The sequence below is a fragment of the Anopheles nili genome, chromosome 3 (assembly GCF_943737925.1).
Source record: "Anopheles nili chromosome 3, idAnoNiliSN_F5_01, whole genome shotgun sequence".
Lineage (NCBI taxonomy): Eukaryota > Metazoa > Arthropoda > Insecta > Diptera > Culicidae > Anopheles > Anopheles nili.
The window spans coordinates 11843759-12119503 of record NC_071292.1 but is presented as its reverse complement, the minus strand read 5'-3'; the positions used below and the strand labels follow the sequence as shown (position 1 = coordinate 12119503).

The following is a 275745-nucleotide window of genomic DNA, read 5'->3' as shown; positions in this document are numbered from 1 at the left end:
CATAACGAATTATTACTTAGTGACATACGCATTACTAAATTACTACCTTAATTACTAAATTTTAGAGGCATTGTTTTGTGTGTTTTCGGACAAAATCTTTAGTTTTCGATGTTTTCGAGATCACGCTGCCCGATGGTGCATTCTCCACACCAGCGCCCACACTCGATCGCGCCTCCAAACTGCAACTGCAGCCGTGTGGTTGTAGTGGTACCTTGAACAATCGTCACCTTTCGGATGCATTTCGTGGAACTTTCGCTCGGCTCACATTCGGGCTCGCGGTGCATCGTTCGGCGGAGAAAACTCGCATTCGGCAAGCCACCCGAAGCCGATTGCGATTGCTGGAGCATTTCAGTCTCCGCCGTCACGGTACCATGCGTGTGTGCATCGGTGTGCGCCCCCTATCGGATGCACTTCCCACCCATCAACCCCCACACCAACACCGGGCGGCTCCATCGCCAGGAGGCACGGCACAGCCCGTTTAACCACGATGGCCGGCACGTGCACGCGTTTCGAGCTGTGGAGCACCGGAATGGGTTCACTGACACACTCTTTTATTATACTCTCGTTAACCTCAGCCGGCGCGGGGCCATTGTGGGATGGAAAAGCGGGGCTGAGACTGAGAGATCTCTCCCTAAAAGGGGGGAGTAATCGCGAGGGAGAAGAGTGCCACACCAGGGCTGGGAAGCGTTGGCGTTCACTGGTGCATCAAGGGCCTCCCTTTCAGTCGCCGCCTGTCCACAGACCAGGTTCAGGTCGCAGTCTGCGGACTCGGTCATCTTCCTTTTGTCCTCGCTCAACCGAATACTCGCCGGTTCGTGATGGTCTTTCTTTTTTCTCCACGCGGTTAGCACACGAAGCGTTTTTTGGTTTTCGTTCCAACAATCCATACAACGGACAAACCGCTTCTAGAGCGGTAGCGTAGAGAAATTTCAGTGAAAGTACTTTACGAGATCGTTTGGCGCAACATTTGGTAGAATGCAATGTCGGCTTCGCCGGAATAACTCCCCCTGTCGACTGGGAAACGGGCTTATCTGTTGCAGGCGCGACTCACTATCATCAAAGCTCTCTCGATGCTCGGCAATCCCGTGAATTAGTCATTGCTGCACGTTGCCTTTGCGCTAGGGAATCGGTGCATACGATTGAGAAAGGGCATTACTCGCAACCAAACAAACGAGAGTTTATTCCTTGCTCTTTGGGTGGTAAAGTTCTATTTTTTTTATCAATCGGTCTTTGTCGGCTTGGCGAGAAACCAAGGGAACAAATAATCATTAATTAAATACACAACATTATTAATAATGTACCGAAGCTTTGCGGGATAACAGGACAAAATGGGGCTGATTGTCTTGCGATATGATGATTGATAACGATAGTTTGATGCCATCATTTTTCTAACAAAGAAATTACTACATACATAAACATAATTACGATTTTGAATTTGTGTGTTTTTTTGTGTAATGCCTAATCACAATCATTATCAGCAAAGCAAACATCATCTCTATAAATATATGCTCAATAACCATTACAGCTCGTTGGAAAAGACTCTCTCAACAAAAACAAAGCAACACCAACGGCTTAATTGATGGCGCAAGTAAGCACAGCGCGTGTGCCTCATTTAACGCGTGGACTGATAGAAGACGTATTTGTCACACTCACAAAAAATTACGATTGATAACTTTTTGACTGACAAACTCGCAAAAACGACACGATTGTACCATTTAAAAGTTGATTTGAAAGTAGCGAAGCTCAATTTTGCCACCGGAATAAGTAGCAGGACAAGGAAGCAGGCTGTTGCTGTGTTCATACTATTGAAAGGCGATGAAAAAAACATTGCCTGTAGCTGCAGATAACGGTAAGTGTTATTTAAATACAACATGTGACAAAAAGCGCAATTTATAATACTTTCCTTAAACATTCTATCCTAAACTTTTTTGGCGAAGAATAAACTCTTAATAAATTTGATTGAACATTAAAAATATAGTATTTCTTCCCAAGCAATAAGTGATGCAATCAGTTCCCATAGTTACGCAGAATATTAGGCTGCAGTAACGATCGTACTGAACAAAGTTGATGAGCGAATCAATTCTTTGTTCTGTAAGTATCACATAAATTATCTATCACAGGTATCACATAAAGGTATCACAGGTATCCCATTCCTTCATTGTGTCAACTCCGAACAATCATCCCTAATAAATACAATGCACACGGTCACGCCCAACGAGGAACGAAATGGTTCGATCGACATTGTTGATCCCAATGGTACATTTAATTTCATCAAAAGATTACATCGCGCAAGTTGTCAATGGGTTTGAGTAGGATCGGTGCAGATCGTTGTCACCAGTTATCCCTTCCTGTTGGGGCATAATTAAGGTTATCCGCCGGGAACGGGAATCTGTGCGGCTGACTTAAAGCAAAGCAAAAAAAATAGAAAACAGCACTCCTGCATGCAAACCAGATTCACCAAGGTGGCTTAGAAAATTGACGAGCGACAAGAATAAGAGAGAAAAAATAAATAAACGGCAGTGCAGCATAAAGGCCGCAGATTCGAGCATTTGGTGACACATTCGGCTGTCAACAATGGTACGGTTGACAGATTTACAACCATCACTGGTACTGGTTTGATTTTTAGCCAAAAACCGGTCCGAAATCCGTACGCCACATGCATGGGATGGGGAGTTTTTTTTTCTCTTCTTACCACTGGAGTCATGATGCGTTATCCAGGCCAGCACCGCTGGAAGCCGACTCTCGTGTCTCGACGTCGATCAAAGTTTCCACTGTTCAAGGCGACACACATTTGTATGTTGATATGTTTCAAAATTGAAATATTTGTAAAGCTGAAGCTTAGCGTGTGAAGAAGTGCGACGAGAGCTCAGTTCGTGCTTTAAAAGTCGTGATGGCACTATTAATTAAAATTTTAAAGACTGAAAAAAGGGGCAGATAATCTTCACACACAATCTCGTCTGTTTTGGGGGATTTTTCTACACAATAGCGAAAAGTTTGTAAACTATCGGTAACACAGCTTTATTTTTCAGCTGCATAGTGTTACCTGTGAGATTAGACGATAGACGTCCTTATAGCGCATATAAAAAAATTAAATCAATTCAAATCGGAATATTGCTAAAACCAACAAAAGCATAGATCAGACTCATTTAAAAACGATCAAGTAGTCTTTACCCTTCAGAATGTTTTGTTGTGCTCGCAAAATGCTGGCAGTTCGGCCCGAGGCTATGAATTAGACCGGGTCGTGTCTGCTGATTTTCAAACATTTCGCCCATAATCTCTCACGATACGCAGGTATCCAAGGCCGTGCAATTTACACATTGTAGATTTGCTAATCCAAATTTTGCTGGGGGAGGTGGCGTTCAAAAAAAAAACGGCACACGCAACCCACAGTCGGCTTCAGCCACCGCATAAAGCGACCCCCCGCCGAGAGGAAGGAAAACCAATGCTAATGATCAACCCAGCGTTCAGCCTTCACGATCAGCCACGCGCACCGATCGCACGCCAACCAATCCATCATCGAATGTGCCTCGCGACGTCAAGTTAACGCCACGTGCCGCCTGCTATTAATTGCCATCCGCCAGTCGATCGTAGCCAATCTCACGCCCCGTACGGCGGCAGGTCGCACTGAACCGGTTTGGAGTAGATTCGTGTACGTTTGCCTCGTGGTTTGAGTGGCCTCGGGCTGGAGTCAGGACCTGCGTCGATACCACCGTGCTGAAGTGTTTCGCGATCACTATCTCCTACCCTACTTAGGCTGCGTGCGCCAAGAATATGGCCGAGGACACAGCCGGGATCCTGTTTCAGATAAAATCTGACGATTTTTCTCCGCTGAAAACCGTTTGAGGGGTTTGGAGTGAAACACATAAAAAAATAGGATGAAAAAATAACACCCCGACCAGCAAAAAGAGCATGTTTATGGTTTTAATTTCATGGTAACTCGATACTGTTTCTTTTCAACCGAAAATTGCGAATTTCGCACCCAATAGAAACTGCCCCAATGTCTGCAACAATAACAACCTGAAGTCATCAAAACATTTTATGATTTTTAGATGACTGTGGGATGAAAAAAAATATGGTAAGACAAAACGTCGCAGAAATAACGATCACATTTCAAGATCAATCGGCATGAGTTCACTTTCACTGTTTGCTGCCGTATGTGAAGTTCGACAAGCAAACGATCTTTTCGTATTCACCGCCATATCCATCCACACATCGGTCGCTTTATAGGGTGATCTTGCAAAACAGATTGATTCCGAAATGTGCTGACCCTGAGAGCTGTTGCATTCCCAAATCAAATATTCATCAAGGGTGCAATCTAGCACCCGGGACCGATCAATTCGCCTCGGTTATCTTTGCCCCGAGGACTTTCGAGTGGCCCGTGCTCAGTTTTGGTCCTTCCTTTTCTAGTACCTGTCTTGGGGTGGCCCAGTGCGTTGCCTTCCTTTTGGTAGCCAAATCGGTCGCAATCGTGACAGCTCGGGAAGAGGTCTAAATCAAGCCACCACGGCCTTAAGCGCCGACACAGGAGCAGCAGAAAACGTAAAAAAACCGACGCCTTGGAGTGCCCGATTGCAACCGGGAAAGGTAAAGGCCTCGATCCGCCCGGCTGGCCATTCGAAGGCACACGCATCAATAAGGACAATACATCAAATGCTCACCACATTATGCTACGCGCCGGTTCACGATGGCCCTATCTGGTCGCCCGGACGCCTGTCACACAAAAACCAGTCCGATTAGCGCGTGTACATTACGACGCAGCCCGTGCCACTCGAACGGTGGGATTAGGAAGATTGCTGAGCTGAATCCGGGGGGAGCAAAAAGAAACGAAACGAAAAAAAATCGGACACTTCTTATAAGCGATGGGGTGCATTTGCTTTTATTTAGGCGACCAGAGTACGCCTTGTTTGGGCACTTCTTGACCTGCGGGGCGATTTTCGAATGCACGAAGCATGGGCTTGGTTTGTTTGTTTTTAAACGCAGGTTGTCCACGCGCAACCGATTTGAACTTTACCAAATTATGAAAAAGCGCAATGATAAGCCGAGAGGCACGGGGGAAAGAGGGAGAGAAACGACCGTTTTGTGTGGATGGCCTACTCTGTTGAAATCCGCGGGCGTTTGATTTGGTTTCTGGTTCATGGAAAAATGTGTATGAGAGTGTTGTGGCAACATTAGATAAATATTTGCCGGTTTATTGGATTTAATGAACTTTTCAATTTTAAATATTCATAAAAATAAGCTCGATCTTCTTATAAGTCTAGCTGATTGCATTCCATGATTGGTTGTTTAGCAAATTAGTCCTATCAAAAAAAAGGCTCTAGTAGTAGTGTTCAATGGTTTCGACGAATATTGATCACCATTCTACCTTGCAGGAGGCGTTCACTTGGTCAAGTAACTGCCGATTGCGGAAGCTCAGGAGGCATACAAAGTTTCAGAAAACCCGAGCGAACGGACCAATAGCCGCCGTGGATTAGAAGCAATGGTTTGAAAGCGAATAAGAATTAAAAATGACCCCCCCTTCCTGATACGGATTGGCTTTCAAAGCTCCTCAGCCACAAGCTAGACGATTCCGGGGGCCACAAGGTTACGAAAATGAAGTAATTTAGTGATTAGGTCGATCGTGCGCGCCTAAAATCGCGTCGAATTCACGCCACGCGCAGCCACCGACGACAGGACGCAACAAAAAAAGGCGTTAACTTTTTGCTACATCGAAACCAAATGGTACTGGCTGTGCTGCGTACGCCAATAAACACATCATTGACCCTTCACCGGCGTTTGCTAATTTTGCCAAACTTGACGAGTGTTGGGATCGTTTTTGGTGCGATAATAATATATTTTGTCTAGCGGCACGGGACCAGACAAACATCGCCAAGGACTGCAGCGTGATAAGCAGTGGCACATTTTTTATTCTTATTGCTTAGAATCTGGCTGCGAATGTGCGGTATCGCAACACGGCATAATTGGGAACGTTTTGAGCACAGCAGTAAAATTACGCAACATGACAAAATACCACTATTTTAGAACCTATCGAAACGTGAATTAAAATCGCTTATTATAATAAAATGGACTTCTATTATTACAGTAAATCGATTGCACTAATTTTTCATAACAAAAGAATCCAGGAGTGACCATTGACCTAGCGTATTAGATTTCAAATATTCATCAAATTGGAGTCCTTTATTTTAAATTTTTAAGACGGTCATACGATCGACAGCCAACACAAAATCGCAGAGTAAAAATAATGGTCTTCCCGATCTTCAAGCAAATAATTCTCAATTGACCTAATTCAGAAATCCCTCGTTTATTTTTTTTCAATGGCGTTTATAGAAACGATCCTCAACAAATGATCGCTTAATCTTACCTTCGCAGATAACAGTTTGAAACTCAATGTCAACTCAACGATTATATTTTTCTTGCCTGAATTCTTAGAAGATGATTTCAAAGCATTCGCTACAAATAAACGGAGATCAAACGAATAGGGAGTTTAATGATCGACGCGTGAAATGGAAAGTCATAAAAATCATGTTGTTTTGAAATCTAAACAAATACCAGACAATTACAAAATTCGTGTTGATAAGCTGTTCATGGTTTTTCATGTTCGAATTGTACTGTCTTGTGTTTATTTAGAATCTTATTGATTCGTGGAAAACAGTTCTCAATAAACTATAGCCCGTACATTGATAAGCCGTGGTTATAGAAATATGAAGGTCTTTTTACATTGAACAACTTCATTCATTTCAGTGCCTGTTTGGTCCTGATGGTATTCAAAACAATATCGCATATAGAGCAGCATTCCGCTTCTACCATAAATGATGTAGCATTTAAATACCCCCAATAAACAGATCAAACAGCACCGTTCGTGGCGCCGTCACATAAAAATCCGCTCCACAGGGCTAACGAAGTGCTACTGAATGCATCTCTGCCTGAGCTTTCGTGGGGGTGGTCCATCAGCATCTCCACGCGCCCGTTCACAACCAACACAGCCAGAAAACCCGAACCTACCTTTCCCGAGCGCAAACGGCATCCGAACAGAGGCTGCGTTCGGTTTCTCGTTTCGCGAGCATCTCGCGCTTCGGAGAAACCGCCCCACCAAAGCGCGCGCGAACGAACGCTTGCTCCACCACTTGCACACAACACGAGCGTCCAAACATTCCTGCGTGCCGTGACGTCAGCAGTATGCCTCGCGCTGTTTACCACCCTACCAGCCCAAGCGACCCTTCTCAGCAACGGGCAGCCGTGTGCGCGAAATGTTGTGCCGTACCTCCACGTGCCCTAGAAAAATGTGGTTGCCCCGTGCAGGCGGCAAGCGCGAGTGAGAAAGCAACGTGTCAGCGCTCTTGCGTACTCGCTCGCACTCACACGGACGGATGCTTCTTCCTTCCGTCGCAACGCGCGGCGTGTTTCGTTGCCTTGTCCCTTGACACCCAGACTTTTGCGGGTCTGCTGCGTGTGTGATGAAGAAGTGTGCAAGCGTTTGTGAGGCAGGAAAAGGGTTTCCACCGATGGCTACCGGGCGGTGTGTGGTGGAGTCCCCAAATTTTCACCACCCCACCTAACAGACCCCGGACTGCCGGACCCAAAAAGGGTGACACGGGAGTTTCTTCGATCAGTGCTCCTCTCTGCCGCTTGGTTTTGCTTCACATATCACGACTACCACGACTCCTGACTCCCGGCGACGATAATAACGGCAGTCATGATGCTAGAGCTTTTTTTTTTATTTTTTTTATGGTCGCTTGTTTTATTCCGAGCCGTTGTGTTCTGTGTCTGTAGCTTTGAGAAATTTAATTCCCTCCCCACTACTTCCCCCGAGCGGCCATCGCCCTCGCCCTCACTCTAAACGCCCTCGTCGTAATGCCAGAAACAACGCAGTCAAACCATCATCTCACGGCCTGCCGTTGTTTCCTGGCGGTATTTCCGTAAACGACATGCTCGAGTAGGAAGTAGGCCTCGACGAATGTGCCAGTGTGTGTGTGTTTTGGGCACCATTCAAGCAAACACGTCGAATCTCCTTGTGTCCATTTAAAGGATACGCGGTTGCGAATGTACCGATTTCGTTCGTTCGGCCATTTTGCAATCCTTCACCAAAAGGTCCACCGACTCTCAGCCCAGTGCAGTGTTTGGGTCCGAAAAGCCAACCACGACAATCGTTTGCAAGGCTGCGGTCTATCAAAGTGCATCCATTCTGCAACAATTCAGAATCCCCCGCGGATCGTCTCGCAAGAACGCGCGAGCAAAGGTGACTGCTAGGGCGACTGCCCACTGACGGTGTCGAGTTCAATCGTCCCGAGCAGCTTCCATTTCGCGTCGACGAGAGCGCTCTAGCGTTGGGCAAATTGAAAGCGAACGCACCGGTGTGTGTAACCGAGCTGAAATCGCGCAGCGAGAGTGAGCGTGAGCGAGTGTGAGCGCAAAATTTATCATTCATTCCACCGAAAACCAGCACGCCGTTGCGACACGTAGTGTATGGTGTGTGCGATCGCGCGTCCTAACCTGTCCGGCGCGTCCATTTTCCAGCAAAGCTTTATTCAACGCGCCCAGTGAAGAAAAACACAGTGGAAATCGAGCCCGAAACGCGGCTAATGTGCAAGTGGAAAAGTCTCGAATATTGGCGGTTGTTTTAAGGTTCCAACGAGCATCCTTGGTGGGTGGGTTTGATGACAAGACGCGTGATTCATCTCCCTAACTGCTGAAGCGGGCTGTTAGAATCAAACGGCAGTTGTCTGATGGTGTAGTAAGTGTGGAAACGCGACCACAGAAGCAAACGCGAGTCCGTTAAGTTCGCGGTTCGATAGAGAAATTTGGCAAACGCCATGTCAAACTAACATCCGCCGTGCGGGCGAGTGAGAAGGAAGTGAATCCCATCCCACCCGTGTAAACCAGTGTGAAGAGTTGAGCTCCCTCGAGTGGAGTGTGTGTGGGGCAGGTGTAGAGGTGTAATTTCCTAAACGGTCGCTCGTAAGAAAAGCCTAGGTCAATAACGAATCTAGTGGATGTGCGATGACTTTTTTTTCTGGCGTTGTTGTTGTTGCCGCTCGTGATGTTTTTGCGCTCAACTGACGCGCGCGGTTCGATTTAATCGCGCCTACATTGATGTGAGCGAGCGTAGTGTACGCTAGTGTTGTGGAAAAGGCAGCCAGGCCTTTTGTTTGCTTGCAATCTGTGAGAGGAGGCTCTAATCATCAACCCCACAAGGGCTGCTGCTGCTGCTGCTGCTGCTGGCTGTTGATGCACACCTTCTCACACAACAGAACAGTGGTAAAGCGTTGTGGTGGTGGTGCATCATCATCATCATCATCATCATCATCATTGTGTTTGAAGGCCTTTTCGGTGGCCAAATTTGACACATCTTCCGGAGTGTGTAAGCGGTGGCGGGAACTACTCTGGGGCAGATTGCTTGGTCTGCCGGTTGTCCTCAGTTCAGTTCTGTCTGGCGTGGCGTTTCGTTCGATTTTCACCGTTCGAGCACGTGTGTGTGTTGAGCGTCAACTACGGGAGGGAAAGCGTTAAAAAAACGATGAAATGTGCATTACAAGTGGCACTACTCCAGCACAAATAGTGAAGTAATCCAGTGTGGAAAAAAGGCACCAGTGCAAGATGTGCCGATCGAAGTAGGCAATTTTCCAGTGGCGTTGTTAGTGCGTTGAAAAGACCAAGTTTACTTTCAAATGTGCAAGCGTTAGCCAGTCAGTCGGAAGGCGGCCATCACAACCAAAGCGAAGAAGACATCTCAATTAAATTGAAACATTAAGTAAGGTAAGTCAGAGAAAATTTACGCTGTAAGTTAGTTGCCATAAATAAGCTTTGGATGTAGCGAAAGGAAGCGTTTTCACTCGGTGCATTTGGACGAACCGTCTAACGCCATGTTTTCCTCAAACGACGCTCCCTTTCCGTTAGGGGGGATGTTGTTGGAAAAGTACGTCAAAAGAAGGAGAGCGACCGATGCTGACGGAGAGAAAATAACTAAATTTTTGACCGCGAAAAGCAGTGAAAGGATAAAGTGTACTTTTGGGGCTTTGGTAAATAAAAAATTCTGTTTCCTAATGATAATACAATCCAGCGACGACGTAGAAAGCTACCACCACGAAGAAGAGCTGAGAAAGGTCTCTCTTTGACATGTTCTGTCGTTAGATGGTTAGCTCTTTCTCTTTCGCGTGCAATTTTCTGCCTCCTGTTCCTAGCAGTTGGTATCTTCTTCGTTTTAACCTTGAAAATGGTTATGCGTACACCGGCACAGGGTGGCTCGAATGCATTGGGCGTTAGAATTATTTCATTTTAGAGCTAAAATAAGCATTTTCTTAAGAGGCTACGTTTGTTCACGTGTTTCGAAATATTGTTAAATAAAGTATAGTTAAAATATTTCAACGCATATCGCTGTTTTCCGCAAACGTTGCACGTGTATCGACATGATGGTGCCACAGGGTTGAGCATTTCTAAACACGGAATATAAATTTATCAACAATGCTATCATTTTACACAAATGAAGCGTTGGTCTATCGTACGATTTTCAAATGTCGAGCCGTCTTATTTACGCAACCAAAAGGATGCGATGCATATACGTTACCGGAGCTGCTTCTTCCTTCCAGCGCATGGCCAGAATCATTCCGGTTTTGCTCTCGTTCGTTCTTTTGACAAATGCCTAGAGAGCAGAGAGAGGCAAAATTCGGTAGGAGCACAAATTTCATCATCGCAGCTTGCGCAAAGTTGTCTTCCAAGTGTTTTCTTCCATTTCATCCCCAAACGGCCGCCTGACCGTTTATTTTTTGCTGTTGTAGAAACCAATTTACTCACACATTCATGGTGAGAGAAGGCAAGGGCTGGAGTGGTGGAAAACGCAGGAGTTGGCATTTGTGTACGGCCTACCGTGACCTATCTCTAGATGGAAAAAATGAGAAGCCCAAATCATCCAACAGTTCTAAGTCAGTGAGTGAGCTGAGCTGTTGCGATGGGTTTCCGTTTCCGTTGCATTTGAAGTTGCTGCCATCGTTACGCAAGCGTTACTCGTTACTTTCAGCATCCATGATGCGCCATAATTAAGCCAGCCTGTTCGGGATGATGGAGTAAAATCCTTGCCAAACGAGTACAGCCCGTTTTCCCGGTGCAGTTGCATTGAAATCACATGTCGGTGTGCACAAAAAGTGCAACCGTTCTCGGGACAGCCCTTTCCTTTATGCTGCGCAGTCGCTCCACTGGGTGGGGGTTGCTTCGTTGCACCGTACACGTCCCCGGGGTGGAATGGACTCGCGAATGTCCCTATTCTCGGTATGGAACGAAGTGGGATGGTGCTATGTTGCATTTGCAACGCGTAACGGCGTCATTTAGGGCGTGCAGCAGTTCCTGCGAGTAGTTCCTTCGGCCGGGCCTGGTGGAGTATTTTCTCCTGCCACCGCTGATTCGTCGGTGAGCCACGAGGTTTTCTTTGTCTTGGACATTATTCCTAACCGACGTCGGTGCGTTGCATATGCACATTTTGATTGCGCTTGCTCGCGGAGACGGGACGCGTTTTGCATGTGTCACCGTGTCCTTTCTCGCGATAGGCTAACATTAGTTCTCCGAAATGTGTACGCTTGAACGCATAATTTATAGTTGCTGGATAGAGCAAAGTATACATTTGTTTTTACTCACAACATGTTACAAGAGTTTGATATATCAATTGAAAAAATATGATGTGTTTTTGCTTGACTTCTAATCGTAAACATTTGCAAGCTATTGATAATACTTTTTGTTGATAAATACACGCCACCAGCGCTTGTAGTAGCAACAGCAGGTGCACGAGTATGAATGTGGTGTGCGGTAGAAAGAAGAAAGGCCTCGAGGATTAGCAATTTTCATGGTCAACAGTTTCCCGAGAGCGAACGGGAGAAAAATATGGATCGATAAGGAGCAGATTGCTTCTCTCCGTAATACAAAACTGCTTTCATCCCCCTGCCATCGGCTGCTGCTCTTGTTGTAAAGCCCCTTTCCATGTATTGGCGATGGCAGAACTTTACGTAAAACTTGCCTACATTGCCCATCCGTACTCTTCTAACGCGAATGAAGCTATGTTTGAAAGGCTCTTCTGCTTCTGGTCTCCCCACAAAACGATGGACCCTTTGTCCTTTCTCACGCTCTCCGCGTTACCAAACCGAAAGCATCCTTTCGAATGGCACGACACAGAACGTACGCAGCCACAGTGTGAAACGCAGCCTATTGCAACGCGTACGATCGGGCTGCGTTCGTAGGCTTTTTCACGTAGGCCATCCGATGGGAACGCAAGGAACGATGGCGGCTTCCTTTTACAACACGTTCGCTGTTGTGTGTGGTTGTGGTTAAACGATAAAACGCCAAAAGGAGTAATGCAATTTCCAGCCTGTACAGCTCGCACATACGTATGACCATACCGCCTGTTCTTTTGGTGGGTCTGTCGCGCTTTCTCTCTGGCTGTGGCTTTCATCCCTTCGTCCTTTCAATCCCCCCCAGATTTCCGCCCATTGTACGTTCGGCTTGGAGGTCATTTTCAAAGTCGGCCTGGGCTTGGGGCTGGCGGTGGCATTTAACTGCGGCTCGGTTGCCGAAAATTTCCTCTCCATGAATGACGATGCGTGCTGTGGCGAAAATGAAAGAGGAACGACATGGCGCCAGAGGGCTAAAGAGAGAGAGAGAAAAAAAAAAGAGTGAGCGAGAGTGTCTGCACGAACGATTACTGAAAGCGGGCGAGAACGAGACGCAGCACATGGTTTTGATGAGACTGAGCCCCCCAAAAATGGGCCTCTTCTGTAGTGTAGTTGAGTTGGAATTTTCGGGGGAATCATGATGATGATGTTGATGATTCCGACCCATTCCTGACCTGCCCTTTCCGCACGCGTTTTGCTGGTTGTTCAGAGCGTTCGTGTGCGTGTGTGCGTGGTGGAGGGGGAAGGGAGGGAGAGAAGGGAGGGTTTGCCGCACCCCAGGAGGTGGTTCATGTTAACGAAGATCCCCTCTCCCGTGAAGGAGGGGATGATGGGTACGCGTGGAGGTCGCTTTTTTGTGAGGCAAACCCATTGGGGGTTGGAGCTAGTTTGGGGAAAAAGGGGAACTGTAAAATCGTCCCGCATCGCTTCTTCTCTGTTTTTCGCATGTTCTTTTTTTTTTCGTTCCAGTGCAGTAAAGGTCCCCCACCAAAGCGAGCATATATTGCGCGATCCACGCTGCTGCCATTTTCTTTCTGCATTGCGTCTCTTTCTCGCTTCAGCACACGCACACGCATGGATACGCATATTTCGGCAAAAAGCACCATTCTCGCGTCACGCGCCCTAAGCACAGTAGGCTTAGGAAAGGTTGTGTATTTTTGCACTGCCTTCATCAGCTCGGGGGGTGCGCATTTTCTCGTTCTCTCTCTTTCTCTCTCTCTCTTTCCATCACTCGCGCGCTGCTTTCGTCATTTATCGCTTCCGCCATCTTTCTTCGCATCCGTGTGCTGGCGTAGAATTTTGTCCTTGGTTGTTGCGTTTTTGTGCGTGTGCGTCTCGTCGTGTGTGCTGTGCCCGTGTTGCGGACCCAAAATGTTGCTTGGGGGTGGATGAGGATGGCCAAAAGTTATATCTAAACAGCACAGACGAGAAACCCCATTTGTATTAGTAAAGCCCCCGCCTGATGATGGCACGGCACGCGTTTGGTTTGGGAGTGATTTTTCGTTGGATTGGTCAGGGTTTGGGTTTCGTTACTGTTATTGTTGCTTAGGCATAAAGGAGCGTACTTTTTAGGGGGTTGATTTTTCGCTAATTTATGTTCACCGTTTGGGGGAGGGGATGATGGGTTTGTCTTATCACGAACTCTTTTCGTGACCAAATTACCACCCAGAAACAGCACCAGCGTGAGTGGGAAAGAGCAAGAATTGTGCGAGGAAAGAGAAGGACAAAAATAAGCTTGAAGAAGCTCGAGGCCTACTTTGCCAGACGTTGTGATAGGTTCTTACACCGGGCGGATACGCATTCAAGGATAGAGTTTCTTTTTTCTTCTCTTGCCTGGTCTCATATTTCGGGCCTCGGTGGTGGAATGTGGTGTAAGAGATTTTTATGCTTTCCTTCGACCCGTTGTCAACGATTTTCATCCCCAACGAGGAGAATGGTGCGCGTGTTTTCAACCTTCCGTCACCATCGGTCGATCGGGGAGCGAATTTTCTTGCCCACTCCGTGGGGTCTGAGAACACGTAATTGTGCTGGAAAATGAGTTCGGTGACCTTTTTCGGTTGCCAAGCAACGCTCGTTTTTGTGACGCACCATCGAGGTCGGTTGGTTGTTCAAATTTCAAGGGTTTTGTGATGCGCCTGGCGCTCGAATTTTTTCTCTGCCCAATTCACACAAAAAACTAGCCGATGAATCTAACTAACATCTAATTAAGCAGTGTTCGATTGGGTAAAGAACACAATGTTTTTTTTTTGAGAAAATAAAACTCATTAGACTGAAACACAAACAGAGCTCAATTTCGAAACGTGATTAATGCGGGGCGTGATAACCTTCTCCCCACATTCAACACAACACCCGTCCATTTCTGTGGCAATCGTGTGGGCTCTAAATTGAGTACTGTTTGACACCAAACTTTTCGAAGGAAAAAAATCAGTTTGCGCAAACGCCCAATCATTGGGTAGCGTATTTTTTGGTAACAAATCAAGAAGTCGCCCGCAAAGTAGAACGCAAGGAAAAGAACTCGGAAAAACGCGCCTAGAAACGGGCGGGTTTGGCTTCAACGCAGGCAGCAGGCTTCTCTCTTTGTAGCTAACCGAGTCCGGGCGCTTGAAAACTGTCTCGTCAGCTTCAGCAACAACAAACGCCGGTCTCTCGGGTTGTGGATCATCCTGCCCCGTCACACCATCGGAACAAACGGCATCGAAGCAACAGCAACAACAGCAACAACAACAAAAAATGCAAGCACCACACACATATGCAGCGAGAGAGAGAGAGAGAGAGAGCAGAAGCGCGTGTAAAAAGACGTCGACGGCCTACCGCGACTTAACTTGACGAGGTCGAGGTATATTTTCGAACTCGCCGCCGCGTGCGCCTATCGCGCCGACCGTTTTGTTGTGTTAGGAAGCGTTTGTGGGTGGGTGGGTGGAAGGGTGGGTGCATGCAGCACCCTCCACAACCCCCCTCTCCCTCAGGGCACTTGTACGAACGCCGGTTTCGGTGTGCTGTTGCGGTGTACGCGAGTAAAGGCGATGGGGAAAAACGCGGCGAACGAGTAGATCGAATGAACAAGCAGAGGGAGGGTGGGGAGGGGTGGAAAAACGAGGGACGCCTGAACCCAACCACCCTCCGGCTGTCTCGCATCAGTACACACCCCTTACCCATCATCCCTTATTGCTCCGGCGCTGAGTTCGTTCGTTGCGCTTGCTTCGAAATTTCATTCGCACGTGGAGGTACGGCACAACATTTCGAACGAGTGTGACCAACCTGCGGCCTTTCTCTCTCGCTCTCTCTCTCTCTCGCTCTTTCTGTTACTCATGCGCGCTTGCTCTTCTCGCTGTCAGCGGTCGTTCGTTCGTCGGCTACACCACCATCACCCCGCAACCCACCATCCCACCCGTGGTCCACCAGCTGCTCCAGAACGCGGCGGTACGGCACACCATTTCGGGCGCATTTGGTGGCGCGTGAATATTTTTTGGCGAAGCCCTTCTTGGCGGCTTCTTCATGTTTTTTTTTCCGACCGCGTTTCCTCGCATCCCCCCTCCCCCTCCCGCTTCCCACTCTCTGGGTGCCTTCTCCGTCCACCGTCCCACCGTCCTGCTTCAAGCCAACGAACGATCGTCTCGAGAACGTGGTTATGCATCTATTTGGCTTTTTATATATATATTTATATACTTTAGACTCCATGCCGTTTTGAAAGACGGTTGGTCGGTTCTCCAGCTCACAACCGATTGTCTCAAAGTTGCCCCAAGATGCCCCCGCAGCAAACACTTTCGTGAGGGGCACATTTTCTGCTTCGTCAAATGAAATGTTCACGTGGAAATTAAAAGCGAATTTCGGGTGACCGTGAGCCGATCACCATCCGTAGAAGGCCATCTCCTCCGAGTGTATGTTTTTGCAAACCGGTAGAAAAATCGCACAGGAAAAGCGTTATTCGCAGCCAGCACAAGCGCACAAATCAAGTGCATTTTTTGGTTGAGAAGCGATGGGGAGGTTTTTTTTTTCCTTGTTGTTGCTCCACCAGTCCATTTTTGCGGCTGTCGTCCACGTATTGCCAAACTGTGACAATGGGTTCCATAATGAATGGGGCTTTGTAGCACATTTTAGGCATTTCAGCTTCTGTATGGTTTGTTTTTTTGCCTTTTTCTTGTTGCTCTCGCCCGCTGTATTTGGGTTGGCGAGGTTTGTGTTGCCGGGGACAGGAAGGAAAAGTGTGCCTTTTACTGAACATGTTTTTTGTACGTTTCTCGAACAACGTAACGTGGTTGCTAAGAGGAACGGTACGGAATAAATGCTGTTCAGAACAACAACCAAGCGACCTGATAATGTTGATTGAATGTTGAGAAGTGAGTTCGCTTTCAGTTATACACAATTAAGCATGTAAATAATTTAACGCAATTCCACGTGGACCAACCTGGTGGTTGCAATATGTTCCTTACAGCGATGGTTCAAATGCCCGGCTCCAGGATTTGTGTTGTTGGTTTAGCGACGAGATTAGGGCGTGATATTGATAGAGAACCGGTTTTTCCTTTGTCCTGGTGTCCTGGTCCCGCACAACAGTCCCGATAAGAGCCACGGGAGTTCGCTGCAGAGAGTTTCCGCGATTAAGTAATCGGTTCCCCAAAAATAACAGTTACGCGAACTTTGTGTACCAAAATTGGCGTTTTTTTTGGTAGTATGGTTATCTGCTTGCCGAAATCAGCTGTGAGCACGGCAAGATAGCATGTGAGGCGATTTATTCCCATTGCCATCCGGGATCAGTATTTGCACGACTTTTGCAATGGACTATCTTGCAAAATGTATTCCGTCTTTTTTGGGCTGCTTATCATCGAAACATGCTTTCGATAACATCCTTTGCCGCGAGGTAAATTGAATGCGAATGAGCCTTTCGTGCGTAGCCTTCTGTCAATTAACTATCGCAAAGATGGAACCGATTTCCGCATCTAGGACGATATTGCGACATTTAGCGTATCACACCACACACACATACAGGAATGGTGTGCTGATTGTAGCGAATGATCCTTTTTTCCCTTGGCTCAAAGCAAATGATGTGGGTTTTTTTGTGGGCAATGGCATGGCATAAGGCAATTTGTGGCCAGTGTATCGAAAAGAAGGCGGAGTATATGTTGGTCAACTGTCGCAATCTGGAAACGAAAAAAAAAGTTGCTTTTTTTCTTACCAATTTCTTACTTCACAACTTGTTTGTTGGCTCCCTGTTCCGATTTCAACCAGTTTTGTTCAAGTGCACGAATCTAGGCGACGGACCTACCAGCTTCTTATCTTTTCCTCGCTAAAAAGTTGAACTCGCGTCGAAATAATAAAGCAACACACTTTGACGCAGTTAGCGAGCAGTTCCTGAAAAATTGGCTATACGTAAATATGCTCAAATTGCCGATCGTAGTGCTAGCGAAAGAACCTTCCTCAAGATAGTGCTTGATGGGGATAGTCAGTTGTTGTTCGCGCACAGGAAGACATTAAGACTAACATTTCTCGTAAATCGTCCGGGGCCTCAAGCGATTGGTGATATGATCCTCGTTGTTTTTTGTCGCTTCATCCTCTCAGCTTGTTTCATCTTTGCCGCCCTTAAGACGACAGAAGAGAGAGACCCCGTCGTAGACTTTTGTCGGCTTTTGGTTGGAAGCAAGTGCCAATGTTCCAATTACCGCCGAGGGTGTCCTCCGTGCGTTCGCTGGGGGTTGTCAATCGTAAGCGCCGAGAATTAGGAACGCGTTGTATGATTTATTGGTTGCGTTAATTGATTGACACCATACCGGAACGGTGGTTCATAATTCATCCTCTCGATTGCCCATTAAATACGTGCGTCTCGGTTTGTCGGTGTGATTTGGGAAGGATTTTTTTGCCCCGATAGCGGTGCGATCCTTCGAGAGGCGGTGTAGATAGGCGCACGCAAGTCATCTCACAGGAGAAGGTAACGGTCGCCATCGCACCAGCTTCGGCTAATCAGACACACGCCGAAGATGATCGCCATTTGCGCATCGAGAAAAGAGGGGCGCTTTCGAGGATGTTAGCACAATTAGCACCACCGGCTGAGGGTCGTGTTTCGGTTCAGCAAGTGTTTGACCGCCTGCGTAGCTGCTTCTAGGGTGCTGCATTATCATTATCAACTGGCGAAAGCACTGGAACAATGTTTGCTATACCCTGATGATACCCTGGGACGGTGCTTATGCTAATTGGCTGCACGCCACGCAAATGGCCGCCCATCCTTTTCCTGTTGGAGCCGTTCGTTCACGATTTGTCCGTTTCTTCGTCGGTTGATTGATGCGTTGACTGATACAGCTTGACACCTATCGGGGCGTAATGGTTTCTATGTCTGTCATGCGAGGTCTGGATGGTCCCGCACAAGGGATCATCCTGTCCGCGTGCCCTTTCCTAACCTATTTTTAAATGAGCCACCGAGGAAAGGATGCCGATCATCAAGGGTTTTAATTCCGGGTGTTGGGGTTCGCTTAATCGCGCAGGAAATATAAATAATCCGCGAGTTCAAGCTCAAGAGATACAAAGGTGCCGCTTCAAGGTTCTAGTTGATCTCCTGTTCGTACAGCGCCTTGCGTGTACTGTAAAATGTTGCTTTTGTAAAATGGTTCATCTTGACAACTATGTTAACATGGTTATAAGAGAGATTTGAAATGACATTATATGCTTCAAAATGTTACTTCGTAAATTCGCTCTAGCAAATGCGATTGGGAATCCTTACAGCTGATATGAGCTGAGTGAGATTTTGTAGAGCAATATCGTTATTTTTATATTGTATCAGAAAGATTAACTTTATTGAATGTTTGAGGCATCAACTACGAAGCAATGTCAATGCCTGTTAAGAACGGAAAGATCGTACGATGTGTCCACGTTTGATATGATGGAGTTGAACAACACGAGCGAAACAGAGAAACGAAGAAAATTACAGCTTCTACATTTCTTAGACACGGGGGTTTTTTTAACTGTTGAACCACGCCGACAAGTTTACGTTTCATAGGGGAAACGCAAAGGGCAGAGATCTGATCTGCTGGAAGATGGAAAATCCGAACACATCCCGAACCAAGCCGAAGTTAGCCGAACGTGCGTTCTTCCGTTTGCGTGTGTATGTTTGTTTGTGTGCCCGCAAGAGCCGAAATTGTGCCGATCGGCGAACACCCGAACCAAAACCGAATTGATGCAACAGAAAAAGGGGGCCACACGGTTATCGCAGCAGCCATGCGATGTTTTTCCTTGCTTCAAGTCCACTTCCTTCGCAGGGGAGGCACACCGACAAACAGCGACGTTTTAGTTTCAATTCTCTCCTCGACATAGGAGGTACCGCATCTCGTGAAACGGAGCGTCCAGAATGGAACGGTCGCGGAGTTAGAAGGGCCTTTTAGTTGCGACATCAAAGTGTGCCATAGCATGAGCTAACGTGCCGGTGGAAGGAAGACTTCAATCGCGTAAAAGAAACGAACAACCCTTAGCGAACAAGCGAGGGTAAACGGGAAATTAGTTACGTCGAAAACGGCTTACTATGGTTGGATGTATAGTTCCTAAGGTGGATGGTAGCTAGTGATGAAATTCTGCACGTAAATGGTAGATCCTGATGTGAACGAATTGATTGAAGTTGATTGTAGAAATTGTGTTTGAAATTTCTATATAATTTGTGTGATTCGGTGTGAACCGTGATTAAGCTCTAGCGTGTGGTGAAAAGCATTATTCTGTTTGGTGTGCCACATTGGTTGCGTATTGAAAGAAGTTACGGAAGGTGTTTTAATTAGGATCGCCCTGGCAATGAAGAAAAGCGTGGAAACAGCAACGACCAAGGTGGTAGCTGCAGCTGCGGCAGCCGCAGCCGCCGCTAGTTTGGCAGAAAATGTTGATCTCTGGACGCAGCAAGATTGGATTAAGAACATTCTATCCAAATCGGGAACAGAAATAAAAGAGGTTCCAACAGAAGGTAATAGCTATGATTTCGCTTCGAATACTGAGGTTGTCATGGTTATGTAGGTTCTGGTTTAATAAAATTGAAAACATGTTTGGCTGACTTAATTTTACGTACTCATAAAAGGCAGTGCAGTAGTGTGTAATTTGATTGTAATGATGTGGATGCGTTTGGATTCATAATTTAATATTTACCAAAAAACAGCATTTGCAGCGTCAGAAAAGGATTTTTTTATCACATGTAATTGTGCGTTCGCTTTTTCATTTGCTATTAGTACAAACATTGATTTCTTACCTTGCAGTATAAATTAACTTGAATCAACCGCGTGGCTAGATATCCAAACACAAACTGCTCCATTTCAACGCGGATGTGTAGTTACGGCACAGTATCGTATTACACAAGTTTAATAACCAAACAACCTGCCAAGCATGGGTTTTGCGCATTGGTTTGAACGCCACAAACAAGGGGAAACTTTGATGTTATCTTTTCATCGTATTGGGTTTCACTTCAATCCAAGGATAATCAAAAAATGGTTCAAACACAATTCAAATCACCTCCAACGCGAACACTCAATATGGTGGTAACTGGATTGCTTGGGGGGAAGAAATTCGTTAATTCATTTGATTTTTCGACCTCTGAACGCAATGAAAGATTAAATCTACATATATCGTGTACGCATGATTTGACCTGACGGACTCCCAGTTTTAGCCGGTGTTAAATTCCATTCACCGAAATTGCTCTTTCTAGGTTCACATAATTTTGCAGTTTATTTCACCTGTTGTGAAGAGTTCTCCATATTATTTGGCTTCTCCAACGATGAGTTGCCAAGGTTTTCCATTTCCAGCAACTTTGCTGGGTCTCGTGAAAAATAAAACAATTATACGATATTATGTGATGAATGAACAATAGGATTGAAATTCATAAAAAAGGCATATGGAGACATAAAGTATTTTGCTTTCGCACTAACAAAAGATGAAGACATAATGTAGGGTCAACAGCAGTAGCAATAGCCTTATTAATAAATCAAAACATCAAATCTAAAGTAAATGAATAGATTCCTGTTTCTGTTCCGTTGTTTAGCTAGTTTGAGCTGGTGCAAATTTATTGATGTTAGGAAAAAATCTGGCCTGATTTGCACACCACACCACGCACAAACTGATAACGCACCTAATATTAGCAGATTTGGTGTAAATGATCTACACAAAATCTAAATACATGACGCTATCTCGCATGTCATGATTTGGCGAATAGTGAACTCGGTGAGTTTCGATGACGAAACCCAACGAAGTAGCTACGAATTGTGTTTCAGGATTTCAGTGCCAAAAAAAAATATCTGAATCACTTTGACCCATTGGCCTCTCAAGCACACGTGCCACTAACGATTCGTGGGGAGGAAGCTGAACTGATTGGATCCCCGGAGAAGGGCGTGCAAGGTCTTTTGGTTTTATTCCTCCTTCCTGCCTCTGATGTTTGGTGTGATCTGTTTCAAAAACATACGATGAGTTCCACTACTATGCCGTCGTCTAGACAATGCCTATAGTCGCTCCTGGATTGCGCTAATCAAGCGATCGTTGCCTTGTTATGTTATTATGTCGTTCGGAATAATTTACGATGGTTTCCTTTTTTTCGCATTTTTGTTGAAACCCGCACAACGCACTGGGCCATAAAAGAAATATTCCTTTTTTTGGTTTATTTGTTTGATAAGCTTGAACTTTATTTCGAATCGCTGCTGCTCCCGTACGATGATCGATTTTTGTGCAAGCTATACGGATGAATTTAATATAATTGATTAGCCTACAGTAGGACCGTATTTCAATCCCCCTAGCGAAGGGTGAAAGGTCAACTGATGGTAGGCCTCTTACATGCAGATGGCAGTGGTAGATATTCGAAACTAAAAATAAAAGAATGCTGCTACCTTATCTGCAGTGGAATAATGATGAAACAGACATGACTCAATGCATTTCGCAGCTTTACGGATGCCTTCTGGTTGCGCCTAATTTGCCTAACAAGTGATGTGCCGCCGTTGGAGGAGATGAGCATGCGCAGTCGGAACATTGGCTCAGATAAGGTGCACTCGTCTTGAACGTTTTGCATTTTGTAAATAATCTATGGCAGAATTTAATAAAACACATCGCTCGAGGAAGCTCTTATTGGATGAATTGCAATTTTTCTTTGTATGTTGAGTAGAGCCGTGTGTTGTCTTGCAGTTAAATTTGGTATAATCAAATCAATTAAGCTTGCTTCATGCAATAATGCGCTGCCAACAAATCATGCTGACTTTTTTGATGTTCTCTTCTCCTATAGATCTATGCAAGATGGTGTATTATTCGGGTCTCCCGTTGCTCATGACGCAGCAGCAAGCACAGCAACAACAGCAGCAACACCAGGACGGAGCGGTCCTTCAGATGGGGTACAACGATGGGAATGGAGCCGATCAGTATGCGTCGATGGCGGGTCCACCTTCGCGAAATGGCGGCACCAATCCTTACCAACAGCAGCATCACACAGTCAGCCTCACAAACGGACTGACGATCACGAATGGATCGCAAGGTTGTAGCAGCAACACCAACAACAGCAGTAGTGCCAGCAGTAACACAAGCAATGGGCAGTTGACAATTGTGCTCAATCCGCCAGCACCAAGTGGTAGTTCGACCTATCCTGCATCTCCCATTGGAGGAGGATCGTCCTCAGGAACGGAACCTGCGTCATATCCTGTGCCAGTCAACGGTTCAATTGGCAACTCAAAGTTCCGCTGCGAACAGTGCAACATCAGCTTCGGTAGCAAGAGTGCCCACACGAGTCACATGAAGTCTCACGCCAAGCAGGCGACCAGTGAGAAGATGGGTGGAAAAAGCGTAGATTCGGTGACTATTTCCGCCAGTGATGCTGGCGGTTCTGGAGCGGGAACTGGATCGGCAGGTCAGCTCCAGACGAGCCAGCAGCCAGATCCGTACCAGTGCGATGTGTGTAAGAAAACATTTGCCGTTCCAGCGCGATTGGTGCGGCATTATCGAACGCATACCGGAGAGCGTCCGTTTGAGTGCGAGTTTTGCCATAAAATGTTTAGCGTGAAGGAAAATCTGCAGGTACATCGGCGGATCCACACGAAGGAGCGTCCGTACAAGTGCGAGATTTGTGGGCGAGCCTTTGAGCATAGCGGAAAGCTGCACCGGCACATGCGCATTCACACGGGCGAACGGCCGCACAAATGCAACGTGTGCGGGAAAACGTTCATACAATCCGGCCAGCTTGTGATCCACATGCGAACACATACCGGTAAGTGGAAAGGGTTTTAATAGCGTATGAATAAAAGCTAATGGAGACGCCCAGTCTCTAAGCGCAATGGAGACGCCTGGTACCGCATACAAAGCGACTGGCTGCGTGCTGCACTTTAGTTAATCGATTTCTTTTGACTTTCGTTTTCAGGTGAAAAACCATACAAATGCCCAGTGGAAGGCTGCGGTAAGGGTTTCACATGCAGCAAACAGCTCAAGGTGCACTCCCGGACGCATACGGGCGAGAAACCGTACCATTGTGATATTTGTTTCCGGGACTTTGGCTACAACCACGTGCTGAAGCTGCACCGCGTGCAGCATTACGGAGCCAAATGCTACAAGTGCACGATCTGTGAGGAAACGTTCAAAAGCAAAAAGGAGATGGAGGCACACATTAAGGGCCACGCGAATGAGCTGCCCGATGAGGAGGAAACGGTTGAGGGTGGTGCAGCCTGCAAACAGGAGGACGCGCTGTCGTCAGCGGTAGACCCGTCCGATCCGTCCTCCGTCCTGGAGGGTGGAAGTGGAAGCAATAGCAACAGCAGCAGTAGTAGCAGCAGCGGTAGCAATAGTAACAGTTCGTTTGAATATTCGTCTAGCATGAGCCATACCGAGGGCTTAGAAACCGGGTCTATGGCAGGTGAATGTGCGGAGAAAACGTTGAGCAGAGCACATTTCACGAGCATGAAACCTTCGGTGGGATCTCCCTCCATCCCTTCGTCCCGTGTGGCAATGCTTGAGGGGATGCAGATGTCTCAGGGTGATGAAAACGGCGAGGAAGAAAACGACGATGATGAGGAAGATATCGATCGAAAGCAGATTACCAACCAGTACACCCAGCCGTACGATCAATCGCTACATCGAGCATATGGAGGAGGCGTTCCAACGGGTGGCGTTGCACCAGCACTTCTGGCCGCAGCATCGATGGCTGCAGCTGTGGAAAATGAATGCCGTGAAGTAAAGTTTTGTCCGGACGTGAAGCAACAGCAACGCTCGATCTCGCCAACGCAACCGTCTTCAATTTCGATCTCGAGGATCACTCCACCGCCGTCTCATGGTTCCTCGTCTTCATCGTGTTCATCCTCATCGATTTTATCGATTACACCGTCCACCGGTGCTGCGCCTGTGTTACACGAGTCGGTTGGAACCGGCATGACATCGGCTTCAGGGCAATACATGTACGAACCAATGGCAATCATGAAACATCACGGATACTTTGCACCCGCCTCGCAGATTACAGAGTTTCGGTAAGTGTCCTTGGCACTTGCTTGGGTTGTGTTTTGCCATGAGTGGAAATTTATTTCTATTGCTTCCCTTTACAGATCGTCCAGTGATATCGTGCGGCAGGTGGAAGCGGCGATTGCTGGCACGGAAAACCTACTGACACCGCCACGCTCATCACCCGAATCACCCGATCGCTCATCATCGCCCGAATCCGATTCAGTATTAATGGCGGACAGGGACAACAACACGCTGCCACCCCGCAAACGGAAGCTGTACTTCAAGGACAGTCAACAACACCAGCCACAATCAGCTTCGGCTCCGAAACTGCCTGCATTGGATGATCAACAGCGGCTGCAACACCAAGGACACTACACCGTGACGCGAGCACCGATGGAGCTCGTACAGCAGGCTCAACCGGAGGCTCATTCTAGCCAACATTCGCAACAACTGTTCCCCAACAGTCTGCCGCAGCACGCAACGGAACAACAGCACCATGAGCAGCAGCAGTATCATCAACATAGGCCCGAAGGAGGCCGCTCCATCAAGATGGAAATGTTGCAGAGTACATCCCCGAACCATGAGCAACGGCTTGCCTCACCAACTCCGTCAGCACCGCCGCAAACGGGAGCTACCAGCGTCATCCGGATGAGCTCCGTCATCCAGTACGCAAACAAGTCATCGTAGAGTTTAAGAACCGTTCGTGTGGCTACGGAAACGCCCAGCCAGAACACACTCACTCGTAGCATGTAGTAATCGTAATATTTATATGCATTTTTTCACAATCAATTAAACTCTATAGTCAAAGACGCGTGTCGAAGGTAGATGAGCTAAGTATAACAACACGTAACCTCACTCGAACGAGAACGGTTCAAGTCATTGAACTCTACTAGCTGTAACACATACTTACATACATACACACACACAAACACTATAGCCGATGCATGCATACTCTAATTAGACACATGCAAAAATAAGACTGTCTCAGGTTAGGAATCGCGGTCCCCGTTTTTCAAAGCCCGTTCGTAGCAGGATGTTAATTTATGAACGTTTTTATTTTTTATGATTATTATGCTACATTGCGTTTTTAGAGCAAGTATTGTTTACCCTTCGCGTGGGCTTTCTCTCCTTATCCTCCCTCCTTCCGAGAGGGCACTATCGTCACCATCATTCTGTGGATTTAAGCTAAGAATCGCAAGATTCGCTTTGTTCAAAGTGTTAGTCTTTGTTTTGGGCTTTTGGGGGATGAACTTTGCGGGGAGGCCTTTTGGGCAGAAACAATAGGCACAGCCCGATCGTGTAACGGCGCTAAGGATGCTGCCTGCCGGGGAGGATACTGTGGTGGAGATGGGTGATAGAGGAAAAGAGCAGAAGAGGGGACCTTCGTGGAGAGAAAATCCCCGATCGGATAGGGAACACACACACACCCTCGGTGGGCAGCACGCTGGCGAGAGTGCGATGATGTGAGGAAGGTTTTGGGTGGATAGAGGAATCGTTAAAGACTGTTGATCATTGTCAAATGTTTTGCAAAAGTAAGAGGTAAAATCTTATCGTTTTAACGCGATTTTTGCGCGTCACGGAAGAACGAATGTAGCAAAAGAGCAAAGAAGCCATGGTTTGGTTGCGTACGCGACGCGATCGGGTGTGGATTAGAGAAAGAAGAAACTGTAAACCACAGCTACGGTAAATAGTAACATATAACAAATATACAAGTTTAAGCACATCTTTATGTACGTTATGTATCCGCTTAAACGGTGGCCATTATTGAGACCGAAAGACGAAAAGACTAGCAAGTAGCTGTAGCGTTTAGTTAGGCAGGTATTGTGCGGATGAATGCGCGAATGAATGCGTGTGTGTCGAGGTTCCGATGGATGCAGTTGGAGTGGATGGCGGAAAGCATATTGTCGTAGGGTTTAGGATATGAAAACAGTGAACAGAATAGACTGGATGATTTCCCAAATTATAAACAAAAAACGAAAAAACCCGTATAATCTTTAGAACGTAAGCCATTGACAAAGAAAGGAAGGGACGACTCACGGGTGAGTCTTGAACGGGGGCAGTGAAGAAACGTTATCGCGAGACAACAAAAAAGGGAGGAAAAAAGAAAGACCAAGCCTGAATAATCCGTTTGCGGTCGATATGAAAATCGCTAATATCTAAAGTTGAGTAGAATTAATCCCAGGCCCGTTCTGCTTCTGCTGGGTTGAAGTGAGGAGAGTAGAGAAAGAGATCCTGAAAGCTTTCTCCCTGTCTCTTTCGTATCATCCCAGATGCGGTGAACGATGGCTGTTTGAATGCATTTATTACGACGTCCGATGGCGACTGAAAGGAGTCGTGCGCGGTTTAAGAGAAGCTGGCATAAGTAGTAATCCATTTAGCATGTAAAATCACCTTCCCATCCTAAGCATAACTTATCGTCGTCGTATTTGCGTGCTGCGTATTCAGGCTTTTTTAGGTTAGCGCTTAAGTAACGAAACCGGGCCGACGTCCGGTTAAGATATGTTACTTTCAAACATGATGTTCGATCGGTGGAGTGTTGGATTGAAACGTTAATGGAAAAAGGAAGACAAATGAAGATAGAGAGAGAGAGAGAGAGAGATGGAGGGTTAGTAAGAGAAGAAAACAAACGATATTTCTGAGAGTCACATTTGCCAAAACGGGAGAGAACAAAACAGAAAACATTCAGGATACTGCCGATCGATGGCCAGCAAAAAAAAGGAGAAGAAAAAACGAAAAACCTCCCGATCGAGCTCCAAGTGGCTGCGTTCGTTCCGTTTCCTGTGTCTAGCTTGCAAACGCCATCACAGTATGCTTGGATGAAACGTCAAAACTCACACACACACACACACAGAGCTCCCATAGCGACCAACAAGATTACCTCGAATAAAAGACTTTTTTAATTGTATGCGAATGATACAAAACGGCTAGACGAAGGCTGCGCGGATCGATATGGAAGTGTGGGACGTAGTTTACTCACGCACTTTAGCCTCTGTACATAGGACATTGTTATTGTTCCGGCTTGTAGAGCGTGAGAGCTTTTCCACTTTGTGTTGCCCATTTTTCTTAATACATCCTTCCCTCAAGCGTTACACACGTTTAGTGCGAGTTTACGCTCGCTGTTGATTTAGCTTTTCGAGCGGATACACATCTGCATTCACATACCCACACACACACTTCCTGTTGTGTAAAATCACTTCGTACCTTATCGCCTTGTTCAGATTTTTCGCTAGTTTAAATTATCAGTTCCTTAGGCAGTTCCAAAAATAAATGCAACTACTGCAAACCATTATCGTGTAACCCAGCGGTGTGCGTATTTTTCTTTTGTTTCCCTTTCCTTTTTCGCTTCATTTTGCAAGCGGTTGAGAAGAAGAGTTTCGGGATGAAAATGGCGTTGCTTTCAACAGCTTTTCACGTGGCGAAATGTTACGGAAAACCGTTACATACTTCTATGCGAGAAGGTATTAGGTAGCGAAGGGAACGCGGACTCCATCACGGCGCTTGAAATGTTAATTTATTTCTGTTACGACAGTGAATATAGGTTCTAGAAACGCGAACATAGGAGCCACAGGTTTAGTTAAGATTCATAGGGCACTGCGTCACGCGCGAAAATGCGATCATTTTAAGCGAAACCAAACAAAACACCCCGTCTGTACGAAGCAAACGGCACATAATGTAATCATTTTGGAACCCAAAACTAAGCTTTTTTCGTGCGTAAATACTGCTAGCCCAAATGGGAACACTCAGGAAAGAGAATGCGTGCAATTTGAATGCGTGGCATCTTGTGTTGGAATTATGTCCCGACGAACACGCTGCGATGTTTACGACGGACCTTCTCATGTCTTAGAATAAAAACGCTTTAATACAAGCAAATGCCATTTGGAACATTTTAAAAGTGCATTAAAATAAAAAAAAACTCAAGTGTTGACTTTATTTTGCGATATCCGAAAGCGGTAGTCCGAACTCATATATTCGCCAATAAACATGCTCATTAACAGCGAATTCCTAAATAAACAAAGCAAAAAAGGTAAAATAATGAGTGAAAAAAAAAACCACCCGTGCTTTTGAACTGGCAAAACTGAGAAAATTTTATGAAAAAGTAACAGGAGAGCATGCCAGCCAAATGTTGAAATTTTTCAAAATTTTTCAAAACATTGAAACATTTTCATGAAATAATTCATGTGCTCGAAAATGTGAAAATGGTTCACTTTTTTCCCGATAGATGGCGCTAATTACGGTAAAGAGAAAATTTGCTTCCACTATTCACACATAGATGGCGCTGGTGAAACTTTTCAAAACGCTTGGACTGAAATATTTCAAACCAATTTTTGGTGAAATATTTCAGCTTTTGGCGTGCATGCGCTCCTGTTACTTTTGGGGCAAAATTTCGGAACGAAAATTTTTCGGATCGCGTCGAAAAATCTACCTACCGGCAGGTATGCGCTCCTGTTACTTTTGGGGAGAAATTTTGTGATTCGGCGGACGTTTTTTGGACGTGTTTTTTAGGCGAAACCTTTTTGAATTTTATTACGAAACAAGCCCATTTCGATGTTTTCCAGAAAACGCAAAGCTCTCGTTCCAATGCTTTATTTTCGACGGTGCGGATTTCGGATTTTAGGCGTAAAATCAAACACGACGCTGTGATTTGTTTAGTGTTACATTTTTTATGAGAAATTTTTATTGAATTTCCAATTTCAATAAGAGAAAACTGCATCTCCTGACAATATCAACTTCGTTTTACTTTTATTTGGTGAGTCTTCAAATGAAATATACATATTCATTTGAATATATATATAAGTATGTATATATATATATATATAGAATTTATAATATATACATTTTTGTCCGGGCAAAGCTAGTTACAACTTAATTTCTAGTTTTATCTTGTCATCCCTTTTTTGTTCTACGCTCTATCACCTGTCGTAATATATTCTTCTCCTCCACACCTCTCATCGCTGTTTTAGTTGCACTTTATTTCACTTTATTATGATCACCGTTTAACTCAGTTTCTTCCTCTCATCCCTCTCTCCTTTCGGTACCATTTTGTGGGTCCGTTCGCTTAGCTTTTGTTTTTTTAATCTGTTATCTTGGGTGATGCTTGAGAGCAGCTCCGATTCGCTACGATTCGGGGAGCTTTTTGCCGCCCTACTTTAGAATAAATGTATCAATGTTGTGTATAATAATAATCTATCTGCATTCTGGTATAGTATATATAGTACACAGCTTCATTTCATTTGCCAAATTGTCTCCCGTTTTCGTTCTACACAGCTACACATACTCTGCCTTCTGTGTTCCCTTTTTTTCTTCTGCCTACGATCGTATCTAAACACACCACCCTCGGCGAGTGGGGGATTCGCTTCTCATTTTATCGCAACATCACCAATCGGGTCGTATCGCTTTACGTTAAATATAATTTAATTACTAACATCAACGCTTGCAGTGTGTCCGTTCTTCCGCTTTTGTGTTGTTGATCGCTCTCTCGCCACATTCGCTCTTGTCCCAATGTTCAGCTTCCAGTGCGAGCTTTTCCAGCGTTTTCCTTGCAAACCACCAGCGTTTTCAGCTTCACGGGCACGGGTACGGGAAGAGGTTCTGGAGAATCGATCGCTGTAAAAAATAGCGCCCAAATAGCGGCGTTCGAAGATTTTTCTTTTGTATTTGGCAGAAGAACAAGCAATGGGGGAGAGCACTCGACTGGCTTCGAGGCGCAAAAAGGATGCGGATGGCGAGTTGAGGGATTCGTTTTTCTTTTGCCTGTGTGTGTTGTGTTTCGTTTCGCAAAATAAGACACCATTTTTTGAGAGACCGTTTGTCTTTTCGGCTAGTCTTTTGAAGGAAAGAGGTCCCTGGCTCACACACTCTCCTTAAACATGTCGTTTTCCCTTTTTCTTTTTGTTATTTTTTTTTCGTTTCGATTTTTGTTTTTCATTTGTTTCATTCCCTCGGTTCTCTCTCTCGTTTCGTATACTCTGGTTTGCGGTTTGCTACTCGGTTTGCGGTTTTCAAAAATACTCCTACAACTAACTGGGGGTGTTGTGTTCGTTTTTCAATCGTTTTCTGCTATCCACCCACCCAACGCACGGTGCGCTAGTTATCAATTATTTACAGTTTCTACACGAACAACACGAAAGACTGCAGCCGCTCGCGCGTGCACATCCGCCGGTGATGTATAATTCAACTAACCTCGCATTCCCGAAGGCGCTAGTCCTTTTGCTGGGAATGTGCTGCCGAGTTTTAATTTTCCACTTTTGTCTTCGCAAACCTTTAGCCGGGTTTTCCGGGTGGTTCTTCTCTCCCTGCCCCATCAGTCTGCTACTCTATGAGCTTGGTTTTATGAGTGCGTGTGTGTATGTATGTAATTTAACGTTGAATTTTGATCATTTTACTACCCAATGTATGGCGCCGTCGCGAAGAATTTTGTCTACTTTTTTTCCCTTAGCGAATATCCTTCGTGAATTGCACTTGATTCGTTTTTATTTTACGTTCGGGTTTGCTCAGTCGATTCCCACAACCCGGGGCGTGGCCGGGCGTGTTTGTGTGTATGAGTGCTCCAGCTTCCATTGAATCCACGCCATCACCTGGAGTCTGGGCGTTCGTTCGCAGTCTAACCGTTACTGATCAATCGCACCAACGCAGCAAAAGGGACGAAATATCACAAACAAAGAAAGAATACGATTTGCTCTACGGGTTGTGCTGTGGATGCACGATTTTACGGTCTCAGGAAAATTAAAGCACCACCAAAAAAACGAGCTTTGAGATGTTGGTGCTTTCGGCAAATATTTTCATCCACGTATTTTACGTTCAAGAAGTTTAAATATATTCATCTGTAGCTACTTCACATGCATTTTTAGCATTTCTATTTGTCTAATTTCAGGCTGAAAGCTCTTAAAAAAGGTTGAATTAATATGCCAATATAAAAATGTAAGAAATAATCAAAAAAATCCATAGCTTCGTCTACTGGAATAGCCATGATCGATCGCTTATTGAAATTTCGACAAACATTAGCAACAACTCTAATAAGTCGGTGGTTAACAAATGAGGGGTCATAATTAAGCTTTTTATGTCTATTCGTCACCGCGATGCGCCATTGTGAGAGGGATGTCTTTCGTTAATAGCAGAGGAACGGGCAGGGTTTCGACTTGAGTACAGCGATCACGATCGCCGGAGCTGAAGCAAGCGAATGTAAGCTACGATCGCGAACTAAAATTCCACGGTGAAGCCGCTTGTGTCAGGTATTATGGTACAGGGTTAACAACGGGTTAATTTTGTGCAGCGTGTTACATGCCGCGCTTCTTAAGATATACGTACGTACGTAGATGGGAATTATAAATATTTTCTTTGTTTTCCTTTCTTTTGTTACACAAATGCAGAAGAAGAAACATTGATTATACACTTTTACACTGACTGGTAACTAGAGTAAATATATATCATATATATAGTTTGTTTGTTCGTTCATTTGTTTGTTTGTTTTGTATGTTTCATTTCATGTTATTTGTTTGTTTGCTCATAGCTTCCTCGCGTCCACTGGTTAGCGATGCGTTGAACGTTAATCTGCCAGTGAATTTGAATAGAGCCGTAACCTCGTGTAGCAGTTTGTTGTAGCTTTTGTTTCGAACAAAACCTTCTTTTACTCCTTTAAATACTTTATAAACAACTGCGCCTTTCATCGCCTACACCCAGACACGTTTTGTACGTTAAGTTGTTTTGTAGTTTTGTGTGTATTTTGTTCATATCTCATCGGATTGCCACGTGCGACATGCTTATGATGGCGTTGCACTGAATCATGGAGCTAAAGCGATAGTAATGTTTGCACTGTCCATTTCGCCATTTCGTGTAGTACATCATTTTGAACGGGAAGAAATCGGTTCTGCTGATCAACGTATGGCAGATCGCAGAAGGCTATGTAAGAACTCTTTACACGTCTGACTATTCTCATCCAAGTGTGCTTCGACCGTAACCCAATTTTTACTGTTGCCCTGTCATAGACATTTTTGTACCAATCAACTATTTTTCCCTCCAGTGCCAATGTGTGTATCTACTAGCATACATTTCAAAGATCCACCCGAGAACCTGAGAGGAGAAAAGAGTGAAAAATAATTCGATTAAGCACAAAGTCCCGATTGCTTGGACTCGAAGAAAGGTGCATTTCACCGTGCTTGGGAAGCATTCGATAAAGAGTACCAAGATCTGCTTCATGTACTGCTTCATCCCGTCCGTTTCGATTACTTGTTGTGCTTGAATTATCTATTTTGGTTCACTTGGTTTTGTTTGTTCTTTTTTTTATGTAAACAGGCAGTGTTGATTTGCTTCCCGATTCTCACCATTGAGAGTCCTGTTTCTGTGTTCGGCAGTCCTTTTCGACGCAAAGGACCTTCCGTAATGGCTGTGACATCGATGGGTCAGCGAATTTAGATAGCTATTTGGTACGAATGAACTATTTTAGAGAGACAGAAGGATCCATGCCGTACTATAAGACACCTGCACTCTGTGTCCGCTATCATAAGCTTACGTATTTTCATGTTTAGCTTGGTTCATTTACCCCAGCCGCTGCTGGGATGCTGTATATTTGACTAGTCTGAAATGGATTTTAAACACCTCTCTAAAGCCAAATGACGTATTTTGTCCTACTGTGCGGAGTTAAACAGTATACGGATGCAGACTGGACATGGTGTATGCATGCATGCTGCAGTTTTGCCACTACGTTACGGGAAATTATAGACATTTACTCTGCATAGTAGCATATGTTGTTAATGCACTTTGTTCATGTACTATGGGTAAGGTTGTTGATATTTCTTACAGCGTAGTTCTTCAGAATCAACCACTTTTCCATCGAAAAAATCCAGAGATTTTAAGCTGCTTCGCTCATTACAGATCACGCCTGGTAAATGTTCCTTGAATTGTTTTATTCGACAAGTAAACTGAAGTAAAGAAGAAAGCATAGATTAAATAAAAAAGCGCTTATTCAGGGTTAGAAATTACACAAAAATATGCAGATAAAATAAAATAACTGAAATGTTGATATTAACTGTATAAAATTTTAAGAAACTATGAGTGTGTGTGTGATAAAAAATAACCTAGAAAAAAAGCAAATTTTACTGAGTGTTTGTTTATTATTCAATAATTAATAACAAATTATATATTCTCACCGTATCATGCACTCGTATGGTTTTTTTTTCTTCGATTAACTTTCGAGCGATGTCTTCCCCCAGACTCTAGAACGCTCGTTCTAGAAGTTATGTTCAGTATAAAAAAGGTCCACATTTTTCATCCACATTCCACTTTACTGTTTTCATTTTGATTACGTACAAAAAAAAATGTTATACTTTTTTTTCCAGATAGTCTATATCGATTCCCATGTTTTCTGCAATACGGCCCTTTGCTTGCTTTTCTTCTACCACAGATTTCAACTTTTCTTCCTCACGTTCGCTTTTACCTTCCATAAAACACAAAAATTAAAACTAACCTCAACGTGTAAACCGTATAATAGAATAGCAATAATAATATTATAATATAATAATAAAAATAAAAATAATATAATATAATATAATAATAATAATATTACAGTAGTAATAGTGACAATATTAATCATAAATTTGATGATCCGGATTGGGCAATCAATCGGTCTCTGTGTACTTCTTTCGGTATGGTGTTGTGGTGTTGGATAGACGATAAAAAAGGACTATGTACGAGGTGGTATGGGTAGCAGTGTAAGGATAGGTAAGAGGAGATGAGGAGGAAATAAAACGTTCTACTTATCACTGTGGGTGCTTGATCTTTTGCCAGCGGATCTTTATCAGCGGCCTATCAAGCATAACGAGGAAAAGGGTATAAAAACATTGATGGCGTGTAGTTACGTGCAAATGAATGTTTGTGTATGTATGTTGTGTGTGTGTGTGTTTGTTTAAATTTTCTAACCTATAATGTTAAGCCTTGCCAATTCCAACCCGAAGTAACGAACAAAGAGCTATAAGGAAGAAAAATCCGTGTCGTAGATAATAACCATAAAGTAAAAACTTGTACAACTTTTACAATTCAAATAATATATACACAACGATCACCTTAAGCGTGCACCCTGCCTCGGAGTGCTCTTGTCTTGGTTTTACTGCAGCGCGCACATGCGAAGCGAATTCTTTTTTCTTTGCTTCTCGACGCGATCATCGCTCGATAAGCATCTTCTGGCTGCAATGTTAGCAGCAAGTGCTACGCCGCGTCGGTGCTTCAACGAGTGGTGAGAAGGGGAATTGATGGGGCGTTTAGTAATGCAGCTAGCAGCAGTATCGCTTCCAGCATTCATACGGCGGTAAACAAACACTGATGATACAACGTTTGGGAATATCGAGATGTAGCTTACTATACAACAAATACAAAAAAAAAACAAGAACAAATGCCAATGCTATAAAAAGTTGTTTGTTTCCTGTTGGGCTACCTCTTCCTTATTGATCTTACCACAGAAATTAGAAAACAAAAAAAAAACATGCATCTTTATAAATATATGCACATGCACATATAAGCTTGGATGCATACATGTATTTAAAAAATCGGCCCCGGAAGGTTCGTGGTATCGAAAACAAATAGAAATTATCACAGTACACGAACTATTTCTTCTTCGACCGATAGGTGTGGTAAGTTTTGTTTTGTATGCTATGTGTTTGATAGTGATTTTATGTATGTTATACGTTGTAAAGCACCAACATATGCGGTCATCTCAAATTCTTAAACGAGAAGCGCCTCACGGGTGCACGAGCGATTTGATGATGCAGCTGCTGCACTTTGTTTCAGTGGCGAGAAACCGATTGATTTTGCTTTTTGTTTCGCTTTACTAGCGAGCTATGCGATCGCAATCTTGAACCAGCTCGAAGAAGCAGCTCTGCCTCACATCTGCTGACATTCGTCCTTCACAAGAGATCGTTCCCTATTGTGTTATTTTTTGTTTTACCATCCCGCCCGTCTCTGATTCATTCGTCTCACGGGGCAACCTTTGCTATTATATTTTGGTTTCGGTTATCATCTCCTATCGCTGGTCAGAGAGGTTTGTTACAGGTTTTTGCTTTTACCATTAAGCGACACACAACACGCACACCCAATTTTTACGCTTCCTTTCCAGTACGCGACAGAGAAAGAGAGCGAAAAAAAGAGAGAGAGAAAGGGTCTACTTTCTCCTTTCATGTGACGTACGTCCGTTAGCGATCCTAGCGCCGATCGTCATTTTCATTAGCTTTTTACATGTGGTGTGTTAATATGTGTGTGACCATGGGCGTAAATTCCTGTCGTTACACCAAACCGCGCTCATGATTTGTTTCTTTTTATAACTTTGCACTAAAGTTAGAGGTATTTCTATTTGCGTTCATTATTATTTTAATCTTCGTACTCTTTTTTTTGTAACCAGTTTCCATCAATTTTATCATGGTTTGCTAATATGCGTACGAAGCATGCGCCACACACCTGTTACATACGATGATAACATACAACTCCGCCGCCGACGTGACTGTTGCTTAGCCTATTGTTCCTGTGTAACGTATGCACGACGGGGTGTTTTATTATGTACAATTTTTTACGCTAGAATACGATAGAATTACTTCAAAACGGTCTTCCCCTTCTCACACACGCACACGCTAACCATCATCGTCTCACCGTTCGTTTGCTCCTCTTTGTTCTACTTTGTATGTTTTAATTTTTACATGCACATCATCACATGCACATTATTTTCCTTCCTCCTCGATCGCTCGACTGTACGAGTTTCAAATTTCTTTACACGAGCTTTCTGGTTTAAATTTTTTACTTTGTTTTCAACATCAAATCACAAATCGGTTGTATCATTTGTTGCGTCGCTCTCCCGGTGCCGTGTGAAACAGCGGCATTAGGCAGAGACGCGCCCTGCGCCCTCTGCCTGCTCCCTCCACCGGGTGAGCCGGTTCAGTACACTTGCATGGTATTATGCTTTTCGGGTTTTACTTTCCTTAGCTTAGTAGTGTCTAACCGCCCCACCGGTGTGCCAGCCACAGGAAGCTCGGGCTACTTGCGCACATTCGATGGGGCCACAGCACGACGCTTGCTATGCACGTTTGATTATTGGCTACACGTTTACGACCTTGTCGCCGTTCGGTCTCGAGAGTGTTTTCCGTTGATTTCTTTTTGTCTTTTGTCTTTCATGGAGTACGCTTGGGTTCTGCTACAGTTCGGCCAGCTCATAGCCAGCCTCCAACCAGTGAAGCCATCTTGGGGCACGACTTGGTTACTGTGTAGCAAACGTCGACGTATACTGGGATGCAGTAGTACTCCATTACTGACCTGGGCCCCGGTCGGTGGTGAGGCCTCACGATCACTTCAGTCCGACAGAAGCTTTTGCAGAAGAAGGGATGAATTTCTCGGGTCACCGACTCGTGTTTCCTCCGAAAAACTCTGCACGTGGGATTCGGAAACGGAAGAAAGAAGACAAGAAGAAAAACAGAAATACACGGGATTAGATAACGCTTCTTGTAACGCGTGGCGACGCGCGCTGATAGTGATCACCGCCTCTATCACTTTGTTTTTTTGCTGGCGAATGACGAATGACAAAACGACTGATGAGAGGTTGGCTGGATACATGGTTGACACACTACTGAAAAGCGATGAAGTTTGATGAAAGCGTATTTTTTTGTATGCTTGAGATTTGGCAAAAGCAAAAGAGCGTTCGAGAAAAACAAACAAACAAAAAGCAAATATTACTATCGGGCCATTTGGTTGGGGATGAGATACGTGTGTAAGGGTTGCGTAAGGTCACAAGAGACCTGTTTCGTGTCAACTGCGTACCGGCCTTAGAGGATTCGGCCTCTGTTTATCCGTCGAACAACGTGCATCTAAGAACGGTGGTTCCCCAAAACATGTCCTTATGCTAAAAAAAGGATATGCGCCGTCCCCGAAACTGAAAACCAAAAAAACCCATAGCGTGTCCGTGCGTCGCGCAAAAGATGATGCTGAGTTTGAACGTATGAATTGCTTCCACGATTCGAAAACATTCCTTCCGGTTTGGGGGAAACGAAAACAAAAATGGACATGAATTGTGCCCGTGTGTAGCAACACTCTCGTCTATGGTATGCTGGAGCCTTTGCCTGGTGTGCATTGCTACGTGGAGTTTTGTGGTGTTTCAAAAACTCGGCGCTGCTTACCACCACCGGATAGGGGTTGTGATTTTCATCTTCCGTTGGATGGACAAGCTTGTCGTATTGGCTGCTCATAGCCGACAGTTTTTCAGTGACCGCCGAGGGGTCATCAGTCGACGTGTCCCTGTCAGCAGCAGCCACAGCAGCAGCAGTTCCGTCGGTTGACCTCGACGAGGTTCGCGCAGGACTTGTAGGGGTGGTTTTTCGAGTTTTGGTTACTTTTTTGTTTTGGTTTTTGTTTTGATAACGAAACCCCCAAATACCAGACGAAGCATCGGAGCGAAGAAAATAAACAAAAGCAAACGATTAACTCGCGACAAATGCCTGCTCGAGCATCAACAATATCCTTTTTCCCAACCCCTTTCCGCGATCGGAGCGTCAAGGAAGAAAAAGTTCGAGCCACTGAACCAGCCAGTCTTACAATACTCGCGCCCTGTATGCCCGGGAGGGACTCCCGATATCACTAACCTTTCTGGGTGAGATGGTAATTGAACAGCATCGATGGATCAAGACCGGTGGAAGTGCTACCGCTGTGTAGCATCGCCCCGGACATGCCGGTGTCCGTCGAGGATGTCCTTGATCCTCCTGCACTCCCACTACTACCAACACCGATACCACCACTCAACATGTTGGACATGGCACTGCACACACCGTTGCTACTGCCGACGACGGAGGCATTCATACCGCCTCCACCGGTAACACCTCCACCACCACCACTACCAATACCGCCGGTGATATCGTTACAGGCCTGCAGCGACATGGACCCGAGCGGGGACAAACCCATCGGACTACTGTGCGATGGTGGCCGTTGCGCTCGGCCACTGACAACGGCCCGCAGCTCCTGCCGCACCAGCTCCGAGTGGTTCAGGCTCTGGCCACCGGAGTTGGTGCCATTGCTAAGGCTGCTGCTGCTGCCGCCACTGCCGCCACCGCCGCCGCCGCCGCCGCTACCCATACTACTTCCACCACCGATAATACCACCGTTGACACCTGCGAATAAAATGTTTTTTGTTTTGATTGAGCGACGGTGGGGTCAGGCTACAAAAATTTCTCCTTCTCTGTCCGTGCAGATGGGCCCACACTCTCACACTACACAGTCGAGGAAGGACGAGGATTTGGTACATGTACATCGAGATGGTGTGGCATGTGTGAGCACACGGAACGGAAAGGATATGTGTTATGCACAGTAAAATCCACATACATCCCCCGGCGCGGCTAATGAGAGTGCAAAAGATGACAGAAACACATCGATGAGGATATACGTACACGCTGAGAGAGGGTGTGTTAAAATTGACGGTGCGCGAAATATGTACAAGAATAAAACAAAACCGTCCCCATGGAAGTAGTGGTGGTGGTTGTTGGTGTGATTCACGGTGGCATTAATGGCAACCAAGATGTGGATTTCGTATGACCCAGTCGATCTACGGCTAACTTCATCGCGGATCGTTCGCGCTTGTTCGCGCTCATTGGCATCAGTTCCCTCCCATCCATTGTTGTACAATGAGTGTATTACTTCACCTGATGATCACCTTTGGTCATTTAACCCATTAGACATTAAAAATTCGCTTAAAAAAATTGTAAGTTAGTTACGACATAAAACATAAACACACAGTTTTTGATGGACGAAACACATAGCTTACACCCAGCGGGAAGATAAGTAACACACAACGAACACGAAGAAGATGGCGTGTAGAAACGACCGAGTGAATGAGCGATAAGAGAAACGCGTATGAAGGCTCTCCCGTTACATCCCCCCAGGACCCATGGAGAGAAAAGCGGGAGTAAAACCACCCCCAAACCACGAACCGTTGACAGTGTGATAAGCCAACACTATGTTTATGCGAGTAAATGACACGAGCACAACTCAGGTCCGAATGAAGCAACAAAAAAGGCGACGGGGGTGGGGGAGAGTAAAGAAAAAGCTTTCAGTATTTGCCAGTAGCCGATTGGAAGATGAAAAGATGCGGTTGATGATGACACAAACAACAGAGAACAGAGAACATGAAATAGGAGCAGAGAGCACGATAGTTGGGAAGGAGTTGATGAGCACAGAGCATAGGTTGGATAAACAGGTAAAGCACATCCACGCATAGCAAACACGCACTACTCCCCACGCACCGGAACACCTTGCTCTCGTAGATCACGAAACGCAGAACTATTGCCCCATCGATCGGGATTCGATCAGCTCAGCGTTACTTATTTTCTGAAGGTGTCAGGTCAGAGTGACTCCTTGGGCTTGTTCGAAACAGGGGCAGTTAGATATGTTTTGTCCTTGACCGACTGAGCGAGCAAACTCGGTAAAGCTACTTTGCTTGACAGGTGCCTAATGACACCAGAATCCTAGAATGGTGGCTTCGTTTCAGCGTGCAGTGCGAAGGCTGGCTAGTTCTGCATGAGTTTTGTCAGATGATCAAGTACTTGCGTACAGCTCAGATTTTTTTTATCGCGTGTAGTGCATATCCTTGCGAGATGTGGCGTGGTTCGTATGGCAATATGGGTGGATGTGCGAGGGGGTGTGTGTGGGTGCTTGTGGATTGTGGGTTCGTTGCGTCTCTTACCAGTTTGACTGCGATTGAAGAAATCGCCTGGTGAGGTCGCCGTGTGCTGCTGCATTGCTGCCGCATTCCCGAACATCATACCGTAACCGGTGGCGTCCGGACCGGGCCCATGTCCACCGTACGCGGAACGGGGCGATCCTGCGAAAACAGCGTGCCTTTAAGAGTGTTCTTGTTCTCTTCCTCTGCCAGCTACGGGCCAGCAGCCGATCGATTGTATTTCTTCCTACTAAGCTACCGCGATATCTCTAACGCTTTGTTTTTGTGCCCGACCGCAAATACAAAACCCCTTCGGATCCAATTATCCCTACCGACCAGCTTCGGCATAGAGGCTCTCCTACTCCGGCTGATTACGGAAGTAACCGATCGGACCACACGGATAGTAGCAAGTACGGGGCGGGTTAATACGGCACTAGCGCTTCATTAAAGCTTACCTGGCAAGTGTTGAGTTGCTTGCGGCGGCACACTGCCTTGCCGCTGGAGCCTCATCTGCTGGGTGGCATACACGTTGTTGGCAAAGTTCGGCGCAGATACACCCACTGGCGAGGGGCTGGGTGGACCTGGAAATCCGCCGCCATCCACCATCGAGCCACCGAACGCGTTCTGTTGACGGGGTGTTCCGGGACTGTTAAGCGTATTCCGTTGCCTTTGAGGTGGACCGACAAACTGTCGATTCGCAGCGGGGTTGAATCCACCCACGGACTAAAACAGAAATGAAATAAATGAATTCCCAAGTCGCACTGCTACGTGATAGGGTCTTACCGAAAGCTGAGCATTTAGCATTGGATTTTGTTGCTGAATAGATAGTCTCGCATTCGTGTTCTGTTGCCACTGCTGTTGTGCTTGTTGTTGCTGCTGCTGCTGTTGTTGTTGTTGTTGTTGCTGCTGCTGCGGCGATTGGCCCGGGACGACTACGTTCGGTTGATTGACCGCTTGGCCTCCCACCCCAGCGCCAAATGGCGGCTGGCGAGGTGATAGCTGTTGATTTACGTTACCACCCGCATTGCCAAAACCGGATACCATCTGTTGCAGCTGAGGAGATAATCGGTGGCCTGGATTGTTGTTGAACGGATTGCCTTGGAATCCTGGCATGTGTGCGGGTGAAGAGAAACAAAATATGAGCGTACAAATCGCAACCTTTAATCGGTATGTGCTTCGTACCTGCTTGTTGCGGACTTAGCTGTGCACGTTGGCTAGGACTCAGCTGCTGTTGCATCAGGCTCGGCGAAAATCCAGGACTGAGCTGTGAATCCGGCACATTATTTGCACGGGTAAGCGTAACGTTGGGAGCTAAAATGCGAAAATCTAACGTTAAATCACTGCAATTACGAGACGATAGCCGTCGATGTCGAGACTTACGTCCAAGGTCAGAGTTCGCGGTAGGATTCACGGTCACGACCATTTGCTGCTTCTGCTGCTGCTGAAGCAGTCGTGTCCGTTGTTGTTCCTGCAGGATACGATCGCGGTTCTGATGTAGCTTTTGCATGGCGAGTAAATTCTGCGGCACGCCTGGATTACCACCGCCCATCTGACCCTGTGGTATTCGCATCCGTTGCGTGTACACTGGCGGAGGTGTGAAGTTTTGGTTTGCTCCCGATTGTGACGACTGTTGCTGCTGCTGCTGCTGCATGTTGCTACCCGAGCTGACTGCAGGACCACCACCACCACCACTGGCACTACCCGTAGCGCCGCTTCCAGGACCAACACCAGGGCCACTGCCGCTTGGACCCATGGGGCCCATGTTGGGTCCACTTCCACCGCCGGAACCGCTACCACTGCTCGCTCCGCCGGCCATCGCGTGCATCGGATATGCCGGAGGACTTCCGCTGAACTGTGGCTGTGGTTGCGGTTGCAACGGGGAGCTAACGTTTTCGTACTGCATCAACGATTTTTGGATCGCGTTTATCGCCAATTTTTCATGAATATCTGGTTGGCTAGTTTGCGACGGCACAACCGAAGATGTAGACGATTCGATTGGACTTAAGCCTGCAACAAATAAAAAGCACCAAGAGTGTTAGTGAAGAGTTGAAACACCACACACAGCTGTAAGATAACGCACCTAAGATACTGTTGAGTTCGCTTTCAGCAAAGTCGCCCTCTGGTGCAATGTCGATCACGTGGTTAAGTATTTCGTTGAGTTCAGGATCCCACTCGGAGACGGGTTGCGTCGAAGTGCCGGACGTCGATGTCGCAAACGAACCGCTTCCGGCTGATCCGATACCCGAGTCCTGTATCGCGGGCGAGAAGTTCTGCTGCCGATGAGCGGCCAGCATTTGCTGCTGCATCAACGAAGCTTGTTGCTGCTGCTGCTGCTGCGAATGGTGTTGCTGATGCGGATGTGGTGGAAGATGTTGTTGTTGCTGAAGATGCTGCTGATGCGCCTGCGGATGCTGCTGCTGCTGCTGATGGTGGTGCTGTTGCTGCTGATGGTTGAGGTAGATATCGGAGGATGTTGGAGGCTGTTGTGATTGAGAAGGCATAGCTGACTTGCGCATCTGCTGCTGTTGTTGCTGCTGTTGCAGGCGCATTTGGTTCAGCTGTTGTACTTGTTTTAAATTATTGTTGCTCGTCGTTAGGTTGTTGTTGTTGAGTGTCTGATTTGGCGCGGTCGAACTCGAAACGTTTGCGAGTTGACGAGCCAACCCCGAGTTTGGTATGTCCGGGATGATGCGATTGAAGGGCATTGCGGTCTGCATTGGCATAGGTGCTTTGGCCGGGTTGGCCAGCAGTGAGGCTAACATCTTGTTACGCTCGCGTAACTTAGACGGCCGGTTATCCGTTCGCTTGACGGCAGACCCTTCGTCCGGTTCGGTCGAAGGTCGTTTGCGATCATTGCTTTGTACCCGTAGCATCTGGATCAGCTCTTCGTTGTTCAGTGGAGCTGGATTATGCTCCTTTGGTTCATCCTAGGAGAATAGTAAAAAAATAACAGACGTTTCATTAGTGAACATGATATTGAAACATTTCAGGGTGACATCGTGCGCAATGTCGTTTTGTTGAGATAAATGGCTGATATGATGAAGTTCTGATTGCGTATTCGTACAAATAGTACATAATTGTTTTCAAAAACGAATGGGATCGCTTGTTCGGCACGAAATGTGGGAATGCAATAACAAGAGTATCACGTATAATAGTTTTTTTGTATATAATAATAAACCAATCCGTTTCATCTCGTAACACAAGGAAGTAACGCTTCACGTTGATCGTGGACTGAAGGTGTAAAAAACGTATTTCGTTTGTTCGTTTTGATCGTGAGAATCAAATACCGCGTTTTAACCTCGACAACACTTACTTTAACCTTCTGCAGTTGCTTCAGAAGTTCGCTAGGACCTTGCCGGTTGCGGGCGTCACTATCGTCATCATCACTTTTGTCGTTGAGTAGCTGGAATATGATGTTTGAGTATGAAGAAGGTTAAACATGATATTCATGTTTATTGCATTGAGGTTTCTAATTTCTATACCATCGTGCCAGTTCAATTAAAACAAAAACGTGTGTTAGAACGATCAGCAGCAAACAAAAATCAATAATCAGGCACAATAAGTCAACGAAAACCTGCAATACGTGATTGCGTGATGGGGTTAGCTAATCAGTGGGACTAGTCAGTGAATGGTCGACAGATATGTCGAATAGTTAACCGATGAGAAAAGAATAGCATGGTTGATCAATGCCAGTGTGCATGAGGGATTGTGCACAACTCGCAGAGCAGTTCCAACTTTTTTGCAATTAGTTTTCATGGTGAATATGTACGAGTTAAACTAAGATCGCCGTGCTCGTTTATGAAATATGCTAGTTAAGTTATAACTTAAGATCGATAAGATAATAAGCAAAGTTGAATGTAAAGTATTGACGGTAACATCGGATCTACAAACAATAGAAACGAAACAAGACTGGTAGTAAAGGAGCATGGTCGTACCTGTAACAGCATATTATTGGTACTGGATTTACTATTTTCATTTCCTGAGCGAGCTGTTAACCCCAGCCCACTAACACCACCACTGTTACCACTACCTTGCGTTGGGGTTCTAACTGACTGAGGTATACGTTGTGAAAGAGATGTGGTACTTAATTTATTGCCATTATTATCCTTATCTTCTTCGGAATTTAGCAACCCCTACAAAACGAAACCAACAAATTATACATATAGAAAAGAGAGTAAGAAGAGAAGAAGAGAATTATACGATAGGAGGAAGATGAGCTATTAATGATAGAAGGGTGTATAAAACAACATAGCTAGAATTTCCAAAGACACAGAAATAGAGAATCAAAACATGTGCACGAAGGATTTTCCAAACATGTCGCGCGCATCAAGAAAGTACTTTCGATATGTGCGAGTATTGAAGTACTTCCTTTCAAAAATCAATACGCAGTGAGTGACAGAACATCCATTTTCATCCATTTCATTAACAGTAGTCAAGCTTCGTAATGTATATACCATGCAAGATTCGACAAAAGTTCGTGATATAAGCTGCGATTTTGAAACTTGGGATAACATCAACGATCGTTTCGAACAAATAATAAAACACGAGGGAATAGTTCCCAACTTCTAGGACAACAGTAAGGATAAATTATGCAGTGGAATGCCAAATAGCGAAGGAAATACTTGAACACATTAACGCAATACATAACAATATGATTGTTCAAGTTAAAATAGGTAGAGGAGCATCTGATACAGAAACTAAATGCTCTCTGTTCATTCAAAGTAAATAGCTAATGCAATAAAGGGGAAGGTCAATGAGATTGTTTCTAAAGGCTAGTATAAATACGTGTATAGCACGTTCAATGTTAGGATGTTCAACCGAGAGTACCGACTAACAATTACGTCATTACAATGTTTCTATCGCGAAGAAAACTATTTAGTTCAAATATATTTAATGCTAAATGTTTGAAGCAAAATGTTAAATCTACAAGGTTAGTGGTTTTTCTTCTACCATGATCTACTATCCAACACCAACGAGATGAGATTATTTTTTTTTAATGTAGGAATATATCATACTATTTATTACTAACACGTTTTTAAGTGCCTCATTGACGTACCTTTAAGATTCGGTTCGGATTCCGATGATCGTGGTCCATATCCAAACCGGACGAGGACGAGGCATTTGAGTGAGGTCGCTTGGTTGTGAGCAGGTTCCGCAACCGCTCGGAATCGTGCGTATTCGATGGAGCCTGAGGTTGCTGCTGAAGGTGCTGTTGGTGTTGCTGGTGTTGGTGATGTTGCTGCTGGTGCTGCTGCCGCTGTACCATTTGCTGCGACTGCATAGAGGACTGATGCTGTTGCATCGGTGACATATGAGGATGGTGTTGTTGCTGCTGCTGCTGTTGCTGCGATTGCATATCTTGCAGCTTATCCTTGCTGTCGTCAAACGGAAACTGAAACGCGTTTGAACCGAATGGCGTCCCAGTGTTGTTGTTGTTGTTGTTAGTATTGTTGTTGTTATTGTTTAAGGACATGTTGGTATTCACGAGGCCACTTCCGCTTCCACCACCACCTGCTCCCCCATTGTTGTTGGAAGGTGACGGCATTCCGCCCATCGTGTTGCCTGAGTAGTACGGCGTCATCGGCGATGCGCACATTGGAGCGGCCGCTGGGCTGTACGCGCTGACGGACGGAGGACGCGGGGTGCTGACCGGAGTTACACTGGTCCGGGAGTCGGGCCGCGAGTCCCAGCCGACACCGACCGACTCCATATCGAACGTGGAATGTGGAAAGTCGAGCTCAAAGTCCGAGTTGAAGAAGTTACTGTTGTCGGAGGATGGAGCACACAGGAGCGAGGAGGAGTTTGGGTTGCTGCGCGGGGACACGATCGAGCCCATGGCGGATCCAGGACCTATGGCCACATTTCCTCCGGCGCCCATACCACTAAGCACAGACGCGCCAGGTCCCGTAGCTCCACCACCAGGACCTCCTCCCATGCCGCCGGGTCCGCTCATGGTTCCACCCGTCATGCTACCTCCTCCTCCGAGCATTCCCGATGCGTTTGGACCGCCGCCGCCTCCACCAGCTCCGCTTCCGCTGCCTCCGTTAAGCACACTCGACATCAACGGACCACCCATATTACTAACTCCCTGTGTGATTTGGGCCATGTGCCGAGCCACGACCTCGTTGCTCCCGTTTAGGCCGCCGCCCGTCACCGAGCTGCTAGTGCTTGGCATTAGCAGACCCAGGGACGAGGATGAGGTAGGATTACTGCTGCTACTGCTACCGTTGTTGCCGCCGTTGTTATTGTTAATGTTACTGCCGCTCATTGCTGCGCTAAGGCCACCACTGCCGCCTCCCATCACCATTGCACCGTTGCCCCCGCCGTCCGCCGATAGCATGGTGACTTCGTTCTCCGTCAGCACGGTACAGATGGCCATTATGAAGTCCGATTCATTTGGTTTCGTGCAGCGGAAGAGCTTCGATTGCGTCTTCACGTGCACGTACACATCAGGGCCGCCGAGGCGCAAGCGGTACGTCAGCTCCAGCGGAGTACCGTTGGCCGAACGGACGTTGCTGAGATGTTCGTTCAAACGCGGACGGTCCTGATAGTGGCAGATGTCGTATATTGACCGTATAGTCTCTTTGGTAAGATTTCCTGCAAACTGTTTCCTTAGCGTCGATGAGTCGTAATCTGAAACGTAGTGAATGGATAATAATCATTACCACTGTCTTGTTTGGGGCGTGAGCTGCTGTACATACCTATAATGTTACCACTAGTATCCAGCTTCAGCGTTAGCTGTTCGTCCAGCGTTTGTGGCATAGTGGTCGTTTCAATGGATGCTTGATCGTCCTCGGGTAGTGTAATTAGACAGAGCACCGAGGACGATTCTTCCGTATCATCCTTTACGGGAGCGGAAATAATGAGCAGATCCTTGTACTTCTCCAAGCGTTGCTGCTTTTGCTCGATCGTTTCGTTTGCTCCTTCCGGCGCCCTCAGTAACCAACGAATCTTTGTCCGAATGGTCCGCTTTGGCGTCTGATAGAACATCTGAGAAAGGAAAAGGAAAAAACGACAACGATGCAATATAGAACTGATGCTGCAGGCAAAGCACGGTTCTTCGTGGCGAAGATGAACTTACCTCATTTTGATCCCAGTTTAGCTCAAAGGAATTCTTATTTAAAATAGGACTCAGCTTTGAATGATCACCAGTATGCAGGTACGAATAGATAGACTGTCCGTGGAGCTCCGTGCGCGAGTAGTGCAGTACGTCGCGGACGTTCTCCGTGGCACATTCAATCACACCCTCCGAGTTGATCTCGAGTAGGGCCCAGCCGACGTTCGAGATGTAGTGCTGCACTGCCTCGAAGTAAGCCGACTTTTCCGGCGAGTGGCCGTTCACCGAAGGTTCCGGTAGTGGCGGTTCAGTGGATGAGACCTCCCCCTGTTGCACTGGGTGCAGTTTGCAGGAAGCGGAACAATCCGGCGAGCATTTGGAACACCGCGAACCTGTTAGATTCGGGTTTCCTTGCTCTAGCATATGACGAAACTGTAAGAGAACGAACATAGTGGTGAGTTGCGATTACATTGAGAACGCGACAGCCAATCCCGAACTAAGAATAATATCCGCTAAATTACAAACTCATCCATGGAGCGCAATCTTTCTCCAACGGAATACGATAACGTACCAAGCTGCAAGCAGTACAAACACAACATCAGTTGACGAGGATGGTGCAACTAATCAGTTTACAAACATCAAGCACAACACAAATGAGGGATGCAGTTGCGATTCGTCAGCATGCTGTTCTTGCGGTTTGCATGACCACATGAAAGTGGTTAAGCGCAACTGGCAAACGGACACATTCCGTGGAGGATTGCGAACAGTATAGAAATTTTGCGAATCAATAAGCTGCCGGCACAGTGCAACCTGAAGGTGCTTACGATCGGCTCGTAAATTGTCACTGTCTTGTGAAATTGCTACCTCCATCGCGGTGAACGCGCGAAACAGGTTCCTAACGAGAAACATTCTACCATTCCGCTGATGTTTGCAGATAAACTTACCGTTCGTACTACTTCACTTAATATCGCCGCTTTGTCTGGTTTACAGGCGGTCATATCCCGCTTGATCTGCAGGAACTCGCCAAGTTGCTCAATGTACTCATTTTCTAGCTCTCGGCGACGTTTCTCGTTGTTGCACTTGTTGATCTGCGATTGTGGCTGCTGGCAATAGCGTAAACGGCAAAGACAGAGAAAGGTTGTCGCAACCCAAATCGAGTCAGTAAACGTCAGACGACGAAACGGAGCAAACGGAGCTGCGTTGCATCCTTGGGATTGGGATCGCTTACCTTCGCGTCTGGCTTGCGGCGTATCTTTTTCGATGCGGTAGGCGGACAGGCCACGGATGGTACGACGACATTCATTATTTTTGACTGGCTCTGCAGTTGTGATGCTGGAGCTGCTCCCGATGTAGCTGTTGCGGCAGCTGATTGCGGCGCGTTGATTTGGTGTTGCAACTGAGATGATGGCTGCTGGGCGCTGGAGGAATGTTGCTGTTGATGTATCGGCAGTGTTGAGGCTGACAGTCCACCGAGTCCACCCAAACTTTGGCCACCGGTTTGCGATGTGGAGTAGAACGATGCTTGAGACGGTTGCGTTGGCTGCGACAATTGTGTATGGACAAGCCACTGGTCCGGCAGTGGTAGTTCACATGGGCCAAGCCTGCGAAAGGACACGAAACGAATCGAAATTGAGAGGTTAGTTACGAGAACCAACAGTTATGCTCCCCAAAATTGGTGTGCTTTATTGTAGAACTTTACATTGCGCGACAGGGGTTGATGATTTCGACGCCAGCACCTATCGGAGAATCAACTCCACGCGGAGACTTCTATCACTCATTAATCGTAACTTGTGCAATCAGCAGTTATCAGCAGGCGAAGACCCACGGCCACCTTTTAACGTGTTTGAGGGTGCTCGTGCTCGTGTGTGCGTTAGGGTGACGATGGGGCGAAGCAGAATTAGATGATTTCTTTTGAAACACATCCACACCGGTGCCGTCTCGTTACCAATGTTCGTCAATTAATTTGTACCCATGGTTTACTACAACACGGTGAGTAGCAGATTTCGCTGGCTCATTTTATCGCGACGGATTGTAAAAACAGCCTACATACATCATTTTTATCGGTCGGTTTAGCACGACAAATTACAATCGAACACCTGTAGTGATTATAATGGAGTTGCGACCACCTGTGACTGCTTGTTACGGTACTAAGATCCGCTTGTGTGGACACGCGTCGATTTCACGGACAATCGGAAGTATTCTAAGATCAATTTGGTTAGTGCAATTTTAAGCCACACCCGGTAAAAATATATACACAAATCTTCCGTTTTCTCAAAACTGATACCATGCGCAAATATGATTTTTAAATTTGGTATCGATTTTTCCTATTACCGTTGATCGCCAGAGTGAGTGAAAAACGGTCGTGTTATGATGTGTATCTCAACAGAAATACACTTTGTTTGAACGTAAAATGAAATCAATTCATCACCAAACAAACGACACACACGAAGCACTCCTCCGGGACGGAATTCGACCTGCCGTTTACTGGGACTTTAGTGGACACAGGTCCACCCACGACCAACGACTGAGCCCATGGACCGCACGGTTTATTCGATTTATTTATTACACCCTAAGGTGTGTTATCAGTTTACAAGCGGTTCAAGTTTCTGCCATTCGTCTCGTCAAGGCTCTTGTCATCACTTGTGCCGTACGCCTCATAGTAGTATACGTCTTTTCGCACAATCAGCGACGCTAGTGGAGGTTCTGTGCGTTTCGAGGGGGCTGATGATATGATACACATTGTGATAATGCATAGCCAACCGTTTTTCAAAACATGGATGGGATACATCTTTCAACAGAATGGTCGGATTTGGCAAACATTAATTAGCGTTTTAACTGTCGCAAGAAAAAATTTGTGACGTCAAATTTTCAAATAATATTTTTATGAAAACCATAAAAATGAAAAACAAAAAGAAATATAGCACCTTAGTAACAATATACGACGAGAAAATTAAAATTCACATAAGTTTTAAAATGTAGTTTTTTAACTGTAAAAATTGCATGTAAATATATGCTAGGTTATTGTAAAGTACATTGTAAACTGCCATAAACGTGAAGCATTGGCTTAACAGTTAATTGCTCATTGAATTGACAAACTATCTCAACTGTCCATGATGGTTTAAAGTGTTTCTTTGTATTTTCGTGCAGCAGCTGTATAGAGTGGCATTCGAATTTTGAAATGAACCTTCCCTTGAGCCATATTTTATAGCACTACCGCGAGCGCTCTTTGTCTGCGAGAAACACTACACATAATGTTAAAGGGTTGTAATGTACACAATTATTCTTGCACGGCATCATAAAACGATTGTCCGATTCCGAGGCATAAATCATGGAAGGAAGCAGTCTCCAGAATTGTGGCTCAACAATGGTATGAACCTATATAGGGATACACTACGACAACGCACCACACAAAAGCAGCACGAGCAAACTTGCCCAAACATGGAGCAGCAGATCGCTTCGACCTGGGAACTTGACTGCGCGAGGGATGCAATGACGCTAGTCGGTAATTGTTAATAACCTTGCTAGCTCAGCAATACGTGACTCATCTAGGAAATTCAATGGTTGCTCTCAAAAGGCTGGCTAATTTTTCACTGCATTAGATTTTTTGAGAAAAAGTAGTAAAAGTTGTGATATCCAACAAGCAAATTGAATTTAATATTATACGTAGTTTGTCAAGTTAAACACGTTGACGTATACGACTTATATATAATGATTCAGCAGCAATCACACTTACATTACAATATTAGCTACAGAACAGGAATAATTTACAATCATACAAGCACAAGCAATTTGTCCTGGTCAACTCAATAAAATTATTTTCAAACACTTTCACAAATATTCACAATATGAATAACAATAGTAAAACATCACACAATGAAAAATTATATGTCGCCAATGCTGCTACTGTGACGGCACTGCACATAAAACCGTTCTACCATTGACATTATAAACGAGTTCGCCAATGGAGGGAGATTTTGTGAAAAGATTACTCATAATGATGAAATTCGGAAACGCATTCCTTCTTCGCAAGAAGCACGTCATCGAAGGGAAAGAGGATCAGTTGCTACGAACCGAAACAAACGCGTGTTTGTATAAAATGGCAAGAAAAATGGAAAACATATTACCGCGTTTTATATGCACCGGAAAACGCCGGCGAAAATGGTATTAGTATTGGTGACTACTACTTTCCAGTGAAGTAAAATTGCTTCACAAAAATGTATCCTAAAGCACCGCAAACAATTACTACCAACACCTTCGCCGATGGTCGCTCGTGTGTGCAGCGGGAAAGTGGGTCAAGTTCAGATGCGAATTCCAACTCCATTGCAGCTACATATGGCAGATCGAGGGGGGTAATAGGCAGTCGCTTACGTCATAGCGATATTTTGTCTCTCACCAACACAAAATGGGCACATTCTCTTTATACGAGTTTGTATTCATTATCGTTTACGGTTAGCAGGTGCTCGATGGGGATCGAATACTGGGCCTTTAATTATATGCAGCGTCCCTTAGAGACACTTCCGACAGTACCGGAATTATATTAATAATATAGGAAATATGTCTTTGTCTACCTTGAAAGTTATCTTATGTAAGCACATTATGAAGTTGTAAACTATTGCATCAGAAATCATTGGATTGTGATATCGTGACACTAGTATCCAATATGATTACTCATTAATGTTAAAAAAAGTTAACAAAAAAGGGCAGAGTTGTCCGAAGGAATGAAAACCCCTTTGATTATAGCCTCTTGGGAATTCTGATGCCCATCGTCTCATTTAAACTCTCGTCATCGTTAACAACAAATTCAACAAGAACAAGCAGGAGGATCATAATCAATCGACAAGAACACAAACAATGACGTCATCGATGATGTACGATCGTTTGTTGCGATCTGCGCTCAGCCACCATGGTCAGTAGACGTCAATTGATTATATCAATTCACTCTCCCATTTTCGGAGGGATCAAGGTACATAACGTCATCTAACCATACGCAACTCTCACTGCTTTTCTTTTCCGCTATCTTGGGATGCCTTCCGTTTGCGTGTACTTCGCGATCTCATGAAATCCGTCCCTTTTGCTCCTGTACTCTATCGCTCCAAAGCGACCCTCTTGTACGGTTGGCCGTCCATGCTGCCGCGTCCGAGGTGTTCTTCTTTGGGGATGCAGAAAATCGGTGTCAGTGGGTCACAGTCAAATCGTGTGACCGTCGGCGATGCCGTGCCAAGTTTACTTGGGTCCAAAAACGGACGGGGCACCAGTGTATTTGTGAGTTGTTTGATGAGTCCGAACGGAGGCTAACTGTTGGCGAGGACCAACAACCACCAAACGAACGGTGACTATGGACACTATCGCTACTGGCGTTGAATCAGTGGAGTGACTAAATGCAGTAATTGCAGGAACTCCCTGCGGCACAACTCAGTGACGGTTGTAAAACTTATAGAAAAGCATACAGTTAATGCGGAATGAATGTTCTTCATTCGAAGATGGATTGCTTTTATATTTATTTATATATATATATATATATATATATATATATATATATATATATATATATATATATATATATATATATATATATATATATTAGTTAATATATATATATATATATATATATATATATATATATATATATATATATATATATATATATATATATATATATATATAACATCAACGAAAATAACATCAACGAATATGCGCTATGATATTGTATTTTTTAGTATCATCGATACATTTTAAAATTCATTACTGTAAATAGGAATATAAAGAATGAACTACTTCTATCCATATTAGTGTATACAGTTCCCGGTGGTGCTTCCTCACAGCTCCAACATTGGGGTAGCTTTTCCTAATTTTCCTCCCAACAGGCTGCGCCAAGCGGGCGAGCTTTCTACCAAACAACACAGCAGCACAACATCGATTAAATGCTGGTACCGAGAGTGGCGTGGAAATGAACGTGCGCGCCGGGTTTGTTATGCAAATCTGGTGGCGATGGCAACCTCTGAAGCGGAAGCGGCCGGCATTGCTATGCGGATGTGGCTGGATGGAAGCACGAGAAGTACGTGGTTTTCTTTGTCCCTGGTTCGGAAGGGAGCGGACGAAGGAGCAGCACCAATTATGATGGTTGGTGTATGTGTGTGTTTCGTTTCGGGGCCACTCTGTTCGATCCTGCCGGGTGTACACGAATAATATTAAAATCGTTCAATACCACCGTGTGCTGCCTCTTTCTGTCCATCGTCTGAGCCGGAGATATGTTTTCTCCTTACTCAACTGTCGGTACTCGACATTTGTTTTGCGTTTTCAACACCAGCCGGCAGAAAACATGATGTCTCTTTCGACTGTTGCTGTGTCGAGCAATATAGGTTGCTGTGTCTAGCATTGGAGCATGACATTATTTCTAATAGTCATGATAATGAATACACAAAAAAGCAGCTTGCCTGGGTGAGGACAGGCTGGAAGTAAAATGAAATATTCAACTCGAAATTGCCGTCAGCTATCATTTTTATTACCTACTGCGACTCCCGCTGGAGCTACAGAATAATGAGACGAAACAACAATACGAGCATATAGTTTGTGTTGATAAGTTGTCGATAACATGAAGTGTACCTGTACTACTTTAACCACTTCGATAAATTTAGGCTTTTAACAACCTAGATATTATTCGATTCAATATTTGGTTACTTAGATTAATCAATAATAATACAAAATATACAACAGCTCAAGTTGATCATGTTACATTATGCTAAACAGAAGATCATTTTGTGACAAGTTGAAAAAAACGGATTGGCTCTTTCAAAATATAATGTGAAAATCAGAAAGACGAACGAAAGTTACCCAGAAGAGTATGATGCACACGTAAATCTATTCTTAAGGCTAGCAATCCTTTAGGGCAAACAAAAACATGTTACTAATCGTGTACAAAGTGTCGAACCTACAATTACGTCACATGAGTACAAAAAAGGAAGCTTCCGAAGAGATACGTCACTGTAATGGAAAGTTTTATCTGCAAAAGGCTTATGATAGAAATATTATCAAAAACCCTAAAAATGCCAACAACAGCATAAGCCTTGCAAATCAAAACCATGTCGTAATCGTACCTATATGGATGAAGATGAGCCACAGAGTATCGTTGTTGCGCCGTGCTTTTACAGGAAAGGAATAAAAAAGCAGCTTTCGTCAAAGCGAGTTGAGCAGTTATGTTTTTTTTATGATACTCAATGTCCGTCTGTTACACTACGCTACGCGCCCGAGAGTTGCGTAACACCCGGAATTTGAAAGTTTTCATCTCGCAAACGATGACGGAAGAGGTTGGGGCGCAAAAAAAAAAAGCCTCAAAAATTCCCCCCTACCGGCACATAAAACAATGTGTAGCTAAATTCGAAATTAACAGCTTTTCCACACCCAAAACACGCTAGGTCGCAGGTGAGCGCTATGGAAGTGGTCGGCCCAGGCGATAGTCCGGTTAGGAAGCGAAAACAGTGTTGGAAAAATCGACCACAAAAGGGAAAGCGCGAACTACTGGTGCGAGTAAATGGTTGGCTGAGCTCATTTCGATTGTTGTTGTAGCCAAGCACGACCACCGCTCTATAGAGGTGATGGTAAACAAGTACGTCAGATGCCTTCGTAACTAGCTCATTGCCATTGTTACGGCGTCAAGATCATCCCTCCCCAGTCTACCAATACACAAGCTCGTGCTCGGTTGGAATGCGCAGCCGCGTGTGCTGCCACACTGTTCTGATTTTCTCGATCGAATGCGAATCTCGCATCCATCCTGGATCTTCTTTCGTGTGTACGACTGATCTCATAACCTAACACTCAGCTGCTCGTTCGCTTAAGGTCTTCAAAATGCGTCTCCAGAGCGCTGTCGAGGCTTTATTTCGTTTCGGCGTAAAACCCACCCCGGTTCGATTTCATCCGTGTGCGCGTGCGCGAGTTCCGCTGTTTTTATTCCACCTTTCCACCACCGTTGCACGGTTTCTCTCACTAAACGCTATTTTAGAGGCCATCATCGTTTTAGTTTTAGTTTGTCACCCGATTGCGCGTCTTTTTCGCTTTCAATTTCCATGTTGGTTGGCCACTTTCTCCCCGACCGGCGCGCACAAATGTGCGTATACGCTGTTAGGTGTGCGTCTGTGTGACTGACGCCCTGCTGCCAGTTGTGATCGCGAGACAGACGCGATCGAATGGGGTGGTGTGGGATCGCTAGGGGAATTGGAGGTGTAGCTCTATATAAATAGGATCGTTTTCTCGGACGGTTGAAACGGAAAGTGAAACCCACCCATTACATGGTCGGTGTTCGCGATAGAACGAGCGTCGAGCAGATCTCAATCCGCCTGAAGTTACTAGCGGTGATCTGAGTCAGCTAGGGTCCGCGTAGCTTGCTTTCACTCACGAACCGAGGCGTGTGTTGCGACTTATGAAATAATTAACTACACTTGCTAATCCATGTATCATGGCAACGGTGCCGATTGATCGTGTGATAAGTGATATGAACACGGCATGATATCTCCTCTGCACTATTCGTTTCACTATTGCATAACAATTTCACGTCGTTCTCTGGCATTTTTAATTTTACTGTTGCAAAATTTACAGCTAACAAAATTTTATAAAAGCGTTCTTTCTTACCTAGTGAAATGGTTCTATCATAAAAACATTTCTCTCAACAATTATCGCCTTCCTTTGTTTCACTTTGATTTGCGTCTCTCTCTCTCTCTCTCTCTCTCTCTTTTTTTACAAATTCGTACTCCCATCTTACACGGCACACGCACACACATTGCTCTCTTACACCTCTATTCTCCTTGATTTTGCGTGATTTCATCGAGCTTCACAGATGATGACCTACTTAAGGCTGCCTTCATCATTGACCCGATTATACTCATATACCTTCTTGCATGTTTTTGTTTTGTTTTTATGCACCCATTTTTCCTACCCCTACTAGCATACCGCGAGCTGCACAATTACACAGGCGTACTTTCACGCACTGATCGGAAGGAAAAAAAACGATGTAAGGTTAAACCACAATGCGAATTAAAGTCGCATCTAAAGGTTACAATGTAGCAGCTCGATGCGATGCCGATGCAGCAATTGCACAGAAGCAGGATGGAATCGAGAAAAGGGAAAGAAAGCCAACGGTTCATCTACGACCGGTTGTACTTGCGGCCATCGCGAGACAGGTCTGGGGTAGCGAAGCACACACAAGCAGCAAATGGAATGATTATGTACATTGTTGTCCGAGTCCATGGTAGGTTGGTAACACATACGATACACAAATTACGATTGAAGCTTCTTACACCGGATCACGGACTTTGCATGTATAGGTACGATGGTGAGTGTTAGAACGGAGTCAATGGCACAGAATGAATTTGATGGAGACGCCTGGTTATTAAAGGCTCATGTTACAGACTACTGCAAAAGATAAGTGGATAAAAGAAGTTTATAATCTAACATTATATAAAACACAAAACCGCCTGTTGAGAAGGTAAATACGTGAACCAAGCCACTACCGTCGGTTAAATGAGTATTTTAAATACTAACGAAGAATATGTTTTCGAACAAATGTGTGAGCTGTAATAAAATATGAACACTAGGAATTTATGCTATGCAATGTAAAAGGTTATGTAATTCATTGCTGTTTCATCGATTATTGTTTAAGTAATTCTTGCTTTCTATTCCATTGGATATGTTACACAAATAGGCATTCCATGCGAATGTTCGGTGGAATTTTACAAAATCGAGTTCAAATTAGGTGCACAACGAACACGATCATTAGAGCAAGCAGCTGCAAGATTTAGTTAACTATTTACAGCCCCGTTGATGATTGCTATAAACGACAATTTACGCTCCGGTTATGCTTGACTGCTCAACACAAAAAAAGGGTGACGTAAAAACAGCCATCTACTTTCTTGGACAAAATTATTTGCATTTTTTATTACAGTCATCGCGAACATGCGCTCATAAAGGTTCATGGAGTATAGAAATGTAGATATTTTACTGTGGGGTCGTTTTTGTAGAAATTGTTAAACAGTGTTGGAAAAAAACCCTCACCTAACTTCTTTCTGCACTAAGAAACTTTGAATGAATAACTTTGAAGAAAGAAACTTTGAATGGATAAAACATATAAACTCATATAAATTTACAAGCCTTTTCGGTTTTTCAATAGCAATTCATTATTTATCGCACGATGAATGAAAATGTATCTGTTCCTGTATGAATTAGCTTCTTGAGCAATTTTTTGCAAAACAAAGCTTACGCTCGTTAGACGATTTGGTAGTTAAGCATAAGCTCGCTTAGCTGACATGATTTGACAGAATCCTGAGCGATTATATCAAAAATGTCGCTGAAGGTTCAGCATCAGGGACCTTGACCGCCGCAAGAGTGCCTTTCGCGATTCCAATCAAATTCACCACTACACAATGTTATCCTCTCACCTGCGGAGCTAGTTGAGAAGCCGGCTCACACTAAAACCATGAACAGTGACAGCCGTAGGCAGACAGCCGCTTACGCACCGTCACGAAATTATGTTCATCGTTGATTACCAAGGCCTTTTTTGTACAGGTCCACGGGCTAGCTGATTTATGATTAATGTACCAACACAATCGATTCAAATGCCTAAGCCGGAACACCGACGTCATGTCCCAGTGAGCGTACTCGGTGGTGTAGAGTGAATTCGAATTCTCACTTTTGGCATGCTAATTATGCGCCGAAAAGCCGATGAAATAAAAATTATTCAATTTATTTGTTGTCTTGGAACAGTATTTCTATGACACCTAATTTTAATTTACATACGAGCATTCAATATTTGCACATTTATATTTAAAATAATATCAACTAGTAACATACTTTTCACGATACTTTTTAATATAACATCTCAATTAGATATTTATATGATAAAATAAATAAATGAATTGAGCGAGTAAAGAACAAAATACAATTGACAAACCTTTGTACGGAAAAATGACCAAAAGAAACGATAGAATGAATGATGGAGAGAAAAAGAACGATTTTAAAATGCGCCGTACAGAAAAGCCATTTAAGTGTTGGCTAATTAAGTTGTTACAGGTAGGCGGTCGGTGGAAGGCGGTAGGCGGTAGCTTGTACCTCAGGATCGGACCAAATTCGTGAGCCAACCGACTCAAAGTCCGTTGCCTGTCGGGTAGGGAGGTGCGCTAGGTAGGGAAAGATCATTATCTGTGTAAGCAAACAATCACACCGACTAGCTCGCTCCCGAGAGCCAATCCCATTAATGTGACCGATCTACATAACTTTACAGTCCCACAGTTTCTCACAAAATTGAAAACCGAATTGCTATTACACAAAAAAAAGATCAGCAACTGTCATTGGTGCTAAAACACTGTACAACCGCCAGTAGAGTCTCGCCTCTGTGACATACCTAACAAGCGTGTATGATTTATGCACATACCACCTTTTCTGTAAAACTGATTTTGCTGTCATGGTTCGGTGGAGCGGCTAGTTAGCAAGGAAGTAAAAAAAAAGGGAAAATAGCTGCCCGTTTTGTAGACGAGTGTACTTGATTTTGGACCGATTAGCGCCATTTCAGACCAGTATCGGAATTACTGATGCTTGAATGATACCGGGAAACTCTCAATTTTTACTCGTTGGAAATAAGAGGAAAATATTTCTTCTTTCATGGAAGTTAAGACCATGTTTTTTTTTTCATTGAAACATATTTCAAATAGGAAGAAAGATGTTTAGCACTTTTTTTACTAAGCTTCAATTTTTTTTAAAATAATGTGGAATTGCATAAATTGCTTAGGTTTCATAATAAAAATTCATTGTAAACCTTGTTAATAAAAACAACATTATTTATTATTACTAATGTTACCTGTTTGATATAAATATGAAAATTTGAGATAAATACACGGTCTTCCTCTATGCGTTATAATGTTAGATACACATCGTTGTTGTACACGGCCGTTATCTATGGTTTTGCTGGAGGCGAGGATCCAATTAAGTAAATTGTACTATGAAATACGACATCGAACATGTATGTGGAAAACCAGAAGTCACAGGGGAAGAAGCAATACAGAATTTGAAGAATTGATAAATTTCAGTCAGTCTTCTCAGCAGACGCGAGAACTTGAACATGCAACATGACAACAAGACTGATTTCATTTCCAATCGAAACAATTTAATATAATGGTACAATTATTTTCCTCAAAAAAAACGTATGTGTTATATTTATTAATAATGTTTCAGGTATACTATTCAAATTGCTAATGTTTGAAAATAATCTGATGTATGAGAAGAAACATATCATTAAGTTAAAAATAAAAGTTTGTCTCATGACAACATGATTACATATTTTTTTTATATATTTTAGTTATAAATACGAACGTTCCAGCACAATTTATCAATTGTATTCAAAAGCACCGTGTGCTTGAGTGATCGCATAGATCATGAGTGTAGGCAAAAGAAAATTTCATTACTTTTTGGTCGATGCAATATGTTTTTTTCAATGCCTTAGAGGGGTAGGTAGGGTGTCGTTTTACTATTTTTATTTGCAGAATATTGAATGTTCTCCCCAGCAAAGTGGATCGAAATGTACGCTTACACGGCCTTCGGATCGACCAAACTGATTGGCCGTGGGTTTTAGACTGTTTTAATTTATTTGACGAATGCGAACTGTGCGTGCACGAACATCAAACTTGATGCTTGGTACCTAACGTGTTGGAGGGTATTATCGTGCCGATGATGCAATTACATTAATGAAGTGTAATTGAAGATCAAAGAAATCTCCGACCGTCGATCAGATACTCTAAAATGCCGACACGAAAGCTAACTGACTTTGAGCCCCAGACATGTCTACATAAGGGATTGTAAAATTTTTATAATCTAAAAGACCAACTCTTTCTTAATGGGAATTTTAGAAGAGTATAAAAGTGTATTAAATAAATATACTTTAATTATATGTTTAAGCTTTCATGCCTCTGGAAATCTCAGGGATAAAAGTTATAGATAGTACAATTACCTCACAAGTAAGAGTTATAGATAGTTTGATATCAAAAAGATTTAAAAACTGAACAATTTGAACCAAGAAATAAGAATTTAAGTAAATAATTTAACAAGATTCTTAGCTGAAATTTCAAACCATTTTTTTGGCAAAAAAAACGAAACAAATGTGCTTGTGACGACATTCCTACAAACGGATCCAGGACCAACAGGTTACACCACATTTAACCAGTCAGGCTCAACTGACACACACAAGAAATTTTCAATTTTGACACTCAAGCTTTGCCTCGACATAAAACACGATTGGAATTTATGCTGTTCCCGCAATAGGCATCAGTGGTAATGACGGGGGACATTGATTGGAGGTAATTTCCAATCACATTATTTAGTCTACTAACGCTAGGTATCAAACCAAACCGGCGACAAGACATTAGAATTCCACGCAGCTAATTCGAGTCGCGGAGAAACAACCGTTTCTTTTTATGAACATCCCGCCGTCTTGCGGGGACCAATACCACCGTCGACAACCGGAGACCCAATTTTACTCAAACAGTCGCTTTGATGGTGACAACCAGCCAGTTAGCGAAGCCCAACCGACTACGAAGGACTGCGTACAGATTGAACAGTTTCTATCGTAAAGAATAATTGTGTACCCAGAGTGTGGGGCCGTCCGTGGATGTTGGGATTGGTCGGGCAAGCAATAAGAGAAAAAACCAATTAGTCTTTAGTCGACGAATGGTCGGAGGCAAAGTTTTCAGCTGCAGTATAGATTCAACGACGCTTTGACCGCTGCCTAAGCGCGGTGGTGTAGAAAAAGTTTCTGGTCACATATTTTCTAGACTCTTGCAGATTTGCGTGGAATAGAAATGAGTTATTTTCGGCAGAGGCGGAACGTGGAATGGAATTTTGCGCACTTTCGATATTTACTCTTCTGTCAGCTGGTAGAGCATTTACGTAGGGCTAGCATTTACCAAAGCTATACTATTCTTGAATGAATACAAATGAATTATGCGAATATTTTCCATTCAGCAAACTGCTTCTACTAAGCCTTTTACCAAATTATATTAAAGAATAGAACGTTATATCAACAAAGGAGCAGTCTGAGCCATATATTACAGAAATGAATCACCTTTTGAGTACAACATCAAACATGTGCCGACTTCTTTTGGAAGGAAAAAACCCTTATTTACACCCACACTATGCCATACACCGAAACACAATGTTGAGTTGAAGTCATTAAAGCTAGCAACATTATCTAAAGTTTCCATTACCACTCCCGCTCAGGAAGGGGTGGTCAAACGAAGGCACACTACATATGCTCTACATAATACATCAATTTTAAAATGGTGTCGAGAATCAATCTTTTGGATGGGGGCTTTCGTATTTGGACTTTCGCAATGTTTGGTACGTTAATAGCCTGCCAGACAAAATTGACGGAGTTTGAAGAAAAATTATTTTATTATAGCTATTTTAAAACAATCACAGAGCAACCACAATGCGGAATGAGCAAACATAAGGCAGAAGCACACGCATATAAGATTTTTTTTATTCAAAAACAAAAGGTAAACAAGAAGAAACATAAACAATGCCATTTACGGAATGTGCTATGCCTAAAAAGCATTTTGTTCTGAGCTTAAGATAAAATTTTCCACTTTATGGGCACAGTTTAGAGATCGAGTGTAAGAACAATTTCATTCTCGTTAAACCTAACGGCAAACCATCCAATTTCGTCGTGGAAATGGAACTAACTTCCGCTTCCGTCCTGCTTAGTGAACGCACCTCAAAATGTGTCTTGAAGAGAACATGGGAAAGGCATGTCTGAATCATTCTGTTTTAAAACAAATTCCACAGATATGAGACAAACTTTCGTGTGACAAAGTGAAGTGCAAGACAAAAGCGGTTCACTCATCGTCTTCTTTAAGTTTCTCCAGCATGTTATTGCTGTTGGCATTTGCCAGTCTCAAGCATGTTCTATACACATTCTACACTGATCATAAATGCATTGTCCTTAAACATACTGATTATTTTCTCCAAGGATTTCAAAACACACATAAACTAAACACTCACTTACATCATCAAACATATACACACATATCCTCCTATCGATGGGGTAATCGATAGCAGATTAAATGACACAAAGAAAATGAAACTTCACAGAGAATGTTCGTCTTCAAACGTTTTAACGTTGCGGTTTCTCTCGAAAGTTACATCTTCAATGGAACGAAAAGTTAAATCACAACCGAGCGCAACCGTGTTACATTTGCATGGCACTTTGTTCCGGGTGAGGTTATGCGCAGTACTTCCGAACCGAGATCTCCTTGGTGTAGGTCACACGGTATAGTTAATGATGCAGACGGAGTTAGATTGGTTCTTTGTTCGTCTCGTGGCATGCGTACCCGTCATTACATGGAACGTTTTTTGACTTGTTTGTTTAGGAATGATTATAGTAGTATATATAATAGTTTTTCAATTGTTTGGTAAAAAACTATGCATGATTTTTACTGACGCTACTGTATCAAGGGTGAAGTTCTGAGCTTAAAACACTACAAGTGAAGCGATCTAGAACTCATCTTGTTTGCTGATAGAACTGCTACTACGTTTCGATTATTTTACTTTTTTCTTTTGTTAATATTCTGCTTTATAAAACCAGAACTCTTGTTCCTCTTCTAGATATACTGTTTGCAACTACCCTTCGTAGCATTACAACCCACAACAGAAATACCGTCCATAAAACATGTAGTTTCAGATCGCTATCAACGTATCATTGCTATTAAACAAAGTTGCCTCGAGGTTTTTCGAGGCAAAGTAACTTCGTTTATATTGCCATGGTTCGTTTGAAGCTACTCTAGCAACCCCAATGGCGCAATCCTCTTCAACTAAAAGCGTCACAACACAACAAAGGCCGTAGATGGCTTGCCTCAGTCACTAACAAACGGTTCACTTAATAGTCTATTCGTTGTCAATAGATGATGAAAAAAGCAACCGAAGAGCTATGTGAATGATGATAAAAAACAACATTACAAGAAACTCCTTTGTCAAGATGTTTTCAGATGAGGATGAATATTTGATTAGGAAACGTTTATAGTTGCAAGCTTATTATACAAGAAGCCCACTGAAAAATGCTGTAACCCAGATCGTGGCGGGTTTGTTGTTACATTACAATTATTTTAAACTTAAACGAAGTTGTTGTATGTAGTATTTAAATATTTAGATGGTAGTTGGGTACAAACAAAACCAAAAATACTATGACTAATATGTATGTTTGAAAAGGTAATAAATTTAACTCGTAGTTTTCATCGCACAAAGCGCGTGAGTGAAAACGATCATGGACAAATGGAATGTATAAACTTTTGTGCTTATGAACGCACCGAAACCTAAACCAAACATACTCCACCACGCACACATCTTGTCGAAAAAAGGAAAATAAAACATGCGAGAATAATGGGAATGAAACCTCATTTAGAAAAGGCCATGGTTTCGTCGATAGAGCTAACTAACTTCGAAGATGAATGGTGTTTTGCGCAACGGCATATCGCCCGGGATAAGAACCAGGGCATTCTGACGATCGTACCGCGTTCCCAAGACCTCGAAAGGACACTCATGTCGAGGCACGAGCGCCTGAGGACGCACAAATACACACACATGCGGGGCCCTCTTTTAACCGCCATCTTTGACTCCCAGGAGTCCGCAAACTGTGCGCAACAAACAATCCTTGAAAGATTTATTCACAAGATTTATTGGAACTTAAAAACATTGGCAATAAATTAAACACCAGCAAGGAAGGACGCAGTTGGTTCCGAAATGAGGACACGTGCGCGCTTCCACCAGCCTTGATAAAGAGCAGCGCTTTTCCTCACAGTACATACGCAAAAGTGTCCTGCACAATGCAGAGCAAGAATTAGGAGTCTATTGGGTTTCCCATTTGACACGGTAAAGATAATTAGTTATTGGAAAATTTGTCGTCATTCGCATCCTTTATCCGAGCGACTTTTTACTCCTAACACTGTTGCATAGCATATAGGACGGGTTGATTATTTTATGCGCCACATATTTTCCGGTATAAATAGTTGATTATCAATAGCATATCTGAAGCCACATATTAAACATTCTATATTGCTATTCATTAATTTACTCGATATAAGCCCGACGATGGTGGGTCTGAAGCGGAAAAAGTCACCATTCGCAGCGCGAAACCACTCAGCATTCGATACAAAGCAAATCAATTTCTAGGCATCCTTGTTCGATCTACGCTGCCGGCAGCGCAAGGACATAATCACATAAAGAAGCATAACCATCGCCATGCTTTCCAGTGAGCTGGGTGAATAGAACACAAGCACCTTTGTATGGGATATCGAATGACATAAAACGCCACCGTATTGTTGTGTTACCACAACAGTGGCATATAGTATCGTTTTTACAAAAGATTTGAGATTTCGGTTCGTTCATGGCAACGCAACATAGTTTTATGTTGCTGCACATGCCGCTCTCTGCATGCTAAGCTTATGGTGAATGCGCCACGTTTCTAGTGACAACGTAATCCACCTCCGCCTCCTCCAAATTCTTCTCCTATGTTCTTCGAGAGTGCTCGCCTCGATAGGTACACACCTAACAGCGGATCATGTTTCTTTGGGAAGCAGAAACATACATAACGCGCTCTCAGGATTTCCTATTCAACGATAGGGATGATAATGAAGGATTCTGTTTGGCTTAGCGAAGAGAAAAATAATAATAAATACACATTGCGGCACATTGCCACTGTCGATGGCTTTTCTTTTTGTTTGTATTTTTTCTGCTCTACAGCCGATAAACTTCGTTAAACCGGTCGCTTCCAAAATCGTGTTCCAAGAATGTTTCTACCGGAAGCGAAACGAGCGCTAGTAGACGGATATGAAAATCTCGATAGCCTGGATTGTCTGTACTCTCTTCGAGAAGCGCATCTTTATGGCTAAGCAACGTGAAGCTGCTAGCAGCAGCTAAGAGGCAACGATTATGAAGTTAAAAGCGCGAGAATGGGAATCTGATTGTGCGAAATTCGACGGAGCTATATCTGAAGAATACGCGAAAAGAAAATAATACACACACTGAGGATTCGCCAATACTGAAGAACAATAAAATTTATTGGTCTACCACTGGACAACTCGCGCTACATAGGCAGTGCTAATGATGGAAAAAAGTAGCATTACGTTTTCCCAGAATGCAGAAGGCACAAAAAAAAGAACATAAATGCGCCATTAGACGGCGCTTTGAGCAATACATTGTAAGAGCACGATGCTTCCGAAACACGATTGCAACGTCATCATCGCTCAGTGCTAAAAGAATGGACCAAAACTATGTGCAATTCATGGAGGAGAGGAAAATTAAATCTCGAATTGCACTAAAAATAGTAATAACAATAGCAGTACGCTGTATCAAAACTGCAACTATGCCGAAGCTAGAGCATAGTCGGCTCGTCGTTTTGATGAAGGTTACCGGAAAATGGATGGCTGGAGGCCAAATGGCTTGTCCAGTTTATGGCCATTCGAAACCAATTCTGGGCTATGTTTCTACGATACAACGCCGAACGACTCACAGCGATAAATAAACGCGGGGTATTTTAAAGAACGAAATGTTTATGATAATATTATCTTGAAAGCTTTTGAAAGTAAAGCATCTTTATATATCGGTCAAAAAAGCATCACCATACCTGTACTTATTGGCCTGCGTTTTGTTGGGTCTTTACATAATAGCAACTCAGAATTTACCCCACAAACTCGTAAATTGAAAAGCAGCGCTTATGGTGTTGATGGATTTCAGGTTACAGCAATCAATCAAGAGACTTAGCAAGCGCATCATCTTCTCGTGTGGAGAACCATATTTGTCAAAGAAAAACAGGTCATTTGTGAGAATAGTGACAAACTAACGCTGTCCCAAATGTTGACAGCTACAGATGGTAACTTCGCCATCAGGGTCATTGGGCAGCTCTCGGCTGGGTTATCACACTTTTCAAAGGCACTGAACGTCTCCGCTTGACAAAACATCCTAAAAACTATTGCAGAAAACCACAGCAAGGATGTGACGAGAACCAAAGCATGGTCATATTTCAAACTGCATGTCCATCACACTTCGGGCAGTCGAAAGGATTGAGAATGCCTGTTAGAAATAATCATAAAAGAGTGACTGGAGCGACAACATAAAAGAGAATCTCCAAAGCAACAAAAGTTATTTGATTCACAATAGATTTTGCGTCAATAAAAAATTATTAGCGCCACATCAGCTTCGACCATTGACCTTAGATGATTCACGTCTAAAAATATGTCTCCTAATGAAAATAGCTGTGAGCTTGAGTTTAAGTACGCATTCGAATTGCGTTAACACATGCAGTGAACGTACACTACATCACATTGTGGCTAACTTTTCTATGAGCAAATGGTACAAATTACTTCATTATACCGAATGAATTATTCTTACCCTTACGCTTACAGCACAGGTATTGGCCTGAATAGGTCGATTTTGCTTTCTTAAATCAATTTCCATGGCGGTCCATGCCAAAAAGTGGGTCGTGCGTCGATTGGGTAAGTAATTTCTTTCATTTGCCCACAGCACCGGGTGGGATGAATGGTCGTAAATCGATATCCCCTGCTTAGGCACATTCGACGTACACCATCAAACAACGTCGAACCGACCAAATTGTCCAGAAACGGAGAGAAAAGCTTCTTCTAAAACACCGGTCCTCAAACACACTCGCTATGCGAACCCACTAAATAAGTCATAGTCAAGTGGCTATAAAGCTGATAAATATCAATTTTATTGGTGCTCGAACCGAACATCGGCCTTGCAGGTCGCACGCGTCACGCACAAAAATATAACTAAATGTTCAAATTATGACATTAATGTCGTAAAGTAGATCAATGTTAAACAAAATTTATGAATAGCATCATTCAGCAAATTGTGAGATATCCTAGTGAGAGAGAGTGCATTTACTTACAGACGACAGTTCTTTAAAAGAGATAAGCCAATCTGTAGACAATCGGCTTTAATATTTCTCGGAGCAAGACTTCCTTCATATGACAAAAGGTTTTGCACCTTTGCTTACCTGGAATCAAAATAAGAAAAAAATATATAAAATATATAGGTAAGAAATTAAGTATATGAATACAAATAAGTTATAATTGTTCACTTTTAGACTCTAAATTTGTTTTGTAGTTTTTCATGGTGGTTTGATTTTTTTGTAAGTCATGCATTACATGTACTTTTAAGAGTATGTTAAAAATTACTTGTATTTTAAATGAAAATAATATTGCCGAATTAATTTATTAAAACTGATTTGTAGGAATATTCAATGTCCTTTTTACGTTTTATTACGGTATTCATAGGTATATAAATCCTTCACATAGCGAATGACCTTGCCGTTCAACTGTAGCTAAACAGATCCTTGGCATCAGTGGTTAATAGGTAATAAATTTAAATTGCACGCATTACGTGACGCGAACGAGTCATACGTTGATTTTTATATCGTTTCGTTGCTGATCCTTTATAGGCATTTTGTTAAACGATACCAATTTGCTATTATCGAATTAAAAAAAAAGAGCGATGAAAAACATGTTCCAATTAATCAACCATTCCTTTTTGATATGGCGCTGGGTTCTCAATTAATGTGCGTATAGCACTTAACTGCAAATTGCTTGCTTCCTGAAACGTTTTGTAGGGTAGCTTTAATTTTTGCTTTCAAGTTGTTAACATGGTTGGATGAAGTGAACGTTCCCATACTAGTGTGAACAGTTTTTAAATGGTGTACATGTAAAATGCCGTGCAATCAACAGTGTTAATTTTGAAATTTTCTTTCATATAAAAAGAAAATTAATTTCGCAAAGAAAATGCACCCGTGAAAACTCACAAAGATGCATTAGTGCTGACAGGGATGACGTTGTTGGTGACTGTCATCGGAAAGAAAAGCGAGAGAAAAAAAAAACGTCATCAAAACACAATCGCCGCAAAACCCATCGACCGACCGACCGACAGAGCGTTATGGAAGAAACCGGGTTCATTGCTCTTCGGTTCTTGTCTTATATACGTACGCGCGAAACAAACACATAAAAAAGTGGGCAAAAATATTCGCACACCAGGACATGCGGTTACGTGTGCATGCACACGCGCGCGAGCCTGCTGCAAGAAAACTGTGCGCACAACAAGACACAAAACATTCTGGAGTCAGATTTGTCCTTCGGAGCATGGAACGCAAGGCGCGCATGGGAAGCTGCTGGCTGGGCGCGCGAGAACCCTTCTCGTAGCGCAAGAATACATAGAACGACGTAGACAAAAGGTGATACGGAAGGTGTGCTGCGCCGGTAGGGGTTGGAACAGGGCCACCAGCGGGCGAATGAATGCCGGGTTGAGAAAATCGAAATAAAAGTTTAGATGAAAACGATTAGCACAAAACAGGATGCGGCAATCGGAATTGATAAGTTGATGGAACAAGCCTTCGCGCAGGATGTATTTCACCCCCGAACGGTAACGTACTTGCTAAGGCACTGTAATTTTCCAGTTTCCTAAGCATTAACCAAATGTCGGTAGTTAGGACTTTTTCCCCCAAAACACGCTCTCCGATGAGTTACGAGCTGGAGAAAAACGATCTCCTCGCACCTTCGGGAGCAGTGGCGCAACATCGCGAATAAGGGTTGGAAAGTGAAACAAACGGCCCCCCTCATGAGGTTCTGAGGATGGCGAATTTCTCATAAAGGGCATCAGCAAACTTTCGCTCTCGTCGGAAAACCATTACCGTGTTTTCCTTCTGCTCGTAACCGTCCATGGCTGATGCGAGCGAAATAAGAGACGGGTATAAGCGCTTATTTCGATGCTCTGCATCCTGCATGGAGGCGAATTTTCCGAAGCAGTTGTCCCTTACCGGTTTCGCGTCACGCGCAACGTTCACTTTCGTATTACTTCATCTTGCGTTGGACGCTGCTTCTGCCCGAAAGTGCATCTCCCATTTCCCACAGTCACCGTGCTTTGATTCGATTACTCGGACAAACGTGCGGGGATCACATTAACATCTGGGACGATCTTCTACCCGGTTTGGGGATTTTCCTGCCAGATGATGGTGGAACGAAAACGAACGAAATACAAACATCGCAGGAAACAATTATACGGATCTTTCGCAGAGCAAAAACGGAAACGACGCCGCAATTCGATTGTGGCCGACAGCTGTCCCGCTTGGTTTTCATTTACGTCAAGCGGAAGGACACGGTACGACGCAAAGTGAAGGCGCGCGTTTTTTTTTTCCTAATCACGTTTTCATATCGTTAAGATGATGGATCACATCCCGGCACACGAGCACGAGAAAAAAAAATGGAAGACGCGTTCGGCCGGTAATCCTTCCAGCACGGGCGGTATATAGCAGAAGAAATGGAACTGTGTCGCATAACAAAATGCAGCTGCTAACGCCACACGGCCACCCAGCATAAGAATAAACGTTGATACATTGCGGCATACATTACCGGGGATAATGGATCGTCCACAGATGAATTGAATTTTCGCGTTTAGCTGACGGTAATCCAAATTAACCGCATGATTTATTTCGGTGCATTGTCCCTGCCACTAAGTGCATATCGTACAGGCAAAGGAACCAACACAGCAGCAGCAGGATGGTTATGATTGTTTTCGATTAAAGAACGTGCTATCGAATTGTTTATTAGGCAAACAAGTGCACATGGTAGAAATGGAAATTTATCAAAAGTAAACCCAGACATTTAAATGTCATAAATATCGGTACAAGCGACACCACCATTCTAGCTATTGAAACCAGTGTTTGTAGCTGAGATATTGACAATTATTTAATTACGATGACGTTGATTTACGTAATCTGCATACATGCTTAAACCAAAAATAGAGTGGATTAATTTGCTACCAAACCGGCACGAGCGTTTCAAAAAAAAATAAACTAAGCTCATTTTGATAACACGTGGGGGTAAGTGCTGTTTCCCGTGATAAGGCACGCTTCAAGCAGCCCAATTGTAAATGTGTGCAAAAGAGGACGTTTTTTCCTCGGCACTAGCTTGAACTGAAAACTGCCCCAAGGCAGTTGCCCGTGGTGTCTCACGGACGTGAAAGAGATAACATTCTCCTCGAAAACCGCATCGTCGCAAAAAAAAGGGGGGCGAAACAGACAACTTCCCTCAACGACCAACGACAACAAATGTGCGTTGTGTTTTGCGTGCCTACGTGCTCTAACGGGCCAACAACTCCGATCGGCCGCAACCCTCGTTCTTATGGCAACGCGTCCGGGTGGCGTGTGTGTGTGTGTGTGTGTGTCTGTGTTGCGGTTCCGCACATTGCATGGTGCCTCCAGAGCCCATGGGGCCATAGCACACACCTATTTCGAGATATTTTGGCTCGGTACACCGCAGAAGACGTCAAATGTGGCTACGCCACGAGGGTTGATGCGCGGATGCTCCACCAACAAGTGAAGAGCAAAAACGGTTGCAACATTTAGCGAAATGCGAGCGACTTGGGGTCGCTTAAGGGGAGCCGATTTTCCTCGGCGAAAAAGAGAGACTTCTTGGGAGGAGAACCTTGCGAAAATAAAATAAAAAAAAAAACAAAACAGATACAAAGTGAGAAAAGGAGAGAGAGAGAGAGAGAGAGAGAGAGAGAGAGAGAGAGAGAGAGAGAGTCGAGCGCAAAAACTCGCGCGTACCGTGCGAGCGTCGTCGTCGTCGTCGTCCCCGTTCACGCGAGTAAGGTTAAAGTTGATTGACCGTCACACATATTTTCTTCCCCGTTTTTCATCACCAACAAACAACAACACAGAACGCACGGAGAACGTACTCGCGGCGCGAGCAACAGCAGTGGAGGGATTCACCACACCATCTGTGACTCGAACGGGAGGTAGGCGGCACGAGAGCGAACGCAGATAGTTCGCAAGGTACTCCGCGATTCAAGAAAGCAAAGAAGCAAAAGAAGCAGAAAAACACAACCCCCCCATTGCACACATGCACACGGGAAAACCGCGCGGGATCGCGAGAATCGTCGGCTGGCAGCAGCAAATCGAAGAGGACGAGAGGACCCCTTCTCTACATCGCGGTGATGCGGATTTGACTGCGCACATGGAACCCCAGCAGGGCACCGAGAGTGCAAGGGAGGACAAAGCGCAGCAGAAAAGTTGTTATGCGAACGCTACTCGCGCCGTCTCTCGATCTCGGAAAGGCCTCCAAAACAGATTCCTGGTTGTGTGCGCCGAGTCGCGAGCGAGTGAGCGAGCGGGAGCGAGGTTTTAAAGGAAAATAAAAACACAACAACATTCGGTTCGTTTGGATCGCGCATGGAGCAACAACTAAAAAAAAAAATAAACGGCGAATGCAGCAAAACCACGCAAGGAAGACGCAGCAAACACGCGAAACGTCAGCATGAGTGTGCGCCCAGTCGAGCGATGGAGCAAGTGAGAGATACGGAGAGAGAGAGCGAGAGAGCGAACGCAGCACTGGGTTCTGCTGTGCTATTTTGCATCAGAACACCCCAATGGCCCGTGGGGGGTGGTGCACGTTGGATTGGGGGATGATTGCTTCGTGGTGTGTGTGTGTGTGTTGCTGCGTTGTGCCGGCCGGCGTGAGTAGAAAAATAAAGCATAAATGGGAGGACGCAGCGATGGGGAGCGAACATTCGAGTGCCCAAAGGACTTACGGGAGACTGGGTTCCTGGTGAGTTCCCGTAACCCGATCTGAACCCCGCTTGCAGGCTAGCTGATGGAGCAAAGTTGGTGCCGGTTGGCGTGTATGTGGCTCCCCATTTTCCACTGGAAATTCAAAGCGCACACACACACACACACGCTTGTGCAAGTCACATGTGGTTCTGGGGATGCAAATCTCGTCGCGAAGCTCGATATAACCGTCAGTCTGGCGGCGCCTCGATGCTGTAATATGCAATTTTAACTAATGTCAGCAACTGTGAGTAAGGAGAACTGAACCGAGAAAAAAAAGTACGGCTTAGCTAGTACGAAATACCAAACTAGTGCATCGCAATGCATCAACAGTCGAGGCTGAAATGCATTAGGTAGAATAAATGCGAATGCAGCAAATTGTACGAGCCGTTCCGAAATTATTAACCGTATCCGTTAAGGTCACGGAAAGGAAGCACTTTACCACTGTGGCAGTGATGGAGCTTAGCGATGGAGCTTTTAAAAGAACTCAACCCACGATGGATGGATCATCAACGGGCCGCCAGACGCGAGGAGCTGCGGACAGACGAGACGAAAACGAAACCTGCGTGCGATCCGTTGAACGTGGTTTCAACTTCCTGTCGAAAAAAAAAAAGAAAAGCTCCGCGAAGTGGTGCCCAATAAACGATGGCAAAGCGCAGAACCAACCGGCCTGAAGTGGCATAGAGCGCTTGGGCACGATCTACGATCTCTCAGAATTATTGCAGGTTCGATCGGCGGAAGTCTAAATTTTCTACCGAAAGCAATCGTGTCGGTCTGCTACCGTGTGCCGCGCGGCTGCTGACTTGGGTTTTGACTGGGGCTGAAGCAAATGCTTACGCCAAAAAGTGCTGAATATTCCCCGAAGGGAGTTCAAAGAAATGCTCGATAGGCGAATGGAAGGAAGCGAAGGATTGATTCGCATTCTCAACTTCAACTCGTCGCTGCTGCCCGTCGGCGAATATTATCCGCTATCTGTTTGATGGGATCCCCTGTCTGAATTTTGATGATCTTTTCGGTCGAACTGGCATCGGTTTTCGGGGGCTTTGCTTTGTTTCGTTCCGTGCAAGCCCCACACGCAAACCCGGTCGCGGCGGGGCATTAGATGAAAATAAAATCGGACGCGCTTGCAAGGGAAAGAGAGAAGCAACATGCTGCCACCTCCTTGACGGGCGTTTTGTCGGGAGGATTTTGCATGCTAAACCGCGGAGCGGAACTAACCGACAGACGGGAACGAAGGAAGAACACGACACCAATCGCGGTGGTGTTCCTATTCGCGGCGTTTCACGACACACAACAGGAAGATCGAGTCGCAGCAGGACACACGGTCAACTGAACTCCGTCAGCTGACGGATGGAAGTAAATTGGTTAGAACTTATTCGTTAGAAAAAAATAACATCGTTTGCTGTGTCTGTATCGCATTTTCGTGCAAAAGCCAAAATTTCATTAAGACGGATGCAGCGATAAGGAGATAAAATAAATATAAAAAAAAAAACAAATTCAACAAGATGTTCTACATACGTGTTTTGAAAAATCTTTTAAAAGATCTAACTTGTGTGATTGAAACATAACTTAAACCTTCGATCATTTTAACACGTCATTCGAATTCATTTCGATTCTTTAGCTCCAAATTGACAGACTTAAACAAAAAAACCCTAAATGTCACATCGAATTAGATATCTATCGAATGTTTTTTGACGGGTTTCCAATCGCTACCAGTTGCTGGTTGAATCGACACGTTTAGACACCAGAAGCTTACATCAGGATGATTTGTTATGTAAATCAAACAATGTTACAGCAAGAAGTGGGTTGTTGCTTTTATGCGAGCGTAGGATCACATTATGCCTTTCATTTAGCCGCCGGATCGAGCCAAAAGCCAAAAGTCTCGGAAGTCAGTCTCGGCGAGCGAGCAAGCGAGAAAGAGAGGTAAGAGAGACGGAGCGAGGAAGAAAGATGACGAGATCAAAAACTTAATCATTTCATTTGGCCCATTCGCCCCTTTCGCATACGCATTCGATCTCTTCCCGAGCTCGATCGTGCTCCTAGGCTGAGATTCATGGCTTCTCAGGAGCCATGGCGGCACAGTTTAATCCTCACGTTGATTTACAGCCCGCCGGCGGCAGGGGTGGACGACACACAACCGTTCGGTAGCCCTTATTTCCAATTCCGGTCACGTTCCGGTGCCGGTTGGATGTTGGCTTGTTTTGTTGCTTTGAGACCTACCTTTCGGTTTCGAGAGGTGGCCAGAGGCCCGACGGGAGGGTGTGCGTGGCGCACGTACACATAAGAACACGCATAACTCAAACATGTTTCATCAGCACCCGCCTCACAGCCATGGGTAGACGAGCTGGAAAGGGGAATCTGTAAAATGCGCACGAACTTGGGGAAGATTTTGAAGCAGAAGGTTTTAATTGATTTATCCGCGTCGAGCGAAGATTACGAGAAGAGCATTAATGGAACAGGCACAAATGCACTGATACTGCAACACGCCTGCCTGGCTGCAAGCGAAGCACGTTTATGGAGCAGTGCATCGATAGTGCACTCTGGAACATGTGCATTTTGCTTAAAAAGATGACCAGGTATTGCATGATCGGTATTGCGTGATATTTTGAAATAAGCGAAATAACGATTACACAACAGTATAAGCTCCACTTTTGTACCGCAAAAATAGGATAGAAAGTTTAATAATTAAATTGCGCTAATAGCACCCAATGTCATGATGAAAAAACAGGAACAAACGTAGTCTACCCTCCCAGCACACAGGGTACACGGTCAGGTTGGCTAGGTCAGGGACGACTCGATGAACTCGACGAAGTTCATCGTCATCTCAACCACACGAGCGACACCCTGCCAACAGTATTTGGACTACGTTGCGATGGGGAGGTATGATTGTAATGAAAAGTGGCTTGATTGGAAATGGCAGACCGACTGGGGAGGATGTGCAATATTTGCGTGGTTTTAACGAGCCCAGCGTCCAGTGCCACGGCCAACTGTATATCGGCCCAACTCGGAGATTGTTGCGTCCACTCTGGTGGCATCGTACTTTGTTGCCGTGTGCCCGTGAGGGGCGTAAGGGGCGAAAGCTTGATCCACCCGGAACGTGACGAACCTGCGTCGGTCACTGATGAGAATAATCTCACCGAGCGTCCTCTCGGTGGCCACTGACGCGGAACGTGTTCGTAGAAAGTTGCATAAATGATTTGAAATGCCGCATCTCGTTACGCAACGGCACGGAGAGGGCAACAACACATGCTGCTGCTGCTGCTGGTCGGGAAATCAAATTGGAGCTTTGCGTTTTTTGCCCAACACTCACTACCCAGTTGTGAGCTGTGATAAGTTCTTCAAATAGCTCAATCAGTTTCCAACAATTCTGGCGTCATTTGTCGAATCGACAGCTCCATCGCAATGCAACCGTGGCTGCAAAAAGAAGATGCGAGAAGTTTAAATCAGATTCTGCAGCCAACTTAATTGAACACGTTGACCATTACACTTTTACGGCAGACATTAGTGACCAGGAACGACAGAAGGCGCTGAATGCAATTCAACCCACGGTACTGTCGAGAAAAGATTGGTACATAAAAGCTGCCATTCGACGAGAGCATAACCATAAAACAATTTTTATCATCGACACATTCCTAGGGCAAAGCAATAAACAGTTCCGAAACAAGTAGTAGTTAGAGAAAGAGCGCTCACAGTTGCTTTATGCAAGAATTTCTCATTTTGTGGAACTAAATAACCGTACACTGAATTTAAGACCTTTGTGCATCGAAATTATACAGAGAATTTTTGTAACAAAACTGTGATAGGTTTCATTGCATTGTTCAAAATAGGACTATTGCTTAATGGTTTGAAAATCGCCGAGTCTGTTATCAGTTCGATTTGCAGGGAAACGAAAACACTTGTCGCTATACGGTATTACAATACGGGTCAATACATGATGTGAGTGGGAGAAGAAAAAAGAAATACCGCCTTTCAATATCTCAAACCAAACATTGACCACACCTGCAGACTGGAATGTATGCGCAACGCATGTGGGAAGTAGAAATTACCTTGCAAAGTGTGCTGAAGCAATAAAAGTATCTTATCACCAGCGTTCAAGAGCGCGTTGCAAGTATTTCTTCGTCGTTGTGGTGCGCGTAGGTCTTTGCAAATGTGCCCACGACCAAAGCGAGGGTTCTTTGGACCTTCCCAAGGGTCAATGGAGCACAGGCTCTTTTCACACCAATGGTACGTTTTTTGTAATAGTCTAAATGCTAAATCTTCCACAGGAATACGTCTGACGGTATGAAACCAGTGAAGATGTTGGTCCAAATTTTATTGCTAGCCATAGAACTAATCATCTTATTATTTACGAGCAGCACCAAACTGAAGGAAGCTGATGGTTCTTTCTTGGATGTGTGTGTAAAAACGTAAAGGATGTGTTAAACCCCAGCGCCTCCAAAGACAACCACCGCGCCGACATTCGGTCAGTGACTTGTGCGTTTAGCCCAGTTTAGTCCTGTCCTGCCGGTGAGAATCTGCCTACCGATGTTCGTATCGTATCGATTATGGATGCGTCAGCAGCAGTCCAAGTGAAAAGGGTCATTGATCGAGAACGCGAGTTCAAGGCTGGGCAGTCAGTACCCTGAATCTACGGTCCTGCAGCGCTACAGCCCTTCGGTTGCTGCGTTTTGTCTCCGCGTAAGCGAGTAGGTATCGAAACCCAACCAGAAGAAAATGCAAATGTCCAGCCCACCTTACAGGACATCAGCGGCGATGTGTGTGTTTTATCAGCTCCTCTACTCTCATGCCTTTGCTCGTGGAGCTAACTAAATGTATTCAATTCAACCAAATGCCAAATGGGGAAGCTCACATTAACTGAAACTGCCATTCGAGAGGGAGTTTTGGTAGAATTCAGGATTAGACGCCACGCAATGTGTAGCAGAGCAATACTGTTATTCTATCGTCAAAGATATGTTTTTGATCAAGCATATTGGCCAATCGGATGCACGCTGTCAAACACAGGGTGCGGTCGATGATCTAGATTGTTTATCGATTGATCAAAAAAGACTTCAGAATTCTGTAATATGCTTGTTATCAGATTACTTCTTAAAACAAATAATAGATATTTTAAAATATCGGCCATTTGAGACAGCACATTCCCCGTTTTTAAATTTGACCACAATTTGAATGAATTTTTTTCAATAAATGTAGGTGGCACAAACATTTCAACAATAATGATGAAATGACGGTCATGAAACACATGGAATTCATAAACTAACGATAACACATTACAGACAACGACATTTATCTTTTGTCAGTGTTATCGCCTAGTCCAAACCCTTTCAGTTCAATACCCTTACCACATAACATCATTCAATGCAGTACTTACAACCGCAAGCAGATAAAGAAAATGCACACAGCTATACGCAATTTGCATTGCTTTAATTGAGGCAAAAAAAAAGAAAATGCAACAGATATCTTTGTCACAGCCCAGTTATTACATTCAATATATTTATGTAGCTTTAAAACATTTCGTTATCAAAAAACAACAATAAATAAACCTCTGTTAATGATGCAAAAGATGAACAAATAATGCTTAAAAATCTGTATGTAGTTTGCAAATATCATCCAAATAATAAAAAAAAACATCTTTATCTGTTCCATCCTAACTTCTTCTATTGAACATCTCGTTTCTTGACTGTCGATACTCATGTTTATGTATGTGAAGGGATTTGTAATTTATAGGTTTCGTAGTTGCGCTTGTTTACGAGAGGATCGACGCGGATACAGCCAACTTTACTGGAATTGAAAGGCTGAGGGCGATGATCAACGCCTCTCCTGTCTGGATAGCTCCTAATCCTGTAGTCTATATCCTAGTCGTGTAAACGGAAACTGCTGCTAGACGTGCTTCGGCGACTATGCTGCATCAGTATGCATGAATTTTGTTTAGAGCTGCCTTTTTAGCTTACTTCATCACCTTCAACTTCCATCAGTTATTCGACACGTTTGAAGATGTATACTAATGAAAGGAAGGACCCCATTCAACAAGATAAAATAAAGAAAAATCTTAACTTGTATGATTGATCGGTCACATTTTTTGTAAACCAATTATTGCAATATTAAAAAATCTTAGCATCTTTTTCACCATACAAAAACCCAACCAATCATACAATACACAGCTAATAAAGTTGAGATCATTGTGCATTAATCACATTAATTCTGAAAAGCACTGGGCGTACGGATACGTTTCTCTTCAAAGTAGTATCGAGGAAGGATAGAAGTTTAATAACCATGAACTGGAAACACGCTGTGACTCCCGTCCGTGGAATGGATCGAAACAAAGAATGCAAAAAATACATCCTTCTCGCGGAATGAAAGACATGAAACGCTATCGGATGAGCCTTGCATAAGACAAAGATCCGCTAAGTTCCATTCCTAAGAAGATCGTTCCTCCAATCGTCTTGTGATTATTGCTCAATTTCCGCACGTTAATTAATTCCAGCTTTTATTCCTCCTTCCATCCGAATAAACCGTGACGCTGGTGTTGCATTTCAAAACGGACCGTCCTTCAATTCTATCCTTCTCCGTTCGTTTCTCCGGGTTTGCGTTGATTGAATGTGTGTTTAATAAGAATTTTGGTGTTTCTCAGAATACATATACTTCTCATAAAACAAGAATCGTGAAACGAGCTAGCTTGACTTTCAAAAATTGTCAAGAAACACAAATACTATTGTAGAAATTTGCTACAACTATACAAATAGATTTTTGATAGTAAGCATTTTAAATGCTATCTGGAAATAGCAGACCATGGTACCGTTAAACTCCAGCGACTGAGCATATTAATAGTTGGAACAAAACACAACGATGCCCATGATAGCATCAATGATGACAGCTAACGATGTCCGGAGGTAAGCAAATGATGATGCTCAATCCCAGATAAGATGAAGACTATAAAAACCTAAGACTATCTTCATTTTCACCTATAGTATCAGAACAGCGCTAAAGCGAGACAAAACGTGAACGAGAAAAGAATTCAAGAGGAATTGAAGGAGTAATTTATTATTGCCAGTAGTTGAGGCACCCCTAAAGCTGCCATTGGGCACAAAGTAAAGCGAATAAATCCATGTGCTATAATCGTTCGGAACCATGCTTTACTTCTGGATTAAATTCAAACGCTAGACAATAGCCCACTATTAGCGAAGCAGCCTCGTACGACGGCTGAAAGCGATCGGAGATGAAGTAACTAAGCGGAACGATAATCGTATGTAGATTGGTTTTCTCACAGTTTTATTGACTACCACACTTTTGTCTAGAGTTTGGAGCATCGGGTTAATCCGGTTTTTTATAGCACATGTCGCGGTAGACGATTGTGTTCAATGGATCCATAGTTTTGTTCGTTTTTCACTATATTAGCTAACGGTGAATTTCTTACGGCATAATTCAGCACTGTTTCGTTGAGCTTTTGAACGATATTAGTTGCCCAACTAAGCAAACTGCCTTTTGGTGATCAAAGTTCTACAAGCTGTAATAGTCGTGCTAATATAATGTGTAAAAGTGTATGTTAAATAAACTGATAATTTTTTAAATTAAACTTTAAATAGTACTCAATTTACAAAATAGTAATGCACAGTAAAGCATTACCCGTTAGCATCCTATAGTAATATTTTCTTTGAGGATAATATGGAATATCAAACATTTTGTTGCTGTGATGAACAAAAGATGATTTTACTCAACTTACTATCACATGCTTACGTCACTTGGCAGAAACACGCTCGTCTCAGTTTGCTTGAACTTAGGGCATCGTGTGTCAATGTGTCGCTGTACTATATGTTGTGTCACATATCGATCTACGGTAAAAGACACGAACGAAGAACAACAAGTCTCTCAACTGTCTGGCATTTGTTTTCCCGTTTTAACACCAGCGCTCTCATGATGGGAAAATTTTCAATTGTTCATTGCAAAAAAGTTTCCTTTCCTTTAAGCTATGTATGTTCTTTTCCGACATTCGTCCGGTTCAATCCTTGCTGTCCACCTATTGAATTCAATTTTCAGCTAACTCGTCAACTTTAAGGTCAATGGTTTAATTCTAACCATCGTTTCCTAGCAACTGCTCAACCCAACCCACCTCAACATACGATATTGGACTCATCTTCCCTTTATAGAGAATATATCTCACTCTCTTTATCTAGCTTCTCTTAGCTCTGCCCGACAGCATGTTAAAGTCTCCGCATAAATATACATCCCAAACGAAAGTTTGTGGGATAAATCCGATTGCTGATATTTTTTCCCAAAAAAAATCAGGAAGTTCAACAACCTTGGCGATTTTCCTCTCTGAGCATAAGCGGTGCAGATTTTTCTATCTCCGACGGTTTTCTATTCGATCCATCACCCCTTGGCATCATCGCTAAGACGTATTTCATCACTCGGTAAACAAAGTGCTATTATTTATATAAAATAAAGAAAAAGTAATGTTGATAGTGTATATTTCTAGGAACACCTTTTATCCTTTAAAAAAATATGGGCAAAACTTGCTGCTGACGAATGTTTTACGGAATAGACAGTATGACACACTCCGTTGTATTTTGTGTTATTTTTTGCCCGAAACACGATCAATAATAGCTACAGCAAGCAGGATTCTTTTTTCAGTTTTTGCTCGCGTCATACCGCATCGGAAAAAGCTTCGGAGCTGTTTTATTCCGTCTAGAACGTTCAGTCTCTCTCACGACCTAGCGACAACCAGGCGTCTCCATTTCGGCCACTCGAGTTGGTTCTCTCGAATGCCTCACTCTGCAATATCAGTAGAATCTTTCTATCTCTTTCTTCATCACACATATTCATTCTTTTTTCATTCGATTTGTTCTCTCATTTCTCTCCCCGAAATATAATCTCCTCACTCCTTTATTCCGACATACTCGTCAACAGTACGTCGATATCTCTCGACCAAATTTATCCCAGAATCGTTTGGTTTGTTGCCGTATAAGTTTAATGAAACAAGAAAATGATGTTTGTGTGATTCCTCGTATCCTACCTCTGTCTGTTCGCCATCCTGCGTATTGATCCTGCGTGGTGGTTGTTGATCACGACCTACGTTAACAACGGTGGCAGTGGACTTTTTATTCCGTAGTACGAGGAATCTTACTGCACGTCACAACAGATTCAGTTTAGTTCGAAGAACAAACGCAAATATCAAAGCAGTTGATCAAGAGCAACTACAAAATCACTACAAAGCTGTTTCGTACACCATTACAAATCGAACAGTAAATGTCGGTTCACACAATGTAAGAAAATCATGTAAGGAAAATAAATCTTGTTTTCTATGTTTATCTGTTCACATGATCTTACTCATTTCGAACATAAATATCATATACTTACGAATCATTAATGCAATAAAATTCATCTGTAAGATAACATACCTGCAATGAAATAAAATGAAAAAAAATGGTTTAATTAATTTTTAACGTCAAATTGGAATCTCAAATTGAAATTAATTTGCTACAATAAAAATATAGTAAAACTGAACAAAAGGAATAGTAAAACAAAGTGACCAATAAAAATTATTGCAAAAAGTATTGAAAATTAATGGTTTATAACACCAAGAACCTCTTTGTTGCATAGCAACATTGATACCACCACCAATAAGCATGATAACATTCCTTAACAACGATGCTCAAAATAATCACAAAGACCGTGGCGCATCAGCCAAAGAAAAAAAATTTGTATCCAATACAGTAGCGTTTATGATGAACATGAATTAAAAAATCAACCAAGGTAAAACATGACCTTTCCCATTTTTAAAGCGATTGTTTTATTTTATTTTGTCCGAGCTGTGCATATTCCTGGTTCAAAATATACTGTATTAGCCGCATCGTGATCAATATAAATATGTTTTAGAGCTAGGTAATTTTAAAAATACTGTAATTTCAATAAATTACGCTGCTACTGGCTGTTAGTTCGATTGTATTTAACAACTATCATTCACTGAAAACTGAACAAAGCATTTTCCAAGCTGGAGTTTCATATTGATTTTTAGAATTTGCCGCTCTCAGTCCATTTCACCGAAAACAACTATTTCTCACCCAGAGCAAAACGACAGGTTTGCCTTGTTGCATGTCCCGCAGCGTTAGTCGGCTCCTAAGCAACCAACCAACCGACCGACAGAACAACCGAGCAACCGAATGGGCGACCGCCTAGCTGACTGGCGCTAGCGCTATGCTTGTCGTCGGAAAAACTATATTCGTTTCCCAGTGCATTCCTGCCCACCAATTGCTGTTGATTTTTCGATTGTCCAGTCAAGTGCTCAGGGATACGACAAATATGTGAAAAAATTTGCTCATCATATCTCGCATGCTCAACGAGCCTTTATCTCTCCTTTTCGATATCTTCCTTTTCCGCATCTATATGATACATGCTTTTAATTTCACATTTCGTTCTGCCAACCTGTTGTTCATGCTTAAGAAGACATAGCACGGCAACTCTAACTTTACTAAACAAGGATACGGTGTAACGATTTACGAGCAATACAAGTTAAGTTGATAACCTTACATTCAAGGACGATCGAATAAGCGTCTGTCTTTCTCCAGAGGCTACTTCAATACCGGCAACAATTTTAGCTGCGTGGCATTTTACAACTTTATTGTTAAGCGGCTGTTAGAATAATTTTGTCACCACACGGAGAACTGATTGTGGATTTTTAGAAGTGGTTTTTGTTGTTTGAATAAATTCAACACAAGCAGGCTAAAAAAGTCAACTAAATTTCAATTAAACATCGACATATTTGTTTTTATCGACATATCGACAGACTATTCTTGCTCCACCAGTCTTTACGTAGGTTATACTAACGAATTCACCGTTTACTTGTATAAAAAGAATTACATGTAAGAAAATAGAGAATCGACTAGAGCGAACATGACTTAGAGTGAGTAGATTGAGAAACCCAGCAACATTGATTTCAATGTCGGATACCCTAAGGAGAAGGGGAGGAGCGAAAGAGACGAAGTGAAACCATACCGATGCTAGGTGAGTCTATAATTAAAAGTTAATCATCAGCTTTTTGGTGTTGAATTTAATGTAGCTTTCAGTGTGCGTGTAGATCATACTCGAATGCCGCCCGACGTTCGGTTCTCATAAGAGGAGAGGGGGAACTGCAAGTGTGTGTAGAGGAAAAATAGAGAGCTTAAGAGACAAAGAGAGCAACAGAGAGAGAGAAGTCGAGAGATAGAGAGAGAAAAGGAAAAATAGACGTTAGAGAAAACAAAAGGAAAAAGATGCAACGCAAGAAAACAACGACGAAGTACCGAGAGGCGATGCGTTTGTTTCTTCATGCATTTCAATTGAAAATCGAAACGAAACAATCGCACGTTTCAAACCAAACAAATGGTTTCCTGGCACATCTTGACACAACGCACGAAGAAATCACTGATCAACGTTGGCGCCCTCTCGCTCAGGCCCGTACAAGCCCCATCGGTCGATTTCGGCGACGACAGTGGTAGTGGCGCTGATGACGTTGATGGGGTCCAGCGCCGATCAGGTGGGTGGGTGGTAGGTGGCGGCGATGGTGGTCAGCAGGAATAATGTTGGAAACAGAAAGTGCAAATCATCCGCAGCAATTAGATGTTCGGAAGAGAACATAATGTTGCTTTTGCCGTGCCTTCACGCTCTTTATTCTCCCCGATTCCTGGACATTACCTGCTCTTCCGCTGTCCCACCGCAGCAAAAACCTTCCAATTGTTCCAACCGGCCATCGGGATTCTGCTGCATGGAGGCGCTCCGCCATCTTTCGATGCCACACGGGCGTGTTGCTTCGTCTCTTTTGCTCTTTCTTATCGATCTAGGCGCCATCGTTGGCCGCCGGCCTTCCCCTCATCGCTTCGTTTCATGCAGCAGACACGATGAAGTGGACTTCGGTCAGCGCGGAATATTCGATTTCGAATCTGATCGACAAATCGGGCAAGAGGCCGGCTAGAGCGGACGTGTCCAAATCATGGGTAATCCATTCAGCAACCTCAAAGCGGTACAGTCAAAGTATACAGCTGTACACACGGGGCTCATAAGCAGTGGGTTTGAGTCCCATATTCCCGTACTGTATGCTCAAAAATGATAGAGTACGAATGAAAGAATCAACGTATGGCTTTGATACACTTTTCCATGCAGACGGAAAAGTCATTTGCAAGCGTTGTGAAGGATCGCGTCCTAAAAATGCGCTATAACTCCCCGTTTTGGTAGAATGTGTTATGCTCCTCGATTTATAAAATTAATGCTTAATCGAAACCTGTACTTTGTCGAAACACTTGCTTGCTGGTGATTTACAAACAAAAATGCACCAAATAAATGTCGCTATTTATTTCTTCCATCATCTTTTACAAACCCGACAGTAGACGCTGGCGTGTTAATTTAATGCGCCCATTAATAGAACCATTGAACAGTCAAAACTATCTCACGGGGTTGTCCGAATTTGGAAAACAATCCATTTATTGTCGCCAAAAGCGAACGAGCTAGTCAGCGGCTCACTCGTGAAGTCAGCACCCATAAACGGTGCTCAAATAACAACCAGCAACATCTTCCCCTAAGCATGGGGACGACGAATGGCTATGTATAGCTCGATAGCAATAAACCATACATAACATTAAAAATCCTGCCAGAGGAAACTAAATGCCACTTCGGCGGGCTTGTCGCGACACAGCAAGCACACATAAATTCTTGCTGGACACACTGTTTGAAGCTTAATGGCCCTTTCAACGGAACCCCGTCGAAAAATGTCGACGATAGAAATACGCAATCCCCCTACCGAACTGGAAAATATCCCCGTTAGCGAGGGTTTAATTGAATTTCTAATTAATTGTAAACTTGTCGTATTATAACACGTTGCTCAGTCAGTTCGCCACATACAGAGAAAACGTAAAAAGCATACAAGAGCCAAAACGAAGTGCGATAAGTTTGAAAAGTGCAATTCAGCACAAATTACCGGTAAAGGGCCATGCCACACTTTGTTCTTCTGTTTGCCGATACATTATCGTTATAAATTAACTAACCTCCCAACATAAGGATCTTAAATAAAAGAAGGAAATGTGATGAGTTGTTGTAAAACGGTCAATCATGTAGAGCGACGCCTTCTGGTTGTATTGTAATATTCGCAAACTTGTAGATTTATGTGCAGAAAAAAAGCGACCAGCTGATGCTAGTGAGTTTTCTAAGAGTCTCCTCAGCGGCTAGTGAGGAGGCCCGTGTACGAGCAGCACACGAGACCGCGTACATAAATTTCGTTTTCGTTCAATGTTACAACATTGACCCGATTAACCAATCGCTCGAATCGGATCCATGGCTCAAATGCTGCTGGTGGCGAGTGGCTGAATGAGGGGTGCCGTGTAAAAAAAAATATATAAATCCCGCGCATAAAGCCGTCGTAGCTGCGCGCAGCTCGTAGATGCAGCGCGTATATCGAGACGATGGTGCACCGGTGTGCATGCTTGCGAGAGTAGAGGAAACTGAGTGCCATGAGCGTTTCTGTATTGTAGTATCTGTGTAACTGCATAAGGCCGAATGAAATGAGCAAATGCATTCGTTGCAGTGTGCTTGCTTGACTCGCTCAATTTTAGGGAGATTTAGCGGGCGGAAAAATGCTGTTTTATTTCGATGAAAAAAAAAAGATATTATAGCAATGATACAGCATGATCGGAGGACTTTTTCGGACACTTTTCAATCCATCCCAACAGTAAACTTCCAACTCAATGCTGCGTCAATGCGTACAGCAGATCACTCAATGTGACTAGCACGCCTACCGCACTAATACCACCCATCAATCCCACCCCACCAGCATAGATGTAAAGCCGTGCAACAAACACCACACGAAATGTGGTGCTATTTACAAAAGGTAGCGAGTCAAGCCAGTCAACGAAGATCGCGTATACCGCGGGGTTGAAAACATCATCATACCGCGAGCATTCGCGGCCATACTTGATCGTATTGGTGGCAACAAGGGTAACTCATCCAGCATGGCAGGCACCGTACTCAACAGTCCCCGCGAAAGATGAGCGGGTTGATTGCGCGAAGATTGCGATTGCGCGTTTCCTATCGCTCGAAGTGGAGTGGCTTGGGAACGCCAGCGCCAAACACGCATTCAACAACACATCGGCTATAAAACAAGTACGTACGCTGCGAGCTGGCAAAGCAAGAGCACGTCGATGTTCACGTGATCCTAGCACATATCAGGGGTTGCGAGGACACCCTTAGCCCGCATGGTTAGAATCAATGAACAGCTATTAAGTAATCGTTTATTCGCGCACATTCAAATATTCTTACAACAGTTGACATGAAATAATCTACATATTGAAGTAAAATGATAAAAACTGGGTTTTTATAAAATATATCAAGCAAGTACAACAGCAGAAAAATAAATCCAGCACCGCAAAATTGATTATACACTGCCGGGAAGGTAATACAGAAAAATGTGTTACTACAGCTAGATACTGGAATACGTCAACCTGCTCTTGTTTATCGCGCGATTCGTTTGGTTTATCTCTGTGAACTGTAACCGATAAGAAACTGCTCAACGTGAAAATTACTCCGTGGTGAGAAACGTATCTTAAAATTTGTATTATTTTGCGAAAGCAAAATAAAAATAAATATATTTTATGTAATGAACTAAGCAAGAAGATAAACGGTAAGATTAGCAAAGCATTACTATAAATGCACATACACCCCATTCAAAGGAAAATAAGTTTGCGTTCTTTGTGAAAAGAGACGACGATGCGCATGCGCAGCATAGCACAATCATTTATAATTTTCATTTTAATGAAAATGTAACCCCCACCCAAAAAACCATCTACCACCTCCGTAGCGCTGATGATCAACGGAAACACGCCCAAATTCCACGCGTAGCTTCTCGTTTGACAAGATAAGCAGCAGGAGCGCGTTGGTCCCAATATAACCGGAAGTCAACAACGGTGCCATGGTGCCGTATTGTTTCGTATGGCAGCAGAAAGCATCATTACAGAACAACTACCAGAAAAAAACCTGACCTGCGAAGCAACGCATCTCTACCGAATTTGTTGCAACAAAACCTTCCCGCACGTGTCGTGTGCTCACAAAGTGTTCCTTGACCAGATGATAGCAGGCAGGCGTAGGGAAATAAACACATCCCTCCAGTGCCGGAGCGTTTAAAAGCACATAAAAATGTCAGCATACCACATCATAAAACACAATTATAATTAGTTAAAGTCAGTCATTCGTTTCAATTTTCGTTTCATGTTTCACAGCTCTCCCTCGTACAATTTTTGTTTCTGTCTCTATCTCTTTCGCCCTCTCGGTCAGCCAGCTGCAGATATCCGTACCATCGCTGGTGTGGTTTGTTTCTCGAGCCATGTTCTTCTTCTCGTAGCCGACAAGGTTTATGTTACTCTCGAAGGAGGCAGCATGCAGCGAAAAGGCAAGGCATAGCATGTTTTAATGCTTTACCGCAAGCTTTGCGGTAGTAATGGTGTAAGTTGGTATTGCTGTCTTCGAGGAGGTTTATCACTTTCATCACTTGTGCTTGGCTTCCCCTAGGCTCGGTTAGACCTTCTCCGTTCGTGCACGGGGGCAGATCAGGCTCGCGCAATACAAATTAAAACCACTGAGCCAATTCAGAACATGCCGAGGACGACGAGCAGTGGAAATACGTCGTCGATTACCATCCTAAAATGGCTACCCACGACAAGGTGCATATTTCACACTGTTTGGAACGTCTCTACGGGCGAATTGCAACATTAGACATCATACCGACAGCGGTATCGTGCGTTTGCGTTATTTACTTTAGATTTAACGCAGCATGTTTCACAAACATCTTTTATGATACTGACCCTTCGTATCGTATACATCATGAACTAAGAGTCCAATTGATACGAGCGTGAATGAGAATAAGCTACAAACGCCTCCGCAATGAAAGGGAAATCAATTTGACTGTGAAGACCCTTCAAAACCAGCACCCGCTCAACTGTCATTGCAGCTCCGCGCTATTTCTCCTACCGTTCTATTACACACTTCTTCACTCGGTGAAGATCCTTTCGATGGGATGCGTGTTCACGATGGGAAGAAAATCCAATCTAATACCACCGTAAGCATTTGAGACCAATAATGCCATCCAAACACCTACAGGTGCACCCATATACAATTCTGCAGACTGTCGCTGTCATATTCCGTTTTTTCAATCACTCAACGCAACTCCTGCTTGGCTCAGGTGAAAAGCAAATTTTCTCAATTGAAAGGGCTTTCTTTCGCCGAGAAAAATTACCTCTACAACTCGCAACGAAGCGTTACGAATGCCGATAGAAGTAGCGCGTGTATTAAAATTATTTTTAAATCAATCTAGCAGCAGCCATAGGCATCTTTATATGGTACTCTGGGAACATGTTTTTTTATACAATAGATTAAAGGGTGTTGTATTTCATTTGATCTACAATTGTTAAACACTGGAAAATGTGAAATCGAAGCTAAACCTCTTTTTTGAGTTATGAATTGCTACATAGTTTACCTGATAAGGCCTTAAGTTCTCTTATAAGTCCCATAAAAGGAGCAATTTAAGTTGGTGTGCCACCAAAAATCCATTAAAATACAGGACATAAATTTTAATTACTGATAATTGACGCCCCGCTAATGATGCGTATTAACACGTAGCTTATTTACGACCTCCGGGAAACGTGTTCTTTGCCATCGAGAGAAAGCTTATGCAGCGGTTTGCTCTCTTCGTGTTCGATTCTCTCTTGGGACAGTTTTAGTAAGAAAATGGAAAATTGGATGGAAAATATGTTCCAGCCAGCCCACGGTGAACACTGCCATGGACCCGGGTTGGAAACAGCTGAGCTAACGGTACCCTTTTTCCGTCGTCAAGCCCGACCAGAAAGAGTAATTTTTACTGCACATGAGCAACATTATCGCCTCAGGGAGTCCCCCAACGTGGAGCCAATAGGGTCGACCATCCAAAAGCCGGTTTATGTGCTTGTCGTCTTGGTAAAATGCCCGGTTTAATTTGGAAGATGTCTAACGAAAACAGGACGGACTCACAACTAAATATATAATGAAAAACAAAAAATAAAAGAATATAATTAAAGGAATTTACGGCAGCTAATCATTGAAACTATTGTCGGCATCGAACCCAAACAACCATATGGAAAAGCTGTCGATCAGACCTAGACGTGCTGAAATCTTCCGACAGTGCGAAAAGCGAAAGAAAAGCGAGCATGATTATAAGTGCTAATAATATTTTCGTAATTAACGATGGGTTTGGTTTGAAAGTCAATACCGCAAACGCAAGCAACATACAACAAGCAAATTATCATCCTGACATCTGGGAAACTACAAGTAGGCATCATTTGTAAAGTAAGGGGCGATTTTCTTACCCGAGGCTCGTCGAAAACCTCCACCGGTTGTTAAATTTGACAACGTCTTGCGGACGAAAAGGAGTCTTACGTTCAGTGGCGTCAAACGCAACCGAAATTGATAGGTGGAATTTAAAACAGGAAACAAAGAGCCGGAATAACTAGGCTCGGTATTAGACATTACTTTTTAGGCCACCGATAACACACGCATTACCGAATATTTCTTGTGGCAGTAAGTGGGATGCAAAAGTTTGACATCCCTGCTTGAAAACGACAGACTTTCGTGGAGAGATGGGCTTCACTTAAATCATTCTGCCAAGCGTGCAGTGCAGCACCACTCATGCTTCAAGAGAGCTTAGACATGACATACTTGAAAGCGGGGAATGCGAGAGGGCTCGCACAAGCTTTGGATCAATTAGCGATGATGATCGCAAGCTGGTAAACACAAATAACAGTAATCTGTAAAACGAAACAATCCACAGATTCACAACAACAGCAACCACCAAGGCAGTACAATCCGTAACAGCAGATGGAGCAACGGCGCAAGATGAAACATCATCGCAGCCGATTATCGTGAAGACTGATGAATTGATAAGTTAAAAGTATAGTACAATCACCATTAATTTCACTTATAAAATAGTGCACGATGGTTCAATTGGACTCGTTTTCGAGCCCTCGATCACTTTAAACTTCTCCAACTACGATAAAATGATATGGAATTAGTTTTCTTTTTTTATTATTATATACGGCACATAAGGCATTAATCAATCATTCAGTTGCATAAACAAATTTCTATCAAAAAACTAAATATATAGAAAATATATTGAAGCTGCCATTGACTTAACCTTTTTCTATACATAACTTATTACATTCTAAAAGCGCTGTATATTTTTTGCAACGGTACAAGAAAAGTAAACAGTGCGGTTCTGTCAAGGTAGCCACGTTGAAAACTTGCTGCGTGTGCAACAAAGCATACTAAAACAAACTGAATCGTTTTTTGCTAGCAACAACAAACGAATTCGATGCCAGTTTGCCGGAGCTAACTTTCATTCGTCATCAAACGCCAACATTCCGATGGAACGGAGAACGCTGCTCTGGTTTGTTTGTTGATAAAAAAAAAGCCGCTCATTTCTTAAAATTCGCAACTTTCCTAGCATGCGAAAAGACACGGTGCCGTCATTTAACCGGAGGTACAACTATCCCACAGCCTTCACACAAAAACAGGGTAAAATATTTCCCAACCGTAGCCGTGCCCGCTCAACACCAGCACGTACTCGGCAAGGGCGTCTTTTTCAGTCACGTGCATGTGGTTGAGTTATGTTGGCGGTTATGATTCATTTAATTTAAAGCCACGCTAGCGCTTACGATTTAAGCAGACGTTCTAAATAGCTTACTAGTCCCAAACTTTAGTTTATTTTGCCTTCCTGCCTTGTGATCATGAGTAATGAGCGAACACAGGAATTTATTCCTGTTTGAACGGTCTGTTTTAAGCGTTTGTTACTGTGTTTTTTTTGATTATCAAGAAAATTAATCCATGATTGCGTTAATTATATTTCATTCCAAGCACAACACCCAATGAAAAAATGCTGGAACTATAAAATGTGAAAAATGAAAGCTGACAACGAAACATGACGCAGAGCACTTTGTTGCATGGAAAATGATCAAATAATGCATTCACATGATGACAGCAGCATTTTCACGAGTCAGATAGACGAGACAAATCATCACATATCACACTTCACGTCGTGCGTTAATCGCGATGAACTTTGCTGCGAAACTGTCTGCGGTTTAATCAAACCCAATGACAGAATAATTGCTTCACTTGTACCCTCTGCTCCGTGTCCTCGGGCATAAGATATCGCGCACTCTAGCAATTGGCACGGATTACGACTGTATTACCTTTTTTTTGCGCTATAAAAAGTGTGCAAACCTGCGCCATCTACGGACCTGCAGTTTGTGGCAGGGCACTGTGCTGTTGGTGGTTTTAATTCCTCCAGATGAAGCTGCTGAAGATGATCGGGTCGCTTCGGTTGCGAATACGACGAGACAAACAGCGAGGACAGCGACCACAACACCACATATCTTCATCGACCGTTTGCGACATGATTGCGTGTAATTAAACATTAAGGTTCTCGGTCTCCATTTAGTTTTAAATCGACACGAGTGCTCGCTATCGACCATGGAAGAGCCAACGAAACAAATGCCATCTTTGTGCTACGGTCAGCATGAAGAATGGCGTCCAATGTTGCAACACCTAAATCCAAGTTTATAGACTAAGAAATTGTAATTAGATATAGAGATCATCATATATATTATCGGGTTCTATCTCCTAGTGGAGCTCACTTTCAATATCGTACGATCCGATCGCTGGGCTGAAACAAAAAAGTTTATCACAAACGCTCTTGAATGAATTTGAGATATTCTGATAACATGTTAGATGAGAAAATGGTATCTAATATACAACTGATACATGAAGACTATACCACGGCCAGGAAATAGAAAAAAAAAACATACTGACATGGAAAAAAATGACTAGCAAGGGAAACATAAAGAACAGAATCATAAGAACGCAACACCCCATTCGAGATCCTGCACGGAGATAGGCCCCATTTCCGGAGACGAAAAAAAATAACATGATGCGCGCGTTTCTCATTCGTATCGACACATCGGTGAAGGAAGGCGCCGACAAGCGAAGAATGAAGACAAGAACGTTTGCAAGGTCTCGTAAGCCATTTCAGTTGAGATCTGCCTTATGTTTGTTAAAAGATTCGCGCCCATAGCGCCCTCAGTTTCATACCGTTAGGCGCTGGCTTGAGGAAATACATGTGAATTATTTGTTGCTTAATAAGGTTAAAGTAATTTGTTTTCTTATAAACAGTCCCTGCTGTTCGATCGTCCTTTTGCTATGAATTGCCATCAATTTAGTTGCTGCTTTAAGCTATAATAAAGTGTCGTACAATTATCGCCACATATGCAAACTCAGCTGTATTCTCCTCTACGTGGACACTTGTGCCAACACAAGGGAAACAGAATATTGTGGTCGGTTTTTGAGCGACAGGAAGAAACTCATTTGGGTTTCGGTACAATCGCATATTGATGGTCCACATTTGCTACTATCAGTGCGTGGATGGGGTAAAATATTTGTTTCCGAAGCCGAAAAGCAAACAACCAGCGCAAGCTGTTTTAGCTCCAAACAAATGCAGCTGTGTTTATTTCTGGTCGTTGCAGACAACATTCCAAAAAGAAGGCAGTCGTTAGTGCAAAAAAATCGAAAACGGATCAAAAGCAATCGAAGTCTCGCTCAGAGTATCAAGAAAATCGATAACTAAACTACAGTACTGCAAAAGAACTTGTCTATTCATGGAGGAATGAAGCATATGATATACCTCGATCAATTGGATGCATTGTGCATCAACTCTTGCTTTCTCACTAAATCAGGAAAACACATCGCCTTGTTAAAGCGAATCATCTTCCTCGTTGATAAACATAGACAAAAACATCGTCTTGGCCATCGCAAACCAAATACAGCAAAACGTTTTGCCATTTCCAGCCATCGCCAACGGCGAAAAGACCGCTAGGTGCCTCGTACGTTTCGGTGTGTGTATGTCCGTGTATTTGCTAACAATAAATGCCAACAAATCAATTTATTTTGAGGATGACCTGCCTCAACTCAATTATCGTTCCCTCGGAGCGATTCGTTTGCATTGGCTGCGGGCTCAGCTCGAAGTACGCTCCGCACCGTCACCATTATCATCCTATACAGACCGATGCAGCACCGAGTGCACCGACCGACAACTCGTCGACACCACCACAACCGGTGTGTGTGTGTGCGGGACGAATATGCACATGCACCGCGCAGGAACGACAAAGGAAAACGTAGCCTCCTCCTTGCTCGTTTCATTGATCGGCGATGACTAACACGATGTGATGCTGCTTTTCGCAATGTTCCACGCTCTGTCCGAGCACTCGACATGGTGAATTTATCTCGACAAATCGCGTTCATTTAAAGTTCTTCTCGCATTCTTTGATATCCTAATATGCCACCATGCGCTAGTGCATCTCGAGTGCAACGTGTTGTATTGTGGAGCTCTCGATCGGTCACACAAACTGACGTTAATCCGTGAAAATTAAACTGTCCTCAACCATCGAACGTTAGGTGTCTCGGCAACGGGTTCTGTCAATTTGCCAGTCCACACCGCTGTTCGGAAAATGAATCTACAACGATTAAGTGTGTCGGCTGGAATAACAGACACAAATCATGCTGAAGAATTATGTCAAGCTTCGTCTGTACACTTCTGAAAGCAAAAGTATCCACAGACGATGCTTCCCGCGGTCTCGAGAGTATAACATTGAGTTTGCGATGTATGGTTGCTTTCGAGCAGTTATATTGCAAACATAAATCGATATGTTTTCCACTGCACCCGGGCTTGCAGCTTGCATAGTCAGCAACCGTTCGCATCGGAACGGTTTAATCTAATCGCTTGCTGGAATCTAATCCACGACACGCAATACTAGCGTCTTCTGGGCTCGGGCATTGAACGGAAACACAGCAACACTAGATCCGGATACATTGATTCGATGGATGGCACCCCTGCTCAGGGTGCATCGTCAAATAACGGTGCATCTTCTGGTGCTCTATCCAGCCCCGAACACACATTGTATGCTAGCGTGCCATTCTAGGTGTTGGAAAAGACAAACGAGGCAAGCTATGTAGCGAACTAAAACGCATTGCTGCATTCGATGATGCAATTCGCTACCGTATCGATGTTCGATTGGATATAGCTGATCCAATCCAACCACCGTCCGTCGCTTTATTACAGTAGAGTTTGTTTGGTCGATAAAGCAGAGGCCAGTTTCTATCGGAAGTATTTCCATTCGGGGAACATTTCCTTTACATCACAATCACTCACGAGACGCACCGTTCGCAAATTCAAATGCACAAAGAAATACAAACTCTCGATCGGCTCTCGAGGAGCGCAAGAATCAACGCAACACTTACCCTGCATTTTCAGCCGCAGCAATTGACATGTGAGACTCATCTAAGAGCTGAAGGGGCGATGGGCCCTGTGGAGGCGCGGGGGGAGCTGTAAGTCGCTCCGTGGTCGCTGATACGCCAGCCACCTGGAGGAAGGGGTAGGAAAAAAGTTACGATAAAATAACAGCAGAGAGAGAGTGAAAAAAAAACACATTCCAAAGTATTCCAAAGACACACGGCCCATCGATCCCCCCCGGGCACAGCAGTAGAGATAAAATGATAATTTTTCTTTTGAAAACAGATAGCTGGGAGGGGATGACAGTCTTCGAAACGGATGCAAAAGAAGCAAAAATTAGCAAAATGCAACTGGCTATTGTGATTGCGACAAGCGTTGAGCGTGCGTCCCTTTCTGCAGCTTCTCGCGGTACAGTTAGGGTTAAAAGAGGTGTGAGAAACGATCCCCCATCGATGTCGTACGCGTCTTACTGCAGTAAGCGTAAATTTCTAAAACGATTACGTTTGCACAACCAGCACAAACGGAAGGACCGGTTTTCTGTTATTTTTCTTTTTTTTTTCGCAAGTATATGGTGATTCCCTCACTCATCTTTATCGAAACGACGATGTGGAACGACCGATTGTGGCACCATAGACCAGTTTCATAACATTTTACACGCGCTCGCGAGAAACCGTGGCTGGTCGCATAAAATACGACATCCGGTGCATTACCGCACGTAGCGTGCAACTAGTTCTGGGATTATTGTTATTTCTTTTTCCACGTTCCCCTAAAGCCCCCAAGTGGGTTGGTTCCTTCTGCAAAAGCCGCACCCCTTCATTAGCGATAGGGAAGTGGTGCCTGGGAATGAATAGAAAATGCCTTCAACTAGCAAGGGTTGCACGAAAACACCTGAAGAGTGTGATCGCATACGATTTGCGTCGAAATAATGAATGTCATTTCAACAATCATGACTCGCGCAAGTCAAGCTCCTGCTTTCTTTGTTTCACAATTATATCCAAGATTTTGAAAACCGTGTTCCTGTTTATTGCTATTGCCGTTTTGTAAAGTGTTGATTCCTTTGTGAAAGCCAACGCAAAGTTGTTGGATTTTCTATTGGTACTTGGAAGAAAGATTCGCAATATTTCTCAGTTCACAGGACCTGAGCACGGCTGGTGGCGTTGTTAGTGGCAAACATAAACAAATTTCTATTTCGATGCAATGCACAACACCAGCAACGAATTTTCTTCTCCTTTCCTTGTTTGACGTCGGTGCTCGACGTTCGCACATCGGCGTCGAGAAAGTTTCTACCGTTACTGGTGTTAGTTGAAATCTATCCCCACTAAATCATCAACACTCCTACGATTCATCTTGGCAAAAAGAAACAGAACAAAGTAAATAAACGGCTACGCGGTGGGACCGTGCAAAACGATCAGAAAAATCACGCTTCGTCGTTCAAGGTAACCTTTGCGTTGAAATGGCGAGGAAAAAAATGGGAAAAAAGCTAAATACGCCAACTGCCCAACGACACACACATACAGAGCGGCGTGTGGAAGCTTAATTTGCTATCCCCACATCCTTGTAGCTTCGGCAGCACGGCACACGCCATTCTACGCGACGAAGGCAATCATAACGCCGCCCTCGGCTGAAGGATCGTGAGATCAAGAAAAGCCAAACCTTCCAAACCAATCATGTGCTCACCAAGCCGGAACAGTGAACAATTATAAAATCCCACCGTGGTTTCTCGGCTGCAAGGTATTTAATCTCGGTTTCGCAAGGAACGCAAAATAATGCTCAGGCGTGTGTGTTTGGCAGCAACTGAGTGGTGAGGGATACTTTTTTTTTTGGTTTTTAATCGAAACACATTTGACGAAACCTTCCAGCAGCAACGTCAATTATGTGTGAAAACAGTCCCAAAGATCAAGCATCGATTTTTGCGCACTGGTGAACACAATTGACTGTGGGACAATTATTAAGCAAATACGTCACCATTACTTCGCTTATAATTAGCGGAAAAGCCGCTACCAGCTAAAAACGTTTGTTTTCTTCTCTTGTTTTACAATTCTTTGAAGCGTTACACAATACAATACACTAGCTAACGATTTATTCATTGCCAAACAATGTGAAGTAAAGTATTGCTGTAAATATGCAGTTATTTAAGAATTTTTAAATGAAGTTGAAGTTCAGACTCCAGTGAAGTTGATCGACTCCAAGAATGAATGTCCAAGAATTTTCTGATAAAGTTTCTTTCTTGACGACATCGTCATGAAACAAAACATATATATTTCGTCTACACAGGTTAATCTGCGCATCACATCGACGGACAGCATCTTTTCCTGTCAAACACCGCCAGACGATGCACTTGAGAGGTGTTAGGATGCATTCCATTTTATACATCTTTTCAACTTTTAAGAAATCCCTGCCTCACGATGAGAAACGCCACAAAATTGAAAGGAACAGCTTATTCAGCTTCGCTCTGTGCTTTGCTCGGGTCTTTTAGGCAAGTCCTGGAACGGGAAGGATACAGCCGTTCCTTCGTACGAACCAACAAAATACAAACATCACACTAGAGTAAACACAATTTTTGAGATAAACAAACCCAAGCGAACGCAGGAAAGAAATGTGTAAATAAAAAAGAAAACTGTTTCAGTCCTTTTGCATCGTCAAATTTTTAACATTTCCTAGCTACTCGACATGGAAGCTATGACCAGGATGGCAGCAGTGTGTCTGAATTTTGTTTTTTTTTTGTTCTTTTTTGATAATGCAACAACTCTGCACGTAACTAATACCCACCAGTTCTAACGAATAATCCCAAATTTTGAGGCACTAAAATAAACAATCCACCAGCGAATAAATTCCGATACGCGTGTCGTTTGGAGCTTGGGCCGGCGCTTACGAAACCACTTGGGCGAAAATTAAATTAAACGAACCAATCACACAATCAGGACGATTAAGGAAAGCAACACGAACGGGAATGGAAACGCACTGTGCCGCACCTCGATCGATCGATCGATCGATCGTCGTCGTTGTTGTCGTTGGTTGTTGAATCAAACGGAAAAGGGGGCGAAATTATTTAATCACTCGCTTCCTCGTCGCACTGCACTTCTAGAAATAGACCGGATCTGCAGGACGCACTCGCGCAAGCGCACAGAGGCACACGCGCACACTAGCACACTTTGGCCAAACAAGCCCACACTCGGACCACACATACACTCGCAAGGAGCGGCCAAAGTAAACGATTGCACACCGCTGCACCGACGCGTTGTTGCTTCCTCATCAACGCGAGAACCCGACCACAAGCGATTCCTTCGCGATACCCTTGCGAGGGGGCTCAAGGATACGCGCAGGGGCCTGCTGCTTGCACTGCTTTCGACCCACTATATATTTATCTCTGCCCCTTGCTTCCAATGCTGGCAATATTTCGCTTGTATTTGCTCCTCGACGGGGGCGCTATTTGCACTCACACTTGCATTCACATCATATCACGGGACACGGCAGCGATCGGTCGCTTCGAAATCTGCGGAAACGCAACAGAAAAAGGATAACAAAAAACACATCACACAACTTCGAGCACGCCCACCGGGACGCCCTGACGCGGTTCAGTTTAAAAATAATTCAAACATCCAAGGGACAAGATGAGCTATTTTGCAGCATAGATTTTCTAAAGAACGGATCGACGAAGGCCAGCAAAGAGCCAGTAAGCCAGGAGCACTCAAAACACGGTGCAACATCTGCACTATCTCGATTCCTCTCCATCTTTCTGCTTCACTCAATCATCTCATTTTCCACTCTCTCTCTCCCTTTCTCACTCTCTCTCTCTCTCTCTCTCTTACCCTCTCTGTCACATTAGTTTAAACACTGCATGAAGAGGGAAACTTAACTTATCTCCTTCTTGTGCAGGCGATCTTTGCATGTAATCGGTTTGGCTGCGTTCCTTTTTATGGCTTTCCAATTAAAATGTCGATGTCCATTATCTTATATGCGTTCTTTTTTTAATCTCAATAATGCGCTCCGACAAGTCATTGTGTTAGCGAGATCAGCAGCTTTGGGAGGATTTTAACGACATTTGGATATCGCGGAGCGGTAATAAAAAATAAATTCGCCCCACCGGATCAAAAGCGCGATCGAGCACGGGCTTGTCTAATTCCGCAACGATCACTCACATAACAACACAGCGGCGACGACGGCAGCTAACCAAGCCGCATAGACGAGAAAAGGAACACAATGATCGCGCGAATGAAGAACCTCGATCATTTCCAAGCGCGGAAAAAAAAATATACCGTCAAACACAAAAGCAGAAGAACAAACAGCAAAAACTGCGCGACCGCGAAGACAACGGAACGCAATCGTTTGCGATCGAAAAGCGGCTCTCGTCAGCACAAAATTCCTTCTGCGCGTTTCGCCATCCCGCTCGATCGGACCACATCATGCTTGCTCGCTCTCGCCTTTTTTTTTCTAGGCTGGCTTCGTCTCGCCCGCTTTTCTCTATTACTGCCTCTTCCGTTCGCGACGTCTTGGAAAGGAGGTTCAAGCTTCTTGACCGTGCGTTCTGTCCTTTTTCCGTCCGCCTCACGTTCTCCCATTCTCTCTCTCTCTCTCTCTCTCTCTCTCTCTCTCGCTTCTCGGGCTATTGCCGTTTCATTGTCGCACTCGTTCTAGCACGCACAGCCACGAGCAACAACATTTAGCGCTGCTGCGCGCATTTTATAACGCACTTTAGTTTGGAGATTGTGTGTGCCCGTGTGTTGCTTTATTTTCTGCCTTGCTTTCTTGGTTGCTTCCCCATCCGGTGCAGCGCGCTCGAGGCTGTTGTGCAACAGGCTTTCTTGGCATGCCGGTGGTACTGACGATGATGTGCACCGCCTTCTTCGGTCTGGGCGTGGTGAAGACGCGAGGAAATGCGTCCGACCCGATGCCCAATTTAAGCGGAACCTTTTGCGGGGTTTGCAGATCGATGGATTAATAGTTGAGCTTTTATTACACCAATCAAACCCGGTAGTCAAATACTGGCACATCCGTTACCCAGACCGATGCGAACATCGTCTATTATTCTCGACCCAAAGCACGATGGCGTACAAATGCATATTATCTACGCGATGACTTCATGTCGACGCATTCAAATTTTCAAAGCCATGCTTTATTTTCCCCTCAAAGAGCATATGCGTGTTGGCCACCAAAGAGAAGAACACACTGTTAGTCTAATCGTGTGGTTCCGTCCCACGTCTTAATCCCAACCCACCGACCCCCACAGAGATGGGTGTTCCTCCTCGTCGACCAGTTGCATCGCATGCAACTCTGATCAGGCCACCCCCGACGGGGGAGGAGTGCATGTTTTTCCTCGCCATACCACACGAATCCGAGGCTGCCGGGCTTATCGTCTGACGCAGGCCCAACACCACCACACGGGACTGAACGGCCCCAAAACGGCAGTAAAGCACGCGAATGGAGGATTTTCTTGCTCTCGCCCGCGTTTTTATCTCCATCTAGCCTCCCATGTCTCATGCGTTCGTGTGCTCTGTGCTTGATGAGTTGCGGGGGAAAAATTATGCATCAAAACAACAACAACACGCACACACAATTATTGGTTTCTTCGATAAGAAAAAATAGCGCACAAACGGCGAAATGGCGAGTGAAAACACGAGGCCCCCATAGTAACGGGGCTCATCGCGGCTGGCCATCGAAAGGGATAATGGTTTCAATAGTGAAGATGCGATCACATCACATTCCAGCGGCCGATACGGTCGGGAAGCCGGTGTTCAGTTTGTCAGAGCGCTTGCAGTTGAAGAGAGCGCATCCTTGGATGCACCACCAAACGCTCGATTGCATGCGAAATTGTTCGTTGCCTCTCTTTTTCGCTGTTTCGCACAGGGGTCTGGCAGCCAAGCACAAGCTGAATCTTTTCCTTGCCCCTGCTTTGTGGTTCTGCTGACGGGCATTTTCTAGAAACAAGCATCGGAAGTTTTGCATCACTCTTGCATCCACTAGAGGTCGCCATTCCCGGCACGAACACCACCACCGTCAGCGGCAGGCGATGGTGAGAAAGCCGATTTGATTGCACCAAATTCGATCGGTGGTACGGCAGCAACTACGCATTATATTTTGCGTTCGCTCCCGCGGGCCGTTGCATCCCTAATTAAGTCAATTCCCTTCGCGTCCTCGCTGAGGGCGATCGGCGACGGGCGTACGAGTTCCGATCGAGCTGATCGTTGCTCTTTTTTTTTGTTTTTTCGTCAACCGGTAATCGCATCATAAACGCCCCATTGCACACGATCCGATCGCACACAATCTTCAAGACGGCGGCAATGCCACGGAGTAGCTCGAGCAGGGAAACCTCGAGCGAGACAAGGAATCAAGCCGTCAGCGGCTTATCAGCTCGTCAGGCAGAGTTTGGGTTGCGTTCGTGCTTCGAAAGGGATCTGGCTGCGTGCTGGTTGCACTGGGCCTGGGTTGTTTGGTACCGCGCTGGTTCACAAATTACGCAATAACACCAGAGAGGAAGCCGTGTGTGCGATCGATGTTCCTGTGATGCAGCGGCAAACAACCTCGCGCTAGTCGTAGTGATGATGGCGACCGGTGTGTAGCATTACCACCGCAACCAGCAACGACAACGACAACCACCACCAGCACTACCAATACTCGCTCGCCGCAGCTGGCCCGGCGGTGTTGCGATTGTTGACGGTGCTGCGTAATATACGTCTTCACCAGTTGCTGCATGCTTTTGTATGCTGCCGGAGCTTTGCATCTACTGCAATAAGTTTCCCGCAGCCAGCCAGCCAGCCGGTCGAAGTTTCTCCTCTTTCACAACACATCGCCCGATATGGGGTGGCTTGGCCATAAATTGTTGGGGTTTCGCTATGACGCAGAACACCGGAGAAGAACAGTAACACCGGCCCAACAGTAACCACTTGGGGTCCGGGAAGACCGTACATTGTAAAAAGGGGATACACACTGCGCGGAGGTCACTGTTGTTGCGAGCTTAATGAGGGGGTTTGGTGGACGTACACACACACCAAAAATAACACACATAGATACATCCACAGATCGATAGCGAAAAAAAAAATGGCCACATCAGTCGCACACGGGAACACACTAAAAAACACCAGGCGGCCGCTTACTTTTTTTCTGCGCCACCACGGCTCGTATCTTCCTTCGTCAGCATTCGCTAACTCCGCAACACCGCAGCACGTAGGTACGAAAATTCGCGAAACACGCACGCACGGAAAGGCAGGACCGCTTGTCACGAAATGCGAACTCAAAATGAACGATAATGTCGAGCTGAGCGGTTGCCGCGTTGCTGCGGCTGCTGCCCGCCGGTTGATGTGTGCTCCACCGCAATATGGGACCGAGTGAGATCCTTCGCGCTCTCCGGGAGAGTGTGTTACTCAGCACTCAAAGCTGCTGAGTTCCCGGAACGCACCACCCGTGGGGTGGGAATTGGTTAGAAACAACAACAAAAAAGCTCTCGCAATGGCGGCGGCTCAGAGAGCGGGAGAGCTTTTTCAGTGGTTTCGTGGATGTTGTTTTCGTTCTGACCCTGTGCCCGTTTTCAACACGCACCGTCGGATGACTACTACGTACACGGCCATTCGCTCCCCCTGCGTCAGGCTCCAACATGGACACGGGACTCGAACGGAACACCTCCGCCACGGCTCCACCGTTAGAGTCGAAGGTAACCAGTTTTGTTGGTGTGCCAGCTAGATTGTGTGCTGCTTGGTGCCGCGGGTGTATGCGTAAAGTACAGCACTCTTCCGCTGAGAGCAACCGCACACAACGCATGCATCTGCGAACGTTCGAAACCGTGGTCGCTCAAAACGGAGAACAAAACCGAACAGACCAAACTCTCGTCCGTCCCCCCGTTCGGGGAATAGATTCCGCATGAAAGAGCCATAAAAATCATCGGATACACGTATTAAACACACATGCCTCAAATGACATCAATTTGAATTGAACCATTTGAAAATTGCATGAAACAGAGACGCATTTCATTCAGCTTGGCAGTGTATGACTAACATTTACACGGTGACATAGCATCGACAGGTTTAAGGATAAACTTAACGACATTTGAAAGAGTTGAAATTTGTATTTAGCGTTTCTGCCGTTTTACGATGAAGTTTGAGGGGTTTTTATATATTTATTATTTTTATATAAATATATTTTTGAAGCAATACAGATGCAGTAACAAGTAACTTACAAGTTTACTTTGGAGTCTGCTAGCTTATAACATGCTCACATTAATGGTAACATACCTGAAACGACACAAAAACAAAATAGTTCATAATTAGAGCTCATGCTTTTTTCCGTTCATAATGCATCTAAAAAATCACAGAATCCATTATTAAGTGCTACCAAGAAAACATTATTCCCGGTAAAGGTCATTTACGCTGTCGTGATAATATACGGCATTATTTTCCCTCCGATTGTGACGCGTTCAAGCATCGAGAGCTGCATCAGGCATGCATGCCCGCAGCAACAGCACGCACTTCTGGTCGCTGCTGCAGCCCCACACAACACAGAACGCTTCTCAACTGCACACACATCGGTTTCGGTGTGAGCTGAGTGGCGCCTCCACCATCCAAAAGGAGCGCTGGATTGCATCATTTATCGCTGAGTGCAATTGAGTTCCCGCTCTTCTCTCGCATGCTGGGCGGCGATGGCTTTCAAGCTTTCAAGCGGAGAGCGAGAAGAAGACACGCGCAAAATCTTCAGAATGAAGCCACAAGCGCAACGAGAGCAGCAGCGAGACTGATCTCACGCCGAGTGGGGTTCTCGCAGGGAGCCGGGGAAAGATATCGAAACAAATGGGAAAACGGCAACGAAACTGCTGCTCGTCGGAACAAAAATCGTACCCCACGGAGGAGACCTTCCAAGGCGAAACTGGTTTCCTCCCCACACACACAGCCACACGCACAAACGCACACATATCCACGGCAGGTTGGGTTGTGTACAAGAGTGTGGCATGGTCAGACGTCCGCTAGGAACATGGGAAGTTGTTGTACCAGCGCACGATCGCTGGATCGGTCGATTGTGCGTCTATGATGGAAGCCCCTGTGTCCCGCAGTGGTCGTCTCCGTGGCCTAATGATAATGAAGATCACATCAGCGATAATGGTAATGGCCGGTAGCCACCAAGATACTGTCCATGGACCCCGTGGTGTCGTTGTTGTGGACGTCGTTCGCATGTCGATGCATCTTCCTGCCCGTGTTGCACACTTCGAAAAGAGAGCGTAACGCGTCACAATCATCCCCACCAAGTGCGCCGGACATGCACATTGGACGTGAAACACGAAATGCAAATTGCTTCCACAAACAGCGACAACAACCTCCGTTAAGTTTATGCGATGGACGGTGAAAATAATGAAAATGAAGAAATCACAGGAGATGGGCGCGTCGCAGCCCAAGAATGCATCTCCCTCGGGCACGCTTCGATTTGCCATGCTCAAATCGATGGGTGAAGTAAGCTATCGAACACGAGACCATGATGGTGCGTGCTGAAATGGGTGATCATTACACTTTTATTAGGACTGCAAAGCACCTATTACATTCATTTCCTACGAAACGATTTATACAACCTTTATTAGTTTCTTACCATCATTTTGTTCATTCTTCTCCGTCATTTGCATTATAGTAAAGGAAGAATATCGAACTTGCACCTACCCATGCCAGTTGGAACATATTTCTCATCGCGATGGTCGCAACCTCGCATAAAACACACCTGTACAAGAGATCTTCCACGGCACGTTTGCCAACGGTACTGCGCTTCATCGCCCGCAGATTAAGACAAGCTAGCAAGCTGACTGGTGGGTGGTAGAGCTTGCTGCACCACTCTGCATGTCTGTCTCCCCTCTGCGCTTTTACAGTTTCTTTAATTAATTGGTTTTAAAACATGCGCATTATTAAACTGCTCCGAAGGGAGCGCGAGAGGGCGCCGCACGTACGCAGAACAGATAATCCAATCTGTCTTTTTTCCCTTGATCTACACATACACTCTCGAATGCAAAAAAGCGAAACAAGACGAGAAACAATCGCCGTCGTACCTTTTCACCTCCCCATGGGGCTCCACCTGGTTTTCTGGCACAGCAAATTCCCATCCGCACCCAATCAAACTTCTTCAATGCACTTGTTGCTTTGCTCGATTGATAGAAATTGAAACATAACCGTTCCGTGTGTGTTTTGTGTGCTCTTTCTCCACAACTTCCTTGCGGAGGTTCTGGACTTCCAAGTGGTCCTGCTGTTCCCGGTTTCTCCGCTCCCTTTCATATGCTACTTTAGCCTCCATTGCCTCCATTAATGCACACGCACGCTAGATGCTTTCAGATGGTCATTATAAGAAGAAGAAAAAAGACGAGAAGATGCCGTGGTTCACTCGTTCTGCGGCGGGGGTTGTTTGCGTCAGCCTTAACGGTACCCTCCCAGAAGTGCATTAAGGATTATTTTGGGAAATTAACCAACATTAATTTTATGTTGGATAATGGGATGCAAATCAAAGGCAATTTATTTCGTGAAACAGTTAAATCGATTCAGTACGTAAGAAAGCGCTGTTGGAGAGATTTAGCCCTAGGAACAGATAATATCGGAGAGTACGTTGTTATATTATGCATTTGTTTAAGCGAAAATAAGCTATATTAATTCTTATTCAAAATGAAGATTCTCGCTGGAGATTTGCTAGTTTTGACCATTTAATTCGATCGTTTGATTTTTATACTGCAATCAAAGTGTTACGGTCGATTGGTTTCATGCATGTTGCAACACTAGACACTTTCCAAACAACTAAGCATCACACGTGATACGTACACAGCCAAATAAAAGCTGCTAATAGTACCGATTGTATGAAGCTACTTGCATTATGCTTGCAGACAAGCACGCGCAGGCAGAAATGGACAGTCATGGGATTGTTTTGTCGTTTTTTTTTGTATTTACATTTTTCTCATGGCGCACGTACAAGCTAGAGGTTCTGCCTGGGCCGGCTATATAAAATAACGGATTCCAGCGTTCGTCTCTGCTTCTCTTCTTTCCACGGCGCGCTTCGCCTCAATGTGGCTCCAAACAACAGCATTAACATATTTCCTCCGACGGTTCACTTCTCAGCGGCACTTGCTGCTGCTGCTGCTGCTGCTCGTTGAAGCAGTCGCGATTGTTGGCAAATTAAAAAATTTTAATTCACAGCATGATCACAAAGCTAGCTCGTACGAGGCGAGCAGCCGTAAGGCGATGCATAGTTTATGCTGTTTTATTATTATTTGTGCACATCTCCGGCTGCGAGCGCGTGTGCGTTAAATCTTCTGGTTGACGGGGCGAGAGAAGGAGAAAGAAGAAATGCACTAGCCATGCAGAACACTGTCCTGATTGTGTGCCAGAAGCCGAAGAAGAGAAGGAAGAAATTCGCTCCACACCACGCAACGTGGAAAACCCTGACAGCTACGAAATACAACATTAGAAGCCGATGCAAGAGATTAGGTCATAAAATAGTTATTCGTATCTCGTTCGTGCACGCACAAACGCACGCATGGGTCCGTAATTCGTTGGACGAATGTGCCAACGGGCGCAACGGTGCAGCAACGGAAACTTGAAATTCTGATCAAAGATGCAACAGCAGATGGATTACTGTTAGGATTGGTTTGTTGAAAGGATGGCGCTGTACAATGGCTAGAGATATTGTCGTCGATAGAGTTAGGGAGCTTTTTTTTTGTTTAATATCAAGAAGATCTGAGTTATATAAATCAAACTTCGCTTTAGATTTTAATAAAAATTACACATATACATTTGTAGTAAATCGAACTTGAGATGTTAATCATTTTTGGGTTAATAGGATTTTTTTCAAACCTTTATATTACGGTCTACATATTTCATACCCATTCCATTAAACACGGTCTACATATTTCATACCCATTCCAAGATTAAACAGTTACATACGCAAGAGTTATTAATACTTTACAACACTTGCGATAATGTTGCGCCATCTCGATTACGAATTTTGTTCAGCAGCGTCAAAAGCTGCTATCAGGTATTTAAACTTAATACGTGTTTTATACCCGCTAGCTGATTATCAACACCGAAACATCACGTTACTATCGCGCGTGTAGTAAAACAGCCTAAACCGAATGATAAATCGAAACCAGCTCGCATGCAGATACAAAGCACCGTTGACACCGCTACAAAGTTTATGCGCGTAAGAGATTGAACAAGCCCTCGCATGAGCCGCCAGACGGCAAAACTTTGCTACAGCGTTGTTGCTTTTAGTGGACGGCAAAACCTGCCACAATCACAATCGGTGGCTGGCTCAATGACGCTGGCCACTACCATACAGGCAAAGCGATAAATGGAGTATCATAAAACGACTAACAGAACTAACGCTCTCAAGTTGGCCTTCTCCAACGGAAGCCAGCAAGTAGGCATATCCTCACTATCACCCATATGAAAGCTCCATTTGCTGAGCCAGCGATGTAATGGAGGGGGAGAGCTCACGTTCGGAGAAATAACTAACTTCCATAAGTCCACCGTTACCTCTCAAATGAAAGAAACAAAGCGACACGTGTGGAGCATTCGACAAATAATATGATGAGGTTTATTGGAACTAGGACTCAAAGTGCTTTAAAAATTATCAAATATTGTTGGCAATTTCTACACAACCTTTCCTTAAAAGTTATAGCAAAACACCACCCTGAACCACCAACATAAGTGGGAGCCCAAAATGTTACATACAGCTGGCAAAGACACCAGTCATCAAATAATTACCACTATCGCTTTCTTCAGGTACGAAAGAAAGAAACGAAAAACCGCGAAGCGAAGAGCTCCAACCAAGTAGGACCAAAAGTGGAAGACTTCAGCCACTTAGCTCGGAGATACCTGCGCTAACGCGTTTGAACGCTCTGGGGTTGGAATGTGCGGGCCCAGCACGGATTGCGCAGTGAAGGGGAAACGAGAAAGCCAACGAGTGTTTTGAAGATAAAGTGCTATTTTTACAAATATCCGCTGGCAGGCAATCCTACACTCCCCTTACTGCTTTCCTTAGCTAAAAACCACCACGAACGACGTTGATAGGAGCCGGAGTATCGTCTCTCCGTTGGTAGTGTTAAGTCAAGTGAAAAATGTGAGACAGAAGATCGCACACGATCATAAGTCACAGCTACTGGTTAAATTTGTGTCTCGTTCAAGAACGAAATTTCCAAAAAAGGGTATCACAGTTTGTAAGACTTGTTTCGGAAATCGTTAGCAAAAAAGTAGCTAAAAAAAGATAATTAAATCAAAAAATCAGTTCATAGCCCGTAGGAAAATGAGAAAATTTATCAAAGCAAAATCATCTCGTGGAATGATTTGAAATTGGCAAGAGCTTAGCCAACGACATATCAGGTTTGAGTTGATCATTGCGAGTTAGGTTTTTATTCTCCACTATCCATTTTTTCTGCTACCGATTTGCGATACAGCAAAGGCCGATCAATAAAAGGCTCAACTTCGGAAAGAACGAACAGGAAAAGATTGTAGTCGAAATACACGAAACATGCTGTACTGAAGTGTCTACTGTCTAATTTAACCTCAGCAAAACAGAACGCTGGCGAGCCTTAGTTAGCCATTGTTCGTTTTTTTTTCTGCGACCAATCTCATTCCACCATCGCTGGAGGAATATCCTGCAGAAGGAGAGCCTTCGCACGACAGTGTGCATTCCTGCGCCGACCATCTGTCGGATGGCGAAAGACAGCATAAGAGGACGACTATACAGCGAGCATCGGATGTGTTGATATGCTGCCAGAAATTTTCCACGAGACACTCAGCGCACGCCTGTGGCTGTGTGGGGAAAAGAAATTCGATAGCATTATCTTTGAGCCAGACAAGGAAACATTTTCGAGACATAAAGGGAACCAGACGGTATCTTATTATAAACTAGAATTATCGATCAAACGATGGGTTTGCAGCTCTGCTGAATATGAAATATTTGAGATGCGTTTAATCTGAGCTACAAAGTTGCTAAAATTATGATGCGAGAGTGAAGTATTTAAACTGCATCGCATTCACGCAGAAATCATACGTTTCAGCAGCAAAATGATCTACACGTAAAAGATAGAATTAAACCCGAACATTAAAATCGTTGCGACCCTCAAACGAAGCTGCAAATAATTTTATATGATAACGTAATGTATAAGTCACATTAAAAATTCATTACTCATTTCAAGCACCCAAGGAACGTTGCAGCTCGGATGATTGGGTATAGAAGGAAGGATATAAAAGCCTTGATGATCGCACACATTCCCGCTCAGAACTGGTACTAGATACTATGCAGACGAAAGGCGTCTCTGTTCATCGCGTTACGTGTGCGGTAGTGGCGATACTTTGAAACATTTAAAACCAACAAAATACGTCGAAAAGAACACATTTACAAATCGACTGCAGGAGAAAAGACTACAAACATGGTCTCTACTTCTTATACAATTCCTACGTACGGAGTGTTTCTTCCTTCGGTGCTGACGAGAAGCCATAAAAATAATGGGTTTCACGAGTGCGATCGTAAAAAGTGAAGTAAATATGCGAACCTCACAAAACGCGAGTTGCATAAAAAATCCTTCCCTCAGTAATCATTAGAAGCTCCGATGATTGGGGGAACCGTTTCCAGAGGCTAATACCGACTGCTACGAGGTAAACTTGGCTAGAGATGACGAGATCTCTCCTTCGCAGGCACAAGAAACCACCCGATTGACTGATGCATTGATCCTAAACCGTGGGAGGCGGAAATCCAGTCTTGCTGCAACGCAAACCGCAATCGCCATCATCTTTGACGATGACCCCAGCGCTTTGATTGTCACTCACATAAATCCGGTTTCCCCTAAAGCTGCCCAGCACCGATTTGTAGGCTAATTAGTAAATTATTATCTTTTTATTAAACTCACAACCCTCGGGGCCGTGGAGCATTGCGTTTAGAAACGATTTAATTCCACTCAAGACCATTTCCTGCGGCAACGGTGGCCAGGGTTACAAGCCAGCGGCAAGTAAAATAGCACAAAAAGAACAAGATAAAAGCACTCCGCTTCATTCCACCGCGAACACATACACACCAACGGAGAAGTTCGAAAGAAGGATTCGCACAATTTGAGCAACAATCACTTCTGCTAGGATAAATCGGCGAAACACCGGGCAGGGTTGCCTTACCTTGCCTTGGATTGGTGGTGCGGTTCTACTTCAACTTTTGCTCCATTACCGGCCATCGGTATTTCACCTAATTAGAAATTACTGCTCGTTCGTCGAACAAAGCCGGAACGCTCAAGTTTTGCAAGCTCGTTTCTAGCCGAAGCTCCAAGAAAAGTGCCACGTCACGGTTGGCAATTAATTTCTTCTGCTTCGGTTGCGCGAGCAAAGACGAATTGCACCGACTACATCCGCGATTCTGTTCGCAATATTTCGCTTCCTGTCCCATTTGAGCTGAGCGAACCAATCTAGACTAGTCGAATAGCACACGTCAACCGTTTCCGAATGGGCGAGTTTTATAATTATTAGTATGAAAACTCGATGTTCGCGTAATCGCCACAAACTAGAACAACAGTAACGCTAACTTTTGCGTGTCTACGATGTCTATAATGCTACATTTTAAATCACACAGATGATAGTACTTGAATACTTTAGGAGCTTTAAATAAACAAAAAATAGCCAAAGTGGACAATTTCTTACTGCAGCTGCACTTGTCTAATTGGAGTATTATAATTGCACTTGGAAGAAAATTTTCTCATGCTACGCCAGAAACAACCTGTTGGCGTGCCTTTGCCTAACCAACCAACACTAATCAGACTCCCAAGCTCAGCATGCCTTTCCTCGCTAGCTAGCAGGGAATGGCTGAGGCGTTATGAAATCGTACGGAAACGAACAAAGTCTTCCGCTGCATCTGCATTGTAGCTTCTGCGCTAGCTTCCCTGACAGATACGGACTCCGACGTTATTGCCTACTGTCGTTATTGTTTCTGTTCGATTACCGTAGGCAACTGCAATTAGACGAGCCAATTAGCTTACTGAGGCCATCGCAGAAGAGAACCGGTCTTTTGACGTTGTTGTTTTGGTTGGCAGCTTGCTTGGAGAACCTTATACGGCATTGTACCTTGTAGGAGGGAGCAATTGAAAATCGATTCTTGCTTTAGAAAAGGGGGCTTTGCGTAGATTACAAATAACAAATCGCTCAATTTTCTTACCTAAAAAAATATAAAACAGTCTGGTTATAAGCAGAGATGGGTTTCTTTTAAGGCAATTGCGCAGTTAAAAAAGGAAATATTATTTTGGCATATTTCTCAAACACATTCATAATATGATATAAATCCCGAGGAGTAACAAGAGCTTTCCAGTTACCCTACTATTTATGACCGGAAGTATCTATTACAAAACCAGGAACATGTCATCTACCCGATGGGTGTTTTCTTCACCGGCTATTTAAGAGCAATGATCAACGTTAATTCCAGGTGCTCAGTCTTCATGGATGTCCCCGCGTCTTTCCAACTGAATGCAGACACCTTTGCGAGGTGTCTAATTTGCCTGGCGTATTTTACAACTCATTTTCCCATTGTGTATTTCAGTTAGATGCAAAAGCATCACTCCGACACCAGCGATCATCATCATTTGCGATGCATTTTGCCAATTGGTTCCGTCGTTGCGCCGGCGTTGTCATCGTACAACAACATCATTCACAGCCCGTCCTCGTCACCTTCCTGGGCGCGCGAGCTTTTGCTGGGTGCGATGGAATCCGCATTGTCAGTCTCGAGAAACGAATCAATGGAACGGATTGTTTTCAAGGAACGGCCGCTCATCACAGAGCAGTCCCATCGGCGGGGCCACTGTTGGTAGACAAGGAGCGAAACTCCCGCAGCGTTTCAGAGTGGCATGGATGCATTTGCCTGGATGCGGTTGACGAGCTGCAGCTCTCGGCTGTCCGGATCAACGCAGGCTACTCGGCAAGGACATGCGACACGGATGAAGAATATTCAAGGTATATAGTAATTAAGCGTTGGCTGGCAAACAGTGTTTAATTTGCGGCACAAATTGAAAAGCACTAACTTTTCTTGGTTGGTAGTTTTCCATTGTACTTTATCTCGAATACTATGGAGATATTTTCCAACCTCCTTTCTTCCGAAAGATGATTAGATAAATTTTTAGAAATAGTAGCGTTAATGAAAACACTGAAAACTTTAGTCAATACCGAAGAATACTTGAACTTTTATAACTAGATGCTTTTCATATCGCATTTATTGCACCAGAGTGCATCTTTGGGAAGCAGATGCAAAGCAAATGCGTACTAATCTAACCTTCGAGATACTACCTCACCGAGGAAGCACGCATTTACAGGTGTTTTAATCTACCGCTCACCAAAGTCGCTGTTGGCCACATGCACAACGACAGAAGGGGTGTGTTTTGTGCACCGGCTCACACAATAAACACGCATTCTCATTTGGCCATTGGAGGCCCCGAGACTTCGGAAGATCAGCCAAGTAGCGAGTGTACAAACAAGAGAAGGAAAAACGGCAATACGAACAAGGCGTGCGCGCGCGCTCGAGGCAGAAAATAAAAATGTGTGTCAAGGAGACGCAAGCAACGCGTACCGGCGGCAGCCCCACCGGGTTGGTGTGCAAAACTTCGGCACGATTCCGCGGGTTTTGCTGGTGTGTGTGTGCGCAATGTTTAGCGGCCACCGTGGGGTGTAATGCGTTTATTTTAAAATGGCACAAAAACACCCGACTCAGCTACAGATGCGCATTGTTCAGAGCGCATGATAGAGCGAGCGGCTGATTTTACCAGCGCGCCAGAAACGCAAACCTCGAACTGAATCGAGCGGCACAGCGTCAAATCAAGGCTTCTGGAAGTATGCTTCAGCAAAATACTAGTTGCATTAGTACACCATTAAACACTGGAGCTTAGATAACGCTATCTGAATGTTAAATTAAGATGCTCAATTTTTATTTAAACAGGAAAATTAAATCGATCGTGCATGAAACGATCGTGTGTAGGAAGCTACATTTGAATGAAGTAAATAACAGGATATTTTTATAAATATTAAATACCTTTATGCAGCAGTCTTCATCAAGAGCAGACGATGCAACAATACGATAAATAATAGTAAATGAATTTGGTTGAAATTGACTTACTACGTCGTAATGAAGCTGCTCGCCTGTAGCCAAGACCGTAACATTGAGACAAAGAATTTCAAAGCGATTCGAAAATGTGCTATGTGCGAAAATGCATAAAAAATGCAACAAGCAACAAGCAACCCTGCCAACAAGAGCCACCTGTATGCAGCTCAAGAACGCGCAGAACACCCACAACCTGCGCGTTGAGCGATGCAGTCACGGCCATCCGTGTAGGATGATAAGAATTTGCACACGATGACGCTGCTGATGATACACCCGTAGCCCTGCCTGCCGACGACCTTCAGCCCGACTGATAACGACGGAGAACCCTTCAAATAGGCACCCACCTCGCGACCCTTTTTTATACGTACTCCCGTCGGCGGTTGACGCAGCACAATATTATCCATTTCGCAGTAAATCGCAGCCGACAGCGACTACGCGACACTTGCTGCCCGTGTGTCCTCTTCTCTCTGGTCGGAGCCCAGTGATCTTGAAACCATAACCTATTTTCGGTATCTTTCGGCGGGAGCCCGCCGTTGTAGATATAGGTCAGAAATTGGCACAACCAAACTGGAACAAACAACCCGGGCAGGTGCCGGTTGCCGCCGCCGAGGATCCTCAAAATCCTTAGATAAAGGAAAAACAAAACGCCTAGGTGCAGTTTACTACGTATTAGAGGCGGGTAGATGACCAGACGGCGCTCGTGATTCTGGGCCCTTTACCCTTGGCCGAGGGACGCCACAACGTCCGAAAGCCAGACATCGCGCGAGCGCTAGGTGAACCAGACAAAGTGCAGCCTTGATGATGTACTTCTGATTTAATGACGCATAGTCACGATGTTGTTTGATGTCTCCGCGATTGGTGAGAATAGGCAATCACAGGTAATAACTAGACCGGAAGTCAGCGGGCGATAAAAAAAGAACTGCAGTATGTTTCCCATATTTATGTTCAGCAATAAACACGTCACCGGCACGTAAATATCAAAACAGAATTAGAACAAACTTCTTCACATAATCCAAAAACATTCGATAAACTAACAGTAAAGGGAATATTTTGCCAAAAAAACATAAAATTTGGTAAAAATAGGCCAAAACAAAATCTGCAATCAATTCCAGTGTAGCCAAATTCTGTTAAAGAGGATTCAATCTTTTAGCAAACTCAAAATACAATGCGTAGGAGTTAGAAATTTCTTCACACACAAGATATCACACAAATCCCATATGGCCGTAGTAATATGTGACACTATTAGTCTCCCAATTTCGTATAATTATAGGCACCACATCGTTCGGCACCGGAACAACTGCTCCACAGCTCAGGCGATGTTCGGTAACCCTTTAATCACGCCGTAGCGTGGTGGTGGAAAATTTAATTACAGAAAATAATAGAAAAGAAATTAAATTAAGCGACCGTGGTGGTGTGTTGGAAATAGTTGCTTTTACTCCATTGTTGCTTAGACTTTGCTTTAACACTGTCCCAACGGGGGTTCCAATTTAACCATGCCACACTGATAACTAACGTTCCCCTGTTCGTAAATAATAGCTTCGGGAGCTTTGCGTGCACTTTTCAAAAACTACATAGAAACTTGGTCACATGCACACTGTGGCACCATCTTAGAGAAGTATGCATGATTGTTGCCGCACGCAAAACAATGAAGAAAAATGATTCCACCAAGATAAGAAACTCCTGGTTCAGGAGCGAACTTTGTTGAGCTCATGTAAGTTTCCTGTTTGCATTGTATGCATTCCCGCGTGACGGTTAAATTTTGATAAGCCCTAATAGTAGTGTTTTAACGAACGTTCCAGAAATACAAAAATAAACTATGAAAATTGTGTATGCGGTTAAGCTTCCTCGCATCGTTCATACCTACACTTTAAGGATTTTCTTTTCATTTTGAAAACTCTTTTGTAAATACCCATGCTGCTACGTTGCTCGTAGAAAACCAAGAAACACCTCTTTAAGGCTGAAATTGCTACAATAATTAACTTAACGCCACCACATAATGACGGAGGGGCCACTATTTAGCCACAATACTTTAGCACGCGATTTCTCCCACAAACCAAGCACTGCCTTCATTATTGGGGTGGTGAAATGGAATAAAGCAGATAAAAAAAATCCTATGTCGCATCTCGACACGTCGGCTGGTGTTGAAGCGAACGTGTTTATGGTACATTGCTTCACCGCCATGGGAAATAAGCCACACCGCCGGGCCGCAAATCTACGAAGCTATTCCTCAAACTTTTCTCGACCACGACGGTGACTCGGTGTCGGTCTCAGGAGATGATTGTTTATACGTTTTTAATAGGGAAACTTTATCACGTTGCCAACAAACAGGAGTCCCTTGGCATAAGCTGACATAAAACCAAAACATATATTACGTGCTGCTGTGGGAAACTAGCATACAGAATTGTAAAAACGTTCACAGTTTTTTATGCTTTTGCTGCACAAAAGTGACCTAAATAATTCACATGGACTTTGTATAACAAAAATGAATATCAAATAGAGACAAAAATTATGCTCTTCTTTGGAGCATGTGTATATGAATTAACGTGAAAATCTAATTAAACATACAACCCCTGGCTCTAAAGGAATAAAATCATGAATGTTCTGTTTTCAACTAAACTCAAATTTACGCTTCTCGGAAATAAGTTGTTCTCTTATTTTCATAATTACATCCGAAGGAGACACCCCATGCGCCAGGAGACCCTGGCCTAGAAGCCGTTTTTCACACTCTTTCACTCTACGACTTCGGAAATGCTCTAAAGCTCACGTTGCCAAGTAAAGCACTAAGACAATTTTCTGCTGCCAACCGAAATGCTGCTACTCCCGCTGTGGCAGAGATCCCTCCTGCTGTTAGCCGTTGTTCACCAAAGCCAGCAGTATCCCCTACGCCCCAAGGAACTACTTCCGATGGAGGGCAGAGCGGACACACTTTGCTGCTGGCGGCTGCTGTTCGGTTGATTGATTTCATTTCACCACGCTGAGTATGTTGCACGGGGAGATGGATCAAATGTGCCCCAGTACAGGAGACAAAAGTAAGCGAAAGCAGTAGGGATTGGTTGTCGTTAGCAAGTGACCGATGGTCGACAAGGCGTCCGAAGTGTACGGTAGCCAGCAACCAATCACGTCACGCTCCTGATGATGTTGACGCTGATTGGGATTGTCAGTGGGAGCCACTTCAGCAGTGCCACCCTAGTGTGCGATAACGAAATATTTGCATTAGCGTAGTGCCGGCAGGATACGGAAGCAGGATGCTGGCTGGTGACGAACGAAGGAAATTCTAGGATTTGTTTTCAAATCAAAAGTAGCGCAAAGTAAAGAAAAGGTAACAACTTGCCGGATATTTTCATCTATGCCAAGCTCTATGCCCTCTATCAAGTAATGTTGATGTACGAAAAGAGCACGTGGCACGAATCAAATTGATAATGTTTCTTTTAGTTCTTTTGAACCTTGCGTTCTACAGAAATAATCTGTACAATTCAGGCAAAATATTATATAAGCAACATTTGAACACTTTCAGCCAAAGTGTTTAAGAAAATCATTGCCATGAGTCATGTTACAGAACATATCAACAGAAAATTTCAGCAAAAAATTTAAAACGGCAAACAAACTGAAAAGCTGATGAGTTCATCTACAAGCTCTTTTAAGCAACACACCACCTATAAATGACCAATTGGCTATATTTCTATACCGCCTAAACGCCCCAAATGACATTGAGGAACGGAAAAACGTATGACCAGACCACAACGCTCTACCGCTCGTACCTGTGCGAGGAAGTTAGGCTGTAGACACCTCGCAACATGACATCATGGCTCACCGGTACAACTACAATCTCACGCTCGACGGATGTCGAATTTGAAACGTTTGGAACCGAGTTGGATATGCTACGTGGCGCATGTACGAATACCGAATGACATGCTAAACAGCCCAACTTCAACCTCCAAGCGGCATACCCCCATTACAACCGTACCGTGCCACATTGCAGGCGTTGCATGGCATTCACATTAATGCTGGTGGTGCGCGGTAGTTCAATTTCGGCTGCCGTATTCGCATTCAAAAGGTGGTGGCAGAGCGCTAGTCGGTAGGCGTTAACGGAACTATTCAAATGGCCGTCATTAAAAGTGGTAAAAAAAAGCTGTACCAATCGCTCGCATTGCGTTTCTTCGCTTCAAAATTTGCTACACTTCGGCATTGAAAAATCGAAATTCTACGTCAGTGTCCTCGGTATAGGTACGTTCATTGTTTGGTTCTAAGATCTCAGAAGAGACAGACTAACGATTAGCAATATATAAAGACAATTTTAACAGACATTATATACAACATTATATCCCAAAAACATATTTTTATGAATCAATGTAAATTGTTTCCTAAAACTGAATCACTGTAACGGTTTGGTGTTTCAAATACAACCCTACTTGCATACGATACTTGCATCTGCATACGAACGGATGAAATGGTCGAAAGAAAATCCGTTCATTAGACACGGCTTCTTAATATTCGGCTCAGAATAAGCAGAACGATGTCAAAGACAACAACCGAACGTTTGCTTCCAGCGCTGTATTACCATCGATAGTACCACATCATACCAGCAAAACAAAAAGTATCTCCCTATCTCATGCGAGATGTCCGGTTCCTTTTGTACGCGGTTACATGAAGAGATCCTTTAAAGTGCCATGCGGTTGCAAAATACAGCGCACCTGTCTTGGGCCTCGGACGTCACGATTTTCGGTGCATCCACACCGGATTGACTGTGCGCTGCTGCGCATTGGAATAATGAAGTAAATTACGATCCTCAGGGAGTACTTGAGAATGCTCAACGAGCAGCATAAGTGAGGTTCGCGTACGTGAGGCTCTATCTTCGCTCTTTTCTGATGCACGTTTCCCTTCATTCATTTCAAGAACAACCCGAGAAACGGACGGCTAAACATCACGACTGCCTTCCAGATTTCTGTTCGTCCCCCTTTCTGTCCATCCATCCGCACCTGATTATGATGATGATGGACTTCTTATGTAACCGCCTTACCCGAGCTCTCCCAATTTTGCCCCACAGTGGCATGTTTTAGATATGGCCGAACCAGCCATCGTCAAAAAAAAGGGAAGAAAAACACAGCTCACAACAAAAGCACTACTCCACAAAACCGTCCATTTCCAGAAGAAAAAAAAACTCACCAAGAAAGACCACAAAACATGGAAAATGTTTGCTGCACGTGCACACGAATTTTGTGCAACTTCAAAGCGAAACGATGAATAATTGCATCTCTTCTACCATTCCTTATGCTATATCAAATCACTTGCCACGTTGTTCGCCCGCGTTTTTCCAGCGTTGCAATCATTTACATTTTCTCATTCGCTCGGTTTACGTTTATTGTAAGAGAAGCAGCCGCCTGCAGTAGTATGCAGTATCACTAATCTTGCCTAAACACAGCTTTTTGGTATGCGATAGTGGAAAAGATTGAAAAGGAAAGCGAAAACGGAAAGTATTCGAACATGTTGTAATAAGCAAACAAAGAAGTGTAACTTACGTATTGTAATACTTTGCAAGTTTTTGCAACCTATTTTTTTTTGCCAAGTTTAATATTCTTGCCAACAACAACAAAATCTTGTCTGACAAATTTGAGTTGAATAAGAAAAACGTATAGCAAAACCGAACGTTAGACAAACAATCAACTGCTCAGACGATCCAACAATATCGAAGATGACATAGTATGCATAAAAAGGAATATTGAGAGTGGCTGATCTCCTTCGAACATTAAAGTCCACGAAAGTACAGCATAAACATCGGTGAATTGATTGAATCATTTGGATCGTTTCCCCATCTCTTCAGCATCAACTTAGCAACAGATTATTAACAGCATCACACGCTACAACTCAACACTTGGGCTGCGTGAGGTACTCAGCTACGGTGTTGCTGGTGAGCGAGCGTGAATGTTTGCTTCAACAAGCACTCGGAGAGACGCAAAACGTGATCAACATAAAACAATACCATAAAATTGAGCTTTATGAGCATTCAATGAGTGTAATTAATTTGTGAGGATGGAAAAACCCCAACGCGTATCTTCATACCAAAGATGTTTCCTTTCACTCAGGCTACCACCGATGCAGCCAGGATTGCCTTGAATGCAGTTTTTTCTGTTGCCTTTTTGCTTCGCCAAGCACTGTTGTTTTCGTTATCGCAAGCTTCGTAAGTGCATTCAGATTTACGGTGAACATTACCACGGTACCATCAGCTCTGAAGTGCTTTTGATATCTAAACTTTCCAATCGAAACGGGTGCAAGTGAAATTAAAAGCAATTTTCCTCTCGCTGAGCAGGATTTGCATTCAACCGGTAACGACAACAGTTTCGCCCACTGACGAAAGTAAAAGAGTATGATTTCTAATAAAAGTTCATTACACGACAGTTTTTTCTTCGTTAATATAAGTACGGGCAAGGTTTCAATCTCTTGAATAAACTAAAGGCAAAGTAAATATCAATACACTTTATGAATCAGGCTGATAGTAGATTGGCCACTACAATGATCAAATATTTGTATACATAATTCATGCACTTGGTCATGGGCATCATGATTATTCTTCGAGGAATTGGAATATGGTTACAAAGTATGTCTGAAAACTGAACGTCATTGGTTCACACATAAAGAACATTTGCATTATGCCAGCTAACACAACTCGACACACAAACCGACTAGTTAGCTAACCAATGACCTTACAACAACGTTTATTTATAACAAATGGCGAATGAATTGAATGTAATCAATAGACAGCGCCACACGAAACGTGATGAATTTGCACGCAGGATGCTATTAGTCATTGACACTAAACATTGTGGGCGAGGTAATTGAAAACAGTACATACAACATCAATTCATTACGCTGGAAAAGTGCAAAACGGGAAACTAAATTTACATAAATGCATTTCTGGTGAATATATCGAAATATATCTTGCATAAACTGTGTGTAAATTTGAGGTAAAATATTGCCCTTTGTTCATCATCAGCAAAAATTGTTTGAAAGAATAAAACCCTAAAAGCGGCATGCGTTCACCTGATAAATAGTTGAACGTACTTTGCAATATAGAGGTGAATACCATTATCCTTCCCACATAAGTTATCCATTAAGGATCAACAAACTGCGCTGTAAATACAATTGACAAGAGACTCGCTCGTTTCAGCTTCCAAGGATCGATAAACTTTATTGTAGAGAACGGTGCACATATTTATGATATGTTCCCTGGTGTACGTAATAAGAACCTCATGCTGCTAGATCTGCTCATCCAAACGCCAAAATCTTCTGCCATTCATTAGTGGTGGAAGGCAAATATTTAAACACCCCATGCGGGATGAGCGTGGTAAAGGATTATTTGCAGCTAATTTGCAACCGAATCTATCGCTTTGCTTTACATCTCGTATGCAAATACCGAGACAAACATGCGAAGAACAAGAAAGGATTCTCTTCTCGTTGCAGCCCACACACCTCTCCGTTTCTGCCGAAGCTGACCTGGCTCTCCAACCGTTGTGGCTTGCCCAATCAACGAATGCAACCCCTCCGAGGGGGATTGGTAAAACTTGATCACCCGAGTTTGCATTTGAATGATGCAAAACTGCATAATGTTACCCGTTGCACTTTTTAATGTGTGCAAGATTAAGAAGATGCGATGTCTACGATTGCGAGGGCATCGTCTGTTGCTGATGGATTGCGGTTTCGTTCTCAGCTTCCTACCGCATCGTGCTCACGAACCCTTCCAGCGAGGTCGGTGGTGTATAAAATGGCGAAAAAAGAGGAAAAATCCGTTCCAGGAAAGCGGCGAACACCGCTGGTAAAGGAAGAAACTAATTTCCCAACAGCACCCAAACGGTGCACGCAGCGTAGAATGGCAGTGCCAATGCATATTGTGCAATTATGTGCAACTGCATCACGCCGCTGCGGTTAAGGTGTTATTGTCGGGTGCTTATATCCGACGCTGTCGCTATCTTTATCCTACTCGCGTACGCACACGAGCTATCCATCCGTTTTAGCACCATGCGTGCACGGTGCACAAAATGTGCGGTAGCGAAACGAGGCGCTTCGGGACACAACAAAATAAACAAAACATAATCGCTGCCGCAATCGGGTGGCGTGTAGAGATGGCATCGTTCTGATGAAGATGATGTGGGCCCGTTTGTGAGAAGCTATTATAGGCACCTTAAGATGTAGCCATCACAAGCGAACGAGGATGATAAAGCAACACAGCTTTCTTCTAAAACAAAAGCGCGTGTATCTACAAAGTGTTGAATGGTGTACATATTCTGACAGAGGGTGTTGCTATATGAGAAATTTATCATAACTTGACCTAGAAGTTCGTATAAGTAGTCAGGTTATTGAAGAATGAAAATTTTTGAAGGAAATCAATCCATAGACCCGGTTGATCTTAATATTCCACGAAACTTTCTGTGTTATATTTCAGTTGAAATGTTCAGTAAGTAACTAAGATTCGATCAATCCATCGATCAGTATGCTTTTCTAACCGATTTAAAATCTTCTCTTATGGTAGTTCGTTTCATTCCCTCATAGGAGCCTGAGCTTAGATTATACATAAGCATGAGGATGCCAGGAAAACGAGATCCTGATGTGACGTGAGGAAACACCTTTCCTTTCAACTACATCCTCCCATGACCACCCACTTTCTCTTGCATCGAAATCATCAACAAAAATGGTAACATTAAAACCCATCCATCTAGCAACATTACCAAGCACACTACACATAGCACGACTACTAGCATTACTTATTTTTTTTGCTCCTGCTACTGCCAGCAAGCACTACCACCACTATTGTTCTACCTATCGCGCGGTCGCGGTCGCGAGAACCGCAACTCCCGGTAACAACTTCGGCAGGCGCACCAACATCGTCCGGATCGGTGAGCGTGCGTCAGAGCGAGACTACTGTAGCCGCCCGTAAACCATCGACCTTGCGGCACAGGTCCTTAACACGGTTTTGCTCCGACGTTTCTCCTCAGAAACCGCGGTCGGAACCACGGAACGGAACCTCGCACGAGCACTCGCTCTCGAATTTTTCCTCTCTTTCTGTGGCGTTTTTTTGTATCGCTGTAATTAAGGTACGGGTCCACTGTGATCAAGTTCAGCTGAAACACAGCCACCTATCAGCCAAACGTTGTGTCTCATTCCACACTGGCCACTAGGGTTGATCCTTCGGCTGGATTTGAGCCATTGCTTCTGTCAGTTCGTTCAAAAGATCACCCAAACGAACGATGGTCATTCGTGTGTCGACTCCTCAATCCGATGGTAAAAATTGCCCCTCGATCATGAGCTGGAGAAAGCTCGATCATCCTAACCCCACCACCGGATAGTTGCGAAATCTACCATGCGGCCACAGCAAAATGGTTGGACTTTAAGAAGGAATTTTTGAGCGCGTCCACACACGAGTCCAAAACCTAATCCCAACCTTCAGGATGGAAAAAAAGCGATCGCAAAACGTAAAAGAAACGCAGAAATTTAGAGAGAGAAGCAAAGCGAAACATGCTGAACGGCGTTTCGGGCTAAGAAGCGCGCTCTGGTAACCGTGAATCGGACACGTAAGTCAATATACGCCGCCTTCGGTGTTGCTTCTCTCGATTCATTTGGCGTCCAGAGGGCACCACCGGCTATGCGAGCCTATCTGCACATGTTTCTTTTTCCCAGTCTCTTTAGGGTGCTTCTAATCGCCTTGAGTGAGGTGCAGCGACGTTAGACGACGTTACTTACACCGACAGACACTGGAAACACATATTGGCGCCGTGGCCCCCAAAGATTAGAAGGGCCTCTGCTTCGACGTTGCGGTGGAAGTGTACATGATTTCAGGCAATTTCCCATATGTTGCGATTTGGGCCGCGTGTTCTTGACGCTGGCTTTGACCCTGTGAGCGAGCGAAGGTTCCAAAGAAGCGGATCGACCACGAAATATTAGAACCACGCACTTCACCATGTGCATCGCTCTGAGGGAGTTGAAGAAGCGCGATTTTGACTGCTATATAAAATGCAACTGCTGCATCTAGACATACATTTGCAACACAATAGAAATACATGAGGTAATACAACATTAGAAATTTAATTATTAGAAATTAAATATGAAAAGAAGCTTTTGATAGCTAAAACTTAATAACTTATGTATACTAATATATTTCATGTTAGGCATTTATTAAAAAATGGACAATTTTCTAGTAAAGATGCTTTGCTAGAAGTTAATGACATTTTTATAAGATTGATGAATGTTATATTGTATCATTTTTATATAGAAAAATCGGACTATATAACGTGTGCGACATTTTACAATTTCAAAAGCGAGACATAGTTTTTCTATCGCGTGACCACACAATTTAGTAGAATTCCAACTTAATCAAACCTCCATCCTTCATCAAAACAGTCGAGCCCATTTTCGCTTCAATTCGCGACGAAAAAAAATATGACAGATAATTAGATCCAGAAAACAATCCCTTGCAGTCCAGACAAAAAAAAAATCACATAGTTTGGGCTTTTGTTCCACGAATTGGGGTTCTTTTTGTGGTATGTGCTAATAACTTTTATTTTTCAATCCCATTTTTTTGTATGGGGGTTCGGGCCACGCTAGCCGATGCACCCAGGCGGGGATGCAAAAATTTTAAGCAAAAAATCTATACAAAAAACTAAACACTGTGAAATAGCATACAAAACGAACGCACAGAAGATCCGCCACAGTTTCTGACGACAGCTCGGGCACAGTTCGGGCGCGCAGCTAGAATCCGTGAATCGAATGCGCATGTTAATATTATTTATGGTGGCAGTTTCAAAAGCGAAAAACAATAACCACGGAGTGAATCATGGAGAAGAAAGAGTTATAGCGAGCAGTGCCAGCAGGCCTTATTGAACAGCTTCGTAGGTGAAAGAGAAGAATACACCGATATGTGAATTGCTGCTTCGAAAACGACTCATCAACGTAAAACAGGCAATGGCTCGCCTCACCGAGGCAATTTTTGTAAAGAAGATCGCTGATGTTTGGTGGAAAGAACGTGAAAAAGCCACAGAGACCGTAGACGATTCGATAAAGTCAAACTGTTGAGAAGCAGCTGGCTGGTATGCGGCCAAACGAGAGGGAGCGATTTTTCGTGCGCAAAGAAACGAGAGGAAAGAAGGGACAGAGAGAAAGAGGGATTAAAAGTGGATAAGAAAAAATAACTCTAGAACGGAAGAGGCATGCTCGCTTGCTAGGAGCGTAGGAAAGGTACGAGAAAACCCACGATCGAGTGGATAGAAATGATTTATTCTTATTAGATTGCAGTTTTATTGTATTATTTCCTTAATTATTTAATTATAAATTCGGCTTCTTTCGGCGCACATCGCTAAAAGGTGTTCTTTACCGAAAGATAAAAAAGGCAAAACAAAAACACCACACGGCGGAAGTATAGGCTGGAATATCCAAAATGTGGTACCGAAATGTGTGTGTTTTGGGTTAGGGAATCAATAAGCCTATGACTATATAGAGGATAGCCGGGTTTCAGATGAAACGAGTAACCTTACTAAGTCACAAATTTATGTTCTCAGCCGCTTATTAACTCCCATGTTGCATGATCGGCTCAGAAAAGTTTTAAAATATACCTCAATGCAATGAATTATATTGTAAAACTATATTATAATGTAAAGGGGCTAATTTTTAAAGTTTAGTAAGCTACGCATATCGATGCTTACCATCATTGGAATATCTTTTTGAATCCGTTAAACCAACAGACGGCTCAAAACGAAACGAATAAATCAAACACCATTTCAAAAACGGGAAAACCCGCTCGAATTGATGATGATCAATAGTCTCTCTTTGGAGTGGTTTCGGTGGGCTCATCACCATATTTAGGATTGAGATATAAAATTTGCTCAGAATTGAATTTACGACACACCGGGTCATCAATCGATAGGTACAAAATAATAAATCGAACATCGTCTCATCTCCTGTGCATCCTTGACGATGGTCCGTTTCCTGTTTCTTTTGATCATTAAAAGATGAAGAAATGCACGAAGTGGAAAAAAGATATCTATAAACACGTTCGATGCGTATTTAGTTAGATAACGCTTTAAAGCAGAAGCTGATAGCCAACCATGTTTCAGACAATCTTGTTAATTTACTATATTTCCTTACAAATAATATGAGGTTCAATATTCTTAGCTTTCATTGCAATTCAAACAAACACTAAACGTGGACAGGAAAATTTAATTTCGCTAGGAGTAATAGACAACTATATAACACTCTCCCAAATGTTCCACTGGCAACACAACATGTTGCGGTCCCTCTAAAGCACTACAGAGCTTTCCATTCGTTTGCATCTGCCGTACCAGTCGCACCATCTAACACAGTCAAGGGGCCACTAGGAAAAACCGAACATGCGCTAGTACCGCACAACCAAATGCAGCCAATGGTGGCGCTATGGCATCTCATCATTGACCCAAATAAAGAAATATTGTGTTGTTTAAGCAGCTGTTTGCATATTAACGAGTTTTATCGGACGGACGGATAGCAAAGTAAAAGAGCCATACATCCATCGGGCGTGTCGGTTCCTTACAGGTATTCTATTGACGGTAGGCTCAAATGAGCTATCAATAATCAAGATCATAAGATTCATGGAAAACATGAGAGAATTGTGGTAAAACCATTATATGAAGTCATCAGTTAAAGTAATAGTTACTTTGAAAAATAGCATAAAAATGAGTTTAGCTGGAAGATATATTAGATAATAACGAACGAAGTGGCAATCAAAAATTAATTTATTAAATGGAAATTTAAGTATGCACTGCTGATTCTTTTTGCGTCATTTACTATTTATTGTATACATTAAATGCCTCGATAAATGCGGATTCACATCGCGAACTGCTGATGGAAACCAATTAACCAGGGCTAATCGGGGGTTTCCCTGCTCATTCCCACAAATCCGCGTGGTCGTTGGCAAGCCCGGTTCCAAAGCCATTCGTTCGTCAAAACAGCGCATTGAGTCGGCCTTCGTGCTGGAGGACCACAATGTGAAGCTTTGGGAACACCGGACGGGGGAGCCGAGGCTATCTGCCGGCTTAATTTGTTTCGTTCGGGAAACCGCTAAAAACAGCTGAAACGCGAGAAAAAGGCCCGGTGAGCAAACTGCTCCGGCGCTGCCACCCATTCGGACGGAAAAGTGAAACATCTCATTGCACTTCAGCGGAAGCGGCGGCGATTCAAGCTGACGACACACTACGGCGATGGTGGAAAGTGAAAATACAATTCCCAACAGCTGACGAAGGAGAAATACAATCACCAAACAACATTTCGCTAGTGTGTAAGTGCGCCCACGGAGCTGGTCGGTGATTTCCTTGTTTATTTTTTTGCTTTTGCGAGAACGAAAATTTAAACACGCATCTGCGTTTGGTAGTGTATGCTATTTTTAACAAATTTGTCACCACCACAAGAAAGCCTTTCTATTTCTAGTGGAGCGACGCAGATTGAAGTGCCTAGAGCCGTTCTAGCCAGTTGCCAGTCCATTGCGAAGGTTGACGCATGTCCTGACCCTCAAATTAGAGGGCATTAAAGTCCTTGGAACCACTCCTGTGGCGGTTTTAATTGTACAATGCGGAGATTCCCTATTGTTTGGACAGCTTATCCACGTAGAGTAGCGGATAACTAGTTTACGGAGCTATCATTCGACAAACCTAGCATAACCACTAAGATTGATGGGGGTGGGGTGGTCTCGACGAGTGCAATGAGCCACTCAACACTCACTCACACTGCGAGAGACGCTCAACCGCACGAAGGTTATGCTTTTCTACGACTACATCCGAAGCTAAGTTTTTCCGACGATGACTGCTTGTGGTCACTTAGAGACACGCTTTTGCAACATTCTTTCACGGGGAAAACACGGCCCAAACACGGACCGGGCAGGGCATTGGGGGTAGTTTGGGAGGTTGTCGCACAGACTACTACGTGAAAATTGTGTATAGCGACCGAAAACAGTGGCGGCATCGCGACGCGAGCGAAACGGCAGAAATACATGCCAACACAACCGGTTTCTGTGTTGGTATGTTGCTAGGTAAATTACGTAATTCTTTTTTAGTTGTTCCGTAAAATTTTCATGACACGCGTACTAGCCAACTATCGTCATCATCATCATCATCATCATGAAGCGACTGACGCATCGCATTTAGCTAAACGAATTTTTCATTAAATCATTGATAGTGGTAGGACAAAATAAATGACTTGCATCGCAAATTACGAATCATGTTTTGAAGAAAATTAAACGCAACCTTCATCTTTCATTTGGAAATTTTAAAATTGATGTCTTATGTCGTTTAAAAACTTTTTGCTCACTTAAATTGCCATTGAAGTAAGTGCTGGAAATGACTATGTTCAACTGCAACCCAAAAGTGCAGCAAAGACAAACCGGTGTGTGCACCTCATAGCCAGCTGAATGAAGACTTCAGAAAATGCATTGCGCATTTCCAAACAACTTCACAACATAAACAAACCCCCTGGCCGTTTGTTGTCCTATGCAACGGCTACGCGCATCTTCGTCTCTTCTAAACAATCTCCCTCTCCCGTGCAGTTGGGGGATGCGGGTGTTTTTTTTCTGTTTATTAAATTAGACACCAACAACATCCCGAAAGCGGGGGCCCGAAATAAAAATCACGACCTACACCGTCATTTTCCGACGAGCGTTAGGAGACGAGGAGCGAAAATGCTCGTCGAATGGAAAATTGTATAACCAGCGTTCACATTCGCTGAGCATCGACCAGTGCACGTGGGAGCGAGACGCAACACCGGCAGTCGCGTGCGGGAGAGAGCAGGTGCGCCAACGGTGAGCATAAAGTGAACAAAAAAGCATAAAATCGAAACTACCACATCAAAATAATCACATCACACACACCAGAGAGCTATGTTGAAAAGGCAAGAGATGGGAAAAAATAAACATACACATGTTCACTTCACCGGGCAAATCATCGATCGCGTTAGCCGTGAAATGCTGTAGCATAGTATTGCAGCGCAGCATAGGCAAGCATAAAACCATTACACGATTGCGATACAGATCAGCCTCGGAATGATAGCGCTCTGGCTAGTGATTTGTTTCACGATGAAGAAATGTGTCTTATTTTTTCAGTTTTAAAAGAAAAAACCAGCTTTGCCATTGAAATTTTCCGTCAAAACAATTATTCATAAACCACTGTTGTGGAATGGGCACCCAACTAACTGAATTATTGCACGTTGTGTGCGTGAGACCAGCAGGCGCAGTGGAACCGAACGAAAAATAAATAATATCACTGAAAATAGATTGACCGCAGACCGCCGATGCGGATCCTTGAAAACTACGATTAAAGCTACTGCCACTGACAATCACATACGGTAAATTGAGCAGCTTTTCGGGCGCACTTACCTTTGTGGTTTATTTGCATGCCATCCCACAGGAAAAAGGACGATTCTCGTTCTTCTCTCACGTTACTTGGATAAAAACGCTTTGCAGCAGTGGTTCATAAAAATCACACACACGCCACAATGTACATCTTAAAGGACTAGCAGCAGAAAAGCACCAGTTTGTCAAGTCGTCAGTACACTATTTTGATCCGTTAGTAAACAGGGTTTGCGAATATTCATTAAACAAAAATCACAAATCTCAATCACTGCCTGCACACTGAGTCGATTCTACGCACAGACACACAACTTATTTTTTGCGAAGGGACTAGGGGCCGTAAAACGTATTTGTTTTGTTTTAATTTTAATTCGAGAACAAACGGCTTGTCACACAAAAAAAAACACACACACGAGCGCACAGATACACAATGTTTCACCTGTGCCACTTTTCGCACGCAAATCCTCACGCACGGATGCAAGTGAAAACAAAAATATTATGGCCCGCTGGCCGGATTGTATTGCTTTCACTGCTACACGCACTATAGCACCTTCGGCGCCTAAGGTTAACCGGTGCACATACGCCCGCACACGAGTTTTACCCACACACGCACGCACGCACACAAAACTGCACTAGAAAGTTGAACATTCACGATTTCACGCCACACAGAGATTGCGTACACTCCGACGACCGAAAAGCAGCAGAACAGAACGTGTCTCCTATCACTGCCGCCTACTACGATTTCACTGCGTACGCATGACGATAGTCAGCACATTTCCACACCTCAAATCGCCGTAAATCTATCGTCATTTCCATTATTATCATTAGCGTTGCGAGCATTTTGTGGCGATCACATGTGATCACGCGGATTAAATTGCGTCCACCGCTCCGTTCGGCGGACCCTCACAATGTTTTCCACCCCGGTGGTTGTTTGCCCTACCAATGAACACGGCCAGCGTACAGTGTGTCCCACGAAAGCCGTATCTTGCACGCACCACACATAGCGCACTAAATGCCCCGGAGGTGTACGGGAATTACGAACGCCAATCGCTTTGTGCGTGTTCGCCTTCGGAGGGTTTATTGTATCGAGAAAATAGTGATACACTCAGGCGCGCCTGCAGAGGAGTGAAGCCTTCAGTGATGCGCCTTATTCACTTGCACTTGCGAAAGAACCCAACAGCAGCAAGGCGATGTACTAAGGCTCTAACATTTTTTTTTCCAAAAAAACTGACTCATTAGGCGCCGTACGGGGGTCATGTGAGGGAGGAGGTGTTCTCTCGTTCTTCACCGTCGCGTTAGCGGGCACGGAAGAAAAATACAAGTTTATGGAACTGATTCTTCACTTGCGCAATTTTTTTTCTCTTGTGCACATGAAGCAAGACGTACGAAGGCGTTTGCGTTGAATTACGGATGGGGGCTTGAGGTAATGTAGAAACCACTGCAGGATGTTTGTGTTACTCCGCGCAAAGAATGCCTTCACTTGCTGATGTTTTGGTAATAAAAACGCACCCAATCGTGCCGTGCACCACCTGGTGGAGCTGAAGTAGGTGTGTTTTCCGAATAATCACTACCGAACCACAAACAGACAACTTTGGCGAATATTCGTACCCAGAGAGCTGCGAGCGATGACGGATCGAACGTAGTATTAAAACGAGCACAATGTTTTCGCGTTTGCGTTGCTTTGCGATGCGACTGCTGCCGCGGCTGCTGCTACTGCTGTGGCAGATACGTTTTCACTAGTCAACAACTTTTTACGCCTCCAGATCAGGCAAGTGCACTTTTCCACGCCACTACAATCGTCCCGGACGGTTCACAGTTCGTTCTGTCTGCGTGGAACACACCGATTTAGATGAAATTATCTTTTTGTCCCATTAAATGCACCAATCTACGCGAGTGCGAATACGACGACGACGAAATCAAAACGAATATGGCCGATATTGAGCGAAAAAAAATTGTGCTCGACTTAGACCCAATAGTCATATTGAGCAACTGTCAAACGGCGCTCGAGAAACTGACAACTGATTCGAGCAGAGTGGCTCAATGAATCGCTAGTAGTGAAAATAATATTATTTTATGAAAAGCAGCGCATTGCGGGAAGAAATGTGTTTAAAAGAGAAAAAAACACATATTTTATGAATACATATAGGTTTTGAATTCAATATACTACGAAAAATAAATATTTTCCTGCTATCAAAGTAGTGATGTTCAATTAAAAAAGTTGTTTTTTAAAAATCTGTAGTAATAACATCGTTTACACACCTTAAATAGGACATTTTATTGGTGTCTAAAAGTAAAGGATATATTCCGTATATTTTACTTTCTTAGTTGAGCAAATTCACATTCGACAAATTATTCAAATTCGTACAATCGCTGCTTTACTTGCATCGCTTAGCTATGCGTTGGTTGGTAGGACTGATTGTAAGTGGCTCGTGGTTCGGTTGGCTAGTATATCATCGAACCTCGTATGTAAGTTCGTAGCTGGAAGGATTCCAGAGTTGCCATGCGAAGAGACGGGCAAATTCGTGGTAAAGACGAAAGGATTCATGCAGAATCCTTTTATCATTGTAAGGACGCTACCGACGCCGTTCTCCTTTCACGGTCTTCCGTTTTTCCTTTTTTTCTTCACGAAGTTGTCGTTGCTTTTCTCTGTCCTGCTTATCCTTTTCTTTTTTCAGCTGGCTTTCCAGCTTAGCTTGCTCTCGTTTCTCTCGTGCTAAAGCTTGAACGTCGGAAAAGTTTGTGTTTTTTACTAATTTCGGATCGGAACTAGCAGCACCTTCCTCGTCATCTTCATCATGTTCGCTTTCGGAAAGCTAAAATGAATCCACAAAACGATTTCGATTTGAAAAGTCTCGATTGATATGAAAACAAAAAAAAATCACTTACCTGACTGTATTGAGATAGAATTTGTTCCTTGATACGTCGTTCCTCATCGGTGTATTCCCGTTCTACCTTTGTGGCTAATTTCTGTCCTTCCAGTAGTTTGGCTAGTTGTACTTCAACGTCCAGCTTTGGTTTGGGATCACCGGCAAGATCTCGACTGTGGCATATGTTCCATTTATCAAGTATCTCTTTGATGAACGGTTCCAAGTCTGTTTCCTATCGTGTTTAGCCGGCGATGGGCCGGTACAGTGGAACAGAAATAGCCTTTTCGTTAGTAGTCTTCCAAATGCCATAACTCTCGGCAACCGTTCATGCATGCACGGTGCTCGATACCCAATCCCATGAAACCTGTACAGCATGCTTCAATAATAGATGAATCAGGAAAACAAACGTACAATGATCGCACCCAGGATTCCCTCCAACGCCTCCACTTTTTCTTCGTTATTTTCATCGCCTTCAAGGATGCCGGTAATGTAGGATCCGAACACGCTGACATCCGCTTTCGATGCCTTCAGCTTAGAGCTTAGCCAGCTGTTGAACTCGTCAACCGCAGCCATCACGCCTGGCGGAGATGATTTACTGCAAAATTTAGGGACCTGCCGAGAGGATTTTCGCACGCACGTCTTCACCTGTTCAGAATTTTACACACTTGTGTTGTTACTTCCCTCTCGCGTTACCTTATCGCATTCTTCTTCCCAACTTAATAAAGATAGTATTGTACAACAATAGTATTGTATCAGGTGGACTGATTTAAATTGTTCCCTAATAACGTTACGTTGTTATTTTTCTGGGTAAAGAAATTTTTATACTAAAACATTTGTAAAATTGATAAAACACAGAGAAATTCAGGAAAACTATCGCACATATATGGTTTGACGTAATAAACTTCAATTTCAATCACCAAAGTTGTCATATCGACAGCCATTACCATATATTTAAGCTTAACAAGGGAAGGAAATTATAAAAATAAATTTATTTAGATTTATTTTACAAACACATAAATTTTAATTGGTTCATGAACTAAAAACTTAACTGAGACATCAACAACTGCATGCAGTATACCATTTCTTTCGTTAAAGTGTTTTTATAAATGCCAGCTTTTTTCATTTTCTTTATCTCCCGTTTCATACGTAATACATGGGAAAATAGCTTTTGACCCATCATTGATCTATAGATAAGTTTTTTTTAAGTAAATTAAATAAGGATCCAAACCATGGGTTTGCATTAGGTCAGTCAATATCATGTAAAAGTAGACAGTTGGATTAGCAGAAATCTTTCTTCATACCTTCATACTGTATTCTACAACAAGTGTTGAATTTATTTAGCAAACAATATCATAAAGTTTTAAACCATTTAAAAAAATGCGATTATGTTATCGTAAAGCTAACAAAAAATATCAAAAATGCACAGCTCAGTTTGACATAACATAGGACTGTGCATTTTGTCGTTATTTCTAAAAGCTTGTTGTCAAACCGTTCGGTACACGAGTTTGGCACACGAACTCGGCCCACGAGCTCGGCCTGCTGTTCGGCTCGCATCGGTCGCTTAGTTCAAATTTGAATTTCATGTCGGTCGGTTGGACGTGCGAGATTCGCACGTGGTTTCGCAACAGATTCGAGAGATAGTACACGCGTGTACGAGATTGCTCGCATCCGTTTGTGTTTTGACTCCGCGGAGGCAGAGTGCTAATCGAGTGTAACCTTGTGGGGCTGTGCAACATCTTCGGAATTCCATTGTGGGCGTCGTAGTCGTGAGTCGCCGTACCAGTCAGTGACCAACGTTGGCCCTTCTGGGGTCACCAAACGTCAAGACCAGCAACAGCAAGAATTAGAAAGCTTGGTGGGAAGCAAACCCACATCGGAGCAGACGACTGGAAGAGAGCATAAATCTGAAGGTTTGTCCGTTTTGCTCATGTTCTTGAGCGATCATCCAAAGGGGAAACAATTCTCTACGCGTTCGCTTTCCATCCTCATTCGCTGGCTGTGGTTTTCCGTGCGGCATAAGGCAGCATGCAGCGTGTCGATATATGCTCCGTGATCGAACAGCATGGAGTCATGCTTATTCCGTACGGAATCCACAGAACGCAGAGAAGAAAAAAACGGTCGAGAAGTAGAATCAAAACAAACGGCAAATAATGTGCGCTGGTCGAAATGGAAGTAACAAAAGGGGCGATAGCATCAACGTCTTCGCAAAAGTCTTAAAAAAATTCGAAACCTTTGCAAGAGGCGCAGAAGAGTGAAAAATCTGATTGTGTGTTAATTGTTCCGCTCGGTCGTTGCTTTCCTTTGCCGGAACAATCAGTGAGCGCTCGTCATCCACCTGCTGCTTTGAGGTGAGATGCCGCACATAGGTTTGCGAACATCCAACGTGATCAGCCGTTTTGATGTGCTCGGCAAAGAGGCATTGTACTGATTGAATTTTGAGCATCTTATTCGAAGTAAATTTGAACCTCTTTACACTTCCATTACTGCGCGCACAAACAATCGATGTACGTTGCACGTGCTTCTTTGGAGAGGAAAAAAAAGAAAGAATTAACGCCTTACTCCGCTCATATGGTCGGTAACCTACTGAAGTAATTTATGCACGTCTCGTGTTTTGTTCCAACACTCGCTTCAGAACGGGTCCGAAAATCAGCTCCACCAATCGAACAAATGTTCAACACATGGTCCGCGAATCGGTTCTGCCTCCGTTTCGCCCAACAAGGGCTCCGGTTCTGTCTCTTCTTCTCAATGCGTGTGTGTGTAGTTGTTGTTGTTTCTTTCCATTTCCGTTCGGTTCGCTCTTTGCCTCCGGCGATGGAAAATGCGTTCCGGGAGAGGCTTTCGTTTCGCAAAATTATCTCCACCGCGCGGACCGGCGCATTTAATGGCCGAAGAAAGCGAAACACAAGCTTTCGGTTAGAAAACACATACACATCAACTTTTTGTTTGCCGTTGCCGTGTCTTTTGCTGCTGCAAAATCAAACCGAAGAAGACTGCACGTGGGCAAGAAGGAAAACATAAGGGGGCTGCTGCAGGAAGAAAAAAAACAACAGTGGAAAGCCAAAAACCAGATCGCTCGAGAGAAGAACCGCACGAGGCAAGAGGCACACGCAACTGGGCCACACAAACGAAAAGGAAAAAGAAAGTAATGCTTTTGCTTCTTCCGTCCACCCCCGTCACTGGGCGGCGTTTCCTTTTACATACATTGGCAATACATATTTCGTACACGCGTCAACCGGGGCCCGCTTTTGGCCATTTTAATGCACTTTACGCATCGTGGCTCGGATGCCATAAAAATGTTATAGTTTCCTCCCTTTTCGTTACATCGATTGTTTTATGCGGCAGATGCTCTTTCGCTCTCTGCCTCCGTTTGCTATCACTCTCTTACAAACGGCATGGGCTTCATTCATTCCGGCGTTGTGCCCCCTTTTTTTTTGTTTCCGAGACGTGTGATAAACTACTAACCCTATATCAAGCAATGAAAATCGATCGTAAATGGCTTGGCTTATCAACAAATTTTCATCTTTCCGGAAAACTGCACGAGAAAGGCCACTTTCGGGCGGTATCGATAGCATCGTTTTGTTTCGCGCGCTTTCCAAACCCACTCGAAGGTGCGAAGATGTTCCAATGTGTTTCTTTTTCGATATGGGCTTTAAAATTAATTTACTGCTCAATTGCTCACCATTCGCGGGTCATATTTACGACAGTGAACAGAGCACAGCTTGATGCATTTTTCGGACATTTTCTAATTTATACTGATCGCTGATCCAGCTGTTGCTTAAAGATCGTAATTCCAAGATCTCAGATAACTAGGCTACAGTGATTCCTGCTAATCACGCCGAGGGTGCGTTTGTCGTTTCTCTTATCAACCATTTTCATGTATTTGGCTTGATGTGTGTGTGTGTGTGTATGTGGCAATACAGGATCTGGTGGACTCATTATTGCATTCTATACCATCCGCTAGTAGGCAAGGCATATGATTCTAATGCATATTTTCCGCTTCCGATCGCTTCCGATCGACTGCACTTCTCGGAATGCAATCGCCCAAACATACACCCGGCCAAGGACGCCGTATCGCATTAGGTTATGGCGCAGAAACACGTTCCGGGCGTTTGATTGTAAAACATGCACCATTGCGGGCTAATTGAACCGACCTTTATAGGGCACAATGGCACACACACACACACCCCGAAGAGACCCTCGTGGACCTTAGCAATGATGCCAGTAGCTTCTTTCGAGTCGGATTTTGTACGCAGTGACCGCAATTCCGCTAGTACGGTTGGGGGGCTGCTTATCTTACATGCAACTGCTGCGCGGCAGAAGCGGCCTCTTAGCACGCGACCAATAGACCCCGGGGCTCGCTTCCGGGGTGTGTGGTGGTGTCGTAACACCACCCATTACACCCATCGGTCATCAGATCGGGTCTTTATCGTGTTGGGCCTGGTTTGTTTTCCTCGCTTTTTAGGCGAGGCTCAAATGTCGAAGACTGAAATGTTGAAGGCGCGTGATGGATTTATATTTTTGGACGAACACAGACGCGGTTTGGTTGATTTCGGTTGGCCAACGAAACATTTAAACAATGGCCGAAAAGTGGACGTACGATTCGAAGTGGTTCTCCAAAAATTTCCCAAAAACCCTCGGTCAGAGGGGAGAAAAATGAAGCAAAAGAAAAACCGCCCACTAGGGGCGGAAAAGTTTCGCGTTAAGATAAAGCCGGTCGTGGACGCCGAAACTAACGTGGCACCGAGCACGGGGAAGATAAAACAAAAGTAACGTTGCTTTGCGAGCTTTTGGCCCACTAAAGGAAAAAGAAACTTTTTGCCCTTTCTGAATGCATTTCCACGGGTGCGTATACTATCCGGAGATGTTGGCTGGGTGAAAATGTTAGGGGAAAAAAAACCTCGGACTGGCAAACACAAACACACGCCTTACTGATGAGCAAAAATGGTGTTTTTTTTTCTCGCTTGCCACCTTTGCCTCCAGCAGCCATCATAGTGTGTTCGGGGCCAAGATTCATTTATGTTGCGCCATTTGCCGTCCGGGTGAAATACGGGCCCAGGGAAAAGTATGCTACCGGCTGACTGGCTGACGGTCATAAGAAACGGTGTTTATCTTCCTTTTTCTTCACCTTCGCTCACCGTTCCAGTGGCAGTGGAAATCGAATGGAAAACTCACCCCGATCGTGACCCACCGGTCGTGTTTGGGGCGGCTTTTAGGCGTTCGGGATGATGCTGCACTTCTTCAAAGCTAATGCACGAACGAATGTTTGTCATGTTATAATGTGCCCCATTGTGCGCTTTTTTCCTTTATAGTGGTGAGCAGCAATAGTTCTAGGGAAGGGAAAATAAGAAAAAGAAAATGAGATTTCGTTGGATTCAAATCCAAATCGAGCAACATTTATCGCTCCCATTGAGAACGATACCTGGGATGAAAAGGGTCTTTTTTCTTGCTTCCCTCTCGCATAGGTCACCTGAAAGTGGCTCAATCGATTGCACCCATTTTCTCATCTCGATGATTAACTCAATTGTGCCTTTATTTTTTGCTTTCCCCTTTCGCAGCTCTTCCTGCACGCAGCCACAGCACCAGGAAGGTGAGAGCAAGTGATTGCTGACGCCAACGACGTGAAATAAATAGCATTCGAAGCAACGGCAGCTAAAAAACCCCCTACGTAAGCGAAGTGTCCGCGAGCACGCGCGTATCGACGCCGTGTTGCGCGTTTGTGAATGCGCGCACGGATGCAACCGCAGGCGCATACGCCACGTGCATAGGCGTCCCCGTCGAAACGAGGGCCAGATAATGCAAATGGAAACCCATTAGAGCAGGTCGCGCCTCGGAAAAACCACGGGGAGATCGGCGAAAACTCAGAGCACACCGACAAAAGGAATCGAAAGCAAACGCACGGCGATTGTGATGGCTTGCGGGCCAAAATGAGGAAAAGAAACGCATCGTACGAGCTCACCCAGGCTGCCGAGCGTTATCAGCGTAGCGAAATCGGAAAATGATGATTAAATAACGAACTGCGCAGGAAAAGTATTGACCGACCGAGCTATCGAGGATAGCCAAGCGCGTTGCTAGGGGAAACGGAACCCGACAATTGATGCTGCTGCAAAGAGGCAGAGCTAGTGTTTCGATTGATTTCTCCCGGTCCATCCGGAAGCTGAGGGTCATCCCGATTGTCTCGCACCAGTGTAGTTGCTTCGTTTAATCGTGCCTCGGGCAGAATCAGAATCGTGCCCATTAAAAAAAGTAACCGGCCGTTGGTGGTAAGTGCTTTCGAGGGCTTTGTGGATTCTTTTTTTTTTGTGTGCACCAGTCCGTTCGAGAGCTCTCGGCAAAGAGCCAGCGTCTGCCGGCGAGAAGAGGAATTTTTCCGGACCCCTCCACGTAGGGCCTTAAGCCAAGAAGCCTCCCTGAAGCGAAAGTGTGAAGTGAAGTGCACAATTAAACGGTGTGCCAAAGGTGCATGCCCGGGGGTCGCAAAAAAGGCCGAAAAGGCAAGAAAAAACGTGATTCTCGATAGGAAGCCAAATGCAGACGGTTGCATTCGAGGCGGGAAAGTGTAGCCAGCAACTGTGATAGGCGCAAAAAGAGCGCGGGCTTAAAAAATTCTAATTTAATATTCGTGATAACGAGTGCAAAAGAGCGAAAAGTGCATAAACGTATCCGCTTCCTTTTTTTGTTTGCTGACGTGAATCTCCGCGACCCGTGCTACCGTGTTTGTGCTGGGCGTTTGTGTTGCGCATAGAGAGAGAGAGAGTGAGAGAAAAAGAAAAGCCCAAAGTAAGCAGCGCGAATCCTTTTCCGCGAGAAAAGGCTCCTTCCCGTATCGGTGTGCGTGCGCGCAGAACCATCCGGAACCGCCCGGTCGCGTGTTTCGTGTGGTGCGAAATTTTTGTTTTTGCCTTCTTCTCGTGCCTGCGCCGGACGAAAATCCGTTCAAGGTGTCGCTCAACGGGAAAATGCGGGTCACGTCGGAATCGAATTCCGGCCCGCCAAGCCGTACGCCATCCATCATGGACAGCCCGACGCTGGTGCGCGTCGAGCGGGCTCGTTTGCGCCAGGAAGCGGACAGCAACGGGCAGCGAAATGGTGGCCAACGTGAGGACAGTCTCGAGCGGTGTCTGCTCGATCCCAAGGTAATTCGATGGCGCGCCTTCGGTGGAGTCTTTGGTTTGGGATGGGATTTACTTGTCACGTTGCGAATCGGCCGGTTTTGTTTATGCCGCTTGGTTCGCGTCGGTTTTCGAGCAGCAAATGCAATAATAACAGAGCGGCGAACACGTGGCGGAGAATGTTTTTATCCATGCCAGCGCAAACCGTCACTCAAATGGGTCAGGTTCTACCTTTCGCCTGCTGGCTTTCCGGATCTCCGGCCAGTGAGGAAGTCGAGAAGGGGGAGATGTCCTTGTAACGGCCAAGGATATGCTTTATGGTGCAAATTTCGGGGGTTTACTTTCCGCTGGAACCATAATAAGTTCATTTAAATGACAGTTAGGATTTGATGCTTACTCACGTGGGGTTTCCCGTCACTTTACGGGATTCGCAATGGACGTCTGTCGGAATATGACAGAGAACTGACTGCAAGGACGCTGGAAATAAACTCTAAAAAAAATATCTCAGAAAAGAATACACTGTGGCGTGAATGTTGACAGTACGCGATTGAGCAAAGCTGTATAAAAATCATACAAAAAAACGGCATAAATATAATTTATCCAACGAACAGGTATGGAATATTACATTTCCGTTCGTATTCCGCTCCAATTGATTCGACTTTTGTGTGTTTCCTGATGGTATGTTTTGTTAATTGATTTGCTGACGACTTTGATGCCCCAGAATGGGCCCGATGTCGATCGATTTAATGGCCTTCATAGCCGGTCAAATGGGTCACTTCACTATCGCGCTCACTATCAGCCTACGGAAGCCGGTACCAGCGTGCAACCATGCGGTTAATATAGCAAATGAGATGACCAACATTCGCTATCCCAAACCGTGTGTCATCACGCGGAAAAAGATTGGAAATGGCTGCGCTTTCAGAAGGATTTTTAACTCACAGTAAAAGGCAGTACAACTGACATCGACGATTTGTACCGGCGTTTATTACCGATCGCCATGACTCAGTATTACCTTGAGTAGTTGTATTTTGTTGGCCTTTTTTTTGCACCAATATATTCCTTTCGCATTACGAATCTGTTATCGTCCCTCGTAGAGCCGACAGAGGGGTGCGTTGGCATCACCCTGGCCCTGGCCCATTAAAGCTGAAGTGGGACCGGCCAATGATGCATGTCTGTGATGGGGTGGTGGTTTCATCGCACTTCGCCAGGCGCGAGATGAGTGCGAAGGTGTAAGTCGGAATAAAACGCGATTTCCGTAGCTGTTGCGACCTTTCCGTTTGCGCAAGCCCCTGGGAGCAGGAAATGGCTAAGGGGACGCGAGTGGAACAGCAACAACGAGATAAAACAAAACCGCTAAAAAAGTGAATTGCCTTCCACGAAAAAAAAACACGATGAAGTGATACAAGCGCGTTGGCATTTTGCTGCGCTTAACGACTGCAGGGTCATCGCACAATGGCACGCTGGAGGGAGTAATTATCACGATAACAATTGCTGAAAGGTACCGCCTGCTAGGTGTGTATTAAATTTCTTTTTTGTAATGTCGAAAGCTGTAACCGAACGCCAGCGAGGATCGAAGTAGGCAGGGCTGAAGACAGCAAAAGCTCTCGGTTTGGTAGGCAGCGCCATGTGCTTGGCTTATCTATTGCGTTATAATTACATTTATGCTTAAGTTTTCGCTTTTCGTCAGTTGCTTTTATATAAGTCTGAATATGTAGCAGACGCGATTTTGTATTTTTCATTGCATAAATTAATTCGTATCAGCGATGAAATAATGCATTAATAATCATTATATCTTTTGTATTTATATTTATTTGGGTTTGTATATTTGTTTTGGGTACTGTATGTTCCGTTCCGTTTATTTGAAATTGATGTTTATGACTACTGCACCACAAGTGAGCAAAGAAGGGCAATAAATCAACTGTTCTACCAACATCACGTGATATCACTCAGCGCTGTATTACGTTACCGGTATAATTCCGATTGTCGGCTCAACATTGTTTTAACATCTCTGATAAACACTGCTTTATATTTTTTGTGGCTCATGAAATTACCACCCCGTGGCGGACTAGGCAAGAATCACGAACGGATAAAAGCTCAACAAACGAGCCCCGGGCGCTTCACGATAAGGACGGAGTGGCGTCACGTCCAGAAGATTGGCACTTCGGTGCTGTGCGCAAATATTTGGCATGATTGCGCACGCCATTCGCTCATTCGTCCGTTGGTGGCCTCGCCACAAAGATGATATATACGCAACGCGACGCGCGGAATCGTACGCGTAGCGCGCATGTCCATAGCACATGTGGTCGCGCAGCCGGTGAAAGGGAACGGGCAATCTTGGTGGCAGCTTCGGGTGTCAACTTAAACTTGCTAATTGCAGGCTGAGCAGAGGCGAACTTCTCTGGCTGTCGTTGTGCCGTTCCGCATTCTTCTCTGCGCATCCTGCGATCCGATTTGGAGCTGCTCGCGAAAGTGGAAAACCACCGGCTTGGGCTTTGCGCAAAACAATGCACCACGTCACTGCACGTGGGCGATGGGGCTGCTGGGGGATTCAACTTTCGATGGGGGAAAAGTGAGAAGAGAGAGAAAAAAAAGTGCTAGAAAATAAAAGTAAATCGAGAAACATAAACGAAGGGAAACGACGAAAACTCTTACAGAAACACAGCGAACAAACAGAGTGAAAAACAAAGGTAACAACAGAAGAAACACAAAAAAAAACACCGAAGCAAAACAACATAAAACCGCATGTTGCTGTCGGGGGTAATTAATTGGTTAATGTTTTGATTGGGAGCTAAGAAAGTTTGCGCCGGTCAGCGACAAGGCTTTTCGTGCTTCGTTTGGTTTGATGTAGAAAGTGCGCCAGTTTGATGATGGTGGTGGCGCAAAAAAAAAAATCGTCGGAAAAATCAGTACCGCTCTTGTGCAAAGGGGAAAATCTTGAACCGTGAAACTGAAGCAAATTGTTTTTTTTTGTTATAATTTTCCTTAGTGCCATCGTAAGCAACACTGTTGCTTGAGTGCATGTGTGTCAGCGTTTGATCCAATATCGCCCGTTGTGATGCTTTTAAGGCAATAGCGCTAAATTATACATTCAGCAAACCCGTTTCTCCAAACCAGCCAAAATTGTATTCGCTCGCATCTTGGATATGGAATGATTCACATGAGCTGCTAATCTCACCTACGCCGGGGGTAGATAGCGAATTAATTCTCGCGACTTTATAATGTGAATCAGCTATTCGGAATTTATACGACAGTTCGTTGCACACGATAAGAACGATGTTTGGTTTGGTTGGTTTTTGGGGCGGTTCTATTCGCTCGTTTATCGCCATTTTCATCGCGAGGGATATCGTGCGTGCGTTATATTCGCTTGTCCGTGTTGTCTAATCTACGGCGAAAGATTAAACACGACAGAGCTGGTGTTATCATATTTTATAGCGAATATTTTTCTGCTATAGTCTTTCCTGAAAAAAAAAAACACCCTGAAGAAAGCAGTGATGCGATCGGAACATAAACTTTGCAGTCGCACCATTTCGATGCTCATGCGTTTGATTTTATTTCCAACACTTTTATCTGCTCGCTCGGATTTGGGTGGAATTGATCGCAGCTGTACAAACGGGGCACTGTTGTTGCTGGTTCCTTTTTATCGACCGTCGTTGTGCAACGCCGTAAGGTGTAGGATGTAGGGCAGACCGCGAGTGTGCCTGCAACCAGACCATAACCGCCAAGCTGCTCTGCTCTAGATACGCGAAAATCAACAAACATTCGTACCGTCCAGCCACACCGAACGGTGGAGGCCTGTCTAATGTTGCACTCCGACACCGTGGTGTGGTCAAGGATGGTCGATCTTGAATTAATTAGTCACACGATCGCACCGTCTAACGGAGCAACCGAGGTAGGTTGCACATTTTGTTCGATCGCATAAGGTTTCGTGCTATTGCAGCCGGAGTAGCCATAAGTAGCGCATATGGTGAAGCTCTCGCCATTTGGATCGCATTTTGTCTTAGCCTCGAACGGCGAACCAGAACGAGTCGGGTCGGGTGGATCGTGTCCGGGGTTTTTTTCAATTGCTCCCAAAGATTGCACAATTGATTGTGTGCGATTATTTCGCGAATGGACATAGTGCAGATGCCCATTTGGAGGTGCCGGTGCTAGTGTACGCGGAAGCACGGCATGACGGAAGTGCACTCCTACAAGGTGCAGCTCGTGTCTCACGTTCTTGCGGAAGTACGGTGTCGTACCGGATGAGACCTACGAGCGAACATTGGCACGCTTTTCGACTTACAGCGATCGTAGAACGCCAATGCCAACTGTGATCGGGTGATCGAAAATGGAAGCAACGGACAAAATTGGCGTTTATGTCGTTCGTTAGCGATTTAAAGTGTATAAATGATGATTGCATTTAATTATTTTTCCATCGTGCCACCATCGCCAGCATTAATGAAAATCCGCCAAGCTTTGATTATATCGAACGGTTTCCAATGATGCATTTAATGTGCGGACCGATCTATTCCGAAGGTCGAGCCCTCGTTTGTTTCATTAATCAAATGTAGCTGGGAAAATCAAGGCCCCACGTTGTACGGTCGCGCTGTTCTACGCGAAACACCTTGCCCGACTACAGATTCTCCGCGCGTGTACACCCGATGAATGATGTACACACGCAGTACAATTTTCGCTAATTCGTGCCTAATGCAATGTTTTCCAGTTCACCTTTTCGGTGTTCGCCCTGCGTCGGTTGCGTGTTCGTCGTGATACTCAAGCCCAGAACACGCACCGGTACGGCGAGAGAAATGGATAGAAAAAGCGCACGTGGAAAGTGATAAAAATGATTAATTATGCTGTCGTAAATTTTTTATTGAATCTAATTTTATTATCATCCACCCGGCCGGGGCTCCGGGACGAATGACCGACCGCAAACAAACAAGGTACCACTGCGAAAACTCCCGCCCTGGACACTTGATTGTTCGCCTTGGTGTTTTCGCGTGTCCCGTTTCCAGGAGTTGGTGCGCCTCTCCTCGAGTGGCCTAACGCGATCGCTTTGATCCCAGCCCGGGTACTTTATTATCACTTCCACTGATGGGTCATCCATCCGAGCAACCCCAAAACGGCGAGCCGCCTTGGGCCGAGTCTGGGGAATCGTCCATCCGAGCCTCGGGAAATGCGCGCTGCTACGCGAGCGGATGTTGGGCTATAAAACGGAATTTATGGCATTAAAATTACTCCCTCCTAGCGGGTTCCTTCTGGGTCGAGAGGGTGTGGGGCACTGAGCTTACAAGCCCCAAAATAGGAACAAGAGAAAAGCAGAATTTGCACAAGCCGCCTGACGCGGATCGGAGCACACAGACCCTCGGGCCCGAGGCCGGAATCGCGAATGAGGAATGGGCTCATCTAGCTGGAAATTGGCAGGAAAATAAAAATTTGAGAAGCACAAAGCCCTGGGAGACGCGGGCTCAGTTTGACTGTTTGTCGAACGCCGAGAACGACTTGTCGCCCGACCTCGCAGCATCACCCCGCGGGTGATGAATGTCCTGCCCGTTAAAGATGACGACGCGATAAAGGATAATGGCGCGCGCAACATTGTGCGTGCATTACGCTCGCTCGCTCGCTACCCGGGAAATGGTAACTGTTGCAATGGTGTCTCCGAGCTGTGGGGAAGCGAAATGGTTTGGCTTTCTTTACAACCGGCCTCTAGCCTGCCTGTCGATTGGCCACGGAATGTCGTGCCTTTGCGAGAATCCCGAGCCAGAAGATGGGTCTCTGTGAGGAGTATGTTTATCATCGCCTCCTTTTTTTGTCGCTCCCCTTGGCTGACATCATGTCGCCAGCGTTAATAGAGCAATTGTCTACGGGTTTTTGTAAAAGGCTCGGCGGAAACAGCGTCATAAGACGCGGACTAACGAGGGCCCGACTTTTGTCTAGCAAGGATCATCGGGATCTCTTTTTTGTAGTTGTAATATTGGTCGTATATTTTTGAATCGGTTAAACATAAACATAACTCAAGCAAGAGCGGGTTACTTCTTTGTAGAAACCAAACAATCGTTCTTTAGAGGGGGGGCCATTTGAAGGCCGTAAAAAACAGCCGTAATGTTTTATGTGCGCTCGGCGTGGCAAAACGGAAGAGGGAATTTTTAACCGTTTAAATTCACGTAAATCATCGCGTTGAGCATGCGCGTGTTTGTGTCGTTTATTGTGGCAGCAGAAGTTGCTTCATTTTGAAATTGATTTTAGTTTCGTGGTTTTTATGCCGGTGTCGGGGTTTTTTTTGTTATCGAAGGACCTCTTGGAAATAGACGCGAATTGTCTAATTGCGGCAATTAAGTTTCTACCCACGGTGCGGGAGTTGCCCATATACCTCTCCCACACGTAAAAGCACATCCTTTTACACGCTTTCAAGCGACATCAAACGGCAATTTTCACTGGCGTGCGATATGCCACGATACCGTCGGATATTATTCGGTGCCAGAGATATCAAGCCTGCCCTTTTTTAGTCGACTCAACGCGAGTGGTTTTAATGTGCCACTGCCACCGGGCCTCGATCTTCTTCGGTGTCTTCACCAGCCTTGCAAATGCTCTCCGCCAGTAGTCAACCAACGCACAACGAAACGGCCCGAGCAGTGGGACTCTTCACCTTATATGGACATTTACGCCATATGCCATGCCACATTGTCGTTTATTATTGACTTCATCGTCTCTTCCGCCACGAGCGAGCCTCGACGCCCTGGTGGCGATTACGATGTGGTAATAATTCAATTAAAACTGTCATAAAACGCGACCCGGACCACGGATTGAGTGAAGGTTTTTCGTGTGGAGTTGCGTTTGTGCGCCACAATAGACGCGATGGGGGATGGTGCCTCATTATGGTGATTTTGTGCCCACCGATGGATGAGGGTTCTCGCCTCCATCCCGTTATATTGCCAGTCAATTAATATTCAATCAATTCTAGCCGACGAGCGATGGGTTGTGGGACTTTTCGCGGTTCAACGTCGTCGTCATCGTCGAGGGTTGTCCTCCATCGCGAGTGCTCTGTGTGTGCAGGGCTGCGGCCGAGCGCATCCGTGACTAATTCTCGTCACATGTGCATCTTGTCGTCTGTGGTCTGAGTTTGAGCACTGTGAAGTGACTAACGCTGTGGCTGGAGCATCATCCACCCTGTGAACGAGGACGGTCGCTGAGCCGCAATTCTCATTCCGTGCTCATTCCGGATGCAACCACACATTCTTCTCTAACTTGGTTTGGGGCCACAGCACAGGGCAGATGATGATTTACATTCCGTCTCGTAGTGCAGTTCTGCCTCGCGCGTCATACCGGAAGTTGGCAGTAATCGGATGCAACATTTTAATAGGGCGCTGTACCATTTTGTTCCGGAATTCCGACGCCTCAGACGAGTCCACGCACAATTGTGTGCCATTTTTCCGCCCTGACTGCTTGGCATCCCAATGTGACAGCAATTAGCCGTTTCGATGGCTTGGCTGCCCCTTTCGGAAGCCCTTCGGTAATATTCTAATTATATTTCGTTTATTAGCATAGATTACTGCGAATTAATTAAATTCATAGCATCGATGCAGCGAACAAAAAAGGGCCACCATTGGACGGTCAGCGGAAGTCGTTGTTGCTGAATTAATAGATCGGATGCGCACGCCGCCTGCTGCTGACCTCATCGGTAGCCCTCTGTTAAACCGCTCACGGAACGCGCGAATAATATTCACATTCGCGCGTGGTCGGGTTTTGCACCGGCACGGTGGTCACATGGAGCATGATTGAAGCAGAACACTCCAACGCCCTGGGGAATAGCGAGCGCATTAGCACTTACGGGGCACTGGCGGTGGTTTGAAGCCCATTAGCTTTAATTTGGCGCGTGAACGCACTTTCTGGGGCTGCTCCCTTGCGCGTCGCACAGTGCGGAAGGGCATTTCGGCCTCGTGGAACATCCGCACTAGAACCGCCGGCGGGAATATGGGATAGGATGGATCCGGTGTTGCCAGAAACGCGCTCGAAAATTTATGTGCCAAGGCCCCCACGTTTTCTTGCGCAAATGCTACCGGAGCGCTAGTTAAGGGGTTTTGTTTGGTGGGGCTTAAATTTACGGTTAAATTATGAAATGAAGCTTTGGCACTCTCGTTTCGGGAGACGCCAACGTGTTGGGGCGATTTACGTGCGCTTGATGCAGTACGCTTTCACGGGCTGTAATTGATGTGCTGCTTGGGGATGCCATTCGAGCTAGCTGGTTTAGTATTTGCTAATTGTCAGAAATTTATGACGCATTTTTTGTACGCTTAGGACATCTAGTATCCTCTTTATCCTTCTGCTTTTGGGTACACTTTTAAATTGGTATAATTTCAACGTCCTTTGCAATTAATATTTTTCACAAAAAATAAGAAAAACCTCCAGAGTTTGTTTGTGAACCGTTTCTCTTCCTTAAACAACCAGTTTTCCAAGAAACTTAACATGTCGTCAGAACATTCGCGTGCCTCGTGATAACTGCAGCCAGTTACTCATCGTTGCTAACTTATTCTCAGCTCGCCATACACTTTAACTGGATGTTGATGACGTGCAAATCAGCGGCTTCGTCGAAACCGGGCAACATTCTCCGCTCATGCCGTCGAATGCCACTTACGGCGTCTAATTGCACGACGGTAATGGACCGCATATGATAGCGCCATACACTCCATAACCGCTCTAGCCAACACCTGAACCGGCAGCTGTTGAAACGCCAAGAATTGCGGAACCCCGTGGAACTCGAACTATGCGAATCTGGTCGTTCTTCTGGCACACGGGACGAACGTGTGGAGACGAACGTAAACTAGTCATTTGAATTTCAAATCATCCCTATCCGGCAGGGTAGAAGGTAAAGCTGCTTCCGATAGGTTTCAGTAGGTGTGTGTGAGCGTGTTTTTGAGCCTTGTTTTTTTTTTGGGTGATAAGTCACATGTCCAGTGTCTGCCTCTTCACGATACGCTCCCGTACATTTGGTAATTTGGAATGAATGGAAGAGTCTTTCGCTGTTCAAAGTACTTGAAGTCTCAGACACTTGTGGAGATGTTTGCTCAGACACTCCCAATCACACCCCAAGATTCGTCAGTGACTTTGGTATACTCGTGTACATCCCGTACAGCATAAAGTGGTGCAGGAATTTCGCACGAGCATTGAACTATCCCTTTTTCCGTTAATGCTCGAACCCCACGGTGTGGACACTCCTTAGGCGCCAGCATAAGCTTTCGGGCCAGTCTGGTACACAGCTGGCAACACTCGGGAGTGGGCTCAGAGAGGGTGCTAAATGTCAAGGCTACACGCCCCAACAGTCCCTGTAACACGTGGGCGTTGGGCACGGTAGTGATAAACCTCCTGCAAAGATCTCCCCGAATACCCAAACTCCTTACTTTAATAACATAATTAGCACTTGTGGCTAAAAGCGAGCGCGGCAGCACTAATGGTGCGGCTTGTTAGGCTAGGTGCCAGGTTTTAGCGGATCCCTCCCAGTTTTCTATCCTTCTCACTCAACCCGAAGGGGGGTGGCGTCGTTTTGTTGTGTAATTTTTCGGCGTTTCACCTGAGCAGAGAGCGTAGGGTGGGCGTTGAAGAAACTATTCCACACCGCCTACATCGTTATCTGGAGCTGCCGTACCGTGGCGCAAGTTACCGTGGGGCCAGTGGGTTGGTTGTGTCTTCTTTTGAAGGCTGACCGCTTGTTGGAGCGTGTTTTGAAAGTCCACCAGCAACCAACGGGGTGACGCACGTTGTCACCAAATCGTTGGTTGCGGCTTACGCGCGTGAAGGTTATCGATATCCAAACACACGTTTGTCCGAGAGTGCGCAGTTGTTTTGTTTCTTACGGTTGAAATTAAACCATCCAGCGGGACAGTGGAGTTCGTTTCCGGACGTCCGAAAGCATGGCTCAAATCTCAACTACTTCACACCGGATTGTCATCGCTTTTGCAAAGGTTATCTTCGATTCCCTCGGCTTAGAATTCCCGGGAAGCAATCAATCACCTTACACGGAGTAGTAATCGGTCGTTTTCCTGCTCATTACTTCACGTGCTCCACGGTTCGTGCTTCCGAGGCGTGTCACCTTAATTATGGCCATGACGATCGGGATTTTGGGGGCTCGAAACACTCGTAGGATCACGCACCAGAAAATCGTTCTCCGGTGAGCTCCTCGGGAAGTACGGAACATTGTACCGGCCGGTTGCGGATCCATCAATCATTCTTCGCAGAAGGCTCGTTGGCTATTCTTTTTTAGCTTTAGCATGCTCCACACTGAAGAAGCTGTGGCCTACGCTTGGTGAAGCTTCAGAAGTTCGTGTGGTACGGTATCGAATCACAAGCATCGGTCATCGGCCGATGGACGGCTGCGAAAGCCGGGGAAAAGCGGGATTGGTGAAAACCCTCATCTTCTTCAATCCCGATGCGTCCGTCGTGCTCGAGTACTGCCCGAGAACGTCGAGTGGTCGGGAGCAATCTGTCAACAGAAATTGAAATTAATGTTCTTTTAATGGTGCAGTGTAAATTCCTCATCGTACCACGAGCAACTCCGAGGAAAATGGAGTGCTGAAATGGTTATCGGGGTACGATGGAGGTCCGGTTGTAAAGTGGAAATACAAACTTCAACCCTGTTGACCCGCGCCGACGGTCGGACGGTGGGACGAAATTAAATGTTTAATTACTTAATTGGGAATGTAAATGAACGTTATTTGCAAATGACGAATGCCCGCGGACGGAAAGGTCATGCGCTAAAATGCGAACCAAACCAAGGGATGAGCGAAATGGGACGCAGAGCATTAAACCGTTTCGACGTTCATGCGTTCGAAACTGAAGCAGGATGGGGCCCGAAAGCCACCAAGAAGCGCCTTAATTTTCCAAATTTAATCCGATGGAATGAAATTATTCGCTGCGTTCTAGGAACTAGTTAGCGTTATCTCGATCTTACCTCGCGTTGTGGGAACTCAGATAAAATTGCCATTCGGCTTCCATTACGCAAACGTTGATCTGATCTCAGGAACCTATAAAACAGGCCGAGTTTTTTGTTCTAATTAAATATGTATCTTACTGCATGGTAACGTGTGCCAATTTGCTTCTGATACTGATGCAAAAACGTCAATTGGCTTAAGTAACTTGTGCTTTAAATTATTTTACCGTTTGCTAAAAACTTTGTTTTGTGCAAAACCGATGCAGTGCTGCGTTTTGTAATTTTCTATTTGCACACGGGTTTGCATTGGCCAGTTGTTGCAGATGGAGTTTAAAAAGTCACTTAGCCGGTCCTGTCCACCGCAAGACGACTCTGCTCGTGCAGGATGGTGAAGCAAATTGGTGCCAGCAGCAAGTTCTCTCTCATTACATTCACTTTCACTCGCTAGCGCTGGCTGGCACTGGCTGGCTGGAAGTGCAGTGTTGCTGCCGGCATCTGCTGTCGTCAGATCGGAAGAACGATTAAAGGCTCCGGCTCTCGGCCGCACGGGAACCGGTTCCGGGGCAGCGATCGGTTCGGAAGCGTTTAACCGGGCATTGGCGACGACCTACGAAGGGAAGGTGCCGCCTGGAGCTGAGATCGCTCGAATAACAAGTTGAGCATGTTACGACAAACATGATTCAATGGATGGTTTTCCGGTTTTCGCCCGACCGTGTGGGGGAAAATGTTGGTGGGAAAATGCTGGCGGGCGCTCCGGCTCCACGGGAAAATGAAGACGGCTCTGCCCGGGAGCCAATCGCGGTCGGTTTCACCCAGAGCAGCAATTGGCGGTTGGCACGTAGCAAAGGGAAACCCAAGCAAGGGAAAACCGACGAGGGCATCGAGCAAAGGGTCAGGGAAAACTCGACCCGACCGGTAACGCGCCCTGTCCCGGGGCCTGTCGATGTAATTTTTATGGAGACCGGTTTGGGTGAGCCGCATCATTAAATTGATCTCGATTTTATTGCGGCTCACCGCAGGGAATGGATGAAGCGGGACAGGTGTCACTTCGTTCCGGTTTCAGTTCCTTCCAGCGGTTTTGTCTGGCGTGGTGGTGCTGTGATTCATCTTTTTTTTCATGCCGTCTCGTGATGCCGTCCGGTGAGAGTGAAATGACGGTGAAGTGATAGTGAAAGAAGCAAAATGCATCATGCAGGTAATTTGTTATTTTTCAAGCCACCGGTGCGTTTTGAAGCATTCTCTTTTCTTGTTTTTTTTTCGAAGCCATTGCTAAGAGCTAAGAGGTTTCGCAATCCGATCATTAAAATAAAGCGATTTTGCGTTAATCCGTTACACATGTTATGTAAAAGCACGCATTCGAGCATGTGCACGACCCAATTGTCTTACGTCATGTGCGAAAGAGTCTGTTTTAAAACGTGTTAATGTTTTAATTGCCAATTCGTTGCACTATCATGCGCCATCTCAGTTTGTGAGTGTGTTCCAAAAAGATTTCCATGATTTCCATGATCGTATTTGCTCGAGCTACTGCTGTTTGTGGTTGGGTCTTAGTTGAGTTTGTCGTGTCAAGTCATCGATCGATGTTTGCGCTCAGGACTAACATTGACTCTAGATACACGATAAACTGCTTAATTCCTTTATTTGCCCATCGGGGCTCAACCCGGTTGAATAATATTTCCTTATCGCTCCCGAGCAATCAAAAACCCCCTTCCGAAAGGGGCCACACACTCGCTCCAACCACTTCCTAAGCCGATCCGAACAATTTCCCGCCCGGGCAGAAGCGAACGCGTAAAATTGAACTCCAAATACGGCAACGGAACGGTTTTCTTATCGCGTTACGCGAAATTAAACCAATCCAAGCGGCTAAAGCGGGAGAAAAGGCAAGCTTGTGCCCTTATTTGCGCTCAGAGTCCGATTCGCCCATTCGTCGTCGATGGCTGGCGTTGGCCAGAAGAAGCGCTCGTTTTGCACAATGTGCTGTTGTTTGGGAAGGTAGATGGCGAGAAGGATGGTTAGAAAACCTCCAAGCCGATCGCCTCGTTACTTTTACGAAGCCCAATAAACCGGTTCGCGGTTCGGATTGCAGCCTGCACCGGAACCACCGTTCCTTTTGGGTAATCCGGTGCGGCCTTCCACAAACTCTCCAGCCAAGGCTTATCAGCATTACGCGATTACTAGCGGGCAGAGATTATTGCGAAACTAATTCCGCTGGCTGTGATTTCGTTCGCCTTCAACGATGGGCCGCTGCGAAGCCTCGTGAGTAGTTGCGAACGATCCTTTTCGCAGATCGTAACACGCACAAAATCCCTCCGGTCGGTTCAGAGAGCGGTTGAGAAGCTGCTTCTTTCTCGACCCCGGGTGGGAAATAAACCAATTTTCCTCCGATGCATTTATTTAGCGTGCAGCCGGGTCCCGAGGTTCCGAGAACAGAAGCTTTAAAAAGGCGGCTTGTCGTCCGTTGCAACCGGGCAGGATGTGAATGCAAATTACATATTGTAACGCTTTTTTTTCTTCTCTCCATGCCGACCTTTCGTTTTTGGCAAGAGTTTCCGGTCGCCTGTAAGAAGCTGCAGCTGTAGCGTGTTTCTCGTGCCTGTAGGCGGCAAAAAAAGAAGACATAGTAGCAGGTAGCCTGAGCTGCCAGACGGGCTGCAATTTGGCTGCACGAGTCCTGGACACGCTTTGAAAAGCGTCCACGGCCGGTTCACGAGCTAACTGGTTTTCGTATGGTCCTGTACCGTTCGTGTACCCTGTTTATTATGTATGGGTTCGTCCTCTAGGAGCTCTTTTTTCCCAGAATTCGGACGGCCAAAGCAGGGCCCATGCCGTGCGGTCGGGATTCGAATTCCAATGCCAACTGGGCGAAGGGCCGGAGCCTTGGGCATGCTTTTCGGTGGGAAAACGGAGGATATACGTTGCTGCCGCTTTTTGTGTTCTTCTTCTCTCTTATTCTTAAACAACATTCAATGTTTCGGTGCTAAGGGTTGGGTGCACAGAGGAGCAACCGTGGAAGGGTTTCTGTATTTTAATGGAAGGGCGCTTTTGCGTAGGAATTTATAAATTGATGGGCTTTCGTGTCGGGCACGGGCTGCCGCCCTCGGGAAAGCTTACCACAGGAATGTAGTCCCGTTCGGTTGCGTGGGGTCCCTGTTGCGGCCAGATTTTGATAATAGAGTCACATTATCTCATTAGGATGTAAAAGGAGCTTTCGGCGGGGTAGCCCTTTGGAGCGGGCGCTCGCCGGGACAGAGATTTGCTGTAGCTCATAATTTTTGATTGTGCCGGAGGACGTTTTTCGGTGCGTTCCGGTGCGGCTAAGGATTTGTTTCTGAGCACTCTAGAATATGCTCATATCCCCCCGGAACTTTGGTGTGGTTCCGAGACCGAAACAAGGCTTACAAAAGGTTCAAATTGATGTGGTTTTGTGGAGCCGGTTGTGGCTTCTTTCCGCCGTTCGGAGTCGTTTTCTCGGGGCAGTAGATTATTGTAAGGCAGACGGTCCTAACTTATTTGTCAACTCGGCTCCTTCAATGGATAATTTTCACATCTATAATAATTAGATTTAGGCATGCATATTGTTAGGGGTGAGGTTTTCCAAGCTTCGTAACTTTAGCGTGCCCATAAAGCTTGTGTTATACCATTCTTTAAACTCATCCCCGACAGCAGGTGCAGTGGAACAATGGGGCGGCTTTTGGCTTTGCCGAGTTTTCTTCGACAAGTTAAATAATTTCACATCGTTTGTTCGTCAGCATTCGTCGTGAGGCCGGCATTTCTCTCACATTTCTACTGCCAGCACCTTGCCGGTGTTGAGTGGGAGGACAATTTTAATTAAAAATATGTCTTCCGGCTGTCGGTTGTGGTTTTCGGTGAGCATATCACGCTGGTGAACAAACTTCCGAGACGCCCGCACTCGCAGGCTCTCCATACACCGATTCTGAAGGAGTCAAGTGTCTTCGGCAGGTTGGCTTACCAGCCGAGATCGTGATAATACGGAGGAAGAACGAAAAAAAGAGAGACATTCCTCCATTTTTCGGCATCAGTCACTTCATTAACATTATTTTCTTATTATACAATCAAGAAGCAGTCATCAGTCCCAGCGCGTATACACCGGGTAATGTACTCGGAATAATTATGAACGACAGTAATGAATATGAACGAGTTAAATAAACATACCGGCTCGGTGGTGCAAACAATGGACCAAAAGGGAGAATCCGAAGACAGAGAATTGAGTGTTTAAGAATCATATTTTTATACTTTCAAATGTGCACGGTCGCGCATTTGCGAAACCGATGGTCACATGCCATTTACTATTAGTTGGATTGTATCCGTTTTGAAGTAAAGCTTACATTTTTTACGATGAAGCTTTCCTTTCACTGCTTGCCTAAATTCGGTTATGCGTTTGCAGCGAGTTGGTTTTACAAAATCTCTTCACTTATGCAAGGTGGCACACTTTAAATCGTTACTATTTTTTCGCATATCTTTAAACTATTGGATTAGCAGGTAAAGTTCGATGGTATCGCTTAAGCATCATTCGGTTTGAAGCGCTTTCCTCCCGATCTCTTGAGAGGAAAATTTTTAAACAAACTTGCTCGTACCATTCGGATAGCGAGATGTTTCTGAGCAGGGAATGTAAAGATATTACGATGAAACCACCTTATATCAGAGGGGTATGACTTGCCTTTATAGTTGGATATCAACCGTCAGCAGTTTCGCTCAGATGATCAGAAGCTAAAAATCATATGTTGGACACACGCGGTACGCCAGAGCTGCAAGGCACAGGGTGAGACGTCTCGCGAGAAATGAACTTTCTCACAGTACCTCTTGAAGCGAGTTCGAGAACTTTTCCATAGAACGTTTCCATAGAAGTAAGTGCGATTGGGAAGCCTTATGATGGGGAGGATACCCAAAGAGTATGGCCGCGGAATGGCCAGGGATGGGCGCGTCTGTTGCTTGGTTTTTCGCGACGACGTTAGAAGTTTACTTTCGCGATGGCTCCTGGATGGGGCCTGAAGCCATTTGTCCCCACGCTTTATTGCTATTCTATCGCAATTCGCGCCCTGGCGCCAAATGCATGCACATCGGGAGCTGTCACCCAAGGTACCGTGGGACATTCGGACGCTTTTATGCATGGGCACAAGGCAGAGGCAGCACAAAGAAGCAACAGCAAACAAAAAAACACCGTCAGACAGAGAACAAACTTTAGCGCAGAAAATAGATACACCAACGGAATGTTGCGGATGGAAGGCGCATAAAAAAGCGCGCGAGAGAGAGAGAGAGGAAAAAACTCGCTTGCTGGGGTGGGAAAATTTTGTGCATAAAATGCAGCGCTTGCTAATCATAAAATGACACGATGCTGGGAAAAATAGGGAGGCGAGAAGCCGCTGGAGAAAGCAAAACGAACGCTTAACGCGTCCGGGGGATATTTAGCGAGAATGTCTTTCAACGTCGCAATCATTGTCGCTATCATCGCCCCCATGATCGGTGAATTCATGAACGGGAATGCATTTCTGAACGAGCACCCACTATTTGGGTGCCTGGGAGTAAGTGCACTTATTGGGCTTTGTGTTTTGTAGCGCATTTTGGGAACCAGCATCTGTCAGCTGGTTTGTTTGCATTTGCATACTAGCCCACGACCGCTTCGCACCTGTATTATTTCTGGCCAGTTTTTCTTCTCTTCAAGCGCGCCTATTGTTTAACAATCTCGTTCTCTCGCTAAAGCTGTCGTTGGGCTCGTTTGTTTACGAACTGTTAAAGTGAAATGAATGTTTTGATTAGCCCCAGCCGTGCGCCAGGCTGGATAAAATGACCTTTAGCAGCATAAATGAGCCCGCCAGCTTGGTTTCCTTTAGAATGTCTCGTCTCAATGGGGGCCTGCGGGCAAAAATCAACCATCCTACACGTTCGCGATGGTGCGTTGAAGCTTTGCGCTTACGCTTACACCGAAGGCAGTTTAATGCTGCTATACCGTTGCCCTGGAGCATAACCGAGCCACGGCTGGGAACGGCTCTTAAGCGAATCTTATCACAATGGCAAACCAGGGTGGTAGAAAGGGCAATAGGTGAGCCCCATTCTCCCGCGCATCCTTAAGGTGTCGGTGGGGTGAGTGAAAAAGAAAAGCCGTGCCCTGCCAATCGCAATCGTTGCCACCCACCATCACCTAAATGAGACGCATTGTGGCATCCGCTAACGAAGCCCGTTTTCCCCATTGTGGGCTTCCTTCCGTCTCGCGGGCTGCGGGAAAGCGGGTTCGTTGGTTTTCCGGGGAGCCCATTTTTCATAACCGACAGTGGGAATGTGCGTGGCTCCGTGGAACAAAGACGGATCCGTGGTGTGCAGGCCGGAAAGGTGCGCATCATAAAGCCGAGGCTCCGGGCCGGAAGTGGGATGCGCGGGTGGTGTATTAGCGCAAATGCACGAAGCATAAATGCAGTCACGCCGAGTGAGCGAGATGGGCGCGCATAAAAATCAGAGAATTATTGTTTTACAACGCACCGTGGGCTCGAGTGGTGGGGATTTTTCCTGTCTCGTGTCTCGCTGCCAACGGTACACAAATTGCCCTGTGTGTTGTCCGCCTTGTGCACACGTGTTTGTTTGTACGGGCTTGGTGCGGGTGGCCACGTAGTGGGCGGAGAGAGAGAGAGAGAGGCCGCAGGGTGCTGCGTCTGAGTGTTACTTTGTCTTTTGCTTATTTTAGTGTTTTCTATCGTCGGTTGCATCTTTCTTCCGCCGTCTGCGTCGGTTTCCGGCCGGCAGGGCGGCGTGCAGCACAGTGCAATTGCAATGATTACAGTTAGATGCACCGAGTGGGGCCTGCCAAAGGGTGAGAACGTGGGTGAGAGGAATTCGTCTCGTTTGATAGCGTCCTGTTGGGCTCGAGCAGGAGAAGAAGGCGAGCATAACGGCGAGCATATGTTCGCATCGGTTTTGTCGTGGATTTGTTTATTTCTTGGCATGATCTCAATTATTAAATAGACGATCGTACTGCCGATTGGATGCCGCATGTTCGGATCGGGTGTTGGAAGCTGCCATGCCGGGCGCAGACCGTCTGCGGAACCGGATGTCGGTTTGGATCTGAGAGGAAACAAACAGATGCGTCTGTATGGGGCTACGGCGAGTGGGCAGGACCAAGGCATTCCGGGATGCAGCTACGAAACTTTCGTGCATTTTATGCTCAGCTACTCGATGCTCAAATCATATATTAGCGACAACATTTTGATCAATTGTAGCTCGTTTAAATTATTTCTTTTCTTCATTTTGCAGGTATGTAACTTTCTTTAAAAATGATCAAGGTTCGTCATTCAAAAACGAAACTATAGAAGTAAGTAATGATGCTCACAGTATGTGAGAAGATAAATAGTATTTCATATAAAGTCGTCTATCGTATAGCCTCTAATTCTGTGCTATGGACACACTGTTTCAAGAAAGTTTTCACAACGTATGGAGAAAAAGAACCCAGGTCGGACATCAATAGGTGTGCAATTTGTTACTCCTAGCGTGTGATAAATCGGGCATCCTTTTTATTTATGGCCTGGAGCTACAAGCACAACGGCCACCATAGCAAAACCTGTATAAAATCAACCTTAACAAGGAAACTAGTTTGAAGGATACAAAAAGGAAAATGGTGAAGTTCTCCAAAAAATTCTAACTGTTTTGCAACGGTTCGTGTTTTTTACAGGAAAGAACGTGTGCGAGAAATGAGAAAAATATCAAGTAATAACAAAGCTCATTTATATTCCACCATGTCTAGACATAAATCGTTTTCTGCATTAAGGCTCACGGGCTTCGAGGTTAGTTCTGTTTTTTTTATCGTGAGTGCTCCAGGAAGCTTTGCGGAGTAGATATGTGCTTTTTTCATCCATTTTACCATGCTTCGTCGCGGTTTTTAGCGTTTAAGACGAGTCAGTGCTCATGTTGGTACCATTTTGAAGCAATTTAATTTTGTTTATAGATTTCCTTAGGAATTGTGAAACGTTGCATCATATGAATCCAAGCAATGAACCAATCGTATTTTTAGCATTTTTGAGATAAAACAATGAAGGAAACTACTTCCGAAAATGCCTTCAACTATGGGAGATAGCTAACTGCTATGTAATTAATGGTTTGATGATGATATATACGACGTGCGACAACTGGTGAGGAGCAAAAAACCCATCACCAGAATAATAAATGTTGCATTCGTACGTTGAAACATTTTGGGCACGCAATGTCTTGAGCCAAGGCGTAGAAAAGAAGCCCCTGTAAAACAGGATCTAGAATATACACCCTGAAACCAAAAGTATTTGCATTCCAGCCCAAGGGAAATGTTTCTTCCGTGCAGGAATGCGTGCAAAATGCTGCTTAGGCTGCGGGGCAAGTAAGTCTTTCATCGCTATCCTTAAAATTAAACGTTCTCTATCAAGGTTTTCGTGCTGGAGGTAGACATAAATATTTTTGAGTTTTGAAATTGTTCAGTCGGTGCTATGTTTTGTTGAGACTGTTTCTTTTTAGACAAAAGAATGAAATAATTGCTTGGCAGGTTTAGTTACTTGGCCGTCATGTAATCATAACCTGCCATGAAAGACTAATGGGTTTAAATTTTGAATTCCTAATTCAAAAAAAGGTTTGTGTTAAGCTGATAAATTTGATAGTATTTTGAGATATTCAGAAATTTTGTTTTGAAAATCATCGTAAAAGCTTCGAGGTAGTTTGTTTGTTTTTGTCTGTTCGTTTAGTATTCACTTGATTCATAGCGCGTCTGAGTCATCAACGTTTGTGAATTCAATGTGTGTTAAAATGAAACGACATGGAAACACGTTGGAAACAGCTACGTTTTGGGTGCTTGTTTTGTTGAACATTTCATCTTGATGGAAGTACTATTTTCGGCGTCAACCCTGATGACGTGAACACGTATTGCTCAGTTCATAACGAGTGGCACATTTGCATCAATGCCTGGTTAGTGTGTGTAGCGGGCGTGTAATTTTTGTGTATAATTTAAGCTGAAGAAGCACATTCTTCTATGTTGATTCATACACGCGGTTGCGTTAACTTTCTCCTGTTGAGCTGTTGGTCATCATTTGATTTCTTTGTTTGAAAATTGTGTTGTTTTCGTGTTTGAGGTTTGGTCAGTTGTGAAATTTCCACCATATTATAATTCAGCTTTCTACATGAAGTATTTTACAAAATATTAAAGCATATCTTAACGGAACATGAAAAACCATTCATTCTGAATGCGCCTTCACATACTTGGTCATGCTTTTCCTTTTCGTGCTAAAGTATGTAAGAATATGGCAGATGCGAGTAATTTTTACTACCAGTGGGTTAAATGTGACCCAATTATGGAAGATCATCCGAGCAGCAAAGCGTATGTGCGAAGCGTAAACGGGGGCAACGATTCGCATCAAATCCCATTGAATGTGGTAAAACTTATAGCTTTTCATTTTGCCATAACATCATCGCCATTCTCATAAGCTCACATCCTTCCCGCCAAGGGACGCCCGCTAAGGGCGGTCGGAGCAAAATTGCACCGTCGTCGAGCGGCTTGTCGCAGGTTATGGGGAAGTTTTCGTCATACCACCGGTACCATGGTAGAACCGCAATTCCGCCTCGTAGAAAAGCACGCCGCTCTGGCGCGCTGAGTATGATTAGATTGTTAATGGAAATTTAAATTTTACTCAATCCCCCGCGAAGCAGATCGGTGAAATAGAGGCCCCGGAAAAGCGCGAAAGCGTTCTTAAAGAGGCAGGTCTTTTAAGACGCCCACCGAACGACACGCCGATACGATGTGACACGTGCCAGTGTTCCGTACCATACGCGACGCTACGAAGGTTTTACAATGAATTTTGGATCATTTACAGCGCGGAAACATGATGCTGTACCGAGATTGTAATGCTGTGAAAAGCGGCGGGCGATCGAATGGGGAAAACCCCGAGGCGGAAAGCTTTCCAGCGAAGGTGTGCCCATCATGACCGACGAAGACTTTTGCCACCCGCGTTCGGCATCGTGCCTTTTGCTTCCCGAGTCGTTTTGTTTAACGACGAAACGATAGTTGGTTAAGTGAGTGTTAATAATCGCAAAGTATCACCGGCACCAGAAATGACCCGATCCGCACAAAGCAGCGCGATGGTTCGGTGATTTTGTCGATATTTTCCTCTGAAACCTCAGAATTGAAATTGCGTGTTTGTTTTTTTTTTTTTGCGACTCATCGGCGATGTGAGAGGTGTTGTTGATGAGAAGTTGCAAGTAAAAGGCGCTTTTTATACCGCAATTTAAATGTAAATTTTCATCGACTTATATTACTTTAAAGCCATTACCATGGTGTTTGAGTTTGGTCGTAGTTTTCGAATATCGACTATGAAATAGTTCTTCAACAGGATGCCGTAAAAACTCATAACGGCTATTGTTTCCCATAAAACAATTATTATTGGGTACAGCAAATACAGAAGCCATGACCGTACAGAAGTCAAAAGTGACTCCATTTCCTTATAAATCTGCATTTATACCATCGCCACCAGAAGCAATCATTTCCACGGTAGAATGCACAGCTGTGTGCTATCGAGAAAGATCCTCAATCAACATTGAAGACATTTTTCGCTGCTTCGAAAACTCAACTACTTTTTAGGCAACAGATCCGTAAGGAGCCCTCGATTAGCTGCTTATCATCGTCACCTTCTAAAGCGATATGCACCCAAAACCGACGTTTGTTTATTCAAGTGCTGTTAGTATCTCAAACCCTGCACGACCTTCTGGGGCTGTGCATAATCGGTATTTTGGTCGGCTCGCTCGCCATATCGCATCCATACGGATGGCATGATAAGTGAAGGAAGCGAGTTGCCCAACCAAAGCCCTCCTTCGAGCGGTCTTTTCGCTAATGCACGCCGGATAAAAGACACGCAGCAGGCTGACGAGTGGCATACGGTTTCGAGACGAAATTTTGTTATGATACAAACCAGCTGCCAAACGCACGATAGCGACCCAGCGAAGAGGCAAACAAGCTGTGGACACCGTGGTACGATTGAGTCACCGGTTTTCGGCTGCGAAAGGCTTCCCATTTGGCCAACAACGGGGTGAAGCTGACCCCGGGCAGAGCGTAAACATTTGCGGAGATATTGTTTTGCTATGCTAATGATGGCCGGCTTTTTCTTACTGTCTGGGCTGCTTCTCGATGTATTTTGCACCCGGCAGCGTATGTGACCAAACTGAGCGATCGTTCGCGGGGCTGAAGTCAAAATAAATGCTTAGATTCAGGAAACAATGAGTAGCGTACGATATTGGGCCCGAGAGAACGTGTAAACGAGGAGCATTGTACTGAGGCGAAAACGTAGATTTTCTTTCCATTCGTTGAGCAAAAGCTTCGTTTCGAATGGGGTTGGATTACATGCGGTGGCGTGACAGAAGCGTATGCATCATGCCACCGGTACCGGCGCCGGTAGATTGTTTTATCGATTTACGATGCATTTTCATGTTCTTCACTTTTTCGTAGATGGGCTGGCTAGCAGGTTACGGTATTGTATGCTAATGAAAGGTGAAGCACTTGCAATACTCGCTCGTTGGCTTAGCGCTCCAACAGTTGGTTGAAGAAAAGCCCATACAGGTTTTATCTCGTTTACTGGGGGTGTATAAAAGGGTGCTTTGAAATAAATGCATAATTGTTTGATCGAACCGTTAGAATAATTCCAAACGAATGGTTAAGTGAGTATTCATAATAGCACCGCTTTTAGCGCTCGTGTTGGCAATTAAATTTACTTTAAATGCTTCGAACCATGTCGGGACGAGTTCACGAGGCGCTGCAATTCCATCAGGTAATCGATTTTGATTGATTTAAAAGCGCTACAAAGCTATCCAAACAATCTCGAATAATTTTCATCGTCCAACAAAGACTTCTTTTCTAGGGATTCTCTACCATAAAAAACGCACTTTTTTCAAAAACCGAGCAACACCGCCTGAAGGGCGAAAACAAAACCGAAATTCGAACCAAATGCGATGTGCAACGTAGTGCGATGGGCAGCAATTGCAGCAGGCGGCGGGTGAACGGTGAAATTCTTCCCTCCCACCACACCAATCACGCCACAATTACTTGCCCTACATTCATTACCAATCAAAAGGCCGCTTTTCAATTCCACGCACCCTACAAACCGTGCTAGCCAGCAGCCTCCCCCCCATTCAGTCCGAAATTGACTCACCGCGCGTGTTCGGTGCGTTCGTTACGGATGTTCAAAATTGGCCTAATAAAATTTTGATTAGCTACGAAAGTAAACTTCCAAAAAAGGCCGATCTGCTCTTGTGTCTTTCTGCCACTTCTTAAAACACATCCAAGCGCGTGCGGGAGAGAAAAAAAGTAGCCCTACCACCCCCGTTTGAGGCACCTTTCGGCCGAATCTGAGACGGGTGAGAGACGAAAAACTTCGCTGCGCCCGAGACGGTGGGGGGTCGGCAAGAGGTGGGCGGAGAAAATTTTCCTTTTCTTTTCCCCAATTTTTCTCGAATTTATTTTCGCACGTACCGATCGCAATGGCTCTCTTTCTTCTATCTCCCGGTCAGTGGTTCGGTTTTGGGGCACTTTTTGGTGTCGAAGCGAACATTTTCCTGATGAAGAGGGCGCATTTTAGGGGTTGAAAAAGTAGCCATTGCGAATATGGTGCTGCGGTCCGGAAAGGGGGGTCGAAAATGGGCTTCGTCACAATTGGAACCTGGATTCGGTAGTGTAGAATGGCTTTTTTGCTTTGGTTTGCTTCAACCGAAAGGTAGGGAATCCAATATGGTTCGGAGGATGGTTCAGTTGCTAATTTACTCGTAATGTGCTAATTTTCCCGTGCGCACGAGCAAACGGGTGCATCCAATCGAGTGAAGTTTTCCACCCACCCCGGGTATATTGGCGGTCGATTCAGTGGTAGCTCGAAAATCCAACGCACCTTGCATTCATCCTTCGCAAGTGGGGTGCATGTTTGCATTTTAATAGTTTTGCTAGGAAATTATCGACCCACAAAATCTGCGTTTGACTAATGGAACCTTCGGCGTGGATAAATAGGCTCCAAAAACATCCGGTTCCGGGAGCCGCACGGGGTGGTTGCACTTGGACGCTGGGTAATAGGCCAAATCATACCATACCAATGGGTGAAGCTGGTGAAATATTTAGCCTCATAAATAATGCAGCAAAGTTTGGCACATTGGAGAGGAGGCGTGCAGCATAAATCACACACTCATAATTGAGTAACCGTGATCGTGTGTGGTATATACATATGCACCCTTCGAAACGCAAACCGATTCACTTCCAGGGTTCCGATTTTCGTTGTCGCGGTCGATACGCGTGAGTCAGTTTGATGAAAAAAAAACCAACCGGCCGGCTAAATAACGCGACCCGAAAATGGTTTAGGGCAGGTGAAAGGCGAACGACTCCTCACCCGGTCGGTCGGTGAAGGGTTGTTGTATTTTGATAAATTTCATATCGTGCCAAACCTCCTCCCTTTTCTGGAGGGGTTGAGTACAAAAAATAAAAAAATACACACCCTTAAACCTAACCATGGTCACGGTCATGCAATGGGAAGGGGGCGTATTCGGTCGGTTGGACGCACGGGGCGTCGACCGTTTTGACATTCGAATTGAGTCGAAATTTATGATACGCTTCTCACGCGGGCCAACTGGAAGTCGGAAAATATGAGATACAAACCAACTTGTGCGCGCCGGCAGACCGGAATTGGATTGGAATTGGACGATATCAATATGCAATGAGGTGTAGGTTGTTGATTTTGCTTATGGGTGTGTTTCTAATCTTCATACTCCTTCGCAGAAGTTCAGTAGACCTCGATTCACACCTTGCAGGAATTGATGAAATATTTGCTTGCGGCATGGTTTAATGCCCTTAAACGAGCTGTTGAGTTGCGAGGAAGTGTCTATGAAATATGTAAAATGGGCCGTTATCTAGCATAAATCACATAACAAATAAAATATGCATGTGTTTTTTTTCTCTTTCTTATCGGTATCCACCACGTTGAAGTGATTTTAAATCAGTACCGATCCACGATCGACGGCGAGGTTTAAATTTATTCCGGCCGTAAAGTACGCATTTGAAAAAAATGGACATATTCCGAACGGACATTGGGATCCGATGGTCATATTTGCTCAACTTCAGGCAACATTTCTCACAAGCACTCGCATTTGCTGGGAAGTGAATTAAACATTCATCGCGTATTTTATCCTTCTACCCAGCCACTTTCCGATCACTGTGTGCCAGGGCGCAATCTCTCAAGAAAAACCACTCTCACTGCCTTGCGCCGGTCTTTCGCCAGTGCTTCATATTTCTGTGATTGTTTTTCAATTATTCAGCGCAAACAGTCGCAATAACACTCGACCGGTTCGTTTCCGAGGCGTGGCTGGGTGAAGTGGTTTATCCTGTCGGTGGTGGCTGGTCGTGATTGTGTAGCAGAAGCTTTCTATTTGTAATGAACCTTTACGATACCTTTCGAGCGTGAAGTGGTTCGTTTTCAATTGGTACCGTTCGAGAACGCGCTGTACTGCGAGTATACGTGGGAGAGAACAAAAAAACATCTGCTCTTCTGCAAGGATAATGGAGGCGAGAATCGGTTGAATTACATTTTTATGAGCGACTGCTAAGCGAAAGTATGACCTGAATTATATTTTGACGTCTTTTTGCGCCTTGACGGAGCCAAGAATCCAATAAAACACGATAAGCGCATCCGAGTTGCGGCAAATGAACAGCTATTTCGCACTACCTCCCCCATAGAGCGCTCGTGCAGCTGCTCGTGAAGCGCTACCGACGACAAAACGGATGATGTAAAGGAATTGAACGTGCGAAATGAATTGCGCACCCCTGCAGGAAATTGACACCGGGCTAATCGAGTCCTTTTCGACGCCGACTGAATGAGCATCCGAAAGCGGGGCGAAACCCAGCTGCAAGTCCTTCGCCTCAAGGGCCAAAGGGATGTTATCGAATTTCGAGCAAAAAAGTGTGTAAAAACTCGCCCATTTACCCTCCCAGCTTTCCCTGTCGATATCCGGTCGCTATCGCTCACTTGCGCGCATCCACCGGCGTACTGCACGCTGCGAGTCCTTTGATCTTGTTGAATGCGATGGCAGTGGGAGCGAGTCCTTGCTCTTCTTTCCGCAGTTTGTGCACCCGTTGATCGTGCGTTTCGCTCTCTCTCTCTTTTCTCTGCGTGTCCTTTTCCACACCGGCCCTGCCGGTCGTCAAGTGGGTCCTGTATACCCTATCAAGTGTCCGGAAACCTCTGGAGCCACTGGAGGAGTTGGTTTTCTTTTTTTTTTATTCATCTCGCACCTCGCGGCGAAGGGGACAGCTTTTGCGTTCTTTTTATTTAATCTTGATGTGCCGCTATTATCACTTTTTTACCGTCAGGCCCGACCTCCCGGTCGTCCTTTTTGGCGTGCGGTGCTTGGGGAATTCGTCCCAGCGGCCAACGCTCGAACCAAAGGGTCCTCGCTCGCCCGCGTTGTCGAAAGTAGCAAAGACGCGATCGATAGGACGAAGCAGCCAAGACCACGGGTACAGTTACAGTGTGTCGTGTCTCGGAACCGGCACTCCGACCCTCGGCAGTCGCAAAAGGCGCAGGACGTGAGCTGAGAGCATAACAAACGCACAATCTTACGCGACGCGTCTCGGCCGCGCCGTTGCCGGGCTTTATTTGCCCTCGAGGGTTTACTCTTCACGTTTTCCTTCACGGTGTAGCTTCCCGATGCCGGGCGGAGGAAAAAAATGAGGCGCGGCCGGTAACGTCTTATTCATTCGTTCGTTCATTCATTGGAATACGCAAGTTTGGCCTCCAGCCGTTCGCCGGAGCCGGAGAAGTTCGTCCCCGCGTCGGTCGTCGTTAGCCCATTTCCCAGTGTCTAATGGTGGGCCGAATGCATGAACACGGCCAGCTTCCGGCGTGATGGGATAAGAAATTGAGACAACTTGCACGCGGGAGGCAAACGTTGAAGCGGACCTTGGCAGCAACGACGCCGTTGGGGCGAGCCCTTTCAGGTTAGAGTGGAGCAGCATCGGTCGAGGTGTGAGCGAATCGACGAAGGAGTCTCCCGTCACGCTGACCGTGAAGATTGGCCCAGGAATAGGCTCGCACTAAGGAGTGAGAAAAAAAAACTGGGAGCCAACATTCTCAAACGATCCTCCAGGCGACGGACTCTAAATGGATCGCGTCTAGAAAACAGGTTACAATGTGTTGTCTGCATGAAAACCGACCCGGAGAGCTCTTTTAATTGTGCGTTTCGGCGTGCCCGGAATGGAAAAATCTTCATCGTTCACACGAAATGCTCCCGCCTCGGTGGGTGTTTTGGTTTCTATTTTATTCGCAGCACGACGCTTACCTAATGTCGGTATATTATGCTACAAATCATACGATTATCCCGTTTGTCACAAAATGAATTATAGATGTTTCGCGAGAATCGATAGGCGATGGTGGGCTGGTAGCTTTTGGGGGTTTTCTCCTGCGTGAGCGTGTTTGGTGGTGAAAACTATGGGTGATCGTTTGATTTTCGTAAATATACTGAAGCTTAGGAGATTGTGGTGACTTATTGGTGTGCTTTTAGAATTTTAGCTTTAACGAAGAAGCTAACAATTTAGGGCGTATATTATGTATCATGATTAACATGTATGTATTTATTAGCATTTCTTTATTTATCTCAAAAGTTTAGAGACAAAAATATTCTTATTTTCATCTTAATGCTGCATGGTTGTTGTAAACATCCTGGCAAGCTTTGTTTACATTAAATAAATCAACTCACAATGATTTGCAAGTTGTCCACTCATAGCTTTTCCTTTCATGGAAGGCTTTCATTGTTTGCTCACCAGTCGTGGCGAATTTTGTTTCCTCAAAGTTAGTGGTTTTTGTGAGTAAATTCAGGCGAATATCTTTAGATGTTTTTTTTTGTTGCTGATACTACAAAGAAACCCCAAGAAACTAGGCTACTTCTACTACAAAAGGAGGTCCATCGTTACCCAAGGGTTCGAGCGAAGATAACGGACTGTTTATGGGGACTTTGGTGATTCGGAAGGATCAGGAAAGATACACCGTCGAGTCCTTGTGGCGAGTTTAGCCAACAGCACGCTGGAGAACGCTGGATATGCGGGAAAATTCTCCTCCACCAGCGTAGTGCTAGGGAGAAAAATGGAAGGTGATTTTTTTGCGGGTTTGACAAATACAAAGGTTGAACGTTCCAAATCGGTTTGCAGTTGTGTTCGTATTGGCACGGGCAAAAGGGCTGGCAAAAAAAGGAAGCAGCGAATCATGAGAACGCAGTGTGAACAGAAAACCCGGAAATGCCAACCGGATTGTAAAACATGTGTTACACAAAATGTTTCCAGCCCTTGCCCGTTCCGAGGACGCCCTTTTGGTTCTGCGAGACGAGGGATTTTTTTTGCTCGATGGTGGTTTTTTTCCTCTGTACTCACGCGTATGGAAGCTGCCGAGCCTGAGCTTTCAAAATGGACCTGCTTCGATGCTGGTCAGCTTCCGGTGATCCGTGATGTCGTGGAATCGGTGTGAAGTGTGGTTTTATCACACGATAGCAGTGGAAGAAAACGCCCAGCCAGCGGTACAACCGTAGTTCGGAATGAGTTCTATGTGGTTGCTGAGGTTTTAAGCGCGTCATCATTAAAACGACGCAGCGAAAGTTCTCCACTTTCCAGCTGCTGCCTTCGAAACCCAGCCATTATTTAAGCCCGTGCTGCCGAAGCCACCGCTGTGGAAAAGCGAGCGACTTCCCAAAAGCGCACGTAACGCGATGTAAAACTTTCGTCATCAGCTTGTCAACTTTTTGGTTAGCATTCCACCGTCCCGCACCGGCGTCCCTTGGCACATCATTAAATCGCTTGTTTGTGCGAACGGCTGTTGTTGTTGCGGTTTGATTATGCATATTCGTTTTTCCTTCCGGCTCTGGCCGCGCGCTGTGTGCTGGAAAATTTTCAGTTCATCACGTTAATTTGGGATTACGTTTACGCTCTTTTTTTTCTGTCCCATTTCTTTTTTTGGCTTCGACTGTTTCTCCTTCACGCTAAACTTTCCACTAATTCTTCCACTGTTTTTTCGTCTCTTTTCTCTCACCTTTCCCCAGGTTCGTACCGGAGGTGTGCGATTTATGTACTGGCGATTGGTTATGCAGATTAAAAGATGCTCATTAACGACAGGTGTGGACGCCATCGAAATAGCTTTCGCTCAATTTGGGTACCGTTTTGGGTTGGCTCGATGTTCGGGCAGCTCGGGAAGGGAAAGAAAAACTCCACCAAATGCCCAACCCTCGAAAACTTTGCTCCGGATGAGCACGAAATGGGCGCCCGCGCCCAGCGACGATGATTAAGTGCTTCGCGTTCGCGTGGTTCCAAACTCGTTAAGCATCTTGTCCCGGTGGTTGGGCCCAATCCGTGTCCGCACGATGCCACAACGGGCGTGCTGGGTGAAAGTTCAAATAAGTTTATAGGTTGTTGAGGCCATCCCTCTGCAATCGAGCTCGCGCGCGCATCCCGTGAGGATGTTTTTGCACCCGCCAGGAGCAGCATCTGGTCGGATGGGTTGGTACCATGCACGGGTGCATTTGGCCTGTTGCACCGATGATGCAGCGCGCTGGGTACCGAGTCTGTCGACATTTCCATCGTTCCACAGTTTTCATCCCCTAGCTTCGGGTCTTTGCCTCGCTGCCGCACGTGTGGTGTCTTAATCGGAACGTGAAAAACAACGCTCGGGGAAAATGCAAGCCTCGGTTGGGTAAGAGGTGCACTTTTCCCTGCCATCTAATGGCCGAATGGTGCAGGAAGCTGAACGAACGGGAAGCGAATCGTTTTGTGTTAACCATGGGAAAAATCATGGCTACAGCGCACAGACAGGCACACCGATCCGATGGTATGTCGCATGTGGAATGACGCTTAAATAATTTTCCTGAAAACGTCCGCGTACGAGTTTTTGTCGATTATTATTTTTTTTGCTCCAGCTGCCTCGCTCAATATATTGGCTGTGATAGAACTGTGTTCGTTCGGCTCGCGCTGAAAGCGATATGCGACGAAGGGTGGTTGAAATTTTATGACGAAAAAATCATCAAACGAAGCACGTAATGTATGAGCTGCGAACACGATGATGCAATTTGATGTGATGCACTGGTGCATGGCTCTAGGGTGTGTTGAATGGGAAGCTACCACGAAACGCGCACGACCGAGAAGGGATGCCGGTACCACTTTTTCTTAATTGCGTTGGTAATTTAAACGGTTTCCATAATGTGTTTAATTTGCGCTACGAGATAAGTTGTTTGTATAGAAATAATTGCCCTAAAAGTTGCGTGGTTGGAGAACTTAAGCATCCAAGAGCTTTAGCTGCAAGCTTTCGAATCATATTTTTATACACATCTATGTATATGTAACTCGGTAGAGCACCAAATTCGTGCTTGTTAACATAAAGAATTAATTATGTATGTTTTTTGTTCCTTTCACGCTCAAGGACCACCAAAATTAGTATAGATTATCTAAATTCATCCGATTAAAACCAGCCAACGAACAACAAAGCATTTTGGCTCAATGTAAGCCACACAATCGAAATGAATAACTAAACTCCATTGCGGAAGGTCGTTTACCGAGAAAACCCCTGACCGTGCATGCGTACTCACCGCGCAAACCGCGGACCGACCAACCGTGGCATTTCAGACCCTGTGCGGCCAATTCCAACCGCCTCGGAACAGTCCAACGAACCGGCCGTGCACCGGGCCGAAGGGAAAGCCCTCGCATACTTACCGGCTCCGTGCTCGCATGCATTACCGAGCAAGAAGTATTTCTGGCTAAAAAGGGCTAATTATGTGATGCATGCGTCCGGGGCAGCCCGGTTCCGTTAAACGTGAAATAAAACCAACGGCGCTCGGTTATGGTTCACAGGTGCTTCTCCGTCGCATCAGTAACTCCTGGGCTTTATCCTGACGCTTGCTTTCCCGGGCAAGCACCGGGTGGAGCAGGAAAACACCACGGAAGTGCGTAATTTTGTCACCTGACAGCGGGACAAACTAAATGCGATTTAAGACCCAGTTTTAACATCCATCTTGAGTGTGTGCCCCCGGTGGACGGTGGCTGATGTCCGTAGAGGAGAAGCTGCTTACTCACAACCGGTAAAAGCTTGTTTGCGGTTGGTAGAACATTTTTCGTCGCGTGGAATTGATTGCACGTTGGCACGCTCACCTGCTTTTATGCGCTTCGTGCACGATTCGGTGGTCCAGCCTGGCTGCTCTATAATTACCGGCTGCAGCTGCACGATGTGATGTGATGATGCTTGCCGTTTCTCACGTAAATTGCTCTGCGAAAGGGCTTTTTTTTCGGTTCACCATCAACTGCTAATACGGTGTAGTGAACGCGAAATGGTTGCCCAAACCTGTTGAAGTAAAATAAAAAAGCGTTTAACTCGCGTTCAGTTGAGTACCTTTAGCATTGAGAAATGTGCGTTGTCTCGTTTGCTCATCCGCACGCGCACGTTCTTTGCCAGACGCTGATACGATTAGACGCCACCATTAAATCCATTTGGAAAGCTTTTGAAAGGAAATGGTGCCCTAAAATTTTGTTCTCTCATTCATCATTTGCGAGGAGACGGCGCTGCAGGCATTGACTTTACGGTGATGTGTATCGGTCAATGAAATGCCGCGCTGCCAATTTATCGGCTGGCCGTATTTGACGCAACCAGCGAACGGACGGTTTTATTATCCAATTAAACGGTCTCGGTACCATTTTTCTTCCATCACAGTGATGCGCTTTATAAATAGCTTTCATGCCTCAATCACTTGACGGTCGACGTTTGACGAATTTGTCAAATAAACGACACACTAAGCGTTTCCCGGGCGTATCGTGAAGTACGGGCATTGGAGGGTTTTCCATCCCGCGGCGGCATCGTTGTCAAATGTCGACAGTTTTGCTGACGGAAATAACGATAGAAGAAAGGAACATAACAAAAAAAAACGAAATCCACACACACACGCACACTCCCTTCTCAGGAAATATGTTCAATTAGGTGGCAACCCGTTTGGGCGCTCTCGGCTTTTGCAATTTTCCTATCCTTCGCTGAGAGTCCGCTTTTTTTATGCTCCTTCAGTAGCTTTTTCCGGGAGGCTTTCCCGCTCCAATCCCAGCGTCGGGTTTGTCGACGTTGGGTTTCCCTTTCTCTGTTCCGTTAAAACTTGTCAAACTTCACTCAGTAGCGAAATTCGTTCGGTCGACTAAGTTTTCACGGAGTTTTACCCTACCCATTTCAGCGATGTGTATCCTCGGGGCAGTCACCGCATGAAGGACCGCAAGGACCAGGGTCTGGGCCATGGAAAAGAACTCATCCATTTAAAGTTTTAGCCCGATTTTTCTCGAGAAGGGACCGACCGACGCTGCAATTGTTTCCGTTATGCATTTTTCATAGCACAGTAACCATCAATATTGGGTAGGATTGTCGTGTAAGCAGTAGGAAGTCTAGTCGGCTCTCGGTGGAGCCGGTAGAGCTAGAAAGAAGGCATAAATAGGGCGAGCGACTGTCAAAGGTTTAGAATGCTGTCGATGGGGGATCAAAAAATTTATTTATATTTTTTCCTCTGCCGTGCGTCCGTTATTGGTTTGCTAAACTTTTCCATTTTCCCAACCTCCCGTTGGGCGATGTTCGGGTTTTCGGGTGTGTTGTGCTGCAAGGCAACGATTGAAAAATCTCTCCCTATTCCCGTATGCTCACGTGCTGCAGCTTTAACAAACTTCCCCAAAGGTCCCGGCCCGCGTTCCGGCAGTGGATGATGACAATTGGGGCGCCCCGAGCAAGGGTTGGTTCAACCTGTGCGCCAATAAGCAGTTTGGAGGCACAAGGGAGCCTCGGGAAAAGTTGATCGAACCACACGCTAGAAGAGCCTCCCGTGGCATCAACATAATGGCACAGGTCGATATAGAAATAACAACTATTCGACTTCGAAGTTCGGCTCCGGGCTTCCCGATATTGAATGCGATTATGTACCACTTCCGGGTGGCAACGCACCGACCGTATGGTTAGGCTAACGAGTTTCCGTTTTTTGTATTTTCCCTCTCCCGAGAATGTTGCCGTGTATGCAAAACAGGCCCCAAGAACGCTGCCACGAGCGCGCGGGTTTTCTTTAAACACCGGGGAAAACGTGTCCGGAACGGACCAAACGAGGTGGGTTTTTAATACGGCCAATCTGCTCTGCCGATGCCGAGATTGAATGGAATGGAAATTGCCGGTTTCGAAAGGAACGATTTTATTTCGTGCATATTAAAAGTGCTGCAACGGGAAAGCAGAGTTTTCGTTCCATTTTCGGCCAACAGTGGAAGTCAATAAAAATGTACACGACCTCTTCGATCGCTTTCACGCTTAAAGCTTTGCCGTTCTATTAGGTGGCGACACAACGGTGTAGCTACATTACATTTGAATATTGCAGCAATGCTCGTCTTTTGCGCATAGCTCCGTGCCAGGACTGCGAGATACCTACGAGTGTTGTGTTGATTATTCAATTTGATTTATCGCTTGCGCATCACCTGCATCTCATACGTCGGCTAGCATTACTCTCACCCGTTTTTTTTTCACGTGTCCTTACGCTTCTCCGGAGGCTCAAAGACGCAACCCTTCGAGCCCCCTGGATCCGGTCGCTTGCTGTTGCAAATTGGACTGCGCAAAACTGCACCCGAAATCGCAGCGCTGCGGTGTCTTACGAAATTAAACGTCTTCTCCAGCAACGGCCACTGGCGCGTGGAAACCCCGTGGAATCGATCGAATGCGAACCGGCTCGGGCTTGACCTCGGGCTACTGCCAGAACGAAATTAACGTTTTGAGCGTCCTGCTCAAGGTTCGCCTGGCGGTGCCTTTCGGATACAAGGTCCGGTAATCGTTTCAAGGCTATCGGGAGGTAGTCTGCGATAAATTTTTGTGCTCTTGCCACGCCACGGCCAAAAACCGGTGCTTTCCAATGGCACCGCGCGGTGAACATGAAAAACGGCCATCGAAATTGGCACAGTGCCTTCAGTTGTTTTGCCAACAGCCGACAGTCGAAACTGGAGAGCGCAGAAAAGCAGCCCCAATTGCAGTCGGGATAGGGCTGCGAATTTTGGGGTGCAAAGGCTCAACCGGGAACTAAGCTTCGGCTGGAGGGCGACCCCAGCGGGTCGAGGGCGAAATAAGAACTATAATAAGAGTTCGACATTTTATCCCGCTTCTTTCGTCCTGCAGACAATGCGGCGTCGTTGTGACTGGTGCAAAGTGCAGGAAAGTTTGACGAAAAAAAAAACCCACACGCACATCGGCATGTTTGTTGGCATGAACTTGGCCCATCTGAGGGTTCACTGGGTATGGAGGACTGAGGAGAAAGGAGCAGATCTGCGGTTGAAATACGATGGTGACGGTGAGTCGCGCAATGTTTGTGCGAGAATCATGCTTTTATGCAATCATCTGCTCGACGATCGCTGGGTGCATCTGCTCTCAAACAAAGGGAATTTTAATTGAAATTCATATCCTTACGAGGCGCGTGTAAGTCGGTTTTTGCTGCACTGACACAACAGACTGGAACGTTATTGTGTAATAAGTGAGCAATTTGAAGTATGGAATATCGAAACGAGGTCATGGGCCAGTCCTTGAATTTTTAAGCAGCTCAGTTTCAATGGTTTCATATAAGAGCTGGTTTGTTAGTTTATTTTGATGAATAAATGTAAGTAAAACACAACTCACGAGCCCGGAGGTCGAATAGTAATACATTGTTGCTTATTATTTGTGAATTTGTATCATATTTTTGGTCGTAAATATTTGTTAAAACATTTTCACGCTCAACAACTTTTTTGCTCATCCTATAAACACCTCAAGGCTTCGGTGTTTGTTTGTTCGTCCGAGCGCATCTCAGCAATGTGAGTATCGATTTCCTGGCCGACAAGGACAGCCAGATCCGAAAGGATAGTTATTACTTTTCCGCGCCGTTTTATTTATCGGTAAACATCAATTTGAAGCTATCAAAGCAAACAGAGCGCTGAAGAGATCTGCACTGCCTTGAAGGCCGTAAGCAACCCGCTATTGATCCGACCGAGCTGGGTGGAAGCTTGTCCTGATGGGTGGTCGGAAGCCAGGGAATATAATTTTATCACTTCGAGCTGAAGGAGGTTTATTTGGCTTTTGCTGTAAGTGGACATCTGATGCTATGGATTTTAAGCTTAAGAAATGTATTTACATAATCTTTATGCTGTTGTTCTTTTGTGAAGTTCTGTTTAAGCGATTGAATAAAAACTACACAAAACTGCTCGTATAATCTTGTAATACACTTGAACAACCTTCAGATGTTATATACGGGAGTGATTTTGAGGAGTATGGATTTAAAAAAAAAGTTAGATAGACAACAGTCTACAAACCACAAACGGCGATTGTATTCCCTTCAATCTCACTCTGTCATTCGTTCCTCAAAGAGAATGAATCATAAGCATACCGAGCATGAAGAGCTCGGGTCATGTTGTTAGACAGATCATTGCTTTCTAAACCCGTACTCTTATGCGGATAAATTATGTAACGAAGCGTACGAAGCATGTTCCGAAACAACCGCAAGCCGAGTAAACGAATGAGTTTTTTGGGTTTTCGGTTACTTTTCGACATAAGCCCGTGACGAAAAAAACCTCAATGCAATCGTTTTTGCGAGCAAAAAGAATGAAAAAGAGAAAAACAATGCTCGTAGGCAGGATTTCAGCTATCCTTGTATTTCTACGATTCCTACTGCTTGTCTGCTACTGCCAAACATATCGATGTTTTGCCTTTGTAATTCCCTTTAAGCATGTTACGGCTTAAAACGAAACACCAACAATGTGAAAGAGCAAGGACATGATGGGTTCACTTGTTGTGTGTTAACTATTGTGGCATATTTAAGATCATTTTATGATAAGCGTCCTGTTGTATCTTGCCTATTCAGAATAACATTTTCGAATGTTTCACGGCTCTACTGTTGCATTTCCTGTCCGCTGGAATTAAATAAATCGCACACAAAATCTGACCCGCTTGTTGACATTGTCCCGAGGAAAAGCCCTCTCGATTGTGCAGTCGGTAAGATCCCGCCTCGTCTTTGGTGGCATCTGGCCACCCCTCGAGCGAGGGCAGAAAAGGAAGTTTGATAACGAGCGTGCCACGGCTTGTTGCAAGTTCAAAGCAACCCGACGGACGTCCGCTGACCGTTCGCGTTGCAGTCAATTCCGGTCCGATTCATTGCCTCCGTCTGGAACCGTCCGACCGACCGGACGAATTAATCACATGCATAAATTTGCCTTCTCCTCGCCCGACCCGTTTCTGGTTGAGCGATGGCGTGCTGCGTAGAATTGATTTCATTATGTTGCTGTCGGTCGGCCTCAGCTCGGCGAAGTGCATTGGTCCAACGGTAGCCCTCGGGAAGCTGATAAGTAGCCATGACCGTCGGCCAACGACATTTTATCAGTATCTTTAGCCGCCCATTATCAGTGGTGATAGTTGCAACTGATTGCAGCTCGATGCATCGGGGCGGTGATTGATGTTGGTTGCGGAAGATTTGGGTTTTTTGTTAACACAAGAAATTGTGATTCATAATCGACCGTTTGTTCACAAAAGAGCACTGTTCTTTTTTTCGTATCATTCAAACATGCACATATTGCGGAGGTACACACAATATCCCAGTCCCAGTAGGAAGTAGGTGGGTTCTAACGGCAAGAATGTAATGCTCTAGAGAGCTTCGTTGATTATCTGTCAAAAGGAAACCCACACCAGCCAAACGCTCCGATAACTCGAGCTGTCCCGTGTGCCGTTACGCTTGGTCGCTTATAATTGCACAAGGGTTTTGGCCACCCTGCCACGAATCTGACGAAATAAGCCCTGTCTTCATTTGCACCCCTCCCCGGACTGCAACACTGGCGTTGCCAAAGATGCAATTACGGCGTTAATAACCAGCCAATTGCGAATAATGCCACCGGACAGCCCGGAGCCCGTGGTGTGGTGTTCCGAGCCAGTCCGGAAGGAGGACGTTCGATATGGTTGAATGAATCATCGAAGCCGCAGAAGGTGGTCACCACTGCAACGATGCACCGAGCGAAACGCGGGTTCAAGGAAACCGGCTCTAGAAACCCCCGAACGGAAGATTTCCAATCGAAACCGCAACCGGCAACTTCTTGAGACACCAAACAGGGTGTCGGCGTGGTGACGCTTCGATCGATGCCGCGCGGCGTTCCGGTGTTGGCGTTCGAACCACCGGGCCGGGTCGATGTAATGTGAAACCCCTCGGATCGTTCGCTTCGTTGCGTGTTCGGTTGGGAAAATAAAAAGAAAACTGCGTTCCTAGCCGGTGCCGGTTTGCCGCGAGGCTCACTTCGACGTTCCAACCACCGGCCCAGGAACACCCGAGGTCCTCGAGACTCGAGGTTGTGTGCGGTCAATAATTTCGCGTGCTATCGCCGCTTATCGACTCCCTAATCTCGCCGAGTATGCCGGAGTGGCGATTGCTGCCAACGGGCCCTTTACGCTGGGAACCCTTTCGTTCTTTCTTTTCCTTTGTACCTTAACGACGTGCCCGCAGAGGCTCGCTGGCAGTTAGCACGACATAGCAGGGGAGCTTGAGAGTTCATAGTTACGGTTGGCGCCGGCCGTAAATCCCACTCGTCCTAGCGCCCGCCGTGTCGCGGGTTGGGACCATTTTCCAACGGCCGCTAGCGATTGATTTGATGTGTTTATGAAAATGAGGAAACCATTTTCATTCGCCCCGTCTAATGACCGATAAAGGCAGCTAAAAGCGAGCGGCGTGATAAAGGAATTTTTTGGCGAATGTTTCGGCGACAGTTGGTGTGTTTCGGAGCCGGGGGTCTATCAGGTAACGGTGGCCCCAACCACCACCCCTTAAGAGCCCTTCGCATCTGCCTGGTCAATTAAGAATCAGAACACTCCAAATCGGCACACAAGTGGCTAAATATGCTGAACGATTGCGAGCGCGCGCGCGCGGAATTATGGGAATTATTTGCCGCGTGTACACTCCAGCTGGGCGCTAGCTTTAGCTCTGGGGGTTGGGAAATCATTAAAATATTACGCTGAATCCGGTGTTTCCGTTGCGAGTCACCAGCTGTGCGAACCGATCCGCGCCAGTAGTGGCCCGAATATGATTGATTCTTTTGATGAAAGTGATAAAGGTTCGGGTAACGGTGCCACGCAGCGATGGTGTACGGTGTTAATTAATTATGTAACTACTATTAACGTGTCACATATCATCGTGCCAGCGGTGGGCGAAATAGTTTCGAAAAAACATGCATTAATTATCGTGATTAGTGTCACCGATTCGTGGCTTAATTATAGTAGCGGTTTTCAATTAATACTAGCTTTTCTCTGCCGTATTGTAATGTTGCTATCATTAATCATACCGGTACTTAGGCGCGTTGTGAGATTCGGTTTCATCTAACGAGGAATCAGTACCAAATGTACCTGTGCTTAATGCGTCCCGTTCAAACGGAGTCATTTTCCGCAAAAGAAACGCCATTTTCGACACCAGAACCACACCAAACCGTGCGGCTGAGTGACGCTGGACTGATAATGATCTGTCGGACGCTGATGAACATGGAATGTGGAGCACGCCGACAAAAAAAATGAAACGAACTTCCGGTCGACTGAAGCCCCGAGTCGTCGCAAAAGAAGGTTTGTGACCACAAATATTTCATCTCACTCGGAAAGCGAACGAAAAGCCAGCAGTTGAGCCCGTGTTCCGAGTTCCGCAGCACAACCGCAGACCAGGCTTATCGTGCATTCCTTTCCGATGATCTTCTCCGAGCTCGGGTGGTCTAATTGAGGTGTATATTTCGGAGGGCCCTGCTTTGTGTCGGGCGCGAGATCTGCGTCCGAAATTATGGGGAGCATGTTTCCAGCGCTTGAATCCGCAGTGCGGTGCATCGCGACGTCGGGATGCTGGCTCTAGCTTTGTCTTTTCTTCTCTGCCCGTGTCGTAGATTATTCCCGCCAACGAAAACCGGTTTTTCCCTGGACTGTTCGGGGTGTTGCTTTTCGAGTGGTAACGTAAAATAGCAGACGTGCCGCCGTAAGTGGATCAAATTAGTTCCCACCGTTTGCGTTGGCATGGTGACGCCCTTGGACATCGTTTTGCAGGTCGCGTTTGGGTTGGGAATGGGAGAAAACGGCCCTTCCATTCGCTGTTTTATGAGCTCTCATGTCACAATGGCTGAGATCTATGTTACTCGTTTCCATCGGCTTGTAGATTTTGCCCCAGCTATGCGAGGAATGCTGCCTGGTTTAAATCGCAAACAATTTGTCGTTCGAAAAATCGCTTAGCGCTTTTGTGGGTTGATAAATGGTTAGATCAAACAGTTCCACGATGGCAAATGTATTCTAAAAGTTCAACAAAACTCTTTTAACTTTTATCAATCAAAATTGAGTTCGACAAAGCTGGAAATTTGATTATCCTTCAGCATAATATTTGATTGACCCCAAATAAGGTGTTATTGTTCGGAATTATTCCGTTCAATCGATGCGCGAATGCTAAGCTCCACCAGATAAATGGCAGCCATAATCGGTGAGCATATGTTGTGCTATCAGAACCTATCAGGCTGCGCCATAGGCGGTTCTATTCATTCCGGAGGTTTGACTGCGAGATTCGAATTAGATTTTGCATGTGCGAGCAAAAAGTAATCATAATAGGATTAAAATTTTCATCGAAACCCCGTACGTGCAAATACACGGCACGGACAGATCGATGTGTATGATTTGATTCGTGACAAGGAAAACACCACCCGGAACTGATGGCAAATCGACGCTGGGAACGATACGCAAAGCATTCTGATACAACAAACAAATGTTAATCGTTTCTCATCGATCGTCATGCGCTGGGTGGGGGTTATCTCACACAAAGGCCGCGATGGGTATTTTCCGGCCGCTTTCACTCGAGCGTATGAGCGCTGCACGTATGTGTATGTTTGCTTTTTTTTTTGCTGAATGCCTGAGCCTATGAGAGGAGGATCTGTTGGGGTTCACATATCAGCAATCATCAAGCATAATAGCATATCGTCAGCTCGTCCTCGATGGTCTCGATGATGGAAAACGGATTTTACTCAGCACTAGGCAAATGAATTTCGACCAGGACGTGTCGTTTAACGGTTAGTCCAATTATTTGCCCTGATTCGTCACACGTACTGGGGCTGTGGCTCGACAAGAGGATGGATGAAAAAAGCTCCCGCTAACAATCGCATGCACATGTCGCTCAAATACGTGCGGGATTTCGTGGTATATTCGTGATTTTAAATTATTCACAACCCTCACTCGTCGGTTCTGTGGCGTCGCGATGCGTCGAAGCGGTCGTGCTACGATGGAAAGGGAACCAATATTCGAAAACGTGATGATTTTTTTGCCATTTTTAGTTCAAGCTTTGTTGGAATAAAAAATTGCATTGACGGTGCACGAAACCTGGGTCACATCGGTTCTTCTTTATTTGGGGTTTTTTTTTGCCAGAGTCACTTTGTCGAACGTTGTGCGCTTCAAGTTGAACTAAAGAAGGATTATACCATAAGCTACCCATCGCAAAGTAGATCAAACACAGTTTGAAATGAATTGACTCACTTAAAAATAGCGGTTTCAATGAGCCATTTAACAAAGTTTTTGTGAAGGTTAACAAATCAATGATTTAACATGTGTAAAACAGCACCCAATTTTTAATTTTTTTTAAATTGAAATGTCGATCAAACATTGCAAAACTAAACGTAGTAAATACACTTTTAAATAGGAGTAGTAAAAAAAAGGTACTCTAACAGAGTAATTTGTCGTAATACATGCTTTGCACTAGTGAAAGTTTTTCAACCCACTAGAGGCATCAACCATTTAGTTTGCTATCCAAAATCGAACGACGTGATCCTTTCCCATCGTAACTAACCGAGAAATACGTCCGCAAAAACCAACCGTTGCAAGTATTAGAAGCTAACTAAGCACTCCTGCTCGGTTGTCAAAGTGCCGGCGCATTTTCTACGACCCAGTGGATAATATATTTTCCCTCATTGCGTAATTTGATTCGATTGTCACGACGATCTCGTTGGGAATGTAATTTTGCACCATTCCCGCCAACGACCGTCGATGCCGCCCAGGAATCGCGTAAAGGCTGCAGGGCCTCGACAGACCGGGTAGATGATATAGACACCACGCTCGACGGTCCACTGAATTCGGCGTCGGTGTACGATAGCACGGCGAGGATGCAAAATTGAAGCATTATGCTAACCAATTTACTGTAATCGATGAGGTCCTGAATCGTTGCTGTTTACGCGGTTGGCCGTTCGCGGTCGTCGTCATCCTCGTCATCGTCGCCGTCGTCGTCGTCGTCGTCTGGCTCGCGTGTCAGAGTGTCTTTTTATCGGCAGATAATGGAATTCCGGTACCCATTTCCAGAGCCCGCTCGGTCTGGCTTCGTGCCGGCCAGAATCGTTGGCGGGTTTGATGCTTCCCAGCGCCCGTTATGACAATGGGCATGGTAAAGGAGCGTGAGATGGTGAGGAAATAAATTTTACGCTCCGCTGGCTCAGGACGGGGTGATAGATCGAAGGATAATACGCAGGAGCCGAAACCTGGCATCGGCGATTCCAATCGGTGTTGCTTTTTCGCGACAGCCGCCACGCTCGGAGAAGGATCAGTGAAACACCTTCATGCCAGCTATAAAGTTGAACATGCATCTGGGACCTCGATGGAATGGCGGCTGGTTAAGTTTCCTATCCAGTAAGGTTTCGTTACATTTTACATTAGCAAATTAGAAGCTCTCTTTTTGCCGTGAGTTGTGAGCAACGATTTCATGAAATTACTGGCACAAATTGCAAATAACCCGAGCCAACAGTTACCGAAGGGTAAATATATCCCCTTCAATCGAACGTAGGTGTAGGATATCATCATCACCTACCTAGAAGGGTTTTGCAGTAAATCAGTGCACGAACAAACGAGAGGTGTCTTCAAGACGATGAACTCACGGAATCAGAACGTCGGTGCTTTCTGCACGATCGGCATCAGTTCGGTCTGGTGAATTCAACGCCCAAGCGCCTGTAGTGTGAGAGCTAGTTTTCCTTCGAAGAACGCTTCGACGTACCTTGGATAGGATGCAGCAGGCAGCGAGCACGAAGCACGATTCGTTAAGAAGTAAGATGTTAATAATTAATTAATCGCAATTTATCATTTTAACCCATGTTTACGCTCGCATCGTTATTTACTTTTTTTTTCGCTCCACCTCTCGCCGTTTACTTAATTTTGCGATACCATCTTGTCTGACTGCTTGACTTACGGGCACCACGGACGCCTTCAATATGGTCCGGTGGATCCTTCGCCGTATCGTTCTGCAAGCTTTTGTCCGAAGCTGCACCAAAGTCAGTCAGAGGCAGTTTGCTGACCGGACTGCTGCTCGAACGTCCGCGTCTAGGACCCCACCTGCTGTTGGTGCTGCTTAAACGATTTCACCGGGCACCACGTTTGACGGTTGTTGAAGCTGATAATGAAAATTGAGTGCTATTTAATGTTGGCAATTTATATCTCACCCTGGACCCGGATTTTCGCACGGCATCCCGGTGTTGCTGGCCGGTCCGCCGGCTCGTGCCTTTTTTTCGTCAGTGGTCCTGGTTCTGGGGCCCGAACGAGACAGCATTTTGTGAGTGAAATAAAAATTCACTACGTGACTACACCATCTTGCCCTCTTGTCGTTCAAACAACTCCCAGCACCGGAACGTGAGACGAGCATTATGAGCGCGCACGACCTCTGAGTGGCCAGCAAGTCCGGTCGAGCTGGACGATTTTTGATCCTGAACCACGGACCACGAGAATGCCGCGAAAATAATGAATGCACAACTGTCCCGGGCGAAAGGCGTTGGAAAATGGTTGGCAGTAAAAAGTGCTGCCAGCTGCCCATCTTGGCGCGGTTGTAAAGTCATGCTCACGTCACGTTTATCGTGAGCGAGCAGACGCTCTTCAGGGGTGGCTCTGCTCAGCCATTTTCTCGAGCGCAGGGAAGCTGAAATTGTATCATCGTGTTGTGGAGGAAAAAAAAAACCAGAGCGCGAACTTCCGAACGGCAACCGCGACCATTTGGGGTGGGTTGAGATATATCTTATTGTATCATTTGTCTTGTGTTCGTTTCACAGGCAATAAATAAACCACAAACGTGTGCGAGGAATGTGAATTCGTGCCCGGGCGCTGTTTTGTTATCGAACGGTTCGTTCACATTTGCAGCGCCCGCGGGCGACTTAATAGCATTCAATCATTTCAGCGGAGTAGCTCGCAAATTTGGCTTTTATTTCCTTTCGGCTACCGGAGGCGAAATAATGAACTCACCGTTCTGCCGCGGCGTATCGTAGTGTGTTTTAGAGGAGCACTATTTGTTTCGTAAAGTTCTAAATTCTCGCCAGCTTGTTGAAATAATCCATTTAAGCGCTAATGGCGTGAACGCTACGGGGGAGTATCAAACTACCGCCTCTTCTGTGATGAAAGCCCGCCTAATGGGGGCTGGCAAAGCCATTAACCGAACATAGATAACATGCACCATGTTGCGCCCCACTGGGTGGCAATGTCTGTTGCAACGTCGTGCGTGCATGTATGTGTGTGTTGGGGGGTGCACCAGCCGTATCAGCTTGCCGTCTGATGCAACTCTAGGAGACTCATCTTACGGTACTTCATCCCTCGGTTGTTCGCTCTCGCAGGTTTGCCTCCACACTCCACGATCTTTGTGGGGAACACTATCTCGTGCACGGGGCGATAAGATATGTGCAGCGTGGAATTCGGAGCCCACCGCCATTACGATGCGCTCGGGAAGCTTTGGGTTAGGGAGTGTTGCCTGCTTTTTTTTTGTTATGCGGCTCTGTTTTGTTTTTGTTTAAGATTTGCTATCATCTCGGGCGGCTGCATGCCGGGCGATTAAGCCGGCGATAAAGATACACAGCGCAATGTTTCCATGCTCAAACGCCGTTTATTGCACCGGACCGGCGATGAAGTTTTTAATGGGGCACGTGATTGCGTTAGAATCGAGCTGGGCGCAAAGTCGCCGGTGGCGAAACTTGAGCAAGGTGTAACACTAAACGGTTCGTAATTGGTGCAGCCACCTCAATTAGGGATCGTTAGCCGAACGCCTGTTTTATTTATGTGCATTATTTAACTCAATCACGAGTGGATTGAGCATGTATTAAGCTCTGGAACGAGATGAGGTACCCATAACAAATGAGCCAAGAGAACATTTGCTTGCAAATAGGGCGCATATACTCAACTGCAGACGTTCTATGTTTTACTACTCACGAATTTCACCGATCCACAAAGCATAACATTATTTTGAGTATGTTGCCTCCAAATAGAACGATAACCAGAAGAACGGATATTGGAATATTTGCAATCAAGATGCTTTGATTTGTTTTTAATTATGTTTTTTTTTCTTCGTGGTATAAAATTGCACTTTGGAAAGCTTTTGCTCGGGCTTGGGCTACACAAAGTACACCGTGACGTTCCATTTGCGTTCATTTCGATTTGCACCTTTATCTGGCGTGGGCCATTGAACGGAAAATTCCATCTCACCATCGCCCGGGAAACCGTGTCACAAGGAGACGGGCATGAAATTCTATGCGCGTTGCTATCTGGTCCCAATTTTCACCGTCCACCTCGAGGCGGCCATAACGTCTGGCGAATTTCATAAAACTTAATTGCCAACACTTACTTAGAGGCAACCGAACTCTTCTTCTGCCGTGTGCGCCACCGCCACCGGTGTTGTCCGATGGTGGTCAGTAGCACGTAGCGCGCCGGATTCCAACCCAAAAACTTTCGCTCAAAGCCAGCTGATGCTGGCGGGGGAGTTTAGTTTGACTCGAGCTCGCCCTGGCCCGGCATGCAGAGGAGCTTCCGTGCTTTCGCGGGCTAATTTCATTAGCGAATGGATTCTCCACAGCTGGGTTGCGAGCGAAATGCGAGACCATTGTGGCACATAGTTCAATTAATTCAATTCAACTATGCTAATCTACGCGAGTGTGCAAGTTTTGCTTCCATTTTGGCCAATGCTTCGCAGCCATTATTTTACTGATTTGATCGGCCACCTCGAATGGTTAAAGGGGAAACAACCCCACTTTGAGCTGCACGAGCGCACCGTTAAAGGTAGCTTCCATCGGATATTCTCGGGGGGGAAATCATTTTCACAAGTTGCTAACGTACTCGGCTGGAAATGGACGAGAAAAGTGATGCATTGGTTTTGTTTCTTTTTCCTCGCAAACACACGCTCGGTGGAAAAAGAACGCCATGCAATCAGTATGCACCAAATCGAACGAAGTGGGTCACGTGGAACAATTTAATTTTCATCGGAAAATGAAATCATTAATTCACGCCATTGCATCTCAACTTTTTTTTTCCCACCCAACTAGCGATGAAATTGCGCCCAATGAAACGAGGAAAACAGGCTCCCACTCGTAGAACACACCGTTGACTCGATAATTCGAGAAAATGCAATGCAATTATAATTCCGCATTATGGTGCGTCTGGAAGGTTGACAAATGAACCATGGAATTATATTTAATAAAAAAAAGCGCGCGGAATGGACGAAGCGGCAGACTCTACATTGGGTTGCGTTTGTTTGTGAAATCGGCGCCAAGAATGAAAATTCGTGCCGTTGACAGGAACTCACATGGACATTTGCTCCATTGCGTTCGTTCATTCCAACCGTGTTACGCAATGTCCCAAAGGCAAAGCGTCGGGTCTCGGTGCGGTTGTGGGAAATTATTTTTAGTGATTCACGCTGCTCAATCCGATCCCCATCATAGTAGGCCACGTTTCAACACAGTGTCTTACCGCTTTTTTGTATCCCGATCGGGCCAACAGCGATCACATTTCGTTAGCCCAGTCTAGATGTCGCCTAGCCAAGATTAACCCGTCGCAGAAGGCACGAGCCGAGGTGTCAACACTAGGTGCGCCGATTGCCAACCACCGATTGCCAGCTTTCGGACTCTGGCCGGGCTGTTTTTTCCACCACTCTCTCTCTCTCTCTCTTTCTCGCTTCTTTTCTTTTCGTCATTTCCGCTTGGCTCCGGAAACACTACACGCTCTCTGGTGTGCATAAATCACACCGTCTGACCCAACCCACGGCCCGGTCTTCATTTGTTTGATTGCCGATAGCAGAGCCTAGGGACAGGAAAAATTTATGGCCCACCGTTTCCTGAAGCCGAAGAAATGAAGCATTACGTAGCGCATTGGGTGGTGAAAATTGAAGATTGCTCCTCCCGATCTGATAGCAGCACAGCGTTCGTTGTACAACGGAACGCAAGCAGACGAGCGACTGCTTAACGGTTATTCGGTAGAAGTGTGATATTATAATTTTTAAATGGAACTCAACCGTCATAGCAATAGCACTTTGGTGCTTTTTCACTTCTGACCACTCTGACGGTTGCTATGATTGAAATGTTTACTATTATTGTTACCCGTGAATTATGAAACTGATCGGAACCGCTCGTTTTGGGCGATTTCAAATAAATTCACCACAGCTCGTTGACGCGTGGTGTGCCATTTGTTTGAAAATGCGCGCCATCATCACGAGCGCCTCCCGAAATGAAAAGCTAAAAACGGGTAACGTCGTGTGCACGCTATTTGCCACACCGACCGATGCATTTGGATCGTAAAATTTGGAATAGGAATAACAAATTTTACACCATTCACAGCAGCACCGACGGCGGGGCCACTGAATTCCACTTCGCGCGACGAGAGTGGATCGAAAATGGGAGCGCGCTGTAAATCTTTCGCGGATGCTACCATCCGACGGAGAGCTAGTGCTTGTTTGGTGTACGTCTTGCGATAGTTTCCGAGGCGGGTTTGTGACTCGGTAGCGATGGCCGATATTTGCAGCCGGATGGTTTCGGTACAGGCCGTCGTAAAATATCGAGCAGACGGCTAGCCGCGGGCCGACTTTGTTCCGGTACCGTGACGATGCGATGCCAGCAGTAAAAGTGTGTCGTAAAATTCTTTAGCAAACTGTGAGAATGCACTGAAAAATAGTCGCGTACGGTGGTTGGAAGAAAGAAAACAGTCTCTGTACCGCTGAACCGAGCCTACGGAACCGTTTTCGCAGCGGCATCGAAATCATATGGTTTTTATTTGATCAATTTTAAGCCGTTCGTTGGATGGTTTAGGGTTCAATTTTGTCTCGTCTAATATCTTTTATGATGGAGTCCGTTCGTGAGCCACGTTTATAGCCTAGACGCGACGTCTTGTCAATTTCGAATGAAAAAGAAAATGACATTTTTGTAACACTTTCTTTCTTATAAAAATTATATTATATTGCTCTCATTTGAATGCATTTAAAATATGAGTTCAGTTATAATACACAAATATTTTTCAGAGATTAGTGTAGTCCATTTTTCGACTTGTGATGTACAGTATCGAAAAATTGTATGCACTTCAAATCTGAGATGTAATCAAATATAAAATAAATCAAAATGCATTTCCGTTGCACCGAATGCACGTGATACTCGAACGCTGCAAGTGCATCGTTGAGATTCGATCACTTTCCCATTGCATCGTGACCCCTCGCAGAACCATTGGCATTCAACGGCGTTAAAGCTATCCCGAAAAAGATGAGTTTCTGGAGCAAATCACAGAAGAAATAGCTTTCCCTACGATGACGGCTTTATCCTTGCTTCGTTGAATTATCGCTCCAACGCCTCGACACGTTGCAGGAGTTACGATCCCGTCAACCGTGCCGGACCAGCAATCACATGCTCGTGCCATTCGTTCGGTGGCAAAAGCTTATGTGAATATGCCGCTGTCTGTTCGCAGAGCTGCAATTGAATGGATTTTCGTTCGCTTCGTGTAGAGCATCTGTACACAGTGACGCAGAGCCGGGTTTTCCGCTGGCTGGCAGGGAAATAAACTCAAAGAAATCGTGCTAAGAAGGTGGCCATGTTCTTTAAATATAAGGAGCAGAAAAAAAAATCTCGATACGAATTCCACCACGATAGCCAGTTGCGCTCGGATGGCTTGTTAGAGCTTCGGTGTGCAGAGCTGCGCTACTGCTCCTGCTTTCATCACCAAGATCGGCTGAGGACGTGGCCAAGGAATTGTGTTTCGAGCATAACCGTGCCAGCTTCGAGCATAACAGCCACCAACGTCAAGCGCGACCGTAGTGGTCGTTGGAGATTTTATTTTAAAATTCATGGTAAAATTAAGAGCTTCCGAAGATTGGTTCAGACGGAGTTTTTTGTCGGTTTTATTCTACTGCTCTGCTCTGCAAGCGCACACAGAACGGACAAATGAAATGGGTGCTTTGTCGGCAGATGGGGTTTTCCGGTTGATTCCTCCCGTTATGGTTTTATTATTCGAATGCTCACATCATGGCCCTCCAGTGAACCTTACGCTTTACGATTATGATGTTAATGTTAACTATTCTGTTTTTTTTTCTCCCATTCTCGTTTCAGGTAATATATTGACGCGCTGTTCGAGCCGGGAAGGAACAGGTTTGGCGTGCGCTCGTGTTTAAAATATCTGGATTTATGCATTAGTCAGCTTCCGAACAGCAAGGAGAATTTTTCCTGACGTTTCAACTCACCAATTAGCAATCGCGTAGAGGGTATACACATTTTCAAAGAATGATAGACACCCATATGACGTAAGGACAGATGATGTCCGCTTGTTGGTTTCAGCTGTGCTCGTAACTGGGACGGCCCCGATCGTACACAAACGTTTGACTCATTTATCAAAACGCAACAATCTCTTTTCATTCGCGATCCACAAACATTCACGCACGTCGGGGGTGCGTCGTGAGTGTTGAAACGTTACGGGTCGAATGTTGAAAGCACAATAAAAGACGTCCGCTGTTGAAGCCACCCGAAAGGGCTAAATTTGTGCCGATTAGTATGCATCTAAAACTGGCGGCAATAGTGCCAGTCTCTCTCTCTCTCTCACGCGCCGGCATACTTTGGTTTCTTGCTGTCACCGAGCAAGAATGCAAACAAATTCGTTTTATGATTTCATCGACATGGCCCCCGGAGGTCGAGCGCTCTTTAGCTGAAACGCATATTTGGGTGTTCCTTTGGTAGTCATAAAGAGAAGAAAGACACCATTCCACACATCGTCGCTGTGTACGCCCGCGCGGATGACTAATCATCTTCGACGCGGAGCTGTCGGTCAAATGGATGCAATCTGTTTTAATCTTGTTTCGAGGGAATTTTGTTGACACGAGAATGCGCATAGGGGTGCGAAATGGGGATCAAGATCAACGCGAAATTTTCCCTTGTCAGTTCTCTGATGTCACGGATCGTACGCGTCGTCAATTCCTAGTAAAAGAACTTCGGAATGTATTCACAATGAAAGGTGGTTGTTTTGCTTTCCAAAAAGAAACAGTTTGGTTTAAGTAGTTAATTTCTTAGACACATGAAAGTAATTACGGAAAATCAAATTAAAAAAGCTCAAGCCAATATCCTAGAAATAAATAATGAACTTTTCCCACAAATCCACTACAATTAATCCACATCAACGGCAATTTTCTCGATCCACCTAAGTCTATCTGCCTTTCCTTTTCATTAAGTAAACTATCCCACGCGCACAACAATATCGATACTGTTCGGATTAGGTGGAGTCCTTCAGTCAACCTTTGTGCCTAGCCTCCACCTGTCCGAGTGGAGGTACATACGAATCCTTGAACAAGTCCCAGAATGCTAGGACGTCCGCAACGATTTAAATCCCTCGAACAAGGATTTTATTACAGGCCGGCGCGTGAGCGGTGATCCAATGTGCGAAGCATCGTCTTGGCTTTCCCAGGAGCACCCACAGGTTCGTCCTTTCCGGTCGTACGATGGCAAACCCACGCGAGCTGCACACGAAGGGACACACGAAATCGTAAAACTCGCATCCCTCGTTGGCTCAGGCTTTGGCCGGAAGTGCTTCCCTGCTTTAAGTTTGGTAAATTTTCCGCTGCAATTGGCTTGCAGACGGGGCCCGCAGGGTCACGGACTGGTGTCGCGAAAATATGCTTTTCCGGGCACTTTTCCGGCCGCGTTCAAGCGTTCATCCCCATCGTGGCTACGGAACGTTTCCGCTTGGCCCGGTTTTACGAGCGCTGGTGTCGTAAATTTCGCTGTCGAACGTTAATCACATGCACATATTTTTAGATGACTTACTTTCGCTAGACGTGCCGAGTTTGGCGAGGTGCGCGATGCTTCAGATCCTGCGAGACACGCGTACAGGCGGCCAAGCGGTTCCGGCGGCTTACACTTTGGGAAAACGCAAAAGTTACGGCGCAATCCGGAAAATATACATGCTTACTAATTAGCTCAAGTTTCATCCTCTAACCAAACGAAATTCGGTGTGGTGCGGCTGGATTTTCCAACGCTTTTCATCCACGCCGATCCGCCATCGCGCGCCATTCCTCGAATCGTCTAAACAACAAAGAAGATGATGCGATAAGCGGTTTTGAGGGTTGAACAAGATTAAGAGAGTCTTAAAAGCTGTACATTTTCCCTGCCCATCGAGTTTCCACCGTTCGCTCGTTTCGATGGGAAGTGTGCCCTAAGCTCCGTGGAAAACTGGCGTCGCCAGTCCAAAAGGAGCAGCAGGGCGCCCAAATGCATCCGACGAACCGGTAAAATGGTCGGCACGACGCGGGCACGCTGGAGACTGGTCCGTTTGAGTGTTGTTTTATTTTTGTTCGCTCAAAATGCCGTTAAAAAAGTTTCGTACCCGAAACCGACGCAATTCGTGTCACGCTTGCGAATCGCAGTCGCTGCATTTAGCTGTTTTTCTTGTTGTGTCTTTTTTTTGTTGTCTTGTTGCTTCCGTCGGAAGAAGCCGTGGTCACTGTTTTAAGCTTTTGTTTTACGCCGGCTTACGATTGTATCGGTGGGAGAAGCTTATGTCTTGTTGTTTTATTTGCTTTTCGATTTTTCTCATCCATCCAGCGCAAACAGAAGAACGCGCACTAGTTGACTCAATTGTGCAGTAGTTCTAAATTAACAAAAGAAGCCAGTTAAATGAAAATAAATATTTGAGCACAGTCTCATACCGTGGTTTGCTGGCATGGTACAGCGAATTGCGGACAACGGCGGTTCCTTAATTGTTTCTCTTGTCGTGGCCACGTGAACGGCTGCCATTCTTCATGATCTTGTGACACGGCAATTAACGTCCACATAAAAATTCTCCCCCGAAGGCCATAAAACGAGTGTATGTGACCGGTGGAGATAGCAATGAGCGCACCGTGAAGAAAGAATGTGTGTAGCAGCATAACGAAGCTTTCCGGCGCACGTGTCGCTAGTTCGTTTGCAAGAAGAAGAACCATTTCCGAGAATGATCTAACGAAAGACACCCACATAAACGATGTTTTGGGGCGTTCCAGAGCGCTTGGCTCGCGAGCAAATAAAAGTTACCCCCAAATCGTTCATAATTGATAGCGGAAAGCACCCTGTCATATTAGCGCCCTGTGACAGTGGAACCCTTTTGATTCGGTGTTTAAATTTAGTTCCCAACGCAGACCGCATCGCTCGGGACGAATTTCCCACCGTCCGCCAGAGAGCAATTGTTCTTTTATCTGGTCGGAAAACATTCTCCTTGCCCTCGGCCGTTTGCAGCATCTCTGCTCCCCTGAGGGTGGCCCCATGTGAATCAGGCTAGCTTTGTTCAGCTGTAGGCTCTTTTGTAGATGGAAAAGGCTTTCCATTTGCGGGCGTCACCACGCTGCCGCCAGATTTGTTCTCCGGAGTTTACGACCGGCAACATTCTTACCGGTGGGGGCTTTGCTTCGGTGAAAAGTAACAACATTCGCACTGGCTTGTGTCTGTGATCGCTGGCTCGGCGTACGGATGAACTGGCACCCGGAATAGCATCCAGCTTTAACTAAAATCTATCCGGAAGAAAACTAACTAACAAAGCAACAAGGGGGGCAAAAAATAATACCATCACATTTCGTCGACCGCCGGCTTTTCTGAGTCTCCGCCAGGGAAAAGACAAGGGGAAAAGGTTTTATTTTTCCGACGGCGCCTTCTGTGCCGGGATCCGTCGGCGGGAACAAGGTTTTGCTTTTTGGTGCCGAAAACTCGGAATCGGTGCCTTTGCTCGGGGGCACTTTCGAAAACTAGTGCAGAACTACACGCGCCACAACATTTTCCTCGAGGTTCGCGTTTTCCGATGCCGGTCGGTTTGTTTTCGGGAGCAGAAAAGCCGGAAAACCGGTGCGGGAACACGCCGGGAACATGGATTCGGTTGAATCCGGAACAGAGCCTGGCAGACTAGAGTCTGCGCCCTTGCACTGACTCGCTTAACCCGTTGACGGTTGTGGGGACGCATTTTCAGGGACGATTTAGCATCGTGCGCCGCTGTTCCGGTCGTGAGGAAACGGAAGCGGCTATTTGAAGCTGGCTATATTGCAAGGGATATTCAAATTTCTGCAACGTGCAGGGTCGGTGCAAGGCAACGGGTGTCGCTGGGTGCTTGAACGATTCTGGAAGCCGGAAGCGATCGTCGGATGCATCCTCGGGGGCGCCCACCGACGAAAATGCTTTATGCACTTTGTCTGCCTTCCCCTTTGATGTGCGGCAGCGCTTGACAGTTGGTGCCGGTTTTGCATAAATTGAATAAAAATGTAATCAAAGTATTTTGGTCTCCCTTCCCTTGCCTACAACCGGCAGACGAGACACACGTACATACACACACAAACACATCCATATCCCGTCGCTTGATGCCCGCTGGTAAGCGATTTTCAACGATTTTTCGGCAGTTGCAGCAGCACAGTGTTTTTCTTGTGGCCAAAATCGATCTGTTTTCATTTCGATTGTATTTCAAATCAAGTGCATTGCCCCATGGCTCGAAATGGTATAATCAATCTAGCTTCGAACGAAAATAAACTACTAAACGGAAGCGCACACTGGGTGCATCTGAATGCATGAATGAAATGCATGTTACTGTGTGTGTTTTTTGTGCAATATTAGCTGGGTTTTATGCATCGATTTAGATGTTTTGGTAATTTTTGGGGGAAATGATAAAAAGCAGCTAGTAATGGAATTGAAATTCGTTGATCGATGCCCCATGTTGAGTAAGCCGGTGGCCATTTTGCTTTGGTTGATGGTTCGTTTGTGATCAAGTAAAGTGCTGTTTTGATTGCGTATTCGATAGGCAGAAGACAGAGCTTCCGTTTTCATTCACCACCTTATCGCTGGTTACTCGAGCGATGACTTTGTTTGCCATATGAGTTTGTTCCGTGTAGCTTATTTGAATTCTAAACCAAGGTCGGTTGCAGCCAATGTTTCCTTGCAACAAAGAAATATAATACGTCATTTGTTGTTTTTCTAAACCCTTTCTTTTTTCTAGAGAATTTATTTGTTGATTATAACCATTTTCCATTGCACCATTGTCGTAATAAAATCACACATGGTATCCATTCTTGCTGGGCTCATGTAAATCGTCGATCATTTCATTTAAATGACAGCTTTCCCGTGCACTGTTGACCGCTACCGTGGCATCAAATGACGGATTGGTGAACATTGCTCCGAGGCAAAAGATACGCTGTATCATGCAACGAAAATAAAACGGGCGCATTGCAAACGAGCAAATGAAGCCGTATGCATTTACGTACAAACACGCCTCTTGTCACTTTTCGGTCAAATAAATATTCGAATTGAATATTGCCCTGCGCGGGCTAGCCGTTGGGCAAATGATTTATTAATTTTGTGAATATTTAATCAATTTTTCCCATCCCATTCCATCCTCTCGCACGCATCGGCAGTCCACGAAGTATGTTTGATGTGGTATGTTGGCACGAACCTTTCACCGACAGGAGCGAAACCGAGGGGCGAAAAAATTCCCTTTAAATTGAAACCCGCAGGGTACAATCAAACACGAGCGCACACCACGGAGTCGCGTGGGTTGGAAAATGCAGCTCTCTCCGTTGCACCGGCGTGTGGTGAAGGAAATGAAAAGCGAAAAGAAAAATCCTTCCTCCCTCTCAGTAGCGCCCACTCACGAGCAAAGCGATACGTGACGCAATTCACCGAATGTACACGCACACCCACACAGCCCTCGGCACCCGTGGGTTGCGAATTAATGATTTGTTTATCCATATTTCATCCGCATCACTGCACCTGCATCAATGCTGCAGCCGCCCTCGGGTCTGATCGTGAGGTCAAAGGCTTAAACGTGAACCAAGCTGCATCTGGAACGGTGGGCTATAACGTGCATGTTTAATGCGTTGTGATGTGTCCGTGGCCGGCTGCAGGACCGGTTCCGGACTGCGGACAGCAGCTGTCCGGAATGATCCCGTCGCGAGTGCACCGAAGCTGGCGATAATTCTTTCCACCAGCAGCCACGCCACGTCCGAAAAATGACCATAAGCATTTGCAATTATGAATGTTTTATCGGTAAACAATAACGGCAGTGCACGTGGGAAAGGACACGCTTTCCATGCCATAATCGAGGATGAGCGGATCGGAAATTGACAACTAATTTCACCAAAACCACCACCGAAACCATACGCCAGTGATGATTCTAATTAAACTTAATGAACCGAACTGGAAGCGCTGGTGGAGCCGAAGGATCGGGCGCGAGGTCGCAGCTTTCGCGGCAATTAGCTCACGATTGATTCGCGCGAGGTTCAGTTTATTTGTCGCCAAAGCCCGCCTAATCACCGTGAATTGTTCGCATCACGTGCGAAATTTAAAACCACCGCTCCCGCAAGGCTCACCGCACGTGGCGCATAATTCTTTGAGGGCATGAAGGGCCATTTGAGAGCAGACTCGTTGAGCTTTTTTTCTAACTCGTTTCGCACTTCCACTTCCCATTTGCTGCATACATGACCTCAAACGAACATCGGGAGCGATTGAGGTGGTTTAGGGGTGGCAAACAAACTGATCCCGATTTCGTGACCACCGATTTTCATTCCTCCCACCAAGCATATCAATTAGATTGGTGTTTGTTTTGCAAATTAATTTATGATCTTTTAATAGAATTCTACAAAACGAGTTCAGCGAGAACAAACATCCATCAATGCCAGACCCTAGATGATATGTGTGCAGAGTCAATCATGACTAAATTATGTGGCTGTATTTGCGCATACATTTTTTCAAATGTTTTGCGGTGTGTTGCGAAACGAAACGTTGCTGAGCCGATTCCAAGTACTGTGGTATGTCTGTGGGGTCTAGCATAGCCTTCAAGCGATACTGCTCCATGAAACTCAGTAACGAATGAACATAATGACATCGTAACATCTAGAACACACGGAACCAAAGGTCATATGCGTCTGCTCTGATGCGATATTAGTGTTTTCGGGCACGAAAATGGTTTCGCTTTCTACGTACAAAAAAAAACTCGTTGGCGTTATGTTGACGGGGCGAGAAGGGATTATGTAGGTTCCGAATATCGCACATAAAACGTCCGGTTGACGACGATTCGACGCACGTGAGTTTTATTTGCTGGGTTGTCGTGAATGCGCTTATGCTAGAGTAGATCTGTTAGGCGTGTTCGATCAACATTTAACGAGCAGCAGTCACATGAAGGCACACTCAACACATGGGGTGTATTTCCGGTAATGTTGGTGTCTCTAACAATTTGCCATATTTCTTCTGCAATAACTGTTTTTCGATGATATAATACATAAAAAAGTTTAAATCAATCAAAAAGAAGCATGATTTTGAGCTGATAATTTAATACAATTTTGTAATCAAATTTTGGCAAGTATGCATTTATTCCGTCCATGTTCCATTTCAATCCCCAACTCATGTTTATTTGTACAACTCCGCAACGCATTGGGAATGGTTTTGTTCGATCCTTTTTTTTCGCTCAAAATTGTCCCAACGTCTGGCTCCGCACGTCAAAAAACTATTCACGCTTCCACGCCCTTCCGGCGGGTGTTAGACAATCTCATTGACTGGTTGACTTCTCATCCTCGCCGCCAAAAACCCTTATCGTCGACGCAATTTTCAATTCCTGACGGCATGCTCAGCGCTGTCTGGCCGATGCGAAGCGCCATCAGTTATCCGATTATCATGTCCCGGCATCAGGACGACCGAAGAGAGTCAGACGAACGATGCCGCCAGCGAACGCCATCCGAGTTATTACTGCGTCCGGCGTCGGCGAACCATTTGTGCATGTTTATTTATGATTTGGAGCACATCAAAGGACGACCGAGTGGCGACAACAGAAGAGCAAAACAGAGAGAGAGAGAGAGAGAGAGAGAGAGAGAGAGAGATAGAGGGTGATGCAAACAGGGTCGAGTTTTGCGTCAGGGTGTTGCGTAGGGTTTGCCAGAGACGCATAAACGCATGTGGATAGTCTTCGATATGATGATGAATATGAGCCGGAGGAGTGCTTTTCGATGTTCGTATCAATAAAGAACACGGCTCGGCTGCACACGCGATGGTCCAATCCTAGGGCCCAAGCTTCTCGATAGGTCATTGATTTTGATGGACAACGGTCAACGGAAGAACGTGGGCGCCCAGGAAAACCTCGAGCGCGCTCGGAGACTTTCCGGGGTCACCGAGTGGTGCTCCTTAACGAGGCTAGCCCATGAGTCGTACGATAAATTATTGCCACGAGCTAACGCTCCGGAGATAGAGCTAGGATGGCTCATTTGTCATCGGGTTCTTCGGGTGCGTGGGCGGTGAATACCTGCTGGCACCGATGGGATGCGGAAAAGCCAATGCTCGGTGGGAAAGGAGTGAGAAGAAAATTGATAAATTGTAATAACTCGAAGCTTCGCATTTTCGCCTGCCATTGCACCTTCGCTTCGGGAGCACGCTGGCACAGAAGTTGAGCGTACTCGGGTTCCTTTGATGTGAAGTAGAAGTTGCATGGCACTGACTGTTGAGCAGAGAAGTGAAACAAAGCGAATGAGCATTAGAGTGCGTTCTACGAATTTGTCCAATCATGAGCATCCGGATGCAAGGCGCACCGATTCCTGGAGCGATGAGGCATGGAGAGCTTATCGCATTGCTTACTCAGCTATCAAATGCAGCTCTTTTTGATGTTTATTTCCAATGGAGCACTCTATAACGTGTCTCTTTGTTTCGTTGAGAGATAAATGAGTATTTTATTGCATGAAATAAGTGTTAAAAAGTGAGACACAATTTGTGAATATTTCAACAAAAAATATTTCCAAACTTTTTGGACGGTGTAAGCCTGGCCTTTCAATACGACTTGAATAAAAAGCTTACAAAATGGTGTGGTTAATGCTCCAACAGCTGTGCAAGGGACTAAAATACATGTAATCGTGATCTTAGGACTCCAAAGCTCCAAAGAGAAGCATATCTTCTTTTACTGACAGCATCATAAGCATATCCCGGGGGATTCTTTGTAGGGTACAGCCTTTGCTACGGATATGACTACCAATAGATTGTGCTCGTCGATTCAAAACGGTACCAAGCATCGTTTGATCCAAACAAAAGAGTCCGGGAGCCCGAGAAGTGCAGAAGATAATCGCCTAGCTCCAGCAAAAGCCTTTTCTTCTGGCAAGTACACCCTGGGCGCCGTCTTCTCGAGTGCTAAGTAGTTTTCGTTATGACGCTGGGTCTGTTTTCTGTTCCGCTTTGTTCGATCGTGGAAACGTAGTCTCAAAGGTCGAGCTCAGCGTCGAACCGAAGGCGGAAGTCTCGCGAGATGGTTTTCCCAAGCCCAAGGATTGTTGGGCGGAAAATGAAGAAACGTCGCCGGCAGAGGGCGTACCGATAGGCCGTTTTGTACACAAAATAAAATTATCCTTCCGATTGAGACGTTCCAAAGGGTGTTGGGCTCTATCTACCTTTGTCCGCTCGTAGCTGTTATTGGATTGGGGACGTACGCCGCTCGGCACGGCAAGAGCAGGCATTAATGGGCCGGAGGTCCAAACGAGCCACCAGGGGAAACTACTCAAAATGCCGGATAGAACAAAATTATCACGCTTCGGTGACACTTTCGCTTCTATTATGGTGCATTCCCGTTTGCATAGCCCCGTTACCTCCGGAGTGCTACGACAGCAGAATCTTGGCGGGTTGGATTGTGCCTACAACCAGCCTTCTCGCCATCCTAGGTGCATCGGCCGATGAAGACCTAGGGGGATAGGGTCCGTTTACATCTTCACCCATCCGCACATCCGTAGGACGTATCACGGGCAGGCTTCCGTACATATTTTTTTATCACCATTCCCTTTGTTTGCTGTAAATAATTTGCTGGCACGACGCGCACAATGTTTGCACATACATTAACATTGGCACAAAGGGGGTTGTTTTCACTCAACCATTCTACCGGCCCGGGCGGCTACTAACGCGCATAATGGAGGCATCGCTCTCGGTGTTCGCTTGGGTTTGGGTAAAAGAAATAGGCGTGTGGGGCGTATAATATATCCCATCGAATGATATTTCCCCATGGATCATGGACCAACTGAGAATTTCGATCACAAACCCGATCGAAGTTAATCGAAGTTCGGTGCCACCGGAGCAAAGGTATCAGCACCACAGCGCCGTGGTTCGGATAATTTAGAATTTTCTATTTCCCCACGACTCCCGTGGCCAAACTTGCTGCTGGGAATTGGACGAGAGAGAGAGAAAAAAAACCGATTCACTTCACTCTCCGGAAACGACAAGAAAACCAAAAAGCTCACTACCGCGTTCAGCTGAGCAAACTCCATCGCTTCCGTTTGCCGGGTGACTCGGTCCTTTGGTAACCGCCAGTTACCAACCAACCAACCAACTGATCTCCGTCGATTGTGTCGCCACCTCGGTTGCTCATCATCCGGCACGACTCTGTGTGTCAACAATCTCTTTGGTTGGCTTTTTTACTCTCGTCCAACCGCCATCACGCAGTATTTGCTCCGTTGTCAGCAATCTCGGATCTCGGCGAAATTGGCAGTCTTATCAGGTTCCGATGCGTGTCGTCGGCAGCAAATCGTTTGATTAGTACCAAAACCGGGTTGGATGTGGCCATCGATACGTCTCCCGCAAGACGCCACGAGAATGGTTGGATGGAATATCAAATGAAACGGTTTGCTCCATATTGTTTCTTCTCCGTGGTGCATGCTTTCTTTCTGCTACGGGTGCATGTGTGCTATTGCTCTTTGTTAGAAAGGAAGTATAAAGCATGCACGAGTTGGTGCTTTTTTTTTGAGAGAATTCTACCTAGAGAGTGATTCAATTTATGGTAACGAATACTATCAGTTGCTGGCCGTTGTTGAAATAGTGGTGAAAGTAATCCAAATGTTGTTTTCCCCCTTAAATAAACGTCACGTTCCAACTCATCAGACCACGGATGCACGTTAGCATCCTATCATGCGCCGGGCTCGATCAGCACGACACGATTTCCAATAGATCCGAGGCACTTCTGCCGGCAGCCGCTCAGTTCCAAACCAGCTAGGCCTCGCTGTACCAACATCGAGCGAAAATTGCCTCAAAGTAATCATTAGTGCTAATTATCAATTCATGTGCCGACTCACGCACGCCGAACCGAATCGTGCGTTCTTACATCAATCATGCGCCTTACATCAATCAACGCTGGTTGGCGTGCGTTGGTTGCCGTTGGTCTTGCTGGTCTGGGCAAAATTCGAAGGGCCCGCGATGGGCGATGGCGCCCTGAAATATTAGGCGAAAGCTCGCCTCAATTTCGGTGTTGACTAAGACAAATCGTGCAAAACGAAGCCCGAAAGGGCTGGGAACGCTTCGAGATCGTGCGGTTGCTTCATACAGGTGCGTTGTTTTTTTTGTGGCTTGTTTTTCTGCCAACAGTGGGCAACATTTTTCCACCGATATTATTGCCTTTTTAAGGCCATAGCGTTTTTGTTTTCGCCACATTAAACAACAGTTAGCTATAGTGCGTTTCAACGGGACGCGTATAATGTCTCGTCGTTGGAAATCGATTGGCCGATTTCCCAGCGCCACACGGCATGTGTACAGATTTTATCACCCGCGCATAACGGTCCCGATTTACATGCGTGATTATCTCGAGAGCTCCACCGTGTACGTTCTGATGCAACGAAAGTTTAGTTCCATTACTTTCCATTCGCATCGGGCGCAGCGAATCAGGTGTATTCGCTACCGACATCCACTTCACCGTTGTGTGGCTTAGATCGTTCAAGCACCCACGGTTGCATCTTTTATCGAGGGGGAATTATAATATTTGCATGGCGTGATATTATTCCCATTCTGGGCTGGGCTATGCGTATGCATCACCAACGCACCAGCCGACCGGAGGTGTAAAAGCGCATCAAGCGCATCGGCCTCCAACGCAAACAGGGCGCTGTGGTGCACCGGCGCAATCCCAGCTTGCAATTGCCACCGGATGGGTGAGACATTGCCGCGCTCATTAGCCAACAGTCGAACAATAATTGTTTTGTTTTACCATCACTACCGGCCACCGGAACACGCAACAACGGTGCCACACCGTGTTCGTGTGAGCACTCACGCGACCAACTCGTCCCGTGCGCCTGCAGGGTATGCAATCCCCAGGTGCAGCTGTGACCGGGGATTTGTGGCGCCGATTCGCGTCGAAACACATCCACCACCCACACACCGGAAGCAGGACGTAAGCTGCGGTGTACCGCGTGGTTTTGCACCGATGAAGCACCAGAGTGGGTTCGATTTAAGGACACGTTTTCCAATCGACTAGCTGTCACGATTTCACTGCAGGTTACAACCAAACCGGTCAGATTCGAATGCTTGCTCTGGAAACGTACGTTGAATGGCGTTCCCAGTGGAGCGCCGTATCTCTCGGGAAGCCCATTTTTCACCGGATGTCATTTGTCTAATCGGTGCCTTGTCTTAAGTGAAGTTTCATTCTCCGACCGTCGGTGCATCTGCTCGTGTGTCGGGACGTCGACGTCCCTGGAGCACGTAGATATGTTACGCGTGTGGCACTTTAACTTGTAATATGTAATTATACGCAGAAGAACGTTACCTCCAAATCGATTTAAATTTACTGACAAAGTCTGCAAAAGATAATGCGAGATAATAAACGTATTTGCATTACTTTCCGTAAGCGCGTTTAGCAGCTTAACTTAACTTAGCCGCTTTAATTGTGACTTTTTGCGAAAAAATCTCCTCCAACTCGTCGTTTAAATCATGGCCGGAAACATCACGCTACCCCCTTTTGCTACGGGTACCAAAAATTCCTAATGCATACAGATTAAAATTGTGCAGAGAAATGAATCGCCCGTAGTCCGTCGACTATCTTATGGTAAAAGTTGCCGCACGTGATGTGGTCGTACGGTTGGGGTGCTCACGTTCGAAAGCGATTCCGTTTTTCCGAGCGATTCCTCGCCATCCGACGCAGAACACTGGCCCACCGCTAGCACAAAGCGGCCGGGGACGCCTTTTGGGGATTAAATTTAAGGATCAATTCATTTTGTGTCTTAAATTTACCTTTCACGTAATAAATCACACTACCCACCGGTGAATGGACGCGAGGGGCCCACGCCACGTGGTGGCCACTGACGCACACCGAGGGAACATACCGTGTGGCATCTGGTTGCCGTTTTCGTTTACTGTGCCAGGTGTCGCAAGGGTGACGCTCTTAAAAGAAGGACTTTGGAGAGCGGTGCCCTTTCGAGCAGGGGTAGGTTGACTTTCCAAACAATGTTTTTGCACCAGCGTTCGATTGTGGGTGTAGTTTTGTGGAACTATCGGCAGTTCGTTGCCAGCCCGTGTCGTTTGATAAGAACGCATTGTTAGGGGGAAGCTGAGCACAAAATTCTGATTCATGAGATGTAAACCACAACCGACTCGCTTGTTACCGTAAGTTTATTAAGCATGCATTCATGAGCGCTCTCGCTTAACCTGCAGATCGTTCGTTACAGCATGGTTGAGTTTTGTGGAAAATTTCCCAACTCCCCATTTAACCTTTGCATTCTGCCGTCCATCTCGCACTGCTTCAGAGCACGTTCGTTTGGCTTCCGATTCGGTATCGTACCGGTTTTTGGTGGGGGAATGGTTCGAAAAACAACGCCTACGGGGACACGTTGTATCGCTTCCATTTTCGTGGGCCGGTATCGGCTTCCTGCCACACCGTGGCACGTCGGTATGCGTGGAAAGTTTTCCATTTTCGCCTATTGAATTCGTTCCCCCGGATTAAATGGCGACACAGGCCGCAATGATGCTGTCGTCGTGGTTTTGTCCAACGATACAACGCCGAGCAACAGTCGTCCCCATCGAGGACTCCACACAGTCCAATACACCCCTCGGGGACGTGCTAGTTTTGCGAACCGTCGGCCAGGGCGGGCGAGATTTTTCCGTCCGCAGAATTTTCCATTGTGGGCTTAATCTTGACACAATAAAATTTAGATTAGAAACGAAAGAAAAGTTCCTCTGTAAGCGTGCGTTCTGGCCGATCTGGGGCAAGCGAAGAACTAAAATGGCACAACCGGCGGTCGACTGGACGTGGGGAAAATTTGGCACGAATCGAATTAGTGGCTTGCCCCAGCACGACGAGGTCTAATTTGGGAGTCTTTGTCTTTGCTGGTCAGCCCACCAATTGTGTGGGTGTGTGTGTGTGCGTGTGTAGGCTCGAGTTTCAGCTTGATTGGGAAATGCTGACCCCGTCGATACAACTGATGCCGGCTATTTTTTTCTGTTCTCTCTCTCTCTCTCGCCTGGCGCCTCTATTTTTACCTGTGTAAATGGCGTGTCTTCATCATGAATGGGAAAATGACACGTACACGTGGAGTAAAATAAACCGTAATGGATATTGATCAGACGGTTGTGACACATTACCGGCAAGCGTAATGGGGCTCCCATAAAACATGTTTGCGCCAAAAAGCGGATCGTGAAGAATAAAAACTTTCCCGCACCAGACGGACCAGCCAACTGGCCCCCCGTTGATCATCATCGAACTCCCGGACAGCCGCTGGAGCGTGGAAAAATGGACTCACGAAAAAAAGTGTATATATATATAAAAGCAAACTACTGATACACCAGGAACGGTACGTACGATTCCGTAACGGTGGTTCATGCTCCACGCTTTTCCCGAAGTCGCTCCCGAGTCGTTAACATGTTATGTCTTCCGGAAGTCGACTCGATGGCTCCGGCGCTGTGCCAAATTAGTTTCGTACCCCTTCCCAGGCGCGCCTGCTTCGGCAAACATTTATATCTATGCTCTTTGGTGGTTTGTTTATGTCATCATTTTCCCATTTTTCCGCCCCACTGCCAATCATGTGGCCGGTCAGCGTCCCGAAAAACCCACCCGTGCCCGGTCCCGGATGTCGGCCCGGCAGCCATTTTTGTTATTTTTATATTTTCCTTTCCTTTTTTTTTTTTTGCTTACTCCTTCGTCCTGTTCCTGTGGTGCTGCTTTGGCTTAGCGTGCATGTCGCAGCGGTCAATTCGGGGCCGACGTTTGCTGAAACACAACACATTTCCCGATCCTGCCTTATCGCGTTCCGCTATTCCACCTTGTAGCCTGGCCGGAAGTTTTAGCTTCTCATTTCGGTTAGCCACTCCCGGGTCTGGACCGGTAAATGGCCAAACGGGAAGCAGGGAAGTTTATAAAACTTTTATGGAGTGCCGGCCGTTCGCCGGGCGCGCGCGATGCCGAGAAAAAGAAAAAGGGGGGCAAACGAGCCTCGTGGCTTATAGTTACCGTCAAGAAGGCAACATTCCGGAACCCCGGGTGATGTCGGTTTTAGCCGCACAAATCTTTATTAAACGGAACGAATGCCCGCTAGAACGCGGCGCTGGAAGAACGCTCGAGCAGGCGCCATCTTCGGCATCGTCCTCGTCGCCTTTAACGCTCGCTTCAACTGCGACACTTCCCGGAACTGCCACGGGAAGGGGCGTACGCTCGACGTCGGTGTGACATCCGGTCGTCGGTTGTTTCGGTTTCGGGCAATCAGACCGAACGTATGTATATCATCCCACCCAATCTCGGAACGGCGAAAGAAAAGCCATCTGCGTGGCAAACTGACGTCGGTGGTGAAAGTTAGTCACGCCGGTCCTGATTGAACCTGTCTAAAACGGCCTGCCTGCGATAACAAGGTGCGCGTCGCAGCAAAACCCACCCAGCAGCGCCCTGCTCTGGTACGGGAAAACGGTTCCGGTTCTGATGAGCCGGTGTAGTTGAGGACGAACAATTTTCACCCGATGGACGATCCGGGCCGGGAGCGAAATACGCCCCTTTCCTGACTTCCACGCGACGTGCCGCGCTTCGGCGCGATGCGACCAGCATGCATAAATTATGTCAAAAATGGTTTGCTTTCCGCAGCGACACCCAGCGGCTCGCGGCGCCGGAGACAGAAGCCGCATGATTTGATATTAACTAATTTAGAAAACGGATACGGGTGGCACCAAGGATGCGGATTCTGTGGCGCGTTTCGCTGTTGATGTTTATCTCGGTTTCGATCCTTCGCGGCGTAAATCCGTCTTGGTTGTGCTAAAACTCAATTACCGCCTAGCCATGGACCAAGACAAGAACGCGACCGCTTTTCCGGAGTTCCGGAGGCGTCGTGTGGTTGTATTTTGCTGGTAAATTTCCACTAAATACTCCAAGCGCCTGCCAGAGCCAGCTGCACGTGACAAAGCGAACCGGCGAAACGGCTAAGCTTCCGGGTGTCCCAATAATTCCCGGTGGATGTGTTCCTTGGCTGCTTCGAACAAGACCAGTGTCTCGAGCCGGTTACGTAAATCTTTGCTCTGTTGCTTTCCCGATCCCAGCGAGTGCAGCCTGGGAGGGGATTTTCAGTTGCATGGGTGGTTGCTGCGCTATTTGCTATAACCTTCGCATGAGCCGAGATATCTCTCGGTATCTCCCAGCATGGTAACCGAGCTTTTCCTCCGTCCATTCGCGACCCAATCCGTACGGCGCATCGGAGAATCGAACCCCAAAACAACTTATACTAATTCAATAAAGTGCTCCGCTCGTGGCACATTAAACCGCAAGACGTTTGTAAATATTTGAAGAAGAATTCCAATCGCACACTCCAGCCGCCCGGGAAAACCCCGAACCGGTCCCTCGGTGATGGCTTCGCCCCACAACGGAACCGTCCCGAAGGGGTTCACTTCTAATCCTTTTGTTCTCCGGCTCCGGTTTCCGGGTGTGATTGGAGATTGGGGAAAGGTTTGCAAAATGCGAGAAGCCACCGGAAGACCTTCATCGGGTCGAGCTTTTGCAACTTTTTCAATTATGACAAATTTAACACCCGATCGACACCGGCAGCAAGCGGAAACAATCGAAACCCACTCCCGGGGGGTCTACGGGCGATTGTCTATGGTGCGTGTTTGTTGCCAAGACGAAGACGCCCGGTCTCTCGAACCGATCAACCCATTTTCAGCCGGAAAAGCTCGATTGCCTTCGTGGAAAGTTAAAGACGCCTCGTCAAGTTCGTGTGGCTTCACGTTTTCCGGGTTGAGAGTCGTTTTCACGTCGTTAGACGGAAGCGTTCCGGAGCAAAGGACGACGGGTGGTGTCCTTCACCGACACCGAGTGGAGATGAATTTCTGCATCCGCACACGACCAACCGTACGGTGGTGTCATCTTACAAAAGTTGCACTCCATGGCAGGGAGTGAAATATTGGAAAACTTTGATTTATAAATAGAACATCAGCACGTCGGTGCTGCTCGGGCAAACGCCTGTGGAATGTGTAGAAATGAATTTGATCGCCGGAAGGAAGCAGAAAGTGCTTGTCGATCTGTCTTTTATTGCTTTTGGCGAGAAAATGGCACTCAAGGCAAGTGGGTACATTTCATTGTAGCAAGTTAACTGCAACTGAAAACAACAGAGATGATTAATTTATGGCTTTTCTTGGGGGAAGAATGTTTGGAACTAAAATTAATGAAAATTTTATAGCTACACATTAAGAAGTTTTAGCAAACAAGTAAAAATAGACAATACTATTAGTTCAACTGTGTATAATAACAAGCACCATTTTGAATGTGTAAAACCTTATGAGCTAGCGAAGTATTCTTACATAGAACGCAAAAGTCAGTTTCAGTATAAAAACGCCATCCCATTCGAGCCAGCAACGGGACCGAGCGTACAAAGTTTGAAATTAAATGTCTGCGCGGTTATAAATTGCAATCGATAATTTCCATTAAACAATCCCTTCGTTTCCATGCTGTAACGCTCGCGGAACAACCCGTCCGGTTGGCGCTTTTGAGTGTGTTTGTTGCGCGCTTCTTTGCACACAAAAACACCAAAAAATAATACCAACGCTCGATATTTCGACCCAAAGAACGAGCCGCCGTTTCCAAATGCACCTTATCTAGTTTTTCGTGGGTAACCTTACGTCGAGGGAGAGAAAATTGCATGTATTCGCCAATCGTAAGTGGATGTTTTCGTTCGCTCGGTGTACCGTATTACAGTTCGGTTACATTACCCCCAAGGCGGACGCATCCCCTTTCGGCAGGAGTTCGTGGCCGAGAAACCGAGCCAAGTAGGTTGACTTTCAGGAACGCTCCAAAAGACGGTGGTTTGCGGAAAAAAATCCACTTATTCGTCGCTTCACCTGGGTCTAGCTATGGATGGGTCTAGCGCGATGGATATCTCGCCGGAGATATGTACCACTGCCAGACAAAACAAACCCATGCATGATTGAAAGAGAAAATTGTTAGCATTCTTAGGGAGGCAAAGAAAGAACGAAAAAAAAGGCGAATCATTTTATCATTCATTACCGTTGCTTCCCGTAAGCCTGTGCCGTTGTTACTGTTGTAACGTGGATGGAAAGAAGCCTTGAAGATGGATAGAACCCGAGACGACGGAACATCGTCTCAGGACGATGATGATAATAATGAAGAACATGATTGGATGTTTAATATTTTCCGCTTGCTTTCGTTGGTCGTTTTCTCGCTTTCTTTCCGTACGATATATTTCCAATCGCTCAAGCTATCCAGCCGATCGTCAAAAAGTCCATCCTGGAAGGACGGAAAACACAGCAAATCGATCCAGAATCGACGATCCTATCCTACTCCCGTACGCCGCTTCGAGATTAAAGACTTTGATATTAATCTATCCGTGAAGCACGTCGCAGCACAAGAGTGGGGCCGATTCCTTCGAAGGGAAATTTATGTTCAGGATTTGTTTCCACGCCTCAGCAGGCGAACAATCAGTGTGGTGGTTTGGTTGGCACACCGTAACTCGGCAAGTGGTACGAGTTTTCTTCTGCCAGACGCCAGCGTACCGGTGTACGCTAGAGGTGATTATTTTTCTGCTATTTGTTCGTCTCGATACGATTATGCCTTGCGGGGTGAGGCAGCTGATTGAGGAATTCCGATTGAATCTGTATATAATAGAACCGAGTTCAGTTGCCCTTTGAAGGAACGCGAAACGGAAATAGCCTAGCTTCAGTCGTTCGCTTCATTCAAATAGTTAATCTACTTACGTTTCGCATGCGAAACGACACCGCGAACTGGGTGATTGAAAAACAGCCTCGACAGAGGCTCAAAAGTTACGATCTGCACGACTAAGCCACTGTCTGCCGCCAGTCGGTTATCATCGACAAGGGATTATTGTCGAGATGAGTGTCGATTCGATTGAACTTCCCGAAACTTTTCCCGGCATCACTCTACGAAGCATTGGCATCCCAATCAAGTGGTTTGTTGTTCTACGGCCCACTTACGCGTGCCTAAAGGAGCAGATTTATTGCGTGACCTCGTTTTCGTTCGGCCTTGCCGTCATTATGGCCATCGAGTGTTGCTATGGCTGCCTCATTCCTAGTTCCGCCGCATCGGACGAGCTTTCCAGGGCAGCAACTTTCTTCCTAATCTATCGCTAATCATGTTTGTGTGATGTTTCTATTTTCGTAACGAACCGGCAGGAAGATGCAGGACTCGGGAAGCGTATCGTTTGCATATTGTGTTGGGGATAAATTTGCCGTACAGGCTTTACCCTAGGCTAAGAAAAGCATTTCCACACAACAGACACTCGTCGCTCACGAAGAAGATCTCGCCAAGGAACACGCCACAACGGCAATGAGTGAATTGGCAATCAACCAAGGTCTTCCTTCCGCCGCTTGCCACTGATGGAAGAGCTCTTTCACCCATCATCCTATGCTCGTCCCGTGTCATGTGCGGCATGTTACAGCATTATCACTTTCGACCCCGTCCAGGCGTCCTTCGCTACGCTGGAGAGTGCGGATCTTTTACGCTTTTGTAAAACGGATGCTATCCGTTGACTTTTCGCTTCGCAACCGGGAGAAGGCACGCCACCTTTGCCGGCACAGTCCGTTATTAATGGTGCATGGCGATGTTTACACCGTCGTAATGGGCAACGTATGTGCGGTGTCGTTTACACGTCCCCCTAGCAGCGCGCTTGGCTTGTAAGCGAGCACGTTGGGAGGATTTTCGTTATCGTTGCTGCTGTTGGTAGCCATTTCTAGCACGATCGTTAGGTCGTCGAAGAAAGGTGAAAGTGTTTTGTGGTCCATTGTTTTCTTGCTTTGCGCATTGTTGTGTCTGGTGATTGAAAACACAAGCATACCACTTCGCAATACTTTTGCTCTTTTGTGCTATTGAAGGAGAACAGGTTGTGTCAACGATTATCGCCAGTAAAGCTATACTAAATTGAAATTATTTTGAGCTTATAAAACACAGTTATTTAAATGTATTTTTAACACTTTTTTTTAAATATCTTAAAAAATATTGCGTATAATTTGTAATTCATATATGGTGAACAAAACACCAGGCGCCTCCATCATACTATAATAAAATAACCAGGCGCCTCCATTCGTCGTCATATAATTGTATATATTTCTTTTCATTTAAAATTTAATTAAAAATGTGCTCGAAAGTTCTTTTCCATTTGTTGTTAGTTCCATTTAGTTTACCGACAATGTGGGCGCAGCTTTTACATAAATTAAATCAGCAGGGCAGTTAGCATGAAACATCGTAACTAAAGCAAATGGGTTGAAGCACAAAAAAATGGAGCTGTGAAGCATCTTGCTAATCATAATAATTTTACATCATCATCTCCACCATCATCATCACCTTGACGCCATTCAACGAAGCACCGCAAAAACTAGTCGTCGACATGATTTAATTCACTCCCATCACCGTCCATGCGAGAAAAAGTAATTTAAATTAAAATAATGAACAAAGAGATTCCGAGGGGCAAGCTGTCAAACTGATAGCGCCAGCTTTCCCTTATTCCACCCAGCGCGCCCAGAAAAGCGAAAGCACAGAGCGGCCCAAATCCGTTCGGGATGGGCCAACTTTTCTACTTTGCGCACATTATCGCAGGCTCCGCCGTCGCTTAGATTTTACAGCCAAATGAATGTGCAAATTAACCTTGATTTCAATATTTACTTCCAAACCGTGCGCCTGGAACGGCACGGACGAACCGACCGCGACCCTGCCGGCTATCGAGGACATCTTCATTCGCACAAGCGACCGTACCATCGGTGGACGGGCAGCGCGTGGAGAAGAGCGAGTTTGTGCAAGTTGTTGCCAGAAAAGAGAATCTAAATTTAGCATCTGCTAATGTTTGTATCCCTTCATCTCTGCGTTGGCTCGGTTTTCTCTTCGTCAACCGGTATCCGCGGTCGTCGTCATCTTCTGCTGACGAGACAATGCTACCGAGACTCGGTAAAGCTGCACTTAGCTGCCGGCAAACAATGTTCTTTTCAAGTTGGTTCCTACGAATCCTTTCGACAGATTGTGGTGGAGTTCACAAGTTCGGTTGATGCACTTTAGCTATGCGTTTCTAGGTGGTGGCTTTTAAAGCGATGAGAACTTTTCTTTGTAGCTGCAGAAGCTGCTTTTGCGAAAAGTTTCAACCTGTGTTGTATAATTAATTGTTTCATTTTTTTTTTGTCAATTTAATAATTAAGCAACATTTTAATTTAAACAAAATTATACATCCTCATTAATGATGGTTGTTATAAACGATCGAATTACTAAACATGTCCTTTTGTTTATACTTTCAGAAGTCTCTTCTAATTGGGCGCATTCCGGTGGCACAAATGACGGGTCCCATCAAAAGAGGACTGCTGTGGCAACAGCGTGACCGGCTTTTCTCGCGTTGGAAGGAGAGGTACGTAGTCACATGGCTAAACCCGTAACGCTTCCCAATCCTACCACCCAAAAACCACAATAACCGCCGCCCTGTTCCCGACAGACCTTCTCTTAACTTCCCCATCCAAAGCATCCGGTTTTATGGGGCCATTCCACCGTGGCATTAGCTTCCGGTTACTTCCGGATTGCGATACTAATGAGAGTCTGTTACCGTTTGATGCACATTTCAGATACTTCATCCTAACACGTGATTATCTCAATTGTTTCAAACGAGCCACCGGATCCGCCTCGGAGAAGATATCCGACATGGGCCAGTTTATATTCAAGGTAGGTACGACCGAAGGGGACCGAAGTCTGTTTATTTTCCAACACCAGAAAGGTAGCAGCATCGCACGGCGAGAGAACGTTGTACATTTTCCCGGGAAATGTAGCCAAACGGCTACATTTTTACTTGTGGGCGGAAAGAGCACAGCATAACAAATTCACCCAACTATTGCACGACTTGCGCTCCAAGCAGTATAATGGCGCGTAAGACCATCAACCAGCCCTGAAAAGGGGTTTGCCGAATGCCCGATAAATTGTGCTGGAAAATGCAAATCACATTGGTATTTGGTGCCTCTTCTCGCTGTAGTGCAGTTTGTCGGCCCATGCACCTCAAAAACTGCATCGGAGGAAGAAATATCGTCCCTGCGATCCTGGGTATTTTCTTCCAACGGGCGTTCACTCGGGCCCCGTCAGACCCTGGGATGGAAAAGCTAAATATTTGCACAGTCGCGCGATGGTTAAAATTCTCTAAATCCGATTTTCCACCAGCGAACGCTCCAGAATGCACTCGGGTGGGCTAAATGCAAGTGGTGCATTCCAACCGAATGCGTCGGTGAGTAACGATGGCAGCGAATACTTTCTCGGAAGCTTGCGTGAGCCTGTCGCTCGAGCACAATGAGATTGAAGGAGCCCATTTAAGAGGGTTTTTCATACCAGTTACCAGGGGAATTATTTTGAACAGGTCTTTGCTGGCGTTCAAACAAAGTTTAAAAGGGTTTAGTAAGTACCTTAACAAGGAACGTATGTTTCAGGGACATTCATATAGATTTTTTATGAAAATTTCACTGAAAAGATTTTCAGTCTTGTTTGAAGATTTTGGAATATTGAGAACCAATTTTAGAAAAATAATTTAGATAGTTATCAACAGACAGATAGAGGCCCTTACATGGGTTTTTATATAAAAATGCGAATGTTATTTTCGCCAAAAATCGATAACTTTAGAACAGTGTAAATCTTCCCTAACTATTGTTTTCCTTCTATACCCGCATAAATTGGACCACCGGAATGCAACGTGCCCGCTGTATTTTCTCCGATTTTCCACCCAAACGGCTCGTCAGCCGTCGATGCACGTGTTCCGGCACCGGATCCCGATACGCACCGGACGAGTTCACGCAACCGTTCGATTACTTTTCCCATTTTCCACGAGCCGTTGTTGACGGCACCGTTTCCCGGGTTGCCGTGGTTAATCGTTGTCGTCGCCCGTAGCCCTGCGGTCTACGATACGAATCAATGCAAAACACCGTGGACCGTCGCGGTGCATCACGTACGTGCATTTTCACCCCGACCAAAACGCGTCACGTCGCCTGTTTGCCTTTTGCGAATGCGTCGTCTCGAGACACGCGACGTAGAGCATGGGTAAAGTGGGAAAAATTTCATTTTCACACATTTTCCTGAACTCGCGTGGTCTTCCGTGAAAGGAGGTGGAAACGGAGGCACGCCCTTTGGTTTCGGGCCCTCGAAACGTGCGGAAAAACGCTGCCGATGGCTTCCGGTCGATGGCTGGCGTCGTTTGCATCGATGCTTCGGTTTGCTTCGCGTGCATATGTAAACAGCGAGTGCAAAGTGCAAGTGAAGAAATTCTGCCAGCCTCCATCCAGCCGGTGGATGTGATAGGCGAGAGAAAGCGACAATTCCACCGACTAGTCTCCAGCAGCTGGAGCAACAACAAAAAAAAACACACACACACACACACTGCCTACCAAACAATGAGAAAAAGGCTGCTGCTGCTGGTTGCTGCCGGGGTGGGTTTTTGGGTCTGAAGGAGTGGAAATGCAATTAAGTGCGCTTTGCACTTGCAAAAATCAAATGTTTGTTCAATGGAGTGCATATAAATTGCTTTTAATTGATTCGCCGTGCGAAGGCTTGTCGTGTGAGAAGGACTCCCTAGCGTAGGTCGTAGGCCGACGTCGTCGTCCGCCAACGTAATGGGCGAGACGTCCGCCATTGTTCGGGTGACGCCATTTGAACTCAAAGCTCAATCAACCCGATTCCCGACGACGAGTCACTGTAACGAGTGAACCGTAAAACGGGATTCCACGAGGTGGCGGGCGTACCTTGGCCATTTTCCTCCCGAGCCGCAGGTGCACCTAGGTGCCATTTTCCCCTTTGGCAATCAGCGATGGGTTTTCAGGGTGCCGATGAACGGACACGCCGACAGAAACTCAATCAACAAAGCCCAACGAACTCTCGGTGGAGCCGTTTACGCCGTGCAATTCATATCCGATTTGAACTCGCGGTGATCAAACACGTTGAGCTGGTGCAGGGGTTAACAACGTCTCACGACTTTTCCGCGAATTTTCCACCTTCTGCAACGTTGATATCTCGGTGGGAGGGTTACGAGAACTGGCTGGTTGGTCTCACAGGAGCAATCGGTACCCAATTAACTTGAATTCCCGCGCGGAATTCGGTGTCGATCAACCTCGAAGCGATAAGGAACGCTTGAGATATTTCACGATGATGTTTTATGATTTTTCACGACTCCAAGCAACGAGTGCTTTTATTCCTGCTTCCTTTGCAGCAATGCGCTTAAAGGCACAAACGTTTAATCAAAACGTCTACGCAAAAGGGGTAGACGACAGAAACCATCCATTTTCGTGGCACGGTTTTATTTCCTTCAGAGCAGATATAAATGACACCCAACGCCGACGGATTCCGAAAGCTCGATTGCGCTAATTGACCGTCGTTTGTTGGCAGTTGGGAGGCCAAAATTGAATTCCAGCCCCTAATCAATCGTCAATCATCAATTCAATCGTGTCGAAACAAGCCGCGCAAATGAGAGAAAATATATGTTGCTGCGTTTTAAATTTCCTCGATGGCACTGTGGCTTAATCGATTTGAATTCAACACGGCCAAACATCAGGGATTGGCCACTCCAACACGCAGATAAATGACGTCCTAGTTAGCTGACATAATGTTTCCTTTCTTCCTTGCACAGATCAAGCTAGTCGACGTAGAGAAGGTGGAATGGCTGAACCGTCGGTCGTACAGCGCGATAGGCCTGCTTCTCGGTGCGCGAGAAGGACGCGTCCTGTTGCGCAGCGACCAGGGCCTTGAGGATTGGTTCGAACTGCTGGAGGAGTGCACGCTGAGCAGCAAGGAGCGGCGTCGTGCCCTTCGGCTCACGCAAGGACCACGATCGCGCGCCTCCCTTGCGGCACCAGTCTCGGCGGCCTCGCTGCAGAGCAACCACCTCGGGCTAGGCGGCACCTACTCCGGTGCGATCGAGGACTGGCTAATGTCCCGCCACCAGAAACCGGCAGGTGGGCCACGCTTCAACCACATCCTGCTGTCTGACTCCGTGCCCGATCTGAGCTCCATCAACGAGAGCGGCCTATGCAGTGGCATGTTGACGAACCACTCGACCCCGAAAAAGGTCCCAAATGCCCGACACAACCTGTCCGGGGGTGGTTCGAGCAATGGCTACAGCAGCCACAACGGCAGTCTGTACAATGGATTCCCGTACTCACCGCTGAAGAAGCTGGCGGACAACTTTGTGAACGGAAACCACAGCTACACGCTGCACGATGATCTGGAGGAGGAGGTTGAATTGCGCCGTGGAGGACGTTACCGGGAAAATGACGACCTTTACAGACGACCACTCGGCCCGGGTGGCAACGATAGTAGCCGTCATTCGTGTAAGTATACCACCGCTGTCGGTTGGAAACCCCTCTGTATGACATCCTTTCGTTTGTGTCCTGCGCACACCAGCAGTCCTGACGGATTTGGATTACGCCGGGTGTGACAGTGGATTGGATACGCCACCATCCACGCACCGACCGTCAAGCTGCCGGGATAACATCTACTTCGCGTCGGCCTACAACAATCACGCCCACGGTTCCGGGTTTCTCGGCAAGGACAAAACCACCGACACGGGCATCAGCTCATCGCGCGGTACGCTCGTTTCACCGGCCAGCAGCATCCGCCATGGGTACGTTAACGTGACGAACCTCAACGGAAACAGCGCCAACAACAACCATCTCAATAGCTACGGTTCTCGGTAAGGGTCCTTCTCAGCCAGGACATTCCTTGACGCGATGATTTATGCCGTTCTTTGGCTTCTTCACAGCTACAGCGTGCAGGAGCAGAAGATATTGCGTTCGCGCAACACCGAAGACAACAAGAACTCGATCCGCTCGGTGCGGGCGGAATTCTTCGATCAAAATAAATACAACAGCACGAACGGTGGTGGCGGTGGTAACAACAACAACCACATCAACAACAATGGAGGCGCCCATCATCATCACTTTCACCATTCCGCACAGCAGCAGCAGCAGCATCATGCAGCGCTGCACGCCGGTTCTGCCGGAAGCAATGGCAACATCCACCAGCAGCTGCATTACAACGGCTTGAACAACAACAATAACAACAGCAACCACAGCAGCAACCACAATCTCAACAACTACAACCACAGCAACAGCACGAACAACAATGGCAACGGTGCGTCACCTGGTGCGGGAAACGTCACCAAAAGCCCGTCCCTGGCGGGCAACGGAAATGGAACCGGTGGGCAGCGGGACCGCTACCAGCAGCATCCGGCCCTGGCTGCCATCATCAACGAGTCGCAGGGAATCAAGTACAGAGGTGAGTCTAACTTGACCCGGTTGCTAGATGGCGTTGGAGCAGCCCTGCGGTTGCTATGGTTACACAATTAACACGTTTGTTCTGGGTGTATGTTCCACTTGCAGATCGTTCCTACTCCGACTGTCAGCAGGCGCCACGAGCTCGCCAGTGGACCAGCAACACGCCGAGCCCGAAACGCATCCCGTTTCTGGGCACTCCACCGACCCGAGTGTAATGGCGGTGTTCAACATCCGGAAAACACACCCAGCGAGATACATGTTCAATTAAAAAAAAAGGGAATAAGCGCATGTAGATGAGAGCGTAGAAGTAGAGCCGCAGGATACGAAGGATACTCCCTCGACACACGCGGAAAACGGCTGCAAACAAACCTGGAAAGCAACACAACGGACGATGGCTTTGGGCCCTCTTTGATCTACCCCTACCGCAGGCTAGTGACGGTCTTCTCTTTCTTCGGTGTCCGAAGATTATTGTACGAGAGAAGCAAACCAAACTCCAGATGCTCGAATGAATGATCTACCTTAGGATACCGGCAATGCACTACCGTGTTGGCTACTCTATCCCTAGTTTTCCCTGTTTCTGTGCACAGTTCTCCGGCGACTGTGGCGTAATCTCCGAAGCATGCAAGCGAGCAACGGTAGCAAAGTAATCCACCCACATACACCCACTACTCGTTCGACATGTTTGTCGAGGACCTCCTCGGATTAGGCGCACATGTTTTTAGCGATTTCCGGGCGCCACCTCACGCTCACGTTCAGTCGTTGCTTTCGTTTGCAGTCCGTGTCCGTGCCGCTTAGCTTAGTGTAGTGTTAGTCGCGTTCGTTTAGATTTCCTGTAATATAACCACGCGGTCGAAACGGCCCATAGGTGCGTGGTGCGTTTAGTATGCGCTTTTTGCCTAGCCCGTTAGCTGCTAGCTCGTAGCGTTTTTGCGTAGCGATTATCCAAATAGTAGCAGTAGTAGTTACGGAAAACGTTCCGCCCGAGTGATTTAGCGACAGTAGGTGCTGCTTGTTCTTGTGTTGCGGCGACGGTATACTAAATCCCTTTCCACTTGAGTGTTGTAGCACTATATAGATAACGTGATTTACAGACTCCCGCGATTTGGGCGTTTTTAGCGAGCGATCGAGTGCGAATGGTGCTCGCTGTACTTGGCTGTACGTACGTGTTTTAAGTAAGGCCTCTAAACTAACCGTTTTATGTTTAGCGCCGTTAATCTCACGTGTGAATTAAAACGTAAAACCCCTATTGCTAAAATGTAGTCGCTAGAGAGAGAGAGAGAAAGAGAGGGTTAAGAATGGCTGATGTTAGTAGCAAAATTTTATACCATTTTGATCGGTCGGCTCGATCGGCCACGTGCTCTTGCCTGCGCGCTATTGGCTGAAAGTGGTGAATGCATAGTACGCCAATAGTACGCGGAACCAGTCGAAGGTTGGACTCGCTCTAAAGGACATGCGTGATAGCATGGCACCGTAACTACACTATACGATTTTACAGTAAACGAATAACGAATCAACATTAGCTTTGTCCGTTTGGTTCATTAGCCCGCTTTAGCCAGTAACGCGAGTAGAGGACATAATCACGTATTTAGTGCGTACGGTATTACTATTTTATTTTAAAAAATTTAACAGAATCGATTCGTAACAATGCGTGTTCGAAAAAGTAAACAAAACATGAATGAATAAATTGGTGGAAAAATAAATAAAAACAAGCAAGTTTTACGTTTTGTCTTTTCATTGGTATTGATGGTTGACTGTTGAGAAAAAAGATCACCAAGGTGTATATTTATTGCGCTTTTCAATTATTTTTTTTTCTTAGCTGTAGGACATACATCAAACGCAAACACTCTCGATCATATGACGATCATGCACACGGATAGCTGCCGCAGTGGACAAGCAAATTCAAACAAATCGTGCATTAAAACGAAACAAAATAACTTTACGTGCATCCGAAAGATTGTAGCGCAGAAGCAGAGGTAATGTGGAAAAAAACGGATGGACTACGTCGACACTTCCTCGAGTGGTGCAGCGACTGGTTCCGGTGGTACATCCGTGGCAGTTTTTGTTTCACTTTGCAGCGTGCTATCAGTGGCATGACCATTAACGTGATTGTCGGTGGGCTGTTGCTGCTTATTCGCATTCTGCTCCTTCACTTCCACGCGGTCATTGAGCTTGTCTTCGTCAAGGGGCATCACTTCGTTAGGCACAGGCAAATTTGCTTCCTTCAGTGCGGCCAGATAGGTGGCTCGCTCTCCCTGCAACGTGCGACAGAGAATTTTTAGCTGAGACAACTGGCGCGCCGTTTTCGTGAACTGCTTCTCCCGTTCGATCTGCTCGTCCAGCATTTTTTGCACGGTCGCATTGCTCGTTTCCCAACGCGATTTCCAGGCCATGGTTTCCTTCTCGAGCGTTTTCATTTTCTTCGACATCTGAGTGAAACGGTAAAACAATAATAAGCTAATGAAATACAGTACCGTCGATGGTAGCAAGTGATCACGATGTCACGAACCTTCTTCATATCGTCCTGGTATCCTTCGTAAATACTCCTGCTCTTCTTCAGCGAGTCCTGAAACTCGCCATATTTATCCGAGTACATGTTAACCTGCCCTCGTAAATGCGTCTCGACTGCCTGCAATTCGGCCAGTTGCTTTTTCACCATCTGCAGTTCCGTTACCAGCACTAATTTTTCTCTAAAAAGCGAGAGTGAATGCAAATTTACAATCCGACAACGCACGTGCTCCATCATGTTGGCATCCATTTTACTTACGAAAGAAACTTTTCCTTTTCGCCGTTTGATTCCATCGCGATCTTGGCTAGTTTGGCATCGTTCAATTGTGTGAGCAAGTCCATCTGTTTGTTCATCTTGTCCATCTGCAGTTCGCGCTGGTCATACTGCTCGAGGATCACTTTAAACCTGTCGGATATTCCGTCGGAAATCGTGGTAAACCTATTTTGCAAGAATGCATCCCTAACCGATACCTACTTTTTGGCCATCTCCATATTGTCTTCCTTGAGCTTCATGTTTTTGTCGTTGTTTTCGTTCATAACAAGCTGTATTTCGTTTAACGATTGCTGAAACTTCTCTTGCGTCTGTTTGCGCTTTTCCTCCTCCAGCTGGATCTGTGCCAGGCTTTCATCTTTGATCGATTTATTATGCCGCTGCAGCTCCCGGCATAGGTCTTCCAGCTTCTTCTTTGTCGAGGCTATTTTGTCGTGCTCGAGGATGAGATTTTCCTTCTCGCGCTTCGACGCGTCCAGCGTCCGTTCGTACTGCTTGTGCAACCCTACCAGGCGCCGATTTTCCTTTTCCGATGCAACCAACCGTTTGTGGACCGCGGCGTACTTTTCATCCACCGTCATGCCGCTCAGCGCCTTTGCTAGCTGATCCTCAATCTTGGCTTCGCGCTGTTTGTCCTCACGCAGCAGCTTCTTCGCTTCTGCGTTACTTCGGGGTTCGCTTTGCACATCCATGACGGGTTTACTTTCGACGTCTAGGTACCACGAGAAGAAAATGTGGAACGGTGAAGACTTAGAAGAAACTTTTCTACCAAACAACCGATGGAGCGAGGGCACGAGCGAGACACCAATTGGCGATATATTAAATCGATAAAGCGGTGAAAAACATGGTTACACCAGATATGGCCAATGGCACAGTTAGTAGTAAATCAGCGTGATTCCAATATAGTCCAACAATTCCAAGAGCGTGGAAGCAACAAGCTCTTTGATACCTTCAGTGCAGTACGATTTAATAGAGATTTAAAATGTCAATACTTCTAGCGTTTTTATACAAGCCACAAATTACCGGCCGGTTAACTGTTGCTTATGGGGTATGCCGAATTGCAGCGTTGTAATAGGTTATTGTTTGAGATCTCTTGCTACTGGGGCCAATTCTTACTACTCTTTACTAGCAGCAACGAACATGGCACATAGAAAAGCTAGTAAAATTTACTTTCGAATCCTATGCTTAACAACAATTCTGCGAGATGGTCACGCTAATGAAATCTAAAAGTGCAGCCCAACAGAACTTCACTTCAAGAAAAGCCTGTAGGTTTTTGCTAGGTTACACACAGATCTTTCGACTAAATTAGGACTAAGCAAAATGACTTTTACATCACTTTTAATTGAAAAATAATAAATATGTTAATTTCACTCGTCTGCATCCAAATAGTAAATAAACATTCTCGCGCGCACACGCGCACGCACATGGCAATTCCAATGTAATTTTGAGTTGTAAACGTCAGAGCAGTAACGTCAGTTTAGTTTCAAACGACGCTTACATCTTTTCAGTTGTCTCCGCATTCATGCAAACCTATTTCAGAAATTATTTGGTTTAGCTTATTTAAAGACAAAGAGAACGTTTTTGGGTTAAAATTAAATTCAACAGCACGCTGAATACTACCATGTAGTAATTTTATCTTTGTTTAGAACTCTAGTCAAGTGAGCACCACGTGGGAGATTGAGACGATCATTCGATTTAAATTTGAGAGTGTTCAATTATCTTAAAAAATTTTACAGCTATTTAAGCAGTATGCTAGCAACATCTTTTCATATTTGAGATTCAAATAATACAAATGCAGAATTATTTCCGACAAACACGCGAGATTTTAACATGCACTCGTTTATGATTCATAAAACGATCATGATAGTGAACGATAGATCAATCTTCTTTCTAAATATATTCAACAATTCAATTTGAATTCATTAAATGCACTAAACTATTCTGATGCGCTTTCAGCTTCAATATGTTTTTGGCCTTTCGGTTGCCTAGAAGGCATACCATATAGTCGATGTGGTAGTGCATGCAGTGACGAATCACGGCACGAAAGCTGCACCAATAGCGCACGAGGTATGGCGATCAAGTAGAGCACATAAGATCAATGGAAATTAGTAGCTTAGCTTAATCACGTTGGTCAGTTTGTAACTGCAAAGAGAACGCTGACCTGCCATTTTTTGTTCTGAAGGTGGAGCTAAACAATTTGCACCAAGTTTCTTTCACAATTATTCAACCACACACCACTTCTTTTCCACGCGTTTGACAAGACCTAGTTTGCAGCGTGACACGCACGAGAACACAGATCAAAAATGAGCGAGCTCACCAGCCGTAGCGCGTTGTAAACTTAGGCACACCGGCACTGTTTGAATGAAGCATCTCTCTCGCTTTTTCTGGCATGTTAAAAATAGAAAACATCGCAAGTTGGAATACTAGATGCTACGATTTAGAATGAAGAGCATTCTTCGGATGCTGCAGAGAACCTGCTCAATTACAGTAACAGCAGACACAAGCCATTTCGTTCAGCCAATACGCCAACATTCGTATCAATACGTTTTTATTGTTTCATAAAAATTACTCTACTGTACCGTTATAGGCGAAATTTTATGTAAATTGTGGTTTAATTTTTGAATGCATTATTTTGTTCACCTCTTTTGCCTCCCTACCCGAACGATAACACCACGCGGGATGAATATTCTGGTCTAGTTTTCTCGGCCATGACTTTCACACCACATTACAACTGCAAGCATAAGTCCTTGTACTGTTTTTTTTTCTTTTGTTATCATCCTAGTTTCATTTTACCCAGTCGACGGATGATGCACAGCAAATTGCGACATTTCCGTGTTTAAAATAATTCACATTCTCGCGAAAAGAATGGTTTGTGATCACTACGCTCAAGAAGAATGATCAACTAATTCTAAACGGAATCGATTGACGTACTCCAATTCATTTTCTAACACGATCAAAAGATGGAAACTATCAATTGGCCTTTTTATCACGTTGTAGTCTACCAAACTCACGTGCGGATAACGCGGAATCAGCCGCGAACGTATGAATGTAAGTTGATCCGCTTTCCACACAAAAAAAAAGCGACAGGGGAGTAAGGCCAGAAATTGAAAGAAAAATAATAAGAGTAACTAAAGAAAAACGAAGGATCGTACACAATTCCCAAACGGCGGTCTCGCAACATGGCGTTTGCGGAGATGCCTGCTTCGGGTCGTACCCGAAAAAGAAAAGAAAAACACCTATACAAGAAAACCAGTGCCCGGGAAGCATATTTACATGCTGTAGTAGCCCTGGCTGTGAGCACTGTTGCGACCGACAAGATATGCGACAAGCATTATGATGATCAGCGTCACCAGGGCGCAACCAACGGCAATCGGGACGATGTCGGGGGTATCAATGGCCTCACAGTCTTTGGCGATCGAGAATTTGTTATTTTGCTTGGTGTGGAACGCTTCCAGCTGCAGCTTGGCGACCGTAACAGTAGGCATTCCCAGCCCGGCGGTGTTTGAGGTCATGTTCAGCATTTGCGCTTTGTTGCAGTGATAGGACATGTCTTGCGGAGTTTTGAACAACGTCTGATTGTTGGCGAGCACCAGCTTTTGAAGAGCTACAAAATAGAGTAACAAAGCGACGGGGTTAAACTTTTCAGTGTCCATCTTTTGCCGTCTGGCGTCCGGTACTTACGCTTGGCGTTCGGGAAGGCATCCCCAACGACATTCATGTTAACAAGCAAGCCGACAAAGGCAAATTCATGTCCGGTTGCGTTCAGTGCGAAGTCAAGTCGCAGCGAGCTGTAGTTATTCTGCTTGTCCATGGGCCAGGTCAGCTCAATATAGTCCGAGGTGTTCAAACACATACCCGATTTAACGGTCGCTTCCTTCGGTAGGTTGTACAGAACATTCACCGGCTTGCCATCTGCAAAAGGAACCATATTAAACTGTGACCATTGTCGAGAAGGAATCTCTCTGAAAGCACGCGCGAAGGTACTTACCGACATCGAAATAGCTCATATTGAACTGCATGGACATCTGCGCGATGACGCAGGTTCGGTTAGTGGTCGTGTTGGTAAAGCTCCAGGTACCCATATCCGGTTCCGGCATGGGTTTCGGACTCGGTGCTACGGTGGTAGTGGACGGTGCCATAGTTGTGGTCGTAGTCGTAGTAGTTGGGGCCATTGTTGATGTCGAACTCTGGGTTGTTGTTGTCGGCTTCGTCGTCGTTGTCTCGGGCTTAACAGTGGTGGTTGTTGTTGAAGTAGTCGGAACCGCAGTCGTTGTCACAGGCTCCACTGTTGTCGTGTTCAATGGTGATGGTTCTGGAACAGCCGATTGTACTAGACGAAAGAAGGGCAAAAAATGTTAAATTTCAAACTGTCTATTAGCTATGTACCACCAATATTAGCTGAGACGATGGCTGGTTGGGCGACTAAATGAGCTTGAGCGTCTTTAATCTCATCGGCATGCTGATAAGCAAATAATACACATGGATGCAACCGTCAATACATTCCTCTACCCAGACAGCAAACTACGCTGACTCATTGCTACATATGCTGGACATACTGCCCACACAGTTTCTCGATTAATAAGATTAAATGGTGAAAGCGAGCAAAAACAAAACTGCAAGCCCATTTTATGTAAATTTACGGCAAGGCTGTATGAAACGATAAAAATTAAAACGCCTCGTTTGGCGTTGGATTCGTCACCAACGAGTGTTTTTTTTTTAATTTGAAAATATGGAACAATTGTAGAGCGATACTGTTCAAGGTAATCAGAGTTGGCGGTTTTCTTTTTGTATAACATGCGTCTGCAGTCGATCGTCAAGAAGAAATCAACAGTTTATATAATAAACCACTAACCAAGAAGTGTTTACACAATCGATCGACACAGCATATCGATTTGTTTTGCGCTGACAACGGAAAATCGTAATGCTAAGCTTTCTGAACTAAACGAAACGAAAGGCGTACGTTCCGATGCAACTTAAATGCGATACTTTGTGACTCATCGTGTGAATACATGCAAGCACATGAACAACACAGCATTGCTAATTCAAAGCATACGCTACCGATCGTTCCTTGCAAGCCTACTACGTGATAATAGAAAATTGCATGAGAAGCGTTCAATAGCTACTATTATGCGATAGATACTACACTCCTACGTGAGTATGTGAGAGAAAGAGTTTTCAATGCTAGAATATGAAACATTACTGTTGTTTTCTGCGAGTAACCTTGAAGCAACATAATCCTTGAGGCGAAAAATAAATATTCATCTTTTGCGTTGGGTGCGTATCGTTAGCACGGAACAAACAAAAATCAGCTGACGCATTACTTGTGCGTCGAGCGTTTTTTATAGCACTAGTTTGACGTTCCGTAAGCGTAACCAATTATCCACCATTTAATGCGCCACCAATCTGCACTCAAAATTTACGCGATTCAACTTACAAGTGCAATCGCGAAGGCTAGTGACAGATTAGCTACTGGCCATTTTCAGCCTTCCATGGCAAATGGACACTTTATCGCAATACATAGTTGCAGCTTCATCGCTGCAGCTGTAACCGTGCAAAGGGCGTTCGATGGGGCTCGAGATTTTTCTTTGTTCTATCCAGCGTATGATTACCCGTATGAGTAATATACGGCGAATGTGGCCGACACCATCATAGCTAGGCCATGGCTAGGATGCATACGGGCGACAATTATGGAGGCCACATCTATCGTGCGTTCAAGGAAAGAGGCACAAGGTGGCCAGGAAAATAGCGAGCACACAGTTGAAGGGATTCAGTTCCTAAGTATTGCGTATTATGGAACGTTAGTGCAGTAGCTTCGCTCACCAGTTCCGCGTTTGATTACACAATTTCTACACGCCATTGCCGAATCGTTCCTAGGTTTTGTATGTAAACTGAGGGGCGTACTTACCATTGCAGATTGTTACTGCGACCAGAAGCAGGCAAACAACGGGCATTCGTACCGAATGCATCTTTTAGCAGGAGTATCAAAAGAACTGCACGGATGGGAGATGTGGTGTGTGGATGTGATGCGAACCTCACACTGTACCTAAATGTAGCTTCTATCACAATGCGTTCCACGGAATTATGCTCCCGGCACTATCGCGTATTTCAAAATCTTTTCTTTTGTCGCTCTTTTTGTTCTATCTCGGTAGCAGAGAATTAGTTAGAATGAATTGCTTATCAGTCAGTGGCCGTCCAAGTCCGTAAATGAGCAGAGTCGAAGGTTGAGTTAAATTTACGTTTGACAGCTGTGAAAAGAATGTATAATTTGACATTTGCTGTAGCAGCTGCAAAGGCTTGATTTTTTTAACAGAACACTAAATTAATTTAAACAAAATGCTGAATTTAAATGCATTTTATGTAACATACTATAGTAGCTTAAAAATAGGATTTTTTTGAATTTTCGATACATTGAAAACGCACGTTTTTAAGCACAAAGTTTCTCAGCAGTTGTCAGAATTGGTTTTGTTCTAGTTATGAACAAACAATCTCTAAACTACAAACAATTCTATTAAATCTTTCGATCCACGGTCTATATAAAATATATTTTGTTCATTAAGCTTTGAAAGCCTATTCCTATTTCTAACTTCATGGATAACACATATCACACATATCTTATGGGAATGGCGTAGGATAGTTTGAGCAAAAGAAATGCAATGCCCACGAACAATTTTCCAATTAACCACTATAATTATGGAAATTTTTGGCAAAGATAAGCCTTTTTTCAACTATATTAAGGATTTTTTTTATAATACGGGTATTTTTAATGTTTTGGTGTGGATATTTTAAAAGCATATGAACGATATTTTAAAAGCATACGCATAATAAATCAAACATTGATCTTAGCAAAACTAAATAACATATTAAACTGATTGAAATAATTTGGTTACTAAATAAATATGATATTTTTTACACATTACATCTAATTCATGTTTCTAGATAACTCCTATATTTGTTGTTTGTAACATTTATCATCTTTTTAGTAAAATAATCATCAAATTGTCTGAAATAAATTAGCGTAAACAAATGTTTACATATGAAATAAGGGACGAGTAAATCGTTATGAAAAAAGTCTCAATGAATGTAGCTCATCGGGATTATTCCTCAAACAGGTTGTTCGATTACGTGATGCAGTTGGATAAATCCATTAAACATACTCTCGGTTTCAGCATGAATGACCAGCTATAATTTGTGTTATATTTTTTGCTACTCGCGTTCATTTTTGTAACAGATATGTTGATCAATAAAGTAAGATACTTCAAACAATTAAAGATCTGTGTACTGTCATCCATATATCTTAATATTATTTTAAACTCCATGATTATGTGTGAATTGCACATCACGAAACGGAAAACTGGCAGTTCATGTTCATTCGTTTTGACTCGTTTTTGACTTGAAATTTAATGGAACTCTTGAAGACATTCAACCCTCTTTTCGCGATCATTGAGATGGAACTCAGGAGAAAGGAGTTTCTTCTGTTTGTCTTCGTTCTACAGAGAAAGGATTGCACAAAAATTCTATAAAGCAGACAACAATTTTACCTTCGGTATTTAGTCTCGCTGGTTCGTCAGTGCAACCAGTGCAGTTTTTCATCGACACATTTCAGCACACGTTAAGCACCTCATAAAGATACCGGAGCGATATATGTGTAATCAAACGGACTGTTTCAGAAGCAGTACGAACAAATTTTAAAATTCAATTCTGTGTATCCAATAAAAAAACATCATGTCATATACATAACAAAACATGCTCAATTTAAAATTTTAAAGTGATGCGTAATATAGTGTAATAAGCTAAAAATGTGACATACAATACAAAGTCCTAATGATAATAAGAAAACATTGTGTTCATTTCATATAACATAAAGTATACATTATTAAATTCAAATATAACATAACAATCGACATCATTTCATGATCGTACATAACATCGTTTCATGATCGAATAACCGAAACCCATAAAAACAATAATCATTCATCCAGCATGACCAGAAAAAAGCATATGCAATCAGCTGTTAATGCAACCAAACTGGTCGATTTTCAAGTTGATTTTCCTCCATTGTGATAGGTCAGTAAAACTTCTTAGCGTTAATCGTACTATTGCATTCATAACGATAAGGAACAGGTTTTATTGAAAGTGATGGTTTCAAAAATACAATGCGTGTTTCACTCACATTTTATTCAGCTCTACTTCATTGTCCCAAACGAAGCGACTAAGATAAGGTAGAATCACTAGTGCAATGATTTGTCAATGCAATTAAAACATCAATATTTTTAGCAATGTTCAAGTTACAATACAAGATTTTATTTTCAACTATTTAGTTGCGATACATCAACTATCGCAAGCTTTAAAGTTTTAAGCTATGTTCAAAAGTACAAAGACGTATCCATCACGCACATCAAAAATCTTGTTATCCCATCTTCCGAAAAAAAAAACAAATGTTTTTAATTTCCCAACGCATAAAAATGGGTGGAGAGAAAGTAGTTTTACCTGTTTTCTTCAAAAAGAAAGGCATTCTCGGAAATTCTATAAAAGATACTTGAAATTCACCTCGACTTTTCAGTTTGTTCTTTACTCCAGTGTGATCAGGTGGAACACTCAAGTTGTAGTGCAATATGACGATATTGCAAATTTCGGTAGTTCTTTTACTTATATTTATTGCTGGTAGTGCTGGAACATCTAAAGCAATTACAGTTTATGGTTCATACGATAACACTCTTCAAACATGTTATTATCACAAAATTTTAAGAAGACATCGAATCCCAGTGGAGTTGCACATGGATTCTGTAAGTACCTCAATAAAACTTTTATTAGCTATCACGATTTTATTGTTGTTTAAGTATTAAGTTCTATTTTTATTGAATTAGTAGTATTCAAAAAAAAAAAACAAAATATTTATGAGAAATTTCACGGATGAATACCATTACATAATACGTTAATACATTGAATAAAACCGAAATTATTGAAGATTTTATAAGCCAAAACTACATGTAGGCTTAAACAAATTTTAAAGAAGTTTTTACTGTTGTATTTTAGATGAATGAGTTAAATGTACAAATGACACTGAATTATCAGTGGAATTTGGGATGGTCTCAAGAGGAGGCAATTTATTGAGAGAAGGGTGATAAACGGGCCGCTTGAAATGGGTATAAAAAAGAAAGGATTTTCAAAAGGAGATAGTGATATCTTGAGGTCAGAACCTACGTTAAGTGCTTTTTTAAACAAAGTCCACGAATTGTAATAAGCGTTTTTGCACGATTGCGTTTTTGCGATTGTTATTATGAACACACTTTGTAATAATAAAATTTATTACACTACCACGAAAACCACGAAACAATGAAATATTTACCTGCATACCTTTTAATTATTAGCAAATCATTTTGTAATATATCTTCACACCACTGTTGCATGAAACTAAAATAAAAAGTTTGTCATAATGATAAGCGATTTATTTAAAATTTCAAATATAATCAATTTTTTCAGGAAATAAGTCAGAAAATACAATTTATTTCCATCGAACAATCGAACAACCATTTCAGTTCGGAAATAGAAATTCAAATTCTAAGAGACGAAAATAATAACTTCAATTTGATCGTAAAAGAAAAAAAATATAAGCGACGAATTCATTCGAATGTTGAAATTTACGGTTACTGCAAGCCAATAGCAATAGATGGTGGATTAACTTTACCACAGATTGCCTCAACAATGGAATCAAGATCAACACCGAGCTCGAATACATCTCAAACACAGTCAATGATGACGAAACCATCTTCTGTTGAGCCAACGCGACCCACAGTACCGTGTACAAAATCGACAAAATCATCAACGAGACATTCGTCAACAATAACGCATCCAATGATCACGAAACCATCTTCTCAGCCTACAACACGGCCCACAGCATCGTCAACCCATTCGACAGAATCATCAACGAGACATTCGTCTACAATAACGCATCCAATGATCACGAAACCATCTTCTCATCCTACAACACGATCTACAGCGCCGTCAACGCACTCGACAGAATCATCAACGAGACATTCGTCTACAATAACGCTTCCGATGATCACAAGACCATCTTCTCATCCTACAACACGACCCACAACATCGTCAACGCATTCGACAGAATCATCAACGAGACATTCGTCAACAATAACGCATCCAATGATCACGAAACCATCTTCTCATCCTACAACACGATCTACACCATCGACTACGCATTCGACGGAATCATCAACGAGACATTCGTCAACAATAACGCATCCAATGATCACGAAACCATCTTCTCATCCTACAACACGATCTACACCATCGACTACGCATTCGACGGAATCATCAACGAGACATTCGTCTACAATAACGCTTCCGATGATCACGAGACCATCTTCTCATTCTACAACACGATCTACAGCGCCGTTAACGCACTCGACAGAATCATCAACGAGACATTCATCTACAATAACGCTTCCGATGATCACCAGACCATCTTCTCATCCTACAACACGATCTACACCATCGTCAACGCATTCGACGGAATCATCAACGAGACATTCGTCTACAATAACGCTTCCGATGATCACAAGACCATCTTCTCATCCTACAACACGATCTACACCGTCGACTACGCATTCGACGGAATCATCAACGAGACATTCGTCTACAATAACGCTTCCGATGATCACAAGACCATCTTTTCATCCTACAACACGATCTACTCCATCGTCAACGCACTCGACAGAATCATCAACGAGACATTCGTCTACAATAACGCTTCCGATGATCACGAGACCATCTTCTCATCCTACAACACGATCTACACCATCGTCAACGCATTCGACGGAATCATCAACGAGACATTCGTCTACAATAACGCTTCCGATGATCACGAGACCATCTTCTCATCCTACAACACGATCTACACCATCGGCTTCGCATTCGACGGAATCATCAACGAGACATTCGTCTACAATAACGCTTCCGATGATCACGAGACCATCTTCTCATCCTACAACACGATCTACACCATCGTCAACGCATTCGACGGAATCATCAACGAGACATTCGTCTACAATAACGCTTCCGATGATCACAAGACCATCTTCTCATCCTACAACGCGATCTACACTGTCGACTACGCATTCGACGGAATCATCAACGAGACATTCGTCTACAATAACGCTTCCGATGATCACGAGACCATCTTCTCATCCTACAACACGATCTACACCATCGTCAACGCATTCGACGGAATCATCAACGAGACATTCGTCTACAATAACGCTTCCGATGATCACGAGACCATCTTCTCATCCTACAACACGATCTACACCATCGACTACGCATTCGACGGAATCATCAACGAGACATTCGTCTACAATAACGCTTCCGATGATCACAAGACCATCTTCTTATCCTACAACGCGATCTACACTGTCGACTACGCATTCGACGGAATCATCAACGAGACATTCGTCTACAATAACGCTTCCGATGATCACAAGACCATCTTCTCATCCTACAACACGATCTACTCCATCGTCAACGCATTCGACCAAATCATCAACGAGACATTCGTCTACAATAACGCTTCCGATGATTACGAGACCAACAACGCGTTCCACTGCTCGGCCTGTTTGGGGTCCTACATTTTTTACGACGGTTTCGACTTCAACTAATTCGAATGGTCCAAGTTATGCAAACAATGGGCTAAATAGCGGATTTCCATTAGGAATATATCCACGACCAACACCATTACCAAAACCATCACATGTATCTTCAGCACAATCCGCTCCTGTTCTCCCTAATTATCCCACTGTTACCTCTGCATCAACAGGAATCTTTCCTAATATGTTGCCTAGTAGTACAACTCCAGTTTCTTTACAAAGTTCGCCAAAGCCACACAAACCATTGAAACCACAAATTGTGTTCCCTTTTCTTTCACTTAATCTTGGTACTCAAAATAACTCGAAAGTAAGGTTTTTCCTTAATGGAATTCATAACACGTTAAGTAGAATAAATCTTATTAACTGGAATCCAAGATTGAAATGATGCACCAAAAATGACGCTCATATTCGGTAAAAACATGAAACAGAAACACGTCATGCAAAACTGTACAAATTCTTATTTTAATTTCTAACTGAAAATGTGTATGTAGGAGTTAGAAAAGGTAATCAATAAGATAAAAAAGGAGTGAAAAAAACCAATAGAAATAATTCAAACAGAAGATCTTTAGACAAGAATAAAAAACATATTGAAGTCAAGAATTGACTGAATTGAAGAGAATTGATTGAATTCATATAAAAAATATGTATAACGGGACAAAGTTGCTATATTGTTATACGTAATAATGAACTATTGTTATACGTAAGTAATTTGAAGGTGCAGTACACATATTCTTATTAAGTGTGTTATTATTCGCCCAAAACCTTGAAGACATTGAATCAAAATGTATATTTAAAAAACATAAGTTAAAACAACGTTGATAATTCCACACTTAACTAAATTATATCATAGAAATTGAAAATATTCCTTATGAAAAATAATAAAAAAATACTCCATGACAAAAAATGCATTATTCTTTGAGCAGATCATGTGACCTTCAGATCGTGATTGAATGAGAGCAAAATGAGAGTGTATATGCACTTCACGGTAGGTCATTAGCATTTTTTTTTTCAACTTGTTTCAACTGTTTTTACTTGTTCGGTAACATCAAACGTCCTGTAACATCAAACGTCGTCAACAAAAAAAAATCCCTTACGTGATGTGTTGGTAAAATTGCAAAACCGACTGTTAATGCATCATGACGAATATGAGGACATAGCATAGACACATCAACATCGGTACAATTAGGTGCTGCAAACAAATGACGAATTGTTTAAACAAATTCACCGATACGGCTCGGAGCGGAAGCTATATGAAGAAGAAAAAACAAATGCCCAAAAACTGATAACCAACAAAAAGAGTCAAATATTTCATTATTTCCGTCCAGCTCACCATGGCTACTAATAGATGGTATTTCCCAGCCCAGCCTTACACCACGCATTTTAGCAATAAACAAAAAACGAACAAATTCGTCACGGTACGGAGCCTTTTCGACAAACAACAATGCGACACTTTATTGGGATATTTTTTTTTGCACTTCCTTCCTTCCTTCCGTATTGCTTGCCGCGGGCTCATTGTACGGTAGACGGCGTGGCCATGGCACCCAGCGTCGCCTGGCTGGGAAAGATTCGACCGGTGACGGTGGCTGTACAGCTCGGTCCAGCTGGAAAACAATGCGAGGTGTACTCTCGCGAGCAACAGTACGCTTGTATACCGGGCAGCGAATGACACATCGGTGCGATCGCGAGACCCGATCCACGCTCTGAGCACGCATGATCGCCTGGAACCGGGCTGGACGAGCACGTCAGCGCGTACGGTTTATAGTTTCGCACCGGTCGGGCAGGTTTCCAGTGCTCGGCAAACCAGATCTCGGATAGGTTGCCCTTCCCCGCGATCGGACACAGCTTTTTTCGGTGGTGTGCAAGATCGCGCACGATCTCGGGCGCGAGTGTGTGTTTTGGTGGAGGCGCCAGCAAGTGTTGCAGCGAAGACGCCACTGTGAGAGTGCGATTAGAAGAACACGCTACGGGCCCCGAACCAGTGGCCGTGATTCTTGATCAGTTCTGTAGTGCTCCGGCTGATCGAGACGTGTTGATGCGGCCGAGTACCGCGTCGCAATCGCAGTAGGCTCCATCGTTCTATACTGTGGTAACGATCGAAAACGATCTCCAAATCATTGGGACGGATATAGTAAAGAAGAAAAAAACGCTAGTGGTCGAGATCGACACTTGGTTGGTGATTTTTGCGGTGCTTCTCCGTGGTGTTATAAAGTGCTTAACAGTTGTGTGCGTGTGTATGTGAGTGTTTGAATGTGTGTGTGCGTGAACCTGGGCGTAAAGTAGCGTTGCAAAAGACAACAGTTTCTTGATCCAGTTAACACAGTTTACTGACCTTCACCAGCTGCCAAAGACCTCTCGAGCTCAGCAGGATATTCGCAACAAGGTAGGCAACTTGGTAGGAATCTTACTCCACCATTTGTGTTTGCTGGGGATTGTCGTGTGCCGGTTTCAAACATCCAACCACTCGCTAATTCTAACGGACGACTAAACAGAGTAACAGTTCTTATCAGCCCTCTTCGGAGAGGTCATCAAACAGCTTGCACTCTGGGGTTTTTTGTTATTTTTCTTAAGTGTTGTTTTCTTGTTCAAATAACGAGCGCTCATGCAAACGATGGAGCATGTAGCATCATCTTCAATTAAGACTGTGATCCCCCTCATCAATTTGTCTCCACATTGTTCAAGTCGTTGCCCAACACATCGGTAGGGTTTTTAGTCCTATGGGAGCTACGTACACGATCGATTTTTCAACCTTTTCATTACCAGTTCAAGGCTGCTGCGTAGGTTGAGCGTTCGCTAACAAATGACAATTATTTATTCCACCATTCGCACCTACGCCATACAAATGGTTGTTCATATGTTTGACAACAAGTGGCTTTAATTTTGACTCCCATGACAATGCCGGCTAATGTGACTAAAGCTTCGTGGCAATCCAGTACCGTATTGTGTGCGCAATCACCATACGATATGCAGATCGCGAACTTCAGTCCTTGACGTTGAAAGGTTGCCTTTTGCTTCCTCTCGTGGACCCTGAGTAGTAAGTGCGGCAAGAAACCGGTTTACAGTTTGGATGGAAAGTGTGCACGGACCCGTGTGCACGAATCCTCGATTAATATTCCGCGTGAGTTTCCTATTGCGAAAAAAACCGTTTAAAAAGAAAGCTTACGAATCGCGAAGCTTAATTTTTGATGCGCTCATTTTGTTGGTGTTTTTGCAATTACTAGCCTACAGTACGTTGAATGCGCGTTGTTTGGCGATTTAGAAAGGTGCCAAGTGGTTCGGCTATATTAGCATACGGTGGCACACGAGTGAAAAGGGTAAACTTTTAGCGAATTTTCGACCAAAGCTGAAATTTGTTCCTCACAAGCAACTCCTCACAAGCATTTCGAGGCTACTGCACATTCTGTACATCCCTGATAAGGCATAATCTACACCACGTAGTGATGCGTAGGTAACGTTCACAAATCATGTAAATAAAATTGGAACACAAACGACAGATTGCGGCTGCTGTTCTTATCAAATATTTGGAAATGTGTGTCAATAAACAGAATTGTATTTCTTTTCCGATTTCCAAGTAAATCACATCTTCGATGGTCCATGAATGATCAAAGCATGCATGGGTTTTACTGCATGAACTTTATACTAAAAAAGCTTTTCGGCTGTTCTAAAATCAAAGGACTGTTCTAAAATCTGCTAAAAGCAACAAGCAAAATTAGTTAGTTAAGCTTGACCAGGTCGAGAATACCTATTCAATTATTTTCTATTTTAAACCTTCTCTCAAAGCTCTAAGCCCGCTGACGTCAAGAAATCGATTTGATGGAAGTAATGCAAGTAATCTTAATGGCACGCAAAGGATGATGTTGCAAAACAAGCCCCATCGCGCGAGAATAATTTGCAGTTTCGATTAAGAAACTCTGACCGACGAATGAGGCAAACCCTCAAATTGAAGTTTGAACGCCAGTGATAGGCAGACCGAGAAGCCTAGGGGCTGGGGAAGCTTTTTGTGGGCTGAAATTTCGGCCAGACGGTTGAAGTCTCTCGACCGACTTGTAGCGACTTTGGAGAGCATGTAAAATGTTAGCAGTATATGCTTCTCGGTGAATGAAAACGATGGGCAACCCCGGGCTCGAAAGAGAAGCCACCATTTGCTGGGCGGAAGAGAATTAGAGAGGATATGGTACGGATCGGTCAAGATACGGGAACCGGATTATAAGAAGAGGATAATCCCCCCAAGAAACGTGATAGAGCGAGAGCCCACAACCCGAGACGGCGTGGCATTAACAAACACGATCGAGCAACCGGTTCAAATCGGGGCTCGCTTCACGGACACGGGTGTAGCATCTTTTCCGCATTTTCAAAACATTTCGCCACTCAGTTCCATCCATCCAGTGCCCACGGCGAGACGTTCGAGTTCTGTGAGGCAGGCGAACGGAGAGCCCAGACAGCACATTACCGGGTACTGCTCACCAGCAACCAGCAGGATTTACATCTACACGTCCTTTGGGAAATAGTCAAAGATCCAAAACGGAGTGGGGCAACTTTGTTGCGTGGCTGGCCCGCATCGTCCTCCGATCTAGTGACCTCAAAGTTCTTTTATTTTTCCTGCTCAGGCGCCTCCATCTGTGGCCTGTTTTGCTGCAGAAACACCCAAAGCAGGCTGACCTCCGCCGAAGACCGATAACCGCGTTAACCTTTGTGCCTGCAGTCGCTGTGAATAACAAATCAGCATACGCGGGCTCGTCCTTGGGTCGCACCAGTTCCGTTTTGGAGCTCAGTTTGCTCAAGTCCCAGTTTGGTGTTGGTCTCATGTTGTATGCCACTGTGAGCTTAGCTTGGAACGTTCACTCGTTTCGCGTTCGTTAGCTTCTCGAAGTGGTGCTAATAAACGATCGAGCTTCATGCGGACGGTGTTGTAGCAAACAGTGCAGTAAATTTCTGGGTTTTTCTGATGACGTCTGATGGATTCCGGTTCCGAGTGTGCGGTGGATACGACAACAGCCTCGTGTGGATGTGTCGAGCTGCCGGCGTTGAATCGTGCCGCATGCTCGATCACCATCGCTTCACCGTGATGCAAACCGGTCCCGATCCGGGGATGTCGTTGCGATATTTTCCGCAGGTTAACTGCGCGTGTCTAATTCGGCCAAATTGCCGCTCGGTTAGCGCAGGCAGATGAGCCACCCTGGAGAATACATCTATCCGGCTTGCAGTCGTGCAAATGCCGCGTGATCGTCTTCAGCAATCTCTTACTCTAGCGGTTTGATTCCATTAAAGAAACAAAAATTGCTTTCCCAGAATTTCGGTAAATCTTATAGAAAGCCACAACACCACATTCTCTGAGCAAAATGTTCTAATCTATTACTTGCATAGAAATAATGGCCCGTTTTCTCATTTCCTTTACAGAAAACCGTGAAATATCCCAAAATGCATCCCGGCTCCAGACCATCCTGGATGCTGCCAGTTCTGCTGCTAGCCATCGTGCTGGTGGCCAACCCAGCAGCCGGTCAGAGAGGTAGCCTGCAGCGTCCCAGCATGCTGAATCAACCTCAAAATCAGCCCGCCCTCAAGGCACCAACCACCAACACGCACCTGCTATCGGACAGCGTAACCAACCTAGCTCAGCGGATCGCTCGAGCCATCTCGAACCAGAAAAGCAAGACGGAGATCTTCTCACCCGTCAGCATAGCGGGCGCACTGTCACTGCTGCTGCTGGGATCCGGTGGCCAAACCCAACAGGAGCTGCTTGCCGTTATGGGCCTTAACAAGGGACAGCTCTCGTTCCAGGAGATCCATATCGGGTTCGGTCGGCTGTTTCAGGACCTGGTGTCGAACGATCCAAGCCTCGAACCGTTGGTCACCTGGCGCTTGAATGATAAGTGCAACCGAGTTGAAGAGGACGAGTACGACGATGAATTCACACCTGCCCAGTCGCCGAGCAACACGACCGAGTAAGTGTACTTGTTGGTTTTTTTTTCGCCTTGAGGAGGTTCACAAGCGATCACTCTATGTTTATCTTGCACTCGTGGTGTTTTCTTTCCGCGACACACTGGACAGAATGTTTCCAGTCGATCGTAACGCACTGTGTCCGTGTTGGAATGTTTTGTTTGCACCATAAAACGATTGATTTCAGTGTGTAAATCTATGCTGAAGTTTGTGGTAAGGTAGCATTCGATTGTTGTGGCAAACTACCTGTGATCAATACCGTACAGATGGTGGTGGTGGTTGTGATTAAACAGTGTTGCTTATCATCAAACAAAACCGACCGACGCTTGGTGTTGGGGATGCATACTAGAGGTGTAGTTAGAGCCATCGATCGGTTCTGTTCAGGGGCAAAAATTGCTGGACTTCGCTTGAGATCGCCCTGAATTGCGCACGCAACATGCGCGCTTACTTTCCGGCATCCGTAGAGACCATCCGTAGCAGGACTCACGAATAACTTCGTAGTTTTACATGCGCTAAATCAGTCTACTTGTCCGATCGACCATGACTGCATTATCACTGTGTACATTACTAATCGCAATAGGAACAGACAGGTATATTAAGACGTCACCCATACCGGCCCATACCTACCTAACTTATCGTGTTTCTCGCAAACGCGCTCCTTTCCCAATCGCCTAACCAACAGATTGGATCGTCATCGGATAGCGATAGCGAACGGCGTGTTCCTTCAGAAAGGGCTCAAACCGTCCAACCGTTTCGTTGATCTGATTCGCACGATCTACCAGAGCACGCTAGAGAATCTGGACTTTGAGCGTGGCTCGAGCGGAGCCGCAGCGTTCATCAACAGCTGGTGCTCGAGGGCCACCTTCGGGAAGATCAAAGAGATCGTCACCGAGAACATTCTGCGAAATTCGCGCATGGTAGTGGCGAACGCGCTCTACTTCAAGGCAAAATGGGAGACGACATTCACGCCACACGGCACTCGGCAGCGTCCGTTTTACCCAAATGGGGAGTATGAACCGGCGATCAGCGTAGAATCGATGGCTACGTCCGGTTGTTTCCCGTACTACGACGCCACGAGCGAGTACGATGCGAAGATCATCGGATTGCCCTACGAGACGGGCAAATCGACCATGTATATCATCCTGCCCAATGAGTCAAACCGACAGAAGCTTCAGGAAACGCAAGCGATGCTCGGAGCCGATCACCTGAACTGGTTGATCGATCGTATGGTCACCAAAAAGGGTGCCGTGTTTATGCCAAAGCTGAACATCTCCAACAGCTTCCAGCTGAGCGATGTGCTCGGAAGGTTAGGTGTGCGTGATCTGTTCAGTTCCGGACGCAGCAACCTCTCCAGCATACTGGACGATCAGTCTGGCAGCAACGCGGTTGATGGTGGCTTTCAAGCTGGACAACCGGCAACTCAGCCTCAACCAGTGGCGCGTCCAAAACCACAAACGACTACTCCTAAACCTACTCAACCTCCTGCAAGACAGCCACCTCAACCGCAGCAACCTCAACTTCAGACGCAAGCGAAACCCCAACCAAAACCCATCCGGAAGACGGTATCCTTGCCACTTGCGGCGCACGATTGTAATCTCATCGAGAACTGCCAGTTTGCGTCCGGTTACAATTGCACCTGCAGTCGAATGGCAACCAGCAGTGTTGCGTCCGGTTGCGGTGCCCACGTTGCCGGTCATTACACCGATCGCTCGGAACAACACTGTCCGTACAGCATCGAAGAGAGCTCGATCAAGACGTTCGTGTGCATCAAACGCAGCTATCGGCATTACCCACAGCTCCAGAACCAACCCACCTGCGAGCAGTACAGCGGGTGTTACTTCTTTCAAACTCAATGCTACTGCTGTGGGCAGAGTGTGCCACAGGCTAACAATCCGGGCCCACAAACTGCTGCCATGCAGCCACCGGTAACGCAATCTCCCATCCGAAACCGCTTCGATGGTGGTGACGATGAAGACCGCAGAACTCCGACGAGAAACCCTAACGATAGAGGTCAAGAACGGGTGGCGTGTGAGGCGATTCTTGCCCTCAACAGTCAACTGCTGTGCAATCTGTACCGATATCGGTGGGAACCGTCGCAAAATGTGTGCATCGATCAGAACACCTGCAGACCGGTCCGGCTCAGGAAGCGCCAGATCACGCAGCAACAGCAACAGCAGTCAAGCTTTGGGCAGATTTCGCAACCCGAACAGCGCAGATCACCGCAGCAGGAGCTTTTATTCGTGAGCGAAATCTTCACCCACGTCACGCTGGACGTGAACGAGCAGGGCACGGAAGGTGGTGCCATCACGCTGGCGCTTGTTGATCGCATCGGGCCGACCTACTCCTTTCTAGTCAACAGGCCGTACCTTATTTTTATTCGCCACGACAGCACCAAGCTGCCGCTGTTCTACGGGGCGGTGTACGATCCTCGGCCCTAGGCGAGCCGGTGCGGGTGGTTTGTAGGGATGTAGTCTTACAGTATTGTGTCAGCGCGGTGGATAAAGGGGAGGGTTTTTGCTTTGAGCCCGATAATAAAAAAAAACGGAACGAGCACAGCATGTGCGGTGTACTTTAAGCGGTGGTTTTCATTTTAAATTTTAACACCAAGACGTACCAGACGAAACCGAAAGATGATGGCGAATGAAAAACCCCCTGTACCGTTGGCTGTGGCTAGCGTTCTGTCAAAATCGAACCCGGATCCTGCCGGTGGTTCACTCTACCTGCGATTGTACGATATTTCCCGATATTCTTGCGATGATGGATTGCCGCTTTTTGCGTGACGTGACACTATGAAAGGGGAAGAAAACAACACCCACCACCATGCAAGCGCACGTTTTTTTTCCGTAACGAGTTTAACACGTTTCTCGTTTTGGTGGTGGCGTTGCCGATAGTCAATGAGATGTGCCTGCAATCAGTACGCAGCTGATTGCGTAGCGGAATTTCCTGCTCTGACTATTCCGAGCTATGGAATACAGTCACGTAATGCAAATAACGTACGAAAGCCATCCAGTGCAGAATTTCAGGACACTGATTCACGTTTTTGAAAGGTTTTCGCAAATCAAACGCAATTAGATGGCAACTGTTTTAGAACCATTTGGGGCTAGTTGAAGAAAAGTTCTAGCGTGTGAAGGTAACATACCCCAAGCAACGCTGTCGGTGGCATCCCAGAGATGAATCACTAACTAGCCGTTTGCACATTTTGTCACTAATCTCCGGTTTCTGCAGCAAATGCGCACACCCTTTTGAGTGAATCACTAGTGCCAAACCCTGTCACCGCGTGATGCTTTAGTTTTGTTTTTGTTTAGGTGCTTTCGGTGAGTATGGCGTCTAATTAATTACTTCCCAACGTTCTTTTCAAGCCCATTCGGGCCACCAAACATTATTTACACATTCCTCTCTGTTCTCTCTAACCGCCTGGTGATGGGTAGCTTTCCTGCTGGGAAAGCAAATTTTATACACGTTTTCGTTTCGTTCACCTTTTGTGACCTTCAAACACACGCGAAAATGAAGCACGAAATGGAACTTCCTCCACGCTTTTACTCACTCCCCAGCCCAGTCCGCCCAGTACGACGTCACATTCAAACGATCCTTCTCTTTTTCTTGCCACTTTTTCATGCACTTTTAGAATCCCGCCCGATTACGATCCAGCGGCGCATGAAATATCGCTCGCCAACGGGATTTTTGTGCTGCGCGATTTTCCACTCAGCGAATCGTACCGCAACCGATCGATGGTGCTGTACAACTCCGAGGTCCAACCGATGGACTTCGAGCTGGATGCGGTCGGTTCGACGAAGAAAATCAACGGTTGGGTGAGCGAAAAAACGCACGGCAAGATCCCGAACATTCTGCCATCGACGCTGTCCCCGAACACGGTCATGGTGCTGGCCAGTGCGATGTATTTCCGCGCCCTGTGGGCGGAAACGTTCATCGACGGTGCGACGAAACCGCGCGAATTTTTCCCAAATGGCCACAACCACCCACCAGTGATGGTAGACATGATGGCGCACGGTGGATGTTTTCCGTTCTACGAATCACCTGAGCTGGACGCGCGCATCATCGGACTGCCGTACAAGAACAATCTCACCACGATGTACGTGATCATGCCGAACAACTCGACCCGGGCGAAACTGCAGGCGCTTATTGCGCGGATGAGTGGGGACAACCTGCAGCAGATGATCGATCGCATGAAGATCAAGACGTCGATCATCCTGTTCCCGAAGATGCACATCAGCAACTCGATGGATTTGAAGCGTGTCCTGCAAACGCTCGGCAGCCGCTCGCTGTTCAGAGCCGACCAAAGCAATCTTTCCGGTATGATGGAATCTGGGGCTTCATCGCCGCCGGAGCAGTATGTGAACCGGTTGCAGGGGGCCACACTATCGCCCCAGATGGAGCCGAGACCGACGGTGAACATTCCTCCGTACGTGCCGAAACCGGCTATGGGCAGCGTGCCCGATCTAGCGAACCAGCTGGTATTTTCGAGGCACGATAACGACGAGGATATGATGATGAAAACCACGACCAATGAGCCAATGGAATCCACCGTGGAAGGATCCTCCCCGATGCCGACCAACATCCCTGGAACGATGCTTCCATTGGTGCGGAATAGATCGAAGCGTGATGTTAGCTATAAAGTTCCGAGCAGCAGGCACGTCCAGACGGGGCCACTGAGTAGCAAGGACTTCATCCTGAACAAGCGCATCGTCAAGGAGAACGGATCGGTTGGAAAAAAGAGCTTCCGGAGACGCAGCAAGCGTGATGCTCAGCAGCAGCTGTACGTCAGTGACGCCGTCCACGAGGTCGACCTGGAGATCAACGAGACGGGTACGGAGGGTGGCGCGGCTACGGTCGTCACGCTTAACCGATCCGGCACGAGCGTCGTGTTCCGGGCGGAGGCGCCATTTTTGGTGGTGATCCGGAACGATCGCACCCGGTTGCCGCTGTTTTACGGTGCCATCTATGATCCGCGCAGCTGAAGCAGAGAAGAATAAGCTGTAGCTGATGGTATCAGCATACTACTATTTAATCGCTAGCCGAATCCAGTGCAATTAAGAGTTAAGGAGAGCTATTTTTGAAGACGAATGCCCAATGGCAACGACTACAAACGGTTGTATGTGTATCGAATTGTTAGGATCGAAGTGTGCGGAAGGTTTCCTAGTAACGGATTTTTTTTTACAAATAAATACATATCTTAACTCCTCCAGGGACATACTATTTTAGTTCCGCGTCGGTGTTCACTTCCACTTCAAACTGTTGCATCATTTCATATCACACTAAGGCAGATGTTTCTTGTCCGAATACTATCCGAAGGAAGCGGTTTATTTCCAACCGTTAATTCCATTAATTGACCTTCATTACTTCAGTTGTGACTTCAGCCACTCAATCTCGTTTCTTTCTCTTTCTACAGGCAGGACCTCCTCATACAGGTCGGCAATGGTATATTCGCTCGCACCGGCACTACGTTCGACGCCCGTTACGATAAACTGGCCAAGCATCTCTACCAGAGTGAGCTGCAACAGCTGGACTTTGTCGAGAACGAAATGGCCGCCGTGCGTTACATCAACAACTGGGTGCACAATCAAACGCACGGTCGCATCGCCGACATCGTGTCGCACATCAGCGCCGACACGATCCTGATGATTGTGAACACGCTGTACTTCCGGGGTCTGTGGGAGGAACCGTTCCAGCCGATGGGCACACGCAACAGGCGCTTCTTCCCGAATGGTCCCGACGGACCGGACTCCTTCGACACGCCAATGATGGCCAAAAGCCACTGTATGCCGTACTACTTCTGGCAGGAGGAGAATGTCCGCGTGGTCGGTGTGCCGTACCGTAAGAACGTGACCATGTACGTCTTTCTGCCGGTGAACTCAACCCGCGAGCTGCTCCAGTCGCTGCAGACGAAGCTGTCCGCTGGCGTGATCAACGACATTGTGAAGAAAATGAAGATGAAATCTGTCACGCTGCTGCTTCCTAAGATGCACGTGTCCAACTCGGTCAGTCTCAAGAGCGTGCTGCAGCAGCTTGGCGTTTACACGCTGTTCGACAGTCAAGAGGCTGATCTGTACCGGCTTCTCACCGGGATGGTTAACGAACGGTTTGATGAAGAAACGATCGAGGATCACTTCGACGTCTTGCAGGATACGCAGGAAAACGCGGAACGCTTGCTGAAGAAGCGAATTCCTGACTGTGCCATCATCGTGCGCCAGGGCATTGGCCGTGGGGATTGCCTAAAGGCGAACTGTGCTTACGGAGGCAAGGCGTGTGTGTGTTGCGCCGAGGTTGACAACGATTTCCGGCGGCGCCGCCGACGCCAGGCGACAAAGGACATGGAACCGACGAAGAGGATCTTTGTTAACGAAATGCTGCACAAAGTGGACCTGACGGTGAACGAGGTCGGTACGGAAGGAGGCGCAGCAACGGCGACGCTGATCGATCGCATCTCATCGCAGATCAACATGATCGTTAATGGGCCATTCCTCATGGTGATTAGGGAAGAAACGACTCAGTTGCCGCTGTTCTACGGCAACATCTACAGTCCGAAATAAGAGCGTAGCGCTTTTGTAGGACGTTTTTATACAAGCATGATACAACCATGTTCTAATAAATATCACATGAAAGCAACCTAATTTAACGATCATACATGGAACTGGGTGAACATACAGAAGTGATCGATTTGGTAAACAGCATTGATGATGTCGTTATGCTGGCCGGATATCCAGATGCATAATCGAAGACAAACAGGGAATCTTTTCGAAAGAAAGTTATAGAATATTGACACGCATTATCTGCTTTATATGGCGTTGTAATGGATGTGTTAAGGATATACATCTTAGGATATGCAAAAGCGCTTTTATTCAATCACAAAGATTCAAAATAACGGTATCGTGAAATCACAAGGTTTGCTTTGTTATCAATTCTTCATTTTCGATCTTTTTTTACAGTGATCATTACCACGCCCATTTCACTCACCCCGTTATGTACAATTATATTATTGTCAATTGGTATTATTCAATGCTGAGTAAATGATTCAATCAAATGTGTTCATTGTTACTTCTATCTGGGGAGATAGTACTTTTAATTTAAAGAAAGAATTGTAAGAGTGTAGAATCGAAGATTATTTATTGAAGTTACATATGAAAGAGTGTTAACTCGATTAGACTACAGTTTCAAGTTGGCTTATGACTTGTTCTACCTGATTTCTGTTCATTTCGAAGCTGATGACTTTGGCCTTCGAATCAACATCCCGGCATGCAAGCAACACCGTACAGAGTTGTTTTCGTACTGATGCCAAACTACTGCTTCCCATGACCCAGCTGACGTTCCAGTCGAACGATTCCACTAGCGGTACGCCTCCTTCGAGCCTGTTAACTTCGTCGATCAATCGCTGAGCAATTTCCGGTTTACGGAGATTCACTATCTCTACCACTCGGTCCTGTCGATTCGCCGGAAGGAGTTTCAATTGTGAACGTAGCCGGTGTTCATCAAACTCTCCGACACAGTACTTGCGGACAAGATTTTCGAACACCTTCAGTGTGTGCTTTAATTCCTCACCGGCTGGGGAAAGGCTCAAAAGGGTTGCTAGCCGATCTCGCGATCGCTGACTTCGAGGTACCTCGACGATGTAATCAATCAACAGGAAAATGACCTAAAAATATGCCGGTTTATGAAGCAACTGATAGCCCAATTGCCTTTTAGTTTTACCTCTGTGAAATCTTCATCCGACGCAGTTTGTATTTGAATTTCGTGCATTGTGCTGGCTTATTTAGTTCAAATCATAAGCCTGCAATGGAAGAGGGTTTAGTTTAGGTTTTTTTTACTCTTCCTAATCTTCTTGCGTAATTTTGATGGAATATAAAATTTCATACTTGTCAAACTAGTAGTATATTATATGAAAATGCACTTACAATTTCTTCAGAACACCGTTTCTTGGTAAATCAAACAAAATATGCGCTAATGAAACAATAACAAATCCCATCCAAAAACAAACTCTTTTGTGTATGTCCTTTTGACATGTACGGGTCACACAGCTGTCAACAGCATATTTTTGTCTAATAATAATCTAAATGTGACTGCTAACCGATATTAGAATTTAAACTATAAATATCCTTAAATAAATCTTTAAATAAATAAATATTTTAAAATTAAAAATAATTTCCAACACAATCTTTGTACAAATAACTTTCGTTTCAATGTCGGTTTTGATATTATAGCAAAAAAACACGCAAAGCAAGCCAAAATGATGATTTTTGCCTAATATTAAAGGGCTGTTTTTTCTATTCGCCATTGATACTACGACGGAGTCATTCTTGTCTGGAGCCATTTTTTCGCACATCGTGAAGGGGGACGTATCTATCGGGAACAATAATGGCCGATCGGATTAACGGCGCGGTACGCAACAAGCAGCGCGATGAGTGAGCGAGATGACCGCATCGTCGATAAGGTGGAATACGTGACCACCTCTTCATAGCATGTTCTCCTGGTACATCGGTTACCAGCGGGCCAAAAAGTCGCTCGATTTGCGGACGCTCAAAAAAAGCATTTTGCGTGATCTCCGCGCGCGACTACCGTTTTTTATATATGAAGTTATGATCACGCGGCATTCGGACTCCACTGGAGCGATTTGCACCAAACTTGGCAAATGTGTTTAGGACATTCTCACATTACGGGAAAGGTTTTTTTTAAATTTTTTTATGGTACCATAAAAGCAAATCGGCCATTCTAATCCTAAGCGTGGAAATATTCAAATAAAATGCAGATGAGGTCTGATTCGACTGAAAATTTGTACATTGACGTTTCATTACACAAAACAAAGAGAAAAGAAGATTCAGCTCGCCTGGTGAGGCGCAAAAGCGAAACGGAGGGAAGGTTCATGTGGCTCATCAATCCCCAAAATAAAGATGACAAATAAAATCTTACCATTTCAACCTAATCATCAAATTAAAAACTTACCATTTCGACTTTCTCTTCAAATAAAAACTTACCAATTCAACTTTCTCAACCAGTAGTTTTTCAATTTCTTTCAAATTAAACATACGACGACAACTCTCATTTAGCTATTCGCTCTAATATGTAGTCTTTATTGGCTTATTTTGATTTCAATTTAAAGATTGATCCATTACATGTGTCAGAAAATGAAATCTCAATTCTGATGAGATCCTTTTCTCCGAAGCCAACCAAATTCAAAGCTGCTGAAAGAGTAGGTTATTGTGGCGTGAAGACGTGCATAGTTTAAAACTATATTTTTAACTTTCGTTCGATTTTAGCAGGACAGTAAAGTTTGCATGCAGCCGCCAACAATAATGCATGAATGTATGGAGAGATATAATTAACCGTACCTTTTACTGGATTAGCGATCATAATAACTTCGTGTGCATTTTCATACATTTCCCTGTTTACCTTAATTCCGAAGTTATATAAACAATTCCGTTCAAACATATTATATCTCTCGCTTTTTTTTTCGTATTATTCTATCGAATAAAAACTTATGTGTTTTGCTCAAAACTCATCAACGCATGGGAAACATTGCATTTCGGTAGCTGTTAAGGATTTGCGAAAAAATCAGATGGACGCTAACGAATTGTACAATGCATGTAAAATTTGCCATCCATTTAACTATCGAATACGCCTCGACGGAACGACTTGTTCTAAATTGACTGTACGTATTGTTTGTATATTTGTTGTTGTTGTATATTTGTGGTAGTTTTGTATTCATAGTAAAATGAGCATCTGCTGGATGGCTCTTTGTTGATCCGGTCGTTCTACACAAACTAATCATAGTTGGCCACTGATCCTACTGATTAAGCCTGTTCGTTGCTCATTATTCATGCGACTCCACACTATTTTGAGCTCTTTCTCTATCTGACAAACACACACAACTTTTTCCCAGCATCTTTTTCCTTTTCGATACTATATTTTTTAACTTCGGCAGTTGTAATCTTACTTCGGAGAATTTAAAATGCAATCGATGCTCATATTCCGGTATTGTAAATGTATACAGTTCGTTTGTGTTATCAAAATCGCCCAACCACCCGATAGGTTTCAAATAGTAAAAGTCTAGCAGATGCTGGAAACAACCAGCTCGGGATCGTGATAAAGTAAAAAACCAATATTCGTATTCCCAAAAAACTGGACATTACGAGGCTCCACGTGTATGATGGTGCGTTTAATGGGGGATGAAACACTGATGAATGCAAGACGAGTTTGTCTCAATGGTGGTGGTTCCCCGTTGGGGATTCGATTTTAAATCAGTACTCTTCATTGAGGCAGTCTTTTTTCGTTAAATCGGTGTACACGTTGTCATTCCACGGATGCGTCCATCACTCAAGGTAGTCGGGTCAATACGGTTATTCCGAAAAGAACACAGTCTCTATCACATATCGCATGCGCTGGTTCACGCAAGGAACGGATGTATTGTGACAGGTTACGCTAAGCAGAATGCGATCTAAACGAATGAGATCCTTTCGTTTCTCGATATATCCCTCCGATGGTTCATTTACATTGGCATAGTGAACAACGAGAATAAATGATGTCCTTTTACAGCTACGATGTGGTTGAAAGAACTATCCGCAAAAATGCCATTTCAATGCGAGAAACGCAATCACGATGATTTCAATCTATCGAAGCTTTAGCTGTTCATTGTATCGCAACAATTGATACATTGTACCTTTAATCGCAATTCCTCCTAATGCTTTTGAGAGTGGTTCTATTACTAAGAATAGTATCGTTTAATTCTTACAATTTTGTTCCATCTTGTGGTCTTTTGTTTCACGCTTCTTCACTGTTTCATGTTATAATGACGACTTTGTATGCTTCCATCACGATTTAATCTAAATATATAAAATAAACGTACAAATAGTTTCATTTTTCAATTCTCGTACGATTGGTTTGCTTAACTTCTTGGTTGCTTTGTTTTAAAAACTTCGTATCGTCTAGAGACAAATTTGCAGCATTGGAGCTAATACTTACTTATTACCCATATATACTACGTACGTCTCCGCCACATTTCGTTGATCAGCTAGTTTACTCGCAATTCCGAGCAACAGTATCGTTTTCTAAACTAAGAGGATTCCAAATCCATTCCAAATCGATACCTCTGGTGGATCGGTAATGCTAGTAGTTCATCAAAGTCAGTCAATGCAACATGGTTGTGGCTGCTCGTTCCCTAAAATGTCCATGCACTGTCAGCATGTTTGCACAGAATTGCTACTCTAAATTTCTTCACGACATGCTACAATAGATTTAAGATATTTGCGTCCTAGCATTTTGATCGCACAATTGAAATATTCGAGTGTTTTTTATTTCCTTCACTTTTCCTCTCCACTCTCTTATTATGTGTTATTATCCAATTCATAACTTCTACACTATTTCCAGTTTTTTTTCTCTAGTCATCCAATGTTGCATAGTTCAACTACCTTCTTTCTGATTGTTAAAACAAAAACCCGAGCCAGCGACAGAGGTGCTTACAAAACAGCAAACTTAAAAGAGAAGATAAAAATACAACGAAATAAAAGAAAGCCACCAACAAAAAAGGACCAACTAAAAATTGCTTGAAAAGGTTTATTGATTCTCTTCTTTGTATAATGATTAAAAGAAAAAAATAAAGTAGCTTAAAGGACAGGTGACCGCCGTTTTTTCTTCGTTATCAACAGACCGCAACTAAACACCACACTAGTGGAAGAAAAACCACGCCATCGTCGTACACTATAATCCAGGCCGGCTATTCCAACGGTAGACTCTCCTATCTAAAATGCACCACACCAGTAACCACAGCAACAAAAGTGGGAAGAATTGCAGATGAACCCGATTCACATTTTACAGGAGTCGTCTGCTTTCCCTACTGACGCATCATCGCCATCTGGCTACTTGTACTGGCTTTTTTTGTGTGTGACAAATTTCTACAAATATAATGAATGTGTTTCGTTTAGCTCCCACCGTTCTCCTTGTCCTAGACGTCCTATAAGTCTATAATTCATTAACGATACAGACGAGAGGTTGAGATTTTTCAATGTTCACATACAATAACAACATATCCTTCGGCCAGCGTTGCGTTGGCGGTTAGGCTGTTTGATGCATGGCTCTTCTGACAAATGTATCGCTATCAATATTTAAAATAGACAAATGATAATGAAACTAAATCCAGCATTTGTGGCGTGTGTTTTTGTGTGTATGCTTATGTGGGAAAAGAAGAGCGTCTGTTTAAATGTGTATGTTTGATTTGATTCCGAACGATGCCCTGTGATTGCGTTCGTTTCATTCGTTGCTTCTTATTATCCTTATCCTTTTCAATTCACTCTACGTCACCGCTTCGTTCGTTCGTGGGCCTAAAAGTCGTAATTTATCCCTTTTTTATTTGTTTCCACAAGACTGTGTTACGATTCTATTGTGTGTGTTTTCTTTTATAATTATTATTAATATTAATAAGAATTATAATTAATTAATAATCAATAGATGCTGTCTTCTCGTTCAGCCGACGTGCATTTACTCAGCCGTAACTTCGGGTGCTGCCGGTGGCGGTTGCTGAAGCTGAGCCGTCTTTTCTGGAATTTTATCCTGAAAAAATGCAAAAAGAAACTATGAGCACAATGTTTCGCGACGTACAATGGCTAATGGATGAACGGCGCCTCATGTAGCATCCTACTTACCTCCTTTTTGTGCTCAGCCGCTCCATTGAGACTTTCTGTGGCGGATGTTTCGTGGACACCATTCTGGCCGTTTTCGACGGATCCGTTTTCAGTTGTGCCGTTTTCAATTTTGCCGTTTTCGCCATTCATGCCATGGCTGGTACCATTTTCAACAGTTCCATTGTGCTATTTGCACGAAGCAATCATTTTTGACACCGATGGAAGCAATTGAGACGATGATGATGGTGTGTTGTTGTTCGTCAGGCCGGAGATCAGGAACGCGCAGCATAAAGGATGAAATAGTGACAGGACGACACGCCGTGTGCAATCGTAGACAGGAGCGAAGAAATATAGGAAATTATGGAAGCGAGAGGGATAGCGGAGATAGCGAAGAGAGAAAGACAGGAAGAGTAAGATGTAAGCAGAAAGAGAGAAAGAGAAAAAACAAGTGTAAATATAAACATATATGTACAAAGGGATTTGCATGATTAAGACCACCGAGATTCTCCCAAGTGGTAACATAACTGATTTAATACAATTTCAAACACATATACCGGAAACCATAGTTTTACAAATTAGTGAATGCTCTATTTGAAAAGAGACTTGATAAGTAATCGATAGAAACGCCGTATAAAAAATGAACGAGAGTTACAATGTGCTCACTTGATGATACGAACGATCACGATAAAAATTCATACGATGCATTAACAACACACGCTGGTGTTTTTCCAAAGGACACACGTGTTAACACATTCTTAAGAAATAACAACAAGCCGTACAGATAGGATAAAAACATATGTTATGTTTTACATTACAAGCATGACACTGTACAAAACAAATAATCAGCTAGGTGCCAAATGTGTTATCAAATTTACGAAGAAAGAAGCTAAGCAATGCGTTACATGCCAGGAATACTACTAGAGTCTAGCACTTCATAAGGCCTCGTAAACTTGTTTTATGAATTTTAACACATTTTTTTTTAAATGTTCTTTGGTTCACTCTTTTACAACGAATGTCGAATTTAACGTTTTTTTTTCACCGCATGTCGAAATGGTTGAAATCGTAGCCAAGAAATGTTTTTGTTTCTCAAATAAGGTGCGAAGCTCTTCGCCCAGCAACTTATTATAATCCATATAATTTTACGCCCCTCCCAGTGCCGGTTTTAGTAAACGCTTTTATGTATCAACCTTAAAGAAACGTGAGCTAAGAAGTAAAAACCATGAACGCCAAACGGTGATTTGCTACATCGCACTATGAATATGTAACGAAGAATGTACAGATAAACGCAAATGTAAACACATACAAACTGGCGGATGAACTAGACAAGACCTATTTATAACTTTCCAAGAACGAAAAATGCAAGTGGCAAAAGGACACGAACGATCATCCAAAGCACCGGAATGGTTGAGATGGCCGCTTAAACGGACGCGCGTAGGAGAATGACAGTGTAGAAAATTCGAATACAAATTAAGTGGTGATAGAATGGTCGCAACTATCCATGCTCTAAGATATCGAATAAAATGGGTGAAGATAAACTGCCAACAGCAATCATTCAATTCAGTTATGAATTCAAAGTTGCAAAATTCGTATCATATCTCACAGAAGCACATACATATGAAGTGTGTTTGTGTGTTTGCCATAAAGGATATTGCAACAACGTAAAATTGGGGCTTCTTAAATTAAACAAACAATAAATTAACAATAAATATAATAAATAATTTGCTAAGTTTTGTGACTATATGCCGTGATTTGAAAATTGATCACACATATTGAAAAAAATTGCAATATCAAATAAATAAATAAAAACTTGAAAATAGCACCGTCACCCTTTAGATTTATACAGTAAAAATAAAAAAAACTTAATTCATATGAAGACAATCGGCCATTTCAAACATCAAACGAATTAAAAAAAAACATTTATACGAGAAATAATCAATCGACATCAACTTATAGCAATAAATTATCGAAACAAAAATAGCTTCAAGAAAAAGATCAAAATCGAAAACAAGAAGCAGAACTAAAGGGACAGCAAAAGAAAACAGGAAAAACAAACAGATATCGAAAAGATGGCACCAACGAAAAAAAGAACAGATACAAAATTAAAAATCAATTGCACTTGAATGGTAGTGGCGATTTTTTTCTCCTTTTCCGTTGGACCATCATCGATCGGCATGTTACGGTATTTGTAGGAAATCTAATCGCATGTGTAGTTGAATGTGTGTAAAAGTGTACGTAGCGTGTATAATGTATTGATAGACAAAAGAAAAGAGAAAAGAACAGACAAACAAACAAACAAACAAACAAAACAGACAAACAATCAAACAAAGCAATCAAAACAAACAAAAAACAACATGGTTGGTTCACGTTTGCTTCTCGTTCCTAGGCATGGGAGTAGGATGGTAAGATGGGCTGTTGCTGTAGTTGTAGTAGTAGTGTTGTGGATTCGCTAACAGAGAGAAGAAGAGTGAGTGTGAAAGATTATTCACCTTTTGCGCGACAGTTTCCTCAACTTCCGTCGGTACAGCTACTTCTGGCACTTTTGCCTCCGTCGCTGTCTCTGCCGCCGCCACCTCCATTGCTGGCAAGGAATTCTGCTTTGCGTCCGGCTCTTCTGCACTTGCCTCCTGTTCATTCATCTTCTCGGGGCTACTAGTAGCTGCCGCCGTCGTGACGGATTTGTTTTGTTTCTCGGTTTCGTCGGTTGTCTCCGTCGACAAAACTATCGCTGCCGTGTCCACTACTGATGCCGCAACGGGCGAATCAACCATTTGCTGTTTTGCTACTTCTTCATGCTTGGCTACTTCTACTTCTGCTTCTGGGAGGGAGGATGGGATGGAAGAGCTGGTAGGATCGTCACCCGTGGATGATGGTGCAGGTGGAGGCGACGGCAGAACAGCAACGGGCTCGACATCAGGCTCCGGCATGGCACCCTGCTGCTCAGGAAGAGCGCACGCCGTGGGAGACTCTGGCGGAGGTGGCAAACTGACATCACTCTGTGATAGAGTCGGAGGAGACGGAAGCGATTCCAGGCTGTTTTGCGGCAGAGGAGACGAGATATCTACCGACAGGACACTCGTGTCCTGTTGCTTCAACTCATCAGCACCCATCATGTCCGCAGGTACGGCAGCAGCAATCGTTGGGAGTGGTGATGGCAACGAATCTGGGACTGCCTCCTCGTCATCCACAGCCGGTGGCGGTGGTGGCGGAGGAAGATCATCAATATTGTTACTGATCTCATCGATCGCCTCCACCTCCGGCAGAGGGACGGATAGGTCCGTTTCCTTGACGTTTTCTTGGGTTACATTTTCATTGCCGCTAGACACCACCTCAACCGGTGCAGCAGGAGGCAGCAAAACTTCGCCACTCTCAATTTTATCAACCGCTTGTTCGAGAATTTCTCCCACAGTCTTCGTGGCCGTTTCTTTGATTTCCTCTGGTACCAATGCTTGATCGGACTCGGGGGCAGCCGTTACTTGTGATACGGTTTCAAGAACAACTGGTTCTTCTGGAACGGCGATTGGTTCTTCCTTCACGCGCACGTCAGAGCCATCCTCTGCTTGTTTTGTTTCTTCGGTGAAAGCAACAACGTGATCCTCTTTTGTCTCAACCGTGGAAGGTAGCGATTCGAGCGGACTAACATCCCTCACAACGGGCTCATTAACCTCAACCGACTTCTCAGGCACCTCAACAGGCGAATTATCAACAGGGGCAACGGTGGGCTGACTCTTAACCTCATTGCGCTCGCCCTGTTGCGGATCCGAAACCAACGACGGAGATTCCTCGATCGAGGATGGATCGCTTGCGACCTGCGCCATGGAAGCCTCAACAAACACCATCACCTTAGAGGGTGGGGGGATGGAGGGTAGTGGTGGCGGAGGCGTACTATCACCACCTTCTACAACCTTCTCGGACTCACTAACGACATTTTCGACAGAGGTGGGAATAATAGTAGTACTGTTATCGAGATCGGTAGTATTAGAAGGAGCAGTAGAAGTAGAAGCAGTTTCGCTCTCTACTGACGGCTCGGGCTTGTTCTCTACCTCAACAGCAGGACTACTGGTAGTGGTAGTAGTACTAGTAGTAGGAGTGGAAGTGTTTACCTCAACAACGGCCGGCTCAACCACTTTCTCTTCAACGGGGGCGGCGGCGGCGGTGGTGGTTTCCGGTTCAAGCTTTTCTTCCTGCACCTTCGCGACCGTAGGTTCCTCGACTACATCTTTCGATTGGCCGTTCTCCACCACGGCGACCTTAACAGGTTCCTCCACCTTGGCCTCAACTGCAGCGACAGCGACAGGAGTGACAGATTCTTGGGCTGCAACCTCGACCACGGGTTCCTCCACCTTGGTGGTATCGGCGGGGGCGTTCGTGGTGGTAGTAACATCAGCGACGACAGGGGCAGCTACTGCGGCGGTAGTGGTAGAAACTTCCGTGGCAGCGACGGCAGCAGCAGCAACTTCCGTTTTTGACTCGCTTGTTCCGGCTTCAACAGTGGTGGAAGCGACTTCTTGAGCCACAGCGCTAGCAGCGGCAGCATCCTCAGTGGGCTTTAATTAGAAACACGAGAAAAAAAACAGAAGTATTACAATTTGCTGTCAATATTTTTATAAGAAAATATTTTTTTATTTATGCTAAACTTTAGAACTTCACAACATTTTTTCAATATTGCGAAACTTTACGTTGCATTTGAAAGAATTTGGATAAGATTTATATTTAACACGTAACAATCTGTTTTTCTTTAAAAAATTTGCACAATATAATCAAGCTGAATTCACCTTTACACCTCCCATTACGAAATATGCTATCAATACACAAACAACTGAAACGATCACAATTGCCGGTAAAATCTTGATGAATTTTAGTAGTTTTCTTTGCTACCACAAAGAAAACTGAACTAACACTTTTGTATAAAAAAAAACACTTCAAAAATTTCCACCCAGTAAGAATCGCATTCAATCACGTGAAAACACACAACCACCTTTGGTTAAAGTACTGGGTTTCGGTGGAGCGAAGCTCTTGCTTTATGAGAAGGATTCGATAAAACGAACGTGCTTTGTAACACTCGACTTCACGCCTCCACGTTTCACAATAAGTTCAACCGTGCAACCAAATTAAGGATGCTTCTATGCGTAGATGCGATAGTGAGACACTGCACGATCGAAATATTTCCTCGTTCGACGACCGTTCCCGGCAGAAGCTTTGGTTAAAACTGAACGAAACGCAACGCAATACAATTTAATTTATATATCCCTTGCGTGCTCCTCGATCGGAGGCGGTCGACGTCTTCCAAGGCATGCACGCGGCCGCCACAACACACATGGTCTCGTCTCTCCCTTCCAATCACACTCCTATTCTCTCGCTATCTCTGTCTTTTCTTAGACCAAACTCTTTCTTCGCAGAAAACCAACCACCCATCCGTTCGGTTGGCCGACAGACGCAGCCGCTCAAGGAAATGCCAAATACCAGTGCGCACTTCTAAGCCTACCACTCTTCCTTCTCGCGGGTGGTTGTTGCGGTAGGTGGCCTATCTTTCAGTTCAAGTCCTACGACAGCTCGGAAAAGCCCACACACATTGGCTTACATCTCCCGCAAGACACGCATACAAACACCTTCCAAAGGATAGAGCAGAGCTAGTGGAGCGTGTTCAGCAGGGAGGAAAATAGTAAAAGTGACACCAGGGTTGAAAAAATGCCAGAAGTGCACGGAGGTGGGCATGTCGCGGAACGTGCTCCACCACAGTGTTTCCCACACACAGCGCCAGAAAACCTATTCATGCGGACGTCATCGGCTCTCTGCAGCATCCGGTCGATGGCCATGTTGTTGAAGGGGTTTGCTCTAAAGGAGGTGGTTGATATTTCGCTTCAGTTCATTTAGCCTGCAGAAAGACGAGCGGGATGACGAATGTGTAGTGGCGGGACAAAAAAAAAGAGTTGGCCCGTGTTGGCACAACAGATCCGGCCGAAATGCATTGCGTGTGGGATGATCGTAGCAAAACATGTAAGGAAATGTTTCCGTACCACCCAGCTTCAGCAAATCCTGCATTGGAGAGAACGGGAATGCCTCAGTATGGAATTATTTGAGCCCGTTTTACAACAGGAAACGGATAACTTCCATAAAAGAGGAGCAGAGTTACAGTTACGCCTTACGGAAACTCAATCACCGCGGTCGTTGAGAGTCCTGCAGCGGGAATGCTAACTGCCCCAAGCAAACGCAAATCAGCCCACGCATGGGGACAAAATAAATGGTGAAATTACATCGCAACTCGAATATCATCAACTACGATCCTCTAGGGTAAAAACTTTATTCAATGGCCAATCTGCGACGCCAGTGTCATTCTGTTTCCTTTGCGTACCGTTTTCTAGTATTGCACCAGAAGTGAACGGAAAATATACCGCCCACCCGGTCGACCATCTAGAGTACGAATGAGCGGACAACACGTAGCACCAACAAAATAAAGTGGATGCAAAAATCAACAATAAATCAGCACTCTTCCGTAGAAAGCCGGCTACCGAGTATAAACGGCATGCTTTAACATGCTCTTCATTGCAATTAAAGATCGTTCACATCACCCTATGTTGGAGCATGCTTTACCACCTTCAATACCAGCATATATAAATCGTGCTTTTCTTAGAGCAAATGCGAAGTGGGACGATGCTTTCCTACGCAATGGGGAAATATTCATTTGCAGAAAAAGAACAGAAACATTGATCTGTGGTGAAGCAATAATGCCTATCCTGTAGGATATGAACCATTATTCGCTCTCATGAATTTATACTGTACTTCTATTAGAGAGTTGAATAAAATTGGATTACAAACATGCAAGAATATTGTATGATGCTTTAAATATTGGTTTATATTAGAGCACTAATACCTAAACAAACTTTAGTGAAGGCGTCGAGTAATTGAAGAAAAATCATAACTCTTTTGATGATCCATATTTCAAAGCCATCTATTTCCGTCGGAAATAATGATTTCCGAATGAGAATGGTTTATGGCTTAGCTGAAATAAAGCAGTGCAACGTTTAATGAGAAACCACAAAAAATAGCCTGATAGAGAATTGTTTTGTCAGCTTCCCGTGCGCACAGCTAAAATCAATCATGCGTAAATTTTGCGTCGCTATTTTGCTACCTTGGTTGTGCGGAAGCGAAATCCAAAGGTGGAACAGCAAAAACAAAAATGCATCTATCTCTGTCCAGATGTCCAGTTCATGAACAAACTCCGCGATGGTTTCTATTTTGTATGTGACACATAATAGGCTGATGGTAAGGAATTTGACATGCTTGACTGGATAAGATTGGAATTTATTTTTTCTTCGCCTAGCGCAGCCATATCAGATGCGTTTAGCATCAACACTAGCACATACTGTGAGAGTTGTCATTCGATAAGATACACTTTCCTTCCGTTTCTTAAAATAAACATATATTATCAGGAAAGTTTCATATTCGCTATTATTGTGAACTGATAATACATTACACATGATATGTTTTTACATATCATTTTATAGAAAATGTGGCAAAAAGCAATATCTTATTTCGATAACGCATTATCCAAGCAAAACAACAACAGAGAGATAGAAAAATATCTATCTCATTAATCATCGCCGCAGGAAACCTCATCGCTGCAGGGTTATTCATGAATAAATGCACCCTGAGCTCAGCAAGACACCAAGCCATGTTGCTGATCCAATTGCCTTTTATTACCTTTGCCGATTCCCGGGCCAGCGTTTTCACTCCTACGACAAATAAAAGCGGTTAAAAGTAAAGCAGCCTAACGAACTGGTCTATCTAGAAACCTCCACAATGGACGGTTGTGCTTCTCGATCGAGGTAGCAACTAAATTTGGGGCCAACAGACTGAAATAGGAAATATAGAAATTAAAAAAAAAACATCCCTGAGCGTAACCAATTATGGCTTCAAGCGTTTTGGTGGTAGCCTTTTGCGGTTCTAACAATATCGTTGAGGTAGCAGATAATATGGAATATTGAGATTATAACAGTGGTTTGATATTGTTTCAGTTTTAATATAAAATAAAAACGCAATGACCGGAAACCAGTAGCTCAATGAATGACGAAAGACGTGTTCTCGACGGAATGTCGTCAGATTTGCGATTTTTTTATGAAATCAACGTAGTACAGTGCCTCCAAGGAACACAATGATTGTTTATTTTATTTCGCGTCATCCAACCGAACAGCACCCAAGGTTTGCTTAAAATTAGGCGACGGATAAATACACGTCAGCAAAAGAAAAATATGTTCCACAATCTGCCACGTACCAAGCATTCAAAATGTTTGATTGCTTTCTGCACATGGAAAGTAATCAATGCGCGTTTTGAATTTCGTAGATCTTCAAATTTGAAACATTGCTATACAATGTTATTTAAAACACTGTTATTTAAAAAAATTGCAAGTCCGGAAAAACCATTACTACGATGGCAAATATCCACTATTTATCACTCACAGGTGTTGCATTCAAACATCGCCGTTTTATTTTGAGCCAGTGATTTTTACTCGTGTTTGAGATAGGAGATACTTTATTAAGTTTTATTTCATGGGATTTAGATTGATCATTTAAAATAACTAGCGTAGAGGTAGTTTGAAAGTAGTTGTTATAAGCATGTTTATGATTATTGTGGTCAATTTTCGAATATATTTAGTTTGTATATACTTTAGTATTAACCTCTTTTAAAATACTTTCAACATACTATGTCTACACTACTTGATCGCATTTGTTGAGTGAACAGAATGTTAAACTTCCACAGTCATTACTACAGTCGAAATCTATCGTCATAGCGAACAAAAATGTGATTAACGAACGCTAGCGCTTATGACAGGCGTCGAAAGAAAGGAATCTGCGCAGCGTTAGTTTCCGCAACAGCTGATTTTGCGCAATTCGCTAACCTTGACCGCAAATATGTGACGCCAAACTACGTACTATTTATTTCGAAGCTATAACTAAACATCATCCAATGCAAGTATTATTTTCCATGATCTATTATGAAATTCAGACAAAATATGAATGACTAAGAATGGTTTGTTGACTAATTTTGTATTTTTTTTATTAGTCGCGAAGATAGCTCCAACACATCCACACGAAACACACACATTTTATGTCCATCGATAGGCAGAATCTTAACGATCGCGCACGCGACCAAAAAACGACATCGTGTAGTGTTCCGTTTCTCATGTTTTAAACGACCACAGGGGTAATGTGTTTTTCAAAATTTCCATCCATCCGTCCAGTGCCGCTATCGTGCATCGATGCCAGAATATCGCTTGGTGTTTGCAATGCGAGGTTTCGAAAATAGAAACTCAACAGCTCAACTACTTACGAACGAATTGAATTTTGGAAGACAGCAGCAGATGGCGCATAGGCGATGATACTAATCATCATACGGCAACGCAAAAGATCAAGTTTTGTGATCATCATAAATTTACTGCCGTTGAGGGATAACACGGCATATTGCATCACACAAAGATGTATTTGCTGATTCGCTACATTTTACATATTTGTATTTAGACAACGATAAAACACTTCAAACAGAGCGTTAAAATAAGCTAATGGTACCACGGTTGACCTTGTACTCTTTTCCATTCATTATCATCGAGTCTAGCTATAGCCCTGGTATATTGTAGCCAAATGGATACTAATGAGATCAGCAAAACTATCATTTAGTAGCCCTAAAGCATTAAAATATACGTCGGTTCTTGACGAACAGCAGCCAATATGAAAATTCCATCAACATCACATCAAGCACCAGCCGTTTCCACCTTGGAACACGTTTGAAAATCTTGCTAAATACTGTGCTACGCACCACAAATCTCTTCAATTTACTGTGGTCTAAGATTGTATGCGATTTTTAAAGAAAAAAACATTTCTGAATTTTCTTGCCTCAATATCCTTGAGGAATAGAAATACAGGCTGCCAAAGCAAGAGAGCAATTATTCAGAAGGAAAGTGAAAACAGCATACACTCTCATTGAATAAATGTAGGAAATGATGTCGTTTCTAAAAAGCGACAGAACCACCACCGCACCACATGTGCCGACACAATATTTACCTCTCCGTGGGGGAAAGAAAACATTCTTGACACTGAACTTCTTTGCATTTTTGCGTTGGCCGATGAACGCAGTAGGTAATGTGGAATCCTAGAGGTTGTGTGAAGTGTTGTTGTTCAAGGCGATGTTTTTTTCTAACTAAAAGTTGACATGGGCGCCACTGATGGATGTGAAGTTTACGATTTTTATTTCAACCGCTTTAAACAATACAGAACGGCCTTGAATATGAGAAATAGCAATTATAATGGTTTAAAAAACTACGGATTTCCAAAGTCTAAATCTTTTTCCCAAACCTATTAAATGATTAAATAAACGGCTTATAGAAACATTGTTTATCTCATTGCCAGTCAGCTTACTCATCCGAAATGATGCAAATAGGGATAAAGATATAAAAAAATGTCATCAGAACACTGTCACACTCTAAGATTTTGGGACATTGCCAATCTATCATAGGATTATAAATGCACCGCAGTTACTTGCGGCGCGCTCAACCATACCGTCGTTTAACGCTGATGGAAGAAATGATGTTTGCAGAGCGTATAATTAAAAATTGACTCAAAAAACGAATATTTACTCAACAAACTGTAAACATAAATTGGAAAACGAAATATTAAAAAATAAAAATATATAAAAGTCATCGTGCGTCTCGGAAATTCAATGAAGACATGAAAAACCATTTTGGTTGGCAGCATGCAACAAATTATAAAACAAAGACAAAGATAGTCAAATTAAATTGAGCTTCGTGTTAAAGTTTTTATACCATTGTAGTCGTTAGAAAAATATCCTACAGAAAAATATCGTTTGTAGACAAACTTTTTGTAATATTTTTAATTGTTCATGCATTATTAATTCCCATTTCCCACAATCAAACAGTTTTAATTAAATGCAAGATTATTGCCGATGTTATTTCATAGATAGTATAAAACACTTACCTCTTCCGGGACTTTCTCGCATTCACCATTAACTCGCTCCTCATCCTTTTCCTTTTTGACCGGTTTCTGTTTGTCCTTTTTGCTGAACGACAGGCTGCGGAAGGACCACTTCTTTTTCGGTTTCTTTGCCTTCTTATTGGCATCATCTGCAGGCGCTTTGCTGTCATTCATCGATTCATCGTTGGTTCCGTTTTCGAGTGATTTATTATTTGCATCCGATTCTCCTTCCTTTTCCGAGGTTGGGGATGTAGCAGCCACACTTGTATCGCCACCACCACCGTCCCCACCCTCTTTGTTGGCCTTCTCTGTCGTGGAATCCTTTTCATTTTCGGCGGCGTCGGTTTCAACTTTCGTTTCCTAAGGTGCAGCCAAAAACGTAGCCGAACGCAGGCAAGGCAGCAATAAAGGACCACACAAAATATAACACGCACCATACATAAAGAACGAAAACATTCCCAAATGGCGGTACGGAGTGTAGTGTTGAGTGCACGATGAATATGAATTAGTATATGTTTTACGGAGCAATGCAGGGAGACATATGGAGAAGAAAAAATATGAAGAAAAACAATCTATTAGTAAGGAATGATTTGAACAGGAGCATATTCTTCACATTTACATTGCATTTACAATACAATCATTCGCAATTTTGTGAATAAAATCCCACTGTAACAACAACATACACAAATGATTTGGTTTCACAAAGTTTGTAATTTTGTTAAAAGTTTTAATTTAAATAATTGAAATGAACACCTCTTAATATCAATCAAGATTGATCAAGAAAAAAATTGAGTTAGACACCTCTCCGTCTACCAGCATCGACATACGCCTAACAGTATGCAACATTTCATTCACATTAGAAATCAAGCGCGATCATTACTTGACCGTTACGCGATCATCTAGCTAACGCATGGACATAATGAGCTATTCAGCTCGATGCCTGTTTACAATGACATTTCAAATGTTTTTACAGTTGAAGTCGGTCAATACAATGTAAATATATCGGTGCAGTTAGCGCAATCAAACATTTCCCGCTAGCAATTGCAATTATGACGGCTGATTCCAAAAGCGAGCTTGATTATTTACAAAAAGCAAACAAAAGATAAGTCCTGATAGACGTGTATAATTCTCGTTGATAACGCTGACTGTTTCATCTCAATACTAGAACATAACCTTGTTACAGCTCCACATAAAACAATTTTTTCGCGAACCGAAATCATCCGTCTTGCTTATTTTCAAATATTTTTGCGATCACAGCTCTGCCTGGTATTTCTATAAATAGTCTAATCTTGATTCATATCACTCTACTGTTATCACTAACCATGAGGAATTTCATTGACCTTACCCTTCACACTATAAAATATTGTCGTTTGCAAACTAATGCAACAAATGCACAAAATGAATCATTCACCACAATCGTGAGCAGTTTCAAAAAGACGCAAAATACTAATTATACCTTCATCATTACTTTCCGTAGACATAATCAAAACTGTAGTCTGAAAACACTCTTACTAATCTCTATCACGCGCTAACTGTCGTGATCTAGCGACTATCGCCGGGAATAGCAATCGCATTTCTTTTTCATTATATTTACTCTACCCTAGATGGTTGAATCGTAGTAATCCAAAATGCACAACCGTATACACAGATCAATACAAACACAACAATCATTCCCTCGCCTTTGGATTTCTGAGCTTGATTAGGACTATGCCGCGAAGCGATAGAACACTACCGACTTTCGAATCGTGTTGCACTTTAGCCTGTTAGATTTCTGAAGCGTGGCAAGAAAACAAGGAGAGAATTTAATTGAACCAAAGCGAAACAAATGGGACAGGTCGGGTGGCGCCTCAAGCGCCAGCACGCGGTACAGTTATGATCGTGATCATTTCAAAGGAGAGCAAAGAAACCGGGCTCGGTCTGACAACGTTACGTTGTTCTCTTGCACTTCGGACAGTAATTTCCTACTTTTTACCATCGATCCGCATTCAATCGGTGCTTGCGTATTCTTTGGGCAATTGTGCAATGAGGGTTAAAAAGGAAACAACACAAAAAAGCTGACAACAAATCGAGGATTTCAGAGGGGAGACTGTTCGCCTGCGTCAATTCCAATTAATCCCTATTGACTTCCAATGCATGCTTGGCTCCGGCATCATGCTCAGACAAGCTGGAAGTTAACCTTGTTTACGGTTAACCACTTCTGAACCAGGCGCGCAGAGGCTTTGCGCTTCGATAAATCACCGTATCGAAGAAAGAAATCATAAACAACCAATTAATTGGTTTTGAATTCCCGTTACTGTAGGAAAAAAAAACATGCCACTGGAAGACTGGAAGTTAATGCGGCCCCCGCATCATCCGCACTCGGAAAACAAGCGCGAGAAGGTAATAGCTGTTGTTCGGTGCGATTGGCACACATTAACACTTGCTCTGTGGACCGACGGGTTTGAGCCTTCTTGTAGAAATTCGACTAATTGGCCTAATGCGCCTCTCTACTGCGCTACGAGACGAAAGTGCAAATTATGATTGCATTCAAACTACGCAACGGATCCATCGGAAATCAGAACGAAACCATTTGAAACAACCCGACGATGCGGTGGAAAACCCAAAAAAAACTCATCAAGGGACCCAACTAGCCTTGTTTTAGTGGAAATATCAAAAATGAAAAATACACAAGCTTTTTGATACTTAACTGCATCTCTCTTTCCCTCTATCCTTCTTTTTGACAAGCTTTATGATATTAAACATAAGAAACACCATTCGACGGACTCTCTTTTTATGTGATTCTACATAACTAACTTTACTCCTCTAGTCTTAAAAAGCTATGTTACAGTACCTTGTTTTTCATCACGTATTACGAAAATCCATCAAAGAATAGCAGCAGACAATTAAATTTGTACAGCATCCAGTTTTAATGCGTAGAGCAATGCAATCAATTTAAATATTATTTATTGTTAACGGCCTTAATTGAGAGTTTGTTTTTAAAACATCAAACATAGATAGGATCGAATTTGGATCCCACTCCGGGCGGAGGTTGTATCAGGTAAACGATATTATTTCTGTTTTTCGTACGTCCCAATCGCCACAGCACTGCCAATGTGGGTAGATGTAACCTTTCGCACTCTTACTGAGTGTGTTACCTTCATTACATTAGATTCCAATCGACAAAGTACACGCCATGCTTGTTTGCCCATCGGTGCATTAAATCAAGAAAGTAATCATTACCGTTAGAATGCCAGCTCTCGCCATGCCTTTTGGCTGTTGCGGCATGTCTACTTGCAGACATATTTCGCCGATAAGTGAATTAGAAAGCTATCAATCAGATGCGTACGCACCACGGTGCCCCATCTTGTTGAGGGTGAAATGTGTGAACAAGAGAGTAAAAAGTGCACTCTACATGCCTGCTGCTCATGCACCTACTCTGGACGGAGTTTCCCTTTTTTCTCACGGATATCGATCGTGGTGAGATTACGGTGGAGAACACTTTCTTCTTCGATGCAGATCAGCGGCATCTCACATTAATCATTATCGTCATTTAACGATAACTATTATGCACGCTTCAGTTCGCAAAAATGCACCGAAGCAATGCACAGCCGTTCATTCCGGCTCAATGCCTAACTGATGTTAACCGATAACTAAGGTGGAGCGTTCGGACTAGATATTTTTTTTGCAACGTTCCATCTGTAAATATGACGCTGGGTGCAAAAGGCATACGAGCAAACAAATTAACGAATACCATTCGCTCACTAGCATAACGATTATTGTTATGTTATACGGTGGGAGTAAGTTGAGTAAAACAAAAATCAAGAACCTAAATGGTAGCCAAGTGGGGGTTATCCCAAAACGACGCACATGTTGACAGCGGATGGCTGTTTGCAGCCAGCGTTACTGCTCTTTGCGGAGGTGAAATAAATTTAGATCGTTCCTGCAGTCATCCGCAACATGCGTTCGCATTTTTCTGATTGTCCTTTGAAACGCATTGCGTTGCAGACGAATTTCGTAGGTTTCGTAATTTGCGCGTCGTGTTTTCAACTCTTTTCGAAACCTCACGATCTAATTGAAAGAAGTAAATCGATGCTCATTAAACTATGTTTCAGCGTAACGGCACACTTCCTGGTGCACGAAACGCACAATTTAAATTTAGAAATGGGTTCCTCTCGCTTTAGTTCCTGCACTCCGTAAGCAAACGATCTGGCAGTTCTTTGACCATTACCCGCGAAAAAACTGTTCTTCATTGAAACAATCGAAATGAAAAACAACGAAATTAGTGGGACATCTTTTCTCACGCTATCACAATAGAGAATAGTCATTTTCAAATTACACCATATCCAACGTTTAAATCACAGCTTTGAGAATGCTTAACTACAATAGTACGATGTTAAATTTGTAGGAGTAAATCATGTATAGAAGCACCCTTCATATTTAAATTCACTAGAAAATGAAATTAATTGTCGCGATGTTACTGACAATAAGAACAAAAAACAATGGATTATTGAACTTCTTTGAAATCAAATTACTTAAATGTTTTAACATTAAAATCTCTGATAGCTATCTTGAAAATCAGTTAAATTTAAAGTCCTAACAGATGATCAGTTTCAAACAGATGCACACAAATCATGATCCCCTTGAAATTTATCTTTCACCAACATTTCCCTACCCTTATGAATGCGTATCCACTTAATGGACCAAAATTCCACGCAGCTATGCTTCGTTATGCTATCTTTTTTTTCTTAGCGCGTCTCATTTATACCATAAAGACCGCGAGATAATATCACGTTTCGAATTGAACTTGAACCTGGTCGTACCAGAATCTTCCGCCCGACCAGCGGTAGCATCGACATTATGCCACACCAAACAACCCCATTACTACACGATGTCGAAAACAAAGAGCGAGAGAAAGTAAAACCCGTCAAAAAGCAATTCCATAACTAACGATTGAACTTTCTCTAATTAGCAAGCAAGAGAACACGGATACCGGGGGGAACCTTTTTCACGCCCGCACTATAATTTTCTATCCACGGTCGTTCTCTCGTATTTCACAGGTTCTAAAAGATTATTTAACGTCTATAAGTCACGCAATAGGGAAGCTGCTACGAGGTTTTATGTCAAAACGAAACGAGCTGTTCCTGGTGCAAAGAAAAGGGCCGGAACGTGAGAAAGAACCTAAAGAAGGGACAGCTATATTTGACTACATATGTGTATGTGAGGCAACCTTTCTCGACAAAAGGTAAACTTCGTATTTGGCTTGCCGCAAAGGAAAATAATTCTTTTCAACATTTTAAAATTTGATATTACAACAGAAAGAAGATTATTATGGAATTAAACATATCTCAACATCTACTCATTATCTATATCGCTGCACAACGCGATTTGTATATTGCACACATTATTTTACATGGACAATACAAAGAACCCCTATCAAGACCCTTGGCCTTGCCGCAGAGCTAGACAGGAAATTTCATAACCGCACGAAACCTGTTTAGGTTACAGCGTGCGTCTGTTTAGTTCAGAAATCTTTAAATAAATTCCGTAGTTTACGATGATGTTTTCCGTTACAGCTTAGCAATACCGTCGTCTGCTGGTATTGACAGCCTATATAGTTTTATTTCACGGGAACCTCAAGATTTATTTCTTACGTATGCTTAGGTACCGCCTGCACGTGAGACAGAAATGACCTGCACACTCGCCGCAATCAAAAGAAAATTTGCTATGCATTTAGACTCGCTTCGTGTCCATTATTGTCTGTGTTAAACCTTCCAATAAATCGGCAATATAATGAGCGCAGAAGTGACTTCATATACATTTTGAAACGTTAGTGTACGATGACACGGCAAACATGTTACGAGAGACTGGTCAGTTTTTTAAAGTTTCAGCTTCATATTTCATATTTTCCCTCCAGAAACTTTTAACTATTTATTTTATACAATTTAATGCCATATTATTAGTAATTATTTATAATTTCATTTGCACAAGCAATGAATACTTACGTTATCAGCGTCATTGTGTTGAGCATCACCATTAGCTTGTGCCTTCAGTTGATCAACTTCGCCAATTTTTTCCAATTTTCCGGCTCCTTCCGTAACAACTCCATCCTTGGCCGGATCTGTGGTGATGTTAACCGATCGTTTACTCTGCGCTAATCCCATTGTATGTTTGTTTTAAATCGAATTGATCTGCAATGAACGAACATATTGAAAATGTTACAAAATTTATCGAACGAATGACAAATTGATCAACGAATGATAAATGCAACCACAACAAAATGGGATACTGGCCTGATGTAAAATGAAAAATAACCTGCTCATCAAATTTTTTTATTATGAGAAGGTAATTAACTTACATTATTATTTAACAAACTTCACGTATTCACAAGATTATATGCTTCTTAAAATGAAAATAATAATAAAACAAATATCTTAAGCCACACAATTTTATTGTTCCGGCTTCTACACGTCACACTAACAAAAAAAAATACAATTCATGTACGCCTAACGTAAAAAACAACATGGCCTACTAAGAAAGAATAAACCAAACGTCAAACGCTTCTGAAATTTAAACGATATGTTTCATCAGGCTTCTAGGATAACGGCAGAGTTGCCAAATTATTATTTTTCTATATAATATTTTAATTATCTAACGTATATTTATTAATAATGTATATTCATTATTTTGATTATTATATTTAAGTAATGTTATTGGCTGCATTCTGAATTTGGAGAAACTACAAAATATTTTCTGTAAACATAACGCTCAAACGACCTAATCTTGTAATTGTTATTTGTAACTTTAACATTTTCGAAACTACCTCAATATAATTAAACAGTTTCGTATCAATCTAAAATCAATCAATCATGTTACCATAATAAGTTAAACAGAATATGAGAACACAAAAAACGCATGTAATGTTGCTCTGTTTAGTTCAAAAATAATCGAGAATGAAGATAATCAAATCAAGTTGTTCTCTACAGCGAAGCTTTGCAAAACCGGTAGATTTAATGAGATGACGTCAGCACGCTTATCTATTTGTTCATATTGCCAAAGGTTAATCTTTAAACAATTTATGGATATGTTTTGAAGCAAATCAATTACAGCTATTACGTTGCTATTTTTGGACTGGATACATTAGAAGGTATTTAACGACTACAAGATTATTTACCATTGCCCAACTCGCGAAACGTATTAATTGAAAACCATTTAGTTCAGACATATCATACATTCAAACAATACCTCCGGTAGTAAAATCTGGGATTGCAGACCCGATTCCCAAAGTTGTTAAAGTCACTCGTCGGAACGAATTCTGTAAATGTCTTTATCCATTCCATTTCTACTCTGAGGGACACTTGAACACATAAATATCAATAAAGCTAGCAGCTTGATGTGTTCCTTCTTCAATATCATCAAGGGCACACTGATGTAACACACAGCAAAACGGATTATTCACAACCCTTGAGGAGCCCACAGCGACCGCAAATAAAATCAAGCTGTTACATTTTATATATTTTACCACAAAGAAACAAGACAAACCTTAAGGATTCACAGGAAAGAAGTCGTGTGACCAACGCATGCCAATATACCAGCACGCGGTTTGTCTCGACGCGACTTCATAAACCATAATTAAACTTCATGCATGTCATTCAAAATATCGTACGCTTATATGCGAACATGCTTGGCCGACAAACTTGATTTACTCAACACGTTCCAGAGTTGACCTGGAAATGTGTGATAAAATGAAGTGGCGATAAACAACATTTCCGGCTTCCGAGGCCTTCGCTAGGTATGATTTTTTTGTTCAGTCGTGCAGTGCTCATAAAAACTTGAATCGAAAAGCATAGCGGAAATGCTTGTCCTTGAAAATGTCAGGAGCAGCATGATATGGTTAGAGGTAAAATCCCGGTTAATAACTGTATCAACTGTGCAACAACATAGTGCGTTGTTTTTTTAATAATAATGTTTCATCTAGGTGTTTAAACCCAAGAATAGTCCCGTAGATTAAGCAAATGACTCTCAGGTACTTTCTATACTCAAGCTGTTGTTATTGTTAGTATGTATATAAGACATTATTTTCAAAAATTACAAGTTACATACAACATATCCCCTTTAACTTTTGACACGTTGCTTTTTTGGCATTAAATTTGCAATAGATTCTTTGCTTCCTAGTATACAGGGGGCCGCTGATACATCTAAAGCCGCTTATTTTTTTTTATCATTCCATTGGCGCCAAAATCACACCGCCTATCCTGGTTACTTAATGTCGCCATGGAAAGCGTACGATGAGTTACCCCAACAGGAATTCAAATTAATTCCTTCCTCCGCCGGAAGAACAAAATTCATCGGAAATACCAGCAAATTTCAACATCACCGTGATATCTATGAATCACTTAAAGCCGTAGCGCCAGTTATAAACCACTGGATTTCAATTTTTAGCTGACAACGCACTATATAATGTTGGAGCAGAGTGTGGTGACTCAGCGCGATACCTCTCGCGATAAATATAACAACGCCAGCAACAGCGAAAGCCATAAAAGCTGTGAGAATGTTCTAACAATTTCAATTAAACAGGTACCACACAACAACCCCACGTCAGCGCTTTACGTTGGGTACCAGCAGAACCGATGGTGGCGGATATATAGCAAAATTTGCTACAAGCTTGCGGCACAGGTGTTCTTTCGCGGTATAGGGGGCATCAATTTCGCTCACTGATAGATGCCTGCGCCAACACCTTGCATTGCCTTCAATGCCCATATTCCTCTTCAATGTAGTAATTTCGCGAGCGTCATTAAGAAAAATGCTCACAGACGCTTTGCGGAAAAGCGTGTGACCGCGGGAATGCCGTTTTCTGCGGTTGCTGACGAGTCACTGGATTGGCAGGAGCCCTCTCGAAGTGACGACTTCCAACCAAAAGAAGATATCCGATTCGGACTTTCTTCCGGGACGGTGGTGTGCAGCAGGATGCAACAGATAGACCGAATGGCACGTTCGAACGCTCCCTATATCCACCCCAATCGCCTAGAGTTCAGCCCTTTGATGACGACGAGAAAGCAGCGACGAGCCTCTCCTCGATGGGACGTGCAAGAAGCCAGGAAACGGTGTCGTAAACCGTTATGTTTAATCAGCGTAGCTAGCGCGCCCGGGCACATAACCGTACATTAACGCGGTAATCTTGTTGTTATTATGTTTTGATGGTTGGCTTTATTATTCCGGCTCCTAGGCTAGCTGGCTGGCAGAGCGCGGATTCGGTCGGAATCAGGAACGCAATATCGCGGGGTGCCGCACGGGCAACAAAATAAGGGTTGAATGCAGGAGGATCGAGAAAAAGGTTGAAGACACACGGTGGTGGTGTAGACCTTTCGCTCGTGTAGCGAGATTAGAGAAGTTTTCGATCGAATCGGACACGTTTCTACGTGGGCGAGAAAAGTTGTGCTAGACGGACATGCAATGTTGTCGGAAAAACCGGTACAATTTCCAACGCAGCAGTATATACGTTATAGATAAAATATAAAATTTGAAGCAGTTTAAAAACACACATTTCTTTAGCATTTGCAGCTGTCTGCATTATAAAAAAAGAGGCAAATTGGCAACATAAATTAATTTAGCAAGCAAGATTCGATCGTATGATGATGACCTAAGCGGCTCGATGCCCACCGAAAAAAACGCACACAAATCCCACATCTTAGTTCATTAAAATACAATATCTGAACGCAGGCGTAGGGATTAAGTGAAATTTCCCAGTTCCGCGTACTCGAGAGGTAGTACATCGGGTAAACTGTTCCCAACCGCCAAGATACCGGTTTTTCGCTGTTATCTTTTTACGCTTTTTTGCATGCATCCTCCTTCCGCGAATCCGCGAATTGCGTTCACTGAAGCCGGTCTATGCATCGCCCAACCAGCACACCATATGTTGCCCAGGAAAACACACTAAAACATTTACGACAAATGCATGCTCCGGACGGTAGGAAAGCAGGATGGATCGCGCAATGCAAGAGCAGCACTCCAAACAAGCCCCAACAGCAGCTGCTTGTTGTTGCTTCTGTTTCTGTTCTGCTGCACACCCGGCCCGGAACCTGTGTGATCGCAGCATAAACCCGTAGCCGGGAAGACAGTGACAACTCTCTCTCTCTCTCACACACACACATCCACACTCGGTCTCGCGATCGTTAATGACCTTGTGGCGGTCGACGGCACGGAGATGTGTGGCTCTCGGTTGAACTACCACCAGGTTGCTGTCGTGGTTCTGTGTGCTGCCTGCGTTAACTTTTCCACCACCGTGTGGCTCGAGCTAAGCTGCAAGAGAATAAGGGCTCAGTCGCCTAAGCCCCACACGCAAAATGGTGGGGCACGATCGCAAAACGACAGAACGCGTATAATCTTGCAGCGACGAACGAGGGATGCATCTGGTGACAACTCGTTGGGGGTTCGGTGCTAAGCGGAATCGGAAAATGCCAAACCAGCAGCACGCTAAAACAGAACGTGACTAAGCCGAACGAGTTTGTGTGCTTGTGTTCGAATTCTCAGAAACCATTAATCAACTCTCGTTAATTGCATTGCTCCAGGAAATACGCGTATTTTATTACCTTCATCTGCAAGCAGTTTACAAAGATTGCTTTCGATATTTCGCTTGACGAAATCATAAACAGCAATTCGATAATCATCGTCTATTTAGAGGCGATAATCTTCGCCCAAGCAGAGGTTCTAACCTTTATGACAATAAAATCAACGCCATATAGTTACAACTTATTATCACGAAGACCATGTAAGCTCCCACCATGTACTTATTGAAACAAAGCCCTCCAAACCTCGGTGCAAACGAACATGGGGTTTCGTTTTACACTTACTTCGAAACATTTAACATCACTGAACGATCGTATTTAACCGTTAAAAAACATCAATAATGTGGCCGTTAGTCATCCAACCGAAACCTTACGGTGGTTGGGACGAATTATGAGTATCATGTCTTTTAAAATCGTTTTGTTGTAACATTAGAGAGCAACTAACCGTCTCTCAACGCCTCACTGAAGAAGCAACTCCTTTCTACTGCTTAACGAAACTCAGCTGTCACACATTTTTGCATATTAACTTATGTACGTTATTCTAACCTTTGCTGTAGGGAGGGCGCATTTGCTCTCGTATAGATCGTTAGCAGAGGACAAAAATATGACATTGAATTTGACATTTTGTTTGGCACTGTAACCTAAGCTTTTTTTAAGGCTTCCATCCGGTTTTCGCGCTTTCCACGTTCGTTCGTCGTTTCCTGGGTAGGCCACCAGTACTATCGCAACATACAAACACCGGACTGCCATTCAGTCAAATGACTTTTCCTTGTCGCACTCGTCGCAATACTCATCGAACTTAAAACAAAAACAACATGTGGCGATTTTATGCTTCCGCCATCGGTAGACACAGGCGACTCCCCAAACCTGGTGTGCGCGATCGTGTGGCATGTGTGCGTAAACCTCTAAGCCTTTGGCGCATAAGGGATGTGGCTTTAAAAAAATTTGACAACAAAAAAGGTCGCCCATTGCTTGCGAGCAAATAATTTCGGCCTCGACGCCACCACCCAAAAAAAAACAGCTACAAAGGGCTGGCCCGAAGGACTTCGTCGATGACACGCCGCCCGATTAGTATGCAAATTCAGTCAAACATACCGAAACAGGAATTTCAACCAAGCCCGCTTGGGCCTGGCGTGGCAAAGGCTGGTCATAAAGTGTGATGGTCATAAAAATAGCATCCAACAGCAACGCCACACCTTGCACCCTGGCCTACCTCTCACCATGTACAGCAGCGATAGCATTGTGTGACTTGTGGCCGGATCATGATCGACACTAAAGCCCGCTGCGTGGCAGGCACTGCAGCGCAAAAAAAAAGTAATATCCGCTAAATAAATGACGCGGGAACAACAGAGCACATTAAAAAGAATGGAATACTGTGCTCACTGTCAACTTTGCATCGTACACACACTAGTGCAAGTTTGCTTATCAGCGAACCGATTCCCGCAACAGCTGCAGGCATATCTTCGTTCACAGAACTAATCAATTTTCTGGTGGTTTATGGGCAACTCTACGGTAATGGGCAAAACCTAGTGCAGCTTTATTTGCTGGTAAAGGTGTGTAATGTTCCGCCACAGCTTCCACCACATTGGAATTTAATTGAAAACTCATTTCTGCTCGAAATTACTGCGCAGTTTCGATTGCAAGCAAGCATGCAAAGCTTCAAAGTGTTGCTGGTTCCGCCGTTCGTTGTCTCGAATCGTGTTTGAGTAAACAAATTCCACTTCATCAATCCAGAAAAATGCAACCCTGTGGTGGTGGATTGTTACACGGAGACTGTGTCAGCTATTCTGCCCCTACAACAGCGCCGATAGCCCAGTAGCTCTTGATTTCATCAGTTCCTTCCGCCACCCAATTTTGAAGGGAGGGTCTCGAACAAGAAAATACCGCGAAAACAAACATGGGGTGCTGCTGGGGTGCGCAAAAAACACGATCGCTAATCAAATTGTGCAGAAGTCACGACGTTGACGACCCATTGCCTTTCGAGTGCAAATTGGCAAATGGCACGAACTCGTCCAGCAGATAGCAGATGAGGCGGTAACGTGCCCAAGAATGGAAGAGAGGAACAAACGTTAGACCGCCGTTGATATTGCTTCATTCTTTCAAAATATAAATCCGGACCATTTGGAAAACACGTTAGGGATTTAAAGCAATGATCGGAAATATAACGTGTTGTTAAACCATCAAGCATTTTCTTCAATTAATCGCTGCACAATTGGAACTCTAGGACCTATTCAAAATTCAAACAAATGTACATGAAAATATCTTATCCGACCCAATCCAATTCCTTCTCTTCCTTAGGTCGTTTTATTATCATCCCACAGATTATGGTGTGGCTCAAAGGCTATTTATAAACGAAAAAAAAACTCTTCTACTAAATGCGTAGCTGTGCTTAGGAATTACCATCTTGCATCTTATCAAAAACATAAAAAGCCAACGGAAAAACAAACCTCCAACGGACGCTTATCATACCCGCTACACGTGCGTAGTAAATATACGGTATACTGCTTACGGTGTCTTAAAAAAATGCTTAATTCATGAGAACACACCTTATCAACGCAAAACGCGGTTCATATAAAACCGGCATCTATTAATTTATAGGCAACCGTGCCGGAACGGGAAGCTGATACATAATTATACACTGTCTCATGCACGTATAGCCACATGCGTCTGTATAGCCACATTTTATTAGCCTAATTTGATAACACCTATCTGCTAGGATTAGAAGCAATTTAACAAAACATATTGCAAATCATATTGTCTGAAACCACTGTCCCAGTTGCCTTTGCAGGCGAAAAAAAAACCGCAGAATCTGTTATTCCAAAAAGATATCGCTGTTGATCAATTGATTTATTTGGTTACTTGCGTTCGATTTTGTAGTTACAAAGAAGGTCTTCGTGCGTCATACAAACTTGACTGATACCACTTACCTGAAACAAATCGAAAAATACTGACATTAGTTGTATGAAAGGAAAAATAATCACAAAAGTTATAATTCTAATGGGGCACGTGGTATGCATAACAAATAAAATAATGATCATGTTTTCGATTTCATTCGTGTTCGAAAATCAACCTCAGAGAAACTCCCAAATTATCCTAAGAGTGAACAAATCACGTCCTTCAGCACAAATCACTAATCCATCAGCTACTTCCTCGAACCTAGCATACCAGCAGCAGTCCTTCCTTCCAGATAGCCAATCAATGTCGCACATCGCACGCCACCACGCTGCGTACAAATCACAAGGAAAGCAGCTAGTGAAGATTGAGAAGCAGCGTCCCATGCATACCTAACGAGCACCACCACTGCCGGCTGCTATCTACCGGGACGAGGTATGGTCCGAAATACAGAATCAGTTGCGGGCACTCATACGCGAGAGAAATATATACATGCTTGACTACCTCTTGCGAATGAATTATGACTTCATTTTCGAGCGGCAACGGCCGAATTCGCTTCCAGCAGAATGCCGAGTGCACCACCCTTATAGAGAATAAGATGAACAAATAGTGGCCGCGGTAGCAACCACCGCTAGCAACACGCGAAGAGAGAAGCGTTTGGGAAAGAAATTAATATTTCAATAACATTACATCCGCTGTCCGTTGGCCAGCGCCGCACCGCGAACCCAGCGGTAATAGGCCAAAACGTCAGGGAGAATAAGAAGCAGACTCGTCGATTCGTACCGGGAGGTGGGGCTAGCTGAGAAACGAGGTGGATAGCGATTTGATGAGTACAAACGTCATTTCGTTTCCATTTCCGGAGCGGAGCATTTCCGTACGCTTTCCGCATCCGCTGCGGAAAGCATCGATACTAACACTGACAGAACAAAACAGCTTGGGTGTCAAGGAGAAAAGCTGGTTTCTAGGTGGTTTGATTCGACTGTGGAAGTTCTGCTTCGTTTGTCGTTAAGCATCCACAATTCGTTGTTGATTCATCTGAAGATTTACGACAAATTGAACCAACAATTATTGTACGCCTTGCAATGGTTAGTTTTTAAAGAGAAATTTAAGAGCATGGTAAGTTACGTAAAAAACCCAACAACCTCCATGTGTGATGCATCATACAAAAAACATAGAAAACGCATTTATCATCTTAGGTTTTTTTTCTTCGCCCACAGAAAGCTTTATCATGTAAAATATCACTGTTTATACCACCCGTGAGGTAGAAATATACCACAAACATATTTTTCTCTCTATCCTTTGATCGCTAGGAACGTGATCCTTGTAACGGAATGGAATTTATCATCTCGTAGTTTTCATCACAAAAACAATCCCGCTGAGTTGGCTTACCAAAGAATCCCATCGTAGAATAAATTTTTACGATTATCGCTGTAGAAGCTGCCCTTCTAAATCAGATTCAATTAATCTTTTTGACATGTAATCAACACGACCGGGAGACTATCGTACGTAGCATCGTTCAGCAGTCGATTCCGGCTTTACGTAGGTATTTTCCGGAGCCTTCTCGACTTGAAAGGGCGAAATCACCAACGAGAATGCTGGTGGCAGGTGGAGGGGTGTAGAAAGTTTAGATAATTTTACAGTGACACCTAATGTTCTTCTGCTCCTCGATAATGGAAGTATCTGCCTGACAAAAGAGCGACGCCGACAAAGCCCAATATAGCCATTGACAAATAATCGCTTCACAAGCTAGGGTGTGGCAACGGTGACGATTTCTTTGGCGCGTTCGCTGGAAAGTTTAGCTCACCGGAAGCATCTAAAGAAATTCGATTGCCAGGATCAAACATGCTTCTTATCGGATCTGACCCCTTTTATCGAAACAACCCTTCTCAACACTCGATCGAAAAAGGGAAAGTAACATCCCCCTCATTGGAAACTGTTCTTGTTTGTCGACTCGGAAAGGACGACTTCTCCAACCAACCATGACTCATCTGTCTACGGTCAGGCAAATCGTGTGTCCTGAACAAACCTCTCGCTGCGGTACAGAAAGGTGTACGACTTCTGAAGAGAGAGAGAAAGAAAAACGCATGACATTACAAGCGTGACACGCTCGCTGAAGCCATTGCACGTGGCCAAGGGTTAACCAACATTACTTTTAGGCCCATGTTTTATTCATAATTGTCTTCCGTGTGGAGTTGTCGCCGGGGAAAACGCCATCCCTTACGCCGTACCAGGGCGTCGCGTAGGATGTAACCAGATCCTTCAGGTATGGAAAGGGGAATATACCATGGAAACGGCGCGTGATACAACGGTTTATATTTTAAGTTCTCCTTCAATTCACTGCAACATTCAACGCCCCGATCGAACGGCTGGGAATTTAACGAGGCAATAAGATAATAAGGTGAAGGTAAAAGAACCTTTTCCACTTCTCAGCAACGGGATCTGTCGAAAGGTAAAACTAAAGCGACGAAAAAAAAGGGCCCACTAGCCCACAACGGGCTCCTCTCTTCGACGACCACGGATTTTTATTTGCGATTTTAAATTCATCAACGATCTCTTCGCCACCATAAATTATCTTGTCGACAGCTTTCCACTGCTGCCGCCCACAAACGCAGACTTGATGGCGCTGTGGTCGTGGTGCCATCAGTGCTAGGGCATTCCCCGTAATGTTGCTGACAGCATGATGAAAGTATGCTTTATTCATCGCATTTCAACGGACCACCATTCTTAAACTCCGTGCCCGGAGGTAACACGAAAATATACAATTCATGCCAGCACAGCATCACCGGCACGCAATCGTAACAAAGTCGAGCAAGACATCTCGTTCCCTTTCTGGACCGAACCCAGAGCCTAATCCCGAAATTTTGGTCGCAGCAACTGCCACGCTCAATAGGAACGTGTTACATGCAACGGATTGATAATCGTGTTATCACTTATGCTACAGATTATGCCGGCATTAGGCTGTCAAAGGAACAAAGAAGCCCGGTAGGTTTTCTCGCATGCACTGTCGACCCCACGGATACCCAGAAGTGAGAGTTTCTTCTGAGATTCTACCGATTGAAGGAGAAACAGAAATCCTCACCAGCCTGACAAATAACGTAGGCAATGAACCCGTGAAAGCAGAAAATCGAAGAGATTAACAAGAACCGAAGCGAGAACGGTGCGTGATGCATGTCCATAAGCCGTTCAGGAAAGGATTGCCGTTGGGTGGTATTCTATTCGGAAGAAAATATGACATGAAGTCTAGGGGTTTAGCGCGACGCTCTAATTCTCAAGCTTGATTAATGACTTTGTGGAATTGTGAAGATAAAAAAAAACTAACGAAAATCTAAATTTCTTTTCTACTCCGATTCAAGATTAACTGAAGGTTACATCCTATAAGTTATGACTAAAAGACATACACCCGTACATTCCCGTAGAGGGCAGCGTCTCACGTAATGCGTTTCAGTTTAACTGGATAGTTCCTGAAAACCTGCTCCAAATTTACGACTTCCATGAGAGCGTTCCACCATCCCCGGTGGAACGAAACATGCTACAACCAGAAACGAACAATTCAAACGAATCTCACCTCGATCTAACCACGCTACTAACGCGTGAAGCCGCTGTTTGAGCTGTTCGGAAGGTTATGAAAATTCCACCCAAAAAAAAAGGCAACTGTACAACAACAGCCCACGATGGCTACGATAATAAAATTGCTGAAATAAACCGACCGACGGAAAACTGTGCAACAGCAGATGACGGGCACGGTTGGTGCGCAAGAGAACACACCAAAGAACAGCACGACGGGTGTAGGAGAGACCGAAATGGACGACGAACGGCGGCCCCAGAGCCCGGAGGGTCTCTCATCCAGAACGGAAAGCAAAAGGCCATTAACCGAGCCACGTGGGCTCACCCGAATCTATATAAATAATCAACAGCGCCTTTTAACCGACCACCAAAACCATATACGCACCTAACCATCAACAACTTCACCCGGGCAGGCGGAAATTACCGTAGCGAAAATGGCCGCTTACGCTGGGCCGCTGTGGGGCAGATTCTAGAGCGAAACGTGCACCACACGGGTTTTCCACACCACACGAGCAGCAGGAGCAGAAGCAACAACAAAAAAACTCTTTCCTCACGCCATTCCACACGTCCGGCATGGGCGGGCAGAGAAGGAAATATCTATTAGCTGCTGGCTGGGCCCGCTGGTAGATTATGCTCTCCAAGGCTATTTGTCCGGGTCGATCCCGAAAACCGGAAGTTCAAAGATGCTTCAAGCAAGATAAAATAGACACCCTCTCACACACACACACACACACACCCACACTGCCGAGAGCCGTGGAAACGACCGTAGACAACGAAAACTAAAACCTCACCCAGCAGTGGCTTTGGTAGGAACTATGGGGAGCTGTGATCTAGTAGAATGTATCCGATTCCAGTGGTCAGTATCGACACGACCATCTCGAACTAGAGCGCACATCATCGCTTTCTGCAGTTCTCGTCGCATGCGGGCTATAGTGGGAGACCATCGAAATTGTGATATGTGCCCGTTAGGGTCTATTTGAACTGCCCGTGCATTAAGGGATCCCCCTTCGGGCCAAACTGCTCTATCGGTTTTCTCCGTCCCCTCAAAAACTAAGCCACACTTCGATGTAACGCTACACAAACAAATTTTGTCTGTATCCTCGCCTACGACGCACCGTAAACAAACGACGCTCAATTCGCCTCTGTTTACTTGGACTCGCGATCGTATGTATACGTCTGGAGCATTTAGGATCCTGCAGGCTGGAAATAAAATATGCCACAGCCCAAAACACACAAACGTGATGTGTTTACAGAGTTTGCTTAGGGTTGTTATTCTATGCAACACGCGGGGGTGGGGGGGAGGCCGGCAGACATGAAGAGCATTAGATTTTCAAGGCTGGCCAGTGAAACCAATTTATGGTAAAGATATTCAAAATCGTGCCCATAACAGTACACACCCCAAGAGTTTGATTCTTTCGCATTGTTTATTCTAGCCACTTGGGGCAAAATTGTTCAACGTATACAACCTACCAGCAATATGGGAAAATGAGCAGAAGAAGAAAACCGCTGCCATTAGGAAAATGGAATTTAAATTACACCACCACACGGAACTAATATAGGGCCAATCGGACGGGCACGACAACACCCAACAGCGAAAAACAAAACAAACCGAAAACACATTTTTTAAATGCTGCACGCTACAAAACAAAGTAAACAGGCTGATTTTGCCCTGCAACAACCGCCGTAAACAGCGACCTTCACAACAAAACTGGATCCCGAAAAGATAAACCCTACTCCGTATGACTGATGGGGGTTGGATTCGACCTAAGGGGAGGCACAACTACGCATCAACCCACCGTGGCATCGGGCACACACGTCGGTGGTGATAAACCCCAAACGGGAGGGAAACGCGTGTACGCTTTAAAAACTTAAAACATATTCTAACACTTTCGCTATCGACACACAGAGCGCGCGTTCAACTTCCACATTCCGCAGCGAACGACATTCCACACACCATGAATAATGATTTGATGGCTTCGTTTTTTGCTTCTTCCTACAAAACCTCCGGCGCGCGTCTACATCCACTTTGCAAGAGGCGCAAAAAATCGTATACGCCATGTTTTTTTTTGTGTGTTAACGTCCTCGAAAACCCTGCCACACACGCGCGCCCTACCGGCTCTACCGATAGCAAATCGGTCGAGCTGCGACCAGATTACACATTCCTTTTCTTGCCAACCGACACACGGTGAGGTGTTCGTGTGGGGAGATTGCCGGTTTGCATGAAACAACACATATATCAGCCTTCTGTGGCCGCTTCCTGCTCGAAAACGCATCGGAACATGAAACAAAGGGTGAAATATTTGTTATTTGCCGCGCGCATCGAACTGTCTCGCCGGATTGATTATTTGCCAAATGGGTGTGTGGAATGAAATAAAAAAAAAAGATGGAGGAAAACCTCTCGAACCTATCCAGTTGATCATCGCATGCAAGAGATCTTTGCGGCGAAGTAACAACGAATCCGATCGTATCCACGGGCGTCATCGTTTCGTACGCCGACGACAATGATGATGATGATGATGACGAT

General features: G+C 44.7%; 11 protein-coding genes across 11 annotated transcripts; 5 read left to right on the top strand and 6 right to left on the bottom strand.

Moving 5' to 3' along the window:
• Window positions 1-19907: 19907 nt before the first annotated feature.
• On the top strand, window positions 19908-25241 carry LOC128726952 (Krueppel homolog 1-like). Its single transcript, XM_053820802.1, has 4 exons — window positions 19908-20073; window positions 22363-23334; window positions 23485-24580; window positions 24656-25241. The coding sequence occupies exons 1-4, from the start codon at window positions 19908-19910 to the stop codon at window positions 25239-25241; spliced, it is 2820 nt and encodes a 939-aa protein (XP_053676777.1).
• Window positions 25242-36921: 11680 nt separating this feature from the next.
• LOC128722757 (neurogenic protein mastermind) lies at window positions 36922-50021 on the bottom strand. Its single transcript, XM_053816437.1, has 17 exons — window positions 49922-50021; window positions 49408-49438; window positions 48510-48882; window positions 48226-48384; window positions 47306-47713; window positions 46926-47214; window positions 45281-46857; window positions 44160-44357; window positions 43538-43627; window positions 42305-43151; window positions 41605-42231; window positions 41407-41535; window positions 41008-41330; window positions 40685-40947; window positions 40249-40403; window positions 38159-38680; window positions 36922-36950 (listed from the first exon to the last, which is right to left on the bottom strand). The coding sequence occupies exons 1-17, from the start codon at window positions 50019-50021 to the stop codon at window positions 36922-36924; spliced, it is 6120 nt and encodes a 2039-aa protein (XP_053672412.1).
• A 79912-nt stretch (window positions 50022-129933) lies between these two features.
• LOC128725401 (coiled-coil domain-containing protein 43) lies at window positions 129934-131088 on the bottom strand. The gene is made up of 3 exons (XM_053819143.1): window positions 130927-131088; window positions 130535-130747; window positions 129934-130461 (listed from the first exon to the last, which is right to left on the bottom strand). Exons 1-3 carry the CDS (start codon window positions 131086-131088, stop codon window positions 130222-130224), a joined length of 615 nt encoding a protein of 204 aa, XP_053675118.1. The 3' UTR covers window positions 129934-130221.
• A 6383-nt stretch (window positions 131089-137471) lies between these two features.
• LOC128723305 (putative uncharacterized protein DDB_G0289263) lies at window positions 137472-212537 on the top strand. The gene is made up of 7 exons (XM_053817030.1): window positions 137472-137648; window positions 207263-207369; window positions 207581-207677; window positions 210610-211309; window positions 211386-211671; window positions 211741-212255; window positions 212360-212537. The coding sequence occupies exons 1-7, from the start codon at window positions 137472-137474 to the stop codon at window positions 212467-212469; spliced, it is 1992 nt and encodes a 663-aa protein (XP_053673005.1). The 3' UTR covers window positions 212470-212537.
• Window positions 212538-213893: 1356 nt separating this feature from the next.
• On the bottom strand, window positions 213894-217266 carry LOC128723251 (alpha-taxilin). Its single transcript, XM_053816970.1, has 5 exons — window positions 217192-217266; window positions 215235-215742; window positions 215019-215165; window positions 214761-214941; window positions 213894-214680 (listed from the first exon to the last, which is right to left on the bottom strand). The coding sequence occupies exons 1-5, from the start codon at window positions 217196-217198 to the stop codon at window positions 214252-214254; spliced, it is 1272 nt and encodes a 423-aa protein (XP_053672945.1). The 5' UTR covers window positions 217199-217266; the 3' UTR covers window positions 213894-214251.
• Window positions 217267-217762: 496 nt separating this feature from the next.
• Window positions 217763-221217, bottom strand: LOC128727732 (lysosome-associated membrane glycoprotein 1-like). Its single transcript, XM_053821670.1, has 4 exons — window positions 220936-221217; window positions 219019-219360; window positions 218712-218942; window positions 217763-218634 (listed from the first exon to the last, which is right to left on the bottom strand). Exons 1-4 carry the CDS (start codon window positions 220994-220996, stop codon window positions 218300-218302), a joined length of 969 nt encoding a protein of 322 aa, XP_053677645.1. The 5' UTR covers window positions 220997-221217; the 3' UTR covers window positions 217763-218299.
• Window positions 221218-224732: 3515 nt separating this feature from the next.
• On the top strand, window positions 224733-226699 carry LOC128722756 (probable cyclin-dependent serine/threonine-protein kinase DDB_G0292550). Its single transcript, XM_053816436.1, has 2 exons — window positions 224733-224829; window positions 224907-226699. Exons 1-2 carry the CDS (start codon window positions 224733-224735, stop codon window positions 226697-226699), a joined length of 1890 nt encoding a protein of 629 aa, XP_053672411.1.
• Window positions 226700-232179: 5480 nt separating this feature from the next.
• LOC128723285 (serine protease inhibitor 28Dc-like) lies at window positions 232180-237811 on the top strand. Its single transcript, XM_053817009.1, has 2 exons — window positions 232180-232626; window positions 236247-237811. The coding sequence occupies exons 1-2, from the start codon at window positions 232211-232213 to the stop codon at window positions 237595-237597; spliced, it is 1767 nt and encodes a 588-aa protein (XP_053672984.1). The 5' UTR covers window positions 232180-232210; the 3' UTR covers window positions 237598-237811.
• On the top strand, window positions 237703-239169 carry LOC128722750 (serine protease inhibitor 28Dc-like). The gene is made up of 2 exons (XM_053816429.1): window positions 237703-237731; window positions 238029-239169. The coding sequence occupies exons 1-2, from the start codon at window positions 237703-237705 to the stop codon at window positions 239167-239169; spliced, it is 1170 nt and encodes a 389-aa protein (XP_053672404.1).
• A 608-nt stretch (window positions 239170-239777) lies between these two features.
• On the bottom strand, window positions 239778-240611 carry LOC128726646 (uncharacterized). Its single transcript, XM_053820466.1, has 3 exons — window positions 240529-240611; window positions 240326-240404; window positions 239778-240269 (listed from the first exon to the last, which is right to left on the bottom strand). The coding sequence occupies exons 2-3, from the start codon at window positions 240371-240373 to the stop codon at window positions 239778-239780; spliced, it is 540 nt and encodes a 179-aa protein (XP_053676441.1). The 5' UTR covers window positions 240374-240404; window positions 240529-240611.
• A 3553-nt stretch (window positions 240612-244164) lies between these two features.
• On the bottom strand, window positions 244165-262364 carry LOC128727768 (uncharacterized). Its single transcript, XM_053821710.1, has 5 exons — window positions 262206-262364; window positions 256228-256584; window positions 247731-249788; window positions 245266-245430; window positions 244165-245173 (listed from the first exon to the last, which is right to left on the bottom strand). The coding sequence occupies exons 1-5, from the start codon at window positions 262362-262364 to the stop codon at window positions 245102-245104; spliced, it is 2811 nt and encodes a 936-aa protein (XP_053677685.1). The 3' UTR covers window positions 244165-245101.
• Window positions 262365-275745: the final 13381 nt, after the last annotated feature.

Coding starts and splice junctions, on each gene's coding strand:
- LOC128726952 (XM_053820802.1), top strand. CDS start 19,908: ATGAAGAAAAGCGTGGAAACAGCAACGACCAAGGTGGTAGCTGCAGCT. Junction 23,335..23,484: donor CCACATGCGAACACATACCG/GTAAGTGGAAAG, acceptor TTTCGTTTTCAG/GTGAAAAACCATACAAATGC. Junction 24,581..24,655: donor TCGCAGATTACAGAGTTTCG/GTAAGTGTCCTT, acceptor TTCCCTTTACAG/ATCGTCCAGTGATATCGTGC.
- LOC128722757 (XM_053816437.1), bottom strand. CDS start 50,021: ATGTGTATCATATCATCAGCCCCCTCGAAACGCACAGAACCTCCACTA. Junction 48,385..48,509: donor GCCGCAAGCCAGACGCGAAG/GTAAGCGATCCC, acceptor CGCTATTGCCAG/CAGCCACAATCGCAGATCAA. Junction 40,404..40,684: donor CCGCAAGCAACTCAACACTT/GCCAGGTAAGCT, acceptor ACACTCTTAAAG/GCACGCTGTTTTCGCAGGAT.
- LOC128725401 (XM_053819143.1), bottom strand. CDS start 131,088: ATGGCTGCGGTTGACGAGTTCAACAGCTGGCTAAGCTCTAAGCTGAAG. Junction 130,748..130,926: donor GAATCCTGGGTGCGATCATT/GTACGTTTGTTT, acceptor TAAACACGATAG/GAAACAGACTTGGAACCGTT. Junction 130,462..130,534: donor TTCTATCTCAATACAGTCAG/GTAAGTGATTTT, acceptor GATTCATTTTAG/CTTTCCGAAAGCGAACATGA.
- LOC128723305 (XM_053817030.1), top strand. CDS start 137,472: ATGCGGGTCACGTCGGAATCGAATTCCGGCCCGCCAAGCCGTACGCCA. Junction 207,678..210,609: donor TGGGCCAGTTTATATTCAAG/GTAGGTACGACC, acceptor TTCCTTGCACAG/ATCAAGCTAGTCGACGTAGA. Junction 211,310..211,385: donor CGATAGTAGCCGTCATTCGT/GTAAGTATACCA, acceptor GCACACCAGCAG/TCCTGACGGATTTGGATTAC.
- LOC128723251 (XM_053816970.1), bottom strand. Junction 215,166..215,234: donor AATATGGAGATGGCCAAAAA/GTAGGTATCGGT, acceptor AATATCCGACAG/GTTTAAAGTGATCCTCGAGC. Junction 214,681..214,760: donor ACCAGGACGATATGAAGAAG/GTTCGTGACATC, acceptor CGTTTCACTCAG/ATGTCGAAGAAAATGAAAAC.
- LOC128727732 (XM_053821670.1), bottom strand. CDS start 220,996: ATGCATTCGGTACGAATGCCCGTTGTTTGCCTGCTTCTGGTCGCAGTA. Junction 218,943..219,018: donor TATGAGCTATTTCGATGTCG/GTAAGTACCTTC, acceptor TTCCTTTTGCAG/ATGGCAAGCCGGTGAATGTT. Junction 218,635..218,711: donor TGCCTTCCCGAACGCCAAGC/GTAAGTACCGGA, acceptor TCTATTTTGTAG/CTCTTCAAAAGCTGGTGCTC.
- LOC128722756 (XM_053816436.1), top strand. CDS start 224,733: ATGGAATCAAGATCAACACCGAGCTCGAATACATCTCAAACACAGTCA. Junction 224,830..224,906: donor AACGCGACCCACAGTACCGT/GTACAAAATCGA, acceptor CCATCTTCTCAG/CCTACAACACGGCCCACAGC.
- LOC128723285 (XM_053817009.1), top strand. CDS start 232,211: ATGCTGAATCAACCTCAAAATCAGCCCGCCCTCAAGGCACCAACCACC. Junction 232,627..236,246: donor TCGCCGAGCAACACGACCGA/GTAAGTGTACTT, acceptor ATGCACTTTTAG/AATCCCGCCCGATTACGATC.
- LOC128722750 (XM_053816429.1), top strand. CDS start 237,703: ATGCCCAATGGCAACGACTACAAACGGTT. Junction 237,732..238,028: donor GGCAACGACTACAAACGGTT/GTATGTGTATCG, acceptor CTCTTTCTACAG/GCAGGACCTCCTCATACAGG.
- LOC128726646 (XM_053820466.1), bottom strand. CDS start 240,373: ATGCACGAAATTCAAATACAAACTGCGTCGGATGAAGATTTCACAGAG. Junction 240,270..240,325: donor CGGATGAAGATTTCACAGAG/GTAAAACTAAAA, acceptor GCATATTTTTAG/GTCATTTTCCTGTTGATTGA.
- LOC128727768 (XM_053821710.1), bottom strand. CDS start 262,364: ATGGGATTAGCGCAGAGTAAACGATCGGTTAACATCACCACAGATCCG. Junction 245,431..247,730: donor AGGAAACTGTCGCGCAAAAG/GTGAATAATCTT, acceptor TCGTGCAAATAG/CACAATGGAACTGTTGAAAA. Junction 245,174..245,265: donor CGGCTGAGCACAAAAAGGAG/GTAAGTAGGATG, acceptor GCATTTTTTCAG/GATAAAATTCCAGAAAAGAC.